Below are 288,358 nucleotides of genomic sequence, written 5' to 3'. Positions count from 1 at the left end.
AGCACCTGGCATTGGTCACTGCAGACAAGATACTGGGCTAGATAGACCATCAGTCTGACCTAGTATGGTTATTCTTGTGTTCTTAAGATCCCTAAAAGGCAGGTAGTATGATAGCACTTGATGAGGAGCTTTAAATATAGCCAACTCCTACATTATTTACAGCATTGCTTCCTAGTGCAGCCTCTCCCCATTCCTCCACTTCCAGTGGGTGACACTCCTATTGTGTGAGTCAATTCAAAGTAGACTTGAAAGTGTACTAGACAATATACAGCTGGGAAGATATACATTTATAACTTCTATGGTTATGCACGTTATAAGCTGCAGAGAGTCTTAGTCACCAGTCTTGGAAGATAAAGAGCTGTATGCAATTTTCCTTCATTCTTTGAGGGCTAGAATATATGCATATATGCTATATGCATGTTTTTACATTATGTGGGTGAATGTACTGTGCATGTTTTCAAGACATGGGGCATGATTCTCCGTATGCAGTCATACGTTTGTACAAAGTGGGTGAACAAAGCCACCAGTCAGAATTCTCTATTTATTTATGCTGGTGAGTGTTTAAAACCCACTTTCTCCTCCCTTTGTACAAATAACTACTCAAGGTGTAAAGTAGGGAAGAATTAGACATGGTGTATCTTTTGCTGTTTCCTCTCTTCTTTTTATGAAAAAATATCACATAATGATATGCTAGAGCTCCATTACTACTCACAAAAGCTGACACTGGTCTCAATTGTTCCATGGTTTCCACAGCATCTGCTGGCAGAAACCTGGGCACTGGAAGGGCATCACAGTGGGAAGATTTCACAGTAGTATGAGGCAATGCAGAATCTGCTTTTCTAAGGATGTTGAAGCTGTCTGGTGCAGCTCAGAAACTGGACAGAGCCAGTCAGATGTGGACCAATTTAATGACCAGGGTATCCAGGTGCTGAGATTACATCACTTTGTGTAACAAATGTAAGAAAGAGGAAGCTGATAGTGATGAATATAAATCAGAAGTTAAGAACTGTAGAAAATTGATAAGGGAAGTCTATGGCCAGAAGAGTTAAGGACAATATGAAGGAATTTTTAAAAAATATATTAGGAACAAAAAGAATCCTGATAGTGGTATAAGTCCATTATTCAGATGGAAATGGCAGAATTATCAATAATAATATAGAAAAGGCAGAGGTGTTCAATAAATATTTCTGTTCTGTATTTGGAGGGGAAAAATGATATAGGCCAATCAGATGGTGATGATAACATGCTTTCCATTCTACCAGTGTTAGTGGAGGCTGTTAAACAGAAGCTGCTATGTTAGATGTTTTTTAAATCAGCAGGTCCAGATAACTTGCATCCAAGAGTTTTAAAAGGGTTGTCTGAGGAGCTGTCTGGACCATTAATGTTTGATTTTCAGTAAGTCTAGGATCACTGGGGAAGTTCAGGAAGTCTGGAAAAAAGCTAATGTGCCAATTTTTGAAAAGAGTAAATGGGATGACCCAGGTAATTATGGGCCTGTCAGCCTGACATTTATCCTTGGCAAAAAAAAAATAATAATAATAAAAAAAATGGAACAGCTGATATGAGACTAGATCAATAAAGAATTAAAGCAAACTCATGTCATTAATACACATAAACATAAATTTATGGAAAATTAAAGTGTCAAATAATTTGATACCTTTTTATTTGATGAGATTATAAGTTTGGTTGATAAAGGTACCGCATGCTTTTTTATTAAAAATACCTAGAACTATAAATTTAACATGGCCCACATTAAATGGATTAAAAACTGGCTGATAGGTCTCAATGTAATTGTAAAGGCAGATTCATCATCCAGCAGGTGTTTCTCATGGATTGGGTCTTGGACCTGTGCTATTTAACATTTTTATCAATGGCCTGAAAGAAAACATAAAATAATCACTGAGAAAGTTTGCAGATGACATTAATTGGTGGAGTGGTAAATAATGAAGAGGTCACTAATTCAGAGCCATCTGGATCACTTGGTAAACTGGGTGAAAGGAACAATATGTATTTAATACAGCTAAATGTAAATGTATACATCTAGGAACAAAAACTGTAGGCCGTGCTTACAGGCTGGATGACTGTATTCTGGGAAGCAGTGACTCTGAAAAAAGATTTGGAGGTCATAGTGGACAATCAGCTGAACATGAGCTCCCACTATGATGTTGTGGCCAAAAGACCTCGTGGGGTTCTGGGATACATAAACAGGGGAATCTTGAGTGGAAGTAGGGAGGCTATTTTACCTCTGTATCTGGCACTGGTGCAACCACTGCCAGATTACTGTGTCCAATACTGGTGCCCACAATTCAAGAAAATTGTTGATAAATTGAAGATGGTTCAGAGAAGAGCCAAGAGAATGATTAAAGAACTGGAAAACATGTCTTATAGTGATAGACTCAAGGAGGACAATCTATTAACTTAACAAAGAAAAGGTTAAGGGATGACTTGATTACAGTCAATAAGTATCTACACTGAGAAACAAATATTTAATAATGGACTCTTCAGTCTTGCAGAGAAAAGTATAACATGATCCACTAGGTGGATGTGGAAGCTAGATACATACAGACTTGAGATAATATATACATTTTTGACAGTGAGAGTAATTAACTATTGGAACAATTTACCAAGTGTCATGATGTATTTTCTATCCCTGCGTATTTTAAAATCAAGATTGGATGTTTTTTTAAAATATACATTGTAGGAATTCGTTTGGGGAGGTTCTATAGCCTGTGTTACAGGTATCAGCCTAGATGATCATAATGGTCCCTTTTGGCCTTGGAAACTATGAAACCTTGGCCTCCTCTTCTGGCAGAGGTCCTATGGTACCTTCCCTAGCACATACCTTGCGACGTCATCATGTCTTACTGGGGTGTTAATCAGTTCTGAAGTGCAGCGCACAAAGAGGTGAAAATGACCAAGTGGTGTGAATCTAGTCCATAGATTGCTTCATTGCATCTGTCTTGACATACCCACAGACGCAGGCATGGTCTGTTATGGGACCACTAGCCAGTGAGAGACAGTTTGGAATGGTAAAATAAAAATTAAATTGGAGGGTTGGCATCCTCTTATTCCAGGATTTTTAAAGGGATTATTTAAATGTCTGCTGGGGAGGATGAAGGATGAGTTCATGAAGCACAGGGAGTAAAATTACTTCCAAGCAAATATATGTCCATGTTTTGATGTATACACAATATAATTTGCTTGAATTCTAATATTTATCTGTAATGTATGTGTACCCAAGAGAAAACCTTCATAAAGACTTACTGCCAGGTCCTCAGCTGGTGTGAATCAGAATAGCTCAATGGAACTATGCTGGTTTACAACATCTAAGGGTCTGGCTCAGAATATATGTATGGAGTCTAGATATGAGCCTGAGTAGAGTCGCTGCACTGGTGTTCCACAACACCGGTGCCTAACCTTTAATATTCGGCTAATTTAAGCTAACTGACAAAAGCCTGCACTACTGATGACCTGGTACACTCAGGACTTAAACACCACAGGAAATAATAATGTAATGACAGAATAAAAGTGATAAAAATTATCTGCATGATGTATTAACACTGCACAGGACAACTGGCTGGTGCCTCCTCATTCGGTGACTGTAGAGGAGAACTCCACAGCAGGATATGGGGGGAACTATTCCTACTCCATCACTCTGGGAAGTAATAGGTTTGAAGCTAGAATCATTGGAAAATTCCATTTTTGGAAACAAGGATGGTACTTCACTACCTGTCACACTCACTTGGGCCATCACTTAAAACCAGACAAAGCAAATATAATCTGCTAAGATTCTGTTTTGGTAGCATTTTGCTCCCTCTTTGCACTCACTGTCTCTGATGCTCAGATCCAGCGTAGTTGCACTCAGCATAGGGATACAAATGGAAGGACAAAGGTGGCTGTGTTTGTACTTCCCTGATTGATCTAGGGCTTCTGAGAGCCAGTAGTCTCAGCACTGTCCTAATTTATGTTGGCTAGGAATAGCCTCTACAGTGACATTATATTGGCAGGGGATCATTAGGATGCAGCAGTACTCTGGCCATGTCCTCCTCCCTGCTTTCCCCCATCACATCCCAGTGCTAGAGGTGAAGGATGGGATGGGGATGGAATTCCCCCACCCCAAAGCTAGGGGAATACCTGGTTAGGGTGACTTTCCATTCCCTTGTGCTGCTACTAATGCAGGTTAAATGAATTATACAGTATGTCCTTTGAGCAGTCCTTGCCACCAGAGATTTGCTTCTTACCACAGTGCAGAAGCCCCTGCTCTATTCTGTTTGGTTTGCATCCAAGCTCCATCACCCAGTGGTGCAAGACTGAGGTTTGGTTAAGTGACTCAGGGCATATCTAGTACTGTTCTGTTGCCATTTTGTCACACAGTAGGAATAACAACACTATCATTATCCCTGGACCTAAAACTTAAACGTTTGATAAAATCACCACAATGTACACACTGGAATGAGTGGTAACAAACCTGCAAATAAGGTCTGTTCCATTCTGTCTCTTCTTCTGGTTCACCAATACGTGACAGCAGCAAATCATAGATTCATAGAAGATTAGGGTTGGAAGAGACCTCTGGAGGTCATCTAGTCCAATCCCCTGCTCAAAGCAGGACCAACACCAACTAAATTATCCCAGCCAGGGTTTTGTCAAGACTGGCCCTAGAAACCTCTAAGGATGGAGATTCCATCACCTCCCAAGGTAATCCATTCCAGTGCTTCACCACCCTCCTAGTGAAATAGTGTTTCCTAATATCCAGTCTAGACTTCCCTCAATGCAACTTGAGACCATTGCTCCTTGTTCTGTCATCTGCCATCACTGAGAACAGCCTAGCTCCATCCTTTTTGGAAGCCCCCTTCAGGTAGTTGAAGGCTGCTATCAAATCCCCCCCTCACTCTTCTCTTCTTCAGACTAAACAAGCCCAGTTCCCTCAGCCTCTCCTCGTAAGTCATGTGCCCCAGCCCCCTCATCATTTTCATTGCTCTCCGCTGGACTCTCTCCAATTTGTCCTCATCCTTTCTGTAGCAGGGGGCCTAAAACTGGACGCAATACTCCAGATGTAGTTTCACCAGTGCCGAACAGAGGGGAATAATCACCTCCCTTGATCTGCTGGCAATGCTCCTACTAATGCAGCCCAATATGCCGTTAGCCTTCTTGGCAACAAGGGCACACTGCTGACTCATGTCCAGCTTCTTGATCTGGCCCGCTTTTCACAGATCTAAATGAGTATGTGTAAGCCTGTGGTCTGTAGTTCTAGAGAGCAGGAGCTTTATTAATATTTATTAATGATCTGGACGATGAGATAGATTGCACACTTAGCAAGTTTGCAGATGACACTAAGCTGGGGGGAGAGATAGATATGCTGGAGGGTAGGGCTAAGGTCCAGAGTGACCTAGACAAATTGGAGGATTGGGCCAAAAGAAATCTCATGAGGTTCAACAAGGACAAGTACAGAGTCCTGCACTTAGGATGGAAGAATCCCATGCACTGCTACAGGCTAGGGACTGACTGGCTAAGCAGCAGTTCTGCAGAAAAGGACCTGGGGATTACAGTGCATTTACCCTTCTCCACAGACGACTCTTTGCTAAAACTGCAAGGAGAATGACAGAGCTCAGTTAACTCTAAAAGAACCCCTCTACCCTCACAATCAGAGCTGTAATTGCTATATCTGGGTTCAGTACTGGAGCCTGAAATCCGGTATGCAGTATTGCGGAGAGACGGGGTGGCAAAGGGGTCTCATCACACAAGTCAGTCAGCATACCACCGCAGCAGCTGGAGATGAACCTGCCCAAATACTCTGCGACTTTGTTAACCACTGACAAATCTCGTGTGGGGGTGCACCAGAGATGAAAGAGGGGGAAGTGCTGTGTTAAAGGGACACTTGTCCATTGGATGTCTACACCAGCAAATGGGGAAACTGAGGTGAAGGGCTGCTGCCAAAGATACTGTGGGGATGGGAGTTTTTACTTATTATTTGTATAAATATATTGTTTATTATTGTTTTTCCCCAAACTAATGATATCTTCCTTAAAGTTTTCCTTGTTCCATACACTGACTCAGTGCTTGGAGGAGGGGAAATATTCCCTGTGAAGATTTCAAGGGAAAGTATTTAGTTTTCCTAGGTTTCTGGGTGGAAGCTGGGTGTTTTATAAATTAGAAGAGGAACCTCAAGATATTGAACCTGGGCCTCTTTGCTGGTCAATAACACCTAGTATGAGTTTTACGAACGTAGGATGCTAGGAAATGGAGAATCAGGTGATGGCTGCATCCCCAGCTAACCTTGACTCTAGTATGATTCATAAAACAGTAAAGCACAAGCTAATGAGGAGCAGGTTCTTGAAGTAATGAGGCATAAAATAAATTCTAACTAAAAACTTCATAGCCGCAGGGGAAAAAAAACAACAGAACTGCTAGAAAATGACATTTGGTCCTCCCATGTTCATGTACTGGAAGCAGGAAAATGAGCTCTGTCCCAAACACCTTTCCCAGGACAAAAATAACCAAATATAGTCAGATGTGTTAGATTGAAATCTCAAAGAGATCCAGTTTATATTGTGAGATATTGTCATATCCCACTGTGCAAGAAACCCAATAATCATAAAGAGAGTTTGCACTGTTTGATATCCATGACAGAGATGGGATTCTACAAGCAGCCAGACAAAATATCATACTAGATGCCTCCTAGATATTCTTCTTCCCTGGTGTTGGTGGGGTTACACAAGGAAAGGAAAAAGAATTATACAGAGTAAAACAATCTTTTCTAGCAGAGACTCTGAAAGTATTAGAGTAGATAGCCCACTGCATTTCAGGGTACCGAAAGGAAGCAGCATTCATTTCCCCCTAGAGACAGGCTCATCTATGAAACTCTTTGGATCAGGGAGAAGAGCCAAGGAGAACAAACATTAAGTTGTGGACAATCTTGAAACAAAGAAGGGCAAAAGGGGTGGTATCTAGAGATATATAGTAATCAATTATGGCTCTGCAGAGGTGAACTGTGGTTGCCTGAGGGAGGTGGAGTGGGATTGGACCCTTAATTTGCTTTGCATTGCATATGGAAGGACCTGATCCAAAGCCCAAGTCAATAAAAAGTCTTCCATTGCCTTCAATGGGCTCTGGATCAGTCCCTAAGAGGGATACAATACATTGTCCCTCTCAACACATTGCTAAAAATCAGGACAAGTTACCTGTGTTTTGTGTGTGCTAAAGTGCCACATACACTTAACAGCAGTCTCTTTTTTTAATGTTGTCATTTTTAACACTCATGAACTGAAAAAATCTTTGAAGTTACAGATATTTTCATATTATCATTAAGCTAATAAATTCACTGTGACATTACACCCCATATTCTTCATAAAACATGGCTATGATATGAATATGGCATAACTAAGATATACTTTATGCAAGATGGCTCATGTAAGATATGATTGTAAAGGTTATGATTTACTGAATGTGATTATCCTATTCGTATGCAGGTATCATTTCTGTATCTAAAGTTAGGAATATTGACTATATAACAATTACAACTGTGTGTGTACTTGGGGGGAACGCCTACCAGACAGTAGGCAGTCATCCTGAATGACCCATTTAAGAAGGACAATAGAACTCTGAAGATTCATAGATTCATAGATTCATAGATACTAAGGTCAGAAGGGACAATTCTGATCATCTTGTCCGACCTCCTGCACAACGCAGGCCACAGAATCTCACCCACCCACTCCTATGAAAAACCTCTCCTATGTCATACTAATCTCCTACTTTCCTGAGGTGCTTCCTAGGATGCTGCATTGACACTAGAAGGTCAGGTGATAATGTCACCTGATGAAAAATACCCCCTTGGACACTGCTGGTACTTTTCCACTGTAGGGAGGTGGAGATCAAACAAAGGATTCCTGTCTTAAGTAAAACCTCTTTAAGGGCTGGGGAGGAGGTTGATCTGGACTCTCTTCCATTGCTTACCCAAGAAGATGGACTGCTGAAAGTACCTGAAGGGACAAAGAAACCAACCTGAAGGGAAAGGCAGTAGTGAGTCCAGACTGAGACAGGAGTCCAGTCTGAAAGAAGAAATAACTGGAACTCTAAGCTACAGAAACTCTGCAATTTGCCTAAAATACCATTTAGGGTGAGAAATTACTTCTTGAAACCAGTCTCTTTCAGATCTTAAGCTTAGTATGCATGTTTTGTTTTATTTGCTTGGTAATCTGCTTTTTTCTGTTTGCTATCCCTTATATTCACTTAAAATCTAGTTAATAAATTTGTTTTGTTTATTATTAAACCCAGTTTGTGCAATTTCTAATGGGGGTGGGGGCAAGAAGTTGTGCATATCTCTCTTCACATTGAGGGAGAGGGCAAATTTTTATGAGCTTGCACTGTGCAGATTATTCTATAGAATGCAAGACAATACACCATTGGGTCTGCACTCCAAGGTGGCCACCTGTGTTCTGAGTCAAGTCCCTTAAACTGAGTTTTCCCAGAGCTGATCTCAGTGTCTGTGTTTCTGCAGCTGGGTGTGGTCCCACTTGTGTGTGTGTTAGAGGAGGCTTAAGAGCCTGGCTCAGACAGAGTAAAGGGTACCCTGGCTGATGGAACAGGCAGGCTCAGTGGCATCCCAGTACATCAGGTGTCACCTTAAAGTGGGGCAACCCCTTCACATTCACATTTCCACCCAAGTATTACAGATCTTATTTATAACCATTTTAATATCTCACCTTCTCATTCAAATTTAGTTTACTTCAGTCCTCTATCCAGCGACAGCACAAATCCCAGTTTATAAGGATTGGCCACAGATTTTCAAATGTATTTAGAGGCCTAAATCTGCAGATGCAGTTTGTCTGTGAGACTGGGTGTCTCACCTGCTTAGACATTTTTGAAAATCCCACTAGGCACTACAGGTGCCTAAATACCTCTGTAAATTTGATCCCAAATCTATAGTCTGCAATACAAAGTGTCCAAATGTAAACAGTTTCACCTAGGAAAATTAAATATGGCTTCCACATATGAGATCTTCCAGAAATTCTTCCCATATTTTATTATTTTCCCTCTGCAAGTAATAACAAGCTGCTGTATACAATAATATTTAACTCTCATATAGCACTGTTCTTCAATATATGTCCCTTTGTATAGGAATAATTTACCAAGCTCCATTTCTTCTTATAATACCAGGCATTGCATCTTCCTATATGTGTCAAATATGTAGGCAAAGAAATAAGTAAAATATCTTCCAAAAAGCCTTTCCCAGAATAAAAAGTCAATGAATCAGAGAGAGATTAGGGTCAGAGAAAACAAAAACCTTTGGGTCATCTAGTCTGACACCTGAATTTTGCAGGATTACTCATACAGCATACTCCCTAACCTCTTAATCTAACTAGCTCTTGACTGTATGCCGTTGTGGGAGTTCTTGGAGCTGTGATAGGAGTAGCTTTCAAATTGAGTTTTAGAGGGAATAAAGTAGACACAATGAAAGTAAACAGAAAAATAATTTCCCAGTTAGGAACAGGTGCCTGTTTTTTTCTTTTGCTGCAGGCTTTAGTGTTTGATAAACACTACAGAAGGTTTAAAGATGTATGATCAGACAAGGCCACTACGTTGAATGCATTATGGCTATTCTACACCACAGCTCAGACAGATTTGCAAGGTACAAGGAGCTATCGGTGCTCTCCATGCTCATCAGTCTTCCAGAACTGTGAGGCTGCATTGGACAGGTACAATGGTAGATATGCTACATAACAGAGCTGTCTCTGGTACAGAACAGTTTAGGGATGCGGTTCTCAAGTTCTTACGAGATCACTGGTTTCCAAGTTACTCACTTATAGAGTAAAAAGAATGAGGAGTACTTGTGGCTCCCTAGAGACTAACAAATTTGAGCATAAGCTTTCATGGGCTAAAACCCACTTCATCAGATGCATGCAGTGGAAAATACAGAAGGAAGATATATATATATATATATATATATATATATATATATATATATAAACATGGAGAACATGAAAAAATGGGTGTGCTGATAAAGACTAACATGGCTACCACTCTGAATCCTGTCACTATATAGAAAAAGAAAAGGAGGACGTGTGGCACCTTAGAGTCTAACAAATTTATTTGAGCATAAGCTTTCGTGAGCTACAGCTCACTTCATCAGATGCATTCAGTGGAAAATACAGTGGGGAGATTTATATACACAGAGAACATGAAACAATAGGTATTACCATACACACTGTAACCAGAGTGATCACTTAAGGTGAACTATTACCAGCAGGAGATCTGGGGGGGGGGGACCTTTTGTAGTGATAATCAAGGTGGGCCATTTCCAGCAGTTGATAAGAACGTCTGAGGAACAGTGTGTGTGTGCGGGGAATAAACATGGGGAAATAGTTTTACTTTGTGTAATGACCCATCCACTCCCAGCCTCTATTCAAACCTAAGTTAATTGTATTCAGTTTGCAAATTAATTCCAATTCAGCAGTCTCTCCTTGGAGTCTGTTTTTGAAGTTTTTTTGTTGAAGAATTGCCACTTTTAGGTCTGTAATCGAGTGACCAGGGAGATTGAAGTGTTCTCCAAACGGTTTTTGAATGTTATAATTCTTGACGTCTGATTTGTGTCCATTTATTCTTTTATGTAGAGACTGTCCAGTTTGACCAATGTACATGGCAGAGGGGCATTGCTGGCCCATGATGGCATATATCACATTGGTAGATGCGCAGGTGAACGAGCCTCTGATGGTGTGTCTGATGTGATTAGACCCTATGATGGTGTCCTCTGAATAGATATGTGGACAGAGTTGGCAATGGGCTTTGTTGCAAGGATAGGTTCCTGGGTTAGTGATTCTGTTGTGTGGTGTGTGGTTGCTGGTGAATATTTGCTTCAGGTTGGAGGGCTGTCTCTAAGCAACTAAGAGACTAAGAGACTGGCCTGTCTCCCAAGATCTGTGAGAGTGATGGGTCGTCATTCAGGATAGGTTGTAGAGCCTTGATGATGTGTTGGAGAGGTTTTAGTTGGGGGCTGAAGGTGATGGCTAGTGGCGTTCTGTTATTTTCTTTATTGGGTCTGTCCTCTAGTAGGTGACTTCTGGGTACTCTTCTGGCTCTGTCAATCTGTTTCTTCACTTCAGCAGGTGGGTATTGTTGTTGTAAGAATGCTTGATAGAGATCTTGTAGGTGTTTGTCTCTGTCTGAGGGGTTGGAGCAAATGCGGTTATATCGTTGAGCTTGGCTGTAGACAATGGATTGTGTGGTGTGATCTGGATGAAAGCTGGAGGCATGTAGGTAGGAATAGCGGTTAGTAGGTTTCCGGTATAGGGTGGTGTTTATGTGACCATCACATATTAGCACCATAGTGTCCAGGAAGTGGATCTGTTGTGTGGACTGGTCTAGGCTGAGGTTGATGGTGGGATGGAAATTGTTGAAACCATGGTGGAATTCCTCAAGGGCTTCTTTTCCATGGGTCCAGATGATGAAGATATCATCAATGTAGCGCAAGTAGAGTCGGGGCATTAGGGGACGAGAGCTGAGGAAGCGTTGTTCTAAGTCAGCTATAAAAATGTTAGCATACTGTGGGGCCATGTGCGTACCCATAGCAGTGCCGCTGATTTGAAGGTATACATTGTCCCGAAATGTGAAATAGTTATGGGTGAGGACAAAGTCACAAAGTTCAGCCACCAGGTTTGCCACTTACTGGACACTACGGTGTCCAGACCTAAATAGACTAACTCTATTACAGACCTAAAAGTGGAAATTCTTCAACAAAAAAACTTCAAAAACAGACTCCAAGGAGAGACTGCTGAATTGGAATTAATTTGCAAACTGAATACAATTAACTTAGGCTTGAATAGAGACTGGGAGTGGATGGGTCATTACACAAAGTAAAACTATTTCCTCATGTTTATCCCCTCCCCCCCACTGTTCCTCAGACGTTCTTGTCAACTGCTGGAAATGGCCCACCTTGATTATCACTACAAAAGGTCCCCCTCCCCCGCTCTCCTGCTGGTAATAGTTCACCTTAAGTGATCACTCTGGTTACAGTGTGTAATACCTATTGTTTCATGTTCTCTGTGTATATAAATCTCCCCACTGTATTTTCCACTGAATGCATCCGATGAAGTGAGCTGTAGCTCACGAAAGCTTATGCTCAAATAAATTTGTTAGTCTCTAAGGTGCCAGAAGTCCTCCTTTTCTTTTCACTATATAGAGTGATCATGGTGCATATTTATAACCATTTCTTGGTTATATCTTGGGACATCAGACAGCGATGATTCCCATATTACTCTTACTATTAGGAACATTGTTCCAATATCTAGGTTAAACTTTTTTCATCTTTAGTCTTTTGTTTGAATTGCCATCCTTGGATACTATGATTCATAGATTTTAAGGTTTGAAGGGACTGTTATGATAATCTCGTCTGACCTCCTGTATAACATAGGCCAGAGAATTTCATCCAGTAATTCCTGCAGTGGAAATTATTCTTCCCTGCTATGTAAGTGAGTTACTCTCCTTCATTCATTTTGTGGCCTTGAAGGTATTTATAGACTGTGATCATGCCCTTCTCTGCTCTAAAGCCTTCGCTTTTCAAGACTATATAAAATTATTGCTATCTCCTTTGGGTCTCTTCATACTGTATTGTCAGTTTCCATCCTCTGTGTTATTTGCAAGAGGTCTGAAAGCAGTGGCCAGATTAATCAAAAAGATGATACAGAGTTTTCAAATGTTACCAAATAAATTGCATTTCTACTGGTTAAAAATTTAAGTAGATAAAAAATTAATTCAGTAATAATTGCTGATTTTTTTAATTTATAGAAAACAGACACATACATAGACAAATGACAATTCAATATTTATGAAGTGCAGATTTTCTCTAACTGCTTTACGTGATTGAAGCATCCTTTCTGAGCAGTGATGTGAAATTTTAAATAATAAGCTATTCATATCTGGCACATCTCATGGGAGCTGTGAAAAGCCATGTACAATAATTATATGTCCTCCTCTTTGGAAACAAAAAGACACAACAACAGGCAAAGAAAATACAGGATTATAATATTAATAAAACTCCAATTTAAACAAGACCTTACATTAGCTTCAATCTGAATTCAACACATAGACTATCAGACTAGGTATTATCTTAATGCTGAGCATCATGGACCTAGATTTTCTCTTTACAAACGTAGGCTAAAGTCTTATGAATTTTAAAAAAATGCTAGCCTTAATGAAACTGAATAACTATATGATCATATTGCTGTAACAGTGCCTCCTCCTTATCCCATGTATGCTATAATATTTTCCACTTACTCATTTTAGTCTAAAATTGAAATTGCAGACTCCCTTGGGCAAGAACAAAGTCTTTCGATGTCTTCTGTGAAGTGCCTAATACACTTTGCATACAGATTTGCATGAATCTGTGTGAATGAAAATGACAAGGTAGGTGAGGTAATATCTTTTATTGAGCCAACTTCTGTTGGTGAAAGAGACAAGTTTTGGAGCACCTCAGAGTTCTATTTAGATCAGGTTAGGAAATGAAAACATTGAGTTTCATACAGTTCTAGCCAAATGCTGCTTATTTTCAGAGACTTAAATTCAATTAACAAAAGTTTGCTCTGGGTCTCACCCAATGAAGAATTCTTTTTTTGAAAGGGAATTTAAAAAAGGATTTGACTATTTTGAATCCAGAGCGAGACAATCAAGCCTTTCTGTGTCTGCTTAAGCATTTGTACTATTGTATTTACAGTGGACTACAACTGATTTGTTTTTAAAAAAATTGGTGTCTTTTCCCAATACAACCATATGTCTAGACTAAGGCTGAGAAAATAACTGAATAGTCCATTTGCATGCAGGTCTGAGGGGAAAAAATTCATTTCTGGTTGACTTGAAATGGAATGGTTTCAAAATTTTCACTTAACTGAAATGGTGAAAAAAAATTGTTTTTGGTCAACTGAAACAAAACCTTTTGTTTCCATTTCAAAGTTTTTTAAAAAAATGTTTGAAAAGTGTTATTTAAAAAAATAAAACTGAGGGAATTGCAAAAATGAAAAGTCAAAATGTTTTGTTTTGGAAATGCCAACACAAACTATTTTGATATTTCCAATATTTTTCCCAATTGAAACTATTTGCCAAAATTGACCCCAATCTTCAGAACCTTTTTTTGTGGAAAAATGTACACAAAAATGTTTGCTCAGCTCAAGTCTAGATTAGTCTATATTTATGCATGTGTCAGTGGTGGCAAGTGACTAATATTGTGACTATCTAAGTAATCCAGCATCTTTCTCTCTGAGTTGAATTCATGATAGTTTCCCCTTTGGAGTCTGAGTGGATAGAATATGGGGTTCAACCTTATTTCTACACAGAAGAATCACTTTAAAAAACCAGCACAGTTATGTTTAATGTCCTTGGATCAGCCAGAAAATGATAAAAATTATGAGGTATGATAAATCACTACCACAAAAGTGAATCTGAATTATCAGCTTCTTTAGAAACCTTGTTCTCCAGATTAGAGACACAACATAAAGTTGAATGAAAGCCATATATTATTAATCCACAAAAATCTTCCATTGTGCAGCAGTTACAGTTACTACAGGCACAACGTGCCTTATACAAACCTACAATAGCAAGGAAATCAAAGGTTAAGCCACCTAGCAGTGCATACTCTCTGCTTCTTCAGCCACAAGCACACACTTCATTATTACCAAAACTAAAGTACACCACAAAACACATACCATAATCTTAATCTGCCCTATTTTTACCCTTCAAAACACACATCCCTTTTCCCAACACTAGGAATTAAACACCTTGTCTGGCCCATGTCAGCTGACTCAAGCTCCTGGTGCTCAGGCTACTGGGCTGTTTAATTGTGGTGTAGTTATTTGGGCTCAGGCTAGACTGCTACACTGCAATTAAACAGTCTCATAACCTGAGCCTCATCAGTCTGAGTCAGCTGACATGGGCCAGCCATGGGGGTTTAGTTGCAAGTTAGACATACCTTAGTAGTTGTGAATGTTTGGTGTAGGAGGTGATTAGATTGGGAGAAGGTAGTATGATAAAAGGTTGTGTTCAGAAGTATAGTTAAAGGTAGGGATATAAGGCTGGCATTTCTAGCAGGGTAGAGTTAAGGTTGTGACGCATGGTCTGTATTTGGTTGTACATAATTCTACTCTGAATTAGAACTGAAAGCATGGGTCCTGGTTGGAATCAGGAATGATAAGGTTTAATTCAGAATTTGATTTTTAGAGCCACCCTCCCAAGGAAAATCTTGTCAGGTGGGGAGACTGCAGGTGTCTCTGCAATAGTTGTAGGCAGCAGAGGTGGACTCACTGGAGTCCAGTGTAAATTGATGTGCTCTGAAATTTCCCTACTAGTTTAGAGTTCAAGGTGTCTTGCAAGATCCAGGGAAAAGCCTAATAGTGAGATGAGATTCTGCCAGAAGATGGTGGAAGAACATGAGGGAGAAGGAGTTAGAAGGTTTTTAACAGCTCTGATAGTCTCTGCTGGACCTAGGTCAGTTATGTTTTTTTCAACTTTTATTTTCTCTAGGGCTTCCATGGGTTCAAATACAGCTAAAGTGCTCTGGGATGGTGATGGCCAAAGGAAACCTCATTGTTGTAGGGAACAACCTTGGTTCGAGCAATCATGAGCTAATTCAGTTAAAACTAAATAGAAGGATAAAAAAATTAGATCTGTGACTAGGGTTTTTGATTTCAAAAGGGCTAACTTAAAAAATTAAGGAAATTAGTTAGGGAAGTGGATTGGACTGAAGAACTTGTGGATCTAAAGGCAGAGGAGGTCTGGAATTACTTCAAGTCAAAGTTGCAGAAACTATCAGAAGCCTGCATCCCCAAAAAAGGGAAAAAATTCATAGGCAGGAGCTGTAGACTAAGCTGGATGAGCAAGCATCTTAGAGAGGTGATTAAGAAAAATCAGAAAGCCCACAAGGAGGATGGGAGGGATCAGCAAGGAAAGCTACCTTATTGAGGTCAGAACATATAGGGATAAAGTGAGAAAGGCCAAAAGCCATGTAGAGTTGGACCTTGCAAAGGGAATTAAAACCAATAGTAAAAGGTTCTATAGCCATATAAATAAGAAGAAAACAAAGAAAGAAGAAGTGGACTTCTGAGGATGAAGTGGAGGTTAAGAATAATGTAGGCCTGGCCCAATATTTAAAAAAATACTTTGCCTCAGTCTTTAATGAGGCTAATGAGGAGTTTAGCGATAATGGCAGGATGACAAATGGGAATGAGGATATGGAGGTAGATATTACCACATCCGAGGTAGAAGCCAAACTCGAACAGCTTAATGGGACTAAATCAGGGGGCCCAGATAATCTTCAACCAAGAATATTAAAGGAACTGGCACATAAAATTGCAAGCCCATTAGCAAGAATTTTTAATGAATCTGTAAACTCAGGAGTTGTATCGTATGACTGGAGAATTGTTAATATAGTTCCTAATTTTAAGAAAGGGGAAAAAAAAGTGATCTGGGTAACTACAGGCCTGTTAGTTTGACATCTGTAGTATGCAAGGTCTTGGAAAAAATTTTCAAGGAGAAAGTAGTTAAGGACATTGAGGTCAGTGGTAATTGGGACAAAATACAGCATGGTTTTACGAAAGGTAGATCATGCCAAACCAACCTGATCTCCTTCTTTGAGAAGGTGACAGATTTTTTAGACAAAGGAAACACAGTGGATCTAATTTACCTTGATTTCAGTAAGGCATCTGATACAGTTTCACATGGGGAATTATTAGTTAAATTGGAGAAGATGGGGATCAATACGAAAATTGAAAGGTGGATAAGGAGCTGGTTAAAGGGGAGACTACAACGGGTCATACTGAAAGGTGATCTGTAAGGCTGGAGGGAGGTTACTAGTGGATTTTGTCAGGGATCGGTTTTGGGACCAGTCTTATTTAATCTTTTTATTACTAACCTTGTCACAAAAAGTGGTAGTGTGCTGATAAAGTCTGCGGATGACACAAAGCTGGGAGATATTGCCAATACAGAGAAAGACCAGGATATCATACAGGAGGATCTGGATGACCTTGTAAACTGGAATAATAGTAATAAGATGAAATTTAATAGTGAAAAGTGCAAGGTCATGCATTTAGGGATTAATAACAAGAATTTGTGTTATAAGATGGGAATTCATCACTTGGAAGTAACAGAGGAGGAGAAGGACCTTGGAGTATTGGTTGATCACAGGATGACTATGAGCCACCAATGTAATATGGCCTTGAAAAAAGCTAATGTGGTCTTGGGATGCATCAGGCAAGGTATTTCCAGTAGAGATAAGAAGGTGTTAGTACTGTTATGCAAGGCACTGGTGAGACCTCATCTGGAATACTGTGTGCAGTTCTGGTATCCCATGTTTAAGAAGGATGAATTCAAACTGGAACATGTACAGAGAAGGGCTACTAGGATGATCCGACGAATGGAAAACCTGTCTTATGAAAGGAGACGCAAAGAGCTTGGCTTGTTTAGCCTATCCAAAAGAAGGCTGAGGGGAGATATGATTGCTTTCTATACATATATCAGAGGGATAAATACCAGGGAGGGAGAGGAATTATTTAAGCTCAGTACCAATGTGGACACAAGAACAAATGGATATAAACTGGCCATCAGGAAGTTTAACTTGATATTAGATGAAGGTTTCTAACCATCAGATGAGTGAAGTTCTGAAAAAGCCTTCCAAAGGGAGCAGTGGGGACAAAAGATATATCTAGCTTCAAGACTAAGCTTGATAAGTTTATGGAGGGGATGGTATGATGGGATAGCCTAATTCTGGCAATTAATTGATCTTTGACTATTAGCGATAAATATTCCCAGGGGCCTGTGATGGGATGTTAGATGGGTGAGATTTGAGTTACTCCAGAGAATTCTTTCCTGGGTGTCTGGCTGGTGAGTCTTGCCCACATGCTCAGGGTTTAGCTGATCACCATATTTGGGGTTGGGAAGGAATTTTCCTCCAGGGCAGATTGGCAGAGGCCCTGGGGATTTTTTTTCACCTTCTTTTGCAGTGTGGGGCATGAGTCACTTGCTGGAGGATTCTCTGCACCTTTAAGTCTTTAAACCATGATTTGAGGACTTCAATAGCTTGGACATAGGTTAGGGGTTTATTATAGGAGTGGGTGGGTGAGATTCTGTGGCCTGCATTGTGGAGGAGGTCAGACTAGACAATCATGATGGTCCCTTCTGACCTTGAAGTCTATGACTCTATAACCTCAAAGAGTGCAATTTTTTAGATCTGGGGTCCCTGCTGAGGATCTTAAGTGGGAATATCAGAGAAGGTGAGAGAGATGCTGGAGTTGTAGGGGGAACAGAGCAAGGGAAGAGAAATTGTGATATACAAAAAAGAAAGGAGGGAGAGTGAACAGCAGCCAGCGAGTCCAGGTTGTGGTGATTAGCCTAGGAAAAAAATGGTTTGAATTCAAGGAAGGGGAGAGGAGGAGGCAGTTGGAGTAAAGAGTTGGTTGGACAACACAGAGAAGACCTGAAAAGGATTAGCTGAGCTTTCAGCAAGCATCTCCGACTTTTCTTTTGGCAGGGATGGCCTCATCCAAGCCAAGGCTTCAAATATTTGAGGCTTGCCTATCACTATTTGCAAAATATGTTACTCATCTGGCAAAGCATTTAGAGTGCTATAAAGTATCTGCAGTGTTCTCAAATTACAAGTGCAAACTGACAGGTTTCAGAGTAGCAGCCGTCTTAGTCTGTATCCACAAAAATAACAGGAGTACTTGTGGCACCTTAGAGACTAACAAATTTATTTGAGCATAAGCTTTCGTGGGCTACCACCCACTTCATCGGATGCATAGAATGCAATATATAGTAAGAAGATATATACATACATACAGAGAACATGAAAAGGTGGAAGTAGCCATACCAACTGTAAGAGGCTAATTAATTAAGATGAGCTAGTATCAGCAGGATGTTCTCTGTATCTATCTATCTATCTTCTTTCTATATGTTCCATTCTATGCATTCGATGAAGTGGACTGTAGCCCATGAAAGCTTATGCTCAAATAAATTTGTTAGTCTCTCAGGTGCCACAAGTACTCCTGTTCTTTCTTCTAACTGCAAACTGCTGTATTTCCTCACTTTTTTGCAGCAGTGTGCATTTCTACTGAAAATTTGTTAGAGAAACAAAAACTTTGTGTCTACCTTCCAGTGTCTGATGAGCGTTTACTATTTCATGTGCTCATTTGGTAAATGTTCTCAGAGTTGCTAACCGGACACTTTTATGCATTCATAAATCACTTTGGAATGTTTGCTTGATAGTAACCAGCTTCTAAAAAACTTAATTTTATTTGGAATACTATTGCCAACTTGCAGGACTAATGCAGTCTGAGTAAGTAAAGAAGACTCTTCTATCAGCTGAGCTAATATAGACTCAGAGCCTCAGCTAACAGTCTTCTGAAAAACCCCAAGATAAAGAAAAAATCATTGTAAATTGCCTTTATGAACTAATTTTACATTTTGGCTGGCACCCAGGCTAGCAGCTTCAAAGAAACAAAAAGAGGTTTAATATCTTTGAGATTTATATTGTGGTACATACAATTGTATAATTCACCAGACATTTCTGCATAATGGTGCTATAATTCCTGTTGTTAAAATTTGCTGTTGAGTTTAGTCATCATTATAACTAAATTCTCCTACAGACTGTAATGGCAGAAACATTGCAATAATATATTAATCACAACAAATTAAATTAGCAAATAGTGTAATAGATTCAGAGAAAGTGGAGATTCAAAAGATATAGCAAACTGATTAAGTCTAGCCTCTAGCCAATTTTCTGCAACATAGGTTCTCAACCCAGGGTGGAGGGCATGAACGGGTATCAAGAAGTCATGATCACCCTGCCCTTCCAATATTGCTAAATTCCTGCTAGATTCAAGAAAGACAGAAAGAGGGACTTGTGAGGATCCTGCCTTGGAAAATGGGGTCCTGATATGGGAAAGGTTGGCAACCACAGTCTTACCAAATATTCTCTCATGATTTTTCCAGATTTTCAGGAGCAACTCTGTTGTAGTCAAGAGAATCAGGCCTTATAAGTCCTATTCAAGTCAATGGGAGCTGTGGGTGCTTGGTATCTGTAAAATCAGACTCTTTGTGTTTCAAGCTGGGCACTCAATATTAATGGCTACTTTTGAAAAAAGTATTGTTGATGTCTCAAGTGCTCAGGCTCCCACCACTTCCCTTGGGAGAATACTCCCAACTCAATTAGACTTCACCATAGGAATGTTTTCCATATACTCAGCCTGAATTATCCTTTGTTCAGATTAATTTCATCACCCCCAGCTCATGCTAACTAATCCTTACCTCTTGTTACACTTTTCAAATATTTGTATACAATCATAATGTGCCTGCTTTAATTCTCACTCAGCCAAGTTTCCCATACTCTTAGACTGATTTCCCACTATCAGTTCAGTTTACAATAGTGTAATTCCACTGAAATCAGTGGAGCTACACAAGGCTAAAACTGGAATAGTAAAGTGGTGAGTCAGGCAACTGACTCTGCTCACAAGTCAAACTCTCCTTAATAATTTTCAGTGCTCTTCTTTGAGCTTTCATCCCACTATCTTCTTTGAAAGTTCTTCACAGAAGCAGGATACCTGCTTATAGTCCCTATTTGTTGGTGCATTCCAGACTGCATCAGGCCCCATAATGAGATCAAATGCTTTAAAGCAGGGGTGGCCAACCTAAGCCTGAGAAGGAGCCAGAATTTACCTACCTTGCCAAAGAGCCACAGTAATACATCAGCAGCCCCTCATCAGCTCCCCCACCCCAGTCCCAGTGCCTCCCACCCACTAGCAGCCACCAATCAGAGCCTACCACTCCCTGCCCGCACGTCCCAATCAGCTGTTTTGTGGCATGCAGGAGGCTCTGGGGAATGGGGGGAGGAGGAGGAGCGAGGGCATGGCAGGCTCAGGGGAGGGGGAGGAAGGGGTGGAGTGGGGACAAGGCCTGTGGCAGAGCCAGGAGTTGAGCAGTGAGCACCCCCTGGCACATTGGAAAGTTGGCACCTGTAGCTCCAGCCCTGGAGTTGGTGCTATACAAGGAACCGCATATTAACTTCTGAAGAGACGCATGTGGCTCCAGAGCCACAGGTTGGCCACCCCTGCTTTAAAGTAGCAGCAGTGGGGTCCCACATCTGTTTGGGGTGCAGGGTTCCCACAACCTGAAGATCTTTCCTGGGAATCTAGGAGTACAGGGGGCCTACTTGTCAACCTTTCTAGAATAACAGATGGGGTGGGGGGAACAATTCAGCTGGATGTTTTCAGTGGACCTTAGGGAATCTAGAGGAGGACCATACAAAGAGTTTTCCCATTCCATTCTGTGACAATGATATGAGATCACCATAGATATGCAGAAAGTGTTTTTTTCGCACTATGAAACTCGAGGGACTCAAAGGAATCCAGTTGGACTGTTATGGGGGCCACACATAATCTGTCACAAGGGGGCATTCTACAGCATGACAGGCCATGTCTGCCTCAGTTTTCCCTATCAGAGTCCCTTCAAATAGTTCAAACAATCTTTCTTAGTGCAAATGGCCCTTGTGGGGTTGATTTGTTACAAAAGTCCCAGGCACATTTATCATAACAAAACTCTCACAGCCAGTCCAGAATTCCCCAGCATAGCTGAAAGAGTACATGCAAGATCCAACCCTGGCATCCCTCACCATGTCCTGCCTCTCCAGTACAGCTCCCCTCCCCCAAACCTTACAGTTGGTGTGCCAGCAGGAACACCCATAGCCTCACTGCCAGGAAGTCTTTACCAGGGGAGCATCCCTCATTCCCTCTGGCCCTCTCACTGCTCCCCTGGATCCATCATAAAGTCATCAGCATGTAAGCCCCTCTTCTTCTACCCTGCCTTCAGCCCTCTCTGGTCCTCGGCTTTGGCTCTCCAACTTAGAGCCAACAGATAACTCCCTCCACTGCTCCTCCTCCTGCTTTCAGCCTGCTGGCCTTGGCTAGGAAAAGTTTGCTAGCAAACCCCTCTTGTTGCTGTCCTGCCTTCAGCCTTCTACCAGGTCCCAAAAATAAAGTCTCCTAGACAATTCATCTCTCTTGCCAGGGAGGACCTGCAGATAGAGCTTACTGTGCTCTACAGCTTCCCCTCCCCCCGACCACTACTTCCTCTTCCTCTTCCTCCTCTCCTGACTGACTCTCACTATGTCTTCTCCAAATCACTCATTCCCCTTGGTCTTTAATACCCACTAGGTGCTGCCCTGCCCTCTTACTTGAGCAAATGGTGACATCTGTCTTGACACAGGGGAGCAAGATCTGCTTCATTTCCAAGGGCCAACCCCACCATGACAAGGAAACTGAAGATAATGCAGCCACACTAATCAATACCAGCAGAAGATCTGCCCTTATAAAACCAGTGATTTTGTTTTTAAACACATCCTTTAATATGCTTGCAATTTTTTAAATATTTAGAGGATGTACTTGAAATGTTCACAAAAATCCAATCAGAACTCTTTCAATGAAGAGGAAATATTTTGCTTTGCTTATAAAGTTAAGGGATTAGGTCCAACTTCAGCAGCATTTTCTGTGCAGCTTTGGCTGTGGAGTCACAACTAGTGCCTCCATCATGCTGAGGCCGATTTCCAAAGAATGAGTGATCCTATATGCTATGCATGCTAACATACCTGAATATGATCAGGGAACAGAGGGATGGACAGCCAGATTGGTTTCTCAACCAATGTTGTTGTGATGGTGGTTTTTGTTGTGATTTGTTTTTTGCAGCTATGCCAAAAATTATGCTATTACTACAATGTTTGAGGGTACAGTTTGAGGTTTATTAAGTTATCGGTGAAATAAAAGGTATGAATCAGATATGAATGGCATAGCTCATTGTCACAGAATGGGTTGTGAAAACACATATATAATGGATTGGCTCTACTCAAATTTTAAGGTAGCTTTAAAAAAGAATTGGGTCAGGAATGCTTTTTATGGCAGATAAAAATGCCAATCTCTGGTCAGCACCTAGTATCTTCAATTGTATCACAAAACAATACAGTGGGATTGAATTTCCTTTTAGAAAAGTTCATTAGAATTTTTTTATATATCTATTCATTCCTAATCAGGTTTTTGTATATTAGTACCAAGATACCAGACTTTCCTTGTTTACATTAAGAAAGAAAAACTAAGCACTTGTTAAATCCTCTTTAAGGTTACTTTCCTCATATGCTTTTTCTCATTTGTTTTTCTTTATAGTGACTCATCCATATCAGTGAACACGATAACAAGTATCTTGGACTAGTTGAGGTCGGCTTGCAGGTACAGGAGAAAGTGAAATAAAATTCTAATCTGGCTCAGATGGCACTGAAGAATGAAAAGATTCCCAATTGATTGAACCTGATTTTTTTATCACTGTTGAAGCCACTGCAAACCCATAGCTAATGTTTGGGTTCATGCCCATTCACAGAGTTTTGCTTGTTCAGAACTGGAAGTGGGACTGGCCCTCTATTGCAACAAAAGAACTCTGATCCGAATGAAATAAATTACTTTTTAAGACTTGGGATTTAATAATGAGATCTTTCCTGGAAACTAGGAAAGTACAGAAGGTAAATGTACAAAGTCAGACAGCTACAAGGGCTAAGATAAAATGTTTAATTACTTAATCAGAGAGCTCTGTCACTGTGAACCTGATTGAAAATGGCTTTTGCTGGGCTGGACTGACCCAGCAATAGGTAAATCAGGGACACATGAGAAATAACCACGGGCCAGATCCAAAACCCACTGAAAGCTACAGGAGGACTCTGATTGGGTTTGACCCATGTGATCTGTTCCAATGAAGCCAATTAAACCTAATAACACACACAAATATGGTGAAAAAGCTACAGTGTACTCTAGTTAAGAATTCAGTACTCATTTTTCCCACCATAGTCTAAAGAAAAAAAACTGATTTTGGTCTCTTAAGGGGTGAAGGGCTGTTGGGGGAGATGGAATTGCCCAACAACTAATGTAATAGAGAAATAGATCAGAGGTTTAAAGAACATACATATCTACCATAATAAAAAGAAAGAAAAGAAGAAAGAATATTTCCCCCCAAATAGTCCTTTAAGAAGAAGAAGAAAAAAAGAAAATAGCAAGTTCTGGCCTGAGTGAAGGAAAACATCCTTCCAAACTACTCTACATACATCTGTCTCCTTTTCTACCTTCAGCTTCTCTATCATTTTTATGTGTTTCTTTCTTTCTTCATACTACTACTTTTATTTAGCCTGCATGTATCTGCTTACACACCAAAGAATGATAAAAAACAGAGTAAGTAGTATGGTACATAACCATTTTGCCTGTTGTATTAATTATAAACTATTAATATTTATCTGAATTATGTATGGCACATACAATGTGCTAAACAATTGTCCAACATATCAGGTATCTGTTGCATATTATTATTATTACATTTTGTTCATTACATTTATCTTCCAGCATGTTAAGTGAATTTGCTTGCAGTTTCTTTTTCAGTTACAGTTGTTAACTGTACTCATCAACTTCTTAAAATATATTTTTAAAATAAACAAAATGACCTCATCTATCCAGTGTCTATTGCATAAATTAAAGGTCAACAAGCTCAAACATTTCTTAAAATAATCTCAGATGTAAAGGTAATTTTAAGCCATAAATACTTAAGTATTTAATGAATAAACAATAACACACAATATGCAAATGTGTATTGAGGTATGCAAAAAATAGTATACAACAAAAAGCAATTTGGTAACCATTTTTAAAGTAATACATTAATCCTGAACAGATTTACACTGTATTTGAAATAAAAGATGTAATTATTTCAGAATTCAATCAGTGTAAGTCAAGTCTGACAGAGTAGAACAGATGTGTCTACCTGTTAAGAGACCAGCCTATCATCACTTGGGATGCAAGATGTGATTGAAGTCTATAATGAGAGCTATTTAGGAATTCATCCAGGTTAGCGGTAGGTAGCAGAGATTCCGATTACTGTATCATTCTGCTTTAGCGATAAATGAGTTGAATTGGGGAAGCTGAATAGTACACTCCGGACTATAGAAGGGGATGAATGCCCTGCAGTAAGTGAAAACAGTGCAGATATCACTCCAGTCCTTCAATAAAGATGAGAGAAGATACAGGAAGTTCCACAGGGGCACCTTCATGAACAGCAGTTTCCAATGTACTCCAACAATTTTCATTTATTCTATATAATGGGACATCCTGAGAAGCAGAAGCACTCAATGGTTCAGCCATCTCAGCGTAGTTAGTGACTGATTATCCTCTCTTTGTGATACTTTAGTAAGCTGATACTATGAAATGTCCAAGACCATGTCCAATATAGAGTACACTGAGTTCATTTTAATGTGGACTTTAACAACCATAGTTGTATTCAACAAGATACCATGGTCTTGACTATTTTTCTATGTGTATGTGTCTATTAATGAAATGGAGAACAGAGTTATGAAAGAGAAGGATGCATCCATAGATTAGATTTTGGAGACTACAACAACTGGAGGAAATGGAACTAAAATTGTCTAAGGGGATGATAATGATTTTTTTTTTCATTAAAGAAAGAAATAGTCTCTCAGGTAGACAGCACATATTTTCTTGGGAAAAAGAAATGTTTAAAGTGTTGTGGTCAAGAAAATGTCTCTGTAAAAAATGGTTCCTGACTGCTCATTTCCATTCCCTCTATATATTTTAACTCTTATCCGCTTAGTTTACTGACTAAATCACATTTTTTTTATTAGTGCCTACACTGCAGAACCAATGTAGCTGAAGGAAGAACAAATTATATTTTATTCTACCACAAAATTATCAAGCTAAATTCTAAATTTTCTTATTGTTGATGATGGTGTATAAAGTAGAAAGATCTTCAAATGCTGGTTTAAGGATGCACTTAAAAATATCTAGTTCAGATTTCCTAAAATGAAATTAAATAGGATATGGAAGCTGATGAGGAAGAATAAATATGCCAAGATGCTTTTTTTGAAGTCTTTTTTTTTTGTTGCCATTACAATGCGAAACTCCAATTGAAGAGAAGGAAGAAAGGGAAGATCCAGATCCACAGCAGTTATTGATAATTTCAATCCCCCATAGATATACCCATTTGCAAAGTTTGGCGTATAGTCAAAAACTGATGTGGGTTCTAGTTCCTTCGCCCCTGCCAAAATTCCAGGGAGGAGAGCTGACAGATACTTCTGATATGCTTTCATGGGAAGGACTTGGCACTGGCCACAGAGGAAATGGTCGAATCTCACTCCTCTCTAGTAGGGCACGGGACTCTTATGGATGAAGGACTGATTGTTTAGGAAGTTACTACAGGGGCCATTTTCACTCAGAACCTTCATGGAATGGCAGGAGTGGTCATGTAAAACCATTTGACAGGGAGAATTCTCGGGAGAATGTAAAATTATTATGATGTGGGGTTTTTTTTGGGGTGGGGGGTTTGTTGTTTTGTCTTCCTTCTCTGAAGCATCAGAGATGGTTACAGCTGGAGAGGGGACACTGGATAGTGTGGGCCAGTGCTCTGACATGGCATCAAGTTCTCTCTGTCTCTCTCTCTCTCTTTTAGATGCTTGGCTGGCTGGTTTTTGTTGACATGCTCAAGGTATAACTAATCACCATATGTGGGTTTGGGAAGATTGGTAGTGACCTTTGGGTTTTTTGCCTTTCTCTGCAGCATGTGGGTGTGGTTCACTTGTCAGAGAACATCTGGGTATATCTCACTTATCACTTCCCTGCCGTTGTGGGGGCCTCGGGCATTGGTGCACCTTGGTCTTTCCCATTCTCTGCCTGTGGCACATAACAGACTCCTGTGTCTATAATACTTTGGTCTCATTTCAGTTGTTGGGGTTAGTGTGCGGTTGCTGGATGGTGTTGGTGGCTTGGGGTAGACGGGAGATCAGGCTAGATGAACTGGTGGTCTCTTCTGGCCTTGAACGCTATGACTGAATTGTGTGATGTACCAGATTTTGACTGATGTGAGATGGAGGGATTATGGGTCTTAAACTAGGTTCATTTAATATCTATTAGCATTCATGGGAGGGCATTACAGTTGAACAAATGTTATATCTCAGTTGATGCAGTTCCTTCATGAAGAAATGGATATCAACATTATTAAAACACAACCTTACTACTCCCAAACTGATGATTTAGTGGCGAACTTTAACCCAATGATAACAAATTTGGAAATTGTGTCAGAAACACAGGATGACTGAGCCAAGTGATTCCCATTTCTGTTATTCACATACTAGGACATTTCCCAGATTCCTGATTTGAGTTTCTATAAGGGCCACGGGGGAGAGGTCCCCTACATATATAGATTCATAGATACTAAGGTCAGAAGGGACCATTCTGATCATCTAGTCTGACCTCCTGCACAATGCACGCCACAGAATCTCACCCACCCACTCCTACAAAAAACCTCACCTATGTCTGAGCTATTGAAGTCCTCAAATCGTGGTTTAAAGACTTCAAGGAGCAGAGAATCCTCCCTCAAGTGACCCGTGCCCCATGCTACAGAGGAAGGCGAAAAACCTCCAGGGCAACTTCCAATCTGCCCTGGAGGAAAATTCCTTCCTGACCCCAAATATGGCGATCAGCTAAACCCTGAGCATATGGGCAAGATTTACCAGCCAGATACTACAGAAAATTCTTTCCTGGGTAACTCAGACCCCACCCATCTAATATCCCATCTCAGGGGACTGGGCCTATTTACCATGAATATTTAAAGATCAATTAATTACCAAAATCACATTATCCCATCATACCATCTCCTCCATAAACTTATCGAGTATAAATCTTAAATCCAGATAGATCTTTTGCCCCCACTGCTTCCCTTGGAAGGCTATTCCAAAACTGCACTGCTCTGATGGTTAGAAACCTTCGTCTAATTTCAAGTCTAAACTTCCTGGTGGCCAGTTTATACCCATTTGTTTTTGTGTCCACATTGGTACTGAGCTTAAATAATTCCTCTGTCTCTCCGGTATTTATTCCTCTGATATATTTATAGAGAGCAATCATATCTCCCCTCAAACTTCTTTTAGTTGGGCTAAACAAGCCAAGCTCCTTGAGTCTCCTTTCATAAGACAAGTTTTCCATTTCTCGGATCATTCTAGTAGCCCTTCTCTGTACCTGCTCCAGTTTGAATTTATCCTTTTTAAACATGGGAGACCAGAACTGCACACAGTATTCCAGGTGAGATCTCACTAGTGTCTTGCATAACGTTACTAAAACCTCCTTATCCCTACTGTATATTAACTAAAATTCTTCTTATTAATCCCTAAATGCATAACCTTACACTTCTCACTATAAAATTTCATCCTATTACTATTACTCCAGCTTACAAGGTCATCCAGATCCTCCTGTACGATATCCCGATCCTTCTCTGAATTGCAATACCTCCCAGCTTTGTATCATCTGCAAACTTTATTAGCACACTCCCACTTTTTGTGCCGAGGTCAGTAATAAAAAGGTTAAATAAGATTGGTCCCAAAACTGATCCCTGAGGAACTCCACTAGTAACTTCCCTCCAGCCTGACAGTTCACCTTTCAGTAGGACCCATTGTAACTTCCCCTTTAACCAATTCCTTATCCACCTTTCGATGTTGATATTGATCCCCATCTTTTCCAATTTAACTAATCGGTATCAAATGCCTTACTGAAATCTAGGTAAATTAGATCCACTGCGTTTCCTTTGTCTAAAAAATCTGTTACTTTCTCAAAAAAGGAGATCAGGTTGGTTTGGCACGATCTACCTTGTGTAAAACCATGTTGCATTTTGTCCCATTTACCATTGACTTTAATGTCCTTAACTATTTTCTCCTTCAAAATTTTTTCCAGGACCTTCCATATTACAGATGTCAAACTAACAGGCCTGTAGTTACCTGGATCACTTTTTTTTCCTTTCTTAAAAATAGGAACTATATTAGCAATTCTCCAATCATTTGGTACAACTCCTGAGTTTACAGATTCATTAAAAATTCTTGCTAATGGGCTTGCAATTTTTTGTGCCAGTTCCTTTAATATTCTTGGATGAAGATTATCTGGGCTCCCTGATTTAGTCCCATTAAGCTGTTTGAGTTTCACTTCTACCTCAGATATGGTAATATCTAGCTCCATATCCTCATTCCCATTTGTCATGCTACCATTATCCCCAAGATCCTCTTTAGCCTTATTAAAGACTGAGGCAAAGTATTTGTTTAAATATTGGGCCATGCCAACATTATCCTTAACCTCCACTCCATCCTCAGTGTTTAGCGGCCCCACTTCTTCTTTCTTAGTTTTCTTCTTATTTATATGGCTATAGAACCTTTTACTATTGGTTTTAATTCTCTTTGCAAGGTCCAACTCTACTTGACTTTTAGCCTGTCTCACTTTATCCCTATATGTTCTGACCTCAATAAGGTAGCTTTCCTTGCTGATCCCTCCCATCTTCCACTCCCTGTATGCTTTCTGCTTCTTCTTAATCACCTCTCTAAGATGCTTGCTCATCCAGCTTAGTCTACAACTCCTGCCTATGGATTTTTCCCCTTTCTTGGGATACAGGCTTCCGATAGCTTATGCAGCTTTGATTTAAAGTAATCCCAGGCCTCCTCTACCTTTAGATCCATAAATTCTTCAGTCCAATCCACTTCCCTAACTAATTTCCTTTATTTTTGAAAGTCAGCCCTTTTGAAATCAAAACCCCAAGTTGAGATTTATTTTTGTTAATCCTTCTATTCAGTTTGAACTGAATTAGCTCATGATCACTTGAACCAAGATTATCCCCTACAACCATTTCTTCTATGAGGTCCTCACTACTCAGCAAAACCAAATCTAAAATGGCATCGCCTCTAGTCGGTTCAGCAACTACTTGATGAAGGAATCCAACAGCTATCGCATCTAGGAAAATCTGAGCCCTATTATTATTACTAGCACTGGTCCTCCAGTCTATCTGGGAAGTTAAAGACTCCCATGATCACGCAGTTTCCATTAGGATCTGGATGACCTTGTAGACTGGAGAAATAGTAATAGGATGAAATTTAATAGTGAGAAGTGTAAGGTTATGCATTTAGGGATTAATAACAAGAATTTTAGTTATAAGCTGGGGACGCATCTATTAGAAGTAACAGTAGAGGAGAAGGACCTTGGAGTATTGGTTGATCATAGGATGACTATGAGTTGCCAATGCGATATGGCTGTGAAAAAAGCTAATGCGGTTTTGGGATGCATCAGGAGAGGTATTTCCAGTAGGAATAAGGAGGTTTTAGTACCATTATACAAGGCACTGGTGAGACCTTACCTGGAATACTGTGTGCAGTTCTGGTCTCCCATGTTTAAAAAGGATAAATTCAAACTGGAGCAGGTTCAGAGAAGGGCTACTAGGATGATCTGAGGAATGGAAAACTTGTCTTATGAAAGGGGATTTAAGGAGCTTGGCTTGTTTAGCCTAACTAAGAGAAGGTTGAGGGGAGATATGATTGCTCTCTATAAATATATCAGAGGGATAAATACAGGAGAGACAGAGGAATTATTTAAGCTCAGTACCAATGTGGACACAAAAACAAATGGGTATAAACTGGCCACCAGGAAGTTTAGACTTGAAATTAGACGAAGGTTTCTAACCATCAGAGGAGTGAAGTTTTGGAATAGCCTTCCAAGGGAAGCAGTGGGGGCAAAAGATCTATCTGCATTTGAGATTCTACTCGATAAGTTTATGGAGGAGATGGTATGATGGGATAATGTGATTTTGGTAATTAATTGAATAATTAAATGTTCAGGGTAAATAGGCCTAATCCCCTGAGATGGGATATTAGATGGATGGGATCTGAGTTACCCAGGAAAGAATTTTCTGTTGTATCTGGCTGGTGAATCTTGCTCATATGCTCAGGTTTTAGCAGATCACCATATTTGGGGTCAGGAAGGAATTTTCCTCCAGGGCAGATTGGAAGAGGCCCTGGAGGTTTTTCGCCTTCCTCTGTAGCATGGGGCACGGGTCACTTGAGGGAGGATTCTCTGCTCCTTGAAGTCTTTAAACCATTATTTGAGGACTTAAATAGCTCAGACATAGGTGAGGTTTTTCGTAGGAGTGGGTGGGTGAGATTCTGTGGCCTGCGTTGTGCAGGAGGTCGGACTAGATGATCAGAATGGTCCCTTCTGACCTTAATATCTATGAATCTATTTACTTTATTAAAAACATTTAAAAGGGTTCTATCCATATCCAAATTAGATTCTGGTGGTCTATAGCACACCCCAAGCACTATCATAGGGGAGGCTCTACCCTAGTTTTCTTCCCCAATGTAATTTTTGCCCAGACGGACTCTGTCTTATCCATTGCATCGCTTCTTGTTTCTTTACATTCTACCTCATCATTGATATACAGTGCTACTCCACCACCTTTATCTTTATTTCCGTCTTTCCTAAACAGCACATACCCTTCAATACCTGTAGTACAGTCATGACTAATATTCCATCATGTTTCTGTTATCCCTATAATATCTGGTTTCACTTCCTGCACCAGTAGCTCTAGTTCCTCCATTTTGTTACCTAGGCTCCTTGCATTGGTGTACAAACATCTTAATTTTTGCTGTTTGGCCTCGCTCACATTTTGTACCCTATTAGGCACAGTCATTCTACAGCCAGTATAACCTATTAGACTGGTATCCACACTGCCCTTCCTCCTTATATACATTCTCCTACCCACGGCTGTATCCTTTCTTACTTCGTCTTCTTCCCACTCAATGTTAAAATCCGGCGTGGAGATGACCTGGATATCTCCCAACCATCTCCCCCAAATTCCTAGTTTAAAGCTCTCTTAATCAGTTGTGCCAGCCTCCATCCTAGAAGTCTATTTCCTTCCCTACTCAGATGAAGTCCATCCCGAGAGAACTGTCCTCTGTCCATGAATGCCTCCCAGTGGCCATACATCCCAAAGCCCTCCTTATAGCACCACTGCCTAAGCCATCTGTTGATAGTCATAATCTTGTCACACCTTTGTTGCCCTTCTCTAGGAACAGGCAGAATCCCACTAAAGATCACCTGAGCCTCAATTTCCTTAAGCGACTTCCCCAGCCTAGCATAGTCTCCCTTAATACTTTCCAGTGAGAATCTAGCCGTATCATTTGTTCCCACATGAAGGATAATTAGAGGATTCTTTCCTGCTCCCTTTAGGATCCTTTTCAACCTCAGGTCTACATCCTGTATCTTAGCATCTGGAAGACAGCACACCCTTCTATTCTCTGGATCAGCTCTGGTTACAGGCCTGTCTATTCTTCTCAATAAAGAGTCCCCGATCACATAGACCTGCCTTTTCCTGGTGATGTTGCTATTCTCCAGTCTCTCCCGTTCCCTCTGGCTGCAAGTTCTTTCCATTCCTATTCTCCCTTATAATTCTCTTCAACCCATCCTGTATCCTCCTGGGGCTCATATTTGGTGTAGTCTCCATTGACTCTTCCCCTTTTCCTATAGGACTAACTGCTCTTCTCTTCTTCCTTCCCCTTCCACCTTCAGCGACTACCTGCTGAGCCCCTTCTTCATTTTCCAACTCTGAAAACCTGTTCCTAAGCTCTGTTTCTCCTTCACTAGCCCATCTTTTCCTCTGCCTGGTTCTTTTAGTCACATGCTTTCCTCACCCAGTCTCCCCATAAAATTCCCCAGCCCTGCTTCCATCTGTAAGTCTGAGCTTTTCCCTTCAGATACCTCATGTCTTTGCTCCATCATCTGCTCAAACCCCTTCCTAAACTTAACCAGACTTTCCACCTGCATCTCCAAACCTCGGATCTTTTCCTCCATCAGCTCTATCAGACGGCATTTCATGCAGAAAAAACTCTTACTAGGTCCTCCCTCCAGGATCATGTACATACCGCAACTTCCACATCCAGTCATCCTCATTGTGTCTTCCACTACATGGGTCACTCCCACAGCTGCCTCCGTATCCGTCATAGCCTTCCCCCCTAAATCCTGTTAATCTGGGGAACACAAACCACACCAAAAGACCACCCCCACAGCAAAAACAAACCTCAAACAAGCACCAAAATACAAACTCCCACTCAAACTCCCCTGTTTACAGCTCTGTTTGCTAGCTCCTGTGCCACTGCAGCTGTCTGAATATTTGAAAGGGAAGCTGAGAAACTGCATTGTTCTGCAAATATAATCTTATACACCTTTGAGATGAGGGAGAGCTAAGAACACCTGAGAGAGAGAGAGAGAGAGAGAGAGAGAGAGTGAGAGTGAGAGTGAGAGTGGGCTGAAGAAAATTCAGAAGCATCCCCAAAAAGCCAGAAAATTTGGTATTTGCTTTGTGCTGGGATATATTAGTTTTTCCAACAACCAGCAGAAGTGCTATTGTTGTCTACAGATACCAGTAAATTTAACAAAATGTTAGGGCCCTTTTGAGGTACTATGGAAAACAGATCCAGACAGAATCAGATCCTGGCAAGTTTCAGAGTAGCAGCCGTGTTAGTCTGTATTCGCAAAAAGAAAAGGAGTACTTGTGGCACCTTAGAGACTAACAAATTTATTAGAGCATAAGCTTTCGTGAGCTACAGCTCACTTCATCGGATGCATCCGATGAAGTGAGCTGTAGCTCACGAAAGCTTATGCTCTAATAAATTTGTTAGTCTCTAAGGTGCCACAAGTACTCCTTTTCTTTTTGAGATCCTGGCAAATATTTCATGTGAGCCTTTTGAAGGAGTGGAAAGAAACAGAATCCTCAGAAGATGCCTTGACAGTGAGACACAAAGCAGAAGAGGAGAATATGATGCCACCTTGGGAAGAAGAAAACTATTATCTTAAAACATTTGAAGGAAGAACAAAAGGAAGAGCAAGTGTGATAAGTAGACAAGCGAGAAATTGACTTTCTGACACAGAGAGTCAAATTTATAATAGTGTTCACCTATAATATTACATGTGCATACAGATTAATGTAGATGTTGTCAGGCACTGCCTCCTGGCAAACAGATCTGATGGTTGGAGCAGAAGTAGAGGCTGGACAAAAGCTTGGAACTGGGATGAGGGTAGCACTGAACCGAGATCTGGGGGACAGGCCAGGGTCAGAACCAAGATCAGAGTCTGTAGACAATCCAAAAACAGGACTGTAGACAAGGTCCAGGTGCAGGGCACAGGTTGAAGACAGGTGGACAGAGTCTGTGAAAAAAACAAATCAATATCATAGCCAGAGTTCAGGAAAAGGCCAGAGGTTGGAGCTGGGTGGTCAGAGTCTGAGAGGTCAGGAGGCAGAGGCAAGACTGGAGTGGGTCAGTAACAGGGCTGGAGCTAGGCCAGAGTAAGGCCAGGACAAAATTGGAACAGGGCTTTGGCAAGGTGGCACAGGTGCTGGAACTACGGGTGCTGCCGCACCCCCTGGCTTGAAGTGGTTTCCATCTGCTATGGGGTTTACAGTTTGTTTCAGTGGCTCTCAGCACCCCCACTATACAAATTGTTCCCACATCCCTGCAAGATGGGGGCAGTAACTGGAACTGGAGCAGGAGCAGGAGCAGGAGCAGTCTGAGTCTGAGTCTGAGTCTGAGTCTGAGTCTGAGTCTGAGTCTGAGTCTGAGTCTGGCTGCATAGTGCTGTTGCACAGATTGATCTGCAGCTTTGGCAGGGTTGGGGAAATACCTGAGCCTGGGGGTCACCTGACCCAGGCTCTTCTCCAAGATAGGCTGCAGCCACATGCCTGGAGGCTAAGTCACTGCAGGCTGTGTAGGAAGAGTAAGTTAGTGCAGCCTTGTTGTTGTTTCATGCCTGAGTGGTGAGTCACCACAGTTCTGTGGGAGATGCACCTATTTTGAAGTGCTGGAGAAGGGCAGGTGTGCTCAAGCCCGCCCACATCTAACGGCCCCTCTCCTCAGCCTAAGGGAAAGAGCTATAAGACCCAGGTCTCAACTGGATGGTAGTGAGGGTCACAGGATCCAAAGAAGGGACTCAGAGGGGAACACCAAACAGAGAACCCCAGACAGCACCCACTGCTCCTCAAAGGTGTCCAGGGAGCCAGTGGATGCAGCCCAGAGGAACTCTGCCTGGAGATGTGATTTCATGGAGGAGTGGAAATAGGCCCCATAGTCACAGAGCACCTCCCCATCAAGCTTCCTCCTCCTGGTATGGTAGATGGCCACCTTGGCCAATGCCAGGAGGAGGTTGGTGAGTAGGTCTCGTGACTTTGTGGGGACATAGATGGAGTGTGCATGGATCAGGAGGTGTGGGGAAAAGTGCAGCCAGAACCAAAGGACAAGGTTCTGGAGGAGACCGAAAAGGGGCCGCAACCTGGTGCACTTGATGTAAATATGCACCAGGGTCTCCCTCTTGCCATAGAAGGGGCATATGTCAGGGAAGATGGTGAACCACACGGCTCCGTGAAGGAGCTACCAACTAATATCCCTGGCAGACTGTGGGACCAGGGTGGAATACAGGCTGGCCCCTGGAGTGCCTCATTCTCCATGGGTGGTAGGAGGCCTGCCATTTGGTGTCAGGATGGGACATGAGGGTGAGCAATTGAAGGGTGTGGAACATGAGCATGTACAACTGTTCCCTAGGTGTGGTTTGTAGGTGGACCAGATGCAAGGTCATAGAGCTGGCTCAGGTGGTGTGGAGGGGGTGGCCGGGGAGACTCATGGAACAGGGGCTCAGTGGTGAGAACCAGAGGGCTAGGGGTGATGGACAGGCAGGGAGCACCCTCCCACAGGACCCTCTAGAGGAAAACACAAGAGGTAGGCAATAACGCTGCCCTCGCCTCCTGAAGCATACACTGGGGGAGGATGTCTGTTGGAGGGGCTGCTGAGTGAACAGCCCTGGTTTGGCTGTGGGTTTGCCTCACAGACATGTACAAGGAACTAGATATGCATAAGTCAGAGATGGATTTACATTAGAGCTCGCTGAAAAATATTTTTCTGTTTCTGTGAAAAATGTTTCTTTTTCACTGAAAATTGTCTTCCAATTGTTTTGATTTTTGTGAACACCCCAAACCAGACAGTTTTTGGCAACACAAAACAGAAAAATTTCAGCTGAAAACAGTACCATTTTTGATTATTTTCAACAAAAACATGAAACTTTTAATTGAAATTGGAAAGTTCCCATAGAAATTTCTGTTTTGACAAAAATCTATTTTGCAATGAAAAGGTTTTCAACTGAAATTTTTCAGTCATCTTCAATATACATATAATTACCTGAGATGTGATTGTAAATACAGGTTTTGTACCTGTAAATGTGTATTTGGAGATGCAAATACAGTTCTGATGATGTGATATCAAAGGCCACTGTTAATTTGGACTTCAATGTCAACCATCAGCTAGCATTAGAAGTGGTGTCTTTTTGTGCCTTCTGGTTCTTGTAGAATTTTCTCATTTTCACCTGATTTCAGATTACTTGAGCAAAATTCTCAGGACAGTCTCTCTCTCTAAAACAGTTTCAGTAGCGTTCAGGTTAAAATTATTGGTTTCAATTCCTCCAGCTCACTAAAAGAAGTTGCACACCTTCTCAGAAGGGATATCCATATATCAGTGATTGTCAACTCATTTTCCTGAAATCTGTCATAGTCAGGAGTGAACTGATAAAGAAAAATTGCTTTTAATGTCATGCTTTTATTTAATTATTGCACCATTTTTGAATCAAGAGAGTCTTATTATAAGGAATAATCTATTTTCTTGGGAAGATAAGATAAGAGAACATGCAACTAATATTGACAGTACTGTTCTCAGCCTTCCTTCCCCCAGTTACATTTAGCTTTACAAAGAATTCTATCATTAATTCTAATGTGATGATTATGTAGCGATAGATTATTACTTTGATTGGCATGACAATATGAAACTATAAAGAAATATATTTTCTAATTAGAAAACATTTGCAAGAGTCAAAGTCTAGTTTCATCTCACAATTAATCTCAGTATTATTAACTAGTAAAACATTCTGTCCACAATAACTTTAGGAATATTATGAGCTAGTATTGTTATTCCAATAATCATTTCAATGTGTAAAAATATTTTTTATTATTCTAATCCTATGTTTCTCCTGGGAAGAAATGTTCATTTGTGAGGAATGGAATCAAATGGTTTTGCTTTTTCAAACAACATTCAGTTGGAAACAGTTTGAGACTCTCAAACTCATTTTAATTTTGGTCTGAAAGAAATGAAAACTAAAATTTTCAGAGTGCCATTGAGTTAGGAGTGATCATTTTTAGCTTCAGAATATTGTGTGAATAAGTGAATAAAAATCTGCCCTCAATCAAATGAATTTGTGAAAAAAATCTCTTTGCTCATTCCTTCCCTTCAAATGGCTCTAGGCTACTCTCAATTGGGCCAGTAACAGTTAAAGCAAAAACAACGAGGATTACTTGGCACTTTAGAGACTAACAAATTTATTTGAGCATAAGCTTTCGTGGGGTAAAACCCACTTCATCAGATGCATGCAGTGGAAAATACAGTAGGAAGAGATATATATACACAGTACATGAAAAATGGGAGTTGCATTACCAAGTGGGGGATCGGTTCTAACGAGACAATTCAACTAAAGTGGGCTATTATCAACAGGAGGAAAAATCACTTTTGTAGTGGTAATCAGAGTGGCCCATTTCAAACAGTTGACAGGAGTAACAGTAGGGGGACTTGTCTGTCTCCCAAGATCTGTGAGAGTGAGGGATTGTCCTTCAGGATAGGTTGTAGATCCTTGATGGTACGTTGGAGAGGTTTTAGTTGGGAGCTGAAGGTGACGGCAAATGCTTTCAGGTCTGAGCTGCAAACCTACTGCAGGTTAAGGACTGTGACCCAAGCATGATGGCACTCTGGTGAGGTTTGTGTTCAAGGCAGCAGATAAGGTGTGAGTAACAGTAGGGGGAAATTAGAATAGGGAAATGAGTTTTTAGTTTTTGTGATGACCCATCCACTCCCAGTCTTTATTCAAGCCTAATTTGATGGTGTCCAGTTGGCAAGTTAATTCCGGTTCTGCAGTTTCTCATTGGAGTCTGTTTTCTAAGTTTTTTTTGTTGAAGAATTGCCACTTTTAAGTCTGTTATTGAGTGTCCAGAGAGGTTGAAGTGTTCTCTGATTGGTTTTTAAATGTTATAATTCTTGATGTCTGATTTGTGTCCATTTATTCTTTTACATAGAGACTGTCTGGTTTGGCCAATGTACATGGCAGGGAGGCATTGCTGGCACATGATGACATATATCACATTGATAGATGTGCAGGTGAACGAGCCCCTGATGGTGTGGCTGATGTGGTTAGGTCCCTTGAAGAGATATGTGGACAGAGTTGGCAATTGGGTTTGTTGCATGGATAGGTTCCAGGGTTAATGTTTTTGTTGTGTGGTGTGTAGTTGCTGGTGAGTATTTGCTTCAGGTTGGGGGGCTGTCTGTAAGCGAGGACTTGTCTGTCTCCCAAGATCTGTGAGAGTGAGGGATTGTCCTTCAGGATAGGTTGTAGATCCTTGATGATACGTTGGAGAGGTTTTATTTGGGGGCTGAAGGTGACGGCAAACGCTTTCAGGTCTGAGCTGCAAACCTACTGCAGGTTAAGGACTGTGCCCAAGCATAAGGGCACTCTGGTGAGGTTTGTGTTCAAGGCAGCAGATAAATAGGCTGGTTTGAAAAATGTTTTATCTATTTGTTAGAATGAATAAAGCTGTTTTTGTAAACGCAAGTGATGGTGACAGAATTGTTTTAAATTATACTTTTGTTCCTGCTGAGCTATTCTCAACACCTGCAGTTAAAATAATTATTGAAAACATTCTCCTCTTGAAAAGAAGAAGCAGTTAGCAATAGACCTGTCTTGTTACGGTAAATTAACATCTGCAGTTAATATGATTCCCCTTTGGTTGTAAACATCCTGAATTAAAGCTTGTTATCTCCTTTAGGAGGTATGTTTTTATGATTTCACCTGTTTGCTAAAAAATAATTAAACATTTCACTAAAGTACAGGTTGGATGGATATGATCATATTTTAGCCACCACAGAAATTATTAAATGGTTTTACAGCAAACATTCTGGGTATTTAATTAGAAACTGTCCTGAAATAGAGCAAGCACAGCCTTTAAGTATGGCCAAAAAAGTGGCAGGGATGCTTCAGAGGCTGAGCTTTTACATATTAGTTTGTTTTACAGTGTCACAAACTCCTCTTCCAGATGTCTTGACACCATGTATGGCTAGTACTTGTCCATGCAATGTAGCCTGAACATTTAAGGAACAATCAAGTTTGCAGTCTCCCCACCCTGGTTTAGAATTAAACAGGACTAAAGGCAAAATCCTCAGACTGTGTAAACTACTGTAAGCTACTTTGACTATAATGCAGCTATGCTAATTTATGCCAGGCTAAAGATCTGGCCTCCCTGGCTGCTCCACTTAGCTTGTAGCCAGATCTCCACTGTTTTTTGCAATATTTGAACATGTAGATTAACCTGTACATCACTGTACTCTGAGATGATGAGCATAATTCTTAGAATAATACCGCCTCCCCCCAACCCCACGTGCATGTTGTAATTCACATTCCACTTCCCAGGCATGTTCTCCACTATTTGATTAAAACTCACTGATTCTGTGAATGTTCTCACCAGTAAACTTATACACCAGAATATCTGCTGAAAGCAAATACAAGAGTCAAGAAAATGGTGGAAAGCAATCCAAGTTACATACTTCAATGAATATTCAGGAGAAATTTTGGGGGGTAGGATTGGCCCAGCTCTTACAGATATTCTAATGAGATGCCAGTACTTTTTGATTTTGTGGAGGACATAGATATGAGAACTGCTTCATATAAACTAATATCTATTTGTGGTTCTCCTCTGTAGAACTCTTTTTACAAGATGTCTCGAGCAGAGCTAAGTTAAATTTTTAAAAGAAATGTATTAGCAAGTATTGCTGTTTCCTAATTCCTTTTGATGATGATGAATATGGATTTTTTGGAAGTGGCATTTCAGTATGGGATTTTCTTCTGCCTCTTTCTGGCCTATGGAGCATTTCCCGTCTCTCAAACACCTACGTCAGGATCAGACTGTTCTGAGCAAGGCCCATTGGGTTTTCAGCACACTGCTGTAGTCTGAGTTGTCATCCTTTCTTATTAAATATTGTCCCTTCTTCCTAAATCCATGTCAGTGGCTGATTGTTCAATCTAGTCTCAGCATTGTGAGAGTTCTCAGAGCCCTTTGAGGCTAGAATAGGACTCTACACTTGTTCCCAGAGGGTGCCTGTGAATGATGTGGCACAAACCCTTTTCCTTGGAGATTGAGGGCATCACCTCTATTATACTCCAAGATACCATCAAAGTCCAGGATTAGCTTCCCTCACCTGTGTCTGGGTCTCCCACACTGCAGTATGATACAGCTTTGCCAAGACACTATGCAGACCTCTGCTTTTCATGTCTAATTTTTCTCTTTCCCCCCTCGTTGAATTCTAACCTACAGTTCTTTGAATGTTAGATGCTGCAGAGCTATCAATAAAAGAAGAGGTCTCTTTCAGTATTTGCCTAAGGAGAGGTCAATATTTCCTTTAAAGAAAAAAATGCTCACTGATGACAATAATTAGGCAAACGGTTTTGTCGGGTGAATGGAAAACAATTCTTAAGCCATGGGTCTAATTTAAGTGCTGAGGTCTGCAGTTTCTTCTCTGCTCATTTAAAACCTGACTTGATAATAGTAAAAGAGCTTGTTAAAGGATGGGTAGTTAAAAGTTCAAGATATTAGGATTTATGTCCCCACCGTTCTTTCTTTCTTTCTGACTCTAAGCACTGTTTCAGGCAGTTGTCAGCTTGAGAATGCACTGATTTTTGAGAGAGATTTCAGATGCATTACATCAAAGGCAAGAGACATTCAATTCTTCCTTCACCCTTTGTAAAGGTGCTATGCTCTCCTTTGCTCACCTATTGTTTGACTGATACATGAAGGCAACACCTTGTTTCCTGACATCATTATTTTCCAACACAAGGCAGAATCCTTAGTTTTTTAAAGCATGTATACTGTGTCATCCATTGAGAACTAATAGTTACTCACAGGAAAAAGTCCTGACTTTTGTGGGAACTTTGGAGTCTTATTGAAAATGAATGTGAAACTTACAGCATCCCACAGAATTTCAAAAATTGCAAAATTTGCCCTGGATACCAACTATTTTTCACCATGGGAGCATTATTTGTAATATACAATCATGCTAATCTTGTGGCCGGATCCTCAGCTGGTGTGAACCATTTTAGTCCCATTGACTTCATTGACTTTTAGGCAATGGAGTTACACTCTAGATTTACACTGACGCAGTTAAGATCAGAATTGGACCCAAAGATTGCCAAGTGAGGACACAAGATGGATACAAACTGAATAGAACAAAGGTTTTGGACTTTTTGTGGGCCTTGCTTCATAGAACTTTTTACAAGTGAAATTCTTGCCTCGGGTCAATTTGTACTTCAGAAATTCCTTGATCATCTTCCAAAAATCGCACTGGTGGAAACTGAGGACTTGAATGCATCTGAGACAGTAGCACAAAAATAAAGCATGACATGAATGAATGGAAAATGTATATTACATGCAGTTACTAATGTTCACTAATGTTGTTTCTTAGTTAGACTATGAGAAGTTCTCTTCAGTGTTATTAAGGAAATGATTAGTGTGAAAAGATTACCTTGAACTTTTTATGTTGTTACACAACAATGACACCTGTGTAATGTAAAATAGGGATATTTATTTCCCTGCTTGGTGAATACTATAAAATCTTTTCCAAAGCCTGTCAAACAGACAGAAAAATGGGATTATACATAATCCAACTATATCCCATTCTCCAACAGATTCATTTTTATAACATCTTTTTAATGAGATATTATTAGCAGCTTCAGAACTATTTAATTAGACTGTTGGCATGATCCTATTAAAAAGAGACTTTTGTTTAGGTCAATCATGTTTATTAAAAAAAAACCCCAACATTTAAATCTTGATTTAAATCTTGAATGACAGTATATACTCTTATATATATATCAGTACACAGATAGGTCTTTACTAATATTACTTCTTCACAAGGGGAAGAAAGAAACTAATACTAGTTATGAGCATGTGTATGTGTGTGTGTGTATGTGTGTGTATATATATATATATATATATATATAATGACCTGACATAATGTCTGGAAAACTCTTAAAAAATGTGATTCAAGATTAAGAATTTATGTGATAAGATGTTAGAGACAAGAGGTAACCTCCAAGTTATAAACAGAGGCTTATACAATCAATGGTATTTTCATGGCCCCCATTAACACAGTAATGGAGTTCCTCACAGTGCACCTCACAGTGTTTAATCCTCACAGCTCTCCAGTGTGGTAGGGAAGTACAATTATCCCCATTGTACAGATGGGGAGCTGAAGCACAGAGAGGCTAAGTGACTTGCCTAAGGTCACACAGGAAATCTGTGGCAGCTCAGGCAATTGATCCCTGATCTCCCAAGTCTTAGTTTAGTGCCCTGAGGTCATTCCTTCCTCTCCATGTTAAAAATGGGGACACACGGTCCTAAAAGCAAAGCAATGTCAGTGTTGCATGCTTCTAATACTGATGACTAAAATTACAGCTGTTTCTTCACTTTTTAGAGTCCAAATTTTAAACAGTTTAAATAGAAGAAGAGACTGTAAAAGCCCCTGTTCTGGCTCACTAAAACTCATTATGTATTTGGCACTGTAATAAAAAGGCTCCAGGTAAGTCATTGTATGCCATCAGGAAATCAATTATTCTTCCATGGTTTAGCACTTTATCTGTCTAATATAATGTATGTCATCCTGGCTGATAGCCCCAGTCTCCATCACTCCCTCTCTCTTACTTTTGTTGTGTAGACTTATAATCATTCCATCATTTGCCCCCAGTGAACCTGCTGTATATATAGATTTCTACTTTAAGGCTTGCTCTAATAATACATGGCTGCCAGACTTAAGTTGCTATCTGCTTTGAACCTATTGATTTAGCACACACTCTCCATTTTTGCATAAACATCATGGATCTTAAAACCAGCCTTGTGGGAAAAGTTTTGTACCTTGTTCTTAAAAACCTCTTCTAACTGTAAATACTGAAGTAGGGCCAGAATTATAGCTTCTTTTTGGTACTGTTGCCCAAAACTATGGAAGAGGTTATTGAATTTCAGGTTATGAACTTTGACTATTCATGGCTAGACAATCCTGCTTGAGATGCAAAGACCTGTTACCATAGGACATTTGGTCCATCTTCCTGCTAAGGCAAGTTTATTCTACTTAGTATATACATTTACCAAAGTTTTCTATAAGCTCGTTTTATAAATATTCTTAGTACTGGGCTTCCACTACTTCCCTAGGAAGATCATTCAAATATACATCACTGACTAGTCTGACCATTCTGAGTATTAGTCAGGCTAGATTAATAGATTCAAAGATTTTAAGGCCAGAAGGAACTATGGGATCACCTAGTCTGACCTCGTATATAACACAGGCCATAGAATTTCATCCAATTACTCCTTCCTCTATTGAGTCCAATAACTTATGATTGGCTAAAACATCCATTCAAGAGATGGAGAATCCATTACTTCCTTTGGTAGTTTATTTCAATGGTTAATCACCCTCACTGCTAACACTGTGTGCCTTATTTCTAATTGGAATTTGTCTAGCTTCAGCTTTCAGCCATTGCTTCATGTTATACATTCTCTGCCAGATTAAAGAGCCTTTTAGTACCCAGTATTTTCTCCCCATAAAGGGCCTTATATACTCTAATCAAATCACTTCTCAGTCTTCTTTTTGATAAGCTAAACAGTTTGAGCTCTGTAATCCTCTCACTGTAAGGAAATTTCTCTAGCCCTTGAATAATTTTTGTGACTTATTTCGTCACCCTCTCCAGTTTTTCAACATCCTTTTTCAAATGTGGACACTAGAAATATATGCAGTATTACAGCATAGGTCTCGCCAAGGCTACCCATCTCCTCCTTACTCCTATGCACTACTTTCCTGTTTATACAACCAAGGGCTCTTTTGGCTCTTTTTGCAACAGCTTCACATTGGGAACTCACTTAGTTTGTCCACTATGACCCCTAAATCCTTTTAGTCACTGTTTTCCAGTCCCCCATTCTGTAGGTATGACCTGTAGCTTTTGTTCCTAATGGTATGGACATGCATTTGGATGGCTAGCTTGGTGCTCTGCTCCATGGGAATATAAATGCTCCATATAGTGGGCCAGCCCTCAGCCCGGGTTTCACAATAATCTCTTGCCTGTGGGTCCATACAGGAGCCCGTGCTCCTAGTCAATCTCTCTGTTCTGGCTGGAGTTCAGCTCACTCCTGAGATCCTTTCTGAATCCAATTATTTCTAGTCCCTGGCAGCAGTCCCCTGGTCCCTCCACAGGTCGCTGTCTGTGGGCAGCTCTCCCAGGCCCCTCACTTGTATTAGGTTTGTAGAATCAATCTCAAACAAGCAGGGCCTGGCAGGGGGAATGAAAGGCTAGACACTGCCTCAGGCTGGGCTCCCCTTGCTTCTGGAGGTCACTAACAGTCCCTAGCAGCCACTTCTCCTAGGCAAACTTCTTTATGGCAAGTTTCACCTTTTTTTAAGCACCCCTTCTCCAAGTGGAGCATGTTTTACAGGTGCACCTAATTGGTGCTGCCGGAGTGCAGGAATGGTTGTTAGCCTTTCTATCAATGGGATGGGGGCATGTCCCATCACACTCCAAATCAATTTGAATTAAGTTTTTGAGTCGGATTTCATGGAATACAGGGCCTGATTGATCACTGCAATACCTCAGTGTTACATGAGTTAATACAGCTTTTAAACTGGACTAATGTGTTAAAACAGCTTTTAAACTGGACTAATGCAGAGAAGAATCAGGTCCACAATGGCAAATATTCCACTATGATCCAAATATATTACAGAGTGTATTTCCTTAGGCCTCTGTTTTTGACATTCTATAATAAAATAGCAGCAATGCTTCTCTGACTTGATATTTTCTTCATAAATCAGTTCTGCTTATTGCTTATGATTTCTTTATCCTTTAGATGTTTTAGTGGCCTACATCAGGACTTCTGCAAAGTCCTGAATTTCATCCTAGTATGCATCTTGCTTAGGCTGGATTATTTTTTGTATGTTCTTATTTTCCAAGCATGCCATTGGCTATTCTTTCTTCCTTCCTTAGAGTCATAGAGTTTAAAGCCAGAAGGGGTCACCAGGTCATTAATTGTGACCTCCTGTATAAACAGGCCACCAACACCACCTAGTACCTGCACACTAAACTCAACAACCAAAATTAGAACAAAGTATTACAACCTCCAGGAGACTAATCAATTATGTGCCACAGGCAAAAAATAGGAGGGACCAATGTATACTGATGGGTCCCTGCAGTGGCAGTGAATTGATTGAGACTTCCTAAACCTTAATCCTACAAAACTTACATGTATATGAAATTTTACATATGTGAATAGTAGCATTAATAAACCAGAGCTATGCTGATTTACATCAGCTGAGATTCTGGCTGATTGAGTCCACTGAGAATACTCATATGCATAAAGGTAAATACACATGTAAGAAATTATATGATCAAGGCCCAAGTATTCTAAAATTTTTAATTTAATTTAATTTAATTTTTTATTGTTTGTTAAAGACAGATTTATAAAAGAAGTTTGGTAGCTCACCCATTTGATAATCATAGTTCATTTTATTTCCCCCCTCACACAGGTGAGCTTGCAAGAGAACCACACCATACCGCTGCATAGCTTAGGGTTTGACACATAGATTATAGTTCTGTACACCTTGCCTTTGCAAGTAAGCTTCTTAAATTAATTAGTTTTCAGGTCTGTTAAAAATGAAAAGATTACGACAAAGTGCCTAATGTATGATGACTAGCCTATCATTGCAATTCACAAACAAACTAACAAAATAACAACCTTAGGTATGGGTTTGGAAGATAAAAATATTTTCTCCGCAGTAAAAAGTTACTGCATCAGTATTTTCAAATGACATTTCAGCTATACACAGTGTCAGGGACAGAAATGGAAAAAAGTGTATAAAAATATTGCTACATAAAAACTTTGGAAGGAGACTAAAAGCCAACATTATAAAGCCAGAGAATAAATAGAATAGTTTAGGTGGCAGAGTTGGTTAGGGCACAAACCTTTAATTTCTAGGGAGATGGGTCTAAATTAGTGATGGAGAGCCTTGTAGGATGTCTTTTTACATAAATAAATTTGTCAATGGTTCCTTTTGGTTTGAAAAGGCCCCCAAAAGTTTGTGTGCTGATTTGTTTAGAAGCTTATCCCAAACATTAATGCCTTGGTGCTACAAGCATTTCTGCATATGAGCAGTTTATGCAAGAGTTGAGGAGTGGCAGGAATATGGCCAACAGGCTCACACACACTACTGATCGACTCACATGGGATCCTGTGTAATAAGGAGCATAACAGTCTTTGGTCACTTCTGCACTCAGGATGCTATGGAAGTTGCCATGAAGCTGTAACATGGCTGCGTTGTGTGCTAGCTTCAGTTTGGAGGGATGATTCCAATCCCCATCCATTGTTCACCTATGACCAATTTAGTCAGTGTCTTGGACAACGTGAATTTCATCCTACATTACTGACTTTAAGACTGGTTCTCTGATTAGAAGCTGGAGGTAGTATCAATGGGGCTAATATATCTTTCATGTTTTGAGACTCAGCTGCTAATCTAATTCACTTCTTGTGTTTATATAGTTTATCAAGGTATTGGTGTTACATTTGTTACCATTTCAATAGTCTGGTCAAAAGAAAATCCTTGGGGGTTTCATTTCCAAATGAATGGAAGCACTCACTCAAATTTTAAATCATCCTAGTACATTTTATTTAGTAAGAGTTGACATAGAAATCTCCTTGGTTGTTGAGAACACATGAAGAGAGATTAGCTGATATGTGAAACATAGACAAAGTGTTTGTGAATGCAAGACCAGGATGAATTAATACCATCAGATCATGGCTGAAATCCATGATGCAATTAGGTGGAATACATGTATCTGTTTTAGTAGGCATTCATTAAGAGGACCTTCAATTTTGAAAGCTGTGAATAAGCGTATAAATTTACCAACAATATTAGCTGTGGCAGAACCGCCAGGATCAAGAACATCAGCCTCCACCATCCATGGGCTGTTCTCATTTGCATAGGCACACCCACCATGCCTAGATGGTCACTTTGGCTGCTGTAGGAGCCCCAGTTTCTCTGTTATTGGGGCAGGAATAAACTGTTATTATCCTGATTATGTGAATCAAGGACAGTGGAACTGTACTTGGCCTTTTGTTATGATGGAGGGACTCACCATCAACTAAGCAGCACTTGCTAGGCAAGGGTCATGGGTTCCAAAACCCAGTGAATGGAGAGAGGTTGGGGACATGTATTAATACCTGGTGGTATGGGCTCCTGAGTGCTAATTGCACTTCCTACTCTTTCCACTGTGGAATATCAGAGGTAATTCTGATTCTATTAGGAGTCTAGTTACGGGCTGCTGAGCTCAATTCACTTTGGGCCAATGTTGCACCAGCACTGAGGCTCCCCTACTACAAGCTGAAATCACTAAAAGCGCTAAACTTACTAAGAGCTGAAATAAGTGAGTGTTGTGTTAAGTACTGGGGGAGCCTGAAGATATAGTGCAGAGCAGTTTGCGGGATGGCTGGCAGAGCAGAGCAGTTCGTGGGATGGCTGGAGTGGCTCATTCGACGGCTGGCAGAGCAGAACAGCTGGTGGAGCAGAGCAGTTTGTGGGATGTCTGGACCAGCTCATGGGGGTGGCTGGCACAGCAGAGCAATTTGTGGCTGGTGGAGCAGAGCCCCATGGAGAGGTGGGGCAATTGGCTTTGGACCATGTAAGGTGCCCCTTAACCCCCCCCACATCTCCACCCAGGTTGGGAGGTAAAACTCTGCAGATAAACTTTCAAACTCTGGGGTGCACTGACCAGGAACAGAAACTTTAGGGTTGTTGGACTTTTGGGACTTTGGGTGATTTTGGGTTGCTGGACTCAAGAACCAAAGGGAAAGGACATGCCCCAATTTGCTTGGGGTGGGTTTTTTGCTCATGGGTTGTGTTATGAATCCTGTTGGTGATGTTTCCCCAACATAATGCCACATTGTTTCTCTCTGTTATTAAAAGGCTTTTGCTACACTCAGACTCTGTGCTTGCGAGAAGGGAAGTATTGCCTCTTGGAGGTGCCCAGCGGGGGTGGCATATATTTGTCCCAGGTCCCTGGGTGGGGGCTCAAGCTGGTGTTACATTGTGTTATTGGAATGGAACCCCTAGATACTGAACCCAGCCCTTGTTGCTGCCAACTCTGATGGGCAGAAGGGTTACATAAATAATGAATGACCACTCTGCCCTGTTACCTTTTGTTCTTTTTTCAGCAGTTAATATTTTTCAATCAAGTGTTTTAATACAAATCAAGTGCTTAAGGCAGTTAACATTCCTCTAGAGGTTATTTTATTTTGCTCCTCAAGGAGAGGTCTTACTTGCTGTGGTCCAAGTCAAAAGCAAAGGATAATAACGTGAGCTCATTTTCAAAAGACTTTTACCGGTTTAAGACAGGATATGAAAAAAATGAGAAAGTTCTCTTGTTTCATTACAGAAACAGGACTGATAGTAGAAGGCACCTTTTAAAAGTAACTGGGTTTTTCCATTTGTCGTAAGGGTTGACCTAACTGCATCCCTGCTGTAATTGCCTCTGTAGGCCATTGCAGGGGTGGCAGAATTGGCAGGGCATAGGTCTACCCTGACCCATATCCTCATGCCCCAATCCATATCCTGCCTCTGCCCTACTCCAGGGGCAGTTCTGCACCAGGTTTAAGGGCTCTCCTGCACTGAAGAATATTCCCCTTGGGGGCTTAAATCTAGATGGCACAAAGGGGCCCTGGCACAATGTTCAACTGGGGCGTCAGGACTTTCATCAAGTCTATGGAAAGTCTCCTATTGATTTCAATAGGCTTCAGCTCATGTCATTGTACTTTGATATAGAATCTTGCTGAATTCAGAATAAAAATTAAGCACACAGTTTAAAAACAGGGGCTTTTAAATATATAAAAAGGGCTCCTAGATGTATGTTCATTTAGAACTACTTTTCCTCGCCTGATTTATTTGATGGATTTGCTAAACATCAGCATTGTTTTTATGTTCTTAAAAATATTGACAGGTTTCAGAGTAGCAGCTGTGTTAGAGGCTTGAATAGAGACTGGGAGTGGATGAGTCATTACACAAAGTAAAACTATTTCCCCATGTTATTTCCCCCCCCCCACCCACTGTTCTTAGACATTCTTGTTAACTGCTGGAAATGGCCCACCTTGCTTGTCACCATGGTTTTCCTCCTCCCCCCCCACTCCTGCTGGTGATGGCTCATCTTAAGTGATCACTCTCCTTACAGTGTGTATGATAAAAGCCATTGTTTCATGTTCTCTGTGTGTGTATATAAATCTCCCCACTGTATTTTCCACCAAATGCATCCGATGAAGTGAGCTGTAGCTCACGAAAGCTTATGCTCAAATACATTTGTTAGTCTCTAAGGTGCCACAAGTACTCCTTTTCTTTTTAATTTATATTGGGCTGCATTGTAGTCCAATTCTGGAGGTGCAGGTGGGGGATAGGGGGAGTGTTGGTTGCGGGGAGCAGGAGACAGAGCTACACTGTACCAGAGTAAGGAAGGAGGGCATCATCTTATGTCAGTTTCCCCATGTATTTTGGAAGCATAGGAATAGCTTTGAGATGAATCTGATGTTGCATGTTTCTAACTGACAGTATGTAACCGATGCAGTATGGGGCACTGAACTTTAGAATTTCCCGATAAGAATTTTCCCATAAGAATTTTCCCATCAGCTAGGATGCACTATGTTTAAATAATCAATGACCAATAGTAAATTTTTCTCCATTGCAGCACTGAGGTTACCACCGGTGGTAAATAAAATAATAATAAATAATAATAATTAATAATAAAGATAATTTTGAGTGACTGAATTTTTAAAAGCATGAAACATTTGTGAAAAGTAAAAAAAACCAAGAAAAAATATAAATTTTTCATGGGAAAAAATGGTTTAAAAAGGGTGGGATTTGTTTGAGGGAAAAATTTAATGTGGAAAATTTGACCAAATTTGCTTAGTAGTTTATGACTACAACAGTAACTACTGAGAAAGTAGATACCAATCCTAGTCACATGACCCCTGTGTCATAAAAACTGAGCCAGGATGTAACTTTTTCTAACAGTCTTCTGTGTGAAATCTTTTTCACAAGGACTAGAGAGACAATGCCCTCCTTCCTTATAAGTAATATTTTCCTTGGTTTAAAGGAAAGATTCTGCCATACAGATTCCTTTAATAATCTGAGTTTTGTGAATCTGATAAAATAACTATTTATATGCTTTGATCTGAAGAACTGTAAACTCTGAAAAACTAAAGAGAGAGAGAGAGTTTCTTTTTGTTTCCATTTACATCTTTAACTGAAGTTTTTAATACTAGTATCTTCAGGTAGTTATGTTTCAGTGTCCAATATATTTTTGAAATGTTATAATTTACAAACCTTTGTTTTGGGTAGCAAATGTTTTGAACTCTTACTCTATAATCTAATTTCACAATCTATTCTAGATTTTCCTCTATATTTTACTATGGATTTGTTCATCTTATTGTTCGTACACTCACTATAATTGATGCAAGAATGGACATTTGCTCATGAAATTTCTTTCAGAGATGCAAAATTATTCTTCTTCATAGAAAGAAAGAAAAAACAATTTCACTAAAAAAATTCTAGGTACTTCTGTCCTTCTCTCCATGCACAGGTACAACTGAGAGTTTATTATACACAGCATCTTCAGTCCTCATAAAGCATACCTACATTCTGCAAATGTGTATGTAAATAATAAATAATTTTAAGGACAAGGTTATATCAGAGAGTTATAATGCAATTTAATTTATGTGATAGAGCACCAAGCTGGCACCACAAATCACATATAATATGATTTATTTCATAATGCATTTTCTTGAATTATGCAGTGGTTTTTTTCTGATTTTGTATGATGCTTATTCAATTAAATATGGAGCATTCACCTAATTTTAATTGGAATAGTTTTAGTTTGATTTTATGGTAGGCTATTGCTAATGTTAAAGAAAATGACTGCAGGCCCCAATTCTTGTGATGAATTGCATATCTTTCTTTAATTTGTGGATTTGTACATTTTCAAGCAGGGGCATAGCTAGAATCCATTTCAAGGTGGCATAAAACTCCAAGCTGGGCTATGTTATTCCTGCTCCTTATTCCAAGAAAATTAACAAAATCCAGTGGAGTCCTTTATCTATCTAGTGCAGACTTCTTTAATTAATCCTTTTTATCTGTGACACTAACAAGTAAATCTAAGACTAGAATTTAGTACCTACTTGAAACGAATTCTGATTATGTCTTAAGCTGCATATTTTTAACATATTATCTTTTGTCACTTACATGCTTATTGAATCAAGGTACATTTGACCATTTCTCTACATTTGTTGCAATGAAATGTACAGAGGTGAACATGTTTGATATCTTTTTTTCCTCTGTTGTACTAGATTAAAGTTTTAGAGAGTGACAGAGGAGAATAGACTGTCTCTCTGTTAAACCTTATTTTCATGGATGGTGGGATGCACATGAGGCCACTAATGGAAATGTCTGCATCATTAACAGCTTCCCCTGTCTCCTAACTGTTAGTGGGAGATTCTTCAAAAAGCACAAATTGGCTTTCAGTTAGTAGGCGTTGGACTTCTAACTCCTATTTGTGCCCTTGAAAATCTCTCCCTAAAGGAGTACTGATGCCATCTAGAAGTCTGACCCTCCCCTGCCCCACTGTGGATTAGATTCACCCCCACTCATGGGAAAGGGCAGAGGGCAGGCAAGCTGCATTATCAATCACCAATGGGGATAGCTATGTTCCAGGCTATGTCTTCATTTCCAAAATGGTGGTGATGGAGGGTTTACGGCAGGATAATTAACATAAAATAGTTATCTTGCTGTAAAATCCTAGAGGAGGCTAGGCAGCTGTAGTTTGTACTGCAAGATAGCAAAGTGAGGTCCACACGATGGCCACCACCTATGGTTGACCTTGCCTAATTTACCTCATGATAAACCTATAGTGTCTTGTCTCCACTAGGATTTTATAGAGGGATAACTAATGAACATTAGTTATCTTGCAGTAAAGACACACCTTTTGGGCAGTGACAATAAAAGCCCAGAGAGATTTTTTTTGGGAGATGTTATTTTATAACCTTTGCCCTCTTTGGGGGTTTCCACCAAGGAAGGGCATCTTTAATTTTACAGCCTGTGCTCCTCAAAAGCCTGTTGATAGAGGCTTCCTGGGAAGATGTTCTTAAACCTTTCTCTCCTGTGGGAACTGGAGGAACCTGGCAGAGAATCAGGCTCTGGAATTAGAAACAATTCGAGTTGTATATCTTGCAGCTTCTGCCTCTAAGATATTTACAGGTAAACAATCTTTTTTCTTAGGTGCTAATCTGCTCATGCTGTTTTATGCTCAGCTGAAATCGTAGGTCACAATCACAGCTGTTTGCTGTGGAAATGGTTATGGTATTCATTCAGAGGCAAGGAGGAGAGAATTCACAGATATATTCTGCTTTATATATTTTGAGCAGAATTGTTTACAAACATACATATTTTTTAAAGTTTCCGATGAACTGTTTAAATCTATCTATCTATCTATCTATCTATCTATCTATCTATCTATCTATCTATCTATCTATCTATCTATCTATCTATCTCCTTAGAATAATAGCACAATTAAAGTGTAGTACATATATATATATATATATATATATATATATGCCAATAGCTTAATACCTGCCAGGCACCATAATGGGAAACATTCAAATCACATGGATATTTGCCAATTTTTATTCACTGTTAACAAAAACTGACAAGCATGTCACATTTCATCAGGGCACATCAGGTTGTATCACTAGGCAAGAAAAAACATCACATAACCTGGTTCAAGCAACATTTTCACATGGAGAAACAAATGTAAGGAGACATTACTTGGCTTTGAATGGAGGAAAAAGTTACCAGTATCTCTCTGAAGGTTTGGCTTTGTAAGTAATACTTCAATCTCAACCTTTCCACTCTGTTTAAAGCAACCTGAGTTTCCACTGAGGGGCTGATTAGAACTTTTGGCTGGTTTTCTATTTCATATGTTAAGTTGTATTCACCTTTTCCTATATTATTGATGGGCCCAACTCTCCAAAACCCTATTCATAGAACATAGTAAGAATATTCACATGAGTATGGCCTGATGTTGCAGAATCTATGTATTCTAGGGAAGAGATTTTGAAAGAGATTTTGAATGAAGTTGTGGGGCTTAATTCACATTGACTTCCACTGTACATTTTGTGTTTGGAAATTTCTACGGTCATAACGAATATGATAAATATTGTTTGCAAAAAAATAATATTGTTTATGGCCCCAATTCAAAAAGCCCTTTAAGCATATGTTTAAATCCATCCCTTTTCAGGAAAGAGCTTAAGCACATAGAATCATATATTCATAGGACTAGAATGGACTTCTAGAGGTCTTCTAGTCCAGTCCTCCACACTAAAGGCAGGACTAAGTATTAGCTAGACCATCCCTGACAGGTGTTTGTCTAACCTGCTCTTTAAAACCCCCAATGACGGAAATTCCACAAACTCCCTAAGCAATTTGTTCCAGTGCTTAACTACTCTGACAGTTAGGAAGTTTTTCCTAATGTCCAAGATAAACCACCCTTGCTGCAATTAAGCCCATTGCTTCTTATTCTATCCTCAAAGTTAATGAGAATTTTTCTCCCTCCTCCTTGTAACAACCTTTATGTACTTGAAAACTGTTATCATGTCCCCTCTCAGTCTTCTCTTCTCTGAACTAAACAAACTCATTTTTAAACTCTTCCCTCATAGGTCATGTTTTTTAGAACTTTAACCATTTTTATTGCTCTCCTCTGGACTTTTTCCAATTTGCCCACATCATTCCTGAAATATGGTGCTCACAATGGGACACAATTCTCTAGCTGAGGCTGTATCAGGGCAGAGTAGAGCAGAAGTATTACTTATTGTGTCTTGCTTGCAATATGCCTGCTATTACATCCCAGAGATATGTCTGTGTTTTTGCAACAGTGTTACTCTGTTGATTCATATTTAGTTTGTGATCCACTATAGCCCCCAGATCCTTTTCTGCAGTACTCCTTCCTTGGCAGTCATTTCCCATTTTGTGTGTGTGCAATTGATTGTTCTTTCCTAAGTGGAGTACTTTGCATTTGTCCTTATTGAATTTTATCCTATTTATTTCAGACCATTTCTCCAGTTTGTCCAGATCATTTTGAATTTTAATCCTGTCCTCCAAAGCACTTGCAGCCCCTCCCAGCTTGGTATCATCCCCAAAATTTATAAGTGTAGTCTCTCTAGGCCATTATCTAAATCATTGATGAAGATATTGAACAGAACAGAACTGGACCCAGGACCTATCTCTGCAGGACCCCGCCTGATATGCCCTTCCAGTTTGACTTTGAACCGCTGGTATCTACACTCTGAGAACAGTTTTCCAACCAGTTATGCACCCACCTTTTAGTAGCTCCATCTAGATTGTATTTTCCTAGTTTTTTTTATGAGGTCATGTGAGACAGTAATGGAAGCCTTACTAAAGTCAAGATATGCCTAACTTTAAGCACATGCTTAAATCCCATTGACTTCACTCAGAGTTAAGCACATGCTTAAGTGTTTTGCTGAACAGGGACCTCAGTCACCACTGCTTATATGACAAATTTTGTACTAAAGGGTAACAGCAGGTAATATATAGGTAGCTATTCTTCAAATGTATAGTAAAGTACTGGTATCTTAACTACTTCTAATATTTCTGGCCAGTCCTGCTTCCAGATCCATGCACTTGATCCCTTGCCTCTGCAGAAGTCTGATTGCAGGATCATGGCCTGAGTTTGTAAGATGTGGTCTCCGGTGAACAAGAGTTTAGCACATTTTTGTCCTCCCCTTGTACAAGCACCCAGAGAAAGTATTATAACAGTGAGTACTTGTTTCAGAGTAGCAGCCGTGTTAGTCTGTATTCGCAAAAAGAAAAGGAGTACTTGTGGCACCTTAGAGACTAACAAATTTATTAGAGCATAAGCTTTCGTGAGCTACAGCTCACTTACTTGGGTAACACTGAGTGACAGATTCCCTCCCCAGCTCTGATGGGACTGAGGTGAACCCCAAACTGGGGCAGGGTGGGAAAGGTTTTCTGTTTACTTTATAACAAATAAAGTAATTGAATATTGTCAGAATAGACACAGACCATTAAGAAAAAGACCTTGCTGCCCAAATTGGTTTTCTTTCTGCCAGGATATTCTACAATCTTGCAATTCTGAATTTTTTGGGTGAAATCCTGGTTCTATGGGAGTCAGTGTGGTCAGGCCATAACAGATACATCTATCTATCAATCTTAGATCCTCAGACAGACCTTTTAATAATGCAATCTTTTTGCAATATGGTGGGTAACATCAAACTTCACATAGGCTACATATCTTTGGAATGCCCACCTACCGATGCACTCTGTGGAATGGAATAATAATCCTCCTTTCTTTTTCAGATAACAGTGAATGTACCAGGTCACTCATGTGGTAGCGAGGCTCTCTCTTCTCCTCATTAGTCATGTTTGACCTGTACCCTATACTGACAGCTGCCAAATTCATTAGTATTGTATTTGAATACATTTTTAGTTGAAGGTTATTTTTAAAAAATATTTCATGGTTAAATTTTCTTATAATGAAATGGGGGTTGGGGAGGGCTTTAGTCTAGTTCCAGAATATTTTTTGCCTTGAAGCAAAATCCACCAAATGTTGAACATTTGTTCTATACATAATTAGTAGAAGAAAAAGAAGAAAAGTAAGTGACATTTTTTCCTTGAGAGTGGATTACTTACAAACATTCTGTTTCCTGATTCCAGGCTCTTGTGGTAGTTCTTTTCTTCATTACCCCACAGCTATTCATTACTTGATGTGCCAATGTCTGTCACAATATCTCCTCTGGGACAACGGTGTCTTAATATTTTAGCAACAGCACAGCGATGTAATTATCTGTAAATAATTTAGCATGTATTTCATCTATGTGGAAGCTTTCCAATCAGTCAAGGGAAAAAAAAACACATTTCCCATCAAACTTTAAGCCTTCTGCAATATGTTTTCGTCATCTTTGGCTCCTCAGGATGGGTTCATTAAAATATTTTCTTTCCAAATCTTTTGTAGGATCCTCAAAAAGCATCTGAGGTTGCTAAGGACAAATGCAGACATGATGTAAGTGGGGGTAATGCCACAGAAGTAACTGAACTTACACCTGCTTACACTGTCTGAATTTGCCTGCTGGCCTTTTAACATTTCCCCCCCATGCTCAGGTTACCTAACATGAAACTACATCATAATAAAAGTATTAGTTAAAAGTTACTGCAGATAAGATTATGCTAGTTGCCTTGGGTTATGTCTTGTCATTTCTTATTCTGATCAGGCTATAGTCTCAGAAGAACAGAATATTTAATTCAAATAAATCTCTTCAAATTCTCACAAGTCCTATTAATTGTTTTCACCTGGTGGAGGGCAGCTGTCAGCCATCTACCCCTTCACAGCTAGTACCCAACCTGTGACCTTGACCCCAATACTCTCCCCTCATATAAAGGTTAAAGAGCTGGGGGGAGGGTGTTGTCTCTTCACTGTGTTAGGAGCCCAATCCCATTCCCCAGCTACTTTAGGGAATGTCTTCCAATTCTGGTTCACCAGGGAACCAGACCCCTTATGTAATGAGCACCTGTACTGGCACCTGCCATTAGGTGGTGCCAGTTCCAGGCATGAGGAAGGCTCAGGCTGGAGAGACCAATAGTTTACCTGAGCCCCAACAGTCAGCTCACCTGCTTAGGTGATGCTTTCTCTCTCCCAGCCACCCTTCTTTCCCAACTTCTGAGGAGAGGTGGACACATCTAAAGAAGCCAGTACCTTTTTCCCTATCAGTCCCAGAAAAAATACTTGAGGTTGTGGGGTTACATTGTATTTGCTGTCCACCAAAATTCATACAAAATACTTGTTTGCATAAATGTTTGTGGAAAGCAAGTATTCACACATATATATGAGAAACCTGGCATATGTAACAATTTACACAGAATCTGCTTCCACAGCCACTTTCATTCTCCTTGTACTTGTGAAGTGTGGATGGCAAAAATAATAGTCACACCAATATTCAGAGGGCAGTGGCATAGCTAGAAGTGTAAATTTGGGTGGGCCCCAACTTATGGTGGACAGGATTTGCCCAAAGTTCTGATGTCACAGCAAATAATACATATAGCATGTTATTATATTATATTGATTATTATTTTTGGCGGCTGGGGAGCAGGATTGTGGCATGGAGGCGTAGCAGGGTGCAGAGAAGCAATATGAGAGCAGGAAGCCTGGGGGCTGGATTGGCTAGTGGAGACAGGCCCCACTGGCTGGCGTGGGTTGAGCCAGGGTGGGAGGGCCAGGAGGCTCCTGTGTGGGGCCTTGATCTTGCTGAAGTTGTCCATGGTCAGGAGATGTTTGCAGTGCTGGATGAAGGCTGTGGTGGGCTGCTCTGCACCACGCCTGGTTGGCAATGGCATTCTGCAAACAGAGCAAATCTACCCACTCCACAGCCAGGAGTTCCTGATCCACAGCCATGCAAACATCAGCTTCTGAATTCATACAGGCTCAGATATGGGTGGGCCTGGGGGCTAACTGGATGTAGCCCAGGTGATGGATTTGGTCACAGAGACCTCCTTGGGACTGTCACCTCATGTGCTGAAATGATATCTGAGCCCACTTTCCCTGCCAGCTTGGAACTCCAGAACCCTGCCTTGTTGAGCCAAACACGCTAGCCTGCTGCAACACAGACCCAGGTCTGGTCCACTCCCCAAAGCTGCAGACTTAACTGAAAACAGCTCAGCAGGTCACCTCTCCAGCACTCAGACACCCAGCTCCCAATGGGATCCAAACCCCAAATAAATCCATTTTACACTGTATAAAGCCTATACAGGGTAAACTCATAAATTATCCTCCCTCTATAACACTGATAGAGAGATATGCACAGCTGTTTGCTCCCCCAGGTATTAATCATTTACTCTGGGTTAATTAATAAACAAAAGTGATTGTATTAAGTATAAAAAGTAGGATTTAAGTGGTTTCAAGTAATAATAGACAGAACAAAGTATGTCACAAAGCAAAATAAAACAAAACACTCAAGTCTAAGCCTAATACATTAAGAAACTGATCACAGGTAATATCTCACCCACAGAGATGTTCCAATAAGCTTCTTTTACAGACTATACTCCTTCCTAGTTTGGGCCCAATCCTTTCCCCGGCACAGTCCTTGTTAGTTCCAGCAGACATCTCAGGTGGTAACTGGGGGTTTGACTGGCAGCCCTTTGTCCTGTTTCACCCCCTTTTATAGCTTTGGCACAAGGTGGGAATCTTTTGTCTCTCTCTGCGTTCCCATCCCTCCTTCTAAATGGAAAAATACCAGATTTAAGATGGATTTCATTATCAAATGACATGGTCAAATGTCACTGTAAGACCTCATTCTTCATTACCCATGGATTGGCCAACACATACACAGGAAGGCTTGCAGTTAAATAAACCATCGATAACCAATTGTCCTAGTCAGTGGGATCCATCAAGATTCTAAACCACCTTTAATGGCCCACACTTTGCATAATTACAACAGGACCTCAGAGTTATACTTTATATTTCTAGCTTCAAATACAAGAATGATACATGCATACACATAGAATAAACACACTCAGTAGATTATAAGCTTTGTAATGATACCTTACAAGAGACCTTTTGCATAAAGCGTATTTCAGTTACATCATATTCTCCTTTATAAGCATATTTGCATAAAGCATATGGAGAGCAACATCACAGCCCACCCATGGCTATACCTTTGTGAGAGGGTGAAATTAATCCCTGTGTAGACAGCTAGGACAAGAAGTATACATTGCCTATTTCCAGGGCTCGTGCAGGAAGTAAGTGGTACACAGGACTTGTGCTGGCCCTCCGCACCTTGAGAAACTGCACTTATGGTCAACAGCTCATGAGAAAGCAACATGATGGAATATATCTCCACAAAATTTTTAAAAAAATTAAAATAGACAAATGTGAAAATATTACAGTCTGCTCATGGATATTCTGTAAAAGTATCAGACTTTTCATTAATATACTATTTGTAATCACTAATTATTACTGGTCTTAATAGTAGTAATAAATAATCATTGTCATTAACTAATAATTTTCTGAAATGTTTTACCTGCTCATGTATTGGTTTTTTCTGTAGGTACAATCTGTTTTCAGCATCCAAATGGGAAGATCTATCAATCTGTCAGATACGTACTCATTGTAACACAGCTAAATAATAAAGAACCAAACCCTGATGTTCTTGGTTAGGGCCTGTTCCTGCAATGAGCACTCACTCAGAGACCTGTTGACTTACTGGTGATCAGCTAAAGAGCTGATTGAAACAGTCATTGAATTGATGTCATAGAGTACCTCATGGCCACAAGGGATTCCTTGGGTAGAACTCACTGGAGAGCTGGGGCCTTAGCTTTTATACTCAGGATTTATAAGAAGTGGTTGAATAATATCTGTGAATAACATATTAGGCCATTTTTCCCTGTGAATCATCAAATATATTATTAATGAACACATTTTATATTATTCAGACAGGTCTTTATAAGGTCAAACAATATTAGGCAAATACATTATTTGTGATTTTTCTCTTGCCAGTCATTGAGTAAATTAGATTCTTGTCCTTATTCAGGCAAATTCACATTAAGTTCAAGCTTACCTGAGTGAAAGACTCAGTTTAACTTTGTCTGAGTAAAAATGGAATAAGTACCTCAGGATTTGGCATGCAGAAATTATAGAAATGAGACATGAATACTCCTTTTGGTTACTTTGACTGCTTATGATGGATACCTTTATTAAACATACAGTTCAGCCTAGCAGTCCTCTATTATGTGATTAACATACAAGGCTGATTAAAGAGCACTGTTGACTGGACTCTTAAGGCTACAATATGCTTTTCTTTCTATTATATTGTGCCAGCACACAATTTGCTGTAACGCATGGTCTTTTAGATTCAGTCTCTCCAGCTGTATTTCTAAAGTTACTAGTGATAAATATATAACTGATGAAAATGTGTACTTTGGGATGAATACATGCTGAATATACAATTATCACATAATGAATGTGTTCTTCTAGGGTACATGTGTGACTTACTACTGATAAACTTGACTTGGTTTCTGTGGGATATTCAGTGTATACTTAGATTGTAAGATGTAAAATCATAGAAGATTAGGGTTGGAAGAGACTTCAGGAGGTCATCTAGTCCACCCCCCTGCTCAAAGTAGGACCAACCCCAATTAAATCATCCTAGCTAAGGCTTTGTCAAGACCTCTAAGGATGGAGATTCCACCATCTCCCTAGGTAACCCATTCCAGTGCTTCACCACCCTCCTAGTGAAATAGTTTTTCCTAATATCCAACCAAGATCTCCCCCACTGCAACTTGAGACCATTGCTTCTTGTTCTGTAATCTGCCACTACTGACAACAGCCTAGCTCCATCCTCTTTGGAACCCCCTTCAGATAGTTGAAGGCTGGTATCAAAACCCCCCTCACTCTTCAATTCTGCAGACTAAATAACCCCAGTTTCCTCAGCCTTTCCTTGTAAGTCATGTGCTCCAGTCCCCTAATCATTTTCATTGTCCCCTGTTGGACTATCTCCAATCTGTCCACATCCTTTCTGTAGTGGGGGGACCAAAACTGGATGCAATACTCCAGATGTAGCCTCACCAGTGCCGCATAAAGGGGAATAATCACTTCCCTTGATCTGCTGACAATGCTCTTACTAATGCAACCCAATATGCCGTTAGCCATCTTGGCAACAAGGGCACACTATTGACTCATATCCAGCTTTTCATCCACTCTAATCCCCAAGTCTTTTTCTGCAGAACTGCTGCTTAGCCAGTTGGTCCCTAGCCTGTAGTGCATGGGATTCTTCTGTCCTAAGTGCAGGACTCTGCACTTGTCCTTGTTGAACCTCATCAGATTTCTTTTGGTCCAATCCTCCAATTTGTCTAGGTCACTCTGGACCCTATCCCTACCCTCCAGCAAATCTACCATTCTCCCCAGCTTAGTGTCATCTGCGAACTTGCTGAGGGTGCAATTCATCCCATCATCCAGATCATTAATAAAGATGTTGAACAAAACCGGCCGAAGCACCGACCCCTTGGGCACACTGCTTGATAGAGGCTGCCAATTAGACATTGAGCCATTGATCACTATTCACTGAGCCCGACGATCTAGCCATCTTTCTATCTATCTTATAGTCCATTCATCCAATCCATGCTTTTTAATTTGCTGGCAAGGAGACCATATAAAAAGCTTTGTTGAAGTCAAGATATATCACGTCCACCGCTTTCTCTATATCCACAGAGCCAGTTATCTCATCGCAGAAGGCAATCAGGTTGGTCAAGTATGACTTGCTCTTGGTGAATCCATGTTGACTATTCCTGATCACCTTCCTCTCCTCCAAGTGCTTCAAAATGGATTCTTTGAGAACCTGCTCCATGATTTTTCCAGGAACTGAGGTGAGGTTGACCGGTCTGTAGTTCCCCAGATTCTCCTTCTTCCCTTTTTTAAAAATGGGCAGTATATTTGCCTTTTTCCAGTCATCCGGGACCTACCCCAATTCCCACAAAAGTTTTCAAAGATAATGGCCAATGGCTCTGCAATCACATCAGCCAACTCCCTCAGCAGCCTTGGGTGCATTAGATCTGGACCCATGGACTTGTGCATGTCTAGCTTTTTTAAATAGTCCTTAACCTGTTCTTTCACCGCTGAGGGCTGCTCATCTCCTCCCCATACTGTACTGCCCAGTGCAGCAGTCTGGGAGCTGACCTTGTCTGTGAAGACTGAGGCAAAAAAAGCATTGAGTAATTCAGCTTTATCCACATTATCTTTCACTAGGTTGCCTCTCCCATTCAGTAAGGGTCCCACACTTTCCCTGACCTTCTTCTTGTTGTTAACATACCTGTAGAAACCCTTCTTGTTACCGTTCACATTCCTTGCTAGCTGCAACTCCAGTTGTGCTTTGGCCTTCCCAGTTATACCCCTGCATGCTCAATCAATATTTTTATATTCCTCCCAACTCATCTGTCCAAGTTTCCACTTCCTGTAACATTGCTTTTTGTGTTTAAGCTCACCAAAAATTTCTCTGTTAAGCCAAGTGGTCCCCTGCCATATGGCTATTCTTTCTGCACATCAGGATGGTTTGTTCCTGTGCCCTAAATAAGGCCCTAAATAAGGCTTCTTTAAAATACAGCCAGCTCTAATAGTTGGACTCCTTTCCCCCACATATTAGCCTCCCAGAGGATCCTGCCCATCAGTTCTCTAAAGGAGTCAAAGTCTGCTTTTCCGAAGTCCAGGATCCATATTCTGCTGCTCTCCTTTCTTCCTTTTGTTAGGATCCTGAACTCGACCATATCCTGGTCACTGCTGCCCACGTTGCCACCTACTTCTACTTTCCCTACCAATTCTTCCCTGTTTGTGAGCAGCAGGTCAAGAGAAGCATGGCCCCTAGTTGGTTCCTCCAGCACTTGCACCAGTAGGTTGTCCTAAAAAACTCTCCAAAAATTTCCTGGATTGTCTATGCACTGCTGTATTGCCCTCCCAGCAGATGTCAGGGTGATTGAAGTCCCCCAGAGAACCAGGGCCTGTGATCTGGAAACTTCTGTTAGTTGTCCGAAGAAAGCCTCATCTACCTCATCCTCCTGGTCTGGAGGTCTATAGCAGATGCCTACCATGATATCACCCTTGTTGCTCTTGCCTCTAAATGTAACCCAAAGACCCAAAGACCCTCAACAGGCTTTTATCCAGTTTCATACTGAAGCTCTGAGCAATCATACCGCTCTCTTACATACAGTGCAACTCCTCCACCTTTTCTCCACCGCCTGTCCTTCCTGAACAGTTTATACCCATCCATGACAGTGCTCCAGTCATGTGAGTTACGCCACCAAGTCTCTGTTATTATAATCACATCATAGTTCTTCCTGCTTGTTTCCCAGGCTTCTTGCGTTTGTGTACATGCACCTAAGATAACTAGACAATTGCCCTACTTTCTCAGTATGAATCAAGAGACTTCCCCTTCCCCTCCTTGTGTGGGGAAAAGCCATATTTTCATTATTCATGCCTACAGCAACTAGCACAATGGAGCCCTAATCCCTGACTGAGGCCTCTAGGTCCTACCAAAGTAATATTCATCATAATCTATCCTCACCCTACATCTTGAGAGATTTTGCATTTCCCTGTTACTTGGTTGAAGTTTAGTAACACATATATAATCCTTTAGATTATAGAAAATAACATCTCTAGCATAATAGATCCCCTAAATATGCAGAGAATGTCTCTCTTACTGTCAGTAGTTTCATTTTAACATAAATAGTGTCATGTTATGTAAAGTCTTTCTTAAATAGAAGCCATTTATTAAAGAAAATAGGTACAGCTACAAACACAAGGAGGCTTTGCTTCCACACAGCTTGCATTCCAACTTTGTTTCTGTATCTCACCCAGGACTTCAGCCTCTCTAGAACTCTAGGCACCACACAGAGACATCTAGTGGCTAAATATTATGATAACAAGTAAATATATTATTACAAACTGAGTCACAAACTGGGTAATAGCTACTCTTTAACATCTTAATTCTACAACAAACAAACAAAAACAAACATAATTATAAGGCTGGGTTGTGATCTAATGCAGGTGCAAAGTGAAGCAAGTATTCACTGACTTTCCCTTCCCATCCAGCTGTATCAGGGTGTGACAGGTTGGACCCCTTGAGATGCCACCTGATGTGCTGAGATACCACTGAGTCTACCTGTTCTGCCAGCATGTCGGCCCCTTTAATGTGTTTTACTGAGCCAGGTTCTTAAAGCCTCCTCTAACACACACACAGGCAGGGCCACACCAAGTTGCAGATCAGCGCTGGGAAGACTTTGCTTCAGCATTCAGGTGTCCACCTCCCTTGGAGTGCAGACCCAAAGGTATATTATGAAATCTGCTTCCTCCCTCAGTGTGGAGGAAGGTATGCACAACTTCTCACCCCCAAGTTTGAAATTAGAGAAACTGGGTTATATTATAAACAAAACAAATTTTATTAACTACAAAAGGCAGATTTTAAGTGGTAAAACAGAACAAGCAGATTACTAAGCAAATGAAACCAAATACGTAAACTAAGTTAGTTTCATTGAAGAAACTGGTTACAAATAGTATTTCTTACCCTAGATATTGTTGCAGGCAGATTACAGAAAGTCTTGAAAGACAGTTGCATTGGTCTCCCTCTTGAGACCTCCCTCTTGATTATTACTCACAAGCTAGACACCCTTCAAGCTTGGGCTCAAACCTTCTCCCCCCTGTTCAGTTCTTCCTTCTAGTGTTTTTCAGTGTCTCTTAGGGTTTGGAACCTCCTTTGTTCTGTTCCACCTCCTTATACAGCTTTGGCACAAGGCAGGAATCTTTTGTCTCTCTGGGTCCCCAACCCTCCTTCTCAATGGAAAAGCACCAGGTTTAAGATGGATTCCAGTACCAAGTGACATGGTCACATGTCCTGTGAGACCCCAAGTCTTCATTCTTTCTGGCCTGACTCACAGGAAGGCTTGCAAGTAAACAGCCATTTACAACCAATTGTCCTAGTTGATGGGAGCCATCAAAATTCCAAGCCACCATTAATGGCCCACACTTTGCATAATTAAAATAGGACCTCAGAGTTATTTCATATTTCTAAAAAAGAAAAGGAGTACTTGTGGCACCTTAGAGACTAACAAATTTATTTGAGCATAAGCTTTCGTGAGCTACAGCTCACTTCATCGGATGTTAGTCTCTAAGGTGCCACAAGTACTCCTTTTCTTTTTGCGAATACAGACTAACACGGCTGCTACTCTGAAACATTTCATATTTCTAGTTTCAGATACAAGATTGATACATTTTTACAAATAGGATGATACCTTACTAGAGACCTTTTGCATTAAGCATATTCCAGTTACATTATATTCACACTCATTAGCATATTTTCATAAAATCATATAGAGTGTAACATCACAGGGAGGCAGAGGAGAACCATGATGATGTCACTCCCCTTCCTCATATAGCTGTTGTGTAAGGCGGGATCTCTTTGTCCTCTAGTGGAAAATCACTGGCGTTCCAAAAGGAGACAAGGTGTATCCAGTATCACGTGACTCAGACCCCTGTCTCTGCATGGCTGTGGCAGAGGCTAGGCTGTCTTCAGCGTCCACAGGAAGCCTATGCTCTTTCACAGTCCATTGTTTCTGCTAATGGCTCATTAGCCCTGTCTGACTTTTCCATTGTTGTACCTGAAGGGCTGGTTGGAGTTGACACCCAAAGTAACACATTTGAAATACAGATACATAGTTAATATTCCTAACTTCAGATACAGAAATGATACAGGCATACAAATTGGATAATCACATTCAGTTGCTCATAACCTTTCCAATGATATCTTACATGAGCCATCTTGCATGAAGTACATCTCAGTTATGTCATATTCCTATGATAAGCATATTTTCATAAGGAATATGGAATGTAATGTCACACAGGGGTAATCTAGGTCAGTGGTTCTCAAAATTATTTGATCACACCTCCCTTCTTTGTGTCTGTAGTAGTTTATTCCCCACCTCCCGCCACACAAGGGCATATACTGATAAAAAATAATCAACATGCAACTTGTACTAAATATTAAAAACAGTTAGGCATTCATTCAAACACAGCTATTGAAATATATAGTATATAGCTCTCTGGTCACCCAGCTCTGAAGACAGCACTGCCACCAGCAGTACCAGAGAAGTAAGGGTGGCAATACCATATCATGCCATCCTTACTTCTGTGCCAATGCTGGCAGTGGTGTTGCCTTCAGAACTAGATCCCTGGCCAGGAGCCACTGCTATCCACTCTGCCTTTTCACCCACCCCCTCAGAATACATTCTGAACCCCACAGGGGAGCATCCCCCTAGGTTAAGAACCTCTGATCTAGATCCAGATGCTGCAGCAGGGAGTAAAGAGTTTTTGTGCCAGACAATCTTCCCGGAGAGAAAGTGGTTGGGATATGGGCAGGGAGTAGGTAGATCCAAACTTTGACATGAAAGAGAAGGAGGGAGCATGTGGCATTCTATTCTATTCTATTCTATTCTATTCAGGTACTCATATTGCTCTCATCACTGTAGTATGTGAGCGCCTTCCTGTAGTGCATTAAGCACAATGACTAACATCTGTTACGTGTTTTTTGTCTCATCCTCTCCCCAGGGGGGAGAAGTCCAATCTTCTATGATTCTAAGTGTTTGCAGTGGAGGGTTTTGTTTTGAAATGTATTTATTTATTTTAATCTATCTGCCAATATACACATACATACACACTATTTGTTAGAGAGGCAAGGTCTAATTTACTATATGGCTGTAGCAAATTAGCACAACAGGAGAAGTCCTGGAAGAATTGTTCTATTGAGGGACATCCCTGAGGCATATTGCCTCCTGCACTCCAACTATGGCATTGTGCCTATGCACCTCCCCTTGCACACAGCTGTCACTAAAGACATAATGTAGCCCATAATTATTAAATATCTTAGTGCTGTTAATACATACTAACCAATCGTCATTTCTAAGGAAGTAATGCCTGCAGATCTGGTGAACAATGGTCAGAAAGAATCATACTTTACTGTAGATATGGAATGTAGATAGCAATGCTTTACATGGTGGTTGCAAGGTATTCTATTGCTGACAGTAATTTTACACAATAGGAATTTCCAGCTATAAGTAATGAAGGATTATGCAACATGTGCTTGCCCTAGATGCAATATTCTCAGGTAAACTCACATTACATTAAAATACATGATAAATAAATAAACATTACTGACAAGTAGAATTGTCTATTTATTTATCAATGTGGTGTCTGATTTGTTTGTGGACTCAATCTCTCTTCTAACAATTTCATTTGGCAGAAGCTGATTCATATTTTATTAAATTTTAATATTTGTGTATGCCAATAGTATATCCACTCCATCTTCATTCCTCTTTTACTATGGTGTGTTCTCATCTTCCCTGTTACAAACTAAATCAGGTTATTATAATTTGTAGTCGTAGCCCTCTGGTCAATACTCTGGCTTTAGGAAAAATAAATTCAAGAAAATCCTTTGGTTTCAACAACAAAACCACCACCACTGCCACTAGTTGAACACAAGGATTGTTCCAGAGTAGCAGCCGTGTTAGTCTGTATTCGCAAAAAGAAAAGGAGTACTTGTGGCACCTTAGAGACTAACAAATTTATTTGAGCATAAGCTCAAATCCGATGAAGTGAGCTGTAGCTCACGAAAGCTTATGCTCAAATAAATTTGTTAGTCTCTAAGGTGCCACAAGTACAAGGATTGTTGTTAGCATGTATTACCCTTTTCATTGTTACACTTCAATTCTTTACTTACACGCACTTCTGATGTATAATTAGAGCAAATCATTCATTATGTACAGCTGTTAATGTAAAGTTAAGACCAATGTGTCATGTTATATATGATGGGTAAGAAGAACCCTCAAACTGCTGCTGCTTGAGGCTAGTGCTCTTTTAAAACCACAAGATGTTCTACTGAACTCAGAATTATTTAGGAAATTCTATTAGGCCATTTAACTGACAAGCAGATGAAGTCTGTCAATGATTATGATGAAACCTGCTGAAAGTCTGTCAAATCAAGGATCCAAGTGCAGAGCTATTTTATCTATATTACCCTACATTGCATTGATTTTTGAAGGTATACATATATTGAAGGGAAAGCTGAAGGTAGTTCAGCCTCTGTGGAAATCATTATTCTGTTCATTACAAAATGCCTCAGTTTAAGTTGATTAGACCTCAAAGACAGAGCAGAGATTTTTATGGTAATTTCTTTCTTGAGGTTATCAAAACTGACCCAGAGCAGTTTACCCACACAATACACAGAGACTGAAAAAGGGTTATTGTGAATTAGATTAAAATGAGGGTATATAAGATTTAATGAATTACGGTGTTAAACTTTGGTGGTTGGGGTTTTTTTTTTGGTTTTTTGTTTTTTTTAAACTCAGCATATTAAATTCTCATGGGGTCACCCTGTCAGCCTCAATACTGTGGCCTGGATTTAGTTGAATCAATCCTAATTGAAATTCTGCACAGGTCTGGTATTCTGTGGAGATTGCAGATGAATGACAGTGCAGTGGCAGGAAAGATAAATATGCTGGCAAATGAGATCCAGGCTCTCCACAGAGGATGGAATAAATTACTTTACCAATAGAGTGGAGGTAATATGTTGGAGAAAGAAAGTGAAATCGAAGCTAGTTTAATGCCAGGTTTGTTAAAAGGGTGCGGGGGAACAGTTAAGATTTAAAATACAGATTGTGGAATGTACTGCATTTAGGCCACTTTTTCATTTCTTTTGTATTGTGAATAATGATTACTGCATACACTTTAATTTCATTTATGCAGACGACAACTTGCACAATTTGAATGCATGTAGCACTTTATGTGTAGCTCAGGTCCCAGTAGTAACTGTGGGATAGCATATTGATTAGTAATTTGATAAATATACAAAATGGCACATCGCGTTTAAGGTGCTTCATGCAAAATGTATTTAAATGACCTTGACTAATTAGTATGAATAGCTGTGAGGCACTCTTATATCAATGAAAGTTACATTTTGTGATGCAAAGATTTAAGAGGTTTCATGACTGGATGAGCAAAATTTAAACCAAAGGAGAGGAGCAAATATTAATTTTAATGGAAATTAAAGTAGATTAGAAGACCTGATAGGGCTTTTTCAGCCTCCATCCCAATGCAGGATTGTTGTTGTCTCAATGCAGAATTGCTTCTTACAGTTTATTTTCTAGTGCTTCATATAGTCTAGTTTTAAATGGACCAAACAATGGGGATTATAACACGTACCTTCAGAGAATGTTTCAATCAAATGAATTAGAGAGTTTTTTCTGATATTCACCCAAAATGATCCTATTCAATTTCATCCTATTACTCCCACAGGTAGTTATTCCCAATCATGCCACCCTAAATAATCAATTTCCCTCCTCTGTCCTTATACTTGGCAAATAGGTGTAGACTCTTACATTCTGTCAAAATAATCAGTTAGCTAAATTATAGAAATGTAACACTTAATTTTCCTCATAAATCAGTCTCTCCAGCCACCTTATACATCTATTTGCTGTTATCTGAACTTCCCTCAGTTTGTCGAGATATATCATTGTGGCAACATGGTGCTCAGAACTGATTGCATTAATCCAGATGCAGTCACACCAGTGTGATATATAGAGAATTTATCTCCCTCATCTGTGACATGATGACTCTGTGGACGCAAACTTTCACTGCCATTTTTGCTTTGATATTGTGTTACAAACTCTTGTCTAATTGGTTGTTCCTGATCATCCTTTAAGCTTCTTTCGGCATTACTATGTTCTCCCTCCCCACGAACATCTATGTTTTAGATTATTTTCCTCCAGATGTATTAGACTGTATTTTTCAAAGATTAATCTAATTTTATTTTCAGCCCATGTTATGAAAAAGGAACAAGTTTCTGAGATAATTCAGTCTGGACAATTGGGCATCATTCCAATGGAATCACTGGACATCCACTTGCTTATGCCATTGGTGTATTTTGCCCAGTACTTGAAGACAGGTGTCTGGGTGGAAATGAAAGTGGCAGCTCTGGCTTGAGCAAAGAGCCTGATCTGAAGGGAATAAAATGTGTCTACTGATTAGCTAGCCAACAAACACATCTGATGTGCCCATGGACTAGATGGCACAACTACGTATTTGCCATATCAGAGTTTCATTAGTTAGAATAGGCTAAAAAGAAGATCTGTAAGAGGGGAAAAAATTCTCACAACAATTAGGTGACATCTTATTATGCTCTTTTACTAACATTGGGCCAGATACTACTACTCTAATTCATATTGAGTAGTAATATACTCTGCTAATTATCTCACTTATGAAACCTTCATTGTCTGAAATATCCTACCAATCCTCTTACTCTTGTGCAATCCTGTTCTAGGCCCAACCTTTTAGAGCTGGTTGAAATTTTTAGCGCAAAAAAGCATTTTAAGAAAAAATGGCCTTTTCTTAAAACTGAAAAACCTTCCTCAAAAAATTGTCCACATTTTGACATTTTCAGTTTTCACAATATTTTATATCGATTTTTTTTGTCAGACTCATATTCCAATTTTTTGGATTACCAAAAACTGCATTTTCCAACTGAAAACCAGGTTTTTGTAAAATGGAAAATGATTGAAAATGATTTCAATACAATTTTCCATTAAGCATACGGCAGACAATTTTGTAAAAAAAATGGAAAATGGGTCCATTTTGAACTCTGCCAAATAGAAACAACTTCAGTCCTGACATTGATAATGAAATCATTTCCCCATTTTTTGACCAGCTCTAATATATATATTAGACGTATATATTAGATGTATATATTAGAGCTGGTTTAAACATTAAGTATTATGAGCAGTGGACATCTTGGTGACAGATGTTTCCCCCAGTTGATCTGCTGCATGTAAAACTATAACCCTTGCCTCTGGCACCACTTTTCAGCATTCATGTGTTCATAGAAACAGATTCATAATTTGTCAGCCTGAATTTATATATCACAAGTTGCTGTACACTCTCTCTCTCTCTCTCTCTTTTTGATTAGCCATCCCCAGCTAAAAAAATATTTTTTTCCTAGCAGCCCAGCAATTATGAAGGCTTTCAATTTCTTGAGGAGATTATTCCTTCACTGGGAAACAAATGAATGGATGCAGTCTCAGAATAGTCATTCTAAGTTTATTTTTATTTACCATGGGGGAGAATCTATCCATCAACCTTGCAATGAGGCTTGGGGTGTGAGGAAAGTGGGAGAAATACTCTCCTCAGACTGAGCAGCCTCTCCAAGAGCTTATTCCAGCCTAATGGCTGAAGCAGACTCTGCAGCACCTTACAGGCCTTCCAGACCCCACAGAGGAGCAAGGGAGGATCCTTGGAGCAAGGAATACTCCAGCCATTCCCAGCCACTCCAGTCATGCACACACTGAGCTTGTGCAGATTAAGGCATTGTACAATGTAGGGAGTGTGTGCTCCTTCAGTATGTTTCACTGTTAAGAGGGCCTCTGTCTGTGCAGAGGGGTAACTGCGTTTGTCCTAGTATGCACCTAGGGTGGGATTTTCAAAAGCATCTAAGGGCTTGTCTAACCCAAAAGTTCTCTGACTTTAACTATAGCAGTTCACTATATACAGTTATTCTACTCTATACAGGCTCTTATATCGTGCTCATCACAGTAATACCAGTGTGCCTACAAAAAGAAAAGGAGTACTTGTGGCACCTTAGAGACTAACAAATTTATTAGAGCATAAGCTTTCGTGAGCTACAGCTCACTTCGTGCCTACAACATCCCTGAACTGGATGCAATTATACTAGTGTAAATGTGTTTCTGTTAATATAGTTTGTTCCCATATGGGAAATAAAATAAACTATACTGGCCTAAGGCTATGTCCACACTAAGGGAAGTACTGTTACAACCATTTCCGTAAAAAATCACCCCCAACCAAAATAGTGATACTACTACAAAAGCTGTGAGTAGACCATACCTAAGTGACATAGAAACACAAGCCACATTACACAGGTTCTTTAAACAATCCCACCCAGAGCTACTTTAGTTTCATTAAAAGAAAAAGAGTACTTGTGGCACCTTAGAGACTAACAAATTTATTTGAGTGTAAGCTTTCGTGAGCTACAGCTCACTTCTTTGGATGCATTCAGTGGAAAATACAGTGAGGAGATTTATATACACACAGAGAGAACATGAAACAATGGGTTTTATCATACACACTGTAAGGAGAGTGATCACTTAAGATGAACTATTACCAGCAGGAAGGGGGGGAAGGAGGAAAACCTTTTGTGGTGATAATCAAGGTGGGCCATTTCCAGCAGTTAACAAGAACATCTGAGGAACAGTGGGAGGTGGGGTGGGGGGGGAGAAATAACATGGGGAAATAGTTTTACTTTGTGTAATGACCACTCCCAGTCTCTATTCAAGCTTAAGGTAATTGTATCCAATTTGCAAATTAATTCCAATTCAGCAGTCTCTCCTTGGAGTCTGTTTTTGAAGTTTTTTTGTTGAAGGATAGCCACCCTCAGGTCTGTAATCGAGTGACGGAGAGATTGAAGTGTTCTCCGACTGGTTTTTGAATCTTATAATTCTTGACGTCTGATTTGTGTCCGTTTATTCTTTTACATAGAGACTGTCCAATTTGACAAGTGTACATGGCAGAGGGGCATTGCTGGCAAATGATGGCATATATCACATTGGTAGATGCGCAGGTGAATGAGCCTCTGATAGTGTGTCTGATGTGATTAGACCCTATGATGGTATCCCCTGAATAGATATGTGGACACATTTGGCAATGGGCTTTGTTGCAAATAAAGGTTCCTGGGTTAGTGGTTCTGTTGTGTGGTGTGTGGTTGCTGGTGAGTATTTGCTTCAGGTTGGGGGGCTGTCTGTAAGCAAGGACTGGCCTGTCTCCCAAGATCTGTGAGAGTGATGGGTCGTCCTTCAGGATAGATTGTAGATCCTTGATGATGCGTTGGAGAGGTTTTAGTTGGGGGCTGAAGGTGATGGCTAGTGGCATTCTGTTATTTTGTTTCTTGGGCCTGTCCTGGAGTAGGTGACTTCTGGGTACTCTTCTGGCTCTGTCAATCTGTTTCTTCACTTCAGCAGGTGGATATTGTAGTTGTAAGAATGCATGATAGAGATCTTGTAGGTGTTTGTCTCTGTCTGAGGGGTTGGAGCAAATGCGGTTATATCGTAGAGCTTGGCTGTAGACAATGGATCATGTGGTATGATCTGGATGAAAGCTAGAGGCATGTATGTAGGAATAGCAGTCAGTAGGTTTCTGATATAGGGTGGTGTTTATATGACCATCGCTTATTAGCACCGTAGTGTCCAGAAAGTGGATCTCTTGTGTGGACTGGTCCAGGCTGAGGTTGATGGTGGGATGGAAATTGTTGAAATCATGGTGGAATTCCTCAAGGGCTTCTTTTCCAGGGGTCCAGATGATGAAGATGTCATCAATGTAGCGCAAGTAGAGTAGGGGCATTAGGGGACGAGAGCTGAGGAAGCGTTGTTCTAAGTCAGCCATAAAAATGTTGGCATACTGTGGGGCCATGCAGGTACCCATCGCAGTGCCGCTGATTTGAAGGTATACATTGTCCCTAAATGTGAAATAGTTATGGGTGAGGACAAAATCACAAAGTTCAGCCACCAGGTTAGCTGTGATGTTATTGGGGATACTGTTCCTGACGGCTTGTAGTCCATCTTTGTGTGGAATGTTGGTGTAGAGGGCTTCTATATCCATAGTGGCTAGGATGGTGTTTTTAGGAAGATCACCGATGGATTGTAGTTTCCTCAGGAAGTCAGTGATGTCTCGAAGATAGCTGGGAGTGCTGGTAGCGTAGGGCCTGAGGAAGGAGTCTACATAGCCAGACAATCCTGCTGTCAGGGTGCCAATGCCTGAGAGGATGGGGCATCCAGGATTTCCAGGTTTATGGATCTTGGGTAGCAGATAGAATACCCCAGGTCAGGGTTCCAGTGGTGTGTCTGTGCGGATTTGTTCTTGTGCTTTTTCAGGGAGTTTCTTCAGCAAATGGTGTAGTTTCTACAAGCCATTACCCTCTGATCCCACTGAGGGTTACCAAAAGAAAGTGGTGTTGGAGAGCTGCCTAGTAGCCTCTTGTTCATACTCTGACCTATTCATGATGACGACAGCACCTCCTTTGTCAGCCTTTTTGATTATGATGTCAGAGTTGTTTCTGAGGCTGTGGATGGCATTGTGTTCTGAATGGCTGAGGTTATGGGGCAAGTGATGCTGCTTTTCCACAATTTCAGCCACTGCACATTGGTGGAAGCACTCTATGTAGATGTCTGGTCTGTTGTTTCGACCTTCAGGAGGAGTCCACCCAGAATCCTTCTTTTTGTAGTGTTGGTAGGAAGGTCTCTGTGGGTTAGTATGTTGTTCAGAGGTGTGTTGGAAATATTCCTTGAGTCGGAGATGTCGAAAATAGGATTCTAGGTCACCACAGAACTGTATCATGTTCATGGGGGTGGAGGGGCAAAAGGAGAGGCCCCGAGATAGGACAGATTCTTCTGCTGAGCTAAGAGTATAGTTGGGTAGATTAACAATATTGCTGAGTGGTTAAGGGAATCACTGTTGTGGCATGTAGTAGTTTAGATAGTTTAGTGTCCTTTTTCTTTTGTAGAGAAGCAAAGTGTGTGTTGTAGATGGCTTGTCTAGTTTTTGTAAAGTCCAGCCATGAGGAGGTTTGTGTGGAAGGTTGGTTCTTTATGAGAGTATCCAGTTTTGAGAGCTCATTCTTAATCTTTCCCTGTTTGCTGTAGAGGATGTTGATCAGGTGGTTCCGCAGTTTCTTTGAGAGTATGTGGCACAAGCTGTCAGCATAGTCTGTGTGGTATGTAGATTGTAATGGATTTTTTATCTTCAGTCCTTTTGGTATGATGTCCATCTATTTGCATTTGGAGAGGAAGATGATGTCTGTCTGTATCTGTATGAGTTTTTTCATGAAGTTGATAGATTTCCACTCCATACGGCTAAATTCAGTGCCTTGCATAATGACAGTTTCATTGTTACTAAGAGTGATTAACAATAAAAACATCCGCGTCCAGAAGGCTTCAATCAGTTTCTTATGATCTTATCTTTGCTTGCAATTAAACTGTTTCCAGCAGCAGGTCAGATGCACCCACTACCAACACCCATTGTCAGTCATGAATATATATCTAAGCCCTGATCCTGCAAACACTTATGCATGTTTTAACTTTAAGCACTTGAGTAATCCCATTGATACCAAACAGATACCAGTTACCTCATGCAAATGTCTAAAGCAAGGAGTCATTCAGCCTGTGGGGAGATGGAGCACCTCATATGTATCAATTTCAATTAATTTATTATTTCCATATTTTTACCACTTTGTTCAAGTATCATGAAAATGTATTTGCTCCCTTTTCATATGTAATACATTAATCAGTTATTTAGTCATCAATAGCATTATGGTTTGTTAAAAACTACAGTAAGATATCATTTTTTTTCACTCAACATTCACTCTGATCACATGTCAAAATCCCTTTATAAAATATCCTATGTCCATATCTTCAATATTAAATGAATTAATAAATGTTATTATTTAAGTTCTAAAAACTTTATATCTATAGTCCATCTCAGAATAAAATATTAAACTTCAGAATCCTCCTAAATAAGGATTCTTTTAAAAAGACATGCTTAACTTAGCATTCTCCACTTAAGAAATTATTTCTTTTGTTACTGCATTAAAATCCACTGATAACTGGAAATAATTCTTTGTTTTATCTAACCTACCTATTAATACAGGTGGGTAAACTATCTGTAATTATTTATTTGATGAAATTACCCATTTTTACTTATTAGCAAATTGTTCATAAACAGTCCATAATCTTTATAAATTTGGTCATTATTTGAAATTAATCAGTGCATTATGTGAATATTAGAGCTGCTCAGAAAATAGGTTTTTTACCCCCTGTGGAAAATTTCAGTAGAAATTATTTTTTCCCCTTGAAAATATAGACCTTTTTGGCAAAATATTTTGGCTGAAAACCAAACTAGTTTGATTCAAAATGGTGTTGTGGTGTCTCATGGGAGTTGTTGTTTGGCTGCCTTATGCTTCCACTTTCCCAGAGGGCCTTGGCACTATGACTGGACTACATTTCCCATGGTGCACCACTAATTCCTTCTGAATAAGGAATGGGGTGCATTAATGAAGTACCTGCTTATGGTGCATCACAGGAGATGTAGTCCCACCAGAGAATGTGATTAAAAGAGAACAGGTGCATGAAGCAACTGAACTACAATTCCTATGAGGCACTGCAGTACCATTTTGACAAAAATATTTTGTTTTTTTCCCCAACAAAATGAAATTTTCCGCAGAAAGCAGACACTTTTGTTAAAAATATTTAGTTCAAAACTCAATTTTCCACTGAAAAACAGTTCTGACAGAAAAATTAACTAGCCATAGTGAAAATACTTCAGCCTATGGCAGGAGTTGGCAATCTTCACTGGCAGGCTGCGAAACATTTTGTTTACATTGACCATCCGCAGGCACGGCTCCCTGCAGCTCCCATAGGCCATGGCTCACCGTTTCTGGCCAATAGGAGCTGTGGGGAGTGGTGGCCAGCACATCCTGTGGCCCGCCATGGCCCACAGCTCCCATTGGCCGGAAACGGCAAACCACGGACACAGGGAGTGATGGGGGGGCATACCCATGGACGGTAAATGTAAACACAATGTCCCGTAGCTTGCCAGTGGAGTACCGTGATGGGCCGCATGCCGAAGGTTGCTGACCCCGGCCTAGTCTGGTAATGAATTGTAAACTGAAACAATTAATTTGCAAATTCACTCTGCTTTCTGCGCTGTATTACTGGTCACATGGCATTGTCTTCCATCTCTGACAGTAGAAGTGAAAATTATATAAATAGAAGGAGGGCTTGAAGAAGTCACTTTTGTTTTGAACACTCACCACAGGATTAATAAGATGCTAACTTTTTACAAATACTTTTGCTAATGATCATTCAGATAAGTGTCTGCAGAAAAGGAATAAAATGAATAAAGAGCATTACAAATGCTGTCAAGGTGAATTTGTGGGTTTATCTAAATACTTTTTTGTAATGTTTGCCCAGCTCTACCTATTGGTTTCACATATTAGTAAGTTTTTCTGGTGCATCAGTTAAGGGACACTGGTCCAAATTTTAAGGTTATGTGTGAGGTTGTGAATTATGCAATGGGAAGGTAAGGCACTGACTCTGTAATTGGCAATGAAGAGGCAAAATGACTCACACCTTTTCCCACTGAACTCAGAAGGAGTTCACTCTGTGGCTCTTTTTGCAGAAGCAGAGTTTAACTGGATGGAGTGGAATTAAAAGAGTCTAAAATGGGGTTATGTGCTGAGAGTACTGATAAAAAGTGGAGGTAAAAACAAATTTATCTTGGACTCACTTTTGAATTTGACCTTTGTTTCAGATGGTTTGGACCTGAACCATTTTTAGGGCCATACAACCACATTCTGGTTCCTGCTTCCCACCATTGGAAAAGTAATCTGTGCCGGCAGTATTCCTGGTACTGATGACCTCCCTCAGCATGCTTAGCTGCACTGTCTCATCCATTAGATGGGGTAGAGTCAAAACTGTACCATTCCTCTCCTCCACCTTTCCATTCTCCATTCACATGTGTGGGAGACAGAGAGTAGCAGCCTGATGTCAGTTGTGCTCCCTCTTTTACCGCTACTTGCAATAGATGTAGCTGGCAAGGGAATAAGGGCACATTAGCCAGTTCACAATCTAGTGGTAGAGAAGGGACTTTTTGTATCCCTGGGGATTCATCCTTTTATTCTGGCCCTCATTTGCTTATCTCTGAGGTCAGAGTACATCTCTCTATGGTAGCTAAAGGTGCTTTAGGAGCTAAGTGAAGGTTTAGAAAGCAGACATTTAAAAAAGAACGGGGTAAATTCATGGAGGTTAAGTCCATTAATGGCTATTAGCCAGGATGGGTAAGGAATGGTGTCCCTAGCCTTTGTTTGTCAGAGTGTGAAGATGGATGGCAGGAGAGAGATCACTTGATCATTATCTGTTAAGTTCACTCCCTCTGGGGCACCTGGCATTGGCCACTGTCAGTAGACAGGATACTGGGCTGGATGGACCTTTGGTCTGACCCAGTATGGCCATTCTTATGTTCTTATGTACATGCTGCACCATAACATAGCCACGGTCACTTTTGCAGGTGAGCTCCAATGTGGAAGTATCCATCTTTAGCCTTAGGGTGGGGATATTGTATTTTATAAATTACATGTGATAAAAACCTGCATAATATGTGTGTTGTCTTTTTAATGTGCCTTTACACTAAAAGGGAAGTCTAAATATTTAGTTACAGAGATCTCCACCAACAGACTGATAACTATGTAAACATAAAAAACCATTGAAAGGACTCATTCCTCGTTGTTAATACATCTAAGTGTATACAGGTGTGATAAAGTTTGAAGAAACATGTGGTATCAGAGAGGTAGTGCTGGCATAAACAGGGTCTTCCTACAGAAGAGATGTTCACTTTCACAAAAATGCAGGCTGGGCAAATAATCCCTCCCTAGTCTGGTATCTCTGCCATATGGCAATGGTCTGACCAACTTGTGAGCAGGCAGCATGCCATCCCAACAGATGGACATGAATATAGCTAACCAAGAATACTTTTATCCTATGTGCAGCAGATGTATGTCCTTATTAAAAGCATCATTCCCAGCTGTGAAAGTTGAAACAGCTGTCTGCCTGGACCCACTGTTCCTAGAGATCAAAGGATATGACAATACTAACCCACCATGGAAACTAATCAACTTTGAATATCATAAAATATTATTTTTTGTCAAGTTAGCCTCCTGAGGCTGCATAGCTAAACTATACCAAGACCTGTAATTCTTCAGGAGATTTTTTTTTTTGGATGGACAATATGTCATGACACTTGACATAGAAACAACAGAGCTCAGAACATGCCTCTGTTCTTTGGTTTTCATTAATTTGCTTGTAGTACCCACAGAGCCTGTAAAAGTGGGATTTGTGGTACAGTGCATGGCAAAGAATTTCCCCTCTTCCTTGATGGAACTGAATTACTGCTGTTTGTCCCACAATCAGAGAGGCCAAAGGAGGAGATGGAGTGAGCACCATCATGGAATATGTAATGCAAAATTTGAATGTTACCATTCAGCATCTTTTATTAACACACATAATAATCTTGTTAATATAAACATCTTTCTTTCTGCTCCAGCTCTAACTCTCTTTAAGGAGGCTGCTTAGGTGATCTCAGTTGCTCTCATGCCTTCAACTATTGTCTTTATGCTGATGACACACAAATCTACCTCCCTTTCTTGACCTATTTCTCTTCGTCCCATCTCCCATCTTGACCCGTTTCTCTGACATCCCCACCTTGATGTCTCACCATCTTAAAATTAATTGGGTCAAAACTGAATTCCTAAGTAGTATTCCTGAATACTAAGTAGATTTACTTTTGTTTCATCTGAGGATAGGCTATAGAAAATCCTTTAATTTGTATATAAGTTCTAAGGCAATAAAACCTATCCACTGGATGCATGCTGCACACATATACACTCATTGCTTAGGATGTGGATTTCTGCGTACAATTAAGTGACTGTATCTGCATGGAAAAGCAGCTTTTTACTTCACTAAATTTATGTCATGCTGGCTTTTATGCTTTCAATACATCCGTTTGTTCAGCTTTCTAGATTTTTCAATTTATTTGTTTTAAATCTTTTTTTCACATGGATGATGAATTTTAGCCTCTGTACCAGGCTCAAGCGTTCTACACTTCTAACCTTTTCACATTTTATCCGAATTCTGAGGGGATGGAGCTATTCACTGGTAAGCTATTATCTGCTTGTTTTCACCTTTTCCTAGTGCTATAGAGGTATATATTCTTTTTTCAGGCCTGGATAATGATAATGAGATTGTTTGGTTTACTGTTTTAGATTCGTATATGAATGCTTGTTACTTTATTAATTTCAGAATTTGTTTTGAAATCACTCTGTGGCTTTATCAATCATTTATTTTAGAGCTAGTTCTGTGCATTTATATTCCTTTCTTTCTACCACTGTATTCTTTTTCTCTTCTTTTACTTGTATGATTGCAGACACCTCTCTTCCCTCCCTCCATACCCACCCAATCAACATGAGTCAACTTAAACTGCTCTACAGCTGGACCATAGTTAGTCTACTTACTTTAGAGGATTGCCTAATGCAAACATTATTATTTGTATTTCAGCTGTGTATAGAGGTCCAAACCAAGATATGGGCCCTACTGTGCTAAGCACTGTACATAGACATAGTAAAAGACAATCCTTGCCTGAAAGAGCTTATGAACTAAAAAGCTGAGACAGACTGAGAATAGAATAAAGGAAATATTTTCTCCATTTTATGATGGGAAACTGAGATACAGATGTTACATGACTTGCTCAAGGTCTCACAAAGTTCATGAGAGAGCCAATAATTGGACCACAAGATCTAGGGTCCTAAGCACAAGATCACTTTCTCTCATTTTTTAGATTTTCTTGTCTTAGTTTACTTGCTGCATGTTTGCAGAATCTGTGATCACGTTTTCACTGAAAGTTTCCTTGAAAATGTGTTGTTTTTTTTGTTGGAAAAATTTTAATTTCTCGGTAGTTTTCAGCTGAAGTTTTCCAGGTTTTGGTTTTCAGTCTTTTGTTTTTGGTTTTTCTGTTTGTTTGTTTTTTTACAAAAAAAAATCAGAATTTTCAAGGTGGGAGGGTGGGGGAAGAAACAAAACAAAACAAAAACATATTTTCCAATCAAACGTAGGTATAATGAAAGGACTCTTTAATGTTGTCTTTTTTCATGTAATTTTGAAAAATATGATGCCCATACATGAAACACCTATACACCTTACAGGAAAAGTTAAAACTATGCTTTTCAATACCTTTTCTTTGAGATTCTTTGAGGTTAGGTCAGTATAACTGCTTTGCTCAGGTGTGTGGATTTTTCATCAGTTATACTGATATCCGCAAAAAGAAAAGGAGTACTTGTGGCACCTTAGAGACTAACAAATTTATTAGAGCATAAGCTTTCATGAGCTACAGCTCACTTCATCGGATGAGCTCACGAAAGCTTATGCTCTAATAAATTTGTTAGTCTCTAAGGTGCCACAAGTACTCCTTTTCTTTTTAGTTATACTGATGTAAGTTTAAAGTGTAAACTTGACCAATGGAAACAAAAGCTGACCCAAGTATTCTGCCAGTCTCTACCATTTAAAGTAACTGCACTTCATCCTTTGTCTTCTGGATGTACCTAGTAGATCTATATTTGCCATGTCATTTATAGGCTTTCTTAGGGAAAAATTACAGTGTGAAGCGCACACAAACGGCCAGTCTTGAACTAGCTTTTTTAACAACAAGCTGAAAGTACAGTTAAACAAGAACTTTCTGAAACTTGCTAAGTACAGAAACACCATTAGGACAAATTCTACTTCTCATAATCACAGGTTTCAGAGTAGCAGCCGTGTTAGTCTGTATTCGCAAAAAGAAAAGGAGTACTTGTGGCACCTTAGAGACTAACAAATTTATTTGAGCATAAGCTTTCGTGAGCTACAGCTCACTTCATCGGATGCATTTGGTGGAAAAAACAGAGGAGAGATTTATATACACACACACAGAGAACATGAAACAATGGGTTTATCATACACACTGTAAGGAGAGTGATCACTTAAGATAAGCCATCACCAACAGCAGGGGGGGGAAGGAGGAAAACCTTTCATGGTGACAAGCAGGTAGGCTAATTCCAGCAGTTAACAAGAATATCAGAGGAACAGTGGGGGGTGGGGTGGGAGGGAGAAATACCATGGGGAAATAGTTTTACTTTGTGTAATGACTCATCCATTCCCAGTCTCTATTCAAGCCTAAGTTAATTGTATCCAGTTTGCAAATTAATTCCAATTCAGCAGTCTCTCGTTGGAGTCTGTTTTTGAAGCTTTTTTGTTGAAGTATAGCCACTCTTAGGTCTGTGATCGAGTGACCAGAGAGATTGAAGTGTTCTCCAACTGGTTTTTGAATGTTATAATTCTTGACGTCTGATTTGTGTCCATTCATTCTTTTACGTAGAGACTGTCCAGTTTGGCCAATGTACATGGCAGAGGGGCATTGCTGGCACATGATGGCATATATCACATTGGTAGATGCGCAGGTGAACGAGCCTCTGATAGTGTGGCTGATGTGATTAGGCCCTATGATGGTATCCCCTGAATAGATATGTGGACAGAGTTGGCAACGGGCTTTGTTGCAAGGATAGGTTCCTGGGTTAGTGGTTCTGTTGTGTGGTGTGTGGTTGCTGGTGAGTATTTGCTTCAGATTGGGGGGCTGTCTGTAAGCAAGGACTGGTCTGTCTCCCAAGATCTGAGAGAGCGATGGCTCGTCCTTCAGGATAGGTTGTAGATCCTTGATGATGCGTTGGAGGGGTTTTAGTTGGGGGCTGAAGGTGATGGCTAGTGGCGTTCTGTTGTTTTCTTTGTTGGGCCTGTCCTGTAGTAGGTGACTTCTGGGTACTCTTCTGGCTCTGTCAATCTGTTTCTTCACTTCAGCAGGTGGGTACTGTAGTTGTAGGAATGCATGATAGAGATCTTGTAGGTGTTTGTCTCTGTCTGAGGGGTTGGAGCAAATGCGGTTATATCGTAGCGCTTGGCTGTAGACAATGGATCGAGTGGTATGATCTGGATGAAAGCTAGAGGCATGTAGGTAGGAATAGCGGTCAGTAGGTTTCCGATATAGGGTGGTGTTTATGTGACCATCGCTTATTAGCACCGTAGTGTCCAGGAAGTGGATCTCTTGTGTGGACTGGTCCAGGCTGAGGTTGATGGTGGGATGGAAATTGTTGAAATCATGGTGGAATTCCTCAAGAGCTTCTTTTCCATGGGTCCAGATGATGAAGATGTCATCAATGTAGCGCAAGTAGAGTAGGGGCATTAGGGAACGAGAGCTGAGGAAGCGTTGTTCTAAGTCAGCCATAAAAATGTTGGCATACTGTGGGGCCATGCGGGTACCCATCGCAGTGCCGCTGATTTGAAGGTATACATTGTCACCAAATGTGAAATAGTTATGGGTCAGGACAAAGTCACAAAGTTCTGCCACCAGGTTAGCCGTGACAGTATCGGGGATACTGTTCCTGACGGCTTGTAGTCCATCTTTGTGTGGAATGTTGGTGTAGAGGGCTTCTACATCCATAGTGGCTAGGATGGTGTTTTTAGGAAGATCACCAATGGACTGTAGTTTCCTCAGGAAATCGGTGGTGTCTCGAAGATAGCTGGGAGTGCTGGTAACGAAGGGCCTGAGGAGGGAGTCTACATAGCCAGACAATCCTGCTGTCAGGGTGCCAATGCCTGAGATGATGGGGCGTCCAGGATTTCCAGGTTTATGGATCTTGGGTAGCAGATAGAATACCCCAGGTCCTGGCTCCAGGGGTGTGTCTGTGCGGATTTGTTCTTGTGCTTTTTCAGGGAGTTTCTTGAGCAAATGCTGTAGTTTCTTTTGGTAACTCTCAGTGGGATCAGAGGGTAATGGCTTGTAGAAAGTGGTGTTGGAGAGCTGCCTAGTAGCCTCTTGTTCATACTCTGACCTATTCATGATGACGACAGCACCTCCTTTGTCAGCCTTTTTGATTATGATGTCAGAGTTGTTTCTGAGGCTGTGGATGGCACTGTGTTCTGCATGGCTGAGGTTATGGGGTAAGCGATGCTGCTTTTCCACAATTTCAGCTCGTGCACGTCGGCGGAAGCAGTCTATGTAGAAATCAAGGCTGCTGTTTCGACCTTCAGGAGGAGTCCACCTAGAATCCTTCTTTTTGTAGTGTTGGCAGGAAGGTCTCTGTGGGTTAATATGTTGGTCAGAGGTGTGTTGGAAATATTCCTTGAGTCTGAGACGTCGAAAATAGGATTCTAGGTCACCACAGAACTGTATCATGTTCGTGGGGGTGGAGGGGCAAAAGGAGAGGCCCCGAGATAGGACAGATTCTTCCGCTGGGCTAAGAGTATAGTTGGATAGATTAACAATATTGCTGGGCGGGTTACGGGAACCATTGTTGTGGCCCCTTGTGGCATATAGTAGTTTAGATAGCTTAGTGTCCTTTTTCTTTTGTAGAGAATCAAAGTGTGTTTTGTAAATGGCTTGTCTAGTTTTTGTAAAGTCCAACCATGAGGAAGTTTGTGTGGAAGGTTGGTTCTTTATGAGAGTATCCAGTTTTGAGAGCTCATTCTTAATCTTTCCCTGTTTGCTGTAGAGGATGTTGATCAGGTGGTTCCGCAGTTTCCTTGAGAGTGTGTGGCACAAGCTGTCAGCATAGTCTGTGTGGTATGTAGATTGTAATGGATTTTTTACCTTCAGTCCTTTCGGTATGATGTCCATCTGTTTGCATTTGGAGAGGAAGATGATGTCTGTCTGTATCTGTGCGAGTTTTTTCATGAAGTTGACAGATTTCCACTCTATACGGCTAAATTCAGTGCCTTGCATAATCACAGGTTTCAGAGTAGCAGCCGTGTTAGTCTGTATTCGCAAAAAGAAAAGGAGTACTTGTGGCACCTAAGAGACTAACAAATTTATTTGAGCATAAGCTTTCGTGAGCTACAGCTCACTTCATCGTATGCATTTGGTGGAAAAAACAGAGGAGAGAATTATATACACACACACAGAGAACATGAAACAATGGGTTTATCATACACACTGTAAGGAGAGTGATCACTTAAGATAAGCCATCACCAACAGCAGGGGGGGGAAGGAGGAAAACCTTTCATGGTGACAAGCAGGTAGGCTAATTCCAGCAGTTAACAAGAATATCAGAGGAACAGTGGGGGGTGGGGTGGGAGGGAGAAATACCATGGGGAAATAGTTTTACTTTGTGTAATGACTCATCCATTCCCAGTCTCTATTCAAGCCTAAGTTAATTGTATCCAGTTTGCAAATTAATTCCAATTCAGCAGTCTCTCGTTGGAGTCTGTTTTTGAAGCTTTTTTGTTGAAGTATAGCCACTCTTAGGTCTGTGATCGAGTGACCAGAGAGATTGAAGTGTTCTCCAACTGGTTTTTGAATGTTATAATTCTTGACGTCTGATTGACGTCAGGTGAACGAGCCTCTGATAGTGTGGCTGATGTGATTAGGCCAGAGACAAACACCTACAAGATCTCTATCATGCATTCCTACAACTACAGTACCCACCTGCTGAAGTGAAGAAACAGATTGACAGAGCCAGAAGAGTACCCAGAAGTCACCTACTACAGGACAGGCCCAACAAAGAAAACAACAGAACGCCACTAGCCATCACCTTCAGCCCCCAACTAAAACCCCTCCAACGCATCATCAAGGATCTACATCCTATCCTGAAGGACGAGCCATCGCTCTCTCAGATCTTGGGAGACAGACCAGTCCTTGCTTACAGACAGCCCCCCAATCTGAAGCAAATACTCACCAGCAACCACACACCACACAACAGAACCACTAACCCAGGAACCTATCCTTGCAACAAAGCCCGTTGCCAACTCTGTCCACATATCTATTCAGGGGATACCATCATAGGGCCTAATCACATCAGCCACACTATCAGAGGCTCGTTCACCTGCGCATCTACCAATGTGATATATGCCATCATGTGCCAGCAATGCCCCTCTGCCATGTACATTGGCCAAACTGGACAGTCTCTACGTAAAAGAATGAATGGACACAAATCAGACGTCAAGAATTATAACATTCAAAAACCAGTTGGAGAACACTTCAATCTCTCTGGTCACTCGATCACAGACCTAAGAGTGGCTATACTTCAACAAAAAAGCTTCAAAAACAGACTCCAACGAGAGACTGCTGAATTGGAATTAATTTGCAAACTGGATACAATTAACTTAGGCTTGAATAGAGACTGGGAATGGATGAGTCATTACACAAAGTAAAACTATTTCCCCATGGTATTTCTCCCTCCCACCCCACCCCCCACTGTTCCTCTGATATTCTTGTTAACTGCTGGAATTAGCCTACCTGCTTGTCACCATGAAAGGTTTTCCTCCTTACCCCCCCTGCTGTTGGTGATGGCTTATCTTAAGTGATCACTCTCCTTACAGTGTGTATGATAAACCCATTGTTTCATGTTCTCTGTGTGTGTGTATATAAATCTCTCCTCTGTTTTTTCCACCAAATGCATCCGATGAAGTGAGCTGTAGCTCACGAAAGCTTATGCTCAAATAAATTTGTTAGTCTCTAAGGTGCCACAAGTACTCCTTTTCATTCTACTTCTCATTAGCCTTTCTCAAATATAAACATTACAACATCATTTACCTGAAACTTCCTGTACTCTGAACCAATTCTGTTCCTTTGGCAGCTCTGCAACAAAATATGCTACGGTATGTCAGTGTCAGTGTTCGCTCCAAAAGGAAAACAAAGGCTGTATTTGCATTTGCCAGCAAACTCATAGGGAATATTTGGTGGGGTTTCAGTGGTAGGCAGCATCTTTTTACAGCTCCGATGATGAATTGTTTAAAAATCAAAGCAGTTATCAAAAATTCTACTCCATCCATTCATGTTCAATCCGCCATATAATCAGTAAGGAAGTGCTAGTCCCTTCTTCCATGTTCTGTGTATTTGTGCTAAAAATGGCTAATATGGCATTCTAAAAACATTTTATGAAACTATAGTGCAACCATTTTGAATCCCAATATTCTTGGTATGATAGTCATATGATGTCAGTGAGAATAAAAATCTATGGCACAGATCATTTGTATGCCAGATATACATGTAATAAGAATTCTTATCCATGCAACTCAACTTCCATTCATTGGAAACATTCCAGATCAGATACAGGTGTGGAAGATAATGTGTTTAAAAGAATTAAACACTTCTAACACAATATATTAAGGGCCCTCCATTATTTTCATTATATTATCAAGACAAAGGATGTGCTGGGTATCAGCGGGTCTGAGTGTGAGCTACATTGTCACAGTAAATGATGAAAATGGCTGTCTGCCATTATATTGTCATTTTGGCCCACTAAGGGGTTATACTATTTTTTGTGTGTATGTGTGTGCGCACGCACACATGCTGCTGTATGAAAGTGATGCAACATGCTTCTTGGGTGGATACTGGAGATGAGGGGGAGAAGAAAGAAGCATTTTTCATTTCACTCAACATTTGTATGTATCACTTTCAGGGAGATTTAAAGGGGGAATCCCAGTGACCAATTCTCACTTTGTTGGATAAGGATAGTTGCTGTTGATTTCAACAGCAGCAGCACATTTATTATAATGGGAGATTCCCGTTTACTATGGGGAGAAAGTCAGACACCTGGAAGAAAGGACTAACTAAACAACACCTTACTGGTTCCTGAAAGTGTGAAGAAATATAAGTCGTGGCCCTGCATAAAACCTGGGGGTGCTGCAGCACCCCCCACATCTCTACTTCCCATGCCTATGTTTACACATGCTGAAGATCTAATCCATGGTGTCCAGGTGGCAGTGCTCTTACTACTGCAGATCTGGTTTCTCTGTATTACCTGTTCTATCCAACTCATCACTTTTTACCTTGTGCTTTATATATATGCTTCACTAGACACCATAGTTTTACTGTCTGGAGCTCTTAATGGGATTAAAGTGCTTACCTAACAAATTATGAGTTAGATAGCTTTTTGCTTGTTCTTGATATCATAGGTTGTTTTATCTTGATGCGTAGTTGTTTATGCACTAAGTGGTTCTTATTACTGAAACTATAATGAAAACAAACACTGTCATTGCAGCTGTAATTTTAATAAGCTCCCAAGGAGTTACCCAGTAATCACAGAGTTACTGTTACAGACCATGTGCCAAATCCTGAAGTCCTTTCTTAGTAAAAATTCCCATTCGATTTAAAAAGAAAAAATTGCCTGTGGTAAACTGTTTCCCAGAGGTGTAAGTACCTTTAGGGGCAGAGGTGAGGGGCTGGTGAATCTAATTTATATTCCCTTTTAATTAAAAGTGTCCCTCAGAACCACCTCTATGGAGTAAAGCAACACTCCTGGGCAAACAAACTTATATACAATGCACCTGCTTGAAAATGTTCATTTTTAATGTTTGAAAAATATGCCACATATGTTAATAGTCTATCACAGAGCTCCGCTTGCAATTTCATAGAATAGAATACCAGGGATCTCAGGAGATCATCTAGTCCAACCCCCTGCTCCAAGCAGGACCAATCCCCAATTTTTGCCCCAGATCCCAAATGGCCCTTTCAAGGATTGAACTCACAATCCTGGGTTTAGCAGGCTAATGCTCAAACCACTGAGCTATCCCTTCTTTTGAAGTGGTGAAGGATGAAGACCTTTGAGGGAAGCATCCACTGGGACATTTTTGTAAAATACCTAATACTTGGTACAACCTGGTGGATCCCAAAGGTAAAAAGATTTGCTGTTCAAAAGTACTTTTATGAGCCTCAGGGATGAATGATCTCTGACTGGGATAATTCAGGGAAGACATGAACTTGAACTAGAAGCAAGAAATTCTTCTCAAATCTCCATTTTATTTGGTGGCAGAGTTTTAACAATAGGCTCCCAATAGCCCTCTCTGGTACATCGCTGCCTCAACTCTTCACCAGAACAGACTGCTTCCATTTTGTGATTCCAACAGAGGAGTGGGCTAGGAGCACAGGAATGAGTTTACCTGAATAACTTTCTGCTATGCATTTTGCACTTTGACATACCTAATGGGCGCCTGCAGTAGTTTGGGGAAGAATGGTTGCTGCTGTGAAAAAATGAGCATTGCATAATGGATGAAGGCAAGTTAATTGTGCCCATTTTCAGAGTCAATTGTCTGCTGGTAGACCACCCTGGCTCATCTAGGACATGCCCCTTCCAACTACTTCTTTTTAATCAATATAGGTCAAGTCGATCAGGCTAGTTCTGAACTACTGGTTTCTGGCAAAAAGATTAAATGGCCAAGGTGTGGGCTACTTGATATAAAATAGACCATAATTACGTTAAATATTCCAAATCTGTGGTTTGGTTTTGAAACTACTTTGCCCTTATTGTCTACTCAGTTTTCTGGTACACTGCACAGATATGTTAATTTAGCACTCATGCTGACTATAAGGTCAGAGTGTCTCGCTTTTGTCTTTTCTTGATTGCTTATCACCTTTTCAGAATGCCATTTCTATTTGTCATATGTATCTGATGACTGGTCTTCAGCAAATCCCTTTGCAAGAACAGTGCACTCCCCCCTGCCTCCCCCAACAGCTGCTCAATAATTTCACATGACATAATGTAAATGTATTCATGAGGTAAAGTGAGTCCCTCTAAGCTAGGGCTGGCTGTGCTCATGGAGATGTTCGCCAGTCTGTTGAACACATTTTGCAATCATTATCTTTTTTAACAGCTAGAATGCAAATGAAAGACCATGCAAAAGACTTAAAGGACACATTTTGTCTATCTCGGTCTCTTTCTTTCTCTCTCACACAAAATGGCCCCATTCATTTTAATGGAAGATATGTGACTAAATCCCCTGCACTGAGTTGAAAATCTCAAGAGATGATTTTGTAAAGAATCCATTTCTATTCCAGCCTGATAGACTGCTCCTCCCTGGTCATTAGCATCAGTAGACAGAGTGTGAGAATAATGAAATAAATGTACAGATAAAGCTTTCAGATTTAATTAAGATGCTCTTTTAAAAAAAATCCTGTAAAATAACCATCTAGTTCTTATCTTCAGATCTTATATGAGAAACAAAGCTGATAATTTAGGATTTTATACTTTTGTTTATATGTTTATAAAAAAGAAAAGAAAGAGGGAATACCAGATGGACTATTTGGCTAGAAATCCTGACAAAAATGGAAACAGAGGATACCAGTAATCAGGGAAATATCATTTCAGCAATGAAATTTTCAACACCAGCATGATTTAAGAATTGAAATAGCTGCATGGCAAGTTCACAAGCATTCAGAATCACCAGGAATTTATTACTTCTTCCTTAAGGCTTTGATCTGCCCATGATACAGCCTCCATCATCCACTTGTTAAATTTTCAAACAAGCACTTTCAGGTTTATTCCCATGCAGACACTCACATTTGGGAGACGCTCCCTATAAACATTGAGAAAACAAAGTCATTTATCCTTCTTCCAAACCCTCCTTGAAACTCTTCTTTGCCATGAGGCCTACAAAAATCTTGACAATGGTTAGGGTGATAGTGTGTTGAGATCACTGTCTACCATTCTGATCAATATTGTCTCACTATTTCCTTTTTCTTCCCCATCTGTCTTTATCCATCTGTTGTCTCTTATCTTACACTTAGATTGTAAGCTCTTTGTGGCAAAAACTGCCTTTTTATTCTGTGTGTGCTAAGCACTGTTCAAAATGAGGTCCTGGTCATGACTAGAGCTTCTAGGTACTATGGTACTACAAATTATAAATTATGTCTGCACTTGGTTCTTGTCTGACTTTGTAAAGTGTTGCCAATAACTATTTAGGAATTAAATGTTACTAGACAAATGAAATATAACTTTTTTGCAGTTACATATGCTAAAACTCTGTTAAAATTGTAATCACTTTAAATTCTCATGTGTTTTCCTGGTCCTACTAGCTCGTAGGGCAATTTGCAGGGAAGCATACGATCTGGGCCTAGCAGCAGCCAGTAGCCAGCAAGCTTAGAGTAAAATGGGGTGAGTTATACCTATCTGTTTCAGGAAGCAGCCTGCTTGGTCTCTCTCTGTTTGGGGTTCTTGTGTGTTGTTCTGAATTCTAAGAAATACAGCAATGTTACTCTGTGACCTTCTAGCAAGAGTATGCATGTTTTTATCTAACTTCTCTGCTTGTGTGCCATGAAACAACACAGCAGAGCAAGAAACTGAACCCCATTGTCTGAAACATAGCTAATGGTGTAACCATTCTCATCCTTCTCATACAATTCCATGCCTCAGAATTTAAGACCGGAATGTTGTATGGCATTGCAATGAGAGTACAATTACATTAATCTTAAATGTATTTATGTAACCCTTACATATAATCACTGCTGCATATAATGAAATGAAAGGGCCCATAGAAATTCTGTGCATTGCAGAGGATAACACCGAATGATTTAATATTATATGTGATATGAGACTTTAGAAAACTCATTGTAAATCTAAGGGCTCCTGGAGTTTTAACAATGAAAACTACTTACTCAACAGAGTAAGTCACAATGGCAAGAAAACATGGAGAAACTTGTACTGCTGATTCTAATATATGGGGAACTATGGACCTATGCATCTAAAAAGAAGTCTTTTGTCACCAGGACTCTGATGCCCTTCATTAGTTCATAAATTCACCAATAAAAATAACAATCTGCAAAATGACCAGGTAGGAAAATGTGAATTCTGTGAAGGTGCTAAAGGAGTTTTTCAGAAAACAATGTATTTAGGTTTCTAATTTAATTCCCCAAATACAATATCTCAAAATGATTCACAGCTGGTACAGAACCATAATTATTATAACCGAACTTATGTTTTATATCCGGCTTTTAATTTATAGACCTCAAGCTCTCACTAGAGAAAGGTAATTATTATTATTTTGAGTTTATAGATTGGGAAACTGAGTCATAGAAAATTGAAGTGGTCACAAAGCAGCTCAGTGTCAGAGTTAGGAACAGAAGTCTGCTCTTCTGATTCAGAATCCAGTGACCTTTATACTGGAGGCCTCCCTACATGACATGGGACAATGAGTATTATTAAAAATCTGATATTCCTATGGCTTACTTGGCAATGTGTTATGCTATCCACTCATATATTGGGCTTCAGACAGTTCTTGGGACTTGCTTTTTGCACTGGTGCAGATTGGTAATACTGAGCTATTGCTTATAGTTTGTCTGGTTGTATAGGGGTGTATGTAGAAAGAGGAAATGAAATAGACAACTCTCTAACCAGCCATAAGGGGGAATGAAATAAAGATCTGTACTGAAATATTTGTAGACTCTTTTGATATTATTAGCTACACTATTCTGTCATAACAAAATTACTGAAAAAGCGAGGCAGGAATTGAAAGGCAGGAAATGCCACCCTAGAATGAAAGGATGTATGAAAACTAAAGATCCTACAAGATCACTTACTACTACTGGGCCCCATGTGTTGCTCTAGCACTAGGGAAACTCATAGGTTCAAAGGGAAGACAGGGATGGTGGGAAAGCAAGCTCCACCCTTGCTTGCAGAAACTCTTCTGTGAGTCTTACACAAGGTTACAGCTCCAAGGATGGGGAGATAGCAAACTGTCCATGTGGTCATGCCACTTCCCTCAAATTCAGGCCAGGTCTACACTAAAAAGTTAGGTCAACTCAACTACGTCATTCAAGGGGGTGAAAAATCCACACCCTTGAGAGAGGTAGTTAAACAGACATAACTGGCTATGTAGACAGAGCGAGGTCAATGGAAAAATTCTTCCATCAACCTAGCTACCTCCTCTCAGGGAACTGGATAACCTACACTGTTGGGAGAACCTCTCCCGTCGCATAGGTAGTGTGTACACTGAAGTGCTACATCTGTGCTGCTGTAGGGTTTGAAGTGTAGACAAGCCTTCAGAGTGCAAACCACCCCAAGTTAATGTTGATTAATTAGCATAACTTTGGACAGTTTCTTCCACCACAGTTGAAACACCCTCTGTCTCCTGTCGCGGGAACTGGAGATGCTAATAAAAGACTGTATGAGAACATGACTTCTGTAGAAACCGTGTTCTTCCAGGAGAGATGAAGGAGCAGAGCTGGAAGGCAGGGCAGAGTCAGAGGATCTCAGTATAGATAGATAGATTCTGCTTGTGGTTTCTCCAGATAGAATCTGATGCTATATATATATAGAGAGAGAGAGAGAATATATACATATACATGAGGAAGGAACTCTACATTACTCCTCACCACTAACAGAAAAATGAAGAAACTCCATGAATGCAAACTCATGGAATTCCCACTTCCTCACATGAGTTATTTTCATTGGGAAACACTGTGATTCCGATTCCCTGACAAGGGAATATCAAACACACTACCAAGATCCAACTATGGGACACAGTGTGTGAAAAAGAACCAAAATGGAGGCTGGGGTATGGGGGAAGGAATGGAGGATCAGGAAACTTAGAACACTGTGGGATTCCTTCCTTTAGTATAAATAATTCTGTAACTTCAATGTAATGATTCTTTATAGCTGATGTCAATAACTGTCAATGATAAAAATAAGTTGGCATCTGTGACTAAAATGAGGGACATTTGAGAAGCAAGTGTGGCAAACGCTGTTTGTGTGTGGCTGGAATGAGTGGAGCACAGAGTTAAATGTCTAGATACTCATACTCTCCCTCTCTCACATAGATAGATAGATAGATTAGATAGGTAATGGAAAGTGTTAGGCAACCTAAATATAATGATCCCAAGCAACACTCCCAATAATTTATCTATATATGCAGTATTGATTTTTATGCATAGCTAGGGCCCTACCAAATTCATAGTCCATTTTCATATCTTTCACGGTCATAGCATTTTAAAAATCTTGAATTTCATGATTTCAGATATTTAAATCTTAAATTTCACAGTGTTGTAACAAAGCATGTATGTTTATTGAAAATGGCAAAACAAAAACATGTAAAGCCCTTAAGTCAGTGTTTCTCAGAGTGGGGGTCCTGACCCAAAGGGGGTTGCAAAGCTATTGTGGGGTGGGTGTCGGGGGGAGGGGATGTCACAGCATTGCCACCCTTACTTCTGCGCTGCCTTCAGAACTGGGTAGCTGGAGCTCAGCAGCTGCTGGACGGGTGGCAAGCTCTGAAAGCAGCACTGCCATCAAGAGCAGCGCAGACTTCAGAGCTAGATTCCCTGCCAGCAGCTGCTGCTCTCTGGCCTCCCAGTTCTGAAGGCAGTGCGGCCAGCATCAGCAGCGCAGAAGTGAGGGTGGCAATACCATACTATACCACCCTTATTTTTGTGCTGCTGCTGGCAGCAGCATTGCATTCAGACCTGGGCTCCTGGCCAGCAGCTACCACTCTCTGGCCACCTAGCTCTGAAGCCAGCACAGAAGTAAAGGCAGCACTACTGCGACCCCTTTACAATAGGCTTGATTACCCACTTTTTGGTCGGGACCCCCAGTTTGAGACACGCTGTGTACTTGTATATACTTTTAGCCTAAATACTTGTATAAACTTGTATATACTTTTAGCCTAGGTAAAAGTACACAAAAGACCAGATTTCACAGGGGAGACCAGATTTCACAGTATGTAATGAATTTTTCATGGCCATGAATTTGGTAGGGCCCTATGCATAACTTGCACATTTTTAGAGTGCATCAAGTAAATACAGTGTAGTTTCTCATTTCTTAATTCTTTTCTTGCATTTTTAATCCTTAGCATGTATTGATCCTTGATATCTATAGTATGACAGTAGATGCTCTCCCCTGCCAAGCCACCAAGACACAAATACATATGAAAATAACCCAGGGATTCATGTTGTTTGCATCATCACTCCAGAGTGCAGACTGGCAGCACCACAAACCAGGTGCACTTATTCTCTAGAGAAGAAAACTACTGTCTAAGTCAGTCTTATATCATACCCCTTCTGGCCAGTGCAGTAACTATCATTAGCATTTTGCTAATGTGGTGACTATTTAACTGATAATATTGGGAAGAGAATGGGATAGTGGTATCTGAATGAGGGAGAGAAGACAGACTTGCATGGACACTTCTGATAGTGAAGTGAAAACCGTTCTGACTGATTTTCAGATGCTTAGATCCTTTTATATCACCACAGACACATTTTCCAGTTATGTCTTTTAAGTAACAACATAACACATGGAAAAACCTGAATGCAATATTTTTTGTACCTAATGGTTGAAAAACAAATGCCACTAGTAGTTCACTAATTAATTACAAAACGTAGAATAAACTTTCTAAATTAGAATTACAGAGCTATAAAACTTCACTAACCTGAACAGTATAGAATGTATTATTTTAAACTAAAATATGCCTCTTTGAGATTGCATAAAATTATGGCCCATTCTTAAACAAATGAAAAATCTGAATTTTGATGTAATAATTATTTTGTCATATTTACTAATTTTTAAGTAGGTAGACATCCTCCCCAAGATTTTTGAAAATCCTTTTGCAGGCTTCTGTGAATGAATCTCTTTTAAAGTGTTCCAACAATTATGTAAACTCTGTCTTTCTGGGTGTGTATATATTAGAATTAATCCATTTTAATTAATAAGGTAAGTAATTTATGAAAAGATTTGATCCCTCAGTCTGTATTATTAAAAACTCCAATAAAATGTTTACTGACATCAATGTTTATTCCATGGTTTTTTAAAAATTATTATTGTTGAACTACCAAAATAGTGGTACTTTCTTTTTTCCTTCATTTAAAACACCTCTCAGTTAACTCACTAGCATATTTAAAAAATTAATTCGCAGTCCTCATCCTTTTCTCTTTATAAACTGTTTTTCCACTGGAAGATCTGTAAAAGGGAGAGAGGGAGCTGCAATTAATAGACTTGTTGCTAGGGAATCCCCAAATGTCCAATCAGAAAATAGTAATCAGCTGACTGGACACAGCAAGATATATAAACCAGAATTACTGAGATTCAGGTCATGTCTACACTTACAGGTAGATCGATACTGCTGCAATCGATGCAGTGAGTGTCGATTTAGAAAGTCTGGTGAAGACATGCTAAATCTTGTGTATTTGTATTTGTGTATTCCACCTACCTGAGAAGTGAAAAGGAAGTCTATGGGAGACGCTCTCCTGTTGACACAGTGCAATTTAGCCACCGCAGTAAGTGTATCTAACTACGCTGACGTCAGGTATGTTATTCACATAACAGAAGTTGTGTAAATTAGACCGATTTACCTTGGTAGTGTAGATCAGCCCTCAGGGAAGTTACCTTTGTTGAGGGCAGGGCAGGAGAGGGCAGGGCAGGCAATATGATGCAATGCAATGGACTGGATTGGATGATAGCCTAAAATATGAACATAGTACTTTACCTATGTCTACACTAGCACTTTTGTTGGTTTTGTTGGTGAAAAAAACATCCCCTTACCAACAAAAGTTTCACTTACAAAAATGCAGGTGTGGACAGCGAGAGATGGCAAGAGATGATGCCACTGCTTGCTGGGGATGGCTTAATTGTGCTGGTGGGAGAGCTTTCTCCTGCTGGCATAGAGCGGCTACAGTGCAGGAGACCTTACAGCAGCAGAGCTGCAGTGGTAGAGTAGTGCCACTGTAAGGTCCGTGCTGTAGACATAACCTTAATTTGGGTACTTAATTAATTGAAAGGCACCCAGTAGAAGCTTGTATTTGTAAATGTTTGGCTATTTAAGCACAGTTCATCAGTACTAATCCAAACAAAATATAATAATGTATATCTGGAAATATGTTACATGGACAGTTTATTTGCCCACAAGCTTGCCTAATGTAGTGTAAGTTGGGAATACTTAGAGAAACAACTCCATAGGCCGCTAGTTAATTAAAGCCTAATTAGGTTCAAAGGGAAGGTTGTGGTTGGCAGGCATAGGAGAGCCAATGCCTACAATAGCAGCTAACTTCATTGCACCTATTTAAAACCCATTCAGATACATCATGAATTGCAGATCTATAGCAGAAATCAGTATCTGAAATTCAAGTGCTGTTTGACTGTGGGAAAATAGCAACTAGGCGGTGTTGCATGTTTTTATTTCATTTCCCTTACAGATCTAATATTCACTAATAGTTTGCAGAGGCTCTCTTTCAGTTTGAAAATGATGACAAAACGGTTGAATAAAAGGAATATAATGTGCAAACCTTAAAGAAAACAAAAGTCCAATTCCCAAATCATTAGACTCTTCCCATTCAGCAGATGTATCTCCTGAACTGGCATTAGGGGGTTCTTTCTACAATAGCTTTCATACAAAAAAGAAAAGGAGTACTTGTGGCACCTTAGAGACTAACAAATTTATTAGAGCATAAGCTTTCGTGAGCTACAGCTCACTTCATCGGATGCATTTGGTGGAAAAAACAGAGGAGAGATTGATATACACACACAGAGAACATGAAAAAATGGGTTTATCATACACACTGTAAGGAGAGTGATCACTTAAGATAAGCCATCACCAGCAGCAGGGGGGGGGAAGGAGGAAAACCTTTCATGGTGACAAGCAAGGTAGGCTAATTCCAGCAGTTAACAAGAATATCAGAGGAACAGTGGGGGGTGGGGTGGGAGGGAGAAATACCATGGGGAAATAGTTTTACTTTGTGTAATGACTCATCCATTCCCAGTCTCTATTCAAACCTAAGTTAATTGTATCCAGTTTGCAAATTAATTCCAATTCAGCAGTCTCTCGTTGGAGTCTGTTTTTGAAGCTTTTTTGTTGAAGTATAGCCACTCTTAGGTCTGTGATCGAGTGACCAGAGAGATTGAAGTGTTCTCCAACTGGTTTTTGAATGTTATAATTCTTGACGTCTGATTTGTGTCCATTCATTCTTTTACGTAGAGACTGTCCAGTTTGGCCAATGTACATGGCAGAGGGGCATTGCTGGCACATGATGGCATATATCACATTGGTAGATGCGCAGGTGAACGAGCCTCTGATAGTGTGGCTGATGTGATTAGGCCCTATGATGGTATCCCCTGAATAGATATGTGGACAGAGTTGGCAACGGGCTTTGTTGCAAGGATAGGTTCCTGGGTTAGTGGTTCTGTTGTGTGGTGTGTGGTTGCTGGTGAGTATTTGCTTCAGATTGGGGGGCTGTCTGTAAGCAAGGACTGGTCTGTCTCCCAAGATCTGAGAGAGCGATGGCTCGTCCTTCAGGATAGGTTGTAGATCCTTGATGATGCGTTGGAGAGGTTTTAGTTGGGGGCTGAAGGTGATGGCTAGTGGCGTTCTGTTGTTTTCTTTGTTGGGCCTGTCCTGTAGTAGGTGACTTCTGGGTACTCTTCTGGCTCTGTCAATCTGTTTCTTCACTTCAGCAGGTGGGTATTGTAGTTGTAGGAATGCATGATAGAGATCTTGTAGGTGTTTGTCTCTGTTTGAGGTGTTGGAGCAAATGCGGTTATATCGTAGCGCTTGGCTGTAGACAATGGATCGAGTGGTATGATCTGGATGAAAGCTAGAGGCATGTAGGTAGGAATAGCGGTCAGTAGGTTTCCGATATAGGGTGGTGTTTATGTGACCATCGCTTATTAGCACCGTAGTGTCCAGGAAGTGGATCTCTTGTGTGGACTGGTCCAGGCTGAGGTTGATGGTGGGATGGAAATTGTTGAAATCATGGTGGAATTCCTCAAGAGCTTCTTTTCCATGGGTCCAGATGATGAAGATGTCATCAATGTAGTGCAAGTAGAGTAGGGGCATTAGGGGACGAGAGCTGAGGAAGCGTTGTTCTAAGTCAGCCATAAAAATGTTGGCATACTGTGGGGCCATGCGGGTACCCATCGCAGTGCCGCTGATTTGAAGGTATACATTGTCACCAAATGTGAAATAGTTATGGGTCAGGACAAAGACACAAAGTTCTGCCACCAGGTTAGCCGTGACAGTATCGGGGATACTGTTCCTGACGGCTTGTAGTCCATCTTTGTGTGGAATGTTGGTGTAGAGGGCTTCTACATCCATAGTGGCTAGGTGGTGTTTTTAGCAAGATCACCAATGGACTGTAGTTTCCTCAGGAAATCGGTGGTGTCTCGAAGATAGCTGGGAGTGCTGGTAACGAAGGGCCTAACGAAGGGTAAGGAGGGAGTCTACATAGCCAGACAATCCTGCTGTCAGGGTGCCAATGCCTGAGATGATGGGGCGTCCAGGATTTCCAGGTTTATGGATCTTGGGTAGCAGATAGAATACCCCAGGTCGGGGCTCCAGGGGTGTGTCTGTGCGGATTTGTTCTTGTGCTTTTTCAGGGAGTTTCTTGAGCAAATGCTGTAGTTTCTTTTGGTAACTCTCAGTGGGATCAGAGGGTAATGGCTTGTAGAAAGTGGTGTTGGAGAGCTGCCTAGTAGCCTCTTGTTCATACTCCGACCTATTCATGATGACGACAGCACCTCCTTTGTCAGCCTTTTTGATTATGATGTCAGATTTGTTTCTGAGGCTGTGGATGGCACTGTGTTCTGCATGGCTGAGGTTATGGGGTAAGCGATGCTGCTTTTCCACAATTTCAGCTCGTGCACGTCGGCGGAAGCAGTCTATGTAGAAATCCAGGCTGCTGTTTCGACCTTCAGGAGGAGTCCACCCAGAATCCTTCTTTTTGTAGTGTTGGCAGGAAGGTCTCTGTGGGTTAATATGTTGGTCAGAGGTGTGTTGGAAATATTCCTTGAGTCTGAGACGTCGAAAATAGGATTCTAGGTCACCACAGAACTGTATCATGTTCGTGGGGGTGGAGGGGCAAAAGGAGAGGCCCCGAGATAGGACAGATTCAACACTCTTCCTTTTACCATTCCACTATTCTCTAAACACTATAGAAATAGCATTATTAGAGAGGATATTGATAACTTTGGGTGTCCTCCAAACCATGTGGTTGTGTTGAGAGGCCTGCTTCAGCTCATCCTTCTAAAGCAGAGAAACTGAATACCATAGAAAGAAAAGGAGTACTTGTGGCACCTTAGAGACTAACAAATTTATTTGAGCATAAGCTTTCATGAGCTACAGCTCACTTCATCGGATGCATTCAGTGGAAAAACTGATCCGATTAAGTCAGCTTTAGCTCACGAAAGCTTATTCTTAAGCTTATGCTCAAATAAATTTGTTAGTCTCTAAGGTGCCACAAGTACTCCTTTTCTTTTTGCGAATACAGACTAACACGGCTGCTACTCTGAAACCTGAATACCATAGAGTTTATTTTATAGGAATTAATCAGATGCCACCTTAAAATAAAGGCCTAACCACTGTATGTAAAGGTTAAGGATCCCATGTCTTAGGTCAAAACTTTGTCTCCTTCACGCTATTGTGTAGTGTTCTGTATCCTGCTGACTGGTTGTTTCCCTCCACCCCAGAGGTGGCTCTATTTCAGTGTTGTAGCATTTCAATGTATAGAGTTTATAAACAACTTTAGAATGAAAAGCCTTACAATTACAGTTGTCCTTCAGGCTGAATTCCTTGTACTATAATATCCAGAGGCTCCAATCAGATTGAAGCCCTGTTAGCGAGGTTCTCTACAAAGAGATGGTAAGGCAGCTCAAGCAGCTTATAATTTAGACCTCTGACCTTGAAAATGTTTATACACATGTTTAATTTTAACCCAACAGTAGCTCTATTGACTTCAATGTACTTAAAGTTAAGCATTATATTTGTATTTGTAAAATCAGGTCCCAGTTAAGACAAGATACAGTAAAAGAATATAACAAACAATATGGGGGAATGGGAGAAGAGAGAATGAGAAAGCAGTCATAAGATTACACAGTTACCTAGGTTAGCTTTTGTATAATTAGATGACTTCAAATCGTTTAAATATTTTAAATTGCAGGGTACAAATAAACAACTCTGTTAGATAATAGAGTTCCTGCAAAGATAAAAAAAATCTATTCAATTTCTGCAGAATAGGTGAATTTCTGAGGATCCAGGGCTGCACATAAATGTAAATTACTGTACAAAGTATAGATGTTTTATTAAGTCAGGGAAATATTTCTGCCTATTTTTGCATTTTAGAGAAAGGGAGGGATAGGAGATTGGTGCGGTGATGGATTCTGGAACTCTTGCTTTTGCATGAGTTTTTTCAGATATCTGACTGCTGTACATGTCCAGCATTACTTGTACTGTCTTAGCAGCATGAAGATGAATAAGTATTTCAGATACTCAGGTGTTGTCTCAGGCCCTGGTTCTGTAATTGTCTCGATTTGGGGTAGATCTCCATTGAAAATATTGGGGCTGCATGTGGGTGCAGAGACCTTGTCGGCATAGAAGGTGCAGAATTGAGGTCTTAGTTTTACTTTACATGCAACACTTCAGTATAGCATTTCTGCAGGATTGTTTAGAGACTTGAAGCAATGTCATCAGTGGGGTGGTGGGCTGTTCAAGTTATGTTCATCTAAGGGGACACTTAGAATATTCACCCTACTTATTGATTGGCACAAAGTACAGTAGTCAGGCAAGAGATTAATATTATATCACGGATTGTTCTGGAGTGACTGCAGTCTATGCTTGAATGTCATAATGTCTGTGTGTGAGGCTGTTTCCTGAAGATTTAATTGGGCTCCTTATGTATGTTTAGTAACATAGAACTATAGGTGGTGCACTGTTTGGACAATTTCATTACATTATATTGCCATTATATCCCCTTCATCCTTAAGGGCAGTTCATCTCTTTGCATATGTATATGCAACATTTTTATGTAAACCAGAGTCATAGGCTATTGGGTTGAGTGGGAAAACATTCCCATTAAACATATGATGAAGACAGTACATCGCAAAAATAAAGTTAATGGCCTTAGCTGTTACTTTGGACCTCCAGGAGGTAATGTGGCATTAACACAGGATGGAATGAGAACATGTATTATTTTCCTACTCTTCTGATGCTTTTGGTGCTCCCTGTGTTACAGGAAGAAAAGGAGTACTTGTTGCACCTTAGAGACTAACAGCTCACTTCATCGGATGCATTCAGTGGAAAATATAGTGGGGAGATTTATATACATAGAGAACATGAAACAATGGGTGTTACCATACACACTGTAAGGAGAGTGATCACTTCAGGTGAGCTATTACCAACAGGAGAGTGGGGGAGAAAAAACCTTTTGTAGTGATAATCAAGGTGGGCTATTTCCAGCAGTTGACAAGAACATCTGAGGAACAGTGGGGAATGCGGGGGGGGGAGGGGGTAATAAACATGGGGAAATAGTTTTACTTTGTGTAATGACCCATCCACTCCCAGTTTCTATTCAAGCCTAAGTTAATTGTATCCAGTTTGCAAATTAATTCTAGTTCAGCAGTCTCTCCTTGAAGTCTGTTTTTGACGTTTTTTTGTTGAAGAATTGCAACTTTTAGGTCTGTAATCGAGTGACCAAAGAGATTGAAGTGTTCTCAAACTGGTTTTTGAATGTTATAATTCTTGACGTCTGATTTGTGTCCATTTATTCTTTTATGTAGAGACTGTCCAGTTTGACCAATGTACATGGCAGAGGGGCATTGCTGGCCCATGATGGCATATATCACATTGGTACATGTGCAGGTGAACGAGCCTCTGATATTGTGGCTGATGTGATTAGGCCCTATGATGGTGTCCTCTGAATAGATATGTGAACACAGTTGGCAACAGGCTTTGTTGGAAGGGTTAGTCTCTAGGAAAAAAACAAACAAACAACAAAATTACACTAGAAACATTGATATGTAAATCCTGACTAGTGAGTGGGGAAAAAAGGTAATCCATTTTGCTGAGCAATACCTGTCCATGTTTCCCCTTTTATTAGCCCACCAGGTAATATGGAATGTTACCAAGACTTCCTAGAATTAAATTCTAAATATATCATACAACCCTCTATTACTTTACAATAAATTGGATAATGATTTATCATACAGTGGGTATTTAAAATTAACTTTGCCCATGGTAATTAAATTAGCATAGTCATATTTTTGTTCATCTTTTTCTTTCCACAAGGCCCCCTATTTATGTGCACATTTGATCAGACTCGGAATGTCTGGCCAACTGAGTGTCTCATTTGTCTAAATATTCATTAATGTTTGCAATTACAATCCATCTTGCCCTGTGGTCGTGTTTCAGTTAAGTGGAAGTGGGAGCAAGGGTTCACCAGTGAGTTTTTGGAAGAAGTTGTCATTCTGTTCAGAAAAATAGAGGGAGAAATTAGGTCATCATGTCTATGTATAGGTATTGTAGTAAAGAACATCATACAAGTTTGCACACTTTCATTTACTATATACCAAAGACAAGCCAAAATTCTTTAAGTCATCTTTCTTTAAAGGCATCTTCCTTTCTCTAAGTAGCAGTTAGTGCCAGGAGGCATTATGAAGAATCAACTTCTCTCAGATGGCTTTCTTTTAACACACTGCACCACAGGTTCACTGTAGATCTGCTGGATTAGTCTGTTGTGGAAATATGAGTCAAAATAGAAGGCAGGACACCTTGGATACATTAATGGTGGGAACAACAGCTCAAGTACCATGAGACTAAACAGCCTGTGTGGCGAAGAGGCAACAGTTAATGTTGAGAAGGATGAAGAGGTGCAATCATAGTCTAATTTCTGACTCCTACCACAGTACAAATGATTTTTCTGTTTTCCATCTTGACATCTAAGATGAGCTGTACTAAGATATGAACTTCAGCCCAAATCAATCAGGATAGGTGGCCTTTGCAGTCTTCTTTATCTTCTATGATGTTAGGGAATCAGGAATGCTGAGATTCATTTTGGTTCTCATTAAAAAGAGTACCAGCCCCTTTCTGCTGCAGAAATCCTTGGATATGTAAATTGTTTAAAACCAATTGCTCAGGCCAAAAAATCATTAGAGTGAATCTTTCTTAGAGATCAGAGGCTACTTATTTCTAGTAGCATTCATTATGTGGTAGGTACTTTCCAAAAAATGAAGACAGCAGATCTGGCATAAATACACTGGAAAGATGATACCATACCTGGAATGTTGCAGCTGTACTTTTCAAGAATTCCAATCTAGAAAGGCTAATTTGAAGCATTAAGAACATAAACAGAACAATTTTATACAGGCTACAGTGTACCATAGTCAGTGCTGTGAAATGGTTGCCATTAAAATGTCACTCTTGCCAACAACATTACTAACTGAAGTAATACTGTATTTCCCCCCAGGTAGGACAGAAGATTACTGTGGGATACTACTAAGCAATAACTGTTAGTAAATGTTGAAGTTTTAGTGGTGACCTTTCTTTTTATAACAAATATTTGACTGACAATATTGGTCTCTTGGATTCATATCCAATGGGATGAGAAAATTGCTGATCTCAATACTGCCTAATGTAATAAGGTTTAAGATTTAGATTGCAATTTTTTTATTTTTATTGGTAATTTTCTCTCATCTTTTATGCCTACAACTTATAAATCACTTAAAATCTATCTTTCTTTAGTTAGTAACTCTGTTTTATATTTTACCTAAAACAGTGTATTTTGCTTTAAGTGCTTCGGAAACCTGAGCTTAGGTACAAAAGCTGGTGCTTGTCCTCTCCATAATGAAGGAGGGGTGGACTGGGTAATAAACTTACATTGGTCAGGCTTCTGACCAGGGCAAAACCGTATAGTCCAGGGTTCAAGGCTGGGGAGCTGGGGGGAATTGGCTGGAGCCTCTCTATTGTTAATTCACGAGTGGCTTGGAGAAGCATTCATGTAACTCAGTTGGGTGTGTCCGTGCCTGTGGATGCCTGTGGAAGTGCAGTACCTGCCAGATGTTTGTAGCTTGTCACAGCACCACAGTGTGAGAGGGAGCCCTGGCTGGTTGTAAAGAAAGCTCTGCGGTCCCAAAGTTCATGTTGCACCCCAGGGTCCCATCACAACCGTAAAGAGACAGTAAGGGAAAACAAATGGGAAAGGTCGATACTTTCACTTTCTTCTTCTCCTTGCATTGAAAATGTATTGCAAAATTGACATGTAACTATTATAATGAATCACAGAAAGTGATTTCTGTTAACTCTTTACAAAGAATCTTTATTAGAATAAGGAAAACAGCATGACCAGAGCCTGAAAACAGCATGAAAACAGTTGAGATCAGAGCCTTATTGTGCTAGGTATTATACAAACACACAGTAAGAGAAAGTATGTGTTCTGAAGAATTTATGTTTTCTAAATAAACAAGGATATGGGAAAGAGGCTATGATCACCATTTTACAGATGGGAAACTGAGGCACAGAGTTATTATTTTTTTAAAGTGACCAATGTGTCACAGAACATCTGTGGGACAGCTGGTAATTGAACCCAGTTTTTCTAAGGCCTAGTGCGTTAGTCACAAGACCAGCCTATTTTTCAAAGATAACTCATACTCAAACAGTATTATCGCTACAGTTAGTCTCTCCCTCTCCTGCCCCTCCCATCATTGAAGAACTTCTGCTTAGAACATTCTTCAAGCCTGACTTCTTGCTACAGGTTTAGAGAAACAGTAGCTATATCCTCACACTATCCTTTTGAACTAGTCAGAGACAATAATGCAAGTTTAAGTGTGGTACAGTCACTACTTAAATATCTATCTACCCTACTTAATATTTCTTCTATTCAGAGTGTCATTTACCCCAGGGTATATGAGACCAGAATTTGGGTCACTATTAATGTATTTTCTATGGTAAATAGAAGGCAGTAAATGCCAAAGTAAACTTTATTAACTTTTGTTAGTAAACATGGCAAGATTTATAAGGTCTATTATTGCACATTTGATAGATTAGATAGTCATTTAACAATGATTCTGAAATCAATCCAAGGGAAGTCAGATGATAGGTATTGCTAATTTTTAGAAACTGAGCTCACGAAAGCTTATGCTCAAATAAATTTGTTAGTCTCTAAGGTGCCACAAGTACTCCTTTTCTTTTTGTGAATATAGACTAACACGGCTGCTACTCTGAAACCTGAATAGATCAGTGTCATTCTGAAAACTACAATAAGGAAAAATAAGGAGCTGGGGGTGGGCCTCCTGGTTCTCACATTAAACCCAGCCTTTTCAATACAGATATATAGGCATAGAGCAAACTGAATAGGCAATGCCAGACACATTGTCTCACTGTATTCTCTGTCCTTCTGTGTAAATCTGTAACCACAGTATTCTCAATCTAATTAGGAGGAAAAACAAAAGAAACTGGTTGAGTTGTGTTAATTTATGCTCCAATAAAAAAGGAAATGCAGTAAATCATATCATAATTGTCTCCTTTTAGCATCTTCCAGTCCACAACAACAACGTTTGAGATAAAATGCTTTGGACTTCAAGAGTACAAAAGTAAGATGTGAAATCCTAGTTATACCACCTTCTGTAGCATTAACCAAATATCTTAGTATGCTGGGCCATTTTCAATTGTGGATGAATATGGTTTAATACTTAGAGTTCACCTGTTTATTATTATTTGTATTATGCTAGCATCTAAAAGCCACAGTCATGGACCAGGACCAACTGTGCTCTGCACTGTACAAACACGGAACAAAAAGACAGTCCCTGCCCCAAAGATCTTATAATCTAAGTACAAGACAAGACATAACAGATGGATACAGAGCGATTGGGGAGTACAAGAAAACATTGGGACAGTAATAGTCAGCATGATCGGCTGTGGTCTCATGTAACTGAACTACATAACCTGTGAAAATGAACTAATTTGTGTATAAATCTGAGTGTCTCAGGAAGATCGGCTTGGAAGGTTTAGTATTGGTAACAGAAATGTCTGTTGTAACAAACTTTGTCACAAATAACTCTCTGTTTTCCTGAGTTTTCTCACCATCCAAAGACTGTGTGGGTGTATCCTTATAGTCCGATGGCACTGAAGAAGAACAAAAAGCACTACTCCAGTCTGCAAGGGTTCAACATGCCCCTAAATGTAAAATTAAAAAAACCCTGAAACTTCCCACAGGAAGGCTTGACTCTTCTAAAATGCAGGTCATTTGGGAACAAATGAATATTTTTAGATTTCTGATCCCTTATTTCACAATCTCTTCTGAAGAGCCATGACACTACCTCTCTCTTGTTAAAAAAGGAGAAACTCTGTCAGTTCTGATTACACACACCAAATCTAGTTCCTCCAAGAAAAGAAATTCTTAAAAATTCTTTAAATGTTTCACAGACCCTGATATTTGGTGGTAATTGAGAAGATTGATCTTAGCAGCAGATATTGGTACACAAATTGTTCAAAGCTCATACTGTATGAACTTACCCACATACACAATTTAAATCTTTTTTCTTTAATAGTAGCTATACTGATGATGGAAGCTAGCAGTTATAGGAGTTCTATTTAGAAACCTGTAACAAAGCTACTTGTGTGGTGTTTCAAATGTACCACTATTATTAAAAGAAATATAAGAGTAGTCTTTTATTCTTCTTTGGCCTGTTAAGTTGAAAAGCAACATTAAAAATCAATGTCCAGGTTTGTCATCCACTCTGTGGCTTTTGGTGTCATGGAACGAATCAAAACTGTCCCTCTGGAGCATGATCTCAGAGGACAGTGGCTCACTAGTAGTTCACAGTGGTTCCACATTCACATATTGAGCTATCCTTCATTTCCCATTTGTGTAGTAGATAACTGGAAAGCCCATGTGAGATTCTGATGCGATTCACTGTGATCTATATCTGATGTGGCAAGGGGAAGCCAAATGGTTAGTCTGTAGGATCCATAATCAGGTCTTGATTCTTGACCTCACTATTTTCCCATAGCCTCCGCCACTTGGTAACAGTTACCACTTATGGTAACAGTCCCATGGTGTTCAGAGCCCTGGCCACTAACCAGAAAGCCTGGCTACACTGCACAGCTAATGAAGCTGATTGGCACCCAGGCTTGAGGACCCTCACCTTCATCCATGTGACTATGTCCTCACTGTTTTCGCACTTACCTGTGTGTGTCTGGGACCATATTCCATGGTTCTTTGTGCTGAGAAACTTTAGGATTCCTTCTCAGTCAATAGCAAGGGAACTTGTCTGTCTTTCAGGGGGAACTGTGGCAAGATCCTTGGAGGACTATTGGCACTTGAATAATTTAGCTTGTGTCCTCACTGCAAAGTGAGCGGGTTCCAGTCTCAGTTGAAGAAGAGCCTGAACTCTAATCCCCCCCATCAACTAGCCTGGATTTAAAGCACTTTCAAACCCAGGACACAATTTTTTCTGTGTAGATGTTGGGGTGCTGGGAGAGTTAAACCCAGGAAAAAGCCCCTGCAGTGTAGACATACCCTTTATGGCCTGTGGCCACCAATAAGCAAAAATGAGGTAATTACATACGTTCTTTTATAAAAAGAAATCTCATCCCATGTGGATAAAATGAAAAAAAAAGTCATTCTTTTAAGGAGACTGTTCTTTATTAACTATGAATAAAGTTTCAGTCTGAGCTGGAATGATGTTTTCCTGTTGTACTGAATGTAACCTGGCAAGGGCTGCATAATTTTGAAAACGTTCTGGACAGATGATATGACAGCTCTTACATTACAAGGTGTGTTTATTATAAATATTTGTCCATGGATGGAATTATAATGGATGCTGTGCACAAATATGGTGTACTGGGGAGATACCTGCGTGCGGCTGCTCACTCAGTTAAATACAGACAAACAGGTGAAGTATGATGTTTAGTGCATCGTGTTCCTTAATAGGATGCTGAAGGCATATTCATCTCTTATACCTATTGAGACTTCCTCTTGCAAATTAGTGCTTGAGAGAATGTTAGCCCTGGTGGAGTTGTAAGCATTTCCCATAGTGGAGGCTGATGGCTTATTTTAATGCACTGATCATTGATTGCCAAGACTGCTGTTTTAGATTAGGAACCAAAAGAGAAGAGAAGGAAAAAAGGTAATTAAATCATGACTGGAGGCATCGTAAAAGTGGGGGAGGAAAGGCAGTCAACTCTCCAACCTGCCTGTCAAAAGTAAAGGAATGCAGATTCCAGCCTAAAGCCAGGAGATTAAGTCACAGTAATTTAAATGACATAGATGATTTTACTTTGTATCAGTCCAGGTTTTAAGAAGTGTTTTTTTTCTATATAATAAATGAATTCATCATAGAGGGAAAGTATTGACCACCGAGAGCTACTCTGGAGATTAGCTGTTTTAAAGTTTTAAAATTTTTGGTTTGTTGGATCCTGGAAAAGTAAGTCTTCGATCTCATAAGAACACATTTTGTTTACATGAACTGCTCTTTATGTGTCATCATAATAATAACCATCTGTACAGTAGGAATTTAACTGAATACCATTAATAAAATTACTGTAGCAAAATGTGTTTAACAATCTAAAATATACAAAAATACACAACTTAATATGCAGGTGATTTAAAGCACTGATATGCTTTAAACTATACCATTGGTATGGTACAGTGTTTGTAACACATAATTGCTCCCAATGGATATGTGTGGCTGCATAAATACAGATAAAACAGCAGGGATCTGAACTGAGACTTACAGCAACAAAAGTACGCAAGTCTTTATCACTTCAGATAAGAGTATCTCTAAAGCAAGTAGGAGGTTGTTATGGTTGCTCAGGTCAGCCATTAGAGGGAGATATCACACATATACCTGGTTTCAGAGTAGCAGCCCTGTTAGTCTGTATTCGCAAAAAGAAAAGGAGTACTTGTGGCACCTTAGAGACTAACAAATTTATTAGAGCATAAGCTTTCGTGTATCCGATGAAGTGAGCTGTAGCTCACGAAAGCTTATGCTCTAATAAATTTGTTAGTCTCTAAGGTGCCACAAGTACTCCTTTTCTTTTTGCGGACACATATACCTATGAATGAAAAGTTTATTACAGAAAAGCATCACTAAATTCTAACCCCCGGAGGATAGAGATCCAGTATCCAGGTCCCTTGTTCACCCAAGTTATGTTTAGTATAGGATATGGGTGGAGGAGATGTAGTGGCTCTAAATCACCTCTCTACTCTCCTGATCCTTGGCATGACTGGAGGCCAATACAACCCATATCTAAGAGTTGCTCTAAGTCAGTGGTTCTCAACCAGGGGTACATGTACCCCTGGGGGTATGCAGAGGTTTTCCAAGGGGTACTTAACTCATCTAGATTAGTGTTTCTCAAGCTGGTATTTGTGACCCCCATGGGGGTCATGGGGCAGTTTTAGGGGGGGGGTCGTAAGTGCAGGGCTGGCCTTAGGTAATGGCAAACAGGGCAATTGCCCAGGGCCCTAAACCGCAGGGGATCCCACAACACTCAGTTACATGCTTCAACCTTGGGCAGTGGGGCTTGGGCTTCAGACAAGATTCACACGTGAAATACTGTCTCAAGTATCACACTGAAATGTAAGGTTTCAGAGTAGCAGCCGTGTTAGTCTGTATTCACAAAAAGAAAAGGAGTACTTGTGGCACCTTAGAGATTAACAAATTTATTTTGAGCATAAAGCTTTCGTGAGCTACAGCTCACTTCATCGGAAGCTGTAGCTCATAAAAGCTTATGCTCAAATAAATTTGTTAGTCTCTAAGGTGCCACAAGTACTCCTTTTCTTTTTACTGAAATGTAAGTACAGTATTTGTATTCCAATTAATTTATTTTATAATGACGATATGATAAAAATAAGAAAGTAAGCAATTTTTCAGTAATACCATGCTGTGACACATTTGTCTTTTTATGTCTGATTTTATATGCAAGTAGTTTTTAAGTGAGGTGAAACTTGGGGTACACAAGACAAATCAGACTCCTGAAATAGGTACAGTAGTCTGGAAAGGTTGAGAACCACTGCTCTAAGTTACTCTGCCTAGAGCAGTCCCCTAGTGACTACTTGGCTGCCTGGGGATGATTTGGATGCCTTATAACTGTGATATGGGTGCTTGCCATCTTGCCCATGCTCACTCTATTCAGATCATGAAGGTTGAGGAGATTGCTGCTAGCAAGTGCCATGGACCTGCAGTCAAGCAATTCCATGATTCGAAAATCAAGTTCCCTCTGCCACACAGAGTTCTGCGTCATCAGCACAAACCACGTTTCACCACCAAGAGACCAAATATATTCTTCTAAATGCAAAAACATTCTGTTTGCTCTGTGTTACAATAAAATTCTTATTGGAAAAAAAAGTCAAAAGAATAAAAACAGGCCTGATCAATTGCTTACAGTTGTGTTGATTAGTTGCTTTAGTGTGTACAGAGAAGACCTGTGGAGTAAGACCATAATTATGATTTAAAAAAAGAGAGAGACAAGATTGAGTTCCAGTATACTGCTCCAGCTTCTACTAGTCTGTTCATTTCAATACCATTAAAAAGAACTAAAAAAGCAACTTCAGTCTCTCATCCCTAAATTCTCAGAGTTGCACCGGGATTTAGCCACACAGTTCCATTAATTGAGAGCAGAGTGGCTAAATCCAGTGCAACTCTGCAAAAAATTAACCCTGCTGCACTGATTTATCATCATTAGTGTCTATTAGTCAACTTTCTAACCCTAGATCTGTGACAAATAAAGTATTCTATGCATCCGATGACATGAGCTGTAGCTCACGAAAGCTTATGCGCTAATAAATTTGTTAGTCTCTAAGGTGCCACAAGTACTCCTTTTCTTTTTGTGAATACAGACTAACACGGCTGCTACTCTGAAACCTATTCTAGTACAGGCAGCTTTTAAAATTTCAGTTAAATTACATTGTTCTTTTTAAACTTAATTATCATGAAACCAATTCTAAGAATTTGTTACTTCTGTGAAGTATGAAGAAATTGTGGTTTATGTGTACTGCGAATGCTGGATTTTTATGCTCTTGTGTGATTTATGGTAGATTTATTGTACTGTACATACAGCAGGGTGAAAGATTCTTAAAGTCAACAAATGTAATCTAAATATAGTCTGGCTCTGAATTGAAATGAGCAAGCTTAGAAATAGCTTTTTAGTGCACAATTAGTCTAATGAAACACATAGAGCTTTTCAAGGTTTAAGAAATGTAAAAGGAAGAGGGAGAAATTAGCCACAAGTAATGGCTTCAAAGACTGTGTCATACCTGCCCCTGTGGTTCTATCAGGCTGAAGAGAAAACTCAAACAGAGATAAGATGTTGAATTCCAAAGAGGAACATTGGAAGCTGAGGATCTGGGAGCCAAATACTAGCTGATGTTGTGGTGCAGTCTTTCATGAAGACTTCTGCAAGGCACACAGTATGAAATTTATTCTTATTGCTTGTTGGAAGTCCTTCACAGAGAAGTCAGATTCCAAATATCTGTAAAACAATACATTCATGATGGAGTGACTAGGCTATGAGTGAGGATCAAAGGAGACCCTTGCAAATTTGTGAACTTCTAGAGTATGTTTGGAGTATAAAATATTGGGATTTTATATCGTAAGTGAAAAGGAAATCCCAGTTGTAGCCATGCAGGAAGTAATGTTTTGAACCATTTTATTAGCTTTGTATTTGCAGAGAAAAAGATGGTTTTGTCTGCTGGAAGATTATACATGCTTGGAGCGGTAGATTGAGCTCAGAGGCTCTGAAGAAGCTACAAGAGAGCAGCAGAGGGAAGGAGAATGTATCCCTTGCATGGGTGGGGAAAACCATGTATTTTGGATATAACAAGATGTAAGGGAAATTTGCTGTTTTTTCATTTATAAATAACTTTGAATGTATTATACCCTTGCAGGTCAAAAAGGGGCAGAGTTATTGTAGGGGTCCCTCAATAATCTGAGAAAAGATAAGAACTCCTAATTACATGTCAAAGGGTTTCCTTGCAGCTGAATAAATGTGTTACTTGTGCCTAGATGACAGGAGATTAGAAAATATTAATTTTAGAATTTTCCATGGCAGATTATGTGATAGGCAAGCTGGTGGCTCTCCCTTCTCAGCTGCTCACCCGTATATTCCTCTGCATCAGAAAAGGATGTATGATTACCCTAATTAGGGCTCAGGCTGGATTCCGAGCTCTGTGACCCTCCATCCTTGCAAGGTCCCAGTGCTCAGGCTGCAGCCTGAGTCCGAACATCTACATAGCAATCTTTTAGCCCCAAAGCCCAAGTCAGCTGACCCAGGCCAGCTGCAGGTTTTTTATCCTTGTGTAGACATAACCTGCATCATCCATAGCAGCTATGCAGCATATCAAGGTTCTTGCCTTGTGCTATTTGGAATATTACACATGGGGCCAGATCCTCAGTTGGTGTAAAATATCATAGCTCAATTGACTTCAATTTAGCTAAGTCAATTACACAAGTTGAGGAACTAGCTGCGGTCCTGGCAACTTCAGCAGTCATAGTCTGGAAGCTGAGGCCACTGTACACAATTTGCCACCCTAGATAAGCATAGAATCATAGGTTTCAGAGTGGTAGCCATGTTAGTCTGTATCAGTAGAAAGAACGAGGAGTACTTGAGGCACGTTAGAGACTAACAAATTTATATAAGCATAAGCTTTTGTGCTGCCCACTGCATCAGATGCATGTAGTGGAAAATAGAATCATAGAAATGTAGGACTGGAAGGGACCTCAATAGGTCATCTAATCCAGTCTCCTGCACTGAGGCAGTACGAGGTATTATCCAGGTCTGAAAAGTGTTTGTCTAACCTGTCCTTAAAAACCTTCAACGATGGAGATTCCATAACTTCCATAGGTAATTTGTTCCAGTGCTTATCTATCTTTACATTTAGGAAGTTTTTCCTAATGTCTCACCTAGATTTCCCTTGCTGCAATTTAAGCCCATTACTTTTGGTCCTGTCCTGAGAGACTAAGGAGAACAATTTATCACCCTCCTCTTTAAAACAACATTTTATGTACTTGAAAACTATGATCATATACCCCTTCAGTCTTTCCTTTTCCAGAAAAAACAGCCAATTTTTTTCAATATTTCCTCATAGGTCATGTTTTCTAAACCTTTAATCATTTTTCTTGATCCAATTTGTCCACATATTTTTGAAAGGGTGACACCCAGAACTGGACACAATACTCCAGTTGAGGCCTTATTAGTGCTGAGTAGAATGGAAGAATTACTTCTTATGTCTTACTTACTTACTTACAAGCCATCACTCTCACAGATCTTGGGAGACAGACCAGTCCTTGCTTACAGACAGCCCCCCAATCTGAAGCAAATACTCACCAGCAACCACACACCACACAACAGAACCACTAACCCAGGAACCTATCCTTGCAACAAAGCCCGTTGCCAACTCTGTCCACATATCTATTCAGGGGATACCATCATAGGGCCTAATCACATCAGCCACACTATCAGAGGCTCGCTCACCTGCGCATCTACCAATGTGATATATGCCATCATGTGCCAGCAATGCCCCTCTGCCATGTACATTGGCCAAACTGGACAGTCTCTACGTAAAAGAATGAATGGACACAAATCAGACGTCAAGAATTATAACATTCAAAAACCAGTTGGAGAACACTTCAATCTCTCTGGTCACTCGATCACAGACCTAAGAGTGGCTATACTTCAACAAAAAAGCTTCAAAAACAGACTCCAACGAGAGACTGCTGAATTGGAATTAATTTGCAAACTGGATACAATTAACTTAGGCTTGAATAGAGACTGGGAATGGATGAGTCATTACACAAAGTAAAACTATTTCCCCATGGTATTTCTCCCTCCCACACCACCCCCCACTGTTCCTCTGATATTCTTGTTAACTGCTGGAATTAGCCTACCTTGCTTGTCACCATGAAAGGTTTTCCTCCTTTCCCCCCCTGCTGCTGGTGATGGCTTATCTTAAGTGATCACTCTCCTTACAGTGTGTATGATAAACCCATTGTTTCATGTTCTCTGTGTGTGTGAATATAAATCTCTCCTCTGTTTTTTCCACCAAATGCATCCGATGAAGTGAGCTGTAGCTCACGAAAGCTTATGCTCTAATAAATTTGTTAGTCTCTAAGGTGCCACAAGTACTCCTTTTCTTTTTGCGAATACAGACTAACACGGCTGCTACTCTGAAACCTATGTCTTACTTATAACACTTCTGCTAATACATCCCAGAATGATGTTCATTTTTTGCAACACTATTACATTGTTGATACATATTTAGTATGTGATCCACTATAACCCCCATATCCTTTTCTGCAGTGCTCCTTCATACCCAGTCATTTCTCATTTTGTATTTGTGCAGTTGATTATTTCTTCCTTAATGGAGTACTTTCAATTTGTCCTTACTGAATTTCACCCTATTGATTTCCTACCATTTCTTCAATTTGTCAAGATCATTTTGAATTTTAAACCTGTCCTCCAAAGAACTTGCAACCCCCTCCCAGGTTAGTATAGTACCAAAAACATTATAAGTGTACTCTCTGTGCTATTATCCAATCATCCAATCATAATCCATCCAATTATGAAGCTATTGAATAGAACCGGACCCAGGACAGATCCCTGTATGACCCTACTCAATATGCCCTTCCAGCTAGATGGTAAGCCATTTATAACTCGCTGGGTACGGTTTTCCAGCCATTTCTGCACCCACCTTATAGTAGGTTGATCTAGGTTATATTTCTGTAGTTTGTTTATGAGACGGTCCTGTGAGAAAGAATCAAAAGCTTTACTAAAGTCAAGATATATCATGTTAGAGGGCTTTCACTCCACCCTCTCACTTCCCTGATTCTTGTCATGCAGACAGCAAGCAGCAAAAGACCAGAAGTCTGAAGTGCAGACAATGCAATGTTTATCAGGATTAATTTCCAGCAAGCATGATTCCAATTTTCCTACCAACTTCCTCTTTGATCCCTTTTTATATAAGTAATATTCTCAGCTATATCTTAACCAATCATTTTATTGAAATCTATCTAACCAATCCTAACATACTGTAACATAATTCTCTAACCAATTATATCCCACTACCCTAATTAACGTTCACCTAGCAAAATTAATTATACAGCAGACAGAAACAATTAGAGAACAAGACTTTCTCTCTGTCAAAGAAATGGTATTAGGTTGGTTTGACTTGATTTGTTCTTGACATATCCAGGTTGACTGCTTTTTTTAACCTTATTTTCTTCCAGGTGCTCACAAAACAATCATTTGATTATTTACTCCAGTATCTTTCAAGGTACCAAAATTAAGCTGATAGGTCTATAATTCCCTGGGTTGTCCTTATTTCCCTTTTTATAGATAGGTACTATATTTGCCCTTTTCCAGTCTTAAGATATCGCTCCCATCCTCCATAAGTTCTCAAAGATAATTGCTAATGGCTCAGAGAGCTCTTCAGCCAATTCCTTAAGTATTTTATGGTGTATTTCATCAGGCCCTGCAACTTGAAGACATCTAACTTGTCCAAGTAATTCTTAACTTGTTCTTTTTCTATTTTAGCCTCAGATCCAACCCCATTTACACTGATGTTCTCTACGTTCGTTGTCCAATATCTGCTAATTTTTTTAGTGAAAACTGAAACAAAAAAGGAATTTAACATTTTGGCCATTGCTGTGTTTTCTGTTATCGCCTTTCCCTTTCTCATTTAGTAAGGGGCCTACCCTGTCCCTGGTCTTCCTGTTACTTCTAATGCATTTGTAAAATGCTGTCTTATTACCCTTTATATCCCTAGCTAGTTTAATCTTGTTTTGTGCCCTTCTAATTTTGTCCCTACATATGTGTAGGTTTTTTAAATACTCATCCTTTGTAATTTGACCTAGTTTCCACTTCTTATGTGACTCTTTTTTGCGTTTCAGGTAATTGAACATCTCCTGGTTAAACCAGGGTGGCCTCTTCCCATCTTCCTGTCTTTCCTATGCATTCCTTTGCTCTTGTGCCCTTAATAATGTCTCTTTAAAAAAACTGCCAACTCTCCTGTACTCCTTTTTTCCTTCAACTTGCTTCCCATGGGATCTTATCTACCAATTCTCTGAGTTTGCTAAAATTTGCCTTCTTGAAGTGCATTGTCTTTATTCTGATGTTTGGCTTCCTACCATTCCTTGGAATCATGGATTCTATAATTTCATGATCACTTTTACCCAAGCTACCTTCTGCCTTCAGATTCTCAACTAGTTCCCCCCATTTGTCAGAATGAAATCCAGAATAACCTCTCCCCTAGTCGCTTTCTCCACCTTCTGTAATAAAAAGTTGTCTCCAATTTATTCCAAGAACTTGTTGGATAAACTGAGCCCTGCTGTATAATTTTCTCAGTGCTGCAATATGCTCCCCTCACCCCACTCCAATTTGACCTGGACATCTCTCCGTCATGTTGGCCACATTCTTGACTATTTTTATGGTGAACGCATAGGAATTTGATACTATGTAATTTAACATGTTATTGAGGTTTTATTTCAGCTTGTTCTCTCATATTTACAAACCTCTATGAGCTATATATTGTAGGACAGCAATTCACTAGTTGAGGATTTACATGCAACTATCATAAATAAAATGTTCTCTAACAATATATTCTGAAGGCAGATAAAGCAGACTGAGTATTTTTCCTTTGAAATAGCTATTTAACAAGTGTTGGATTAACAGAAACAAACCCAGAACCTCTTAAATAATTAAACAATACCTAGGATCAAACAAATAACTGATCACAACATTTCAGTGCTGGATCTTATAATATGGATCTTGAAGTTTGAATATGAACCATTTTACTTAATGAAATAATGTAATTTTAATTGTTTATCAGGTCAATGAACATAGCACCTAGAGATGTTCAAATGAAATATGACTGACTATCCCTGAATAACCTGTGTTTTTATTTATTTATTAAGACCCTCAGATCTTGTCCAGATAGTTAGTAGTATACAGACTTTCTTCATGATGTACAAATGCAGAATAATGTTGGATATTTCTCAGCTAAATGTTTGATCATCATACTGAAAAAAAACCACTTCTATTTAATAGTTATATAGGCAACATATGAAAGGATATAGAAACTTATTTTAAATTCACTGCTGATTTGACACTTCATTTTCTCACAAATGAAGAACACAGATTTAATTCAATATTAAGTTTGATGCTCTGTTACCATAGCCAATACATATGTTTTCTTCAAACCTGCTTCATTTTAAGAATACAGCCAATTTTAAGTTAGAAAATCCTGGGGTTTTCCTTGCTAATGTTTTTACTTAAAGGCTTTTAAAATGTTGTAATCACTGTAATATCTGAGCACCTCACAACATTAATAGATGTGTCCTCACATCACCAGTGAGGAAGAAATGTTATTTATCTCCATTTTACAGACTGAGCGCTGAGGCACATGGAGATTAAAGGCTTGATACAAAGCTTATGGAATTCATTTAGGAGTTTTTTCCATTCACTTCTGTGTTGTTTGGCTCCCTAGTCACACAAGAAGATTATGCCAGAGGTGGGAATGGAATTTTTGGCCCCAGTCCAGTGCCTCAACGGCAAGACTATCCTTCCATCCTTTTCCATCAATATATCAAGTTTCTCATTAAGGTTATGAGTCATTCGCTTTTTGTATTTAATACATTTATGTTCTTCATAGTGATTAATTCAGCTGAACTGTGGTCAATATGACCTCTTAGTACCAAAAAAAGAGACTCACTCTAGAGAATGTACAGCTAATGGACAAAAAAGTATTAAGAGAACACAAATAATTTTCCTGCAAGTTTTTTGTTTATTTGCATACTGGGTTTCTATCATATATAACAACACCTGTTTTAGAGAATGATTGACTGGAATATTGCATTAATGTGTCTAGTGGCAAGTGTTCCAGTTGTTTAGATATTATATTTTTCAGTCAGGTGAACACCTGAAGTTTCTTCTCCTTATCTGATTTCCTTACATTGGTCTAAAGTGGGAAGTAGAAATGAGCCAAACCCGTAGTTTATGGAAATTCTGGCTCTACCTCTAGGTCCATTAGATCAACAAATTTACTGTAGTTAGTATTAAATGTACATTGGGATAATAAACATTTAATATCAAACAGAATACTTAATTAATTAAACCTGTTCCCAAGTTTGTTCAAATGTACCCCTACTCTAACTAAGCATTTTAATTTTGTCACAAGCAGGCTTTAGTCACTCACATTATTTTATTTATTTATTTATATGCAATATTTGTGCAGTTCTACCTTGGAGCATTGGTTTAAAAATCAGATGGTTGATTAAAAAGTAAGATGTGGGTCATTGCTTTTCTAGATTTGGCCACAGAGTTCAGCACCTTTCAGGACCAAGCCCACAGTAAGAGATCTGTGATAATACACAGGAAGAAGACCCCCACAGACCTTCGGCTACATTTGGGGTTTTTTACTGTTTGCATGCTGTCCTGGTAGCAATAGTACTACATTAGTTACAGGGCATTTTCAAAGGAGTATGCTATGCTGAGCTGACCTCCCACATAGAGACCACAAAAAGGCCTATATGATGATGTGGGTAGTAAGGTGGCAAGTCATTGGGACTTGGACTTTTATGTGTCAGTCACTTCTGAAAATGGGATTTAGGATCCTAGGTCACTTAAGCTCTTTTGAAAATTTACCCCTTGTGCCTTCTTCTGGCCCCCATCCATTCATGTTATTCCGGGGCATTAATAAATGATTCCCACACTAAAATGTATTTTGTAATCTTTAAGTGTGGAGAGCATTTTTAAAGAATACACTTCTGGCATATCCATTTCACATGCTTTTTTCTTCCTCAAACTAGCAGCCAGTGTATTGACTGTTTTGCTATTAAATGTTATTTCATTCCTTTCTTTGTAAAAGATATTGGAAAATAAGATTGTAGAAAAGTTTCACTCTCTTGCTCTTTTTTGGGGAGGTGGGGGGAAGAAGGGGTAGTCAAGAGGTAAGGAAAGGAAAATCTTTGTGCCAAAGATGTGAGAGGAGACCAGAATGTAAAAACACCATCTGTGACCTAAACTGTTGGTTGGCCACCAGGAGACGAGAGAGGTTTTGATTTACTAGCCAGACAGCTTTCTCAATTTTCTTCTCAGGAAATGTCTTTAAACTGCAATACAGTTATGACAGCTTGGATAACAGCATTTAGCTATACTCCAGCAGCTTTTAGATTTTACATGCTATATGCCTATGCCTGTCAGGGAGAGCTGTGCCAGACACAACACTTCTGAAAATTTTTTTTCTTATTGTGGTTGCTGGCTGTGATATCATCCAGTCATTGAGGGTCTGGAGCTTGGGGTCCATTCTCCCCACTACTGTGTGCTTAATTCTCATCCGTACTAATAGGAGACTAGATAATATCATGTACAGTTCAGTAATTGTACACTGTCTTTCTTTCCAGAAAAGTTGAACTAGGAATGCTGTCATGCAATATATGCAGCAGCAATACATTATGTAATTCCTGACTTTGAAAGATGGGTAGGCAATCTGCTTTCTGCTTTTTAAAAATAAGGTTAGTATTGCTCTAATAACCGTATCTGTACTGACAGTAGGTGTTAAAATAGTGAGTTAATTAGTAAGTAATAGCCCTTGCCCACCTGGGCAAACGGTGAATCTGCATGTGGTCCTGCTTGCAGCATGTGAACTGCAGATGGTTAGTTACTGGTGGTAGTCCAAAGGGATGCATGTCTGATAGAATAACCTACAACCTTCAAATACCCTGAACTTCTTTATAAATATCTTCTTTATACTCATCTATTGGGTCACATATTGGTATGGAAAATTATAGGATAATATTGCACTTCATAACTTTTGAAAAGTTTATAATTGCTGGTTTTCTGACAGTAAATAAACCACTATGACTAGATATTCTCATATTTTCAACAGAATGTCTTGTATAAAGTTATATATAATGTTTAGTGAAAAGGGATATGGCCTGACATTGTGGCATTGCTACATCTGTTTGGCTCTTGCCACACTAATATACCACCAGATGCTGACCTCTTCCTCTTGGTCTCGAACTAAGATCTCTCCCACAATATGGCCTCCCATTCACAAGAACCAGTTTTTGTTGGTCCAAATATTTGGGGAATGGCAGTATATAAATTCCTAGTACTCATATACTAACAAGGGTGTTGGAGCATGGAAAAGTATTTGCTATGTGCACCTGGACACAGGAACATCACAGAAATAACTTTGTAAGTTATTAAGTAGCTGGCTATTCCTATGCCACCATTCCACTTTATTCATTTTGATCTTCTGACTTACCACTAGACTTGCTTAAATTAAGTTGTCTTTGTTGCAGTACAAGTGCACTGCAGAGAGTAGGGCCAATACATTGTAATGGAAACTGAAGCTCTGTGTGCTACAGAAGCAGTGCTATAGATAGGTTGTTTGAGAAGTACTGAAGTAGATACAAAACTCTGCCTCTGCCATTCCTCCAAAGGCCATAGGAAAGATCTCATCAATGTCTTCTTCGATGGATATTAGCTTGGGTGGCCTTGTATTTCTTAATCTGCAGCTTTATTCTTACTAAGCATAAATGTAAGAGTATTGCATGTGTAGTTTAAAGGTTCATTTACAGGGACTTATGGTTGCACCTGCATCTTACCAATTATTAATTTCAATCCAATTGAAAGCTTGGATCTAAAGATGATCTGTAAATACATTAAAGATATTCAGTGGCACATTTCTTGCATCTTCTCCTAGATGCCCAATTTATTTCTGGAACATAGGAGGTGCTTCATGGACTCCAAAGGGCATCCTTGTGAAATGAAAGATATTAAATGCCATAAACGCATTAGTTCACTATATTATTCATTTCCAGGGCAGCTGCCTATACCGTTTGCTAAAGTTTAAGGTATACTTCTTTACTTGGCTTTCCTAATATAAATTAGTCAGAGTCTTGGGGTATAAATCTTACTGTAAATTCAAATCAGTCTTGTGGACATCTCCACAGCTGCATTTGCTCAGCTTCTGAAGCACAAGACAAACTGGACTTGTTCATTCACATCATGGTAGCTTTATTATCTCCAGCAAGTGTTTAGCTCCTTCCGGTAATGGCATTATACTCTAGAATTCAGCAAGGTTTCTGCTTTATTTGATTCTCTTAGCTCTACCTTAGTCAATCAGTCCAATTTCCCTTTTCTTCCATTCAGCGGGTTACTAGACTGGATTGTTCTTGGGTTCAGATTTTTGAACAAATCCATAACGCTATACTGACTTCCGGTTTTTTGTTCATATATAGTCATTTCATGGTTAGTGGAGCTTTTATCTTATAAGGATCCCCAAAGATATTTAGCAGGCAAAGGAAGCCATACATCTCTCTAAGCTGGAGCTCACATTTTTCATTTTTCTGAGACTACTGCACCCCTACATCTTTTGTTCTTGGACATGTTAAGTGTTCTTGTGCCATATGTTTGGCAAGACTATTTTCTCCTGCCATCTCTTTCAGCTCCATATTAATTAGCCATGTTTAGGTTGCCCATATATATATGATCTCTTAACCACTATTTAGTAACTGGCTTGTAAGAGAAAATCCTTAGTGAATCATTAAACTTTGGTGCATAGCTGTGGCTTATTCATGTATTGAGATAGATTCATGTATCCAGCGCTGCTTCTTCTTCTTGTTAAAGGATTGATCCTCTGGACTGGCCAAGCTCTACTTGGCACATGCTCTGTGGTGGCATGTGGCAAAAGTGACACTAGCTCCTTTCCAATCTGGGGCCAGCAAGTGCTGGCTTGGTCGTTGATAGGAGATCTAAGACAGCATTCATAGTGCTCTGTTAATTGCCAGTGGCCTGATATCATGGCCTATGGGTCTCAGACACAGGTCCTGTGAGGGCATCATGCTCCAGCCGTCCACCAAATGTTTTTTTTAGCATCAGCTGGAACAAAAACTCCTTAAAGCCTAGCTCAAGATGTATGGCTTCACACCTGGGCCCCGACTGGTGGAACACTGGCATTCCTGATTGGCCAGCTCTCTTTCTTTAGCTAAAAGAAGGAACAGGAAGTTAAGAACATAAGAATGGCCATACTGGGTCAGACCAAAGGTCCATCTAGCCTAGTATCCTGTCTTCTGACAGTGGCCAATGCCAGATGGGTGTCCCAGAGGGAATGAATGGAACAGGTAATCACCAAGTGATCCATCCCCTGTCGCTCATTCCCAGCTTCTGGCAAATAGAGGCTAGGGATACCATCCCAACTGTCTGTACAACTGGGTTATACCCTACTTTGGACTGCTCACACAGTGCTACCTGCTTTTGTCTACTGGTCCCGACTTCCTAGTTTCCTGACTTGTGCAGATTCTTTGTATCTGAATTTTGGATCCTGACCTTCTAGTTCTGAACTGCGGCTGGTCTGGGACACCTGCCCAAAGCTAAGCACTAGGCATGGCTGCCTACATCTCAACTCTGACACCCATGGGTTATTTATTATTTGTATGATCATGGTTGGCAAGTTCAACCAACCAACCAACCTTGTAAAATGATTGGATGAAACATCCTCACAATATGGTATGGAAAACAGTGCAGAGAAAACCAAGCTGATAACAAACAAACGTGATGGGATCAGCTCACATAACACAGTCAGTGGACAAGAGACAGTGAAACAGTTCAAGTATTTGGGGGCAATCATCACTGATGAAGGATCCAAGGCAGAAATTTGGACAAGAACTGTGCAAAAAACAGCAGTAGTGGCAAAGCTAAAGCTAAAGCCAATTTGGAGGAATAAGAACATCTCCCTGAAACCCAAACTGAAACTGCTGCACGCATTAGTCATCTCCATTTTTCTGTATGCATGCGAGACATGGACCCTTATGGTGGAACTTGAATGGAAAATACAGGTAGTAGAGATGAGATGCTTTCACAAAATCCTGGGCATCTCCTACTTCGACCATGTCACTAATGAAGAGAAAAGGAGTACTTGTGGCACCTTAGAGACTAACAAATTTATTAGAGCATAAGCTTTCGTGAGCTACAGCTCACTTCATCGGATGCATCGAAATGAGCTGTAGCTCACGAAAGCTTATGCTCTAATAAATTTGTTAGTCTCTAAGGTGCCACAAGTACTCCTTTTCTTTTTGCGAATACAGACTAACACGGCTGCTACTCTGAAACTAATGAAGAGGTTCGCAACATCATCTTCCAATGCGCTAGGACATATGAAGACCTCCTGATGACCGTGAAGAAGTGCAAGCTGAAGTGGTACAACCATGTAACAAGATCATCTGCCCTATCCAAGATCATCCTCAAAGGGACAGTACAGGGGAAGAGAAGAAGAGGTAGACAGAAGAAGAGATGGATTGACAACATAAGAGTGGACAGGAATGGACTTTGTGGAGACTCAAGCACTGACACATAATCATCAGGAGTGGAGACAATTGGTTGATTGCTCATCAATGATGGTGCCCCAATGACCAATGCGGTTATGGGAGTGAGATGATGATGATTATCATGGATCAGGACCTCATTGTGCTATGCACTGTGCAAACATAGAACCAAAAGACAGTCCCTGCCCCAAAGAATTTATAATCTATGTTCTGGTAGCTGGGTATCTATTGGCTAAATTGCACCTTAGCGATCATAACCATGCTGTTTAGTGACTAGTGTGGTAGTTCTATACCAGCAGATGAATCCCTTATACAAGAGAAATCAACTCCTCAGCTACTGAGCCAAGTTCAAGTCTATTTTGTCAAAAAATGGCTTATTCAGTCTTAAATTCTCAGTTCTATGAATGAATAATAAATTCAGCATATTGTACCTAGTGTAGCTGTCAGCTTGTTCCATGTGTCCTCCCGTCCTAGTTCCTTTTAGTTTTCAGACTTTTAATTTATTGTTCCAATTTTTTATCTATTATTTTAGCAATTTTGAGATGATGGAAACCATATAGGTGGCCTCTAATAGCTGTAGAACTTGAACAGTTTTAGAAATATTTATTCATAAAATCTGAATGCCTTTAGTGAAGTGTAAAGAGGATACATTTTTAGAAAAGATGTTATGCTGTATCTCTAGCCACATATTGAGCCCTGCCCTGACATTTACTATCATAGAATAGCTGGCTACACTGGAAGAAAGTGTTATTTTTCCTTTGATCCCCTAAAGAGAAGAACTACTCAAATAGTCAAGTAAAAAAATTTTTGGTGTAGTTTTGGTTTTAGAAAATATTTGTGAATCTATTCAGAGTTTGAAAATATTAGAAGAACATCACAAGCAACCTAGTTGTAGAGGTTTATGGAATATTCCATAAACTATCTGTTGTTTGAGCTTCAAATACATATATTCAGTGTTGAATATGTAGCCCAAGGTCCAGTGTGCTTCGACAGCAGCTGTGGGAACTACAAATTGTGGACGACAAACTGTGGCTTTCCTGCCAGGATGTACCCTCTGCCCCCCAGCAGGAGGTCTCAGCACTGACTGAGCTGGGAGCACATAGCAGGCAAGCAGAGAAGAGGCTGCTGGACTGTAATCCTGTTCTATGTTCTTTACAGGTAGGACCAAAAAGGGCTTAAAGTGCACCCTGAGAGGAGTTTAAATGACACAAAAGGAGAACATGGGCTTGTTTGTTTTGTGGTTATTGTGGGAGCTAGAATATGTTTGTAAGGGGGGTTGTGTTGTACAATGTACCCTCTGCTCTCACAGGAGGAGGGGTCTCAGCACTGACTGAGCTGGAGCACATACCAGGCAAGCAGAGAGGAGACTGCTGTAATTCTGTTCTATAGTCTTTACAGAATAAAGCCTTGTTCCTGCTGGTTTGTCTGAGTGGGTTTGGTCTGAGGTGAACACACACTGGCATACAACACAGAACACACAAAGGAGCCTCCAGCCCAGTTTCCCAAAGTTGTGTAAAAAGTCACAAGGCACGCTTCCCCTATCTTGAACAACCTTATACTGAGCCAGTGAACAGGAGAAAGGGCTACAAATTCATTAATCCACAAGACAGTCATGCAGAGTTTCACAAATTTTCTAATTTGTAAATATTAAGTGACTTGAATATGACCAACTGATACAAAAATCTTAGTATTCACAAATTATTTGCCAACTTCCACATCTGACCAGCTCTAAGAAAAACAACGATGAATTGTGGGGAGAGTGGTACTGCCAATCCCCATTGTTCAAAAATCATGAGACTGGCTTAAAAACCATAATTTTAAATCAACAAAACTTTTTAAAATTTGCCATTTGGTTTTAGAGCCTTTAGGGTGCATTTGGATCACTTTCCAAGTTTTGTTCACAACCATAAAGGTAGAAATTTACTCATTTATTAAAAATGAAAGCCAAGATTCTCATGTGATCACTGGATTCCAGGAGCTAGGACTTTAAGAAAGACATCAAATGCTGCAAGACACCAAAAATTGCAAGATTTGATAACATTAGGTGAATGGCCTTGTCTTTTGGGCACTTAAAGGAAGATAATGGGAGGATTTAGTTGTCTGCATCCCAAAATGACTGTGTACGGGACAATCTGACTCATGGAGGCAGTGAGGCAGGGTAAGATTTGGCCACAACGTCTTCCCACATGGCAATAGCAGCAAGGTGTGGGTGTCTCTGGACCAAAGTATACCCTGGCAAAGGGGCTGGAGGTTCACCGTTTCCAAAAGCAGACCTAACCTCTTTCTGACAGGGTTGCAATAGATCTGATGAAATCTCTTGTACATTTTTTTACACTGCCCTAATCTCTCAAACATGATAAATTATTTTCATTATTGTGAGACCTTGAGCTATATCACTGTTGTGAGCTATACCCAGACCTAGAGCTATATCACTGTTGATGGGTAATACAAGTATCTTGGCTGAATTTCTGAGGTGTAAAATGAAAGACAATGATACATGATATTCTGGTGAAAACTGACCTGAGCTTGTCCAACATTTCCATGTTTATCATCGTCTGTATTCAGAAAATGGGTACAGCTCTCTCAGTGAGTTTCCAGCTTGCTCACAGATGGATGGTGCACTCCTCCTGATATCTGTGTCAATATCAAAAACACTCACAGAATTTAGATGCCAAAGACTGGCTACAGCTTATTCCCATTCGTAATTTATGCTGTTTGCTTTTGGGCAGCCAAGAGCACTGTGTCCCATTTAATGTTTCTCATCCTGATAGGCTTGACTAGATTTGTGAAGGAATCCAGGGTGCACAGTTTTGTCTGCTGTGTGACATTTTTACTTATGCACTGGCCAAGGCTATGACCACTGAGCTGAGACTGAACTGACATTGGGTAAGGATTCAAAATATGAATCACCTTCTTGTGTAGGCTGTTTTTCAATGGCCCAACACAACCTTGTGGCAGTTTCCAAAGATCTGCTAACACAGCCCTGTGGGTAAATCCCACTTGCAGTGTTCACTTTTTAGTTCCCTAGTCTTGAAACAGAATGCTGGCGATAGCCACTCTTTCCTTTTGACTTATGCTCACTAATATTTGCTGATGAATGAAACTTAAATTGTAGCTCCTGAATGCACTCTCATGCTGACATTCTGTTTGTCTGGTTGTCTCTTTGCCACATTGCTGCAGGCCCAACTAGCATAGGTAAGAAGTATTACAGAGTTTCACATTTTTAATGTGTTGGACTAGGAGCACTCCTTGTTTGACCTCATGCTTATCATAGAATCATAGAATCATAGAATATCAGGGTTGGAAGGGACCCCAGAAGGTCATCTAGTCCAACCCCCTGCTCAAAGCAGGACCAAGTCCCAGTTAAATCATCCTAGCCAGGGCTTTGTCAAGCCTGACCTTAAAAACCTCTAAGGAAGGAGATTCTACCACCTCCCTAGGTAACGCATTCCAGTGTTTCACCACCCTCTTAGTGAAAAAGTTTTTCCTAATATCCAATCTAAACCTCCCCCATTGCAACTTGAGACCATTACTCCTCGTTCTGTCATCTGCTACCATTGAGAACAGTCTAGAGCCATCCTCTTTGAAACCCCCTTTCAGGTAGTTGAAAGCAGCTATCAAATCCCCCCTCATTCTTCTCTTCTGCAGACTAAACAATCCCAGCTCCCTCAGCCTCTCCTCATAAGTCATGTGCTCTAGACCCCCAATCATTTTTGTTGCCCTTCGCTGTACTCTTTCCAATTTATCCACATCCTTCTTGTAGTGTGGGGCCCAAAACTGGACACAGTACTCCAGATGAGGCCTCACCAGTGTCGAATAGAGGGGAACGATCACGTCCCTCGATCTGCTCGCTATGCCCCTACTTATACATCCCAAAATGCCATTGGCCTTCTTGGCAACAAGGGCACACTGCTGACTCATATCCAGCTTCTCGTCCACTGTCACCCCTAGGTCCTTTTCCGCAGAACTGCTGCCGAGCCATTCGGTCCCTAGTCTGTAGCGGTGCATTGGATTCTTCCATCCTAAGTGCAGGACCCTGCACTTATCCTTATTGAACCTCATTAGATTTCTTTTGGCCCAATCCTCCAATTTGTCTAGGTCCTTCTGTATCCTATCCCTCCCCTCCAGCGTATCTACCACTCCTCCCAGTTTAGTATCATCCGCAAATTTGCTGAGAGTGCAATCCACACCATCCTCCAGATCATTTATGAATCTTATGTTTTACTTTAATTACTTATGCTTGCTCCCATGCAGATGTACCCTCATGGAAGCTTATAAATCTACTCTACCGTACATATGTCACCATAGTTGATTCAGTAAGGGGAAAAAAACCTAAGATTATTGTAAAATATCCCATAGAATTCCAGACTGGATTGTAACTTAATGCTGTGTGCTAACTGGGGGGGGGGGGGAACAGAAGTGGCATGACAGCCAGTGGGCCTACATCACTTTCTTTTAGACCATTCATGTCATACAGATACTGGTAAGTCAATCAGGAAAGATATGTCTACACTGTAGCAGCAAGCCATCCAGCCTGGGTTGACAGTCTTGCACTAGCACTTTGACTAGAGCTAGCATGCTAAAATAGCTGGAGAGTGACTTGGGGAGTAACAGAAAATAGTAAATGGAGGTACTAAATAGGCACAACGTATTCCACTGCTTCCTAAAAAGGCCTTTTGCATTCAACCTCCGGCCCAGATGCACAAGAATAGAAGATTTCACCAATTGTTGGAGAAAGTTGGGGCAGCTGAGTATAGTTGTGGAGTCTAGGGGGTGCAAACTTGACTGTGGGACTGCTGAGCCCTTCAAAATCCACCAGCCTTGGTATCCCTCATACTGTGATGCTAATGTCAAGCTGCAAACCTCTGATAGGCACTGCACTTACACAGACATCCACAGGCAGGGACATACATGAATGATCTCCCAGCCACTCATGAACCATCAATAGAGAAACTCCAGCAAATTCCTCCCAGTTCCCCAGCCTGACACCCCAGAACAGTACTGTCTTGCACTGGTCAGAAGCCTGGCCAGTGTAAGTTCGTTAAGTAGTTTGCTACTCCCTCAATGTGAAATGGACCACATTAGCCTTCGTAAACTAAACTGAAATTTCCCAATCACTTCAATCAGAACACACTGTTTTACATGAAATATAAAACAGGTTTATTCACTACAGAAAGATAGATTTTAAGTGATCATAAGTAGCATACAGAGATCACAGTTGGTTATTTAAAAAAGAAAAATAAATTCACAGTCTAAATTCTACAGATTAAACAAGATTTGAATCAAACAGTGTTTCACCCTGACAGATGATACAAGCAGGTTACAGATCCTCAATACACAGATTCCATTTCCAGCCTATAACCATCCTTCCCCAGTTCAAAGTCTTTGTACTCCAGACGTTCCTTCTGGTGTTGAATTGCGGGGGTGGGAGGGAGGCCAAGTGATGATGTCACTGTCTCTCTTTTATATTTTCTTCCAGCTTGCTGGAAAGATCTTTGCTGTGACATGGGTTAGTCCACCCCCATGGTGTACATACCTCCTCTGAGAAGTCTCTAGGATAGTGGATTCTTTTCTTGATGCGTGTTGATGAGCCATTAGTGCTGTCTGGCTATTGATGGCTCCTCCTTTGTTATAACTGAAAGGCTGGTTGTGGGTGTTTCCAACCTCATAGCATATATGGCAATATTTTGTAACTTCACATACCATCATAGTACGTACAATCCAACAGGATATTAATGTTCAACATATAAAGACTTTTTAAAATGATATCTCACAAGGTATACTTTGCACAAAACATATCATAGTCAAATCACCATGGTGAATATGGGGGTTCCAAGGTGCTGGGTGGAGGTACAGAGTGTCACAATAGGTGTCTTTTTTTAATTTAATTGCAAAATCTACACTGGTAAAGGTTTGAATTATTCACCTTTTTGTGAAATAGTGAAAACCAATTTCACCAAGGTTTCAAAATGTTTCTATTCATTAATGGTAATGAAGTTCAAATAATGTATGTAAAATTAGTGGTCGGAGAACTTCTTGCAGTTTAAAGTCTTATGAGAAACCCTCAAACTTTTTTGTATCTACAGGATTCACTAAATGAATTGGTTTGCAAACCCATTTTCCCATAAGCTAAACTTATTTATTTGTCCTGAACTCAGACTCAATGAGACACAGGTTAAATGCAGTGGCCACAACTTCATTCATTAACCATTAGCAATTCAACCTGGGGGTGACAGCACAAAAGCCACAACCGGTCGGGGCAGTTCCAATGTGGATTTCAAGTTGGCCATAGATGTAATACAAAATATGGGATGTGGCTCCCTGAACCCAGCAGCCAAGAAAACTTATCTGGATAACAAGAGTATCTGCCTCCTTTTTCAGATGAGGTAAATTTTTAATATGAGGGAGACTCAAACTACATAAGAGACCGATTATGGAACCCCTGCTAATTCAAAACATTTTTCAATGCTTAGTCCATAATTAGTGACCCAGCTAACTGACCTATGTCAACTGCAGTCTTCACTCGAACCCTGCCAGAATTAGTGGTAACTAACAGTACATGTCAAATGCCCTGTGAATGCTAAAAGGAAAGTTCACCACAAGGTTGTCGGTCAGTTCTGCTTTGCGGGGAAAAAAAACATTCCAGGCTTCAAAGGGAGGCAATTGGCCAAGACCCTGGTATTCCAGGAGGTCTGATGCACCTACCTAGAGCCCAGAAGGGCAGGCACCGGAGTGAGTGTTCATCAGGGGTTTCCTATAAGGTTCCCTTAAAAGAAGGTGCCAGTCAAGCTTCCTATGATCCCTGAACTAGTCAATGTGCAGTGTGTGCGTTTCAGGAATGATGAAAAGGTAAGGACCTGAACTGCTGGGTCACAGAGCCAGCATGCTCAACCCCCACTGTTCCTCATCCCCAGAAACAGCAGCCTCACTCACCTTGCCAATTGGGGGAAAAAGGGAAAGGAGGTTAGTGAACATCACTTGAAGGAAAGTTAGTGAATGGGGGAAAGACCCTTATCTTTCACAGCAGTCGCCTCTTATCTGGCCCCATCAACTCCTTACCCTTCCTGGCAAGGGAAGCAGTTATTCAAGCATGATCCAATATTTTACCATTCTGCTTTTCCATTTAAAAAAAAATTAAACTTTTCAGCCATACGGTACTGAATAGCAATGGGATCCCCCTACTCCCTCACTAGCTGGATTGCAGATGGATAGGATTCAAGAGAGATTAGGGGAATTGAATGCAAAAGAAAGTGCTCTTGGGTGTTGCAAACAAAAGTGACTAATTGTAGCAATTTTGTTTGCAACTAAGATCCACCTCTAGTTTTGCTGGTGAAAACATGTCTGGAAAAAACAAACTATTAGGGTAGCAGTTTTGCTAACTCTCGTGATTTTTATCTTTTTTTTTTTTAAGCCTCCAACCCTGGAAAGATGATTACATTAGAATCTCAGCTTTCATTTAAAACAAAAAGTTTCTAGTCTTGAATGGTTGAGAGGCTCTTTAAAATATGAACAATAGAGTCTTAAAAATTAGAAGGCAAATAAAAAATGTATTATTTTTATTATACTCCCAAATGCATTATTTTTCTTAAAAAAATCTTTTTAAAAAAATCGAATCCTAACGTTTGGGGCCTGCCTCAAACTTTAAAAAAAAAAATTCTTGTGCGTGGCAAAACTGAAACTCTGAATTTCATGAGGATTAAAATGTAGCTATTATTTACTGAAGGCTCATAGTCTTACACTGCTGTGTTGCTATATGTCTGCTGCTAATCAGTTGTCTCCACTAGCCATAATCAGATTTTAATTTTTTTGGTCCACAAAGAGATGTGGCTTTTTCAGTTGATGTGAGGATCTTTGGCAGATGCCAGTTGTTATATTTTATACACTTTTCATGAAAAATGAAATTTAGTATTTTCATAAATTTACATAGATGAGGCAGGCAGTCAATTTTGGGGCTTATATTGCTCCTGATTTTCAATGACTAAAGATACAACAAATTAATTTTAAAAAGCTACTGACACTTTTGGTGAACGTAGGACAAAGAAGAGAACCTATTTAAATGTCCACAAATTTAAACTTCCACCTCAGCATGCTAAAATACTGCAGCAGGATTTGAAATCTTCAGGAAATATCCATCAACAATACCCTCTTTCAAATAATCTCAGCAGATTTACTACCCTAAAGTTCTTCATTTAAACTACTGCTTAAAATTTGAACTCCTAATGAAAATATATAATTCAGATATTGTCAGACGTCACCGGCGTGGTGCTCTGCTCTATCCAATGTTGATAACAGTCAGCTGTGTGCGTGTGTTCCCTCTGTGTGCTGCCCCGGCTCTGCGCGGATAGCTGACACAGCAGACCCCAAGAGAACCCCCAATGACCATAGTTTCCGATAAGATACTAAGGCACCTGGCCAGGTTTATTGTCAAACGAAACACAGTCTCTAGTGCCCCGGATCATATGTGTACAGTTCTGCTGGTACACATGTGCTCCCTGACAATGGACACAGCTCAGTCAGTGGTGGGACACTCCACTGCCCCCTAAGCCGGACAAAGAGATTGCCCAGGGATGTATTCTTATACAGGTACAAACAAGTTACACATCACTCCTGACGTATTGAGGTGCAACCCCTCTATGTAGCAAGGTGCCGCCTCTCACCTTGTACATGTTGGTTCAAACAAAACAACTCTATCCATCATATTACCATTTTGCCCCTGTCTTTAGGATGGGTCAGCTTGTTCTTTGTTATGTGTGTGGAATGTGCAAGTATTGGAGTGTTCTGATATCTAGTGTCCAGTACCTTTTAGGTATATATCTTCCTGAAGCATCAGCCCTTTCCTTGCCAGCTTCTGTGAGCAGAGCCTGCCTCTGCCTCACAGCTTAACTTTGCTTTATGTTAGCAAAGTCTTGACCATTACTTTAGCTCAGACTTTAGGCCTCATACTGGGCCTCTGATACAAGAATTTATGTTTCAGGGCCTCATCTTACTACATCTGATATTATAAAACTGTTGCTTTTTATGCTAAAGACTCAAGGTTAAACCTAATCTACAGTACAATGCAAATTCCCCAAAAGTCTTATTCAAAGGATACTGTTGTCTGTACTGTGTTGAACGCAGTAGACCAATAAAAGCAATCTGATTGATCTATCTCATTATGAGTTTGATGGCTTCCAAAGCACTAGCTATAAAATAAGCTAACTGGAAAATCAAAGCTTGGGTGACCTCTGAGGACTCTTCATCAGGTCTTGGTCTAAGTTATGTTATTTTAAATTTAGATATCACATTCACAACACATTTTATGTAACAACATTGACTACTAGTGTATAGTCCATGCTGAACACTTCTATTAGGGAAAAAGACTCCAAGTAGCTGTGAGCAAATCTTTAGTGGTTCAGTTAAGTCATTAGGTATTTAACCAAATTTTGAAGACTAACACCTGCAGCCTTTAGCCTGTCATGCTTCCAATTTTTCCCACATCCACAAGCAAACTTGCCATGTTTTTGGTCATTTCTCTCTTCCTGGGATGTGGTAATGAGAATATGCTTCTGCAGAGTCTAAGAATGTATCTACGCTGAAATAAAAACCCACAGCTGGCCCAGAGTAGTTGACTTGGGCTTGCAGGGCTTAGGCTGCAGGGCTAAAAATTACAGTAGATGTTTTGGCTCTGAGACCCTGCAAGGGAGGTGGAGTCTCAGAGCCCAGGCTCCAGCCTGAGCCCAACCGTCTACACCAGGGTCTCAAACACACGGCCCAAGTTATTTGCTGTAGCCCACCAAGCTCCCCACTCTCCTGGAGTTATTTCCTGTGGCTGCCAAGCTCCCCTCACCCACTGCCCCCCATTCCTCCAGGCATGCCACGTCCCTGCTCCTCTGCCTAGCTCTAGGTGATTCCCGCCACCAAACAGCTGTTTGGTGGCGCTTAGCACTTTTCAGGAGGGAGGGAGAAGGAGCGGGGAGCTGCGTGCTCAGGGGAGGAGGCAGAGAAGAAGTGGGGCAGGGGCGGAGATTTGGGGAAGGGGTTGGAATGGGGATGGGGAAAGAGTGGGAAGAGGCAGGGCAGGGGCGGGGCCTCATGGAAGGAATGGAGTGGGGGCAGGGCCAGGGGTAAGGGGGTGGCTTTTGTATCTTTATATGAAAAGGTGTCAGTGATGCGGCTCTCGGGCCAATGTACTAGTTCTCATGTGGCCCTCGTGGTGATTTGAATTTGAGATTCCGGGTCTACACTGTAATTTTTAGCCCTGCAGCTTGACCCCATAAGCCCAAGTCAATGGTCCCAGACTTTGAGAGTTGGTGGGTTTTTTATTGCAGGGTATGTGTTCGCTAGGAGGCCACCATCTTAAGCCAATCAACAATAAGGATCGTTCTTGGAAGAAGAGCATTTAATTTTCCCTTCTGGTCAAAGAGAAAAGGTCCAGAATTATTTGTCTCTACATTATTTAAAGCATTATCTCTTGCAGATCACAAATAATTGTTCAGGATCAGAGCTGCAGGTTCAAATAAAATTGTTGGTATCAATTTCAGCTATTTAACTTGTGTATTTATTTTCAGAAGTGTTCCAGTAATGTATAACCACCTTTTGGTGAGTTTGGTTATAAGATTTTACTTGAAATCTGTAAAGTGACTTCATTTTAAATTCATGCTTTATGGTCAGATGGCAGCATCATACTGCTTAAGAAAGCTTTATGTTTTTTGTTTATTGCAAAAAGTTTAATCTTGACTACTTAATTTTAAAATGTAATTTAAAATCTTTTGACATAATTATTTGGTGCTCCAAGCAGCCTGAGTAATTGAGATTTTATGTTTTCTGCAAAGTTTCTACTTTTAGAAGTAACAAAGTATTAAGGCTGATTTAGGATGTCTTAAGTGAGATCACATTTTGCTAGTTTTAATTTGAAGAAACAAAGTTAATTGATCTGTTGAAATTCAAGTGTATCTATTGTGACAGGGTCGGGCCAGATGGCTATAGGAGAGTAATAGAAGGCAGATATATTAGCCCCAGGCTAACTAGTTCCCTTTTCCCTGGGTAAGGGAACAGGGAAGGTTCCAGAACAATCAGGAACCTTCTGGAGACAATTAAGACAGGCTGATTAGAACACCTGCAGCCAATCAAGAAGCTGCTAGAATCAATTAAGGCAGGCTAATCAGGGCACCTGGGTTTTAAAAAGGAGCTCACTTCAGTTTGTGGTGTGCGTATGAGGATCTGGGAGCAAGAGGCACTAGGAGCTGAGAGTGAGAACATGGACTGTTGGAGGACTGAGGTGTACAAGCATTATCAGACACCAGAAGGAAGGTCCTATGGTGAGGATAAAGAAGGTGTTGGGAGGAAGTCATGGGGAAGTAGCCCAGGGAGTTGTAACTGTCGCACAGCTGTTCCAGGAGGCACTCTAGATACCTGCATTCCACAGGGCCCTGGGCTGGAACCCAGAGTAGAGGGCGGGCCTGAGTTCCCCCCAAATCCTCCCAATTCCTGGTCAGACACAGGAGTCATCGACCTGGACGGTGAATTCAGAAAAACGGCCAAGCTGAGGGCTGCCGTGAAGCTCCAAGGCAAGCAAATCTGCCAATAAGTGCAAGACCCACCAAGGTAGAGCAGGAACTTTATCACACTATCCATTCATGTTAATGATATGATGTTAGACTTTTACACTGGGAATAACACTTTTCAACCCTCCTAAACTGTAAATGCTTTCTTCTGGGGAAATCAAGTCTACTAAAGAACTAAGGGGGCAACTTCAATTAAACATTATAACTGACTGTGACAGAGTTCTGGGAACCAACAGCTGAGCCATCACTCTGATCATTTATACACCAATTACTTTCCTTGGGTGGCCCTAACTGTGCCTAATTATCAGAATAGAATGGGTACGAGAAGACTAAAGAGATAGTTAGCCCATTAGTGCAGTAGGTGAAAGGTAGCACAGGAACGAAGAACAGGGAAAAGTGGCATGCTAGTGGAGCCAGAACCAAGAAATCTCTGTGTGGAAAGAGCTCTTCCCTCTCAGATAGAGAGTTGAGGAGGAACTGCTGCTGTAAAAGATGTGGTGTAGGGGTCAGTAAAGGTAGTGGGAAGTGTAAATTAAATACATGGTGATGTTTAACAATGGAATGTCTCCAAACAGTCTGTGTAGACAGCAGAACATAGGAGTGGGACCTCACCGTGGCACAGAAAGTAGACAGACTGCCCTCCTCTTTATAGTAGACATTTGGAGTGGAAGCCATTGGTCTGTTGACAGGACCTAGTTACTATTTTTAAAATTTAGTTTCCTTTGAGAACTTTCCTTTCAGCCATCATTCTCATATGTCACTTCAGAGCAGCTGAACAATCACTCTAGGGCACAAGTCTAGGGAAGGCTCCTAGAGCTGCCAAAATTTAAGAACACCATTAGAGCCCAGTAGCCGTTGCTATTTTAGCCAAAGTTCACTAAAAGCTAATGGCAGGGCTAAGAGAAAGGATAGGGAGGGAACTAAGTACATGCTTGTGGTTAGAGCGAGGCAACTCCTGCGAAACTGAAAATAGTGGAGATGAGAGAATTTTACAATCCCCTGAATAAACTGTAGCTCATGAAAGCTTATGCTCAAATAAATTTTAGTCTCTAAGGTGCCACAAGTACTCATTTTCTTTTTGCGGATACAGACTAACACGGCTGCTACTCTGAAACCTGAATAAGATCTGTAGTCTTTGTTAAGGTGCCTTTTGGGGGTTTTTTTTAGTGACATAGGGAACGATGGTTTGATGTTGTATTGTTGAGGATAATAATTAAACCTTTTATTATAAAATCAGATTTTCATATAAAGAGGCTTGATTAGCCTTGAGAAACTATATGCATAATTAAGACTATTTGAAGTATTTTGGATACAGAGCCCAGAATGACAAGAGTAACCTGAGAGGAAGTTTTGTTGCTAAGAGACCATAACTGCAAAGTGTCAGGATAAAATATTCTTTATTTTAAGTGATGATGAATGAATGTACTCAACAGATAATGAAGAAAGGTATTAAGAGGTATCCATTATATCAAAAACTGAGTGAAATATTTTATTGATATATAGAAAAGCCAATGAGATTGGAGTCTTCAAGGTAAACCCAACAAGTATCAAAAAAACTGAATTGCTACAAGGCTCATTACCTGTTTAATCAGAAGGACTTAGAATCACTATTTTGCTGTGTCTAACCTCATAATTGTAGAAAAAACAAACAAGCACAGGGTACAGACATGAAATAAGTTATGCAGCTCCTCAATTCTGCTGATGTTGAAACAAGTTAGGCTGTTAAAGAAAAGGTGGCATCAGTGACTTACTTTATAGTATAATATACAGATTCAGAGATGCATTTAGAAAGCCATTAAAGAATGTATAGAGACTAACATCAGGAAAATTCAAAATGGACTTTTTCCAAGCACTGCAACAAATGCTACAAAATTAGTTGAGGAAATTACACTGTCCTGAACAGAATAGCCCAACCGATGCCCATGCAAATTTCCCCTCTCTCATGCTCTCTGTAGAATAAATCTGGTGCACTGTCTAGTTTTTGAAAAGATATGTACAAGATTGATACTTTTTGCTGTTTTTATTTTAATCTGGAAAGATTTTTCTTCAGCAGAGACTTGCACAATTTTGTTTTTAGTTCAGAGAAACCTGTGAAGAATTACCCTTCTTTTACATTACAATCGGAAATGGTGGAAATCAATGGGACTGAGTTCACAGTCTGCCCTATTAAATTAATTAAATTAAAATGCCCTCTTTGAAAATGCCCACTATTGCCCATTATTTCAAATGGGATGAAAACCAAGCCTACCTTAGAAAAGATAGGGACCCCGCCTGCCCCACCCAGATGCTCTCGGGAGGTGAAGAGGAACATTGAGAGAGGCCAGTGAATGATGGCAATGGCTACCTTGGCAAAGAGTAGCCTGTGGTCTTGGTCCCTGTCAAGGGTTCCCTCCCCACTCTGAACTCTAGGGTACAGATATAGGGACTCGCATGAAAGCCCCCTAAGCTTATTTCTATCAGCTTAGGTTAAAAACTTCCCCAAGGCACAAAACCTTTGTTCTTGAACAGTACGCTGCCACCCCCAAGTGATTTAGACAAAGAATCAGGGAAAGGACCACTTGGAATTCCTATTCCCCCAAAATATCCCTCCAAGCCCTACATCCCCTTCCTGGGAAGGCTTGAGAATAATATACCAACCAAATAGGTAAACCAGATTCTTAAAAAACAGAACTTTATTATAAAGAAATAAAAGAAGCACCTCTGTAAAATCAGGATGGAAGGTAACTTTACAAGGTAATCAGATTCAAAACACAGAGGAATCCTCGCTAGGCAAACCTTTAAAGTTACAAAAAACAGGGATAAACGTCCCTTTTAGCACAGGGAAAATTCACAAGTTGAAAACAAAAGGTAATCTAACGCGCCCTGCCTTATTTACTTACCCTTTTTGCAATATTAAGACTCACTTTAGGATGGTTTATAGGAGAAGGAGTTTTCTGACCTGGTGCTTCTCTGCTTCCCAAGAAAACACACCAACAAAGAGCACAAAACAAATCCTCCCCTCCCCGCCCCCCCCGGATTTGAAAGTATCTTCTTTCGCCATTGGTCCTTTTGGTCAGGTACCAACCAGGTTATTTGAGCTTCTTAACCCCTTACAGGTAAGGAGGAATTCTAGGCTACCCTTAGTTGTATGGTTATGACAGTCCCATTGACAAAAATGGGAGATGACAGCCATTTTTAAGTTATCTGAAACTGAGGACAGCTTGACTGAGAACATCCTCACTGAGAACAATGGTATGTGGCGGCCATTTTTTAGAGGGCTATTCGTTGTGGAATTCTCTGGAGAAAATGTTAGTCTTCAGCCTTTGCTGAAGGAGTAACTTTCAACTATGAAGAATAATGGCAAAAAGCGAGCACTAATCCTAAATATATCTATCTATCTATCATAGATACATAGGACTGGAAGGGACGTTGAGAGGTCTTTTAGTCCGGTCCCCTACACTCAAGGTAGGACTAAATATTATCTAGCCAACCCGACAGGTGTTTATCTAACTTGCTCTTGAAAACCTTCAATGACAGATTCCACAACCTCCCTAGGAATTTATTCCAGTGCTTAACTACCCTAAAAGGAAGTTTTTCCTAATGTCCAATCTAAATCTTCCTTGCTGCAATTCAAGCTCATTGCATTTTGTCCTATCCTTAGAGGTTAACTAGAACAATTTTTCTCCCTCCTCCATATAATTAATTTTATATATATTTGGGACAAAAAGCAAAACACCAACAGCAGCTTAAATAGGGTGCCAAATTTCTTGAACACAATTTATAATTTTTACGTCAACCTAATTGATTTACTTGCAAATTCCCAGAAAATCTATTTAAAAAACAGGTGCTGTAATTTTGGGGAGGATACACTGTAATGTTCAGACAAAGAGATTGAATTTAGCCAGGATGGGTAAGGATTAGCCAGGATGGGTAAGGAATGGTATCCCTAGCCTCTGTTTGTCAGAGGGTGGAGATGGATGGCAGGAGAGAGATCGCTTGATCATTACCCGTTCGGTTCACTCCCTCTGGGGCACCTGGCATTGGCCACTGTCAGTAGACAAGATACTGGGCTGGATGGACCTTTGGTGTGACCCCGTATGGCCATTCTTATGTTCTTATCTGTGCTTTAAGTGCAAAACTCAAACTGTACTGTGACTGGCACCTCCATAATTCTATTTGATTTAATTTATAAAAATCCACATATGCACTTTAGCTAAAAAATCCCAAAGTCAATATATTCAGAACAAACAAACATAAAACACACTAAATTTAATTGCATCTGCCCTAAAGCTATTACCCTGTCTCCACCCCACACAGACCCATAAATAAAGCTGAGCAAACTGCAATGAGCAGGCTACGTCAGTCCTATAGGACTTCAAGGAATCTCCTGTTCTTCTCCACTCCCTGACTAATGGAAATTCTATTTGAGAAAATTTTAAGCCTTATTAGGCTGGTTGTGGTTAGTTTTCATTGGGTGTTGGGCACCTAATAACCCTTGTGTGCCTTTTAAATTCTCTCCAAAAAGGCACAAAGACTTACCATATATTAGGCTAATAGAAGCAGTATATACAGCTGTGGCTAATCAGATTCACTTCTGTATGCAGTGGATGAATATTTACCTGCAAAACACCCATTGAAGACAAATAGTCTTAACAAGTTAAAAAACAAACAAACCCAAAATAGTAAACAATACAACATCAAGAGTAATTACTGTGGTCTTTATGAAAACTACAAATGCAGAATAAGATAGCTTCATCTAAAATAGTGACAACATTTAAATACTTAACCACATGCCTTGTGATTCCTTGTGTTTAATTTCCATATCATTTTAATCAATAGGTGTTTTTCAGACATTAAAAGGTATAAGGTACCATAAACAACTGGGATGAAATATTATGCTGATTTCTAAAAATAATAATTTTGAAAGAAATGGACTCCAAGAGTTTGGTAGCATTCTACAGTTTTTTGGTCTCTGAAGTATTGACTACTTTTCTTGAAAAGCAGTAAAAATAAAATCTAAAACTGATTAAAATATGGAATGTAACATTCTTTTGGTGCTAAAATTCTTCTATAATTCGTTTAGAGTGTTTTTCACAGGCCAGCAGCTAGTATTGAGAGATCAATAAAAAAAAGTCCATTTTAAACCTCATGATAAACCACATGCTATTAGTTAAATATTAAGCACAGAATTTTCTCTAAAAATATCTTTCAGCATTTCTATGAAAGGGGATTTATGCTCCCTTTCTCTTTGAAATAAGCTATTATATAATTAGGGATGGAAGCTGCTCTTAACTTTTACTCCGTTGATTTGTGATTTCTAACCACAAGTATGAACTGAGGCAGTTTTAGTATAGAATTACATCCCTAGGATTTATATTTTACTATTTAAACCCTCAAAGATGTCTTAAAAAAATCCAAATCCCAACAGAGTGTCATATAAAGTCTATAAGAAGTGGAAATGTATTTAGGAGATCTATAACAGCAAAAATTATTGGGGGGGACACACGTTCACAAGTGGAGCATCCTTTTCTTCTGGGGTTTAGCTGTCCAGCTTCATTTTAAGACATCTATTTAAAAATGTTCCTGATAGAAACATATACATTACTGAAACAGTTACATTGCAGAGAATACTGCATGTTGAGATTTATTTTGGAATCTCACTTTTAACAAGTGTTTCACATTTCTTTCAAGTTTCACTTCAGATACATCATGAACTCATATAGGAATGCCAGATGTTTAGAATATTAATATTGCAAAGGCACACAACTCTCCTGTTGTGGCATAAAGACAGACTAAAAAACAAAAACAATGAATAGTTGCTTCTGAAACTCTTAGATTCATTTTAGTTTAATTTGTTCAGAATTTATAGAATTTACAAATAAAACAATGAACCACAGGATTTTGTTGCATTTTGTTAATGCATAAATCTATTTCCAGCTTCATACTGAATTTTTTTGCTCATTAAGTTATACTTACTCACATGAGTAGTCCCAATACATCCAATGGGAATCTTAATGTATACAAGGATTACTCACTTGAATAGGAGTTTACAGGTCTATGTCCTGCCCATATGGATCATAAACTCCAAGTTGTTTTAACCAAAATGCATGTGTATAGTTGCAAATGGATTGCCCCATTGAATGTCCCCCCCCCCCAAAGTTAATTCTTCAGAGCAGTCTTATATACAGGTGCAGTTTCCAGGTTGATCTGAACAGAATATACCCACACTGTCCCTGATTCCTAGTTGTGTTTCTGCCCCTTCATGCTGGGGTGAAGGGAACACATAGCAGCCATATCTCCCCAGCTTGGAATTCCTTTGGTGCCATAGGGTTCCTCTGTTGGTGTAGGGCCAGCATAGTGACCTGTGGTACAACCCCCTCAAAAGCTGCAGCATAGGGGTGAATGAAGGACTGTGGTTAGATATCTTTCTGCTCTAGCCCTTCTGGACTGTGAAGTAGCTCAGAGGGAGTGGTTGGAAGCTGCTGTAATGTAGAACAGTTTAGCACTACATCAGGAACTTCTCTAATCCATTCAAGTAGCTTACAAAGCCCCTAGAGCAGCCCAGAATTTCAGCAACATAAAGGTGATATAAAATTACATGTCCCACTCTAAGTTGTTCCTACTGAGAAATGCAGCTCAGAAACTGGGTCAGAATACTTAGTCTGAGTTTTCCCCTTCGTGGAGTTTGATTTTCCCAGTAACTCAAACAACAAAAACCATCAACCTCAGTCGAAGCTTTCTTTCCAAATTTGGTTATTCTTAGATTTCCCCCTGAGATAGTTCTTTCTCAGGACCTAGTTTCCTGACAAAAGGGCCACTCATACTTCCTTTATAACAATGACAATGACGATTTGAACTTGCCAAAAAGAGTCATCAGAAAACCAGTCATTCTGTTTGTAGGTATTACCAGGTGTCACAGGGTCCACTTGCCAGGCAGTGTCTCTATCTGCAGTCTCTTTCACCCTGTGCCCCCTAGAGCTGCAGCTGCCTATTCATGGCTTGGCCCCCCGGCCAGGTCACTGAGGTCCTCCCCTTCCAGGGAATTCAAAATCCTTCTGAACCAGCTGTCCAGCTGGTGTCTCCAATGCCCTGTGTCATTTCCTAATGGCTAGTAGGTGAAACTGGCCCTATTTTCTACTCTAGGGGCCCTGGACTGGAACTGTGGTCTGCTTTCCCTGAGACCCCTGTCGCTCATTCCTACAGTTTCTGGTCCATCCTAACAGCTCAAACACTGTTCTCCTAGGGAGTAACTGTCAACTACTGAATGCCATAGCCTCAAACACACCTCTCAACTCTCAGGAAATAGCTGCAGACTACTTCCCTGCAGCCCCTTGGGGTTCTCAGCTCCTGAGCTTTATACAGACCCTTCCTGTTCCTGCTCAGCTGATCCCATTTCCAATTAGTGACCAGCTCCCTGTCTCCTACTCCAGGTTCAGCCTGGAAAGTTAATTGGCTTGCCTAGCCACTTTAACCTTTCCAGGCCTTGTGTGGGGTGGGCACCTCATCACAGCTGAGTATGTCAGCTGAAGTGTACAACTATCTACATAATAACATTCCAGAATTGTCTGTGTATATCATTCTTAAGCCTAGGAAAGACAGTGGTTCTTGGCTAGGCTCCTCATCCCCTTGGTACTATTTTCCTTTTTGGGATAAGGCATCGGCTTTCCCATTCCTACTTCCTGGGCAATAGGTGATGAAATCAAAAGCAAGAGAAGAATAATAGCCACCTGAGATGTCTTTAGTTTAAGTCTTGAGCTTCCTGCGGGTACTCAAGGCTCTTATGGTCTGAAAAGACTTGCACAGGGTGTCGAGCATCCTCGAGGTGACGGTGCAACTCTTCAAAGGTTGATTTAATTGCAAATAGTCCTTATCCAATATTTCATAATTCAGTTCAGCTGGGTCTTGCAACAGGTCTTGGAACAGCCTTGCAAGGAGAGCAGTGATAGCAAAAAATGAAACTGGCTTCAAGACTGAGTTTGATAAGTTTATGGAGGGGATGGTATGATAGGACTGCCCACAATTGCATGTGGCCCATTGGCAACTGCCACTATCAAGAATCCCCAATGGCCAGAGATGGGACACTAGAGGGGAGGGCTCTGAGTTACTACAGAGAATCTTTCCCAGCTGTCTGTCTGGCGGGTCTAGCCTACATGCTCAGGGTCTAATAAAGGGGTGGGCAAACTTTTTGGGCCAAGGGCCACATCTGGGTGGGGAAATTGTATGCAGGACCGGTGCAGGGGGTTGGGATGCAAGAGGAAGTGCGGGGTGTGGGGGAGGTACCTCCCCCAAAGCTCCCATTGGCCATGGTTCCCCTTCCCCACCAATGGGAGCTGAAGGGGGCGGTGCCTGGAGGCAAGGGAAATGCACAGAGCCCTCTGCACCCTGCTCCTAGGTGCAGGGTCTGCGGCACCATGGGGGACAATCCTGCAGGCTAGATCCAAAACCCTGATGGGCTGGATCCGGCCCACGGGCCGTAGTTTGCCCACCACTGGTCTAATAGATCACCATATTTGGGGTTGGGAAGGAATTGTTCCATAGGTCAGATTGGCAGAGACCCTGGGGTTTTTGGGTTTTTTTGCCTTCCTCTGCAGCATGGGACATGGATTACTTGCAGGTTTAAACCTGTTTAAATGTAAATTCTTTGTAACTTTAAATCTTTACACCATGATTTAAGAACTTCAGTGACTAAGCCAGATGTTAGGGGTCTATTACAGGAGTGGGTGGGTGAAGTTCTGTGGCCTGTAATGTGCAGGAGGTCAGACAAGGTTATTATAATGCTCCTGTTTGACCTTAAAGTCTATGAGTCTATAACAGGGGTGGCCTGAGGGACGCATCGGGTTTCTGAAATTGTATGGAGGCCGGTTAGGGGAGGCTGTGCCTCCCCAAACAGCCAGGCATGGCCCGACCCCTATCCGACTCACCCTGCTTCTTCCTGTCCCTTGACTGCCCCCAGAACCCCTGTCCCAATTCCCTCCTGCCACCCCATCCAATCCCCCCTTCTTCCTGATTCCCCCCCAGGACCCCTGCCCCCATTCAACCACCCTGTTCCCTGCTCTCTGACTGCCCTGCCCCCTATCCACACCCCTGCCCCCTGACCACCACCCCCAAACTCCCCTGCCCTCTCTCCACTCCCCCTGGCCACTGCCCCCTTACCACGCTGCCTGGAGCACTGGTGGCTGGCAGTGCAGCTGCACTAGGACAGGCAGCCGCGCAGCACTGAGCACCGGGTCAGGCTGGGCTCTGCAGCTGCGCTGCCCCAGGAGCTCACCGCTCCCCCGCCCAGAGCATTGCACCGGCAGAGCAGTGAGCTGAGGCTGCGGGGGAGGGGCGGGGCACTAGCCTCCTGGACCAGGAGCTCAGGGGCTGGGTAGGATGGTCCCATGGGCCACCGTAGTTTGCCCAGCTCTGGTCTATAAGCTGATCTGCAGTAGGGATAGAAAAAGCTTTCTCATGCTAAGGGCAACTGGCAAGATGGCTCACAACCTAGCACCCCTGGGAATCATCAAAGTGGCATAGCTGGCAGGATTTACACCCAGTTTGCTGGTTAGCTAAGGGTCATGCTCCAAGCAGCATTTATAGACTAGATGACCGATACTAAGAGATTTACAAGTGAGAAAGTTGGGAACAGGTTAAGGAAAGGTTAGGATTTTTTGTTTTCTATTTTTTATTTTGAGTGAGGGAATAGATCTGCAGAAAAGACAGGATGAGCAAAGACACATACGCTAGGCACACCAAGAAACAAGTGGAAGAGATATGTGCAGACTGCTGCTTATTTGCTACCAGAAAAAATGGAGGGGTAAAAAGCCTATTTGTGGACTATGTCAAGCAACACAAAGTGCCTAAAGATTTGGAAAACTAGCCTGACAGAACTCTGAGCGATTCATCAGCCGATTCATGAAACTCAGGCAGGCTGAGATGGAGGTCTAGAAGATGGAAAAAGCAGACAGAGAACAGGAGCAGGAGACAGAAGAAACAGCCCTAAAAGCTGCACACTAAAGAGCACTGGCGCTTATACATAAATCCCAAGAAGCAGAAGCCCAAGAGAAAGAGAAGCAGCATGTCCTGAGCATACTGGACTTATAAAAACAGATACCGGAGCCCATGGGTAATCCTCACAAGAGATCACTCAGCTGGAACAAGCTATGCCTGAGTTAAAAGTGACTGATTGCATTGAAGAATTTTTAACCAGCTTTGAAAGAATATGCATGATACATAAAATCCCTGATGAAAAGAGAATGACTGTCCTGCTCCCCAAACTGACTTGTAAAACTTTACAAGTATTAATGATATGGATGTAAGTGAGACTGAAATATGTTCAGTTCAAGGAGTCTGTTAAAAAGGTTTCAAATTATTCCAGAGGCATATTGCCTCAAAGCCAGAAACCTCAAAAAAGTAATACATTAAATCAAGGGGAATATGTGCATAAGATGGTAGATTGTTTGAGAAAATGGATAAAATGCAAAGGGGCAGAAACTCATGACAAGTTGGCAGATCTAATTGTTCAGGAGCAGTTCTCTGAGGTCTTCTCTGAGGAAGCGAGAGGCACTGTGTGTGAGAAATCCCCAAGAACTGTGGAAGCTACTGCAAAAGCAACTGACTTGGACATACAAGTGATACTATTCAGGGTGCAAGTTCCAAACGGAAGGGGAAAAACATGGAGTAAAATAGGGTTCCTGGTTTGCTCCTCAGAAAAAGGAGGGCGGAGAGGGCACTAAATCCATTTCACTCAGTACTGGTCTCCTCCTAGTAACCCTAATTATTAGACAGCAGCCCAAGAGGAAGGCCCAAGAAAGTGCTATTTATGTGGGTCCCTTGATGACATGGAAAGGTAATACCCTAAGTATGGGGGTTCCAAATTCACTTCCCATTCCATCCAGGTTAATGCAGCTACCATTGAGTCAGAGATCTCAGTGGAGGCAGAGGGAGCTCTAGTCAACTTTCAGTCTGACCTCCTGGATGCACACAGTTTATTCAAAAGGCCAACATAAATGTTAAAGTGTGACAAGGTGGAAAGATACAGGTGCTCAGATTTCCCTGATCATGAGAGATGTAATTCAGAGGAGTGATAGGTTCCCAGGGCAGGAGGTAAAACTACTAGCTTTAGTACAGTTTAAACCCATGATGCCTTTGGTCTGCATCAAATTAAAGTGGGAAGGTGTAAGGGATGCTTTGAAACTGGGCTGTTAAGAATATACCAGCTGATGTGTTGGTTAGGAATGCCCTAATGTCACTGCCCAAAGTTGTTAGTCTCTGTTGCTATGGGTAACAATATTATGCCCCTGAGTTCAGAGGTAACCTCTGATGGGGGCAAAGAAAACTTTGCCCTGTTATCACCAGAGAATAGCAGCGTGTCCTAAGAGAAGGGGAGGAGAAATCTCCCCCCCCCCGCCCCCACTACCTGTGATAGCTTTCCAGGCAAGACACACCCAAATGGAGTTTGCTGCAGAGCAAATTGCAGACTCCTCCATAGAAAGTATAAGGGAAGCTGTCCACAGTAAGACCCCAGATAGAGAGAATATGGGGAAGTTATTTACAGAAAAGCGTAGACTGTACAGAGAGGCCATGTTGCAGAAAAATAGAAGTCCTGGAGACCCTACACACCATTGAATGTGCCCTCAAAGCATGGTGTGGAATTAATATTACTAGCCTATGACTGTCCTGTTACTAGCCTATGACTCAAAAAGAAAAGGAGTACTTGTGGCACCTTAGAGACTAACAAATTTATTAGAGCATAAGCTTTCGTGAGCTACAGCTCGCTTATGCTCTAATAAATTTGTTAGTCTCTAAGGTGCCACAAGTACTCCTTTTCTTTTTGCGAATACAGACTAACACGGCTGCTACTCTGTAGCCTATGACTGACCACTTTGGAACAGAAAGGACAACACCACACAACAGAACCACTAACCCAGGAACCTATCCTTGCAACAAAGCCTGTTGCCAACTCTGTCCACATATCTATTCAGGGGACACCATCATAGGGCCTAATCACATCAGCCACACTATCAGAGGCTCGTTCACCTGCGCATCTACCAATGTAATATATGCCATCATGTGCCAGCAATGCCCCTCTGCTATGTACATTGGTCAAACTGGACAGTCTCTATGTAAAAGAATAAATGGACACAAATCAGATGTCAAGAATTATAACATTCAAAAACCAGTTGGAGAACACTTCAATCTCTCTGGTCACTCGATTACAGACCTGAGAGTGGCTATTCTTCAACAAAAAAACTTCAAAAACGAACTCCAACAAGAGACTGCTGAATTGGAATTAATTTGCAAACTGGATACAATTAACTTAGGCTTGAGTAGAAACTGGGAGTGGATGGGTCATTACACAAAGTAAAACTATTTCCCCATGTCATTCCCCCTCCCACCACCATTCCTCAGACGTTCTTGTCAACTGCTTGAAATGGCCCACCTTGATTATCACCACAAAAGGTTTTCTTCCTTCCCCCCACCCTCCCTACCTGCTGGTAATAGCTCATCTTATGTGATCACTCTCCTTACAGTATGTATGGTAATACCCATTGTTTCATGTTCTCTGTGTGCGTATATAAATCTCCCCACTGTATTTTCCACTGAATGCATCCGATGAAGTGAGCTGTAGCTCACGAAAGCTTATGCTCAAATAAATTTGTTAGTCTCTAAGGTGCCACAAGTACTCCTTTTCTTTTTGTGAATACAGACTAACATGGCTGCTACTCTGAAACCAGAGAAACTTCTATTGACCTAATACTGAAAATGAAGTAAAGGATTCCTGCAGGACTTGTGACTTATGTCAGAAACAGAAGAGCCCTATAGGACACCCTTGCACCTACTACTAGTAATCAAAGAAGCCTTTTTTGGGTGACAGTGGATATCATAGGACTGTTATCTCAGCCAACCCAGAGGTCAAGGAACGCATTTAGGCATGGTGGATCTTGCCACTAGCCACCCAAATGCAGTTGCCTTGTCTGATGTAGGGGCTGAAACAATGGACAAGGTATTGTTCTCTATATTTAGCAGAGTGAGTTTCCCAAAGGAGAGCTTGTGAGATTGTGAGTCAAATTTCATGTCTCAGCTCTTCAGTGAGTTATGAAGGATGTGTGGGGTAAACCAATTAAAATCTGCCCTTTATCCTCCAGACACAAACAGTTTAGTTGAGAGGCTCAATGGGACTCTAAAATCTATGTTAAAAATGTATGTAAACAGAAGGCAGAGGCCTGGAATGTAATGTTACCCTATCTGTTATTTGCTTACTGAGAGATGCCCCAAGAGCCCACAGGAGCTGTCCCATTTGACGTGCCTATATAGGAGGAAAGCCAGAGGGGCCCTGGATCTCCTCAGAGACTTCTGGGAGGGTGACAATGAGGCAGAGGGGGCACCCAGTGGCTAAATATGTGAAATTTGGAGAATATTTAAAGACTATGATGGGAACGAGTCAGGAAAACCTTACAAAAAGCCAAGAAGCTCATAAGGAGTGTATGACCCCAGTATCTGTCAGCAATCATTTGACGTGGATGATTTGGTGCCGGTGTTACTCCCTGTAAAAAGGTGCAAAATGCAGAACCTCATGGGAAGGGACTTTGGAGGTTGTGGGGAGGGTTAACAATGTTACCTACAATATACAGAGGCCCTCCAACAAGGTTTATTCCACACTGTGCACGTAAACAGGTTAAAAGTGTAACACAATAGAGAAGCCATTGTAAACATGATATGCAGGGTAGAGGAGGATTCTTTTAGACTGCACCTCTAATTGATTTTAATGACTGAATGCCATTATAAACACCTCACTAGAGATCACTGAGGTATGTGAACAGTTAACCCTAACTGGAAAGACAGAGGTTATGAGTGTGTCCCAGAGGTAGGTATTTTCCAGCAAGGCAGGTCTGATTCACCAAATGGACCATAAGATTAATACTATGGGGCCACAGCCTGCCCCCAGCTGAGCATATCGGACCACTGGAAAAATGCAAGAGCAAATTTGAAGGAAATAAAATATGCTGAAGATAATTAAAGGGTCAAACAGTCCCTGAGCTTGTTACAGTTGTTATAGTTCCCAAAAGATTCCTTATGGGATCCTAAGGTTTTGTGTTGATCACAGAGAGCTTAATGCTGTCGCAGTTCCTGATGTGTACCCTTTGCCCAAAATTGATGACATGTTAGACACTTTATGCAAGGCAAAGTATCTAAGCATCCTAGATTTAAGGAAAGGATATTGGCAAATCCCCCTGAACAGCAAAGCTCAGAAAAAAACCTCTGTTCATTATTGATTTGGGACTTTTTTGAGATTAAAGTGTTACTTTTGGGATTAATTAATGCAGAAATCATATTTCAGATGCTCATTAATCAGGTTTTAACTGTGTTGCAGTACTTTCCATGGGCATACATTGCCAATATTGCAATTTTCAGCAATTCCTGGTCAGATCATAAAACCACTTGGGAATTGCTGAAGAGACTCAAGATGCAGTGTTCAGAGTAAAGTGTCCAAGTGTAAAATAGGGGTGGCTAAAGTCGCTTATTTAGCTCATTGGGTAGGAGGGGGCCAGATTTCCCCAGATCCCTTAAAGATGGAATCCATTGTTAATCAGCCTGTACCCCCAAACCAAAAAATCAGTCCAGTAATAACTATTACCCCAGGGTTATAAATGGTTTCAGCTACATTGTCTGCTATCACAGAGTTGTGCAAAAAGATAAAAGCAAAGAAACAAGTGTGGACGGCAGCTTGTCAGAAGGCTTTGATGAGGTAAAGAAAACTCTGTCAGGAAAGCCTGCTTTGGCCAGTCCAGATTTTAACCGGAGGTTTTAATTGTGCACTGATGCATGAGACTCAGCTCTAGGAGAGGTACTAATGCCAATAAGGGAAGGTAACAAAAAGTATCCCATTGCTCTCTTTTCAGAGTAGCAGCCGTGTTAGTCTGTATTCGCAAAAAGAAAAGGAGTACTTGTGACACCTTAGAGACTAACAAATTTATTAGAGCATAAGCTTTCGTGAGCTACAGCTCACTTCATCGGATGCATTTGGTGGAAAAAACAGAGGAGAGATTTATATACACACACACAGAGAACATGAAACAATGGGTTTATCATACACACTGTAAGGAGAGTGATCACTTAAGATAAGCCATCACCAACAGCAGGGGGGGGAAGGAGGAAAACCTTTCATGGTGACAAGCAGGTAGGCTAATTCCAGCAGTTAACAAGAATATCAGAGGAACAGTGGGGGGTGGGGTGGGAGGGAGAAATACCATGGGGAAATAGTTTTACTTTGTGTAATGACTCATCCATTCCCAGTCTCTATTCAAGCCTAAGTTAATTGTATCCAGTTTGCAAATTAATTCCAATTCAGCAGTCTCTCGTTGGAGTCTGTTTTTGAAGCTTTTTTGTTGAAGTATAGCCACTCTTAGGTCTGTGATCGAGTGACCAGAGAGATTGAAGTGTTCTCCAACTGGTTTTTGAATGTTATAATTCTTGACGTCTGATTTGTGTCCATTCATTCTTTTACGTAGAGACTGTCCAGTTTGGCCAATGTACATGGCAGAGGGGCATTGCTGGCACATGATGGCATATATCACATTGGTAGATGCGCAGGTGAACGAGCCTCTGATAGTGTGGCTGATGTGATTAGGCCCTATGATGGTATCCCCTGAATAGATATGTGGACAGAGTTGGCAACGGGCTTTGTTGCAAGGATAGGTTCCTGGGTTAGTGGTTCTGTTGTGTGGTGTGTGGTTGCTGGTGAGTATTTGCTTCAGATTGGGGGGCTGTCTGTAAGCAAGGACTGGTCTGTCTCCCAAGATCTGAGAGAGCGATGGCTCGTCCTTCAGGATAGGTTGTAGATCCTTGATGATGCGTTGGAGGGGTTTTAGTTGGGGGCTGAAGGTGATGGCTAATGGCGTTCTGTTGTTTTCTTTGTTCGGCCTGTCCTGTAGTAGGTGACTTCTGGGTACTCTTCTGGCTCTGTCAATCTGTTTCTTCACTTCAGCAGGTGGGTACTGTAGTTGTAGGAATGCATGATAGAGATCTTGTAGGTGTTTGTCTCTGTCTGAGGGGTTGGAGCAAATGCAGTTATATCGTAGCGCTTGGCTGTAGACAATGGATCGAGTGGTATGATCTGGATGAAAGCTAGAGGCATGTAGGTAGGAATAGCGGTCAGTAGGTTTCCGATATAGGGTGGTGTTTATGTGACCATGGCTTATTAGCACCGTAGTGTCCAGGAAGTGGATCTCTTGTGTGGACTGGTCCAGGCTGAGGTTGATGGTGGGATGGAAATTGTTGAAATCATGGTGGAATTCCTCAAGAGCTTCTTTTCCATGGGTCCAGATGATGAAGATGTCATCAATGTAGCGCAAGTAGAGTAGGGGCATTAGGGGACGAGAGCTGAGGAAGCGTTGTTCTAAGTCAGCCATAAAAATGTTGGCATACTGTGGGGCCATGCGGGTACCCATCGCAGTGCCGCTGATTTGAAGGTATACATTGTCACCAAATGTGAAATAGTTATGGGTCAGGACAAAGTCACAAAGTTCTGCCACCAGGTTAGCCGTGACAGTATCGGGGATACTGTTCCTGACGGCTTGTAGTCCATCTTTGTGTGGAATGTTGGTGTAGAGGGCTTCTACATCCATAGTGGCTAGGATGGTGTTTTTAGGAAGATCACCAATGGATTGTAGTTTCCTCAGGAAATCGGTGGTGTTTCGAAGATAGCTGGGAGTGCTGGTAACGAAGGGCCTGAGGAGGGAGTCTACATAGCCAGACAATCCTGCAGTCAGGGTGCCAATGCCTGAGATGATGGGGCGTCCAGGATCTCATTGCTCTCTTGTTTTCTTTTTTAAAAAATTGACATTGACTGAACAGAATTACTCTGTCAGAGAAAAAGAATGTTATAAGATTATATGCAAAAAGAAAAGGAGTACTTGTGGCACCTTAGAGACTAACAAATTTATTAGAGCATAAGCTTTCGTGAGCTACAGCTCACTTCATCGGATGCATTTGGTGGAAAAAACAGAGGAGAGATTTATATACACACACACAGAGAACATGAAACAATGGGTTTATCATACACACTGTAAGGAGAGGTTTCAGAGTAGCAGCCGTGTTAGTCTGTATTCGCAAAAAGAAAAGGAGTACTTGTGGCACCGTAGAGACTAACAAATTTATTAGAGCATAAGCTTTCGTGAGCTACAGCTCACTTCATCGGATGCATTCATCGGATGCTGTAGCTCACGAAAGCTTATGCTCTAATAAATTTGTTAGTCTCTAAGGTGCCACAAGTACTCCTTTTCTTTTTACTGTAAGGAGAGTGATCACTTAAGATAAGCCATCACCAACAGCAGGGGGGGGAAAGGAGGAAAACCTTTCATGGTGACAAGCAGGTAGGCTAATTCCAGCAGTTAACAAGAATATCAGAGGAACAGTGGGGGGTGGGGTGGGAGGGAGAAATACCATGGGGAAATAGTTTTACTTTGTGTAATGACTCATCCACTCCCAGTCTCTATTCAAGCCTAAGTTAATTGTATCCAGTTTGCAAATTAATTCCAATTCAGCAGTCTCTCGTTGGAGTCTGTTTTTGAAGCTTTTTTGTTGAAGTATAGCCACTATTAGGTCTGTGATCGAGTGACCAGAGAGATTGAAGTGTTCTCCAACTGGTTTTTGAATGTTATAATTCTTGACAACTGATTTGTGTCCATTTATTCTTTTACGTAGAGACTGTCCAGTTTGGCCAATGTACATGGCAGAGGGGCATTGCTGGCACATGATGGCATATATCACATTGGTAGATGCGCAGGTGAACGAGCCTCTGATAGTGTTCCTCTGATATTCTTGTTAACTGCTGGTATTAGCCTGCCTGCTTGTCACCATGAAAGCTTTTCCTCCTTTCCCCCCCCTGCTGTTGGTGATGGCTTATCTTAAGTGATCACTCTCCTTATAGTGTGTATGATAAACCCATTGTTTCATGTTCTCTGTGTGTGTGTACATAAATCTCTCCTCTGTTTTTTCCACCAAATGCATCCGATGAAGTGAGCTGTAGCTCACGAAAGCTTATGCTCTAATAAATTTGTTAGTCTCTAAGGTGCCACAAATACTCCTTTTCTTTTAGCGAATAGACTAACACGGCTGCTACTCTGAAACATTTGTATAATGACTCATCCATTCCCAGTCTCTATTCAAGCCTAATCTGTCAACTTCATGAAAAAACTCGCACAGATACAGACAGACATCATCTTCCTCTCCAAATACAAACAGATGGACATCATACCGAAAGGACTGAAGGTAAAAAATCCATTACAATCTACATACCACACAGACTATGTTGACAGCTTGTGCCACACACTCTCAAGGAAACTGCGGAACCACCTGATCAACATCCTCTACAGCAAACAGGGAAAGATTAAGAATGAGCTCTCAAAACTGGATACTCTCATAAAGAACCAACCTTCCACACAAACTTCCTCGTGGCTGGACTTTACAAAAACTAGACAAGCCATTTACAAAACACACTTTGCTTCTCTACAAAAGAAAAAGAACACTAAGCTATCTAAACTACTATATGCCACAAGGGGCCACAACAATGGTTCCCGTAACCCACCCAGCAATATTGTTAATCTATCCAACTATACTCTTAGCCCAGCAGAAGAATCTGTCCTATCTCGGGGCCTCTCCTTTTGCCCCTCCACCCCCACGAACATGATACAGTTCTGTGGTGAACTAGAATCCTATTTTCGACGTCTCAGACTCAAGGAATATTTCCAACACACCTCTGACCAACATATTAACCCACAGAGACCTTCCTGCCAACACTACAAAAAGAAGGATTCTGGGTGGACTCCTCCTGAAGGTCGAAACAGTAGCCTGGTTTTCTACATAGAGTACTTCTGCCGACGTGCACGAGCTGAAATTGTGGAAAAGCAGCATCGCTTACCCCATAACCTCAGCCATGCAGAACACAGTGCCATCCACAGCCTCAGAAACAAATCTGACATCATAATCAAAAAGGCTGACAAAGGAGGTGCTGTCGTCATCATGAATAGGTCAGAGTATGAACAAGAGGCTACTAGGCAGCTCTCCAACACCACTTTCTACAAGCCATTACCCTCTGATCCCACTGAGGGTTACCAAAAGAAACTACAGCATTTGCTCAAGAAACTCCCTGAAAAAGCACAAGAACAAATACGCACAGACACACCCCTAGAACCCCGACCTGGGGTATTCTATCTGCTACCCAAGATCCATAAACCTGGAAATCCTGGACGCCCCATCATCTCAGGCATTGGCACCCTGACAGCAGGATTGTCTGGCTATGTAGACTCCCTCCTCAGGCCCTTCGTTACCAGCACTCCCAGCTATCTTCGAGACACCACTGACTTCCTGAGGAAACTACAGTCCATTGGTGATCTTCCTAAAAACACCATCCTAGCCACTATGGATGTAGAAGCCCTCTACACCAACATTCCACACAAAGATGGACTACAAGCCGTCAGGAACAGTATCCCCGATACTGTCACGGCTAACCTGGTGGCTGAACTTTGTGACTTTGTCCTCACCCATAACTATTTCACATTTGGTGACAATGTATACCTTCAAATCAGCGGCACTGCGATGGGTACCCGCATGGCCCCACAGTATGCCAACATTTTTATGGCTGACTTAGAACAACGCTTCCTCAGCTCTCCTCCCCTAATGCCCCTACTCTACTTGCGCTACATTGATGACATCTTCATCATCTGGACCCATGGAAAAGAAGCTCTTGAGGAATTCCACCATGATTTCAACAATTTCCATCCCACCATCAACCTCAGCCTGGACCAGTCCACACAAGAGATCCACTTCCTGGACACTACGGTGTTAATAAGCGATGGTCACATAAACACCACCCTATATCGGAAACCTACTGACCGCTATTCCTACCTACATGCCTCTAGCTTTCATCCAGATCATACCACTCGATCCATTGTCTACAGCCAAGCGCTACGATATAACCGCATTTGCTCCAACCCCTTAGACAGAGACAAACACCTACAAGATCTCTATCATGCATTCCTACAACTACAATACCCACCTGCTGATGTGAAGAAACAGATTGACAGAGCCAGAAGAGTACCCAGAAGTCACCTACTACAGGACAGGCCCAACAAAGAAAACAACAGAACGCCACTAGCCATCACCTTCAGCCCCCAACTAAAACCTCTCCAACGCATCATCAAGGCTCTACAAGCTATCCTGAAGGACGACCCATCACTCTCACAGATCTTGGGAGACAGACCAGTCCTTGCTTACAGACAGCCCCCCAATCTGAAGCAAATACTCACCAGCAACCACACACCACACAACAGAACCACTAACCCAGGAACCTATCCTTGCAACAAAGCCCGTTGCCAACTCTGTCCACATATCTATTCAGGGGATACCATCATAGGGCCTAATCACATCAGCCACACTATCAGAGGCTCCTTCACCTGCGCATCTACCAATGTGATATATGCCATCATGTGCCAGCAATACCCCTCTGCCATGTACATTGGCCAAACTGGACAGTCTCTATGTAAAAGAATAAATGGACACAAATCAGACGTCAAGAATTATAACATTCAAAAACCAGTTGGAGAACACTTCAATCTCTCTGGTCACTCGATCACAGACCTAAGAGTGGCTATACTCCAACAAAAAAGCTTCAAAAACAGACTCCAAGGAGAGACTGGTGAATTGGAATTAATTTGCAAACTGGATACAATTAACTTAGGCTTGAATAGAGACTGGGAATGGATAAGTCATTATACAAAGTAAAACTATTTCCCCATGGTATTTCTCCCTCCCACCCCACCCCCCACTGTTCCTCTGATATTCTTGTTAACTGCTGGAATTAGCCTACCTTGCTTGTCACCATGAAAGGTTTTCCTCCTTTCCCCCCCCTGCTGCTGGTGATCGCTTATCTTAAGTGATCACTCTCCTTACAGTGTGTATGATAAACCCATTGTTTCATGTTCTCTGTGTGTGTGTGTATATCAATCTCTCCTCTGTTTTTTCCACCAAATGCATCCGATGAAGTGAGCTGTAGCTCACGAAAGCTTATGCTCTAATAAATTTGTTAGTCTCTAAGGTGCCACAATACAGACTAAGACAGCTGCTACTCTGAAACATAAGATTATATGGGCAGTCGAGCAGCTAAGGCCTTATTTATTTAACAGGAAATTCAGGGTCCTGACAGACCACTCTCCATAAGTATTGCTGCACAGACCAAAGGTATCAATTCCAAACTGCTACATTTGAGCATCACCCTTCAAGAATGTGTCATGGAAATTGAACATATTAAAGGTAGAAAAAATGTAGCAGCAGATACTCTGTCCAGGCATGAGAATTCCAAACTGATGCCTACAGGTGAGCCAAGGGCTACTGTGTTAATGTAAGAAGGGACGTGTGACCCAAGAACCTCTTGATGCCAACTGCCAGAAGGCTCATAGAGTACAGAGAGTACAGGGATTCCCTGAGTTCACCCCCCGAAAAAACGTCCTGTACAATGAAAGCCTGTGTCAGACTAGTCATCATAATCATTGTGAAATGTATGTACGAAAAATATGGCAGGAGTTATGTATATGTTATGTTCATGTAGCTAAAGGCAAGTTACTCAAAGGTATCGTTTGGGGGACAAACTTCCCCAGGGCGGAGGTGGGACACACTTCTCTCTCTGGAGGACCACTGTGCACTGTGTGTCTTACAAAGGAAATCTATTAGCATACTGAGTCAAATGCTAATGAAGAGCTTGTGAAGACTTCAGAAGGAAATTAACAGGAAGAGATAAAAGCAGGAGGTGGAGGGAAACCCTTTTTTTCAGGTGAAGATCAAAGATCTGGTCTTGTATATCTGGGAGTGCAGGGAGATGCCCTGGAATCTTTCAGTCCATGAAAACAAGAGGACTTGATCTTAGGAAACGGAGAATACCGCCATCCTGACTGGAAATGCTGGGAAAAAGACATGAAGTAAGCTATCCTGAGAGAGACAGTGGGATGTCTTGTGAGTTAAGTTTAGGCTCTAAAAAAAAAAAGTATTATGATTTTGTTTTTGTATGTAACTATTTATTTCCAATATTCTTACTCAATATTATTTGAATCTCTGCTGTTTGATAATAAACTTATTTATGTTTTCACTATAAATATTTCTAAGTGCTGTGTTAAGCAGAGTGGTGATCCTAGGTTAAAACTAGTGGGAGTAGCAAATCCGAGAATTCTGTGAGTGGTCAGTGGAACTGGGGCTGAGCATTCCACAGGGATGCTTAGAGGAGCTGGGGGTTGATGTGTGCCTATTGCTAAGCTGCATAGAGAGTGAGAGGCCTGCACAGGCCTGGGTGGTAGTGCTTGTGTTGCCAAAGGCTGGTGGAGTCAGGGATCTGATCCACAGCAGGCACAGAGAAGGCTTCCTCATGGTAACGGCAGGTGGTATGAGGTGCCTCACAACCCCCAGGAAGTGTCACACAGGACTCTACTGTTTGTTTCAGCCAGCCAGCATTTACAATGCTGCTGCGCTTGTCTCTGGACCAGTCAAACTGGGATCCGATGAAGTGAGCTGTAGCTCACGAAAGCTTATGCTTAAATAAATTTGTTAGTCTCTAAGGTGCCACAAGTACTCCTTTTCTTTTTGCGGATACAGACTCACACGGCTGCTACTCTGCAAAAAGAACTAGATACATTCATGGAATATAGGTTCATCAATAGCTATTAGCCAGGATGGGCAGGGATGGTGTCATTAGCCTTTGTTTGCCAGAAGCTGTGAATGAGTGACAGGGGATGGATCACACAATGATTACCTCTTCTGTTCATTCTCTCTGGGGCACCTGGTATTGGCCTCTGTCGTAAGACAGGATACTGGGCTAGATGGACCTTTGGTCTTGATCCAGCATGGCCATTCTTATCTGAGTGTTGAGAGATGGGAGTTTGTTGAGTTGTTGAAGTTTAGTATTATTACCTAACCCTAACCTTTTCCTTGCTGAGATCCTATTTGCTTGTTCCCAGTAAAGTCCCTCTGTGTTATATTGTTATTTTGCGGTGTGTCATTTCTCTGCTGGGGTTTGCATTGATGTACTTTATTGTTTCTTGTGTATGGGGTTTTATACTCCTTGCCAGAAGTGGTAGTGTTATTCATTTCCCCAAGAGATGGCACCCCTGTATCCTGGGGACAGTGAAGAGTCACCTTGCGTAGAGGCACAAGGCCACTGTCACTGAACAAAACCAATGGAAGTGAGAAGAGGGGAGAAGCCACTCCAAATAGAAAGCAGCAGGGAAGGCATTTGAGCCACATGTCAGGGGTGGGTGTACATCTGGAAACATGTTTTTATGAAACAATAAAATGGAGGAGGGATTGCTTAGTTTTTCTGCTGTACTATTGTAATCCCCCTTTCCTCACTAGGTTACCTGGAAGCTGGGCGTTTGATGTTGACAATAAAGGAGATCCTGAGTACCCCAGTGGTGATGTTGGACAGGTGGTAATCCTCTATTTACCTCTCTGCTGAAGTTCTTTTACTTGTAAAGGATATTAATTTTGGCAGTGCCTCTACCTTTCTAGGCCCTGTACACACTCACTGGCATTCCTTGCGAGCCTCCAGGAATAAACCAGAGCTAATCTATGCAATGGGTCTAACTCAAAAAAGTACCATTTAAAAACCATATACAGGCAATATATACTTAGATTAGAGTTAATACACCTTTACTTAACTAAAAAGCCATGAGATAACAGACTGAGATTAATTAAAATGCCACAATCAATTTAAATCGGCAGGGGGACCTTCAGTGACTCAATTACTAAAAAGAAAAGGAGTACTTGTGGCACCTTAGAGACTAACAAATTTATTAGAGCATAAGCTTTCGTGAGCTACAGCTCACTTCATCGGATGCATTTGGTGGAAAAAACAGAGGAGAGATTTATATACACACACACAGAGAACATGAAACAATGGGTTTATCATACACACTGTAAGGAGAGTGATCACTTAAGATAAGCCATCACCAACAGCAGGGGGGGGAAGGAGGAAAACCTTTCATGGTGACAAGCAGGTAGGCTAATTCCAGCAGTTAACAAGAATATCAGAGGAACAGTGGGGGGTGGGGTGGGAGGGAGAAATACCATGGGGAAATAGTTTTACTTTGTGTAATGACTCATCCATTCCCAGTCTCTATTCAAGCCTAAGTTAATTGTATCCAGTTTGCAAATTAATTCCAATTCAGCAGTCTCTCGTTGGAGTCTGTTTTTGAAGCTTTTTTGTTGAAGTATAGCCACTCTTAGGTCTGTGATCGAGTGACCAGAGAGATTGAAGTGTTCTCCAACTGGTTTTTGAATGTTATAATTCTTGACGTCTGATTTGTGTCCATTCATTCTTTTATGTAGAGACGGTCCAGTTTGGCCAATGTACATGGCAGAGGGACATTGCTGGCACATGATGGCATATATCACATTGGTAGATGCGCAGGTGAACGAGCCTCTGATAGTGTGGCTGATGTGATTAGGCCCTATGATGGTATCCCCTGAATAGATATGTGGACAGAGTTGACAACGGGCTTTGTTGCAAGGATAGGTTCCTGGGTTAGTGGTTCTGTTGTGTGGTGTGTGGTTGCTGGTGAGTATTTGCTTCAGATTGGGGGGCTGTCTGTAAGCAAGGACTGGTCTGTCTCCCAAGATCTGAGAGAGCGATGGCTCGTCCTTCAGGATAGGTTGTAGATCCTTGATGATGCGTTGGAGGGGTTTTAGTTGGGGGCTGAAGGTGATGGCTAATGGCGTTCTGTTGTTTTCTTTGTTGGGCCTGTCCTGTAGTAGGTGACTTCTGGGTACTCTTCTGGCTCTGTCAATCTGTTTCTTCACTTCAGCAGGTGGGTACTGTAGTTGTAGGAATGCATGATAGAGATCTTGTAGGTGTTTGTCTCTGTCTGAGGGGTTGGAGCAAATGCGGTTATATCGTAGCGCTTGGCTGTAGACAATGGATCGAGTGGTATGATCTGGATGAAAGCTAGAGGCATGTAGGTAGGAATAGCGGTCAGTAGGTTTCCGATATAGGGTGGTGTTTATGTGACCATCGCTTATTAGCACCGTAGTGTCCAGGAAGTGGATCTCTTGTGTGGACTGGTCCAGGCTGAGGTTGATGGTGGGATGGAAATTGTTGAAATCATGGTGGAATTCCTCAAGAGCTTCTTTTCCATGGGTCCAGATGATGAAGATGTCATCAATGTAGCGCAAGTAGAGTAGGGGCATTAGGGGACGAGAGCTGAGGAAGCGTTGTTCTAAGTCAGCCATAAAAATGTTGGCATACTGTGGGGCCATGCGGGTACCCATCGCAGTGCCGCTGATTTGAAGGTATACATTGTCACCAAATGTGAAATAGTTATGGGTCAGGACAAAGTCACAAAGTTCTGCCACCAGGTTAGCCGTGACAGTATCGGGGATACTGTTCCTGACGGCTTGTAGTCCATCTTTGTGTGGAATGTTGGTGTAGAGGGCTTCTACATCCATAGTGGCTAGGATGGTGTTTTTAGGAAGATCACCAATGGACTGTAGTTTCCTCAGGAAATCGGTGGTGTCTCGAAGATAGCTGGGAGTGCTGGTAACGAAGGGCCTGAGGAGGGAGTCTACATAGCCTCTGTCCACATATCTATTCAGGGGATACCATCATAGGGCCTAATCACATCAGCCACACTATCAGAGGCTCGTTCACCTGCGCATCTACCAATGTGATATATGCCATCATGTGCCAGCAATGCCCCTCTGCCATGTACATTGGCCAAACTGGACAGTCTCTACGTAAAAGAATGAATGGACACAAATCAGACGTCAAGAATTATAACATTCAAAAACCAGTTGGAGAACACTTCAATCTCTCTGGTCACTCGATCACAGACCTAAGAGTGGCTATACTTCAACAAAAAAGCTTCAAAAACAGACTCCAACGAGAGACTGCTGAATTGGAATTAATTTGCAAACTGGATACAATTAACTTAGGCTTGAATAGAGACTGGGAATGGATGAGTCATTACACAAAGTAAAACTATTTCCCCATGGTATTTCTCCCTCCCACCCCACCCCCCACTGTTCCTCTGATATTCTTGTTAACTGCTGGAATTAGCCTACCTGCTTGTCACCATGAAAGGTTTTCCTCCTTCCCCCCCCGCTGTTGGTGATGGCTTATCTTAAGTGATCACTCTCCTTACAGTGTGTATGATAAACCCATTGTTTCATGTTCTCTGTGTGTGTGTATATAAATCTCTCCTCTGTTTTTTCCACCAAATGCATCCGATGAAGTGAGCTGTAGCTCACGAAAGCTTATGCTCTAATAAATTTGTTAGTCTCTAAGGTGCCACAAGTACTCCTTTTCAATTACTAAATGCAGTTTAAAGTAGTAAATTAAAACTTAACCAATTTAGAATTACACCGCCACCATTTACGCTACCCCTGAATATCAGAGTTCTAAACGCTTACGTAGGTGTGCTTGAAGATCTTGAAGCTGGGGACAGCTCACTCCGTTGGTCCAGTAAAACAGTCCAGCCAGGGCAACAAGGAACAGAGCAATTCTAACAGAGCTGCACAACCCCTCTGAAGATGGGAGTTGTTTTAACCAGAGTCCAGTAACCCTGGATCCTGGTTAGATGATAAAACCAATTCATCTCATCTCAGACTCAGGCAATCCCTTAATCTCTTTTCTATCCTTCTTCCCTTGCAAGCACTTTCCCAAACAACAAAGATGGTGGTTACTCACACTGCCTACACTGCAGGCCAACCTCAGTCATGTCTAGGTACCTCAGCAGTCTCTACCCTAGCTGCAATGAAGCCCACCAATAGCCTCTGAAGTTCCATGCTTGAGCAAAGCAGCAGCAGAGTCTTAGCAGCTGCTTCTGGCTTTCTGGCAGCAACTCCTGACTTGAACAGAGTACCCCCAAAGCAATCTCAGCTCCACTCCAGCATGGAGCTCATAGCATGCTCTCCCAGTAAGCCTTGAAAGTAGAAGTCTTTATTTCCCAAGGCATCATGGGAGTTGTAGTCTCCAAGGCTGGATTGCAGCCTTCAGGATCTCCCCAACTGGATCACTCCCAGTTAAATTCAGAAGCCCCTCTCGTTGAGGGTGCCTACCCTGTGTATGTGGAAAAAAAAGGCGAGAAGCAGTCCCATGTTAATCTCTGGTTAAATAGCCTTTTTAAAGATAAAATTTAAGTCTTATTAATGTGGCCAGTTGGAAATAATCCTCTTCCAAAAGATGACAAATAATGACAGGCTCCATCTCTGGCCGATGGAACTGTTCAGATCATAATAACCCTGTATCACAGGGTGGCTGGCCTTGTAAATGAAGTAGGTCCAGCACCCCTGTGCCAGATGAGGTGCTCCCAGCTTGGCCAAGTAAGAGCATAGGGACAGCACCTGGGGCTATAAAAGATCAGTGAGAGACCCAGTGAGAGGAAGCCTGGATGAATCTGGCCTGAAAGAAGTCAGTAAGGAAAAGGTCAAGTAGCCCAGACAAGGGGTTCTTTCTGTTGGCTCCCTAGGAATATGGAGATAGTCCAGAAGCAGGAAGTTCCTTGTAAGTGACAGCCAGGCTCCCCTAGGAGTGGGACCCTGCTGAGAGAGACCCATGAAAGGAGTCCAGGTGAGTTGGAGTAGACTGGTTCAGTTGGGAAGGGCAGATCCCAGAAGGAAGCAGGTTTTTCTGGAGGAAGGCTGATGGCAGAAGAGCAGCTAGAGGGCTGGGAAATCTGAATGTAGGAAGAATAGCAGCAGAGATAGTTGCCTGCTGGCTTTAAACCAGAGAGCTGGAGCTGAGGGATGAAGGCAAGGGAATAGCAGGAGATTACCTGTTAACATCTCCAGGGCCAGAGAGCTGGACCCAGAGGAACATGAGAGAGTCAGGAAGAATGAGGGATGCTCCCAGCAGAGAGGCTGTGGGATGTTCCCATTGGACAGAGTAGGCTTGCACTCCAGTTGGAAAGGCTAGGATGGTAGTCCTTGTACAAGGACAGGAGAGGACTGTGCTGAAGATCTAGGGCCTGGTGAGGGATTCCAGGAGTGTGCTCGGAATCAGGGGCATGGTTAGGTATTCTAGGAGTGTGCTAGAGATCTGGGGCATGGAGAAGGATTCCAGGAGTGTGCTGTATGTGACATGTACTGTTTGGTGTATGCTGGGGGAATTCTGGAGTATGATTGTGGGACTCCTGTTATGGTTTATGTGTATGAGACTCTTGTAATAAATAGCCACACAAGGGCTATATTTATAGTTGGGAAAAGACTTTGGACTATTTCTGGTGTGTCTGAAAGAGGGAAACAGAGGCAGGCTGGCCTGCCATTCTGCAGCTTACTGAATGGGGCACACTGGGCAGGGCAACACATCTTACACCCTGGTAACCACAAACTCTGTGAGAGCATCAAAACCTATACAAGGAAAGGCCAGTCCTTTTATCCAGGAAACAATTCAACCATTAATCCAATATTTAGCCTATCACTCTTGGCAATTGGTATCAAGGCCTAGGTCATGGAAATGAAAAGAAGTTCAATATTTTTTCTGAAAATCTGTGTCCTTTTCAAGAAAAAGTACAGACCATTCAGCCATACAATCACCTCTTCACTTATATCTACTGATGTGTTGAAAAAGACAACTTTGCAGATGAACATTTGGATTGAAAGAATTAAAGATAGAGTGAGACATGAACATCATTTGAACCTTCAACCTTTAATGCCAATGGCCTCTCTTCAAGAAAGAATTTAAGCACCTACTTAATTTTAACCACATGAGTAATCCCATTGAAGTCACTGGTACAGCTTGAGCATAAGTACCTTATTGAATTGGACCAAAGTCATTTTGGACTCAATTTTCAAAAGTGGCACCTAATTTTGAGTGCCCACTTTTATACACCTTGGTCTTCATTCAGGAAGGCATTAAGTATGTTGCTAAATCCTATGGACTTCCATGGTTGCAGTTAAAAAATATGTTTAGGGCCCAGGGGAGCACTTATGTCTGGTTGTTCAGAGATACTGATCACCCACAAATCCAACTGAAAATAATGGGAGCTCTGAGTGCTCCACACCACAGAAAATCAGGCCCTAGAATGAAGAATTTAAGAACTGCCCCAGTAAGTGTCTATCTCTTGCTAAACACCTAGGTTCCCAGTTTGAATCTCCTGATATATAATACTGATAGTCCATTTTTCCTACCCCGGCTTGAGTAACTGTTTTCAGTACAAAAGAAAAGGAGTACTTGTGGCACCTTAGAGACTAACAAATTTGTTAGTATTCCTTTTCTTTTTTTCGAATACAGACTAACATGGCTGCTACTCTGAAACCTGTTTTCAGTACAGCATTTAACAGATGAAAAAAGAAAATACTGCTGCTGCCGTTCAGCATGGTATCATAATAGAAAAGCTCTATATAATTTTCTGATCGATCTCCTATCTTCTCAGATGAGATGAAGGGGGCCTAAATAAATAAAAAGAAGGAGATTTTAACTGTTATGGAAAAACCTAAAGTAGGCGCTACACATACACACATACTCTCTCTCTCAAGAACCTGGTGCTTATCAAACCAAGTAAAAAAGGGGGATTTTTAAAAGTTTTTATTTCAATATTATTTTTTTCTATGCAATTTAAAAAAATAAAAAAGTAAAGCCAGTAAACATACCTTGACTAGACTGCTTCACAAAATCTACAGTTCAAGTATGGAAGAAAACAGATGGAAAAATAAAACAGAGAAAACAAATCAATTAGCTCAATTGCACTCAGAGAAGCAATTGCATAGTTTATCTAATCAACATTTTTCACAGGTGTTATTAAAACAAAAAAAGCCATTAAAAAAGTCATACTGCTTGGGATAAGCCTCAGGTTATTAAAGTAAGCACTGTGTGTGGAATGACATAAGGAAAAGAAAAAAAATAGCAAAATTATCTTCATTAAATGTACAATTCTGAAAGATATTTTAAGTGGCTCACAAGATCTGGTATTTTTATATAATATTTTTCATCTAGGGTACATAATTTTGAATAGAGAAATACCTTTACATCATAAAAGACATAGTTTAGTTTCTACCTATACTCCAGCAGAATAAAATTCAGATGTTACTATATCAGTATAAGTGAACTCTTCTCTTACAACTCCTCAATTCCATTTATTTAATGCTGGAAATACAGTTAGTTATTCTCTTTCTCATGCATGTAACAAGTTTTTCATCTATTTTTCTAAAATCCTGCCCATTCCAAATATAAAGAAAACTATGATGGCCCTGGTCTTGCAAAGAAAACCATTCACTCATATATTCTGAGACGAGAAGGGACCATTCAATCATTTAGCATGACCTCCTATATAACACAGCTAACAGAAATTCCTTCAAAATAATTCCTAGAGCACATCTTTGAGAAAAATATATCCAATCTTGATTTAAAAATTGTCAGTGTTGTGGAATCCACTATGACCTTTAGAAAATTGTTCCACTGGTTAATTATACCCACTCTTAAAAATTTATAACTGATTTCCAGTCTAAATTTATCTAGCTTCAGCTTCCAGACATTTATGTGAAGTTGCACTCCATAGGTTTTATGGAAATATGCTCATGAGTGTGAGTATAATGTAACTGGAATACATTTTATGGAAAAGGAATATGCTTTATGGAAGAGGTACGATATCATTACAAAGTTTATAATCTACTGAGTGTGTTCATCCTATTAGTATATATGTATCATTCTTGTATCTGATGCTAGAAATATGAAGTATAACTCTGAAGTCCTATTGTAATTATGCAAAGCATGGGCCATTAATGGTGGTTTGGAAGCTTGATGGCTCCCACTGACTAGGACAATTGGCTGTAAATGGCTCTGTTTACTTGCAAACCTCCCTGGGTACATGTGGGCCAGCCCTGGAAAAATGAAGAATGAGGTCTTCCCACAGGGCATGTGACCACGTCACAGGATATCAGAATCCATCTTAAACCTGGTGCTTTTCCATTTAGAAGGAGGGATGGGGATCCAGATAGACAAAGGGTTCCCACCTTGGGCCAAAGCTATAAAAGGGGGTGCAGCAGAACAAGGGGGGCTGCCAAGCATGAGAAAATCCTAGTTATCACCTGAGCTGGAACTAACAAGGACTGTACGAGGGGAAAGGATTGGGACCAGACTAGGAAGGAGTATAGTCTGTGAAAGAAGCTTATTGGAACATCTATGAAGGTGAGATTTTACCTGTAAACAGTTTCTTAATGTATTAGGCTTAGACTTGCGTGTTTTTGCTTTATTTTGCTTGGTGACTTTGTTCGGTCTGTTATTACTTGAAACCACTTAAATCCTACTATTTATACTTAATACAGTCACTTTTGTTTATTATTTTTTTGTTTATTAATTAACCTTTATATAGAGTAAAATGGATTTATTTGGGGTTTGGATCCCATTGGAAACTGGGTGTCTGGGTACTGGAGATAGGTGACCTGCTGAGCAGTTTTTGGTTAAAGTCTGCAGCTTTGGGGGTATGGACCAGACCTGAGTCTGTGTTGCAGCAGGCTAGTGTATCTGGCTCAACACGGTTCTGGAGTCCTAAGCTGGCAGGGAAAATGGGCTCAGAGGTGGTCTCAGCATGTCAGGTGATAGTCCCAAGGGGGTCTCTGTGACCAAACCCATCACAATTGAATCATGTTATATTTTTCTCTGCTATGCTGTAGAGTCCATTATCAAATATTTGTTCCCCATGTAGATATTTATAGACAGCAATCAAGTCACTCCTTAACCTTCTATTTGTTAAGCTAAATAGATTGACTTCCTTGAGTCGATCACCATAATGCACGTTTTCTAATCCTTTAATCATACTTACAGCTCTTTTCTGAACTGTTAGGCTACAGTTTGTAAACATTTCTTCTTTCCACAATTAGATACCTACGAGGAATCTGGCTGGGAATGTGACATAACTTGTTACTTGAAAATGAGATTCAAATTCAGTTTCCTGTCATATTTTCAGAAAATGTTGTATCCCAGTAATAAACTCAGTATCATGAGTTATCTTCTTTCATCCCCATGTGTAAGTTTTTGTCTGTGTACATAACTTCCCATTACATTACCCTTTCTCTATTCTAGGGGACCCACATTCTTCCCCTTTTTTTTAAGATTGGACAAACTTCGGTTAATTCTTAATTTTACCTTAAAAGAAAGTAGGCAGACTTCTGGAAACAGAAGCATCAAAACACCACAAAAAGTCAGTTCTTGTCATTTTTCCATACCTAACCAAGAAACCCGAGGTAATGCAGAATATCTTTCTGGAACCCGATCTCATGAGACTTTCATTGTTAATTGAGACAAGAGTTTAACCAAGGCATTAGTGCAATTTCATTTTAAACCATAGTGTTGGCCTGTTACAGGAGTGTTCTGTATATGTATCAATGTAAACCACAAAGGCTCATAGATGATGCTCAAAAGTAAATAACATAGTTCTTGGGTTTGGAGGACCAATTAAACTTGTCATGTACTGTAAATGGCTTCCTCTAGCAATTTATAAAACCTCTTAACTGATCATCTTTATATGGACTTGTGGATAAATAAGATAAATTCAAAACTCAAAAAAACTTAGAAATAAATGTACCTTTAATTTGGGGTATAAAGAGAGCTCAGTTTCTAGCAGTTCTGCTTTGCAGGCAGCAGATATTGATTACCATTAATTTTGGAGGTAGAATGCAATTACCTTGCAAAGTTTTTCTACGTTATCAACCATATCCATTGGTGGAAGCAAAGGTTATGCCACAGCATGTGACACAAGACAGCATGAGACAGAACTTTGACTTTGTTTCCTCTATCAGAAGATCTCTGGCTTAGAAAAAAAAAGAAAAAAAACTAATTTTTACAATGAATAGAGTCGCACACAAGCATGCTAATTACTGTAAAATAGAGAAGGGAAACTTCATTAGAAGTCAGCCTTGGTATAAATGGGTTCAGCTCCCACTGAAGTTAACAGGAGTTGAGACCTCTGAGCCAGGGCTGAATTTGCCCTTGTGAATCTGCCTTTTGATAAAAGTACTAGCTAGCAAAGCTGAGAACTCCTGAGGCAATGGTTTATAGTAGTCCCTTAGAAATTATACTAAACCCATTGGCTTGTAGTAAGTCCAGAATTCTGTATGTCTATATGGGTGGGAAGATAGACTTGTATATAAGCCAAGTGGACTGGGACTCAGAACACTTAGGTTCAGTTCCTGAGCCAGCAATTTCCTGTAAACCATTGGCTAAGTCACTTAATCTCCTTTGTGCATCAGTTCTTTATCTATAAAAAAATCAGGGTAGTACTTTCCTAACTCAGCAGGGTGTTGTAAGGATTCGTTAATAATTGTGAAGCATTCAGATACTTTGTGATGAGGGCCATATAATTACCTAGAAAGGCATGGCTAAGGTCTGAAATAAACACTGAACAAGTCAGACTTGGTGTAAGTCTTCAGTGCCATATGCCCAAGAACTGAGTAAAGAGAAATCTCTTCCTGTTACCATAAATTCCAAATAAACTGTTCATAGTTGCAGTAGACAAATCAATATTATTGTTCTGTACAATATGCCAAAACGAGTAGTAGTAACACAGGCTTTCCATTGTTTGTGCAGTTTTCTTCAGGCTACTTTCAAGCTCCAGTGGTCTTCAGTATAATAAGGTAAATAAGATGTCAATAGGATAGATTTGGTACATACAGGGGCCACGTCATTTATATTTGCCAATTCTTGATTAAACAGATCAACATGCCTTGGCTCTCAAGGTCAGTTAAATTGGATAAGGATGCAAACAGAGGTGAGGAAGCTGCTCCTGGAGATAATCTATAAGCAATTCAAAGATACTTCATCTGATATTTAAAAGTCCAAACCTTTGAAGTTAGTGAGGAAAAGGACTGGACCCAGCACAGAGCAATTAGAGAATATTATCCAGATTGGACGAGTTTAAATGAAATGAAATCATAAAAAAATGTGACTCAGGGAGTAGAAAAATTGGCAGGCTGCCGCAGCCATAAGTGTGCACTGTGGTCTCATCAACTTTCCCAAGTTAAGCATGATCAGGCTGGGTCAGTACTTTGAAGTGAGAAAGTGAGCCTCGCGAACCAGCTGAGCGGCAGCGAACCAGCGGAGCAGCGGGGACAGCAGAGCAGCTCACAGCAGGAGTTTGCCTGGGACTGGTAAGTATCCGAGTGTGTGTGTTTGCTTGGTGAGGAAGTATCCGAGCGTGTGTTTGCTGGGAGGGCAGGGAGAGAGCCTGAGTGAGTGTCTGATTGGCTGCTAGCCTGCAGGGGGCGGGCATTAGGGTGTCTGTGTGTTTGCGTCAGGGAAGCCTGGCTGTTTAAAATAGCCAGAGCCTCGCGAACCAGCTGAGCAGCGGGGACAGCAGAGCAGCTCACAGCAGGAGTTTGCCTGGGAGTTCGCCTGGAGTGAGCCCAGTGAGGCTTACATCTTGCCAACGTCTCTGAGGAAGCTCATAGTAGGTAGGTGATATGGAAGGGGGGGGTTCAGCTATTGTGACCTGCACTGGATGTGCCATGTTTGTCTTTCTTTCACAGGACAGAAGCGACTTTGTCTGTACAAAGTGCAAGCTGGTCTCCATATTGGAAGAGAAGATTGAAGGTCTGGAGCAACAGGTAACGACCCTGCGTTGTATACGAGAGACTGAGGATTTTCTGGACCAAACTCAGGATAGCCTTCTAGGGGCACAAAGCTCTAAAGATATAGAGCAGGTTGCACAGAGGAGCCAAGAGGCCAGTGAAGAAGCTTGGCAACATGTGACCTCCAGAAGAGGTAAGCGGAATGTCCGGGTTCCAGTAACACAGACACAGGTAACTAACCGCTTTCATGTTCTCTCCACAGGTACCAATGCGGAGAGTGGACCAGATGATATGTCTGGGGGGAGAAAGCAGAAGGAGACCCCGCTGGTTGGGAGGCATGAGATGCGATGTCCTGAGGTTGGGGGTTCCACGACCACCACTCCCAAGAGGAGAAGGCGGGTGGTGGTGGTCGGGGACTCTCTCCTCCGGGGGACTGAGTCATCTATCTGCCGCCCTGACCGTGAAAACCGAGAAGTCTGCTGCTTGCCAGGGGCTAAGATTCGTGATGTGACGGAGAGACTGCTGAGACTCATCAAGCCCTCGGATCACTACCCCTTCCTGCTTCTCCACGTGGGCACCAATGACACTGCCAAGAATGACCTTGAGCGAATCACTGCGGACTACGTGGCTCTGGGAAGAAGGATAAAGGAGTTGGAGGCGCAAGTGGTGTTCTCGTCCATCCTCCCCGTGGAAGGAAAAGGCCTGGGTAGGGACCGTCGAATCGTGGAGGTCAACGAATGGCTACGCAGGTGGTGTCGGAGAGAAGGCTTTGGATTCTTTGACCATGGGATGGTGTTCCATGAAGGAGGAGTGCTGGGCAGAGACGGGCTCCATCTTACGAAGAGAGGGAAGAACATCTTTGCCAGCAGGCTGGCTAACCTAGTGAGGAGGGCTTTAAACTAGGTTCACCGGGGGAAGGAGACCAAAGCCCTGAGGTAAGTGGGAAAGCGGGATACCGGGAGGAAGCACAGGCAGGAATGTCTGAGAGGGGAGGGCTCCTGCCTCATACTGGGAATGAGGGGCGATCAACAGGTTATCTCAAGTGCTTATATACAAATGCACAAAGCCTTGGAAACAAGCAGGGAGAACTGGAGGTCCTGGTGATGTCAAGGAATTATGACGTGATTGGAATAACAGAGACTTGGTGGGATAACTCACATGACTGGAGTACAGTCATGGATGGTTATAAACTGTTCAGGAAGGACAGGCAGGGCAGAAAAGGTGGGGGAGTAGCACTGTATGTAAGGGAGCAGTATGACTGCTCAGAGCTCCGGTATGAAACTGTGGAAAAACCTGAGTGTCTCTGGATTAAGTTTAGAAGTGTGTGCAACAAGAGTGATGTCATGGTGGGAGTCTGCTATAGACCACCGGACCAGGGGGATGAGGTGGATGAGGCTTTCTTCCGGCAACTCACGGAAGCTACTAGATCGCATGCCCTGATTCTCATGGGTGACTTTAATTTTCCTGATATCTGCTGGGAGAGCAATACAGCGGTGCATAGACAATCCAGGAAGTTTTTGGAAAGCGTAGGGGACAATTTCCTGGTGCAAGTGCTAGGGGAGCCAACTAGGGGGAGCGCTTTTCTTGACCTGCTGCTCACAAACCGGGTAGAATTAGTGGGGGAAGCAAAAGTGGATGGGAATCTGGGAGGCAGTGACCATGAGTTGGTTGAGTTCAGGATCCTGACGCAGGGAAGAAAGGTAAGCAGCAGGATACGGACCCTGGACTTCAGGAAAGCAGACTTTGACTCCCTCAGGGAACAGATGGCCAGGATCCCCTGGGGGACTAACATGAAAGGGAAGGGAGTCCAGGAGAGCTGGCTGTATTTCAAGGAATCCCTGTTGAGGTTACAGGGACAAACCATCCCGATGAGTCGAAAGAATAGTAAATATGGCAGGCGACCAGCTTGGCTTAATGGTGAAATCCTAGCGGATCTTAAACATAAAAAAGAAGCTTACAAGAAGTGGAAGCTTGGACATATGACCAGGGAAGAGTATAAAAATATTGCTCGGGCATGTAGGAAAGATATCAGGAGGGCCAAATCGCACCTGGAGCTGCAGCTAGCAAGAGATGTCAAGAGTAACAAGAAGGGTTTCTTCAGGTATGTTGGCAACAAGAAGAAAGCCAAGGAAAGTGTGGGCCCCTTACTGAATGAGGGAGGCAAGCTAGTGACAGAGGATGTGGAAAAAGCTAATGTACTCAATGCTTTTTTTGCCTCTGTTTTCACTAACAAGGTCAGCTCCCAGACTGCTGTGCTGGGCAACACAAAATGGGGAAGAGATGGCCAGCCCTCTGTAGAGATAGAGGTGGTTAGGGACTATTTAGAAAAGCTGGACGTGCACAAGTCCATGGGGCCGGACGAATTGCATCCGAGAGTGCTGAAGGAATTGGCGGCTGTGATTGCAGAGCCCTTGGCCATTATCTTTGAAAACTCGTGGCGAACGGGGGAAGTCCCGGATGACTGGAAAAAGGCTAATGTAGTGCCCATCTTTAAAAAAGGGAAGAAGGAGGATCCTGGGAACTACAGGCCGGTCAGCCTCACCTCAGTCCCTGGAAAAATCATGGAGCAGGTCCTCAAAGAATCAATCCTGAAGCACTTAGAGGAGAGGAAAGTGATCAGGAACAGTCAGCATGGATTCACCAAGGGAAGGTCATGCCTGACTAATCTAATCGCCTTTTATGATGAGATTACTGGTTCTGTGGATGAAGGGAAAGCAGTGGATGTATTGTTTCTTGACTTTAGCAAAGCTTTTGACACGGTCTCCCACAGCATTCTTGTCAGCAAGTTAAGGAAGTATGGGCTGGATGAATGCACTATAAGGTGGGTAGAAAGCTGGCTAGATTGTCGGGCTCAACGGGTAGTGATCAATGGCTCCATGTCTAGTTGGCAGCCGGTGTCAAGTGGAGTGCCCCAGGGGTCGGTCCTGGGGCCCGTTTTGTTCAATATCTTCATAAATGATCTGGAGGATGGTGTGGATTGCACTCTCAGCAAATTTGTGGATGATACTAAACTGGGAGGAGTGGTAGATACGCTGGAGGGGAGGGATAGGATACAGAAGGACCTAGACAAATTGGAGGATTGGGCCAAAAGAAATCTAATGAGGTTCAATAAGGATAAGTGCAGGGTCCTGCACTTAGGATGGAAGAATCCAATGCACCGCTACAGACTAGGGACCGAATGGCTCGGCAGCAGTTCTGCGGAAAAGGACCTAGGGGTGACAGTGGACGAGAAGCTGGATATGAGTCAGCAGTGTGCCCTTGTTGCCAAGAAGGCCAATGGCATTTTGGGATGTATAAGTAGGGGCATAGCGAGCAGATCGAGGGACGTGATCGTTCCCCTCTATTCGACACTGGTGAGGCCTCATCTGGAGTACTGTGTCCAGTTTTGGGCCCCACACTACAGGAAAGATGTGGATAAATTGGAAAGAGTACAACGAAGGGCAACGAAAATGATTAGGGGTCTAGAGCACATGACTTATGAGGAGAGGCTGAGGGAGCTGGGATTGTTTAGTCTGCAGAAGAGAAGAATGAGGGGGGATTTGATAGCTGCTTTCAACTACCTGAAAGGGGGTTTCAAAGAGGATGGCTCTAGACTGTTCTCAATGGTAGCAGATGACAGAACGAGGAGTAATGGTCTCAAGTTGCAATGGGGGAGGTTTAGATTGGATATTAGGAAAAACTTTTTCACTAAGAGGGTGGTGAAACACTGGAATGCGTTACCTAGGGAGGTGGTAGAATCTCCTTCCTTAGAGGTTTTTAAGGTCAGGCTTGACAAAGCCCTGGCTGGGATGATTTAACTGGGACTTGGTCCTGCTTTGAGCAGGGGGTTGGACTAGATGACCTTCTGGGGTCCCTTCCAACCCTGATATTCTATGATTCTATGATTCTAAGCTAAGTAATATCTAACTGCAGCACAAAGTGGAACTTTATAAAAGTAGGGTGTTAGCTCCAGATTCCTGGATAAATTTCAGTTCTTGTTTTATTTCTTTGGATGTATATAAAAGGCTCCATTCTACATCCTGCCTACTGAAATTCCTTGCCTGCACTATAAAACATCTACTGCATTTCACTCCAGAAGTGTGGTAACCGTTTTTTGAAAAGTCAGAGTAAATCTCTTGAGTTTTGACTTGAGAATAATTGATTTTGATACTAATCTGCTTTATCAGGGAGCATTGGAACTTAAATGTTTATTGCTAGACCCCTCCCCCGCCCCATCCGTGTAGTTAAATAACTACAACCAAGAACTATTGTAAGGGCAGTCACGGTAATTGCAAATGTAGTACTGTATGTCGCACATTTTTTCCACGTGGCCGTGTATTTTGTACTAATTATAGACTGCATGTTTCAGCCCATTATGACTGCAATCACTGGAAAATATGTTAACCATATAACACAAAGACAAGTACATTAACTATAAAATACTGTGTTCATTACATGAAAGAGAATGTTAAAACTGACTAAAATGCCTGTGTGTATATATGTGGGAGATCAGTTCATGAATGCCAATGCCTGCGGAGGCAGAAATATAACAAATTGGGAAGTTGAGAGGGAGATGCTGGCATAGTCTGGAATCATATGGGGCCATAGTACGTGCTTTACAATTTTCCAATTAGCGGACTGCTTGAAAACACATTGGTTCAGTGGGTTAGAGGCACAGTTTGCTGCTGCTGCTGCTGGATTTTAGAATGCCAAAACAATCACACCATATTGAAAATGTTATGGGCAAACAGAGCAGAACCACCTATGTAACCTTTAATAATTAATTTTCTGCTTTTCTAAAATTCCTTCCAGCTGGTTCAGCAGGTTCTGAACCTTGTTCGTGTCTTATGTGTTGATATGTATTGGGAGGTTTTTATGCCATTTATAGAAAATCTTAATTAAAAATATTATGAAAATGACTTTGGTATCTATTTTCCCCCTCCTATCTGTGCTCGGTAATGCAACCACATTTGAATGTATTCTGGATAATAACTGTATCATGGAAATTTCAAAACATTGATTTCTTGTTTACTGATCATTCTGCTTTCTGAGTTTCCATAGTCTGAATCAATGCATTGACATAACTTCATAATGAATCTGCCACAGCCATATCCTCCGCTGCACTTTCCCCCCTCCAGCATTATGCTAAGGGTTTCTCTGCTCTGCCAAACCATTATTGCTAACTCAATTCAGAAGAGAGAGACTAGCAAGGGCCCAAAGTGGTGGGTGTAAATCAGCATCGCTCCATTACTGCATAGCCAATACTGATTTACACCAGCTGAGCAACTGGCTTTAGAATTGCTTACAATTTCTGCTATGCCATCAGCATGAACTGAAATGCAGGATAAGGTTTTGTTTACAAAGCAAAATGCCTGAGGAGAGGAAGCAGCAATGAGATCTACCAATTCCTCATCAGTCTGCTGAGAGAGGAGATGAAGGGCAAAAGCAGCTCCAGAAGAGGATCAGTAGCGGCTAGCTTCTATTCTTGCCGAGCTGAGAGAAGAAGACGACAAGCACTCCTGCCTGTGGCTCAATGTTGAGTTTGGAGAAATTGTTAAACACAAAATGAGTTAAAGGCAAAACCAGAAAGCTTCAGAATACCCCTTCATAATGGACAACCTGCAAGCCTATGGCCCTTTCATCTGCAGATCAAGTTAATGCTTCCTTTTCAGCTGCTCTGAGGATGGAGTCTTAGGAAGAAGAAATGTTTCAGACCATGGCATGTTGAGGGAAAAACTTGCACAATGGGACGAAATGTAGGTGATGAGTACACATCTAGGGAGGAAAATTTAAATCAGCATTCTCAAGGATAAATAGGCTTATTATATCTGTTGTTATACAAGAAAATCATAGAAAATATTCAGAAAATTATTATATAAATTAATTAATATTAATTATATAGCCACTGCTATTAAGAGTTACTTTAAAATCATGGACATGAACAAAATCAATCTGGGCAATATAAATTTTAATGAATTAAATTAGCTAATGCCTTATAATTGTAGACTAATTATAACACAGTTTTGAAAAAAATCACCATGGCAAGACCAAATTGAATTTGGACTGAAAGTTTGGAGAACTATCATCCCATAAATCTAACTATTACCACTAGTAAATAAATAATCAATTAATAATAATAAAAAATAATACATAAAAATAATTGAAAAGAGACAATATTCATTAGGACCAAAATACATGTTGAGAAATAAACTACATGGAAGTAGAAGGAATAACCCTTGCAGGAAATAAACCTTGTGCATTGTTATTGTGTCTCATGAAATCTGACTAAAAAATTATTCAAATGTGTTTGAACAGAAACATTGTCATCCGAAATGGAAATTGTGGATAAAAGGCAATAACAAGAGGAGGCTAGGATTAGGTTACAGATGGAATCAAAGTTAGGTCTGTTCCTGTTTAACTTCATTTTGATCTAGAAGACAGAGTGAACAATATGTTAATTAAAGGGACAGCTAATAATAAACTAGGAGGAGTTGTCTAAAATTTATAAAATAATAAAATAAAATTAAAGGCTCACCTATGCCTCCTATATTTCTGATTATTATTATTAGATTTGTCACCTAAAAAGAATGGCTCAGGTTTGGGAATCTCCCTCACAACCTCAACCGTGAAGACCAATGCAAAGAATTCATTTAGTTCTCCACAATGGCCTTATCATCCTTGAGTGTTCCTTTAGCATCTCAATTGTCCAGTGGCCCCACTGGCTGTTTAGCAGGCTTCCTGCTTCAGGTGTACTTAATTTTTTTTTTTGCTATTACTTTTTGAATCTTTGGCTAGCTGTTCTTCAAATTCTTTTTTGGCCTTCCTAATTACATTTTTATACTTCATTTGCCAGAATTTATGCTTCCTTTCTATTTCCCTCATTAGGATTTAACTTCCACTTTTTAAAGGATGCCTTTTTGCCTCTCACTGATTCTTTTACTTTGTTGTTTAGCCATGGTGGCTCTTTTTTGGTTCTCTTACTATTTTTTTTTAATTTGGGGTATACATTTAAGTTGAGACTCTATTATGGTGTCTTTAAAAAGTTTCCATGCGGCTTGCAGGGATTTTACTTTTGGTGCTATACCTTTTATTTTCTGTTTAACAAACCTCCTCATTTTTGTGTAGTTCCCCTTTCAGAAATTAAATGCTACAGTATTGGGCTGCTGTGGTGTTTTCCCTGCCAAGGGATGTTAAATTTAATCATATTATGGTCACTATTACCAAGTGGTCCAACTTTATTCACCTCTTGGACCTGATCCTGTGCTCCACTTAGGACTAAATCAAGAATTGCGTCTCCTCTTGTGGGTTACAGGACTGGCTGCTCCAAGAAGCGGCCATTTAAGGTGTCAAGAAACTTGATCTCGGCATCCCTTCCTGAGGTTATAAGCACCCAGTCAATGTGGGGATAGTTGAAATCCTGAAATCCCCCATTATGATTGAGTTTTTTTTATTTTAAGAGCCTCTCTAATCTCCCTGAGCATTTCATAGTCACTATCACCCTTCTGGTCAGGTAGTCTGTAACATAGCCCTACTGATATACACTTATTATTCAAGTGTGAAATTACTATTCATAGAGATTCTATGGCACAGTTTGGTGAATTTAAGATTTTTATTTCATTTGATTCTATGCTTTCTTTCACATATAGTGTCACTCCCCCACCAGCACAACCTGTTCTGTTCTTCCGTTATATTTTGTACCCTGGTATTACTGTGTCCCATTGATTATCCTCATTCCACCAAATTTCTGTGATGCCTATTATATCCATATCCTCATTTAATGTGAGGCACACTAGTACACCCATCTTATTATTTAGACTTCTAGCATTGGTATATAAGCACTTTACAAACTTGTCACTTTTTAGCTGTCTGCCATTACATGATGTAATTGAATGGGACGTTTTTTCTTTTGACTGTTTCTTATCAGATCCTACCTATATTTTATCATCTTCCATCCTCTCCTCCTTATTAGGACATAGAAATCTCCATTTATAGATCCTCCTCTTAGGGATGTCCAAACCACAAGCTCCTCCACATCTGTTGGCTTTCCCCCAGCCCTTAGTTTAAAAACTGCTCTACAACCTTTTTAATTTTAAGCGCCAGCAATCTGGTTCCATTCTGGTTTAGGTGGAGCTGATCCTTCCTGTATAGGCTCACCTTTCCCAAAAGTTTCCCCAGGCCCTAATAAATCTAAACCCCTCCTCCCTACATCATCGTCTCATCCATGCATTGAGACCACAGTTCTGCCTGTCTAACTGGCCCTGTGTGTGGAATTGGAAGCATTTCAGAGAGGTCCTGGACTTGCTGAACTTTGTGACTTTGTCCTCACCCATAACTATTTCACATTTGGGGACAACGTATACCTTCAAATCAGCAGCACTGCCATAGGTACCCGCATGGCCCCACAGTATGCCAACATTTTTATGCCTGACTTAGAACAACGCTTCCTCAGCTCTCGTCTCCTAATGCCCCTACTCTACTTGCACTACATTGATGACATCTTCATCATCTGAACCCATGGAAAAGAAGCCCTTGAGGAATTCCACCATGATTTCAACAATTTCCATCCCACCATCAACCTCAGCCTGGACCAGTCCACACAAGAGATCCACTTCCTGGACACTACGGTGCTAATAAGCGATGGTCACATAAACACCAGCCTATATCGGAAACCTACTGACCGCTATTCCTACCTCCATGCCTCTAGCTTTCATCCAGATCATACCACAAGATCCATTGTCTACAGCCAAGCGCTACGATATAACCGCATTTGCTCCAACCCCACAGACAGAGACAAACACCTACAAGATCTCTATCATGCATTCCTACAACTACAATACCCACCTGCTGAAGTGAAGAAACAGATTGACAGAGCCAGAAGAGTACCCAGAAGTCACCTACTCCAGGACAGGCCCAATAAAGAAAATAACAGAACACCACTAGCCATCACCTTCAGCCCCCAACTAAAACCTCTCCAATGCATCATCAAGGATCTACAACCTATCCTGAAGGACGACCCATCACTCTCACAGATCTTGGGAGACAGGCCAGTCCTTGCTTACAGACAGCCCCCCAATCTGAAGCAAATACTCACCAGCAACCACACACCACACAACAGAACCACTAACCCAGGAACCTATCCTTGCAACAAAGCCTGTTGCCAACTCTGTGCACATATCTATTCAGGGGACACCATCATAGGGCCTAATCACATCAGCCACATATCAGAAGCTCGTTCACCTGTGCATCTACCAATGTGATATGTGCCAGCAATGCCCCTCTGCCATGTACATTGGTCAAACTGGACAGTCTCTACGTAAAAGAATAAATGGACACAAATCAGACGTCAAGAATTATAACATTCAAAAACCAGTTGGAGAACACTCCAGTCTCTCTGGTCACTCGATTACAGACCTGAGGGTGGCTATCCTTCAACAAAAAAACTTCAAAAACAGACTCCAACGAGAGACTGCTGAATTGGAATTAATATGCAAACTGGATACAATTAACTTAGGCTTGAATAGAGACTGGGAATGGATGAGTCATTACACAAAGTAAAACTATTTTCCCATGTTATTTCTCCCCTCCACCCCACCCCCCACTGTTCCTCAGATGTTCTTGTTAACTGCTGGAAATCTCCTACCTTGCTTGTCACCATGAAAGGTTTTCCTCCTTCACTCCCCCCCCCCCCCCGCTGCTGGTGATGGCTTATCTTATGTGATCACTCTCCTTACAGTGTGTATGATAAAACACATTGTTTCATGTTCTCTGTGTGCGTATATAAATCTCCCCTCTGTATTTTTCACCAAATGCATCCGATGAAGTGAGCTGTAGCTCACGAAAGCTTATGCTCAAATAAATTTATTAGTCTCTAAGGTGCCCCAAGTATTCCTTTTCTTTTTACCTAGCAGCCTAAATTTGGACTCCAGGACCTCTCTCCTATCTTATCCTATGTCATTGGTACCACAACCACCTGCTTCTCCCCAGCACTACACATAAGCCTATCTATCGAGAGATCTGCAACCTTCCCACTAGGCAGGCAAGTCACCATGCAATTCTCCTGATCACCACATACCCAACTATCTGTTTCTAATGATCAAATCATCCATTACTAATACATGTCTCTTCCTAATAACTGGAGTTCCCTCCCCTGGAAAGATATCCTCAGTGCAAGAGGATACCACATCATCATCTGGAAGGAGGTTCCCAACTATCGAATCATTTCCCTCTGCTCCAGTTGGATGTTTTCCTTTCCTGAGACTTTCATCCTCCTCAACAGCACAGAGGCTGTCAAACTGTGAGTGGGACCGTTTTACTGTGTCCCGGAAAGTCTCATCTATGTACCTCTCTGTGTCCCTTAGCTCCTCCAGCTCAGCCACCCTGGTCTCAAAAGCCTGTACATGAAGGACAGGAGCTCCTTGTACCGAATGCACACATACGCCACCTGCCCATAGGACAGGTAATCATACATGCTGCGTTGGGAGCAATAAACTGGGTAGCCCTCATTCTGTTGCTGGACTTCTGCCTGCATTCTCTTTTTAAACCTGAAGCTCGTTCCTTTGTTGTTGTTTTGTTTTTATCAGGGGGTGGGGAAGGCATCATTGATTTCTGTAAATCCAGACACAATTTACAATGGGGAAGGTGTCATTGATTTCTCTCTTTCCTCTAGAACACTTGTGGAGGGAGAGGCATAATTTGGCAGTAATCATATATAATTGAAAAACAAAGTCCCTTTCCGCCTTACTCAAAATGATTACTGCATTTGGTGCAACAGGACTCTGATTCCATGACTAGGCCATAAATATTGTAGTGCTACATTCATAAGATTGATACACAAGGATTTTTAATAAGTCTTGTTTAATTTTTATTTTTGGCTTTTGGGGGGTATTTTTAATTGTTTTCTCTTAATGCAATTTTCTGGAATGAGGGGAGGGATTTTAAAATGCTTTCCTAATGCAAAACAAAAGTAGATTGACTATGCAGTTGCATATTACAAACCTTAGCATCAGGAAGAGATGGGAAAGAATGAAGCCAGTTACAATACTACAATATGCTTAATTTATGTACCAATGTTGCCCTCTGAGTCATATTCTCTGCTGGTGTAAATGGACAGCACTCTATCAAAGTCAGAGGACATGTACCCACTTACATCAGCAGAGAATTAGAAGGTACCCATATGCCTAACTTTAAGCAAGTAAGTAGATCTGGTGAAGTCAATGAGACTACTCATATGATTAAATACTTTGTAAAAGTATCTGTAGCCTGCGTTATTCTTCATATCTGGTATATACTTGCCTGGCATGTATACTTAGATAACGAGTTCTTTAGGGAAGATACCCATGTGTCTTCTATGATACTACAAAATAAAAATGAATAATGTATAAGAATTTCAATTTTTACATGCAATATAAATTTATACTTCAGTTTTGCTACATGTAAGATACTGAGTTTTATAATACATCTTTTTGCCTTTTATTAATTTTGAATTTTAAAAATGTAAAAATAATAGTGAACATATCATGGAAAAGACAAAAATGCACTACACAAATTCACTTTAAGGTGCTAGGAAAGTTGAAAATACTCTATATACTGTGATAGGCAGAATGTATCCAATAGTAGCTATAGTATTTATTTATGGCTTTAAAAATTAATGTATCTCGTGGATACTAGTTTCCTCTATTATTGTAGAATATGTACACTATAGCTATTAGCTAAAGCGATAACATACTACATTTCTAGCATTTAATGGGCTGATGTCTTTCCTACAATAGTATAACTATAATCGGTGATGAGCTGCCAAAATCTTAACAACCAGTTCCCTATAAAAAGTTCTGATTTAAGGGATGTGCCCCAGTATGTATTTTTTGTACCAACAGGGTTACCATACGTCTGTATTTTCCCGGACGGCGATTTAAGAACCAAAAAGCATGACCTGTCCGGGAAAATACGGATGTATGTTAATCCTGCCTAAAGTTCTTTCCTGCCTAAAATTCTAAAAAGATGGGCCTGAACTAGAAATGAGCTCCGTTTCACATGTGTGGGTCCCCACCACTCCCTGGGGGTGTGCTAGGGTGACCAGATGTCCCGATTTTATAGGGGAAGTCCCGATTTTGGGGTCTTTTTCTTATATAGGCTCCTATTACTCCCCCACCCCTGTCCTGATTTTTCACACTTGTTGGTCACCCTAGGGTGTGCACATATGTGGGTCCCAGCTGCTCCCTGCCTCCCTCATTCAAGCAGGTATGTAGGGTTACTGCCCTGGGAACTGTAGGGCACCAGTAGATGTGGGGCCAGCTGCAAACAGGGGCGTGGGGTAAGGCTAGCTGGAGGCAGGGGGTGCAGGGCTAGCTGCGGAGCTGGCTGGATACAGGAGGGTGCAGGGTTGACTGGAGACAGGGCAGGGGGTGCAGGGCTAGCTGGAGACAGGGGCTGGCTGCGGGCAGGACAGGGGGTGGCTGGAGACGGGCTGGCTGTGGGAAGGGCAGGGGGTGCGGGGGTGCGTGTGGCAGGGGCTGGCTGCAGGCAGGGGGTGCGTGTGGCAGGGGGTGGTGTGGGGCTGGCTGCAGGCAGGGGGTGTGGCAGAGGCTGGCTGCAGGCAGGGCAGGGGGTGCGGGGGTGGCTGGAGGCACGGTGGTAGGTACTCATGGGGAGAGCAGCAAGACACAGCCCAGGCCAAGTAGAGCAGCCGGGGACCCACCAGGCAGCATCGGGAGCCCCAGGGCCAGGGGAACAGCAGCAGCCCAGGGCCAGGCAGCAGCCCACATGGCTCCCGCAGCGCAGCACCCCCGACGGCCGGGGAAGGCCTTACATCACTTCCCGGCTGGAACCCATCAAAGCCTCAGCGGCCCCTGCAGGGAAGTGGGTTAACAACCGGTTCTAAAACTGCTTCAAAATTTAACAACCGGTTCATGCAAACCAGCTCCAGCTCACCACTGGCTATAATGCTAATAGTGCAAAGCAAATATTCTAATAGAGTTAAAATGTTTGACATTTGATTTCACTATGATTTTGAATATTGACATTCCAGAATAAAAAAGTTTCATTTTGGTTTTTTGACCTGAAACAAAAACATTGCCTTTTGAGTTTCCAGGTGAAATTTCATTTTTGAAGCATTCAAATTTTCCATCAAATACTTTATGGCAAATTCCTGACCAGTTCTAGTTGCCATTCAGCACTGACCATCCCCAGAGAATGAAGATATTTGGATTTTCAAATGCTTTTCTTGGAATCCAAGGGTAAGTTTTCATCTTTGCATATTTACTAGTATCATCAGCTAGCTTGATTAGAGTGGTGCTATGTGGAGTTGCTGTTCATCTGGAGTAAGGATGGCAGAATCTGGCCCTTTTTAAATATGTCACTTTCTCCTCCTCTCTTTTTCTATTTCCCGTTCATCACGGAGATGAAGTGGAAGAGGACTCAAACTTGTGAAGGAATGCTGGGCAGAAGAAGAAAATGTGGATTCCCTGCAAAAGGGAGCCTAAGTGGCTGATCTAGCCAAATTTCTACAAGAGCAGCATAAAGAAGTCCCAGTACCTCCAAATCTAATGGAAAAGGAAGGAAAGATGCATCGTTATCTTAGAAAGACCAAAAAGACCCTTTTCAAATGATCCCACAGTGAAGAGGAGGAAAGCTACCAGCCACACCTGCAGCTCTATTACTCTTTGGAGTCTGCACAGCCTACATAAAGGGTCTGAACTCAATGGAAGTTTGAGGTGCCCATTTTGTCTTGGGATGAAGCGAAAATACAGGGTCATCTTTATCGGTAGTGCTTCATACCACTCTTCACTGGAGTCAATGCGTGTTTCTCACACCCCAAATAAGTGAAGGGTTGGGCAAGAGAAGCAAATTGCTTACACCATCTCTCCAGCTCATTATATTCCCCCATTACAGGTGGATGTACATATAAACATGATTTCATATTTTCTAAATTTGATCATTCAGAATCCAAAGTCACTTCTCTTCTGTGGGATCTTCGTTACTATCTCCTGGACTCCTTAAATCATTTTGGTTTTCCATACCCTTTATCCATTTAGACTCCTGCTTCTTCTGTCCGCTCTTTACTGCTGGAACTGACATTCCAAGGAATCACCAGCCCCTTCTCTTGATTCTGTCCAGGGTGAAGCTCATTGGCCTGGAATTGGAGATGTCAAACCAGTTCTTTCCTGCACTGACTGTTATACTGGCCATCCTTCTCACATTCTTTCACATACTTGTTGGTTTCTTCCATAAAGAAGGAGGAAACTGTATAGGTTGAAGTTCTGCAATAATTACAACAGTTCTTCTCCCAAGACACTCAGGTCAATGAACACCTTTCTAATTTCCTATGACTAAGACCAGAATAGCTATTTCTGATGGCTTTTGACTCAGAGCTTTTGAATAAAACATAAATGCAACAAAAAATGTTTACCCATCTTAGTTCTGTAAATAATAAAGTATCTTAGCTATGAGAAATATGGTAGACTTTGTTAAAAGTTTTCACACTCCGTGTATAACTCCACAAATCCAATAATTTATTCATGTAAATTGTATGCATGAATATGTGGATGTGAATATGTATGGGGACATGCATACAAATGCAAATAAAAAAAATCCAGATGCTCTGAGTTACAAATAGATTAAAAATATAGCTCTTCTGCAGCAATACAAAATTGTCTTTATCTGCGCAATCTTTGTAGTCCAACTGCATTAAGGAACAACAGGTCATCCTCCATAATGGAGTTCATGAGGAGAAAACCCTGAGGAAGTTTCTCATATTGCAAATATTTTAAGATATGTAAGAATGAACCTATTTTCAAGGATCCTCACAGATGAAGTTTACAGCATACAGTTGAAAGTGTCAACCACACCATCTACTGGAAGATGGGTAAGATGAGGTTTTCAAAGCATTAGTTACTACAAAGTAATGAAATGATTGAATTCATAGGCATGGACAGTTTCCCTCCCAATCTATTTAAATAAATTGGTCATGTGCAAGAGATAGGGACATCCACTATTAAATAACAAGTTTCCATCCTGACAAGTACTGAGACAACCTCTTTAAAATAGCAGAGCTCAGTCCTGGTAAAATTTCAAAACTGATTTCCACCCAATTGAATATCGGTACCAGCTCTTTTGGCTTCTCAGGGCTATTCACCTCAGTGTATTTACTGATTGGCAGCAGTGCTTGTCTTTCTACAGTAATTTATTATGCACCCATTATGATAACCTCTAGGTGCATTTGTGGAACAAAACTATACATAATTCCATGCTGCTATTGGACCATATAGGTCTATGGGCTGCTATAGGACATATAGCCAGCCAGCCTGTTGTCTAGCACTCCCCACTTTTTAATCTAAAGTCAAAAAAGTACTTGGGCAAATAGTGATTACTGATTATTGTTCATTTGGATTTAAGGAGCACCTTTCCAAGATTCTACGTGTCCCTGACCCAGGCTATAAGAACAAAAATAAATTAAACAATAACTTATGCCTGACAGCCATCAGACCTCAACCCCCCATAAAAATACAAAACTACTCCCACCGCCTCTACCTACACAGTTCCAACTCCTGTCAAATCAAACTCTTCACAGAAGCCCACACAAGCAGATGCATCTTGCAGTGTGTTCTGAAGGTCAGTAGCCCCAGGCTACTTGAACTGGGGAGTGACATATTACATACCTGAAGGACTTTCTCTGAGAATGCTTTACCCACAGCTACCTCTCTGTTAAACTGGGGGAGGTGAAGTATTTCCATTGATCACAACTGTGATAGCATGCCATGAGAAGAGAAGTGATCTCTCAAAATAGTTGAGTCCTCTTTAGTGTTCAAATCTAACAACTTTCAACCAGAGGTCTTCAACTGACTTAATGTGTCAGGTTAATGCTGTAGGAAAATGGCAGTATGCTATGTAGCCAGATCTTTATATATCAAAATCAAATACTTGCATTGCATTTGGAAAACAGATGGGAAGTCAAGGACAGAAACTGAATACAGGTGCAATGTGATTTGCAGAGGGCTTGTGCATTTTCAGTGGCTGAAGTGTGTGCCAGTTTGAAGGGAAGACTCAATTAGAGTGCCTTGCAGTAATGAAACTGGGAGGAGATGAATAACTGTGGTCAGGTCTGCATAAAAAGACAAAGCAAAACTACCTAGTTAATCACTAAAGGAAAAAAAGATCTTCTGGCCATTGCTGATAAATGATGATGCAAAATGAGAGCGATTAAATCTATTAAAAACTAGGTTGGTGCTGGTATTATTTACTTACACACAGGGGATGACAAATGATAAAAAAAATCACACAGAAATATACATTTAATTTATACAGTGTGTGCATATATATTTAACTAACCAGACAACTCTCTGGTGGTGGTAATTTCTCATGGCTTCCTAGTTGACTTCATACCTTGTAATTCCTGATCTCCACTAAAAGAGGAAGGAAAGACCTGTATTCTACAGGACTCCAGGTTACTCCTTATTCTACTGTTATATTCCATGCACAACCAAGTTGCTCACCAAACATTTTATGGATAGGTTATAGAAGAGTGATGGGAAAAAGGTTGATGCCTCATAACAAGGCAAATTAAAACACAATGTGCAATAGCTAAATGTATAATATCTCTTGGCTACACCAGAATTACTAGCAGATTCTGTCTACCTCCATCAATATAGGACTCTGGTAGTTGTTTGAAAAAGTAGTTAGCATATTTTTTATTGTAGCTATCATTAAAATGGTGTTTAAAAATTTAACATGCATAAATATTTTATCAGAGCTCGCAAGGTCTCTGTATCTTGGTCTTGAAGAAATATTAGTTATTAAATTGATGAAAAATTCCATAAATGACTTATTAAACAATTCCAAAAGTACATATTGTTTCAGGGAAGGCTAACTCTCATGGTAATTGTTCTTTATAATACTTCGCAAACATGTATCTAACACAAATAAGTTACGGATTTATTGCTGATAAAGTTGCTGAGAAGTTTGCTGTTCATCTGAAAATAGGAAATGCAGAAAGAGTGTTTTGTTTTTGTTCCTCTTTCTTGTTGTATCTTATTCTTTTTGAGACTATTTACTGCCTTATCGACATATTATTAGTTTGTTTAAGGTCAAACTAGAGAAGGAGTTTTACTCTTTTTTTTCTTTTTATGAAACAAACGAGATAAATGTAAGTGATACATGGAGAATGTTTTGAGAAATCTTTTCTGTTTCAGTTTCAATTCTTGCATCTTTTAACTAATGTGGGAAGATAGGTAGACTTGATTCCAGAAGTTCTCAGCTATTATAGTTCTGAAATGAAGACATAATGAAGGTGCAAATACCTGATGAAGGTATAGATCTTAAATGTAAGCCTGGTATGAAAAAGATTATTTTGCTGAATGCTGCATTTTAGAAATCCATATTACAATAGGAGTTTTGTACCAAACTTATGACTTCTATCCAGAGATTCCCCATATATTCCATTTTTGTTCAGCAAAGTACACAGAAGTATCAGTAGGATTTAGTTTGAGAAGTAATAAGTGTTAGTTGGAGGATACATTTAAAATCCATTTAAGAACTTTGTGCTTCAACCTAAAATTTCTAATGAAGTTTCTCTGTAACGATTCACAAAAAAACCCCCTGAATTTTGTATGAAAAACCCATGTTTATAAAAAGATAAGAAATGTTGACACTGAAGAATCATCATGTTTTCCAAAATCCCTTCTCCCCTTTCTAATAGATTAAGGATAGCACAGAATAACATACTGATTTATAACATTGAAATATAAAATGAAGAATTGTTAATGGTAAAATTAAGAGCTTTGATAGCTATATTTTTAATGATTTGTAATTATGTATAGTGAATGAATACAGATGAGGTAACACTTTATGCCAGCAAGGACTTGGCCTAATGTGGTTTTGTCAGTTCTTCTTTTACAAAAAATTACTAATCTGCTTAAAACGTTTTTGCTGACAGAACAAAGGTAACGTGTTGGAAGATGAAAGTAAGAGATACACAAATATGAAGTGATAAGTAAAAAACCCATCTGTAAGGGAACTCAGCTGGGGCTCATCCCTCGGCGGGGTGGTGGGGCACCACACCGCCTCACTACACTCTCAGCTGGGTTGGGGAATTCCCAGTCTATTGCCCAGACCCTCAGGCTGGGTCCCACAAGCAGTTCAGTATAAGCCCAGGCCCTGGGTCAGGGCGGGGCAGCAAAGAAACAGTCAGGTGCTCAGGCCCTTAGGCAGGGGCTGAGCAAATAGTTCAACATAAGCCCAGGCTCTGGCTTTAGCAACCAGGGGGAGGGGGAGACTGCCACCCACCTTGTGGGTGGCAGCAGGAGGAAGGCCCACCCACTCCACTGCATCCCAGCCCGGGGCCCTAGCAGCGGTCGAAGACCTGCTGCCTTGTCAGTGGGGATCCTGGCCGCAACACATGTACATTGGCTCTGGCAGTGCTGCAGCCAGACTGGGGTCGGCTGCCCCCGGGCTACTTCTGGACTCCCCCTCGTAGGGTACCTGGGTCAGGGTGGTGTCCTCGGAGGGTTTCAGGTCTATGGGCTCCTCTGGGTAGCTGGCAAGTGGTAGGCTTGGCTGCTCCTCTGTTTAGCTGGCGAGGGGTAGCTCGGCCACTCCTCGGGGCATCGATCAGCATCAGGCCTCGGCTGGTCTGGCCAGTCCTCAGGTCGGCCGCAGCTTGCCGGGTCTCCCAAGTCAGAGCCAGGCCACGGGCGTCTGGCCTCTCCGGCTGTTGTTGCCCAACTAAGCTCGAGAGTTGGGCTTTTCTACTTCCTGTCCTGCGCCTTGACATCTGGGGAGCGGGCGCAGGATCCATTGGCCCCGCCCACTTGGTGTCTGGGGGGGTTTGTCCCTCAGCCAGGTGATGGGGCACCATCCCGCCTCACTACACCATCCTTTTTTGGGAAAACCCTTGGCAGGGTGATACAAAACAACATGATCCAGCAACTGCAAAACCAGCAGAAAAAATACAGAAGTTGGGTAATTGAAGCTCATGAAAGTGTAATGAACAGGTTACCTAAAATCCGAAGGGCTGATGTGCTAAAAACCAATTGGATAAAGATTAAGTAATCTGTGATATAGAAATATATAAAAGACCTTAGTGAACATGGGCCCAAATTTGAGAAACACTGGATCAGAAACTAAAGAACAGGACTGAAGAAACAGACCAAGGGATCAGAGAAGGTGATGACTTCTTGAAAGTGGAAGAGCATCCCAGTGTCCCAAATATGGTAACTTAAGCACATGTACCAGTTCTGTCTTGTCTGTTATTATTTGTCTGGCATAAATGTATGTCCAGATGCTATGGTGAGAATAAGTCTGTCTGAACTTGTATAAAAAGGTGAAAGCCTAAATTGGGTGGACTTGTGACTTGGTTTCCCAACTCTTATCACCAACCATAATATATCCTTAGCTGAACCTTTGTGTTTTTTGGAGGGCAACCAATTTAACATGAGAGTAAAAAAAATGTTTCATAATCTACATGGTAAACAATAGAATTTTCAAATATATTGAGGGATAGTCAAAGTCATGTGTGTGTTTGCACTGACATTGGTCTCATTAATGGACATATTTGCTGACACCAGTCACACACGGAACATATACATTTTGGTTGTCCTTAATGATCCTTATAACATAGAACTATCCTGCATAATTATTGCTTATGTGAAAATGTGGTGATCTTTAGTCCAGTTGTACCACTGATGCCCAAAGGGAGACTATTATCTTGTAGTAGTGGCCTAACCGAAGCCAGTCTCCTTGGTCACTAACCCATTTCTTGTAATTTAAAATAGCTCCAGATTCTTACTTCAGTCATTCAGAAGATGAATTTTGGGCTGTTTCTCTCCTAGAAGTCACTTTGTCTCCTTATGATTTATAAGGTATGATAGTGCCTGTATCCCATGAGGAAAAGCTCCTTTGTGGCCTCTACATAGAAAAGGGAAACAAACTCCTTAAATATAAAGGGGAAAAATGATAATTTTATTTCCCATTCAGACTTGTCTGTGATAATGAAGGAACCACAACAAACTCTCTCCTCAGTAAGGGGAAGGGCAAAAAGAAATTCATTAGCAACTGAAAAAAGAAAAGGAGAACGGATACAGACTAACACGGCTGCTACTCTGAAACCTGTCATTAGCAACTGAGTTCGCTGAAGATAACTGTTTTGTTCCTGGGCTGAGAGATCCCTCTTGTGCAGTGAATGAAATCCAGGGGTGTGGTGCAGACTGCCTTGTATTGGAAAATGTGTCAACAGCAAGATATGATCCTGAGAGGAAAAAGTAAAGCAGTAGTAATAGATGCTGTGCTCCTCCTATCCAAGAATGACTTTAGGAGGTATAGTTAGAAAAATAAAGGGTTGTCTGAAGTGTAGGTATGTGATTATGTTTAGGGTGTAGTTGTATCCTATAATAGCAAAGGTCTACTTGACAGGAATTACCAAAGAAAAACCTATTCCAAGTTTGACATCGAATAAATCATATACTGTCTCCACTTTCCCCAAGAGTAATGATCCCCATACCCTGTAATTGGTGTGATGAGGACAGAGGAAATGACAGTTAGCACTCCGAACATCTGTTACTTCTGAATGAGAGTACAGCAAATATGGTCCACTCTCTTTTCCCCTTGTATATCTGGTAAAGGACCAGGCCAGCTTACACAACCAGCTTCTTCATTCGTATATTTGTGTAGAGTTGAGCTCAGGACTCAGTGCAACACATGACCACAGTTTGTTTGCACTCATTCATCACTTTTCTTATATTTATGCTAATGTCTCCCCCTGATTAACTCATGATTAACCCTAAGGGTTAATTTAAACTGAGAAACGTAAGCATGTGTTGTCGGAAGACAGCAAGCAGATACCTTCATTTATTGCCCACTTTTCTATGAAAAAACAAGGAGCCAGTGAACAACACCAGGTGGAAAGCTACTTGGTTAAGGGATTTTAGCCATATTTGAAACTGTTACCAGTTCTTGATTCCTGTAACTTTTAATAATGACAGGTTTCAGAGTAGCAGCCGTGTAGCTACGGCTGTAGCTCACAAAAGCTTATGCAAAAATAAATTTGTTAGTCTCTAAGGTGCCACAAGTACTCCTTTTCTTTTTGTAACTTTTAAATGGCCAGCACCAGTAGGAAGTCCAGAAGGAGTTCCCAGATTTTGTAAGGCAATTGAGATGGGACCTGGAAACAAAACTGTGAGGAAGAAATAAAGAGAGAACTGCAGGAGACTAGATTCCACAGCCAGAATGGTATGGAACTCCTGCAGGAAATGTATCTTTTCTATTTCCCCACTTGCTACCTAGAACTTGTGGAAACCTTTCATTTATACTAGGTGTGCCAATGTGTCCAGAGTTACACAGTTTTTCAAAGACAATTCATATCTGGAACATTTACAGAATACAAGCAGGGATGAACTTCCAATCTTGAAAAAAAGTTAAATTCAACCCAAATTCCTGACTGACTGATTAGCCCTTCCTATATATGAATGCAAGGGTATGAAGAAGTCTCTGTCAAGGGGCAACCCCAGCTTCTAGCAGGAGGGAAGCATACCCTCCAGAAACTGGAGCAGCTCCCCTTTGGAAAATTTGGGGTCAGAACCATTTATGGGGGCCAACTGCCCACAAATAATCTCTTTATACCAGTTCTATTTTCCCTCTGCCTTCGGATATTAATCCCTTATTCTTCACTTTAAGGGCTGGATCCAATGTCACTGAAGACAATGGGATTCTTTCCCTTGATGTCAACAAGCGATTAGAGACAGTGGGCTCCAATTCACCTCTCTCTTCCCCATCTCTGCAGTCAATGCTGGGACTAGCATTAGCCTTCAAAGAGGAGAAACTTCCCCATTTGATAGTGCAAGAAAGTCCTTTTGTTTATTTTGCTTGAGTTTACAACAGATGACCATCTGACTAACTGCTGTTCATGGGGCCAAAAGAAAAAAAAAGAAAAAAGAAGAAGAAGCAGTTAACCACTAAATTAAATAAATACGCGTAATTATCTCCCCACTGTATTTTCCACTGAATGCATCCAATGAAGTGAGCTATAGCTCATGAAAGCTGATGCTCAAATAAATTTGTTAGTCTCTAAGGTACCACAAGTCCTCCTTTTCTTTTTGCAGATACAGACTATCACGGCTGCTACTCTGAAACCAGTCAAGGAAGTGTTCTCTCTATCAAATCTAAACAATTACAGGTCAAATATTGATTGCATAGGAGCACAGCTCCTGCAAATGACATACACTGTTAGGAATGTTTCCCCCACATTTAACACGTAAATGCACCCCTGTCCGACACAAGTTTAGGGATTTCACTTTTCTTGCATACTCCATGGGAATAGATGGATGGTTTGGACAATGAGATTTGCCATGTTACTAAGGATCTGATTTTTCAGAGGTGCTGACCAATTTGAAGGTCCCATGATTTCAGCTGGAATTGTGGGTGCCCAGAATCTTTGAACAATCAGGCTCTTAACCTCTATGAGCCCCAGTTTCCCAGTTTCTACAATGGTAATCGTACCTATCTGACAGGAGTGTTTTAAGCCAAAACTAAATGGGCCAGGTCCCACTACACCAACACAGGGCTCCCTGATTACCTTGAGGAGATTGCAACAATTAAAAGCACATAGAATGCACTTTGCTGGCTGGCTTGCAGCTGGGGAACACAGACTCAGAATTTGGCAGTGAAGGCTGTGGGGGGGACCCAGCTGCCCATCCTGTCTGAAAACCCCCATCTCCTCGGGAAAGGAGGAGAGAGTGGGTTTTCAGACAAGATGGGCAGGAGGAGGCCCAACCAGAGGAAGGTAAGAATATCAGGATTGTCCCTATAACTTCAGGATATCTGGTCAGCCTACTGCTATTTGCACCCCTCGTGCCAATGGTTTGTAAAGTGCAGTGCATCTGAAAATGCATCTTGTAATTTTTAATAGTGTGATTTTAACGGCAGAGTCCTGCATATAGTATTGAGTGATCTCTCATTTCATAAAAATAGGGAATATACAAGACTTAAAGATTTCTAATTTACTTTCATTTTCTAATAAAGAATCATTTTTTTCCCCCAAATCTAAGCTAATAGGAAGGATTCAGATATTTAAACCTGGTAATTATTCATTATATTTCTGAACATAGAACAAAGTTGTTTAAGGAGTGATCTATACTAATGCTGTAAGTCCATCTAAGTTATGCTAGCCCAGTTACGTAAGGTACATAACTGAAGTTGATGTAACTTAGGTCTACTTACACTGCTCTATGTCAACAGGAGATGCCCCTCGGAGAGATGGAGTACAGAAGTCAATGAGAGAGCACTGTCCCATTGACTTAGTGTCTTCACCAGACCTGCTGAATTGATACTGCTGCATTGATCACAGTGGTGCTGATTAACCAGTAGTGTAGACATGGCTTAAGAGTGTATAATACGGGAGAAACCTGGAAATTCTGGATGCCCCATCATCTCAGGCATTGGCACCCTGACAGCAGAATTGTCTGGCTATGTAAACTCCCTCCTCAGGCCCTATGCTACAAGCATTCCCAGCTACCTTCGAGACACCACTGACTTCCTGAGGAAACTACAATCCATCGGTGATCTTCCTAAAAACACCATCCTGGCCACTATGGACGTAGAAGCCCTCTACAAAAACATTCCACACAAAGATGGACTACAAGCCATCAGGAACAGTATTCCCAATAATGTCATGGCTAACCTGGTGGCTGAACTTTGTGACTTTGTCCTCATCCATAACTATTTCATATTTGGGGACAATGTATACCTTCAAATCAGCGGCACTGCGATGGGTACCCGCATGGCCCCACAGTATGCCAACATTTTTATGGCTGACTTAGAACAACGCTTCCTCAGCTCTTGTCCCCTAATGCCCCTACTCTACTTGTGCTACATTGATGACATCTTCATCATCTGGACCCATGGAAAAGAAGCCCTTGAGGAATTCCACCATGATTTCAACAATTTCCATCCCACCATCAACCTCAGCCTGGACCAGTCTACACAAGAGATCCACTTTCTGGACACTACGGTGCTAATAAGCGATGGTCACATAAACACCACCCTATACCTGAAACCTACTGACAGCTGGAGGCATATAGGTAGGAATAGCGTTCATCCAGACCACACCACACAATCCATTGTCTACAGCCAAGCTCTACAATACAACCGCATTTGCTCCAACTCCTCAGACAGAGACAAACACCTACAAGATCTCTATCAAGCATTCTTACAACTACAATACCCACCTGCTGAAGTGAAGAAACAGATTGGCAGAGCCAGAAGAGTACCCAGAAGTCATCTACTACAGGACAGGCCCAACAAGGAAAGTAACAGACCGCCACTAGCCATCACCTTCAGCCCCCAACTAAAACCTCTCCAATGTATCATCAAGGATCTACAATCTATTCTTAAGGATGACCCATCACTCTCACAGATCTTGGGAGACAGGCCAGTACTTGCTTACAGACAGCCCCCCAACCTGAAGCAAATACTCACCACCAACCACACACCACACAACAGAACCACTAACCGAGGAACCTATCCTTGCAACAAAGCCCGTTGCCAACTCTGTCCACATATCTATTCAGGGGACACCATCACAGGGCCTAATCACATCAGCCACACTATCAGAGGCTCGTTCACCTGCGCATCTACCAATGTGATATATGCCAGCAATGCCCCTCTGTCATGTACATTGGTCAAACTGGACAGTCTCTACGTAAAAGAATAAATGGACACAAATCAGATGTCAAGAATTATAACATTCAAAAACCAGTCGGAGAAAACTTCAATCTCTCTGGTCACTTGATTACAGACCTAATAGTGGCTATTCTTCAACAAAAAAAACTTTAAAACAGACTCCAAGGAGAGACTGCTGAATTGGAATTAATATGCAAACTGGATACAATTAAGTTAGGCTTGAATAGAGACTGGGAGTGGATGGGTGATTACACAAAGTAACGTTCTTGTCAACTGCTGGAAATGGCCCACCTTGATTATCACCACAAAAGATTTTCTTCCTTCCCGCTGGTAGTAGCTCATCTTAAGTGATCACTCTCCTTACACTGCGTATGATAAAACCCATTGTTTCATGTTCTCTCTGTGTATATATAAATCTCCCCACTGTATTTTCCACTGAATGCATCCGATGAAGTGAGCTGTAGCTCACAAAAGCTTATGCTCAAATAAATTTGTTAGTCTCTAAGGTGCCACAAGTACTCCATTTCTTTTTGCGAATACAGACTAACATGGCTGCTACTCTGAAACCTGTAGAAGGTGAATAATCACAAACGGTGCTACCCTGTTGTCAGGTGGGGAGATGGCAGGTCATCTCCATACTGAATACCCAGTCCTATCCTTTAGGGCCCCCACCAAGTGTTTCCAGTCCTTCCCTTTAGTATGGGGGCTTGAGGGGTCTGGACCATTGAATAGTCAAGGTTTGTCCTTCTGGTGCAGGCTTCTGTTGTTGTAACATCTCTTGGAGTGGGTAGGGTGGCCTCGGCCCACACTCTTCACCAGGCTCCAGTCCAGGGTCCAAAGGTGGTCAGTTACACTCTGTATCTTAGGATGCTAAGCAGCTGCTCTCTCCCCCAGTCCACTTCCTACTTTAGTCTCCTTTAGGTTCACTGAGTAAATCACAGAATATTCAACCAAGTCTCTGACCTGCATACTCAGTCACCTGCCTCTCTTTTGTAGGTTTGTGCAGGTCTGTGTTGTCAGCTCTCAAGCAATGAGAACCTGGGCATCACATCCAGCTCAGAGCAGCTGTCTGCTCCTTTCTATTGCCTGCCTCTGAGCTGCTCTGCTTCCCTTTTCAAGCCCTACTTCCAGCTTCTGTAGGCTTCACAAGTGTGACTGGGTAGGGCCCTCTGGCCCAGAGCTGTTCCTTAACTCCTTGCTCTCTGGTGTGGGGTTTGTATACCCCCATCATACCCAAGTACTGAGAAAAAGAGCTGAGTAAACACAAAGGGACAAAACTGCCCCTCACTCATGCAACAGAAGGAAGGTCCTCACAAATTGAGACAGGATTGTGTTATATTTACGGTATGTGTACTTGAAAAGAGTCTGATTTTTTTCCAGGGAGGTAACTTAACACTTTCTGAAAACCAGGCCTTCAATGATTAAGGTGTCTCAGGTTGGACACATACCTTTAGAGGCCCACCAAATCACTAGTCACTTTTGAAAATCTTGGCGTAGATGAATAAATTTAGCATACTTTCATATTTGAGACATTCAGGGGTCACCTTTAAATAGCTTTCCACATCTGACAGCAATGGTATCACTGATCAAACCAAGAAATGAAACAGCCTTATTTGGACTGATTTAAATTACTTTTTAATCTCCTGTTTACCTGTTTCAACATGTTCACAATTGATTAAGGTAATCTTTACTTTGTTTTCCATTTTTAATTTGTCTGAAAGCTGCTTTGAGAACTTGCAGCATAACATGAGGTATCTGGGAAGTAACATAATAAAAATATATGCAATATACTTAGAGACAAATCTATATTTTCCAGCAAATACATGAATTGAGGAGGACATTATGAAAGTCTATCTTCATGAAAAGCGAATTATTTTGGCTTGCATGCTTCAATTGTTCCTGATGTTTCTCTTGACAATAGCTCAGATTGTTACTACCGAGTCTATACATTTGATTATTTGGATACCTGTCATGCATAACTGGAGGGTGGTTGTAAAAAAAAAACAAAACAGCCAAAATAACACAGGATTAATCAAAGTAGGATTATAATTTTCCACAACACCTGTTTCTACCAGCTGCCTCTCATTGTCGAGACTATTTCTCAGAGTCCTCTCAAATTACACAATAAAGTAATTTGGAAACCAGTGGAGAGTCCAGTGTCCTTTTGCCATTATGGAGGCTGAGGGATAGATCTGTGAAACTTTGAAATATCTACTTTGATTTGTTCAGATCGCTGCAGAAACAGAAAAAAAATTCCTACAAACGTAAAATAAAGTACTGAAATAAGAAGTTTGTTAGAAGAATATTTTTTTGTTGATGTTCCAAGATACTATGGGTAGAATCCTGTAGTCAAAGGCAAAACTCGCATTGACTTCAGTGGGACCAGGATTTCACCCTATCTCTATACTCCATCACCATCACTTTCCTTCTTTGTTAAATTCCCCCTTGCTGAATTAACATATTTTTCATCTGCCAAAGATCATGCTTCACCATGCAATGAGTTTTTAAAGTGTTTTCTCCCTATATGGAGAATTGCTTCTCCAAGACCCATGGAGAGTTCTCTACAAGATGATATCCTCTTTCCCATATGGATGGGCTGCATAGTGCAGAGTGTCCTTTCTGCATTGCAGACCCCTCCCCCCCCATTAAGAATAGCTCTAGGTGTACCCAGTGGCAGGAGAATCACTGAGCAGAGTGAGACAGGGGCACCTGGCCACAATGGGTATCACAGGACATTTGGTGGATCCTCAAATTCTGTGGGTTATGGGGGAAGAACCCCCTACTCTTTCTGTGTGTTTGTGTGTGTGGGAAGGGCAGGGGGTGGAAGACTAACCCCTAACTGCAATGATTTGGGGTAACTTTTTCCCATCTCAAATCCACTTTCCCCAGTTTTCCTCTGGGAAGGGGTGACTCCACAGCAGCCTAAAATATCATAATACACATGTATAGCTGTTATATCATAGTAAAGAAATGGTGACTCATGTAAAATAGCTAGACATCATTTTTGTTTGATTGGTTTTGGAAGATTTGGGATCTGTAATCCAGTGGTTTTGAACAAAGATTGCAAAGTGAATATGCACTAAGAAAGGCTTCTCTACCAACAGTTTTTTTGGGTGTTGGTTTGGGAAGTGAGTAAGCCACCTCTGTCAATGACTAAAATCAACCTCAGGAAATCTAAACTGCACAGTGTGATCATTTTGTGAATGTTATAACATGCTTTTTTATTAGGGATGTTTTGAACTGCATCCCAGAGAATAATCACAGGTTTCAGAGTAGCAGCTGTGTTAGTCTGTATTCGCAAAAAGAAAAGGAGTACTTGTGGCACCTTAGAGACTAACAAATTTATTAGAGCATAAGCTTTCGTGAGCTACAGCTCACTTCATCGGATGCATTTGGTGGAAAAAACAGAGGAGAGATTTATATACACACACACAGAGAACATGAAACAATGGGTTTATCATACACACTGTAAGGAGAGTGATCACTTAAGATAAGCCATCACCAACAGCAGGGGGGGGAAAGGAGGAAAACCTTCCATGGTGACAAGCAGGTAGGCTAATTCCAGCAGTTAACAAGAATATCAGAGGAACAGTGGGGGGTGGGGTGGGGGGGAGAAATACCATGGGGAAATAGTTTTACTTTGTGTAATGACTCATCCATTCCCAGTCTCTATTCAAGTCTAAGTTAATTGTATCCAGTTTGCAAATTAATTCCAATTCAGCAGTCTCTCATTGGAGTCTGTTTTTGAAGCTTTTTTGTTGAAGTATAGCCACTCTTAGGTCTGTGATCGAGTGACCAGAGAGATTGAAGTGTTCTCCAACTGGTTTTTGAATGTTATAATTCTTGACGTCTGATTTGTGTCCATTCATTCTTTTACGTAGAGACTGTCCAGTTTGGCCAATGTACATGGCAGAGGGGCATTGCTGGCACATGATGGCATATATCACATTGGTAGATGCGCAGGTGAACGAGCCTCTGATAGTGTTCCTCTGATATTCTTGTTAACTGCTGGAATTAGCCTACCTGCTTGTCACCATGAAAGGTTTTCCTCCTTTCCCCCCCCCTGCTGTTGGTGATGGCTTATCTTAAGTGATCACTCTCCTTACAGTGTGTATGATAAACCCATTGTTTCATGTTCTCTGTGTGTGTGTATATAAATCTCTCCTCTGTTTTTTCCACCAAATGCATCCGATGAAGTGAGCTGTAGCTCACGAAAGCCTATGCTCTAATAAATTTGTTAGTCTCTAAGGTGCCACAAGTACTCCTTTTCTTTTTCCAGAGAATAATATGTCTTTAGCAAATTGTGACTCTGTTAAATGTGAGTCTTCGTATAAGATCCAAAGCTCTGCTGTCTGAATACATATCTGCAAGACTGTTCTCTGGTACACTCAGCATATTTCCAAACAAGTTATATGAGCTCAATGATACAAGTACCACGTGCATTTTACAATCAGTCGAACTTTACTGCTTCAGCTTTCGTTATAGTGAGTTTATTCAAAACATAGCAAAATTAACAATTAACAAGCCTAATAAATAATACATAAAACAACATAAATCCCTGTAAAATATTGTTAGCATAGCTGATCCTATGAAAATGCACATTAGAGTGTTCAGTATTTAAACATGTTGCTGCAGTTCTGCAAAATACATCGTATTTCCAATTAAAAGTGCCTATTTAACTTTTCAGCTTTTAGCATTACCACAAATGTGCGGACTCCAGCTAGAAGTCATTCTTTATTTTCAGCGTATGCACTCATTCTATCCTAACAGTTCAAGATGCACTAAAAGTACAATTAAAAAAAGTAACCAAGGATACTCTACCATTCATGTGGATATAAGCCCTCTGTCCTGAAGCCTTAAAGAGTAGAGTGCTCACAATTGACAACTGTTTGGGAGATAGGGAATAGGGAGAAGAGTGGCCCAGAGCTGCTTGAGAACTGCAGATGGACAGAATCATCACAAATGAGGAAACATTCTATTTGCATTTGTAAATGACTGAATGGGCTAGGCTTTATTTGCCTTTCAGTTATGTGGCAGTTTGGGGCTATTTGGTTAAAATACAATGAAATTTAGGGTTTTGGGGGGAATAAAATGCTATTATTCCTGTTTGGAAATGAAAGGAAAGGAGAATTGCACTAAATGTACCTGGGGTGAGAGATTGAGCTCACAATCAGGCACAGTTTGGTAAGGGATCCTGGAGTGTGCTGAATGAGAGATAAGTGTTGTTATCTCTACTGGGTGTGTCCTTCTGGTGATAAGCATCTGATCTATATATTACTGATTTCTCTCCTGAGGCAGCATCAAGGTGATGAATGCAGCAAAGGATGCTTCAAGATAGTAGGAAAAGCTAAGGTGAGGCAGCGCTGTGGTAGCTTGGGCTGAAGCTCCAAAGTGCTGTTGCCTACCTGAGGGACTCTGGTGGGGTCTCCCTACCCTGAAATCAAAGCTGAAATCAGTTCAGATGGCAGAGCCCCTGAAACAACTGAGGCAGAATTCGCTCAGGGGCTGGAGATCTGCCGGAATTCTTGGACTTCTACAACCCTAGACAACAAAATATGAGAAAGGAAGAGGGAAGTGGCTAGAATGCATTAGCCACTCACAACTGCAAAAGGAGATCTGAGGTTGGGAGTATTGTTAGGGCACCATGGGGGTGAGGTAGAAGTTTTTCCTCATAGATATTAATTGCTGACTTTTCTGAATATATTTTGTTGTCCCTCTTTTTTTTCTCTCCCCCAGTAAAGGTCCATTTCTTTTAAACTCAGAATGGTGTGTGTGTGCCTGTATATGAATCTGTGAAAAATGTAGGAATATATAGAAAATATATTCCTACATTTTTCACACTCATAAGTTCCAAAGCCAGAAGAGCACATTGTGATCTAACCTCTTGTATCATACACGCCATAGAACTTTCCCCAAATAATTCCTACAGCAGATCTCTTAGAAAAAAAATCCAATCTTGATTTAAAAATTAAAAGTGATGGAGAATGCACCATGATACTTGATAAATGGTTCTAATGATTGGTTAATTACTCACATTGTCAAAAATGTATGCCTTATTTCCAGTCTGAATTTGTCTAGCTTTTACATCCAGACATGGAATCAAGTTATACCTTTCTCTGCTAGACTGGAGAGCCCATTATTAAATATTTGTTCCCCATGTAGATACTTACAGACTGTGATCAGCTCATGCCTTAACCTTCTCTGTATTAAGCTAAATAGATGGAGTTCTTTGAGTCTATCACTATAAGGCATGTTTTCTAATCATTCTTGTAGCTCCTGTTTGAACCCGCTCCAACTTATCCACATCCTTCTTGAATTGTGGACACCAGAACTGGACACAGTATTCCAGCAGTGGTTGTACCATTGCCAAATACAGAAGTAAAATAATCTCTCTACCCCAACTAGAGATTCCCCCATTTATTCATTCCAGGATTGTATTCGCTCTTTTGGCCACAGAGTCACATTAGGAGCTCCATGCTCAGCTATTTATCCACAATGATCCCCACAGAATGGGAGCTCAAGCCTATGTCTAAGGAATCCTTGGAAAACTGAACCTGGCCCTTTCTGCTGCTATGAAAACCTTGTAGGAACAGTTATATAACACTCCTCCCCATAAAAAACAAACCCAAACAGACACAAAAATCCTCATCCTGACAACATTTACCTCCCTAACAAAAATCAAAGCCTCCCCAAATCATCCTGAGGAAACAGGCTTTGCAGAATGCCTTGAAGGTCAACTAACTTACATACCACATTGTTAGGTGACTTAGCATGCCTACACTTAAAATGCTACAGCAACACGGCTGTAGCACTGCAGCTGCACTACTGTAGTACTTCAGTTTAGACACTCACTACACTGTCAGGAGGGGTTCTACCATCACTATAGGTAATCCACCTCCCTGAGAGACGGCAGCTAGGTCAACTGAAGAATTCTTCCATTGACCTAGCGCTGTCTACACCGGGGGGGGGGAGGTTTGGCTTAACTGTGTCAATCAAGGGTGTCGATTTTTCATGCCCCTGAATGATGTAATTGGGTCAACTTAACTTCTCAGCGTAGATCAGCCCTTTGAATAAACTTAGGCTCAGTTAGACAAGGAATGGGGGAAAGATTCTGTAATAAAGGGCTTAATGAGAAGGTTTTATTGCCAGTTAATTTTAAAAATATACCTTCAAAAATATATATAACAAAAGCAACAGAATTGTTGCACTATAATTAAATATAGTTTGAAATGTGTTTTTTAAATTTAAGTTGATTCTCATTTCTAATTTTACATATTAAGAATCAATTTATTTTAAAAATATCTTTTTTATTACAAATAGATTTTCTGGAACAAATAAAAAACAAAAAGCAGATGTCAGTGTTATATAGTGATGCTTTTGACCCTTTGGAGATATGGGACCAGATCCTCCAGTTTGTGGCAGCCTGTACCCAAGCTAGGGCATTCTCCAGTTTATGCCCAGGCACCCAAAAGGTTGTTCTGGTTCCCTGGGATCACTGGGATGCCCAGCCCTGGCCATGTTCCCTGTGCTGGCATCTGAGAAAGAAAGTGAAATAGGAGTCACTATGAGGCGTTGGACTACCTGAGGATTCCACAATACAGAGGGAATCCTCAAGTGACAATTAAACTGGCTCTAGGCTGCTTCGTGCCATCAGAGTGTCACAAAGCATCCAGAACATGGCTAAGGATCTTGCTCAGCATTAAAATCTAGTCCACTTAAGAAAAATATGTGGCATGACTGGGGGTTACAGCTAAAGCTGTAAGCCCTTTGATTGAAATAGCAAGGGATTGAGAGAGAGCTGGATGGATGGATTGATGGTGGTTGTTGATGTTGTGGTGCAAAACTATAGGGAGTTTAGGTCATCTGTCCAGAGGATGAAAATATCATCCATATTTCTCAGGTATGTCACTGATTTTGTGATGCATTTTTCTAGAAATTCTTCCTCAAGGTGGTGCAGGAAGACACTAGCTTATTGGGGAGCCATCCTAGTACCCATGGCTGGTACTATGGTTTGGACAAAGTGTTTATTGTTGAATGTAAAGTTGTAATTAGTGAAGATGAAATAGATAAGTCTGGCAAAGCCTGAGAGCTTATATTCATAACTTTTCTAGCTAGACACAAAGGCTATGTCTATGCTAGAGACCTTATAGTAGCACAGCTCTACTGATGCAGCTGCACTGCAGTAAGATCTCCTGTGTAGCCACTCTGTGCTGATGGGAGAGAGCTTTCCTGTAGACTTCATTAAACCACCTGCAATGAGCAGCGGTAGCTATGTCAGAGGGAGAAGCTCTCTTACCAACATAGCACTGTGCACACTACTTCTTATGCTGGCAAAACTATTGTCCTTCATGGGATTGGGGCGGGGGGGAGGGGGAAGTGGTTTCACACTCCTGAGTGACATAAATGGTCATGTAGATATGGCTTAAAAATCATGGACTCAGTCGGGACTCTGGTTTTATGTCTCTTTATAACAATCTAAAATCCACTTTGTCCTATCACTGCAGAAATGTTAATGGCTCACTTCATTTTGAATGGTCCCTTGCAACATGGTGTTAACTCCTATGCTTAACAATCTGTTCCACCCTTTATTTAGTTGTGATACTCTGATTACCTTTCCCTGAAGAAGAGCTCTGTGTAGCTCGAAAGCTTGTCTCTTTCTCTTCTACCAAGATAAGTTGGTCCAATAAATGATATCTCACCTTCCTTGTCTGTCTCATATCCTGGGCCCAGCATGGCTGCAACAACACTGCAAACAGCAAAAGGTTATTGCATAGGTAAATTATAACTTTACTCAACAACGTGAGCGACTTAACGGAACGCATATTGAAGGAAGTACTATCCAAGCTTATCCGACCCTCCTTGCCTCTCTTATACATTTACCTGGTAGTCTGTGCCATATCCAAAGAAATCTGAAATTAATGAGATATTAGTCTTCTATACAATAAAGAGCTGTAATGGAAACAATATCCTCTGCAGCATTTTTAATTGTGAATAAAACTATATACCAAAAGGAATCACTTCACTTACCAGTGACAGGTAGCCAAGTAAAGGATGGACAAAAGGGAGGCAGGCAGCAGATGCACAGTACTCTGCCCAAATACGGCTTCGAACAAGGGTGCATATGCATAGAATTGTTACGGCTAGTGCTGTCATTTTAATACACGTTGGTATGGTTGTTGGGGGAGTTTTTAGTGGTTTGCTGTTAATTGAAATAAGCAATCCGGCAATAATGCTTCCTATGGCAAGGCAAGTGATGGGATTAGTAATTGTTGGGTTGTTTTTGTTTAGTAGCAGTGTGGAGGGATATCGTGGGTGTCCTGTTTGTATGAAGATTAGGATGCGAAGACTGTAGATTGCAGTGAATGAGGTTGTGACTAGTGTTAAGAATAAGGCTCAGGCATTTAGGTATGATGTGTTTATGGTTTTGATGATGATGTCTTTTGAGTAGAATCCGGTTATGAATGGTATGCCTGTGAGTGCTATGCTTACAATAGTTAGGCATGAGGAGGTGATTGGTAGGGGTTTGTGTAGTCCTCCTATTTTTCGGATGTCTTGTTCTTTGTTGAGGTTATGGATGATGGAGCCGGACCATAGGAATAGTATGGCTTTAAAGAATGCGCGTATGGAAATATGTAAGAAGCCTAGTTGTGGTTGATCTAGGCCGATAGTTACTATTATGAGGCCGAGTTGGCTTGATGTGGAAAGCCAATAATTTTTTGGTGGAGGGCGCAGAAGACTGTGAATAGTGTGGTGGTAGCTCCTAAGCAGAGGCAGATTGAAAGGGCTGTGTTGTTGGTAGATAGAATTGGGTGTACACAATTAGTAGGAAGATGCCAGCGACTACTATAGTGCTTGAATGTAGTAATCCTGAGACTGGAGTTGGACCTTCTATGGCTGCTGGTAATCATGGGTGGATTTGGGCGGATTTTCCTGTTGCAGCTAGGATTAGTCCTAGGAGTGGAAGTAGTGGGGTGGGGTTGGTGTGAGTGAAGATTTGTTGAAGTTCTCATGTGTTTAGGTTTATTGATAATCAGGATATACTGAGAATTAGTCCAATATCTCCTATACGGTTGTAGATAATAGCTTGTGGAGCTGATGAATTTGCTTCTGCTCGGCCATGTCATCATCCGATTAGGAGAAAGGATATGATTCCCACTCCTTCTCAGCCGATTAAAAATTGAAATATGTTATTAGCTGTTACTAGGATTATTATGGCCACTACAAAAATTAGTAGGTACTTAAAGAATTTTATGATGTGTGGGTCTGTGGCTATATATCAGTGTGTAAATTCTAAGATGGATCATGTGACATATAAGGCGATTGGGACGAATGTAATGGAGTATTGGTCAAATTTAAAGCTTATATTTATGGTGAATGTAGATGTGGTTGATCAATGTAGGTTAGTAATGATAGGTTCAGTGTTTGTGTAAATAAAGGAGATTAGTAGAATTAGGGTAGTGAAGAATGCTATTTTTATGGCTGTTTTTGTTTTCATGGTTGTTCATGTTTTGTTGGGGTATGCTGATATTGCTAATGGGAGTGTTAGTGTGAATAGGGCTAAGAGGAAAGTTGAGTTTATTAATAGAGTCATTACTTTTACTTGGAATTGCACCAAGGATTAATGGTTCCTAAAACCAGTGGATAACTTCTATCCTTTAAAAGTGAGGGAGTTGAGGGATTAATCTCAGATGTAGGAGTTAGCAGTTCTTATTGTATTATACATCTTTCAGTTCATAAGGAGACTTTAACTTCTATTTTTAGAGCCACAGTCTAATGTTTGTTTTGAAACTATATTAACAGTGGAAGGTACCTCAGATTAGTTCTGGTTTTATTATTAGTAGTAGTATTGATAAGATATGTAATGATATGAGAAGATGTTCTCGCGTGTGGGTTGATTGGATGGTTTTAATGTATGAGGGTGTTTCTCCTCATTGCTGAGCTGTCTGTAGGGCTCCTGAGCATAGTGCTTTGCTACTCATGTCACAGTCGACTTGGGTGAAGTAAACTGAAGGGGACAGGTGCAGAAGCTTGATAGGCCAAGCAGGAACTCTGTGTCTGGAATAGATCATGTGGCACTGAGCTGCTACCTTAAATAAACAGAGAGTTTTAAATGGAAACTTATAAAAGCATTTCTTTTAATGGCTGCTCTTCATTTTCTTAAGCACGATAAAAGAAAGCCTCTGTTCCTGCCTGGCTATAGGAGTAATTGAAAATCCTAAAAGTGGTCACTGGGCTGCATTTAAGCACCTATGCCTTAGCCTGTGTCCCTCTGTTATACCCATTTTTCTTCCTCATTTCAGTGCTGGCATGTAGAGGTTTGTTTTCACTGCGGAGTACTGTGCACATCTCTTTATAGTGCATGGAAGCTTCTTTACACACATGCTCAACAAATGGTGAAGACCAGATTATGAACCACTTGCTCACACTGGTGAGCAGTTAATCACATAGTCCTTGATTTAGGAAAGTCCCATTGACATCAAATTAAGCATGTGCTGAAGTGCTTTCCTAAATTGTAACCACGATTAGTTGTATTGGTTTCAATAAAGCTACATGTGTGAGTAACTGTTCATTGTGGTGTATTGAAAAGTGTATTGAAATTGTAAGTTGCCACTTGAAATGTTCAGGGGGTTTTCTTGGCCCTGCTTGCAAACTAGGGGCCTCTGTAGGGATGTATGTCACTTGGATGTAGTAACAGTCAAGTCAGCAGACAGTCTAGAGTAAAGTGAGGTGAGTTGTGCCTCTGTGTTTCAGAGAGCAGCCTGCTTTGTGTCTCTCTCTGTTTGGGGTTCTTGTATGTTATTCTGAAATCTAAGCAATAAAGTAGTCTTACATCACAACATTCCAGCTAGAGTATGCATGTTTTTATCTAACTTCTTTGGGTATATGCTGTGAAATATAACATTAACTAGTGTGAATAAAGAGTTCTCAGTCTCTTCCTAAGTATTCAGTGCTGGTTATCTGGCTCTCTGCATTTCTTTTGCAAATGCTTGGCACCATGCAGGATTAAGTCCCGATAGTTATAACATGCTCATCATGTGTCTCTCCCCACAAAGATCAAGGAAGTTTATGTAAAACAGACTCTAAAAGGTGAAGTAACAATGACATATCAAACAAATTTCTGATATGTAGGTATATTTTCCTGACTTACCTATTATTATTTGTATAAATTGAAAATAATACAATTTTATCATTTTACAAAAGTATAATTTTACTGGATTAACTACTCATTACTAAAATGTTTCATGTGGATGTGTATTACTGCTGATTTAATTGATTGATTTAATGGAACTATAACTGTCTCTTTCATAAAGAGGAAAAGCATTTTCTTTTTTTTATTACAAATGCAATTTATTCTGTATATGGTAAATAGTAACTTCTGGGAACAAGATTTTCTTATTTTTCTTTTCCCATTTTGCAAATTAATATAAGATTAATAAAAATGTTCACAAATTCCCATTTCCAATTATTTAGTTCCAATACCATTAATTTCCTATGAGACTAGCACACTAACAATATTCCCCCCCACCCTATTAAATATTTGTTTGTGTTTCTGTATTCTAGATAAGTTCTATTTGTTAACTAAATACAGTAAAGTGCATTATTTCAATGTTTAAATTTTATATATATATTATATATATATATATTAGGGCTGTCAATTAATCACACTTAACTTATGCGATTACCTCAAAACATTACTTTCAATTACAAAAATTAATCATTATTAATCACAGTTTTAATTGCTCTGTTAAACAATAGAATGCCAATAGAAATTTATTAAATATGTTTGGATATTTTTCTACATTTTCAAAAATATTGATTTCAATTACAACACCGAATACAAAGTGTACACTGTTCACTTTATATTATTATTTTTATTACTAATATTTGCACCGTACAAACAATAAACAAAAGAAGCAGTATTTTTCAATTCACCTCATACAAGTATAATAATGCAACCTATTTATTGTGAAAGTGCAATTTACAAATGTAGATTTTTTTTATTACACAACTGCACTCAAAAACAAAACAATGCAAAACTTTAGAGCCTACAAGTCCACTCAGCCTTACTTTTTGTTCAGCCATTTGCTAAGACAAACAAGTTTGTTTACATTTACAGGAGATAATGCTGCCCACTCCTTATTTACAATGTCACTAGAAAGTAAGAAAAAGCATTGCAAGATATTTACTTGCCAGATATGCTAAACATTCTTATACCCCTTCATGCTTCAGCCACCATTCCAGAGGACATGCTTCCATGCTGATGATGCTCATTAATAAAATCATATGTTATTTAAATTTGTGACAGAACTCCTTGGGGGAGAATTGTATGTCTCCGGCTCTATTTTACCCACATTCTGCCATATATTTCATGTTATAGCAGTCTTAGATGATGACTCAGCACATGTTCATTTTAAGAACAGGTTTCAGAGTAGCAGCCGTGTTAGTCTGTATTCGCAAAAAGAAAAGGAGTACCCGTGGCACCTTAGAGACTAACACATTTATTAGAGCATAAGCTTTCGTGAGCTACATCACTTCATCGATGAAGTGAGCTGTAGCTCACGAAAGCTTATGCTCTAATAAATTTGTTAGTCTCTAAGGTGCCACGGGTACTCCTTTTCTTTTTGCGAATACAGACTAACACGGCTGCTACTCTGAAACCTGTCATTATGCAAGGCACTGAATTTAGCCGTATAGAGTGGACGATGAAGTGAGCTGTAGCTCACGAAAGCTTATGCTCTAATAAATTTGTTAGTCTCTAAGGTGCCACGGGTACTCATTTTAAGAACACTTTCACTGCAGATTTGACAAAATGCAAAGAAGGTACCAATGTGAGCTTTCTAAAGATATCTACAGCACGAGACTCAAGGTTTAAGAATCTGAAGTGCCTTCCGAAATCTGAGAGGGATGAGGGATGGAGCATGGAACATGCTTTCAGAAGTCTTAAAAGAGCAACACTCTGATGCGGAAACTACAGAACCCGAACCACCAAAACAGAAAATCAACCTTCTGCTGGTGGCATCTGACTCAGATGATGAAAATGAAAATGCGACGGTCTGCACTGCTTTGGTTTGTTATCAAGCAGAACCCATCATCAACATGGAAGCATGTCCTCTGGAATGGTGGTTGAAGCATGAAGGAACATATGAATCTTTAGTGCATCAGGAATGTAAATATCTTGTGATGCTGGCTACAACAGTGCCATGAGAACACCAGTTCTCACTTCCAAGTGACACTGTGAACAGGAAACAGGCAGCACTATCTCCTGAAAATGTAAACAAACTTGTCTGTCTGAGCGATTGGCTGAACAAGAAATAGGAGTAAATGGACTTGTAGGTGCTAAAGATTTACATTTGTTTTATTTTTGAATGCAGTTATTTTTTGTACATAATTCTACATTTGTAAGTTGCACTTTCACAACAAAGAGATTGCAGTGCAGTATTTGTATTAGATTAATTGAAAAATACTATTTCTTTGGGGGTTTTTTACAGTGCAAATACTTGTAATCAAAAATAAAGTGTGCACTGAGTGCTTTGTATTCTGTTATAATTGAAATCAGTATATTTGAAAATACAGAAAAAATATTTAAATAAATTGTATTCTATTACTGTTTAGGAGTGCAATTAATCACAATTATTTTTTTAATTGCATGATTAATCGTGATTGTTTGAATTGGAGAGAGAGAGGGAGGGAGAGGGAGATAGATATTTTCAGCTTTTTCTTATTGTCAGTGTCCTAGTCTGATCCCACATGAATAATTAATGAAATTTAACAGTATGGTTTTAATAAAAATCTTGCAATTTTTTAACTTAAACCTGTGATGACTTATACATTTAAAGTAAGATTTTAGAGTCTTCAGTATTATCATGAATGCACGTGGACTGAAGAAGGTTTTTATCAAGTCCTCCTTCCACTCCCGATCTTCTCTTCTCCAGATTAAACATGCCCAGGTTTTTTAACCTTTCCTCACAGGTCAAGGTATCTAAACCTTTTATCATTTTTGTTGCTCTCCTTTAGACTATCTCCGGTTTGTCTATGTCTTTCTTAAAATGTGGCACCCAGAATTGGACACAGTACTCGGACTCACGAGTGCTGAGTAGTGGGACAATTACCTTCCATGTCTTACATGCAACACTCCTGTTAATATACACAGAATGATATTAGTCATTTTTTTACAACTTTGTCACATTATTGACTCATATTCAATTTGTGATCCACTATAATCCCTGAATCCTTTTTTTGCAGTATTCTTACCTAGCCACTTATTCCCCATTTTGTAGTTGTGCATTTGATTTTCCTTCCTAAGTGTAATATTTTGCACGTTTCTTTATTGAACTTCATCTTGTTAATTTCAGACCAATTCTCAAATTTATCAAGATCATTTTGAATTCTAATCCTATACTTCAAAGTGCTTTCAACCCCCCCTACCTTGGAGTCATCCACAAATTATATAAGCGTACTGTTCTCTCCATTATCAAAGTTATTAATAAAATATTGACTGGAATCAGATCCAGAACAGACCTCTATGGGATCCCCCTCCTAAATATATTCTCCCAGTTGGACAGTAAACCATTGATAACCACTCTTTGAGTACGGTCTTTCAATCAATGGTGAACCCACCTTATAGTAATTTCATTCACAAGGATGTCATGTGGGCAGCATCAAAAGCCATACTTATATCATGTCTACTGCTTCCCACATCCACTATGCCAGTCACCCTGTCCAAGAAGGAAATTATCTTTCCTTTTGCAGACAACCATCTGTCCCTCTTCTTACTCAAAGTTTATCATATGCGAGGTTGCAAAAAATTTAATGTTATGGTGACATAATAAAAGGAGAGATTTGAACAATATGGGTGGGATTTTCAAAAGCACTCCACGTAGGCCCAATTCTGGTTCCACTGATGTCTAGAGTTAAACTCCCCTTGATTTCAATGGGAGCAGAATTAGAGTAAAACACCTAGGCCCAGATCCTCAAAGCTATTATAAGTGCCCAGCTCTCATTGATTTCAATGGGAGTTAGGCACCTAAATATCTTTGTGAATTTGGGCATAAGTGCTTTTGAATATCCAATCTATTTTTTTTTAAACAGGGTAAACCATATGGGGCTTATTATCAGAAATTCTGAGTCCCCACAACTAAAACTGAAGTCATTGTGGGTGCTATGGAAAGAACAGAACCTGGTATTCAGAAGTAAAAATAAACATTAAGATCAACCAAACATATTAAAAAGGATGAAAGCTTTTCAAACAAATTCCCACTATTTATAAATTCAAAACATAACCAGATCCTAATACTCTTAATTTTATAAAATTTTACATAGATTTTAAATGGCAGTACACTCACTAATTATCCTCAATCAGTGCTCCAGCTAAGGCTTTAGTTCTGTGAGTCTGCATGTAAATGTCATTAACTTTGTCACCTACTTCACACTTTTTTCCCCTACAGCTCTCGTAAGTTCACAGTTTTGTTTGAAACAGAATCTAAGGCCCTGTCTACACTGGCAAGTTTCTGCACAGTAAAGCAACTTTCTGCACTTTAGCTCCCAAGGTGAACACACTGCCAAGCCACTTAGTGCGCAGAAACTGCGCAGTTGCAGCGCTGTAAAAAAACCCACCACGACAAGACGCGTACAGCTTTCTGCACTGGGGGTACAGTGCTGTGGTGCCAGTGTAGACACCCTGGTCAATTACAGCGATGACCTTGGGAGCCCAGTCTCCCTTTTTGTTATTGCTGGATGAACGGCTGTGCAGAATTAGAAAGCTGCCACAAAGAACTAAGGAGGACTTTCTGCCTGATGTTATGATGCACTCCGCGGCCAAAAAACAGGAATTGAAGGAGTGGCAGGAAAGTGAGAAGAGAATGCAGGAATGAAAGGTGAATGCAGCATGCCAGAATGAAGCCATGGAATAGCTCTTATACACTATAGATTCATAGATTCCCAATGGCCTGTGATGGGATGTTAGATGGGGTGGGATCTGAGTTACTACAGAGAATTCTTTCCTGGGTATCTGGCTGGTGAATCTTGCCCATATGCTCAGGGTTCAGCTGATCGCCATATTTGGGGTCGGGAAGGAATTTTCCTCCAGAGCAGACTGGAAGAGGCCCTGAGGTTTTTTTCTCCTTCCTCTGTAGCATGGGGCATGGGTCACTTGCTGGAGGATTCTCTGCTCCTTGAAGTCTTTAAACCCTGATTTGAGGACTTCAATAGCTCAGACATAGGTGAGAGGTTTATTGCAGGAGTGGGTGGGTGAGATTCTGTGGCCTGCCTTGTGCAGGAGGTCAGATTAGATGACCATAATGGTCCCTTCTGACCCTAATATCTATGAATCTATGAGAATGCAGCATGCCAGAATGAAGCCATGAAGTGGCTCTTAAACATTATGGAGCACCAGGCGGACATGCACCAGGTGATACTAGCACTGCAAACCAAGAAGCTCCATGCCTGCCCTCCCCTGCAGCCATTGTCACAAAACTCTTTCCCATGCACCCCCACAGACACCACCAACACACTCTTATTGACCTCCTGGCTCCTGTCTGTACCCACGGCATTCCACTCCTCCCCCGTCACAGTCCAGCACTGCAGACTTCCAGTACCCATTGCACTTAACACCCATCCCTCTGCAGTTTGGCCTGCTGCACTGTACTCCAAAGAAGAGGGTTGAATATGATCCCTGGACATACACAAATCTTTAGCCATCCTGGGACTCTACCTCCCCCTGGGACCTTCCCTTCCCCCATCCTCCTCAGTGCTGATGTGTTTTTTTGTTTGACTGTCTCCTCTAGTTGTTGTTTTTTAATAAAAGAGTTGTTGGTTTAGGTTTGAAAGCAATCTTTATTGTATTAATTGAAAGCAAACAGAGCCCTGCAAAGCAACAGACAATTATCTTAAACCTTCATATTGCATCATCTACACCAATCACAATCACCTCCTAGCATTATAAGCACTGCACTCCCAAGCATAGCAACAAATATTAGTGGCTTTCAGCTTCAGATTGCTGCCTCAAGGCATCCTTTATCCTTATGGCCCCACACTGTGCCCCTCTAATAGCCCTTGTCTCTAGCTGTTCAAATTCAGCCTCCAGGCGCTGAGCCTCTGTGGTCCAGCCCTGAGTGAAGTTTCACCTTTCCCTTCACAAATATTGTGGAGTGTACAGCACGCAGCTATAAGCATGGGAATATTGTCATTGGCCAGGTCCAGCTTCCCCTAGAGACAGCACCAGCGGGCTTCTAAATGGCCAAACGCACACTCAACAGTCATTCTGCACTTGCTTAGCCTGTTGTTGAACCGCTCCTTGCTGCTGTCAAGTTGCCCCATATATGGCTTCATAAACCACAGCATTAAGGGGTAGGAGGGGTCTCCCAGGATCACAATGGGCATTTTGACTTCCCCTATGGTGATCTTCTGGTCCAGGAACAGGCCAGTATTCCGAAAGATGCGTGTGTCATTCACCTTTTCAGACCAGCCTGCGCTAATGTCTGTGAAACACCCACGGTGATCTACAAGTGCCTGGAGAACCATTGAGAAATACCCCTTGTGATTAATGTACTCAGTGGCTAGGTGGTCTGGCGCCAGAATTGGAATATGCGTGCCATCTATTGCCCCTCTACAGTTAGGGAAGCCAATTTGTGCAAAACCATTCACAATGTCATGCACATTGCCCAGAGTCACTGTCTTTTGGAGCAGGATGTGATTAATGGCATCCAATGGTTAGCAGTCTGGAGTAGCAGTCTGCAGTACCCAGCTTCCACAGTGCAAATGTCACATGCTTCTCCAACAGTAGGGCAGCTCTCATTCTCATGTCCTTGCACCGCAGGGCTGGGGGGAACTCAGCACACAGTCCCATGAAGGTGGCTTTCCTCATCCAAAAGTTCTGCAGCCACTGCTCATCATCCCAGACGTGCATGATAATGTGATCCCACCACTCAGTGCTTGTTTCCCAAGCCCAAAAGTGGTGTTCCACTGTGGTCAGCACCTCCATGAATGCCACAAGCAGTCTTGTGTCATAGCTAGTATGCATGGCAAGATCAATGTTGCACTCCTCTTGCCTTTGTAGTTAAGGAATAGCTCCACTGCCACTTGTGACATGTTAGTCAGAGCAAGAAGCATACTGGTCAACAGTTCGGGATCCATTCTTGCAGACTGAAGAGGCAGAGTGCGTAGTACACAAACCATTGAAAGATGGCACCAAATGCAGATGGAAGCACAGGGATTGTTGGGATGCAAAGCAATGCATCACGGCACATTGGGACAGGACCCAGGATGCCCCACGACCCCCTCCGCCTTCCCACAACTCTTAGCGGCAGAAGAGAAAGAGATGTTCTGTGGGATAGCTGCCCAGAGTGCACTGCTCTGAATACCGCCTCAAGTGTGAACATGCTATTGTGCAGGCAGCTGACAGTGTGAACACACAACAGTGGATCCTCTTCAGCACTCTCTGAGTGGCACTGTAGCTGCCGGCACTGTAACTCTGCCCGTGTAGACATACACTAATTTTGAATGAAAAGACTAGGATTTAGCATGTAGGGTTTGGATATCAGAGAAAATCATCTCTAGTGAAACACTGAGAGTTAGCTGTAGTGAAGGTTCAGAAGCAGAAGGGAAGAAAGAGGATCCTGGAAACTACAGGCCAGTCAGCCTCACCTCAGTTCCTGGAAAAATCATGGAGCAGGTCCTCAAGGAATCCATTTTGAAGCACATAGAGGAGTGGAGAGTGATCAGGAAGAGTCAGCATGGATTCACCAAGGGCAAGTCATGCCTGACTAATCTAATTGTCTTCTATGATGAGATAACTGGCTCTGTGGATAAGGGGAAAGCAGTGAACATATTGTTCCTTGACTTTAACAAAGCTTTTGACACGGTCTCCCACAGTATTCTTGCCAGCGAGTTAAAAAAAGTATGGATTGGATGAATGGACTATAAGATGGATAGAAAGCTGGCTAGATTGTCAGGCTCAACAGGTAGTGATCAATGGCTCCATGTCTAGTTAGCAGCCAGTATCAAGTGGAGTGCCCCAAGGGTCGGTCGTCAGGATGATTTTGTTCAATATCTTCATTAATGATCTGGAGGAAGGTGTGGATTGCACCCTCAGCAAGTTTGCAGATGACACTAAACTGGGAGAAAAGGTAGATACGCTGGAGGGTAGGGATAGGATACAGAGGGCCCTAGACAAATTAGAGGATTGGGCCAAAAGAAATCTGATGAGGTTCAACAAGGACAAGTGCAGAGTCCTGCACTTAGGATGGAAGAATCCCATGCACCGCTACACACTAGGGACCGAATGGCTGGGCAGCAGTTCTGCAGAAAAGGACCTAAGGGTTACAGTGGACGAGAAGCTGGATATGAGTCAACAGTGTGCCATTGTTCCCAAGAAGGCCAATGGCATTTTGGGATGTATAAGTAGGGGCATTGCCAGCAGATCGAGGGACGTGATCGTTCCCTTCTATTCAACATTGGTGAGGCCTCATCTGGAGTACTGTGTCCAGTTTTGGGCCCCACACTACAAGAAGGATGTGTAAAAACTGGAAAACGTCTAGCAGAGGGCAACAAAAATGATTAGGGAACTGGAACACATGATTTATGGGGAGAGGCTGAGGGAAATGGGATTGTTTAGTCTGTGGAAGAGAAGAATGAGGGGGGATTAGATAGCTGCTTTCAACTACCTGAAAAGGGGTTCCAAAGAGGATGGATCTAGACTGTTCTCAGTGGTAGCAGATGACAGAACAAGGAGTAATGGTCTCAAGTTGCAGTGGGGGATGTTTAGGTTGGATATTAGGAAAAACTTTTTCACTAGGAGAGTGGTGAAATACTGGAATGCATTACCTAGGGAGGTGGTGGAATCTCCTTCCTTAGAAGTTTTTAAGATCAGGCTTGACAATGCATGACAGGCTGGGATGATTTAGTTGGGGATTGGTCCTGCTTTGAGCAAGGGGTTGAACTCAATGACCTCCTGAGGTCCCTTCCAACCTTGATATTCTATGATTCTATGATTTTATATTGGACTCCTACTAATTGCTTTAAAAACACATACTGATAAGATTTGTGAAAGAGATTTAAAGCGGTGCCATAACATGGGGAATTTGTCTTTGTCTACACTGCACTTTTGTTTGTTTTTTGAAAAAAAACATCCCCATGAACAACAAAAGTTTTAATGATGAAAAGCACCAGTGTGGACAGCGCTTTGTCGGCGGGAGCCACTCTCCCATCAATGAAGCTATCACCCCTCATTCAGGATGTTTTTATTTTATTGCCGGGAGAACCATTGTAAGGTGTGCAGTGTAGAGAGAACCTTAGAGACAGTAAAAAGAGGCATATTGAGGTCTGTGGGGAGATACGGGTGAGACACAGATAAAACATGTATCACACTGATAAATCATATGGGGAGACATGGTACGATCTGCTCCAAAAACATGTCTATAACTCCTGCCCCCTCCTCTTGCAATTGTAACTCATATGCCAGGCAGATTCAGCAGCAACAAGGGCCAGATTAAATATCTAGGGGTTGCTCTTAACAGTACAAAATAGAACTGGCTGAAGATCCGACCCAGTAATCTTGGAAAATTAAACACCATCACTGGGTGCCATAACCATGATTTGAGAGCATATGACCATGAGCAGACACCTGCCCCAGACTATATTGGGCAGTGAGTGCCCTTTGCCTCAGGTTCTCAACTTGCAGTGTGAAAGTCCAACAACCAACCTTTAACTCACCACTCCCCTCCACTGCATCCCACTCACAGTTGCCGTCCTTGGTCAGTGAAGACCCAGAGTTCAGAGGTGCATTCATGTGAGTTTACCTCCCTCCACTGCTGCAGCTGGCTCTGTTGTTGCTGTTCACTCTGCCATTGATCGCTCTGCTGCTGTTGACCACTGTACTGCCATCTGCCCTTCCACCAGTAGCTGGTGCTGCTGCCGTCTTGCAGCCTCTCTGCTGTGACATTACATTCTGCGACATTACACCACTTAACCCAGCTCTCAGTAGTGATTTAACCATATAGTGGGGAATCTCACTACTAGTGCAGGCTGTGTAGTCTGTTTTACCACAAGACTACATCTAAGCCTTAGCACCTGGTTATTAGTGATCACCAAACAGAACAAGTTTCAGAGTAGCAGCCGTGTTAGTCTGTATTCACAAAAAGAAAAGGAGTACTTGTGGCACCTTAGGGACTAACAAATTTATTAGAGCATAAGCTTTCGTGAGCTACAGCTCACTTCATGAAGTGAGCTGTAGCTCACGAAAGCTTATGCTCTAATAAATTTGTTAGTCTCTAAGGTGCCACAAGTACTCCTTTTCTTTTTGCAAACAGAACAAGTGAGACAAATGGTATTGTGGACTCCTTAGGCATCATCACTAGGTAGGTAGGTAGGTAGGAATGAATGAATGAATGCCTGCCTTTGCCTGCCTGCCTGCCTCTCACATACACACTCAAATTTAACATCCCTACTTCCCTGTTTAGCACACAAGGTTCAGTTTTGGGTGACCAGCTCAATCAGGGCAGTCTAAGTACAGTTATGATGCCATTTCCTCATACAATAGGGAAAACAACATTTCATTATTCTGGCACTCAATATGTAAGTGATTTGTAACCCAACACCAGCCAAATTGATCTCTTAGGCAAAGCAGTTCCAGCATGTTGTGCACCTAGGCAGACTAGATGTGTTTATGCAAATATGGTCGGGTCCTGAAACCTTTTGCCCGCAGTCCATCACTAGATGTTAGGAGAGAGCTCATTCAGACCTTGCTTGCATCACAATGAAGAGAGGGGTATAAAAAAGACCCTTTTAAAGAACAGAAAATCCCAACATTACATCTCCCTTAAGCAAAAATAACCCTCTGATGAGACACAGTGTAGGAGAATCCTAATGGAAGATGAGGGGAAAAAATCTGTACAGAGATGTCAACAATGAGGATGGTAGTCATCCATCTTTGGGCAGATGTGGACTGTGGGCAGCAGCTCTCAGATGGAGGCTGTTAGTGTATAGCAGGCAAGCAGGGCTTTTAACTCCTCCTCACAGTGGCCTTCAGTATTGGGGCGGCAGAACAATTGGCAGTAGACTGTAGCTGGCAGCTGACATCAATGGGATCCTCACATATATACTGAAGGGCATTATTTAAGGAAGAGGCAAAGTTTCTGCTCGTTTAAATGGGCTTATGACAAGTTCCATTATCTTCAATGGAGTTCTAGCCATTAATGACAAGAGGAAATTTGGCCCTAGATGTTCATGTCTAGTTTTTTTCTAATAGTCGTTTTCCACCTGAAGATCTTCTAAGCTATTTCAGTATTCCACATCAAGATCTTTAACACAGTTTGTAGGACTTCAGTCTCTGCTGTGGGACAACTAAATAACAAGAGTATTGAGATGGAATTATGATGACAGAGTTTTTTGAGGAAACTGGGACAGTATTATTTTGCTAGTTAGCTGGTGGAATATAACAAGATAGTCCCTTCCCATGAGCACTCACCAGATACTGTGGACCTTCAAACACACCTTTGTTTTCAAAAGTCTACATCTTTCAAAAAGTTCAGCCTGTGTCTAGCACAAGGCTTCCCTATCATGGCTGTTTGTTGGGTTTTTTCCTCAACAAAATCAAAGTATTTTGAGGTGGAAAGTACTAGATCAGAGTCTACACTCTCTGCCACTGAAGAATATCTCAATCTTCTGATATGGGACACATCTAATATTAAACTAATACAACAATTGATTTTAGCCAAAAGGATAGGAAGTATAGGATTCTTGAAGTTACAACTCAGATATATTTCAGAGTAGCAGCCGTGTTAGTCTGTATTCGCAAAAAGAAAAGGAGTACTTGTGGCACCTTAGAGATTAACAAATTTATTTGAGCATAAGCTTTCGTGAGCTACAGCTCACTTCATCGGATGCATTTGAAGTGAGCTGTAGCTCACGAAAGCTTATGCTCAAATAAATTTGTTAGTCTCTAAGGTGCCACAAGTAACTCAGATATAGAAACTCATGTTTTTTTAATTTTAGTGAAATACCATTTCTTTCATTCCAAAGAGTGAGTCTTATTCACCTGCTGTCTCTGGATAGAAATAAGTATCTATGCAACAGTGAGCATAACTGTAGGTAATATTTGTGTGACCTTCAGTATTATGGTAATTTATTTAAATGTTCTTTGTTAATTAAGAGTATTTCACATAAAAGAGCAACGAAATTACTTTTACCAATTAACTGTATCATAGAAATTATTGAAATGATCAATTATCATAATCAACAATCATTATGGAAATAAAATAACAAATGCCTCTAAAATGACAGCTGGCCTGTTTTTTAGGCATGCTTTTGATTTCTCATTGAGCAGAATATCTGTTTCCTGTCTTAAAACAACCTGAATTATATGCCCTATAATTGCTACATAAAGGAAACGTTAAATGTGAGGTAATAAGAGAAAACTTTTCTTACAGTTTGTTCCCTCAAATATCTTAAAGTATATCAGACACCTGTTTTGGATCTTGGCATAGATCTATCTGAACTGTTCTGAAAGAAGGCCTTTATCAGGTGGCTAAAATACGACTCTTGTTTGATGAGGGGCCAGAATGTCAACAGCAAGCAAGAGGGAATCTTTCACTAGATCTGAAAAAAAAGATTAGACCAGGGGTTCTGAAACTTCATTGCACTGTGACCCCCTTCTGACAACAAAAATTACTACATGACCGCAGGAGGGGGGATCGAGCTCGATTGAACCCACCCAAGCCCCACCATCCCAGGTTGGTGGCCAAAGCTGAAGCCCCAGCCTCACTGCCCCAGGGCCAAAGCCGAAGCCCGAAGGCTTCAGCCTCAGGAAGGGAGCCTGTAACCTGAGCCCTGCCACCCAGGGCTGATGCCCTTGGGCTTGGGCTTTGGCCGTGGGCTGTGGGGCTTGGGCTGCAGTTGATGGGGCTTGGGTTTTTGTCCCGGGCCCCAGCAATTCTAAGCCAGCCTGAGCGACCCCGTTAAAATGGGCACGCAACCCACTTTGGGGTCCTGACCCACAGTTTGAGAACTGCTGGATTAGACTATTCAATCTATTATTAAAATGTGGCTAACTGCTGCAAATAAAAGGGAAATAAATACATTTCATCAAAGGAAATATAAAACTGCAAATAGAGATTATTTAAAGACTTTACTGCTTGACTTTACTTTTGATGGCTGATCAAAATGAGTAATATGTAGCAAGATTTGGTAAGGTACAAATCTACCTCCGATCACACAAGTAGTTCTGCTCTGTACTTGGGAGTTCTACAAGGCCTGGTGAGAACAGAACACTGCCCCTTCCACCAGGGAGTGAAGTATAGCCACTCTGTGGATTTTACTGTAGCTTCAGGGCTTGGTAGCCACTGGTTTTGCTACATTCTCCCCTTTCAAACACCATTAGAGGAGTTCAGTAAGTGAATCAGTTTAAAGGGGGTCCTGCAGCCTCCTTTCTCCTGCTCCACCCCCAAGTTATAGAACTTACTATCATGAAAGAGATCAGGAAAACTTGACACATAAAGCATTCTCCTCCAACAAAAAGAATTGTATTGTCTTATCTTTATTTAACAGTTTTATAATGCCACCCATCACTTTCATATCTGAGCAACGTCCATGTAAAATCAATAGCAAAGTCGTTAGTGAACTATATGGGAAATATATGGTAGGTCTCTCTGTGTTTGGGCCTGGAAGGTGTTTTGGTGCAACAAATATAAAATTTAATGTACAGTGAATTTATATGGTGTTGTGTGTTTCTCAGATATAAAGGGAATAACATATTTAATGTAGAAATATATGAAAGTTCATCTCCTCATCCTGTGTGTTTTTTCTAGGTAACTTTAATTTTTTTTGACAAGCTATAATGTACAATGTAAACTGCAAAATAGAAAACAAACAAACATATAAACAAAAACAGCAACTCAGGCATTATTTTGTAGGGGGAAGATAAATTTCCTTGATTACGCGCAATGATAAAAAGGCAATAAAAGCATTTCCAAGGCTGGCACAGTTTAATGAACTTTGAAGATATTTCTCAAATTTTAGTAGAGGCATGAATCCTTTAAAATCCCTTTCAGGGCTGTGTATATAGGAAGAGTAATAGCATCCTAAAGACTGCTGAATTATAGGAGACAAATGGACCAAAAGACCATAGCTATCTTACAGCCTAGCTGATACAATTAGGATTCGAGATGGTCCCAAGCTGCACAGTTTGGATCTGAATGCTGACTCTCTCTCCACAAAAAAGTTTGGGGTGTTCAGAACGGGAAGGCTGGGGAGGGAGTGTGTGTGTGTGTTACTTTAGATCCAGTTCTAGTTAACGTAAGAGATTAGGAAACCCATTTGGCAAATAAGCAGAACCAGAGGTGGGGGAGAGAGAGAAGGTGGTGCTGTGGCCCCCAATTCTGGGTCTGTTCACTCACCAGACTGTTCCTCAAAGTAATGAAAAGCAACGGTCCCGCAGTGTGGCCCCAGGCAGCAATCCCCATGTGGCCAGCCGGAGCAGCTGCGGTCCCTGGATGGCTGGCCAGAGCAGCTGCAGTCCATGGCCCCAAACAGCGGTCCCCAGGCAACTGGCCAGAGCAGCCATGGTCCACTGGCCCCAGCAGTGATCCCGGGGTAGCTGGCCAGAACAGCTACAGTCCATGGCCCCTGGCAGCTGGTGCCACTGGCCCTCCAGCAGCGGCCCCTCAGACTCTCCCGCCAATATTTAGTCACAAGAGTTTTTAGTATACAGGTCATGGACTGTGAATTTTTGTTTATTGCCCGTGACCTATCCATGACTTTTACTAAAAATACCCATGACTAAATCGTAGTCTTACTTATCAGCTTACCTATCCTCTTTATCTTAATGTCCCAATCATGCATCTTTTTTTTTAAAGGATGACCAACATATTAATTTTCCTTCCTAGCACCTGATTACTCAATCTCTCATTCAATGTCCAATGTATATTTGGAGGAGTCAAAGTTTGGACAGTTACTAGGACTGCTGTTGCAATCATGCACAACACATCTGCTAGTTCTTTAGCTCTAGTTATATCTACAACTGCTCGTCTTGTTCTTTTGATAGTTTGGTCAGTGCAGGAGGGGGGAAGACTGGCTGCCCTTGGCGCTGTACAAAAGCATTTCTTGCTTCCTTGCTGGCTTTGTCAGGCTGGCAAGCCTGTAGTGCAATGATGCATCTTAGGGGTTGCCTATTGTTACGATGAGGATGTCCCAATAAGGTATCCAGGATCGCTATGGTTCAACTTTGTTTCAAATACTGGGAATAGCCTTGGAAACAAATAATGTAGCTAGTAAAGGTTTTAGAAGTTCCGTATAGCACTAAAGGCAAATGATCTTGTAGTAGAAAAGGGAAGAACAATGGTCACTTAGTGAAGTTTTATCGCTATTGTTCTGCCTACTTTTGCAGACCCAAGAAACATGTATAGAGGGGTAAGTTTTGTATCAGAACTTTTGTGTGCTTATACACAATGAACCTCTAAATCTTGTGAGGTTTATTCATTTATGGACTATAGTATTTCCATTGCTACAGTTCAAACTGCACCCACCTACTTTTGCATCAGACATCATCTGATGCTGCCACCTCTCTTACCTTCCTTATTCTAAGGTATTTTCTCAACATCAATCTCTGTACATCTAGGCTCTATATTGAACAATAGCATCTGTGTTTTACTTTGATTTTAGAATCTAATCCAAATCCCATTGAAATCAATGACAAAGTTCTCACTGACTTCAATGTGCTTGTGATCATGATACACAGCCTCTTGTCTGGCTCTCCCATTCCACCTTATCTCTGTCTTAGCTGATTTTTGGTTAACCACCCCATGTCCCCACTCCCAAATCCCTACACACAAAAAACATAAAAAGACACTTGGAACACTATATCTTCCACTCTTTCAATTACTTTTTTTTGAAAATAACAATGAAAATCACGTACACTGATACCAATATTCTGAAGCCCCTCACTATTTTGTGCCTTGAGTGAAATTTGAACCCAAGAGACCCTACACTACAGTACCCCTGCTCCTTGGATGTGTCAGAGAAGAAGGGGGAGGAAACCTTTAAATGGTCAATCTATGAGTCTCTCTCTTTCTCTCTTATCCTGATGGCTTTTTTTAAGTCTTAGAACTGGGTTCATGCTTTTCTCTCAGATTTACTTTCTCAGGCACTTCGGGCTTGGTTCTGAGTTCACTTTCACGGATGTAAATCAGGAGTAACTTTACTGAAGTCATTAAATCTTCAGCAGTATAAATTCAGTCTGAGTGAGAATAGAATCTTGCACTTTGACATAGCCATAGATTTGGCTCCTTGCTTATTTTACCCTTTGTACCAATCCCAACTCCCCATACTTCAAAAATTTAGACATATGATGCAATAATCTTATCAGCCATCATTTTAAATCCTTTTATTTTCTGTTAAAAATATAAGTGAAATCTAACTCTAATGTCCTTGCAATCATAACATTCATATAGATCAGTGGTTCCCAAACTGGGGTTCATGAACCCCAGGGGTTCGCAAAATGTTACAGGGGGTTCTCAGGAAAAAATTCCCTAATGGCGGAAAGAGCTGTTCCTAGGAACCCCGGGCAGCATGGGCCCAGCAGCCCAGAGCCCCTGGCTTCCAAGGACTAAGCAGATAAAAGCAAACATATCTATCACACTGAGGAGATTTAAACTTCAAGACTCCTTATAAGAAATGGAAAGGGAGGTGAATATTTTTTGCTGTTCTTAAAATTAAATAGGCAGCTAGTATTGTTTTTTAAATTATTATGAAGAACAGATTTAAGCTTTGTTGCAACGTGCGTTGTTTGCCTGGACTGTTCAAGACCTGAATGCTTATGTAGGAGGAACTCTGTGTTGGCTTCTTAAATATCTTCATGCTGTTTCATATCTGATACGCCTTGATGAAATATAGCAGCCTTGTCTTATCACAGGCTTATTCAAAGTGATACAAGCTAGGAAAGTGAGATCTTGGAAGAGTGTTGCCGTTTTCATAATGTAATAAAAAATACTGTAATGATAAATAATAATTAATAATAAATAGTTTGTAATACTCAGGTTGGCAACCTATGGCACGTGTGCCAAAGACGGGACACGAGCCGATTTTTAATGGCACGCTGCTGCCTGCCGGGTCCCAGGCGCCGGCCCCGCTCAGCCCGCTGCCGAACCCAGGCTGGCAGCAGGCTGAGCGGGGCCGGGACCCCAGCAGGCAGTAAAGTGCCATTAAAAATCTTCTCTGCTGCCCCCCATCCCGCGGGGGCAGGGTGAAGAAGCTTGGTCCTGCCGGCTACTGCTGCAGGGCAGGCAAGCTCCCTTCTCCCCCGCCATGCTGGGTTCCTGCCCCTCCTCCTCTCCCTTTCTGCCGCCAATCAGCTGATGGCCCTTGTGAGGGGGGGGGGGGGAGAAGCGGAGCCGCAGCGCGCTCGCTGCTCCGGGAAGGAGGCGGAGAAGAGGTGGAGAAGAGGTGGGGACAGGGTCTTGGGGAAGGGAGGTGGAATCAGGGCATATCCCCTCCAGCTCCCTGCCATGAGCCACTCTGGGCAGGGGGCTGGGAGCACCCCTACGACCCTAGCCCACACCCTCAACCCTCTGCCTTGACCCTTAAACCCCCCCCCACACCCCGGCCCTGTCCCCTGCACCCCCCACACACTCCCAGCCCTCTGCCCTGAACCCTGCACCCCCCCACACACACTCCCAGCCCTCTGCCCTGACCCCTGCACCCCCTCACACACAGCCATCCTCCTGCCCTGACCCCTGCACCCCCTCACACACACCACAGCCTCCTGCACTGACTCCTGCTCCCCCATGACCCCAGTCCTGACTCCAGCACCCCCCACATATACCCAGCCCCCCATACCCCATGCCCTGACTCCTGTACCCCATCACATGCCCCCAGCCCACTGCCCTGACCTGCACCCCCCACATATCCAGCCCCCCCGACCCCATGATCTGACTCTTGCACCCCCCACATTCCCATCCCCACCCTGAGCACCAAATGGGAGCTCCTGACCCACCCTCCACATTCCCACCTGCACCCCTCGCACCAAATGGGAGCTGCCCAGGTAAACACTCCACACCAAACCTCCTGCCCCAACCCTGAGCACCCTCCCTCATTCTAGCTCCTGGCCAGACCCTGCACCCCAATCCCCAGCCTGCTCCTTCACCCCCAGCCCTGTGCTCAGCACACTCCCACCCTCAGCTCAGTGCAGAGAGAGAGGAAGAGAATGGGCTAGAACCAGGGAGAAGGTAGGTAACCACTCTATGTGGACAGGGCCAGGATCCCAGAACAGCAGCAGGCTGAGTGGCTGCGGGCTGAGCCACTCAGCCCACTGATGGTCTGGGGTCCCAGATGCCAGCCCTGCTCAGCCCGCTGCGGCCTAAGTGAATGGAACCCCAGGCTGGCAACAAGCTGAGCGGGCTGGTGGCATAAGATCAGCATTTTAATTTAATTTTAAATGAAGCTTCTTAAACATTTTGAAAACTTTGTTTACTTTACATACAACAATAGTTTAGTTATATAATACATAGACTTATAGAGAAAGACCTTCTAAAAATGTTAAAATGTATTACTGGCATGTGAAACCTTAAATTAAAGTGAATAAATGAAGACTCGGCACACCACTTCTGAAACTTGCTGAGGTTGCAGTCCATGCCATCCTCCAGATCATTAATGAAGATATTGAACAAAACCGGCCTGAGGGCCGACCCTTGGGGCACTCTGCTTGATACCATCTGCCAACTAGACCTGGAGCCATTGATCACTTTACCTGAGTATAAATTATAAAAGCAGTGTTCTTGGAAATATAAAAAAAAATTATGACATACTTATTACACCAGGGGTTGGCAACCTTTCAGAAGTGGTGTGCCGAGTCTTCATTTATTCACTTTAATTTAAGGGGTTACAGTGGACAAGAAGCTAGATATGAGTTAACAGTGTGCCGTTGTTCCCAAGAAGGCCAATGGCATTTTGGGATGTATAAGTAGGGGCATTGCCAGCAGATCGAGGGCCATGATCATTCCCCTCTATTCGGCATTGGTGAGGCCTTATTTGGAGTACTGTGTCCAGTTTTGGGCCCCACACTACAAGAAGGATGTGTAAAAACTGGAAAACGTCCAGCAGAGGGCAACAAAAATGATTAGGGGACTGGAGCACATGACTTATGAGGAGAGGCTGAGGGACCTGGGATTGTTTAGTCTGCGGAAGAGAAGAATGAGGGGGAATTAGATAACTGTTTTCAACTATCTGAAAGGGGGTTCCAAGGAGGATGGATCTAGACTGTTCTCAGTAGGAGCAGATGACAGAACTAGGAATAATGGTCTCAAGTTGCAGTGGGGGAGGGTTAGGTTGTATATTAGGAAAAACTTTTTCACTAGGAGGGTGGTAAAGCACTGAAATGGGTTAGCTAGGAAGCTGGTGGAATGTTCTTCCTCAGAGATTTTTAAGGTCAGGCTTGACAAAGCTCTGGCTGAGATGATTTATTTGGGGATTGGTCTTGCTGTGAGCAGGGGGTTGGACTAGATGGCCTCCTGAGGTCCTGTCTAACCCTGATATTCTATTGTTCTGTGACGAAAGGAGAAAATCCCTGGAAATATTCATTTTTTAGGAGGGGGTTCATGAGACTTGACATTTTAGTGAAAGGGGTTCATAGGTTGTTAAATTTTGGGAACCACTGATATAGATACATACAAAAACACCTTTACAAGAGATATCTTTTCTCTCTGTTAGTATAAAATGTTAAGGAGAAAGGAGTGAAAAAAAAGGACAAACTCCTCTAGTTATGAACAGCCACTATATTTATATCAATGAAATGTAACAACGTTTTTCAGGTATGGGGTAAAGAAAATCACAGATCTTCTTTATAGATAAAGATAGTTCTTTCTTGGGGCCCAATTCTACTTCTATTGAAATCTTTCCATTGATTTAACGGGAGTTGGATTGACTTTTACTTCAATACCAGGCAGATTTTACTGACTAAATAATTGAAAGTAATTTTAAACGTTATTCCAGGATGATTTAATACTGTCTTTGACAACCATTTTAAGGTATCCACTAGTTTCTCCACAGATGAAACTATTCTTTAGAGTAGGTCACTGGATTTTAGTGTCACCAGAACAGGTGTTCAAGAGATATCTAGCACTCTGTGATCACTAATGTTATCTGCCATATGGGTGCAGAAGTATTGCACCATTTTACATTCATAAAACATGTATTTAATTTTACCTACAATCTTTTTGGATAGGCCTGACATCTACTACATGAGAAGAGACCTGTATGCCTGAGTCACATTGGAGTCCATGTTGGCTGGTACATAATGAAGAATGACATAAGGGCTAGAGAATATGAACCATGTGATTCAATTCTGTAGATTATACATCTATATGATTTGCCATTGAGTAGGTCCCATTTTCAGTTTCTACATCAGTTTCCCACATTCTGTCAGTGTCATATAATACGATACACTCTGGAGGCTTTTTACATATTTCTAGCCGCAACATGTTCATTTTTGTTTATTTCCTGACCAGCAGTCATAAAGTTAGCTAACTTGTTAGCATGCTAAATTGATGTTCTTTTAGATATCTTTAACATAGTTAATACATATTTTTTCTTAAGTAAACCCACAATGTATATGAATAATATATAATTGCCTCAGTTAAGGAAAACTGAACCTTGAAACCGATGACACAATATACACTATTCTTTATGTTGGTATAGCACCCAATACATTGTAACAATGCCTCTACTAGAAACAAATAGCTAATAATAATAACATTCAATATTGACTGTATTATGTGTTCTGACCTTCCTCACACAATAGTAGAGAGGAAGGTCTTGATTCATTCTTTTCATTGGCCTATTTTCTCTTTAAATGGGAGATTATAAATGGAATTATGAAAATAAGATATATATATCTCTTGGGTAGAAGCCATTTAATATTACATCTTATTAAGGAATGCAATATAAAAACTATTGTCTGTGCTCTGCGGGTTAAATCATAGCTGTATCAGATGTAATGAGATGGGGGCGGGGGAGTACCAGAGAAGTGCAATAGGTTCATTTTAACCATAGAAGTCATAAAGCAATTAAGTGCCCAACGTTTGAATGGCATCACAGTGCCCCTTGCTACAACTGTTGAAAAGATGTAGTCTACTCTCACACTGGTGATTCCTTGTAGGCACTTGATGGTATGTTAGAGGGGGAAGGGCTATGGTCATGCCTAAATTCAGAAGTTCACCCAAGGTTGCTTTTGGCACTGCAGGCAAAGATAGCAAACCTGCACGTGGGATTGTCTAATGGCTAATTCAGTCAGGACTGTCCATGAATGGGTGTGCTGGGGGTAGGTGGGCAAAAGGCTCCCTGTGTCTCTGGCTCCACTTAGGACAATTATGTAGGCATAATTAGGTCCTTCGAATATTTTTGTTTTCCTGAGTCAACCAATGACATTGATTCTGCCTTAAATTGCCCTCCATTCCAAATCACAGCATTTTAGTTTCAAATCTGATAGTTTCCATAACTATGCCTTTTGCCCTTTGCATCTAGGCTTTTTAAAACTACAATGCACTTAAAAGAATGTGGAGCTTAGACTCCCGAGAACCTGTTGTCTCTGTTTGAGCACTATGGTAGTTGTGATGCTAGTAAACTACGTGCCAGCTCTTGCCAAGGCTGTAGGCATCAGCTAAGCACTGACAAATTCATAGCTGGAGACCAGACCAGCTTGCCTATATGTTAATATTGTTCAAGATGGGTGTTGAACTTGTAAGAATGTGATTAGCATTTAGACTCTATAAAATGCTTGTAAATTGCTGCATGCATTAATCTTACTTGTAATGTCTGTATTCCATGCTATAAGGTAATATGCAAGTTTTGCTTTATAATATTAAAAATGCCTGCTTTGAACTTGTGAACTTAGGCAGGGAAAAGTGGATCCCTCACCCACCCAGAAATACTGTCAAGGCTAAATGGGCCATTATGGAACATCACAACACAAAACCTGGTTTAATGGCCCTTTTACACTCATGAAGGTGCTGTGTACAAGAAAGCACATCCCATCAGCTTGAATTCTGGAAAGAGGGGAATAAAGATAGCTGACATGAAGATTTTTCATCTCTTGGCTGTTTGGACTCTTACAAAGGCTTGAGCCAAGAAACAAAAAGCAGAGATCCCCAGAGTCAATCTGGGTTACCCTAAAAAGACATTCAGTGCTGACAGATTGCTACATCTCTGTCACCTTTTGGAACCACAGACTTAACTTATTACTTTAACCTGTAAATAACTCTCTCATTTCTTTTTCCTAGTTAATAAATCCTTCATTAGTTTATGATAGGATTGGCTACCAGCGTTGTCTTTGGTGTGAGATCTAAGACACAAACTGATCTGGGGTAAGTGACTGGTCTCTCGGGACTGGGAGCAACCTGAATATTTTGTGATTTTTGGTGTAAATTACTATTTATCACTATGTTTAGTTTGCCTGGGTGGCAAGATAGACTGGATCACCCAAGGGGACTGTCTATGACTCCATGGTTAGACTGTTACAGTGATCCAGGAGTTCACATTTGTTTCTGGGTTGGTGAAATCTAATTATAGAACATACCACCAGTTTGAGGCATCTGTTCTGCTTTTGACAGTCTGCCCTGAGACAGTAAGGGTCGGTTGCACAGTTGCCAACTTTCATGTGGTAAATAAGCACCCCAAATTTCACAATAAGCCAAAAATCAAGCTAATCCCATTTCAAACAAGGCCAAAACAAGCCAATCCCTAAGAACCCCAATGCTCTATGTGACTAGATCCTCCCAGCATGCAGTCTGGGACTGTGGTGGGCCTGCTGTGCACCCTGACTCTCTCCCACAATTGTTCCTGCTTGCCCTTTGCCCCTGCTTGTCCCCCCTTGCCCCTGCTTGCCAGGAGCCGATCAAAAAAAAAAGAAGCAACAAGCTACAAGCCAAAAACTAGCCTACAAGCAACTCACAAGCCAATTAAGCCAAAAACAAGCCCAATTTCTACATTTTTTTTGTGGGTTTGGCATGTCTGTTTGTGAGCCATTCCAGTAGTATTCCTTGTATTTGCTTTCACGGTGTTTCTAAGACAGACTATATAATAAACCATCTCAACAGAGAATCACAATGATGCATCCAAATTTTCACTTTGTAATTCCTAACTGCAATTCTGAACATTATTAAGAATCACATAGTAGTAAAATAAATATTCCATAGGTACATTTTAAAGATGATTTTATAGTAATTTTCAAGTTTCGTCATTAACATTCCTGACTCTAGAAGATTATAGATTATAGACCAGGGCAGTAGAATGTGAAGTAGTAAATTTATAAAGTATGGTAAGTACATATTGTACAGTTGTGATTTGCAGATGTTCCTGCAAGATCACTGCCTGTCTTTTGGCTCAATTTGCTTTGTTATATAGCTTCATTTTGATTTTAGCTTTTTCTTTCTTTTCCAATTTCATTAAATAAGATACAAAACAACTCTCATAAAATGTTTAGCATTGCTTTCATTACCATAAACTGTTTAAGGGACCGTTGGAGAGATCCTGAAATCACCTTAGCATGTAAGCACTTGACTCATGTGAGCCATCTCACTGACTTCTGGGAGACTCCTCACACATGTAAAGTTACTCTCATACTCAGAGGCTTGCAGAAACAATTCCCAATAGCCTGTCATAATGTGCAATGTAGAATACATAGGAAACACTGAGGTTAATTATTATTTCCTCTGAAACAGTGTCTTCCAAGGTCATGTTTCTGGTGACTAAGTGTATGATTTTCATGGACAAGAGAAAGGTTTCCTGTTGTGTAGTCATAATGTTTCAACTGAATATTGACTGGCAACTGTATAGATTTGATGGATTAAAAGGTCATCAGCAAAATTATAAAAGAAAATGGTTTGTTTGTTTGTTTTATTTGTAGAGAACTGTTTATTTATTTACCCCTTGCTTATGAATAAAGATTTAGAATAATTGTGAACACACACATTGTTAACCTTCAAGCCAGGCAGGATGGCAATGAATATAGAGAGGATGTTAGAGAAATAGTATGCTACTTAATAATAGTTTTTATAAGGATGGCCAGATGTGATGGACAGATGGGTGGACTAACAGAACTAAGTGCATTATTAGCTGCTCAGACATTTGTTGAATGTCAGCCAAAACTACTGAAACATGGCAATCGAACATTGTAAAACATATCCCACAGGGATAAAACTGCTACACTCATAGTATAAAATTGTGGTATTTTTTTAAAAAATCCAGAGACAGACAAATAATTGTACAAATTCATATAATCTAGAGTAGTATTTTGTAAACATCCAAATAGTCTAGTTGATTTTAGAGTGTCTAGATAAGCTTAAATCAGCAGCAGAGTAGCTACTAAGTTGACATAATATTGTTTTAAAATAAAATCATATTGTGATTCTGGCCACCCCACTATATCTACCTGAGGCAAATAATATTTTTTTTAATTTTAGTGTGCCTCTCATCTGAGTATCTCAAAATTGTTTATAAACATGTTAGTTAAGTCTCAGACTATCCTGGAGAGGTAACAATTTCAGGTTCTCTGGAATGGAATGCAACAACTGCCTAAAAGCACGCAATTTAGGATTAGAAATTGTGAGGTATTGAAGCAACCTCATACTTACGCTTTTTGTTTGTTCTAGGATTTCTGTGATCATGGATGGTGTATGAATTAAGCAGGCAACTACACTTGCTGCAGAGTAATAGAAAATATAATTTCTATATTGAATGAAGAAAAAATAATTTAATACTTAGAAACTACATCTTAGTAATAAGCAGAGGCTAATTGGAAATGGCCTTTAGCACCTCAGAAGGAGGTCAAATTGTGAGTCACAGCATAATAGTGAATAACACTTGAAAAAAAAATCTGCTTTCTAACATGACAAGAATGATTTGCAGTTAATAATAGACGGGGGAAAGGCCAGTCTTTTCAGTTACCCTTGGCTTCACCTAGGACAAAATAAAAAATCACTTCTGTTGCTGCAAGCTACTTACTTTCTTCCTGGTCATTATTGCTTAGCTATATCTTAGTGATAAAATCTGTCATTACTGACTTTATTGACATTAAAGTTGATTTATTTGCATGCTTGGTGAATAAGAACTGCATTACGCTGGCATTCACATTGCTTGAGTACTTTAGATAGCAAGTGCATCACTGACTTAATTGTCTTTTGCTGGTTCACTTGCTCTCTAATCTCAATTAGAAAATAATATTGGGCTAAATTTATCCCTTGCAAAACTCTACTGACTTTAGTGGTGATACACCAGGGATGGATTTGGTCCATTACTGCTAAGCAGAGGCAAATGATAATAGAGAGCTGTCTGTATGATAAAGTGTTTGTTTGTTTCTGCTATTTTATGTTGTCTAGGTCAGAGAGTCCAACAAGATAGACTGAAGGGGCCAAATTCTGGTATAGGATTGCACACATGTAACTGAAAAAGGGCCAGATTTTGATCTTCCTCTTTCTCGTGTTGAATAGCATCTTACTCCATGAATAGTCACAACATACTATTCTTTATCAGTAAAGGGTATCAGAGTATGCCCCTAAATATTTTATCATATACACCAAGGTCTGATTACTCATTAAGGTAAAACCCAGGGTTGTGAGTTCAATCCTTGAGGGGGCCATTTAGGAATCTGGAGCAAAAATTGGGGATTGGTCCTGCTTTGAGCAAGGGATTGGACTAGATGATCTCCTGAGGTCACTTCCAACCCTGATATTCTATGATTCTGTGATTCTATGATCCAGCAAGACACTAAGCTCCTCTAAATTGGCACTGAGTGCCTTCCACTCCACTGTCTTCAATGGAAATTAAAAGCTGCTAAGTGCCCCAATGGATATGCTGCAATGTGTAGGCCTCGAACCTGAAAGTGAATCCATGTGAGTGTGCACCTTTATACTCACACAGAGGCCCAGTCACTTCAGGGGGGCTGCACAGGAGGGTGAATAAGGTGCTGGCTGAATAGTTTCACTTGAAGATCGGGGGCCTCAGTTGCAAACACTGAAGGAGAATATTTAAATACAAACTAAGATTATCCAGAAAAAACTCTCAAATCATGGAAAATTTTGTATATATCTTGAACTAAACCTTTTTACCAACCTAAATTTTGGGCCTACATTGGCCTACAATATCTCTTTACGTTGTTTACAGTGTGATGGGAACAATTTCAATTCACCTACACGTTATCCCTCCAGAAATGTAGTATTGAGTGATAAAGCAAAGAAAGTATGGATTTGGAAAAGATTTGGACTATAGTTGGGTGAAAGCTAATACTGTGATGGAAAGGAGTTGTGATGCTGGCAGGCCAGATGCCAGCTCTTGTCCAGGCTGCAGGCATTAGTTAAGAACGGACAAACTCAGAGCTGAAGACCAGACCAGTTCACCTGTATGTTAGTTTTGCTCAAAATAGATAAGTCTTTTAAGAATGTATTTAGTGTTTAGACTCTATAAAATGCTCATAAATTGCTGAATTCATTAATCTCTCTTGTTATGTCTCTATTCCATACTAGCAGAAAATAGGTACATTTTGCTTTATAACATTGAAAATGTTTGCTCTTAACTTGTGAACTTAGGCACGGGAATCATCCTCCATGCCTCTCCAGACGGTCTGCCAAAATCAGATGGGCCATCAAGGAACACCACAACACAAAGGATTGGTTAATGGCCCTATTGCACCTGGGAAATGCTATGTGCACAGAAGTTCATCCTTTGGACTTGGAAGCTGAATGAAGGACATAAAACAAGGTCACAGGAAAATTTTCCATCTTTTTGGCTTTTTGACTTCTGGCAGGGCCAGACTGTAAACCAGTGACTCTCAAACAATGGGGCATGCCTCCCAAGGGAGGAGCAGGAATGTGTCATGGGAGGCATGAGCTGTGTGCTTTTTTTTTTTTTTTAAGAGAGCTCTGGCAGTCAGTCCCAAGTGGCTGGGGCTTGTGCAGAAGGGCCGTGCACACCTGGGAGGTGGGGATAAAGGGACAATTGGAGTCCTGCTACTCCAGGGCTAACAGCCAGATCCCCGCCACCCCAGGGCTTACAACCAGAGCCCCACAACCCCAGGGCTGAGCACCGTCCTGGGCTCAGGGTCTCCTTCCTCCTACCCATTCCATCACCAGGAGGTAGCCCAGGCTCAGGCTCTCCTTTCCACTCCCCAAATTTCTCATCTGGAGGCAGCAGGTGTCCAGCTGTCAGCCAAAGTTGCAGGGCCCTGCCTGTCAGCTCCAGGGTGGCAGCAGCAGTGCAGAAGGATGGCAATCGGGCACTAATTCTGCTGTGAAAAGTGATATTAACAAATATTACTTTTCACGTTGCCACCCTTATTTCTGTGTTGCTGCTGGCATAGCGTTGCCTTCAGAGCTGGGTGACTGGCCAGCAGCTGCTGCTCTCTGCTCTGCCTTCAGAGCTGGGTGGTGGTATATGTACTTTGGGGGAGGGGGTAAACTACTAAAGACACAAAGAAGGGGCACCCAACCAAATAAGTTTGAGAACCACTGCTCTAAACGAAAGCCAGAAATCCCCGGGGTCCTCCCTGAAAGACACTTTGAATTGAGAGATCACTATAACTCTGTCACTCTTAGGAGCTAGATGGTAACTCATCTGTGTGTTTATGTTGCTTGCTTTAACTTGTAAATAACTCTCTTATTCCTTTTTCCTAGTTAATAAACCTTTAATAAAGCCTGTGGATTTGTCTTTGGTATAAGATCTAGGATACCAATTGATCTGAGGTAAGTGACTGGTCTCTTGGGACTGGAAGCAACCTGAATGTCATGTGATTTTTGGTATAAGTGACCATTTATCATTTATCATGACCATTTATCCGATGAAGTGAGCTGTAGCTCACGAAAGCTTATGCTCAAATAAATTTGTTAGTCTCTAAGGTGCCACAAGTACTCCTTTTCTTTTTGCATTTATCACTAAGCCCATTTTGTCTGTGTGGCAAGATAGACTGGAGAACCCAAGGGGACTGTTTGTGACTCCAGGGTAAGACTAAAAGAAAAGGAGTACTTGTGGCACCTTAGAGACTAACAAATTTATTAGAGCATAAGCTTTCGTGAGCTACAGCTCACTTCATCGGATGCATTTGGTGGAAAAAACAGAGGGGAGATTGATATACACACACAGAGAACATGAAACAATGGGTTTATCATACACACTGTAAGGAGAGTGATCACTTAAGATAAGCCATCACCAGCAGCGGGGGGGGGGGGGAGGAAGGAGGAAAACCTTTCATGGTGACAAGCAAGGTAGGCTATTTCCAGCAGTTAACAAGAATATCTAAGGAACAGTGGGGGGTGGGGTGGCGGTGAGAAATAACATGGGGAAATAGTTTTACTTTGTGTAATGACTCATCCATTCCCAGTCTCTATTCAAGCCTAAGTTAATTGTATCCAGTTTGCAAATTAATTCCAATTCAGCAGTCTCTCGTTGGAGTCTGTTTTTGAAGCTTTTTTGTTGAAGGATAGCCACTCTTAGGTCTGTAATCGAGTGACCAGAGAGATTGAAGTGTTCTCCAACTGGTTTTTGAATGTTATAATTCTTGATGTCTGATTTGTGTCCATTCATTTTTTTAGGTAGAGACTGTCCAGTTTGGCCAATGTACATGGCAGAGGGGCATTGCTGGCACATGATGGCATATATCACATTGGTAGATGCACAGGTGAACGAGCTTCTGATAGTGTGGCTGATGTGATTAGGCCCTATGATGGTATCTCCTGAATAGATATGTGGACAGAGTTGGCAACGGGCTTTGTTGCAAGGATAGGTTCCTGGGTTAGTGGTTCTGTTGTGTGGTGTGTGGTTGCTGGTGAGTATTTGCTTCAGATTGGGGGGCTGTCTGTAAGCAAGGACTGGCCTGTCTCCCAAGATCTGTGAAAGTGATGGGTCATCCTTCAGGATAGGTTGTAGATCCTGGATGATGCGTTGGAGAGGTTTTAGTTGGGGGCTGAAGGTGATGGCTAGTGGCGTTCTGTTATTTTCTTTGTTGGGCCTGTTCTGTAGTAGGTGACTTCTGGGTACTCTTCTGGCTCTGTCAATCTGTTCACTTCAGCAGGTGGGTATTGTAGTTGTAGGAATTCATGATAGAGATCTTGTAGGTGTTTGTCTCTGTCTGAGGGGTTGGAGCAAATGCGGTTATATCGTAAAGCTTGGCTGTAGACAATGGATCGTGTGGTATGATCTGGATGAAAGCTAGAGGCATGTAGGTAGGAATAGCGGTCAGTAGGTTTCCGATATAGGGTGGTGTTTATCTGACCATCGCTTATTAGCACCGTAGTGTCCAGGAAGTGGATCTCTTGTGTGGACTGGTCCAGGCTGAGGTTGATGGTGGGATGGAAATTGTTGAAATCATGGTGGAATTCCTCAAGGGCTTCTTTTCCATGGGTCCAGATGATGAAGATGTCATCAGTGTAGCGCAAGTAGAGTAGGGGCATTAGGGGACGAGAGCTGAGGAAGCGTTGTTCTAAGTCAGCCATAAACATTCAGGGGATATCATCATAGGGCCTAATCACATCAGCCACACTATCAGAGGCTCGTTCACCTGCGCATCTACCAATGTGATATATGCCACCATGTGCCAGCAATACCCCTCTGCCATGTACATTGGCCAAACTGGACAGTCTCTACGTAAAAGAATGAATGGACACAAATCAGACGTCAAGAATTATAACATTCAAAAACCAGTTGGAGAACACTTCAATCTCTCTGGTCACTCGATTACAGACCTAAGAGTGGCTATCCTTCAACAAAAAAGCTTCAAAAACAGACTCCAACGAGAGACTGCTGAATTGGAATTAATTTGCAAACTGGATACAATTAACTTAGGCTTGAATAGAGACTGGGAATGGATGAGTCATTACACAAAGTAAAACTATTTCCCCATGGTATTTCTCCCTCCCACCCCACCCCCCACTGTTCCTCAGATATTCTTGTTAACTGCTGGAAATAGCCTACCTTGCTTGTCACCATGAAAGGTTTTCCTCCTCCCCCCCCCCCGCTGCTGGTGATGGCTTATCTTAAGTGATCACTCTCCTTACAGTGTGTATGATAAACCCATTGTTTCATGTTCTCTGTGTGTGTATATCAATCTCCCCTCTGTTTTTTCCACCAAATGCATCCGATAAAGTGAGATGTAGCTCACGAAAGCTTATGCTCTAATAAATTTGTTAGTCTCTAAGGTGCCACAAGTACTGCTTTTCTTTTTGCAAATACAGACTAACACGGCTGCTACTCTGAAACATGGTAAGACTGTTACATTGATCGAGGAGTTCACATTTATTACTAAGTTGGGGAAATCTAATAATAGAACATACCACTGGTTTGGGATGCCTGTCCTGCTTTGACAGTCTACTCTGAGGTTGACAGCTTAGGTCGTGAGCCACTCTAGACAATGTGAGAGGTCCTACCATCTGAAAATCAAACCACTTATTCAAGCAGTTAAATATGGGTCAAGGTACCTTACTTAGGCACCTGAGATTGAAAATTTTGGCATTTTCCCCTTTCCTGTGAAAAATATAAACGTAAAAATCTTTTTTAAAATCAAGGATTTTGCTGAGGGAGAAATAGTTTTGCTGCAAAAATGACTAATTTTTAACAAAATCAGGTTTTCACAACAAAAAGCTGCTGTAATAAGCTTTATCAGGATGACCCACAGGAAAATTATTTTTTTCCAACAGAGTTACTTCAAATTGCTCTGTGTTACAATTTACAGCATTCTTAATTTGAGCATATGATAATTTCATTCATATCCATCTGTTTCAACTATCTAATGCTGCCACATACAACATTTCTGGCCAAAACAGAAGCCACAGAAAAATTTATGTCAGAGAGAAATTTCTTGATTAAGTTCTCTGCCACAGTCTTACACTTTCAGCAAGCCCTTCTGAGATACCAATATTTACACTACTTACCAGTAACCTTGAGTTGGATCTTTATTTCTAATACATGTAACATTCCACATCAACAATTCAAATAACTAAACCCCCCAGAGTAGCTGAAAAACAATCCAAATAAATACTATTAATCATCTGAACCAACAGTACCCATAAGGCCACAGGGTAAACATGCAAATATAGAGGCAGGCTGATTATCTGCAGCTTTTTGAAATTTACTTGAAATTCTGGATCAAAAAATATCTACTACATTGAGTTCAGGGCTTGAAATGCTAACATTTTTCCCTGAATTAATATATGAATTTTCCTGGGTACTTGAAAGAGAAAATGTGAAGTTTCACATGGAAATTTATTTTCAGCAGAGCTGCATGATTATGGCTGGAGGAATTTTCAGTTTCAGTAGCACAGGGGAACGTTGGCATTTTAAAAACAATAACCTCTCAGCAGAAGAATAGAATTAAAATACGCTACTACTGCATTGCAGGGGCTGATCCTGCAGTTCTATGCAGAAAGACTTCTTATTGAGTTTCATAGGAGTTTGCCTGCATAAAAGCAGCATTAGGCTTTTAGTGGGCACAATAATAAGAAGCAGGCTGAAATGCTTAAAAATTCTCATTATATTCCTGTATAATAATTCATGAATAAACATATTAAGTTACTCTGTTCTAGTGCATGTTATTTATCTGTGAGTTATTTTAAAGGAACATTTTAATTCTATTCCCCAACTCCTAATAAAAGTTTCTATTATGGTTTCCTGAGTGTTACCTGTGCTCAGCACTCTGCTATACAAAGGAAGCCATTGTCTCTGCTCTCAGGAACTTTAAAGGCTTTATTTGGGTCTTTCTTTAGGGACACGAGAATTTCAGACCAAATTCTCTGGACCCTACATGAGAAAAACTCCCATTGAATCAATGGCAGCCTTGCTTGAGTAAAGACTGCAGAATCTGGTCTTTTAGAATTGTCATACCAGATCAGACCAATGGTCCATTTAGTCCAGTATCCAATCCAGACAATAGCTAATCAGATGCCCTGCGAACATGAATAGAGAACCAGCATAATGAACAGGTATATACTAATATATGAGCCCATCGAAGAAGTTTCTTTCTGAACCAGATTCTATGTGCTTGGCCTATGTCCTGAAACCTGAGAGTTTATATGCCTTCTACATTTTTATCTGATCTAAAGTTCCTGCATATGTTCTTATCGTGAATATAATAAATGTCTAATCCTGCTAAGCTCTACATTGTGGCAATGAGTGCCATTGGTTAACTAGGTGTTGGTAAAAAAGTATGTCCTCTTTTAACTTTTAAATGAGTTGCCTTTTGAGTTCATTGGGTGACCTCTTGTTCTAAAATGATCAGAAAAGATAAATGGCAACACTTGATTGACCTCCTCTTTCTCCTTCATTAGTTTATATAATTTTAACGTCACCTCTTATACACATACTTTAAACTAACTAGCCTTATTCTTTCAAATGTCTTATGACTTTCCAGAATTCTAATCCTTTTTTGCCCTCTTTGAGGGCATACTAAGGCTTTACATAATGACATATTTTCAATATTTTTCTCTTTACTACAATTTAATATTGTGTTTGCTTTTTTTGACCAGCCACGTTCACTGAAGAGATACTTTCATTGAGCTGTCCGCAGTGATGCCTATTTTTTTCCTGAGTGGTTGCAGTTAATTTAGAATCCATCAATGTGCATGAGTTAGTACAAATTGCTCCTTCCAATATTCATAACCTTGCTTTTGTCTATATTGAATTTCATTTGCCATTATGCTGTCCAGTAGCCGAGCGTTTTTTAAGTCCCTCTGATGTTCTTTTCTCTCTTTTCTACAATTGACCAAATCCATAATTTTCTGTCTTTGGCAACTCTGTTCACCCTCTTTTTCAGATATTAATAAGTATGTCAAACAGCACGAGTGTTAACAGAGATATGTAGGGCATCCCATTATTAACTTCCAGGTTGAAACTGAAAATTTATTTCTACCCTTTGTTTCCTATCTCACAGCCAGTTTCTAATCCATGACATGACTTTATCTCTCAACCCATAGAAACTTAGTTTCCTTAAAAACCTCCTCTGAGGGATTTAAAAGACTTTTGAAAGTCCAAATAAGTTATATCTCTGTAATGACTGCTCCCCCCGCCCCCATACCACTTCTTACTACCAGTTCTTACACATTAATATACAGCAATTTTGGACTGAGTGTAGAGGTAATAAAACAGGAGTCTATACTCAGTTGTCTTCTTTTTCTATCATGGCACATAAAGGCTTGAAGACCTATTTAAAATAAATATCTTTAGGTTTAAATAGTGACACTTTAATCAAATGAAACATTTTGTTAAATTATTGATACTTTACTTCACCATTTTGAGAAGAATCATTGTTATCTTTGTACACTATCGAGTACACCTACACCAGTGGATGTGTTCTCCAAACTGGCAGATCAGTGATATTGATTAGTTCATTTCCTTAACAGATGTGGAATGGGGAAGAAGGCTTATTGTACAATTCCGTATCAGTCTGAGGTCATAACTGAAGGCATAGAGGGCAAGTGATGACGTACTGATGCAGAAGAAGCATTCATGATCCCTAGATAACTTTGCTCATGTCACTGTTTCCTTTACACTTGGATTTAGTTTCTGAAAACTAACATTGACAACAGCAGTAGATGTTTAGTTCAAAGAACTGTTATTGCATTATTAACACAACTTCTGATTTTGCAAATTCAAATTTTTTTCTGATTTGTTTCTAAAGAGTAATGGATTGAAACTGTAGAGAGAAGTATCCACACTTGCAGGAATATTATAGTAGTATTTAAAGTCAAACTGACTGGTTCAACTTGTGTGCAACCCTGCATCTAAGTTAAACTTGGAAAAGAGACTTAAAAGAAACAATAAAGGGGATTTACAAATATCAGAAAAATTTATCAATTCAATATATTGTTTGCTATGTCTCATCCACAGTGAATTTGCTTGATTTTAAATCAGAAACCATGCACTGTTGTGTATTGAATTACCAGGCATCCACTTGGAGTTTTTTAAGTGAATACTTAAGGATCTGATTTTTCAGAGGTACTGAGCACTAGCAGCTTTCATTGACTTCAGCTGGAGCTGTGGGTTCTCAGCTGAAATTCACGTCCTCAACCTTTATTAAACAGAGAATAAGATTTCTGAAGACAGCAGTCTACCCAGCTGCCAGAGAGCTCCCTCTAAGCGCTCTCTTCTCAATATACAAAGCAGTTATCCTCAAAGCATTAACTCCAAATTCATTCATGCTGCTGCAAGATTTATGTTGTAACAATACATCACCTTTTTACTGTTTTCCAGACACTACTATTGAACAGGAAAACAGAAATACATATGAACTTTGAGGTAAGCTCATACACAGAGATAATGAGCACATTAGTCATTGAACCAGTATATAACTGGACAAAGCACATAACAATACCTAACAAAAGCCATTAAAATGTTGCCAGGCTCAATGCTTACTTTTAGGGGACAAAGAATGTCACATAAATCTAACATAACAAGATTAGCACACATTTTGGGGAAAATCCCTGTTTATCTGTAGGTAAAAGCATTTAAAGCATATTTGCATAGAGTGTTTGCAATTACTTGTATGGGTCTCCATTTGCTGTACAGTAGTGGATGCATAAATTTGCAAAAAAGTTTTTTTTTAAATATAGTATGCTCACCAATAATAATACTTAGCTTCTATACTGTGCTCTTCATCACAAAGCACTTTACCAATATACCTTGCCAAATATCATGGGCTGACTGACCCATTTCTGTGGTAAAACCTTTGGGAATAAATCAGGGAGAAGAAAACAAACAAGGACCATCTTGTGGAGTTCCCCTTAAATTGTCCTATTGTGTGAGCTGGGGAATCCTTGCATTATAAGTCATGGTTTCAGCCCCAAACAAAAAAGAATTTCAGGGAGAGGTGGGAACCCAGGGTATCTTCAGCAACTCTGGCCTCTAATACCTCTCCACATCAGTTCCTAGTAGTGTGTTTCCACTAGATCTACATTACCAGTGAGGGAGTAGGTCACAGCTGCCCAAGGGCTCCCCTTCCAAGGAATAGTCCCATCATGAAAGGGCTCAATAGGATAGATAATGCAGTTCAAGGCTATGTTTTTTTCTTTTTGGTAATTATTACAAGGCTGCTGGGGAGATGATGCACTTCCCTTCCTGACCTTGGCTCTTCTTCTGCCCATTGTAGATCCCTGGACCTGCAAAGAGAGTCCTCTAGTGTTCTGAGGAATATGAGCAATGGTTCTGTAAAGGAAGCTGCCTCTCCTTCTATACTGGGGAGTTCCATACACAGAAGTATGGTAAATGTACCCTGGTAAATGTACCGACGAGTATAGAGATTTCACCATCTAGCTTTAGATTAATCCTAACCAGTTATGGTCAATAACATGTGATGACACTTCTGGGGAGTGTTAAGGCTGTTAACCCATGTTATTTTACTAGATCTATACTGGGAGAGTTAGGTTCTACCCACCTAAATTCTTCCTCTGGTTCCAACTGGATTTGATAGTGTTTTTTGTGCAGGATGGACTGCTCATCAATAAAATCTTTTTGTTTGCCAGTTTCCATTGTCATTCCACAAAACATTGGACATCAATAATGGGAGTTGACAGGGGATGCCAGTGTGTCCCTCTGCTGACATTGTAGGAGTCTCAAAAAAGATTTGTACAATCTGTTCTTTTAATCCCATTCAGTCCTAAAACAACAGACACAAAGCCACATCATTTAAATTAGTTTCATGTTTTGCAAGATGCAGCAGCAAAGATATCCAAAAAGAAAAGGAGTACTTGTGGCACCTTAGAGACTAACAAATTTATTTGAGCTTAAGCTTTCATGAGCCACAGCTCACTTCATCGGATGCATTCAGTGGAAAAGATACACAGTGTATCTTTAAGCCATCAGATGGATGCTTAACTGAACCAGAGTGCTGTATGTTTTCAGTACATTAAAAACCATGGAGAGGTTGTAAACATGAGATTGTCCAGCTAAGAACAAAACTGTAAACTTTGTTTGAAAAAAGGTTTAAATCAGTAAAGCTGAAGTTTCAAGTATTGTGGAAGTGCTAGATGTGATTCCATAATTGAGGTTGCCTTTTGGGGCATACATTTCTGTTTTTCATGTAAGTGGCTTTTAGTGTGAGAATTTTCACATAATGATCATTTTTATGCCCTTTGAATTTTCTATGTAATTTATTTCAATATTTTATAATACACTTTTCATAAGATGTGTTTACAATGGGTTTATGATTGAAATTCATTAAGCTCTCTCCCATTTTATTGTCTATGTATCTTTAACACAACTGTATATGTACACCAAAACTGGCAGTGATCTGAATCTTGAATAGATCTGGTACAATTGATAGGTTTTGAAAAGAAATATTCAAAACTGCCCCAACTAATAGTGTTGTGAGGGGAGTGTGCAAAATGGAAAGTTGAAAAGTAGTCTGGTTTGTCAGGAGTGTATAGTTTGGTACAGGAAGCACTGGGAAAACTAGCATCCCGAGTGTAAAACAGTTAGGTAGAGCTAGTCAGGAGTTTTCTGTCAGAAATTTCCAACTGTGGGAAAACTTGGATTTTGAAAAAAAAATAAAATAAAATAAATTCCATGGGGGGGAGGGAACATATTTCATTTTGGATCAGTTCAACATTAAACTGTGTTGACTTATTGTGGCACATTGACTCATGGGAGTTGTAGTTCGGGCCCTCATTCCTTTCTATAGGCTAGGCTCCTTGGCTGGACTACATCGCCTCCTGATTGCAAAGCAGTCTTCAATCTGACTGAATGGCATGGATTTTCATGGGAATGACAGGGCTGGGAGATGTAGTCTGACCATTTAGTGTGGTCCATAGAGGAGAATGGGGCCATCATGCAATATGAACTACAAGTCCCTTGAGGTCCATAGGAAAATTCTATTTAATGTTTTCATGGGTCCATAGATTCTAAGACCAGAAGGGGCTATTTTCATCCTCTAGTCTGACCTCCTGTATACCACAGGCCATAGAACTTCCCTAAAATAATTCCTAGCGCACATCTTTTAGAAAAACTTCCAGTCTTGATTTTAAAATTGTTAGGGTTGGAAAATCCTCCATGATCCTAAGTAAATTGTAACAGTGGTTCAGTACTCTCACTGTTAAAAAATGTATTCCTTCTTTCTCATCTGAATTTGTGTAGCTTCAGCTTCCAGTCATTGGATCATGTTTTGTCTTTTTCTGCTAGATTAAAGAATCCATTAAAAATGTGTTCTCCATATAGTACTTATAAACTGTAATCAAGTCACCCTTTAGCCTTCTCTTTGTTAAGCTAAATAGATTAAGCTCCTTGAGTCTATCACTAAAAGGCAGGTTTACTAATCCTTAAATCATTCTTATGGTTCTTCTCTGAACCCTTTCCAATTTATCAATATTCTTCTTGAATGGTGGACATCAGAACTGGAAACAGTGTTCCAGCAGCAGTCACACTAGTGCCAAATACAGAGGTAAAAATCTCTTTATTCCTACCTGAGAGTCCCCTGTTTATGCATCTAAGGAGCTTGTTAGCCCTTTTGGCTACAGAGTCATTCCCAGGGGCCCCCATCCTGTAAGTATGGCCTGTATCCTTTGTTCCTAGATATATACATTTACATTTAGCCATATTAAAATACATATTGTTTGCTTGCACCCAGTTTACCAAGCAATCCAGAAGGCTCTATAAAAGTATTAATTATTGAGCTGATATACTTGAAGCACTTTAGAAAATTAAGCATTTTGGATCAGTTCAACAAACCAAAAGAATATATGTCAATTTGGAAATAACAAAGTATTTTTCTGTTAAACACCAAAATTAAATGGTTTGTAATTTTCCAAACACTTTTTTTGTGGGGGGAGAAATGTTTTGTTCCATGAAAAATTTAGATATTTCAACTTTTCATTCTGATTTGAGAAGGAAACTATGTTGAAATATCAGAATGTCCTATGGGACATAAATACCAATTTTCTTTCGGATGTAGAGTTAACATTGGGGTGTATGGTCTGTACAGAATTTTTGACAATAGTAAGGTGTTTGCCTGTGGGTAGAGAAGTAGAAAGGATATACTGCTAGGTGGCTTAATTTCTCATTTCCTTTTGTGGGCATGTCAGACAAGTTGCATATGTCACAAACAATTGTTTCACAGTTAAGCCCTCTGTGTATTAATGTATGTAAAAAGAGATTTTTAGTATTATCACTTCCATACATGTGATTAAAGAGATTCTGCAGTATTTATAAGAATCTACACTTTTATTTTTTAGAGTGAGTGTGTAGCATGATTCCCAGGAATGAAAGAGAATGGCTTAACTCAAAAGGCTGCATTAGAAACGTAGCTGCATCTCAGCCTAGAAATAGCCAAAAACTCCTGAAAGAATATCTTACTGAGAGACTAGTTGGTAGAGCACAACTGCTTAATCCTTCAGGCTTTTGTGGGATTTCTCCTATGCAACATACAACCATTTGCTCTAAGTCAGAATGAAATAAAAAATAAACACTCCATGAGGAGCACAGTATATGTAGGTCTCGCATGACAATTTGCATTGAGCTTTCTGCACCAGAACTTGGGAGACAAAATAGCTGCTGAACTCTGCTCATAGGGTGAATGCTTAGAAATATAAAGATGCAGTGTGCGGACAACAAAAAGGCATCATATAGTCATATCTATAATAGATACACTTTTTTTAGGCGTGCAAGAATGAACCCCAAATCCCAAGTCATCAGCATTACTGTTAAAACTCAGCTGTATGCACTCCAACTATACAAGCAACTGAATATTACAGTTCAGTCCTATATAGGCAAGCTACAGAGAAGACAGCTTTTGAACTTCAGTGTTGTTCTGATTTACTCAAAGTCCTCTGATTCATAAAGTTATATTCATTTGGTGTCAGCTTTGTATCCAAATCGCAGAAAGAAATCTTGGAAAAGAAGCATTAACAGAGAAGAATGTCTCAGGTTTTCAGTTGTCTCCTGTAGGGAACTGTCTTAGAATGAGACAAAAAGAAAAGGAGTACTTGTGGCACCTTAGAGACTAACAAATTTATTTGAGCATAAGCTTTCGTGAGCTACAGCTCACTTCATCGGATGCATTTGATGGAAAATACAGAGGGGAGATTGATATACACACACAGAGAACATGAAACAATGGGTTTTATCATACACACTGTAAGGAGAGTGATCACTTAAGATGAGCCATCACCAGCAGCGGGGGGGGGGGGAAGGAGGAAAACCTTTCATGGTGACAAGCAAGGTAGGCTATTTCCAGCACTTAACAAGAACATCTGAGGAACAGTTGGGGGTGGGGGGGGGGGGGAGAAATACCATGGGGAAATAGTTTTACTTTGTGTAATGACTCATCCATTCCCAGTCTCTATTCAAGCCTAAGTTAATTGTAACCAGTTTGCAAATTAATTCTGACATCAACTCTGACATCATAATCAAAAAGGCTGACAAAGGAGGTGCTGTCGTCATCATGAATAGGTCGGAGTATGAACAAGAGGCTACTAGGCAGCTCTCCAACACCACTTTCTACAAGCCATTATCCTCTGATCCCACTGAGAGTTACCGAAAGAAACTACAGCATTTGCTCAAGAAACTCCCTGAAAAAGTACAAGAACAAATCCGCACAGACACACCCCTAGAACCCCGACTTGGGGTATTCTATCTGCTACCCAAGATCCATAAACCTGGAAATCCTGGACGCCCCATCCTCTCAGGCATTGGCACCCTGACAGCAGGATTGTCTGGCTATGTAGACTCCCTCCTCAGGCCCTTCGTTACCAGCACTCCCAGCTATCTTCGAGACACCACTGACTTCCTGAGAAACTACAATCCATTGGTGATCTTCCTAAAAACACCATCCTAGCCACTATGGGTGTAGAAGCCCTCTACACCAACATTCCACACAAAGATGGACTACAAGCCGTCAGGAACAGTATCCCCAATAACATCACAGCTAACCTGGTGGCTGAACTTTGTGATTTTGTACTCACCCATAACTATTTCACATTTAGGGACAATGTATACCTTCAAATCAGCGGCACTGCGATGGGTACCCGCATGGCCCCACAGTATGCCAACATTTTTATGCCTGACTTAGAACAACAGTTCCTCAGCTCTTGTCTCCTAATGCCCCTACTCTACTTGCACTACATTGATGACATCTTCATCATCTGGACCCATGGAAAAGAAGCCCTTGAGGAATTCCACCATGATTTCAACAATTTCCATCCCACCATCAACCTCAGCCTGGACCAGTCCACACAAGAGATCTACTTTCTGGACACTACGGTGCTAATAAGCGATGGTCACATAAACACCACCCTATATCGGAAGCCTACTGACCGCTATTCCTACCTACATGCCTCTAGCTTTCATCCAGATCATACCACACGATCCATTGTCTACAGCCAAGTGCTACGATATAACCGCATTTGCTCCAACCCCTTAGACAGAGACAAACACCTACAAGATCTCTATCATGCATTCCTACAACTACAATATCCACCTGCTGAAGTGAAGAAACAGATTGACAGAGCCAGAAGAGTACCCAGAAGTCACCTACTACAGGACAGGCCCAACAAAGAAAATAACAGAACGCCACTAGCCATCACCTTCAGCCCCCAACTAAAACCTCTCCAACGCATCATCAAGGATCTACAACCTATCCTGAAGGATGACCCATCACTCTCACAGATCTTGGGAGACAGGCCAGTCCTTGCTTACAGACAGCCCCCTAATCTGAAGCAAATACTCACCAGCAACCACACACCACACAACAGAACCACTAACCCAGGAACCTATCCTTGCAACAAAGCCCATTGCCAACTCTGTGCACATATCTATTCAGGGGACACCATCATAGGGCCTAATCACATCAGCCACACTATCAGAGGCTCCTTCACCTGCGCATCTACCAATGTGATATATGCCATCATGTGCCAGCAATGCCCCTCTGCCATGTACATTGGCCAAACTGGACAGTCTCTACCTAAAAGAATGAATGGACACAAATCAGATGTCAAGAATTATAACATTCAAAAACCAGTCGGAGAACACTTCAATCTCTCCGGTCACTCGATTACAGACCTGAGGGTGGCTATCCTTCAAGAAAAAAACTTCAAAAACAGACTCCAACGAGAGACTGCTGAATTGGAATTAATTTGCAAACTGGATACAATTAACTTAGGCTTGAATAGAAACTGGGAATGGATGAGTCATTACACAAATTAAAACTATTTCCCCATGTTATTTCTCCCCCCCACCCCACCCCCACTGTTCCTCAAATGTTCTTGTTAACTGCTGGAAATAGCCTACCTTGCTTGTCACCATGAAAGGTTTTCCTCCTTCACCCCCCCCACCCCCGCTGCTGGTGATGGCTTATCTTAAGTGATCACTCTCCTTACAGTGTGTATGATAAAACCCATTGTTTCATGTTCTCTGTGTGTGTATATCAATCTCCCCTCTGTATTTTCCACCAAATGCATCCGATGAAGTGAGCTGTAGCTCACGAAAGCTTATGCTCAAATAAATTTGTTAGTCTCTAAGGTGCCACAAGTACTCCTTTTCTTTTTGCGAATACAGACTAACACGGCTGCTACTCTGAAACCTTAGAATGAGACAGGAAGTGAGTTCTAAGATCCTTTTTTAGAACTATAACACACACTTTTTGGACTGCATGCCCCTTGTGGGAGGGGGCAAGGACTATCTTTATTTATGCCTTGTACAGCATTCAGCACATCACTGGACATATTGGTATCTAAATTTTTTTCTGAAATTATTATTTCACTGTTATGCATACAATGGTTTCAATCAGTATCGGGGCCCCATTGTTCTACGTGATGCAGAAACAAAGGCAGAAATATTCCCTGCCCTAAATAGCTTAAATTAATAATAGCTCACAGTTTGACTGTCTCTGTGAGACTCTGTTAACTGAATTTGGTATTAAAAACACACATATTTCTTTGTTATTATGTTAATAAAACATTTCAACTACTTAAACTAAAATATTTCTGAAAATCCAATTTTCTTGTCGCTGTTCATGCTATTTATTTACTTTGATCTTTCTCTCATTGTGGGCAATGAAAATAAAAAGTCAGTTTCATTTTGGTTTAGAGTCAGTTTCACTTTCAAGTTCTCAGTGCAATGTTTTGATTGCAAATACTGCAGGACAATTAAAAAATCCCACAACTTTCCTTTCAAATAATAAAATAAAAATCATGGATCCATTGCATTAGTTTTAATTATCAAATAAAAAAAAAATTTTTGGCCAAAATCTAAATTTGGACCAAATTTGAGTAAACAGTGTCTGTTTGACTGAACAATCACTGCTCATGAAAGTAAGAAAAATAGACCTCTTGATATATAGGATAATGACAATGCAAAACTGTAATGGAGCAAAGAGATAATTTTTTAGTATTTGGAGACGTATACTATAGAAAAATATCAACTGAAATATATTCTTTTATTTTAAAATATAGTCAATTCACCTAAGAATATTTGTATTAAATCAGAAAAAAAATCAGTGTTTATATTTGAACACTCTAATGTTTTTAATTTATCCCATTCAGCATCTGTCCATTCTCTGTACTTATGTTCCTGTGACTTCCCTGTTAATCCAATAGTGCACTATTGCTTTTATTGAACTCGTTGGGAGGAAGAAAAACATTTAGTTCTTAAACTTCATACCAAGTCATATAATTACATTACACACAACAGAAAAAGCCAGTAACTGGATTAGTTGTCGTTTGATTTCATTAACAAACTACAGATGAGATGCTTAGACACTTTTTCTATGACTAAATTAATCAGCATCTATAGTGGACCTTGTATAATAGAAATGTGGCTGCCTCTCTATGAAAATGTCAGCCAGTATTGTTAAATAACTGATCAAGTGACTGTGTCTTCAGTGCCTCTCCTCCCCCCTTCCCAAAGTGGTGTGACATTACAATTTAAGGCATTCCCTTGTATATTTTTGTTGGTTTGTTTTTAAAACATAATCCATGCATTGACTCCTAACTCTGATGAAACAGATTGCTAGGCTCTGAACTGATTCATCCACCAAAGATTGCAATGCTGCTATCCTGGATAAAAGGTATTGTGTAAATGTTAAGTTATTTATATGAATATAACTGACTTAAGATATATTTATTTCTGGCTCACATATGCACATGGAAAAAACTAAGAGAGACAAAGAGAGAATCAAAGTGAAAGATACTTCAGACTGACCAGGCTTACTCCAAAATTCTGTAGGGAATACACTGGCCAATGTAATCAAATTTCTTTTCTCTTCCTTTCCTTGTAGACATCATCCTGTAGTCAAGCAGGATTACGTAAAATTTCTTTTGGATCCCATCAACACAGCTTTTTATTTGGCTGGTGTGGTTGCTATTAAACATAAACTGCAAGGATTTTGTTAAAAAAACATGCTGGTAAGAGTCCAACAGGTGAACAAAATACATAGCAGCTGTTAAAAATAATAAGAAAAATATTTCTGTATTTTGTAACACATGAGAGAATCACCACCTCCAAATCCTGGATAGCATGCGCTTCATATTTCTTAGTTGCTTTGCCAGAATGGCTAACATCACAAGTTCCGTAAGCTAAGGGAGTTAAAATACAGGTTTGGAATGGGAGGGTTTTTTTCAAGTCTTTGCATGTGGTAGCTTTATTGTTCAATGAACTAGTGGAAAAAATGGGATTTCTTGGCATTCTTTTGTCTCATGTTATGCTGAAATTCCCGGACAAAAACATTACAGTCTAAACTACTGCTCAGTAATTGCATATCAATTTAAGAGAAATAATTCATTAAAAGAACTTTTAAAATGTCAATAAGGGAGGAAATTCATAGTTAAAAATTACACTTAACCTCTCTTCCCCCAAATATTTGAAAATATAGGAATGAAGTGGTGGAGTAGCCCAGCTACACTTAATTCACCCCGTGTTCCTACCCACCATTACAAGTCATATGATAATTTTAATGGCAATGTAACTTGCAATTTCATCACTGACTATAAACTAGCTTCATTTCCCATACATTCTCTCTTTTACATACATACATATATCTACTACAGTTATGCCACTTACATAAAGTGGAAGCTCTACCACTGGGATACCTGTGGCTCTGCCTCATTTTCAAAAGCAAGGAAAATATAGTCACAGTAAAACAAATTTACTTTAATCCCAAATTTACAAACTGCCATTCACAGCTGTTGATTGAATAGGTCTCCAAGGTGAAGAGTATTCCACCTTGAGTAGATACATTCCTCCAAGGGATTCCAAGCAATAGCAGTGCTTTGTGGAACACCCTGACAGTCACAGTAGACTACTGAGGAGGGGACTTTAAAAAATGCTCTTAAATAAAGGGCATTTGTAAAATTAAGCCTGTTACGATAGCCTGCCTGAAATTTGGCCCTAGAGCAGGGTGGGCAACCTGCGGCCCATCAGGGTAATCCTCTGGTGGGCCGCCAGACAGTTTTTTTACATTTGCATGGCCGCCCACAACTCCCAGTGGCCGCAGTTCGCTGTTCCTGGCCAATGGGAGCTGCGGGAATCAACAAAGGCCACAGGGACATGCTTTCCACTGCTTCCCATAGCTCCCATTGGCCAGGAACGGCAAACTGCAGCCACTGGGAGCTGCGGGTGGACGTGTAAATGTAAACAAACTGTCTGGCGGCCTACCAGCGGATTACCCTGGTGGGCCATGTGCAGCCTGTGGGCTGCAGGTTGCCCACCACTGCCCTAGAGTTACCACTTTTGCCCTGACCAGGCTTTTCTCCTATTCACACTCCCATGACAAAATAGCAATATCAGTATCTCACTTGTACACAAACTAAAGACAAGTCTAACACCCACTCAGGCTTTCCAATGCAGGGGATCCAGATGTAGAATATAACAAAACAACTGGAATTCTTTATTATTGATAGAAAGATGTCTCCTTGCATGAAGTGGAAATTCATTATTACATGATGCTTCTTGATAGCTGGTACTTAAACCATTGCAGACTTGGTTTAAAAAGATGCCAACAGCCACAAACTGTGGTTTTCTCAAAGTACATGGCTGAGTGGTGAAGTCCCGGACCTTAACGTTGAAACTATATAGAGTTAAAAAAACCTTAGCTAGATGTGATATGTATGGACTAACATTTACATTACATGGAAGGTGGACAGGATGCTGAGGGAAGAATTAAGGGACTGCATTATTATTAATTTAGTAGAGGTTTCTTGAATTTAGCAGACAGGCATCAGATCCAATCTAGGAAGATCGAGGAAGCTAAAGCTAGATAAAGTCAAATTTACACCTTATTTATAATCTTTGAGGTTAATTAACCTCTAGAAACACTTAGGTATGTGGTAGATTCTCCATTACTCAAACTCTTTAATATGAATATATTTCTAAAAAAATGTAAGCTAGCTGAACCACAAATGATGGGCTTGATGCAGGAGATATTGGGTAAAATTCTATGGCCTGAGTTATGCCAGAGGTCAGACTAGATAATCATAATGGTCTCTCCTGGCCTTGAAATCTATGAAAATATGGATTTCCATTCTTTCAAATGTCTATATTTTGAAGTATAACCTTAACTCAGATTTTCTATGCTTTCTGGCTTTTTTTATTCAACAAAAATTTGAAAAGAAAGAAAGAAAGAAAGAAAGACCCACAGTCATTTAGGCTGGGATTTTCAAAGAGGCAAAAGTAGTTAGGATACCAAATTCCACTGAATTTCAGATAGATGTGGTTCCTAATGCCCTTAGGCTTCTCTAAAAATCTACTTGTAAGGCTTTTGTTCCTTAAGTTAACTGAACAGTATTTAAAGGTTTAACTCCTGTTTAACAAATCTTTACTTTCCTAGGACTTTTATTTTTATCATGTTAAAATGTTTAATTAATTGTTCTATAACACTTCAATGCACGTTATTGGTTTTGAAAGATGGAATGTCTTGATCTCTTCATATGTGAAGTATTAATATCGTATAAGCTTGTAGGAGTCCCTGAGTAGTTATAGTCCCAGTGAGACCATGGAATGATAATTGTTGAAGCTTCTTGGAATCTTCAGCTGTAGACATTTTGAACCCTTCTGGCTATGTAGTTTTTACAAACATTGAAGACTTCTGACAGGCACAAATCAAACAAATAACTCCACAATTTACCCAAACTAAGCAAAAGAGTTAAACACATAACTCGTATGGAATACAATAAATTGACTCTGAAATTTCTAGGCTAAGATGCTTTCAAATTATAAGCGGGCAAAAAAGATAGGAAATTTTTCCAAAGAGAAAATCTGATTCTTTTCAAACTGTCTTACTATATTATATTAAAACCTTCCCCAGTAACTTTAATACATTAAAAATCTCCCTGAGGCTCTGACATTGGACATTACATGTGAAAATTCAGGAAAAATCAGAAAAGATTGGTAAGTCAAATTAAGATTTATAATGGAAAGTTAGTTGCAACTTTAGGGTCCAATCCAGTGTCTGTTCAAATCAACAGAAAGCATTCTGTTAACTTCCATAGGTATTGGCAAGCCCTTAGCTAGAGAAAGGCGACTGTAGCTCTATAATTAATTAACTTTTTAAGCCTTAGGTGGGGCAAATGATGATCTGCTACAATTTATTTCCTTTTTCACCAACCAGTCAGAAATGATGCTATAGTATGACTCTTCTATATAGGTTCTTGTACCATCCTAATCCCTGTAGTATCTGTACACTTTCTAATAATACATTAAGTTATGTGACTACTATTTGTCACATGTGCTTCATTTCTTCTCTCATTCTTTCCTGGGATGGGGGCAGAATTGTATGCAATGTAGTGTTTTGATAGGTTTGGGTTTTTTAAAAATAAATATTGCTCTTTGTTAGAGAAGGCAAGGCCATAGAATTAGCCTTGCACTTGTATTCTTGTAGGACTTTGTTCCACAGTCTGGGGCCAGCCTCAGGAGGGAGAATATTCTGTCTCCTACACAGATGAGCTTTTTATACTATGATAGAAAATTCAGTTGTTCCTGAGGAGAAGAGTTGTCATCTATGGTCCTCATTCTGGAGCTTTAGTTGTTATATGATATATTCTGGGCCCAGACCACTGAAAGTCTTGAATATAAGATTTGATGCAATATTCTAAGGAAAAATAGAGTGGTGAGCAAAGAACAACTCTGGTGTGCTCAGAGAAGTCTATAATGCTGAGGAGACATCCAGATACATTCTGAATTTGTTTACTAAGGGCTAATGGTTTCTTGCCCAGGTATATTTCATTGCTATTGTCCAGATAGGGTGTGATGAAGGCTTTGTAGAACTGACAACTCCATGAGATGGAGTTTCCTGGCTAAACAAAATAATGGTAAAAAGGATTAGTTGTGGATTTTTCTATGTGGGACCTTAGCGTTGAAGATGAATCCAAGAGCATTCCTAAACTACTGAGAGAATTGACCAATTTGGGGTGTGTACTATTAACCACAGAAGAATGCACTGTGGCTGCAAACTCCTCAAAAGATTTTCATTTCCCTATCATCACCACCTCTGTCTTGCTTGGATTCAGCTTCAGTCATGAGCTCATCTCGTTCAAACACTGGACCATCATTGTGGTAGCAACTGGGTCATATGTGGTGAAGGATAAGTACAGCTGTGTCATCTGCATGTTTCTGGCACTTGAACCAAGTCATTTTGCCAACTCACCTAGTGGCATCATGTAGATGTTGGACTGGTGAGAGAATGGATTCACTTGTGGAACTCCACAAGTGAGAGTTAATGGTGGAGGTATAGTTTCCCATCACTGCTCTTGGACTGAATCTCTACAGGAAGGAATTACTTGATCACATTCCCCTGGATCTCTGCTACCTGGTGTAGGTGGGAAAGAAGTATGCTATGGTCAACTCTGTTGAATGCTGAAGAGAGGTCCAAGAGGATGAAAATTGATGCCGTTCTTTCATTGATAGCAAGACAGTTTGGTGCAGTTTTTTTATTTCCAACTCTTGAAATGATGATTGGGGATTAAGAAAAAAATATCTTTGCAGTTTACGTTTAAGGAACCCAAGAGGCAGTCTCTTCCTTCAAGAGCAGTGTATTGCCTCAGCAGAACTCTTACCAGCCTGGGGCAGGAAATCACAGATCTCTTGCAATGCAGTATCTTTAGGCCACCTGACAGGCTCCATAATTTACTCTCTAGTTTTAAGGATGTTTCAACAACACATTTGCCTACATATATGCATGGGCTGGCTCTTTTTCTCCTCCATGCTTGGTCAATTTTTTGCTGCTATTTGTATATTATTTAACAAATTGCTATAAATGCATCTCACAGCCCATTTGATTTTTTTCAACTCCTTTTTTTCAGTCTCCTTTTTAACTAAAGGGCTTCATATCACTGGTGTCTATATTCAGCACAACTGAGTGGTAAGCAATGAAATGAAGATGTAAACTAGTAAACGCTACAGTAATGAGAAACAGCACAGACTGATCAATACCATAGTGGTTAAAGAAGTGATGAAACAGTGAGCCATAAGTTTTAATCTGTACAGCACAGAATATATATATATGACTCCCAATGGTGTGTTTCTTACTATTTCTAAAAAGTACCCAAGATTGAGGTGGCACAGGTCCAGTCCCTTGGGCCTCCTTAAAGAAACCACAAATGTTCAGTAGCAGTATAACAGATGTTCCAAAGAATCATTAGCAATCTAAATGTTTGTGTGAGCAGATGTACCACTTCTACTACAGCTAACTTTGGGGGAGAGGGAAGTTTGAAGAAAATCAATAATGAGCAGATCTGTATAAAATTACTCATCTAATTATATTGAAAAGGGGGATTAAGATTCTTTGCTTGTGGCTGATCCATAAAATAGGAGGACAATTGATAAGGAGAGAAATTAAAGTAACCTTGCACCGTTGACTTGGCATCTATCACTAGATCAACAAAAAGCAAAATAATAGCCAGTAGAAGAGAGAAACTAATGCCAAAAAACTGCAGTCTTGTTTTGAATGCATACCATGAGAGGCACATGCTCTGGAGGAGACATTAAGAAAAAAAATGAGTAAAGTGTATAGAGGAGCCTAAAAGATTGAAAAAAGTGAGTTTACCCATCAGTAAATATATTTAATGTGTGGCAAGACCACTTAAACCTGTGGCCTTTGCAAACATTACACGGAACACCAGGCTTCTGGGAATAGTGCATTCCAGGAGCTAGAGAATTCTTCCGGTCCTGAGGTCATAGTTAGACCCTACCCATGCATACACATATAGTTGTTGTTGGCAGAGAGTATTTTGATTCAGGGCAGTCTCAGGAATGGGTGAGTGTATGAAAGAGAAACAATTGCAATTTTATGTGTCGCAAGGGCACAAACATCTTGTATGTAGCCCTGCTTATCCCCACCCCACCAGCTTTGATGGTAGAGAATTATGTCTAGTACTGGAATAATGTTAATTCTTTAAACAATTATTAAAAAAATGAGTAGGAGATTATTGGAAATAGATACCATGGCAGGGAAGGCAAATTCTGATACTCATGTAATTGTTATTTTGACTTTGCATATATTTTTGCAAAATGTAGGGGGCAGTGGGTAGAGAGATAATGAGTGAAAGAGAATTAAATGGCAGAGGGCCCTTGTACCTACCCTGGTCTTGATCACACTCTGTGCCAGTCTGTGCTACACTGATGGCAAATACAATAGCTCGGGATCACTGTGGGGCATGTGGATGTCCTGGCCATACCCCCTCTTCCATCCATGTGCCCTATACTGGCAATAAACAAGGGAGTTGTTACAGAGCCACCATTCCAGCTCTACAACACAAGAGCATCCAGCCTGAGATGATCTTCTCATGATAGATTACATTGGCTTTAGGGCTATGCTCTGGCAGCCCTGGAGGAATTGGTCAAAAATCTATGTATGTTTACTTAGGCTGTGCATGAACACTATAAACAATAGCCTTTTGCTGTTTCAATATTTGTCTCCTTTCTGCATAGGAAACTTTATGTAGATATAGGCTGAGGCTTTGTTTTCCAACAGCCATTATTATTTGCCATTTAGACAAAGAAGATGGAATGTTCACTAATATTTGTTCAGAGCTGGCCATTGTATTCATTCTGTTTGAAAAACTGATCTGTCCTCCTGTGAACATCATTGCCACTAAACAATGTAGTCCTGCATCTGATATGTTGTAAAACAAAAAAGCATCTCTGTGAGGTGAAAAGGACAATCAATTAGATTCATTATCTATTCTACATTCTAGTCACTGCTTTTAAAGAAAAGGGAGTACATAATACCATGGCAACAGTTGGAACTGCAGTTCTTTATGGTATATAATCATTAAGGGTTCTTCAGCATTCCCTGAAAACTGATATAAAAAACCCCACAGTAGTTGTACTACCTACATTTATGCTGATTAAATGACAAGTTTATAATTTACAGGTGCCTTATTGCCATGGGAATGCAATCATATAATTCCATTTTAGAATTCAAGGGTTTTTTGAAACATGCTGTATGATCACTAGCTGGGCTGCAAGCTAAGATTAAATTGAAAGGCTAGAATGTAGATTTTAGAACATGGTATTTACATTTACTGGCCAATCAAATTTTGCAACTCTCCTGCATGACAGCAGATGTTGACCTTTCAAGCTTTCCCTGTCTGCTTTCATGCATTACCTGCAGAAATTAACATTAACTCGCTTCTTGTGCCTTGCTGCTATTACTGTCATCTGGGAATTGAGAATCATGAATTCATTTATTACACAGACTTGAGACCCATTTTAAACTCTAAGCACAGAAGGGTTGCTCCTGGGAGCTGGTATTTTTGGAATCTGCTTCAACTACCTTTGTGGTTAAGGGATAGCTGGGAGCTATAGAGTAGGAAATGTCACCAGGAACAAAAGGAGAAAAAAAAGACGGAGGACATATTCAAGGAGAAACCTCGGGGCCAAATAGTTGCAAATGGAACTTGATGAATGTTTGAAGTCTAAAAGTCAAACATTTTAAACAGTTCTAATGGAGTTCAGAACTAGTTGCAAAGTAGTGGTGTCTGCTGCTTTTGTTATCTGAAAACTGAGAATGTGAGTCTGCAAAATACATAATCTTATAACAAGATGCTTTAGGGGTTGCACAGTATTGCCTGGGGCCCTCTGATATTATATGATATTATACTCAGAGGGAAATAATAACTTGGGTAGAGATGTCATAGGCAATCCAGCTAAGATTTTTGCTATAGTATGAGTAAATGATGGCGTATTGTACCTAGAAAGAAACTAGAAGGGAGGATATTTTCATACTCATACCTTCATCTACCTACAGAGTCAAGGCTTTGTGTGCAAATCATTCTTAAGAGTTGTGCTTCGTGAAGGTGGTACCTATAAGAATGCTGCTGTAGCACAGAAAAAGCTTACTTCTGTTAATATAATATCCTTCCTGCAAGCATCACCAAGCTGACAAATTATTTCAGGGAACAATGTCCCCATGCAATATTTCAGTATATTTGTGGGTAGTTGTAGCTTTAATAAATACACATTGCTAATCTTGTGGTTAAATACAGTTAAGCAATATGCCTCATTAAATGACATATTTGTATAAGTTTACATAGACCACCATACAATATGCCTCTCCAAATAAACAAAGAAAATCAGTAATAATTAAAAATCATTGTATAATGGGACACATTTCAGATATTACTATGGAGAAAAGATATGTTACATTTGCCAGGAAAAGGGACACTTTTCTTATGACTGTCTGATCCCAGATGACCAGAAACAACAAACAGAATAGTCTTGTAATCTGGCCAGGGGAAGAAATTCCACTATGATTATCTTTGAAGGCACCTAGACTCATGCAACAATTGGTGCTGCACTTTACAAATGCTGTCACAATGCTGAGAGCAGATCTGCAAAGCCCTCACCTAAAGCTGAACAACACAAATGAATGGGAAGATTTTTAAGGGTTGACAAGAATTGCTTATTACATGAACATTGCCAGTCACGTGGCTTTAGCAATCAAAATATCTGCTGAAAGACTCTGGGGTTAATATTACTAGACATTACGGTAGTGTGAATCTTTAAAAATGCTGAAAGTTTCCAGAGTTTTTAATACAGGGATTTTTTAACTGCCCCAGGTGCCAAAAGCTTCCCCTGATATTTCCCATCCAGTTACACAGTTACTTCCCCTTAAAATATAGGAGAGAACTGCAGTCACTTTTAGCAAATGTTGACTAATGGTGAACATGGTACTTATCTTCAGATGTTTCAGTGGAGGTCGGCACCTCTTCCCTGATCTTAGCAATGCCTTCCTCCTCCCTTGGTTTCAGAGGGGCACTGGATAACTTTTCCCCAGGGTCTTTGTGATGCTGCCTGGCAGGACTCTTGGTTAACCCAACCTTACAAAGAGGAATAGAGTCTTCTTGGGGGTTATCAGATGACGTCCTCTCTTTGCTCATCATTCCTTCTCACAATGACAAACAGCAGTCAAACAGACAGACACAGCCCTATTTTCACTGCAATAACTGAAGAACTGACTAGAAACAGGTAGCAGCACCTGATAATCCTTAATATTTAGATTAGCTGCTGAAGACCTCAAAAAGGTGATTCATTAAGTGTCAAACCCTAACATCAGACAACTATGAGGTTCATATGGTCCTATCATTTAGTTAGAAGTGGACTATTTCAGAACTACCTATAACTGATTTGTTATAAAACCATCATGCTCTAATGTGATTATTCAGCCTCAAAATAATTGATAATAATGGTATTGATAACTGAGTTTCTATTTGTATTGGAAGTATCATTGAGTCTTTAGTAAGACACAGAAAAGGACTAGATGTGTGTGATTAATGAGAATATCTACATTTAAATCAGAGCAGATATAATAGGTTTCAAAGTATGTAAACCCTCATGCTTCGGGCCATAAGCCAAGCCGTGACTGCAGGGGTTGGGAACAAATTTCCCCTGCATTGCAGGTTATTGCATAGTTCTTGCCTAAGAGGTTTGCCACACTTTTTTATGAAACAGCTGGTAAAGCCATTGTCAGAGACAGGATACTGGAATAAATGGACAAGTGGTCAGATCTGGTATGGCATTTCCTATGTTCCTACAGCCTTATATGGCTGCATTCTAATTAAAAATCCCTGTTAAATTCTACCTTGTTTCATTTTTACTGTTCCATTTTCTAAGATGGAGGGGGTGCATTGTCCCCAAAGAAAGGAAGAAATTGCAGAGTGCTAGTAACTGGCACTGATCTGTTTCTGATGTATTAAAACATTGTAATACAAACCATGATAATAGCCCATTTCTAAAAATGACACCCTTCTATAACTGTTATTTCTATTAACAAAAATATGAACATATCTAATGCAGGAGAGCTATACCCAAGTAGTCATCTTTGCTTTTCAGTAGCCTCCAATTATGTGTTTCCAGTACTGATATATTTCACATCACAATGGAATTTAAAATTAGGTGTTTAAAGGCAGAGTGCATGCAGATGACTTTTGACCTGAAGAACAAATTTATAACTAGAAATCAACACAGACAATCAAAGTCCAGTTGATTAGGGAGGCTAATATGAGGGCGAAAGGAGTCCAGGAGAGCTGGCTATATTTTAAAGAAGCCTTATTGAGGGTGCAGGAACAAACCATCCCAAGGTGCAGAAAGAATAGTAAATATGGTAGGCAACTAGTTTGGCTTAATAGAGAAATCTTTGGTGAGCTTAAACACAAAAAGGAAGCTTACAAGAAGTGGAAACTTGGACAGATGACTAGGGAGGAGTATAAAAATATTGCTCAAGCATGCAGGGGTGTAATCAGGAAGGCCAAAGCACAATCTGAGTTTCAGCTAGCAAGGGATGTGAAGGGTAACAAGAAGAGTTTCTACACGTATGTTAGCAACAAGAAGAAGGTCAGGGAAAGTGTGGAACCCTTACTGAATGGGGTCAGCAACCCAGTGACAGATGATGTGGAAAAAGCTGAAGTTCTCAATGCTTTTTGCGCCTCGGTCTTCACAGACAAGGTCAGCTCCCAGATTGCATTGGGTAGCACAGTATAGGGAGAAGGTGAGCAACCCTCAGTGGTGAAAGAACAGGTTAAGGACTATTTAGAAAAGCTGTACATGCAAAAGTCCATGGGTCTGGATCTAATGCATCTGAGGGTGCTGAGGGAATAGGCTGATGTGATTGCAGAGTCATTGGCCATTATTTTTGAAAACTTGTGGGAATTGGGCGTGGACCCAGATGATTGGAAAAAGGCAAATATAGTACCCATCTTTAAAAAAGGGAAGAAGGAGAATCCAGGGAACTACAGGTAGTTGAAGCAATTCAGTCCCTGCAAAAATCATGGAGCAGGTCCCCAAGGAATCCATTTTGAAGCACTCGGAGGAAAGAAAGGTGATCGGGAACAGTCAACATGGATTCACCAAGTGCAAGTCATGCCTGACCAACCTGATTGCCTTCCATGATGAGATAACTGGCTCTGTGTATATGGGGAAGCTGTGGATGTGATGTACCTTGACTTTAACAAAGCTTTAGATACGGTCTCCCACAGTATTCTTGCCAGCAAGTTAAAAAAGTATGGATTGGATGAATGGACTATAAGGTGGATAGAAAGCTGGCTGTATCGTTGGGCTCAATGGGTAGTGATCAACGGCTCAACGTCTAGTTGGCAGCCAGTATCAAGCGGAGTGCCCCAGGGGTTGGTCCTGGGGCCAGTTTTGTTCAACATCTTCATTAATTATCTGGATGATGAGATGGATTGCACCCTCAGCAAGTTTGCAGATGACGCTAAGCTGGGGAGAATGGTAGATATGCTGGAGGGTAGGGGTAGGGTCCAGAGTGACCTAGACAAATTGGAGGATTGGGCCAAAAGAAAGCTGATGAGGTTCAACAAGGACAAAGTGCAGAGTCCTGCACTTAGGAAGGAAGAATCCCATGCAATGCTACAGGCTGGGGACCAACTGGCTAAGCAGAAGTTCTGTAGAAAAGAACCTGGAGATTACAGTAGACAAGAAGCTGCATATGAGTCAATAGTGTGTCCTTGTTGCCAAGAAGGCTAACGGCATATTAGGATGCATTAGTAGGAGCACTGCCTGCAGATCGAGGGAAGTGGTTATTCCCCTCTATTTGGCACTGGTGAGGCCACATTTAGAGTATTACATCCAGTTTTGGTCCCCCCCACTACAGAAAGGATGTGGACAAATTGGAGAAAGTCCAGTGGAGAGCAACAGAAGTTATTAGGGGGCTGGGACACATGACTTACGAGAAGAGGCTGAGGGAACTGGGCTTCTTTAGTCTGCAGAAGAGAAGAGTGAGGGTGGATTTGATAGCAGCGTTCAATTACCTGAAGGGATGTTCCAAAGAGAATGGAACTAGGCTGATATCAGTGGTGGTAGACGACAGAACAAGGAGCAATGGTCTCAAGTTGCAGTGTGGGAGGTATAGGTTGGATATTTGGAAAAAACGATTTCACTAGAAGGGTGGTGAAGCACTAGAAAGGGTTACCTATGGAGGTGGTGAAATCTCCATCCATAGAGGCTTTTAAGGCCTGGCTTCACAAAGCCCTGGCTGGGATGATTTAGTTGGAATTGATCCTGCTTTGGGCAGGGGGTTGGGCTAGATGACCCGCTAAGGTCTCTTCCAACCCTAATCTTCTATGATTCAGGGGTTTGTTAGTTGCAGGGGGAAGTAATTTTTACTAACACATTTTGTCTTTTCTGTGAAAATCCCCCAATGTGTTAAATCACAAACTCCTGCTATGTTTTACTGGGAAAAAAAGGTTAAGGCAAATTACTAATTCATGACTTAATGTAACAGTGCTTCTGCACCTTTCTTTGACCTCACTATTCATGGGGAGCTGGTAAAAACCCTTGTTCTACTGTCCATGTACTTTTAAGGTTTCTGCTAATAATACACGACTAAAAACCCATAATACTGTGTTTTTCCTAGGACAATGCTAAAGATGAAAGTCATAGGAATACCTCCAAACTTGTGGTTAAGGACATTTTAATATGATGCTGCAAATACCCAAGAATTTTCCAATAATATTTGGTAAGCTCTAGAATTGAAATGCTAACAATCCTCTGTGACATAATATTTTTTATGCTTGATCAACCTTATGAGCACTTATTTACACTGTTTCTCCATAAATTACATCTAACCCATTCTAGAGGTAACAACGTGCTTCAGTTTTTGGGCCTAATAGGGCATAGACTCTCAGCATTAATGTCACTTTCTGGGTTATCTAGAATAATTTACAGATATTCATATAATTTTCCAGGAACCAGTTCAGATCCTGTCACTGCTTCTCTAACAAATCTTGACTTTATGGAATTTCATGACTCCTCTAAGTGTTCTCTGAACTTGATACTAGGTATTATAGCTCTTGTGACAGGGTGGGACTCACCACCATGGCATCTCCTGCTGGTTGCCCTGGGAATTAGCTCTCGTTTTGCCAGAGCGTCCTCGTCTAGCGGTGTCACTCTTGCCTCCACCTCTAGGACCCATGTTGCTCCCTGGATCATGGCATCCTCTTCTGGACACAACTCTCTGGCTGTGCCCAACTCAGTTCTCTCCCTGCTTCTGGAGGACCCGACAGTCCTCAGTCCAGCCACTTGCCTCAGTGGCAGACTGCAGTCTCTGGTCAAGCCACTCACCTCAGTGTGTCCCCTGAAAAGATCCTGTGCAGTTTTAGACAAGATGTCATGTTTATTATAATAACAAGTGGCAAACTGCAGTCCGGCCCAGGGACCTTATAGCAGGCAGCCATGTACTGTCCCTCCTCCTACTTCGCCATTTGTTTCCCTGGGTCACTTCCCCACAGCCCTAGCACCTTCTCCACCCAGGTATCAATCTGGCAGCAGTCAGGCTGCAGCTCCCTTTTTCTTCCTTGACCCTTCCCAGCACTGCTCTGTCGGTGGTGCTGTTTTTCCTCAACTTTCCTACTGGGAAGCCGGTCCTCCTCCTTGGCCTCTAGGGAGAAACTCCCCCTGTTCTTCTCAGCAGCCCTTCTTATATGGGCCAGCCTGGCCCTAATTCGCTACTCCACTAAGCCTTCTCCCTATTGGCTGGCTCAATAAGTGCCCTTCTAATTGGATGGATTCTGTGCAGCCTCCCCAAGGCTGCTTTAATCCTTCTTCTGCCTGTGTGGGCAGCCACTCCAGCACACCACCCTCCCCCTTAAGACCACATACCCACAGGTCTGTCTCTATCTTCCCAGCTTCCCTTGCAGCTAGGCCCACAGGGTGTCTCTCTCCTGCCACAGGCTCTCCACTAAGAGGAGCAATCTGCTTCCCTCCTCTAAGGTCTGGGTTCCCACCGTAGCCTGTCCTGCTCCCGAGTGGGTTCCCCTTTCTCTCTGGGTCCTCTCTGCCCCACTCAATTGCTGTACCACTTCCCTACCTTCCTCTACTGGGTGTGGGAGATGGCTTTCCGCCCGGACCTTGGTCATCACTGCTCCTTCACTCTGGTTAGTCTCTGACTGAGCCTGGTTCTCAGACATCCCCTCCTTTCTCTTCTGGGAGCAATGAATCTTTACATGACCCTTTTTACAGCAATGGAAGCACATTCTGTGTCCTCTCTTGGTCATGGTTCTCCCCTGGTCCTTTTCTGGCTCAGCCCTGCTCTTTGGGCTAGCCTGGGCCCTGCAAGTCCCATTTAGGCACTCCCTCTTCAGGTGTCTTGTTTGCCCACAGGCCCAACATGCCCATTGCCTCCCTATTTGCTTCACAGGGGGGACTCATGGGCTCTCTTCTTCCCATTTTCTGGGTGGGGTCTCTGTTCCCCATCCCAGTAGGGGTAGTCTCTCTTCCACTGTCCCTCTTTCCAGTAAGAGCACTCCCTCTTAAAGTGGCCTTTCCACCCACAGGCATAACATTACCCTATGTGGATTTCTGGCCTCCCGCACTTGGGGCCTTGCTTCTCTACTCACTCTCTGTAGCATCAATGGACCCTCTCTCACAGCAGCTTAAGCATATACATCTGCTGCTCAGCTAGCTAGGCCACACAGTCTCTCAAGTAGTCCAACTCCATATCTCCACCTTCACTGTCCATCAGTCTCTCAAGCAGGAAATAGTCACCACAGTCTTCTACTTTCCCCTTGTATCAGGGCGACCGCATGCCTGCATTCTCTACAATATGTGACTGGGTGGGACTCACCACCATGACACCTCCTTTTGGCCATCCTGGGAATTAGCTCTTGTTTCTCTGGAACACCCTTGTCTAGTCATCACTCTTGCCTCTACCTCTAGGACCCACATCACTCCCCGAACCACAGTATCTTCTTCTGGACACAGCCCGCTCACTCTGCCCCACTCAGTTCTCTTCTCCCTTCCGGGGGACTCGCACTCCTCAGTCCTACCACTTGCCTCAGAGGTAAACTGTAGTCCATCCACTGGCCACTCCCTTTGGTGCAAGTGGAGGGGATAAAGGGGTGCGGAGGGACCCGGGCCTGCCAGCTACTCTGGGTCCCTGCCCAGGGACCCTATAGCTAGCAGCCATGTAGTGCCCCTCCTCCTACTCCACCATCTGTTTCCCTGGGCATCTCTAGCACCGTCTCCACCCTTGTATCAGGGCCTCAGTATGGCAGCAGTCAGGCTGGAGCGCTCTCTTTCTTCCCTGACCCTGCCCAGCACTGCTCTGTCCATGGTGCTCTCTCTCTCTCTCTCTCTCTCTCTCTCTCTCTCTCTCTCTCTCTCTCTCTCTCAACCCTCCTACAGAGCAACCAATCCTCCTCCTTGGCCTCTAGGGAGACATTCCCCCTGTTCTGCTCATCAGTCCTTCATATATAGGCCAGCCTGGCCCTGATTTGCTGCTCCACTAAGCCTTCTCCCTATTGGCTGGCTCAATAAGCTCTCTTCTAATTGGATGGGTTCTGCACAGCCTCCCCAAGGCAGCTTTAACCCTTCGTCTGCCTGTGTGCCAGCAGAACTCTCATTTCCAGGCTTTCACTTTTGGGGCAGGGTGCCAAGGGCATGGTGCCACATCGTGTAATGAATTAATAGATCCTTACTTCCCATCATGGCTGTTTGGGGCAGGAGTATAAAAGAAAGGGAAGGTAGGTCAAAGGTGAACTAGGTGAAAAATACATCTTTTTCCCTTCTGGCTGGTTAAAGCAGGAAAAAAGCCATCAGGGGATTATTTTCCAGTGATTTTTCAGTTCAGATTTGTCATTATTTTGTGGGAAATGAGAGGCACACTGAGGAGAGGGTCTTGAAAGATGAATGTTTGAAGCTTTATTTCCTTCCCTGTAAGCTGGTGAAATTGCCCACTAGCTTACAGACAACTGCAATCGAACCTCAGTATTATGAACTTCCAGTTCCAAATGAGGTGTGAGGTTGACTGGTCAATTCATATCTCTGGTGTTCATAACTCTGAGGTTTTACAGTATAGGGTTTAACTCTAATTTGTGTTCCTGTTTGCTTGTAGAAAATTTGAGACCACAAGTAAAGCCACTGGTTGCAATAAGGTCATAAAGATAGCATAAGACATCACACTAGCACATCAGGGAGAGAGAGACTCCAAGGAGTTTGATAGTTTCCTATGATCTTTTTCTTTGTATTTTTTGTGCATTTGGACTTTGTGGATTCAATCTTATCAGGTGTTAAGTGGCTTCAATTCCCATTGACTTCTGTGGGATTTTGATTATGTTCCATACCAGCATCTGTCCTTATTAATGTTTCTGTATTAACCTGAAATTGGAGACATCAATACAACTTATAGTACAGCAAAATTGCAAGGTTATGGGGTTTTCTTTTTTCACAAATGAGTTGAAAACATAAATATTTTCTATTGTTTCTTTCCTTGTAGAGTCCTACCTAACCACTACCCTTTATTCATTTGCTTCCCAACATAGGAAATTTTCAGTCTGTCAGGTGTATCCTCCCAAATGAGCTATATTGTTGCACCAAAAAATTAATTTCTGAATGTCTTCAGGGCTATCTTGGGTTTCTTGAATTACATGATCCAGCTTTTTACCGATATCAGATATACTGTACTGTGTTCTGGGATTTCTGTTCTTTATTTTCCCAACTTCCTTATAGAAATATCCATATTTAAACTACTATAGCCTTGCTAGTGGCTATAGGATATAGCACCACAAAGGGTGAAAACTCACTGGATTTGGAGCACTTCTCAATGAACAAGCAGAAGAAACAATTGCATTTTAATGACTATTTAGAACCTTAGTGCAGATACTTCAGGTATTTCAACAGTTATATTATAAACAATACATTTGACTAGCATAGCCTGTCTCTCTATATAGAATTTATCTCAAGGTTCTGTGGCTTGTCATAGGAGTCATGATCCGAACTATTTGACTTACTATATTTACTGGTTCCAGCCTTTTTTTGTTGGTCTTCAATGTTATAAACAGTAATTTCATTTATTCTTCTTGAGATCCAGGTTATAGCTCACTGAATATATTTATTGTACATCAAATTCAGTAACTGGGTCCAGTTCTGTTCAATATCTTTATCAGTAATTTAGATAATGGCATACAGAGTACACTTATAAAGGTTGTGGATGATACCAAGCTAGGAGGGGTTGCAAGTACTTTGGAGGATAGGATTAAAATTCAAAATGATCTGGACAAACTGGATAAAGGGTCGAAAGTAAATAGGAGGAACAGTGAAGTCAGTGGGAAAAATCCTTTCCCCCCCAGGAGTTAGCCCTTCCATTTATAAAGTTTCTATCTGAGAAAATCCCCGTGATTTGAATATGATTTGTAAATGTGAAATAGCTGTGTATTTCCTCTGAGTCATTATGCCTTGTGGAATTCACTGTGCTTCCATTTTATTACCTTTGTGCTTGATCAGCCCCATAAATAATATTTTAGACGTTTGTATTTGTACACACTTTGGATTCAGTCCTCACCCAAGGAAAACTCCTGTTAAAAAGATATGACATTCTTGAAAATCCACTCTCCTGGAGACGGTGGAAAAGAAAAATTCAGGTCTGCGGGTAAATCTCTCCTAGAGGTACAGAATGCTATACAACATTTGGATACCACAGAGATGGATATGTAAAGGAAAACAGTTATTCAAGTCTTTCTTGGATCTTTAGCATTACCTGAATATAACTTTTCACCACTACATTGAGAGATAATGTGACCTAATGTATAACTCACTGGAGCAAATCTCAGGAAAGCTGGCCTGTCTAGCATTGTCACTGGCCTGTAGGGCGTCCTTGGGAAGTCACTTCATTTCTGTGTGCATCAGTTTCCCTGTCTGTAAAATGGGGATAATGATACTTAACTTTGTAAAGTGCTTTTAAGATCTAAGGATGAAAAGCTCTATACAAGCTAGATATAATTAATAAATATCCGTCATTTATTAAGTTACTCTCATATTTGGAACTATTAAAATCTCTTAAATAGTCCATAAGTTAATGTAAGGGCTCCCATGGACATCGGGGGGCACTGGAATCAGGCTTATTGTTACTTCTGTATATGATTTGAAAATAAGAATATACCTATGGCTTCCAGAATAGACCTTTAAAATCACAGCACGTGAATCTTTTTTTTTTACTGTGTTCTTTTATAATCAAGTTACTGATGCTTTTATCTCAGAAAATCATTTTCTATGTTACTGAAGTTTTTACCCTAATTTAAAAAACAACATTTCTTATAACTTTGGACATTAGAGATTTCTCTTTTCTCACAAGTTTATATGCCAGCCTATGGGGCAGTCCCTTGTCTTAATGCAACAGATGTATTTCCTAGTATATTGCTGTTAACAAAGGACATAGCTCTTGAAAATGCCTGAAACTGTTGTGATTTGAATATTAAGGCGCTTTTCCCTACTGTTGCCAACACTCCTTTGCATGTTTATTTCCTAATTTTATAGTGCATCTGTAATTTATAATCTGAAGTAATATAGCATTCTTGACTTAATATACATATGTAGAGATGTAATATTCTTCAAACTTGTGATTTTTTTTAAATATACACTTTTATGCTCCTTGAAAAACTAATAGCACTGGCAAGAGCCAGACACATTGTGCAAATGCATATCCCATTATCCTGACCAGCAACACATCAAGTATTCCAGTCATGAGCTTTTCCTAAGAATAGATTGCTACCCACCCATTACTAACTGAGATTGTAGGAGTGGTTGGGTGGGTACCATAAGGTAAGAACAATTATATCACTAGGTGAAAGTTGAATATAGATAGTTAGGAACTGAGTCAGAACACCTGGGTTCTATTTCCAGTTTTGTTATTCACTTTGTAGCAACCTTGACCAAGACATTTTAATACCTCCCAGCTTACCCATCTGGAAACTATTCCTCATAACACCTACATCCCATGGGTGTTGAGAGTTTCAGAATTACTTGAAATATTTGGATGAAAATAATATTTAGGGATGAAGAGGGAGAGAGTAAAGTGAACATGTTTTCCTATCTTTGCATTTGTGCATTATTTCTTGTTATTTTTCCTTTCTCCTTTCCATTACTTTATTTAACCTTCCCACACTTGTTTTCATATCACTCCCCCCTCTTACTTTCTGACTCTTCTCTACTATCCCCCCACCCTTGCCATTTCTTCACCAGTTATTTTACACAGACACACACAGAGAATTTCCAAGCCCTCAGCACCATTCTGCAAAGAGAGCTGGATCTTCCAGACTTACTCCCATCCCCTCCTGGGTCTCAGAACCTCCTTCTTCCTGATAACTGATGGTTGGAAGTGAGGCAGGAAGCAGAGGAGAGGCAAGGATTGAGAACAGGAGCAAAGGGAGGGGTGAATCAGGAAGAGTGTTGGGAAGCAGCGTCCAACACAGCCATACCAGGAAACCACCTAGTTTCAGAGATAAGTGCCTCCGTCTCCTTCTGGCTTAAATAGTATGGTTAGACCAATGGGTGGAGCTGGGCAATCCTCCAATCAGGTCTCCTGGGGCAGGGAGGATGCCTTGATTGGGACTATAGTCCCACTAGCTTCTCAGCTGACAAGTTTTCTACAGGTGTTGGGTGGAGGTCAGTATGTGATAACTATCTGGGAATTCCTAGACCTGGGTTCAATACCGAGGCCATCATATGCCCACCAGTGGGTGAAATGGGATAGGAGGTGTTGATAGAGTGGGGGTCTGTGTTTGTCCTCAGTACCCCTTTAGGAGGAAGCTTTATTGAATCAACTCCCTTCTCACCACAGACAGTGTTAACTTCTTAGTTTTATCACCAGAGCCAGGAAAATGTTGGGAGGCAAAGCAAAGACTGAGGAGATGAGGGTTGCAGGAAGGGCTGAAGAGCCTATCAGGAGGAGTACTCCAGCCAGACAATTCCCTGGTTTGAAGGAGTTACTGGTGGGAGTCTGCAGTGAGAACCATCACCTTATTGGCTGAGAGCTGGTGTGCGGCAGATTCTCAACAAAAAGGAAACATCTAATTGGCTACGGGTGTTGCCTTCCTGCTGAGAATGTGCCCTTGACATAGTCACTATGCTGAGGGTGGGAGGATGTACAACCCCCTACACAGAGAGGAATATGTAGGGTTGTTTCCAGTCCTTTCTGTCATCTTTATGCCATTAGAAAGGGGCCACCTCTAACGGCAAAGTCCTTGTTCTTCCAGATTTAGGAAACTGAATTAGGGGAAGATTTTCAAAAGTACTTAAGGGACTTATGGGACACAAGTCCTATTGGTTTTCTCTCTCTAACACCCCTATTCCATTTTCTCATGTGTAGAGGTCATAGTGACAGGTATTTCATCAATTATGAGATTTAGATTTCACTTTTTAAAGTCTTTGCTTTCTGGTAATTTACAAAACACACCACTTTATGTGAATCCACTAGTTTTATGAAAATTATACTTAAAGAAAGCCATCTTTATCTTATGGACTTGTTCCTTGGAAGTGAAAGAGAGCACCCCAGTGAGAGAGCTTCATTCAGGACACTGGCAGCAGAGCTGAGCCAGATCAGGTCTTTGAAATCCGGCAGGCTTGTTGACAACAAGGCAGCAAATCTCTTTGAAACTGAAGGATCATGCAGTGCTACCATGACCAGCAGCACCATCACTGCCATTCACCTTTTGACTTTTATGACAACTGACAATGCCCAATATTAAAGGACAACAGAGCAGTAACTATTTGCATTACTGCCTCCATTTCTTTGCTCTTTAGAGAAAATGGAAAATACATTTTCCACACTGTAAAAGTAGGAAATCAGCAAAAAGTTGATAAACTAGTGTGTTTTTTGGCTTTATTACTAGCAAAAGTAAAATAATCTCTTGCCTCTCTCATCAGTACTGTTACCCTGGAATAAACAAAATCAAATCCAGATCCTCCTAGTTAACATTAAACAGTGAGATGCCATTATTATATAACTTGTTTAACTATTGAATTACTGTAAAAGCTGTGTTTTCTGGCACTTTGCCAATCAGAAAGCTCTAGAAACTGGTATTTCTGATATTTCCCAATAGGATTGCCAGGTGACCAGTTTTCGACAGGAACACCAGTCAAAAAGGGGTCCTGGCGACTCATGTCAGCACTGTTGACCAGGCCATTAAAAATCTGGTTGGCACGAGGCCAGCAGGCTCTCTACCTGGCTCTGTATGGCTCCCCAGAAGCAGCGACCTGTCCCTGCTACTCTTAGGTGGAGGAACTGTCATGGGGGCTCTGTATGCTGCTCCCACCCTGCCCCAAGTGCTGGCTCCATAACTCCCATTAGCTGGGAACCGTGGCCAATGGGAGCTGTGGGGCAGCGCCTGCGGGCAGAGGCAGCGCACAGAGCCGCCTGGCCGCACCTCTGCCTAGGAACATCAGGGACATGTCGTCACTTCCGGGGAGCTGCCTGAGGTGAGTGCTGCTCAGATATGGCACCCTGAAAACCCTCCCATGCCCCAACCCTGTGCCCGAGCCCCCTCATGCACCCAAACTCCCTCCCTCCATTGGTAAGTATAGCTCTTAGTTAATGGGAATTTTTGACTCACTGGCACCTCCCATTCCTCCAACATGTCAGATAACAAAGCTTTTAGTATAGTTACATATATAGGGCCAAACATGTACATGTACACGAGGGAAGAATTTGATCCATTGTGTATATTTTCCACTACTTCCTAATGGCATACATTCAGCTAGATTTAGCTAAACTTGTTATAGCCTAGAGAACAAAGTGTAGCTCTTAAGGAACCCTATTTGGCTCAGATACAATACACCTCTGCTAGAGAAATGTGCCCTTTCCCATATGAGTTATGCTAATTCACTACTTGTCATCCTAGGCTGCTATGTGCCTTGCAGTTGCTTAACCCATTGGATCTGCAAACCTTGTCTAGACCTATCAAATGATCAGACTGTGTCATTTTATTTTGCATACTCCCGTCATCCAATCAGTCCAGAAATACCAAGAGAGCAGCATTTTTTTGAAGCATTACAGCACCTTTGCTTCTGGCCCCAGAGGGAGACGAGACTAAAATGTGATTTCAAAAATGGCAAAGAAAATGTGTGACAGATTGAAATGACAAGGCTTTGTTGATAGTTGGTGATACAGTAAAGTGAAATACATTCCCTTGGTCCCTAAACAATATGTGTAGTGCTAGAATATAGTATTACTTGAGCATATTCACTGAGTTCAATTACAGCCCAAGTCAGAAAAGACTAACATCATCTGTACATCTGCTGTAGTCCCCCAAGTTCTGAGACAACCACACACATGCTGCTTATTTTATATGGTATGACTTTGGCATCGATGAATTTCAGAGGCCTAAAGGCAGCAATATAAAATGTTGTGATTAATGCCTTTCTTGCTCAGGAGTGTTGTAATGCTACATTAGGCAATCCTTGATCAATTCACTTTGTTTCTCTCAAAGAGAGACCCAGCACCTGTACTCAACAAGGTGGATTAAATCAGCTCTTCCCAAAAGTTAGAATGTATGGGATCTCTTTGTAAAATCTAGTGCAATATTTTGAAAATGCAGTGGATTATGTCTTCTGGTAGTAACATTTTCAAACGCTGCCCTTTGCTATATAATTTACTAACATTTAAAAGAAACTTTTTGGTGACTTGTCAGACATTTCTGACATTGCCATCCTATTTCTATGAAGTGAAAAGTGCTGTCTTTATACAAAGGTGTTATGAAGGGCATCGGACTGATGCACAAACAAGCAAAGGAATAAACTTGTTTTTGGAACAGATTATTTTACATTTTTACATGTGTGAAATATACAGTGGCCCTCTTGCCCATTTTGAATATGGGAAGCCTGTGTACATACAAATTTTCACACACAACGATCATGATTACATGTACACATGTCTAAGCATTTTCAGATGGTTTGTACATGCGGTGGTGGTAACTGTGTATGTAAATGTGGTAGCAGAGATCTTTACTAACTGAAATGTTGGCTTGTATCAGAAAGGAAAAAAAGAAAGATCAGCTAATGCTTCTTCTATTGTTGTCTCTGCTTAAATAACCATCACTCCTCCTTCCTTATGGAACTTGTAACATTTGAGTCATATTAAAATTCAGATATCATACCCAGATGCATGCCTGCTCATGTGTAGGGAAATCAGTAGTTTCAACCATCTAGACTGAAAACATAGATGGTTATTTGCTCTTACTGGTATCCTGGCCCAGGCATAGGCCAGTATAGACCAGGAGTAACTCCAACAAAGTAAATAAAGTTATCCTCTTATAAAATGGGTATGTGAGTATAATCAGGCCCATAATATTAACCTGATGTTGTCCATTTGTTCTACATATTTGAAGCCAGGTAGTTTCACATGATTGGGCAATACTATACTTGCCAGGAGGTGGCCAGCTACTAGAGTAGATTTAACTGGTGTTCAGAGTTGCGCATCTGATGACTGAACTCAAGCTTTGAACCTTCCAGATGTAGCAGATGAGGCAGAAAGGATCCTTTCTCTAATAAAAGCAGGCAGAGCAGAGCAACGTTTTCTTTAGTTCAGTGTCCCTGTTTACAAGCCACTTGGGAAATCTATGTACAACTTATATGTTCTGTTTGATACTGGGGAGTCTCTACATATATTGTGTCAGACTGCTGAAGAGGTGAACTGTAAACCCCGAGCGTCCACTAGGCTGAAGCTCCGGGAAAGGGTGTGATTAAGCTACTGAGGAGCCTGGGAGGTCTGCAGTGGTCCTGGGGCTCACAAGTTCCCATTTTTATGAAGGGGTAACAAAAAGAGTCTGTGCCCAGAAAGTGTGCCTGAAAGATCAAGGAAAGAGATAGTGCTGCAGCCTACTCAGACCAAAGAATGCTTAAGAGCACATAGGGCTAGTGTGTGAGGCCCAAATACAACTGCCTGGTGAGTGTTCAGCAGAGTGGCTCTACCACCTAGGTGTGTGACACAAGCATATTAAAGGATGCACATTGTCATTGCTTTCTGCCCAAAAAAGACTATCAATGGCAAGACAACACATCTGTAAGTAAGTATGCACCATTAGTCCCTTGTATGGATATGTAAGGCAGTTTACAACTAAGCCCACAGTGAATAGCAAAATATTTAAACAAACAGTTGTATAATGTTAAACTAGCTAGTAATTACATGATAACAATATCAACCTACAGATCTGTGCTGCTGTAACAAAAGATCATGGGTTGTACTTGAGAGCTCTTCCTTGGTAACACTAGCTGGATCACCCAGCTAGTCACCTTCTGATGCAGGGACCCCTTGATTGCCTCATTTCTTAAAGAGTCATGATGCTTTTACAAGAATAAAGGAAAACCCAACCCTTTACAAATGCAAGTAGGACCTAGCAGTGATATGGTGAAGTGAAAAAGATAGGAATAAAGGTACACCCATTCTTGCCACCTCAATGTGGAAGTTAGTTCATAAAGTCATAGATACCAAACCAGAAGAAGGGACCATTCTGATTAACTAATCTGATATCCTGTACAACACAGGCATAGAACTCCCCCAAAATAATTCCTAAAGCAAATGTTTGAGAAAAAAAAATCCAATTCTGATTTTAAAATTGCAGTGATGGAGAATACACCGTGGCACTTGATAAAATTTTTCTATTGGTTAATTACCCTCATTGTTAGCTTCAACTTCCAGTGACTGGATAGTGTTATACCTTACTTTGCTAGATAGAAGAGCCTATTATCAAATATTTGTTCCCCACATAGGTACTTATAGACTGTGATCAAGTCACCCCTTAACCTTCTCTTTGTTAAGCTAAGTAGATTGAGCTCCTGGAGTTTATCACTATAAGGCATGTCTTCTAATCCTTCAATCTTTCTTGTGGCTCTTCGCTCCAATTTATCAACTTCCTTCTTGAATTGTAGACACAATAACTTGTCACAATATTCCACCAGTGCCAAACACAGAAGTAAAATAACCTCTCTACTCCTCCTATTTACTAGCTATAAGTTCCATTAAATCCTACAATGAGCCAATGATCTTCTTTTCACCCTCAGTGGAAAAATCTGGTATTCCTATCAGGACTAGTTCAAATTTACATTAGTTCTCTGGCAAAAGGGTCAATATCCCCTCCCCAAGCCATTCCTATCCTGAAGTGTCCCATTCTCCACTTGTTCAGTCCTCCCAATGGCCACCTGGCAGAATTAAAAAGAGGTGGTAAACTAATCTTTGCCATCTAATATATTAGGAATTTATATATTATGTACCTACATATATTTAAAATTTCAAACAGAAACCTTGTCCCCCCCCACAAAAAAACTCTGAGGTCACACCAGACTTCAATGGCCCAATCAATAATGTTGTTTCCTCCTGCTTTTCTGACTAAATGACTTTGCACCTCACTGTGTCTGTGCAATAAGTACAAGCAACGTGGAAACCTTTTTTATATATATACTTAATTTCACTGGAGGCTGAAACAAAGAAGCTTCAAGAATTAGGCTCTCACCATCTAAGTATCTCTTCCCAAATCACTTTTCTCTTCAAAATGAACACCTGTGGATATTGCTGCTGTTGATGATTCTCACACATGCACATTCTGATTACCTACTATTGACTTGCAGTGATATTGGATTGTAATTTTAACCCTGTGTGCTCCTTTTTTAAATGTCTGTAAAAAGGAAAGCCTGATAACATCTGCTTGGTTTTGCTTCTTCACGTCTTATGCCACAAAGCCATGAAGACCTCTCAGTAAAGCTCTTTAAAAAAATCTGAATATCAGTTTTTCAATTAAAATTGGTCCTAATTTTAAGTCCAGTGAAAATGTTTTCAGTTAAATTGTCATGATTTTCCCCCTCATTTTCCCACCAGTTATAGAACTGGTTGAATTTTTTTCAAATTTTAATTTCTTGATGAAAAAAAGAGGGAAAAATGATGATAAAATGTTGAAAAATATTTTTCATCATTATTTTTGTCTTTACCAAGAGTTTATCTGAATTGCATCAATAGAAACAGAAAGATAATCAAATTCTTAGAATCATGTAGAAATATATGGACACGTTTTCCTTTATTATTTAAGAAATCCAATTAACAAAATGCTACACTACAATACACTCTGAAGTTGGAATATTGTTACAGTATACAATGGCTCCTTTGTAAGCTTTGATTGATCATTTTTATAAATGTCTAAATCTTGTCTATAGTTTCAAAAAAATATAACTCAGGAAGCCTAAACAGATTGCTTAACACCTTGAAACCTCAATTCAAATTAAAATAATTACCAGCAATGTTTGGAGAAAAAGGAGTTGAAGCTATTTCATCCTTTCTTTTTGCTTTTAGACCAAAGACATTTTTTTTTCAACATTTGATGTCCAAGGATAATCCAGCCTTTTGAAAAAGATAACATTAACCATGAAAGATGACTTTATCTGAGTTGAGGACCTAGTACATTCAACGCAGAAATATTGTGTGATACGGTATTCATTTAGCTACATAAATTGTCTGAATATGGATAATTTATCCTCTTTCACTATGTTCACAACATATCCAGTATTTCACTTATAATCTCAACATGAATAATCCTATTCTTCTCCCATAGAAATAACTGGGTATTTTGTTACTGACTACAATGAAAGAAGGATCAAATTCATCATAGCAGTATGTGCAGGGAGCAGAAATTTGTATGCCAGATATCAAAGTGCTTTTATGTTAATTAATATTCTTTTATTTATATTGATACATTTTGTACATTATCTTGGTGGATAAGAGGCAAGAGAAACTACTTCCAGATAATACATAACTCAGAAATTATGAAAAATGCATCATTCAACATGTAAATCAAATTTTCAGATACTGGTTTCTGTTTTTGCAGATACAATTTAATTTAGATGCCCTTATCACTGCTTGGCATTTAGTTGATCTAATTACAGTTGCAAATAATTCTGGGCTTACAATTGTACCAGTAAAAACAGAGACCAATTAATAACAAACAGATGAAAATTTGACTCATTATTAACTTCATTGACTATACACGATAGTGTAGTGGGATAATATCCTACTAGTCCCAGCCCCACTCAGATTGTGAATCTGGCTATGGGGAATGGTCCCGGACTAGACACCCATTACATCTCACTGAGAACAAGTGCTCAGGAGGGGAGTAAGGTACACCATGGCAAATAGTAAAGTAATTTACTCTCTCCACAAAGCAAAGAGGCGGAATGGCTGGAATTGTGACTAAGTCACAAATCACAATTTGGTTTATTCCTTGGGCAGTGCAGCTGTTGTCAGTGTGTGTGCTCCCATAGGTTCTGATGAGCATTTCGAGCTGCCCAAATTGCATGACAGGATTTAGTCCTTATTAATGCTCTTTGGGAGACCCATGTCTGGCTGGGAAAATCTATTGTACCCTCCGGATTGGAAGACCATGAAAACACTGGCCACAACAACATGGATAACAGTCTCAAAAACTGCTTGGATACAGTCCAAGGAGCAGCTGCAGTACAACAAGCTGCAGAACAGCAAAAGATGTCCAGCAAAAGATGTTAGCTTCTAATTTGATACCCAAGGGAACACAGTATGCAAACTGGCGCCTACATTTGAACCCTCAACTGGCGATCATTTTATTTGCTTATGTTAATTTATGTGAACAAGCAAAAGCAATAGTTTCAGTGACAAACACGGCCTGTGTAACAATATGTCCAAAGTTTTGAACTAAGTAGACTGAATATACTGTAACTTTGCTCAGCTTTCCTCAGGGACATCATACAATTTCTAGGGCGATCACAGAAACTTTGTAACACCCACATTTACACCAGTAGAAACAGAAATCCTCCTTCAAATGAGGTTTGAAACCGCAAAATAACTTTTTGGAATGGTCATAGCTAAAATTAATGCTTAATCAACAAAGAAATCGAATGATTTTACAAAATATTACTCATCAAGAAAATTCAAGAGAACCAGAAAAATAGCGTTGTGGGGGAGTTAGAGGAAAAGTCAAGGTTCCTCAAAGAAAGAACTAGGGACAAAATTGTACTAGGGACAGCCGGGTGACAAGTGGTGCAGTAACAATGGGTCAAATTAATCCCTTCTGGTAAGCAAATGTTACTCCTGTTGACTTTATCAGAGCCTCACACTGCTAAGATGAAAGTTGAATTTGGTCTAGCAAGTCCTGCAGGTGAGGGAAGATACAAGCCAGTAGTTAATAGAGATTGTCTGTCCTCATTCACATGTATCTATAAACTGCTTACAAATTAAATTGACAAATTAACACATTGATGAACAATGCATTTTAACTGATGCTTCTTAGGAGATAACAATTTAGAGACACCTTTTTATTACCTTAGCAGCTATAATTGGCAGGCATGAGCACACAACCATCCTTTTAGGAGGTAGCAAACCAAGTGAATAATTACAAAATCCTTCAAACACCACGTCTGGGTTATTTTGAGTATGTTTTCTTTTTTTTAAAAAAGGCATCCTAATGATCTCTTTCCTGGTGAAAAAAAATTTTCATGCCAAGATATTTCTCCACATTATCAGACTTATTAAAATACTTCCCTCTAAAGACTGATAAAAGAACAACAAATTTCAACCATATTTTATAGTGCTGAGCCAATTTTCCCTCTTCACAGAAGCTTGGAGCTCCCTGGATGGAGCAGAACTAGAGTAGCTCTACTTCATGGGAAAGAGGTGGGCTTTGTGGAACCTCCATGAAGCAAACCTCAGCTCATTCAGGGCCCCATGCTCAAATGCACTGAGGAGGAATAAGGATAAAACTGATGGTTCTGCAGCCATTTGCAGAAAGGGTGTGCAGTGGCCATGGGTGCGAACTTCAACCATAAAGTTTCAATAATAGCCACATCAGGGCTCTGCAGCTCCTCTAAGACCTCAGAGGAGAATTTCTTTCCTCTAGATCTTAAGAGATGCACATAGCTGAGGTATTCAGACTATTCACTGCTTATTGGATTTGGTGCTATGCATTTTATCTACTGTATGTAGTCCTCAAAACTGACAGGCAAGAAAGTAGCAGTTTTATAGATATAGAAATGGAACTACAGAATACATAAGTGACTTGCTCAAGGCTACACGAGTCCTTGGAAGAGCTGGGATTTAAACACTTGAAAACAGAGAATTGTAATGGAAGTGCCTCCTCAAACATAAGCAGATAGCATAACTAATGTTACACCATTCTAATAAGCTTTATATTGGAACCTGTTTGTGGCCCTTACTATGGAGCCATGATCAGCATTTCCATTGTGTTACAGAAGTAAAATACAACTATTTTGTATCTTTGTTTGTTTCAGTGATAGGTGTCTTTTTAAAAGGAGGGGCTTGGGGCCTGAATGCTGCTATGCATCCTTGTCTTCAAGCTTTTAATGAAATGAAAAGGTTTTAATTAAACTATGCTCTGTTTGAGACCAAACGTGACTCTTACACACATGCTGAGAAAGCATCACACGAAACATGGGATGCTATGGCCCATTGGCATATATGGTTGATTTACTAGTCTGTGCAGTTCTCAAAAATCTCTCATTTACTGGAGATACAGAGTTGTGTATTTTATTAAGGAGGTGGAAGCAAGGTGAAATGCTACCCAATGCTGCATGGGGTGAAGGTCATAGATACTAAGGTCAGAAGGGACCATTATGCTCATCACGTCTGACCTCCTGCATAATGCAGGCCACAGAATCTCACCAACCCACTCCTGCAAAAAACCTCTCACCTATGTCTGAGCTATTGAAGTCCTCAAATCGTGGTTTTCCTCCCTCATGATCTCAGCCAATGTAGTTCCACTGGACATGGTTTAGGGAGCTTTGCAGAAGTGCCACCTTTTTTGAAGCTCAGAGCACAACTCTGGGGACTCGTACCACAGCAATTCCCAGAGGGAATATGAAGGGGGGTGGGAAAGGTCATAGGATTCTCCACTCTGAGTATTCCATGGTCTAAATGTAGAGGATTTCTCCTCCTTCCCCAGGGGATCTCTCCTCATTGCCTAATTGAAATAATCCTGGAAATCTAACAACACACACACAATGAGTTCAATGGAAAACCCAGTGCCTAAAGATAAGCATGTACATAAGTGCTTTGCTGGATCATGATTTGAATGTGTCCACTCAGTTTCATATTTCCCTTTCTTGTGCACCCAAAACTCCCATTGACTTCAATGAAATTTTTGGGTGTTGTGATGGGGTATACCAGACCCTCTGAGGCCTACTGGAAATCTCGTGGCCCTGCCATGTGCCACCCCAAAAAAAGGTCAATGGAGAGGGTCCTCAAAGATGCCTAGAGTAGCTGTGTGGGACACATCCAATAAGGGCCTAGTAGCCTAGTATAAGAAGAGCTGCAGGGCCAGAGGGTGTTCAGTTCCCTGCTGGAGCTGTAGGAGTGTGGATGGTTTGTGACTGGCTGATGGATCTACAGAATCCTGGACAAGGCAGCTCTGCCAGAAGCTGGGAAGAGCGAGAATGAGCCCTGAGAGGGTTGCTGGGACTCCATTAGGACAAGGCCCTGAGCTAAGAGTGAAGATGGCATGGGGCCATGGGGAAGTGGTCCAGAGAATTAGAGAAGCTGTATGACATAGTTAAAGGGACACAGTAGATGTCTGCGATCTACAGGATCCCTGGTCTGGGACCTGGAGTAGTGGGCAGGCCCAGGTCCTGCCTCCACACCCCATTAGCCACTGGGGGAAAGTGGCCTGGACATTGAGGCACCACTGAACTATAGTGGCCCAGCTGGAGAGCTGTAGCCAGGAAGCCCCAAGAGGGCAAAGACATTGTCTCCAGGGAGGAAGCCTTGGGGCACTGCTCTATCCCAGAGCAGAGACAATCTGAGAGCGTGTGTGTGCGGGCATGTGCACTCAGCTAAGGTGGTGCTCACAAGAGGTGAGTGCACCCTGTTACAGGTGTGCAGAGGATGCAGATTGGGCCATGACCCCTAACTCAGTGAGCAACTTAATTCTGTGACAACCCACAGAAAGACTCTGGTGAGAACTGTGCTTCTGGAAAAAGTCAGTAAACAGTGCTAAGTATTTTGCTAACTCACCAGCGAATTAAAATATTGCCATTATTCCTTAAAACAAGCAAGCAAACATAAACACAAGGAAAAACCCCCAGACACTTAGCTGAGTGAGTTCCCTTCTAGAGAAATTGTGCTTGGCAACTCTTTCTACACAACACAACACCACGAGTTCAAGATTAGAAATATTTAAATGGCTAAATCTTAATTTAAATGAAAGTTTTAAGCAAACATTTAAGTGACATCTTTTTGCAGCAAGTCTGACTCATGTTCTGGCATTTTATTTTAATTCACAATGTGACAAAGTTTGTACTGTCAAATTAATATTTCTACTTTGCCTATAAACATTCCCAGAGATATTTGTTCTCAAATTCATCAAGGCAAGCCTATTTCATACAAGTTAGCCTTGAATTATAATTGAAATATTCAAGTGAATGGTTCAAACTTAAAATATCACTTAGTATAGTAGAAAAAAAGAATAAATAGATCAGGATATTAAAAATTAATTTACATCAGAATTATGAACATTGGATTATAAAGAGAAGAGTATTTACTTCTTAGTGTTCTATGTAGAAAAGACCACTGAAAACTGGATACAGCCAAGAACATTAAATATATATTTCTTGTGGGAGTGATTTACGGAGGATATATTGTAATTCGACTCTTAGCTGGTATAGTGACTATTAACCACAGCTCCCTGAATGCATGATGGTAGACTCCCCTGATCTTCCCATTAACAGTAGATACATACGGCATATGTGCACATTAAGGGTACTCCTTTTCTTTTTGCGAATACAGACTAACACGGCTGCTACTCTGAAACCTGTTAAGGACCTAGGGTTCTGTCACTCTTATTTGTGCTGAGCAGTCACAATGGACTAGATTTTAGCCCACCCTATGTGGCCACACAATGGCACAAGGTGTAACACACACGCACACACAACTCCTGCATTTGGATATTAGGAAAAACTTTTTCACTAAGAGGGTGGTGAAACACTGGAATGCGTTACCTAGGGAGGTGGTAGAATCTCCTTCCTTAGAGGTTTTTAAGGTCAGGCTTGACAAAGCCCTGGCTAGGATGATTTAACTGGGACTTGGTCCTGCTTTGAGCAGGGGGTTGGACTAGATGACCTTCTGGGGTCCCTTCCAACCCTGATATTCTATGATTCTATGATTCTATGTCCTCTTTGCATTTCTCTTGCAGATACAGGATGGAAAAAGTAAGATAATCATGAGCTATGCCCCTGTACACAGGTGGCAGGAAGTGAATAGAAGGGACAGGGACTAGATGGAGACTTGGCTCTGATTCCTCCCTAAAAAGACATCCACCAGAAATGAACTGGCATGGACAGGTCAATAATCTGAAAGTCATATGGGTCAGAAGTATTCTCTGGGAGCTTTCAGTCTGGCACTTCCTTAAAATGAGCAGGTTTTAAAAGCATGATCCAGCCCTTAATTAATACTCTTAATGCTCTAATAAATTTGTTAGTCTCTAAGGTGCCACAAGTACTCCTTTTCTCAAAGCAATAATGTTTCTATTAGGAATTACCCATGCAACAGTTAGAGTTAGCAAACAAATTTCTAACCATTCAAATAAATGTACTATGCATGAGATTATAAAAAAGCATGTAATCTACAAATGATGAGACCACTTCCAAGCATTCAGAGGTTAGGTTCAGTTACTATAAAAATCCAAAGGTCTGGATGCGTATCCGAACTTACATAAGCTTCTTTGGTCTTGATGTCAGACTGGAAATCTCACTTCCGAGATTTCCAAAACATCCTGGTTTTGGCCAGATCAGAAACACCAGGAGAAGAAATGCAATAGCAGCTGTAGAAACAGATAATGCTCACGACTGAGATACATACAGCACATTCACTTTCTAAGAAACTTTCTAAGAACCCCATGCTGCAAAAGAAAGTTAAAGTCTGATCTGGGAGAAAGATTATTCCTATCTCATATCTGGCAATCGGTATGACTCAGCATGTGAGGAAGACTGACCAGCCAGGCATCTAGAAAAACGCTTCTCTGTAACATCTCAGTGCACTGGTCTACCCCTCTCATTGTGAACTCGTAGGATTATACTTTTTATGTAAACAGAAACAAATAAGAAATTGTTTCCATTCCTGGATTCACTGCCCCCTTATTATATTTACATTCTGTGGTTGTGTTTTACATATTCATCTCCAAAAAGCAGCATCAGAAAAAGTCATCCTCATAAACTGAGTACATGTGGGTGCTTATATTTGCTTTTATAATGATGTCCTCCAAAGGTCATATGAGTTAAAACACATTTTTCTAAAATAATTCCATGTGCAGAAAAACAATCATTCCTAGATTTATGAAAATTATATCCCTAATCCTTGCTAAAATCTATTTCTCTCTTTCTATACTAGGGATTTCTAAGGTCCCTATCACGGGAATGTGTATATGCTACATTTCTGATATCCACTTAACTTTATTTCATGCATATCATGAAAAGAGTGAGAAGTTAGTGCACATAAAGTAGATCTCTTTTAAAAGTGATCTTATTAAGTATCTTTGAAGGCCATGAAGTGCTGGAGGGGGTTCTCCAGGACTCCTGGGAGTACTTGTTAAAATTCTATCAAACTGAAGGGAAGGTTTGGATGATTTCCTTGCCTCTGATGGAGTTTGCCCCCACTTTCCTCCCCTCTGGGTACTGATAAATCATCCTGCATAGGCAACTTCATTAAAATACATCCAAAGAGCACTTCCTTTTTGCCTTTGGAAGGAATCAGATCTCACCAAATGGCAGGTGTTTAAAAATAATATTCCCCATGTGGAGGAGATCCCAAGATCTTTCCTACAAGAAGTTCATCTCCACTGCATGGCAAATTATTCAAGTTGAACACTTTGCTATACCTTAGATCTACCCAGTGTAATTTTCAAGAACAACATTAAATGTACTTAGATACATTCATTTGCCGAGTGATTGTTGTATCAACCAGGCAAGGTAACAAGCTTTAAAAGGACTTTATTTTCAAAGTGGAAACCTCTTTACCAAGCTGCTGCTGCACCCTCTGTAGCTTTCTCTTAGCCTCTCAACTCCTCCACCCTCCTTCCTGTTTCCTGTCCTTTCAGACTCCCAACAGCCAGTGCTCCCTGTTCTAATAATTACAAGCAACATCTATACAGTGATGTTGCTTCCTTCTTGGTTATAGTCATGACAGAGAGCTTTGTCGTTGTGGTTTGATTATGGAAATGAATGCATAGTCTTGTGTCTTTTGCAATCTTAACACAAGACATTTATATGCCAAATACCTTGTTTACAAACTATATACAACATTGCATGGCCTAGTTTTATTTTTACATATAAATTAAATTAAATTGAGGGCCACTAGAGGGCTCACCAATACTTATAGGAATGCTGCTTAGTTCCTATATACAAATAGATTGACTAGTGTTTTGCCCGTTCTCTCTGTGGATGCATTCTACACAGCAACCGGGAGGTGTAATTCCCAGCTCAGGTAGATATACACTTGCTAGCTCTGGCATGCTAAAAATAGCAGCATGGCTGGAGTGGCATGGGTGGTGGCTCAGGCGAGCCACTTGAGTACATACCCAGGTCATTAGGTAGGCTTTTACACACTTCTAATTTTAGTATGCTACCCAAGCTCAGAATAACACTTCACAGACCTACCCCTGAGCAAAATTAATTCCTGTGCAGCTCACGCAAGGGTTATGTGTGACATAATTTTTACTTATGAAAGCCTGGCTCAATTTAAATGAATAGCAAAACTCACTGACTGACCTAGGTGGGGCCTGGATATCACCCTCTGGGCTTAAGTCAGATTTAGATGGTGCCTGGCCCTTGTGAAGGTTCTCTGCACATGTGAATGGCTCTTACGAATGTAAGGGGTTGGAATGGGGGCAGGGAAGGGGTGGGAAGAGACAGCGCAGGGGCGGGTCCCCAAGGAAGGGGTGGAGTGGGGGCGGGGTCAGGGCAGAGATGGGGGTGGTCAGTGGTGTGGCCTTTGGGCCAATGTACTAGTCGTCATTTGGCCCTCATGGTCATTTGAGTTGGAGACCCCTGCCCTAGATGCATGTTCCTTGTGAGCTAACAGTGGAGCATACTCATTCCTGGTTTATAACAAAAAAGGGGAAAAAAATACGGAGGCCCTTGTCAAAATATTGGCAACCTCTGAATCTCTGTAGGATAGTTTCTTCCACATTTGTATATTGTTCCTTTTTATTCTTCTATTCATAATGTTTGATCATAGCCAAATATTTTTTTCTCTCTCTCTCTGATATTTCATGCTTTGCGAATATTGTTGTTTTCCATTGTGTTTATTGATTTAAAATCCAAAAGAACAGTTTGAGCATAAAAGTGAGTCATTCATCTTTCTCTGTGACAAACAGTTATTATGAATATTTACCTTTTTGTTTTCTTCTAAGACAAATCTTGCCTTCAGTTTTGCTTCCCTATTTTCTGTTTCAAACATGTGTTATTTTAAATTGAAAACAGTTGTATCTCACAATAGTGGCAGACGTCTTGAGTTAGGTCATATGACCCCTGGGTACAAGCAATCTGTACATGCAGTACTTTGACTGAAGACTCTCTTTATATTATTACCCCTTCATTGCTGCTAGAACTGCATGTGCCCTGGCAGCAGGTTTCTATAGAATGTCCATTCAAATGAAACATCAGGACATTCAGACTCTGGCAGCCAGGTTTATACTGGAGGAACACATTTCACAGATGTACAGTATCTTGTTCCATATTCGGCAGACAAAGTCTTCAGTTAAACCATTTAGCTGCTACAAATCTTTTCTTTGAATGAGCTTATAATATAGTAAAATAAAGGGCCAGATTCTGTGTTATGCTCTGGCACCTTTGTGCCTCCTAGCAATGCAAAGGGGCTGGATTCTGGCTGTAACTCACCAAAGCCAGCTCCTGCACCATCTATCCCCACACTCTACACCCCAATGTATGGGACAGATGAAGGGTAGGGGCATAGTGGAGCTTCACTCTGCTATATCAACCCATCACTGCCCTAATGTCTTCTAGAAACCCTATACCAGAGGGATAGGATAAAGATAAAGATACGTGGCCCTAGCTTATGTCAAAGTTGGGTCAGGGTGTTGTAACTGGCTCTTTGATGGCCCTTTCTGCTTCCTGTACTAAGTGGAACTTAGACCTAGGAGACTATTGAGCCCATAAACTTCAATGTCACAACTACTCTTAGTTAAAAAGAACACTTTTGCAAACATTGAACTCTTGTCCTGATAATGAGATGGACCAAATATCTGATTTGTTTACATTTCTTTGGGCTAGACTTTTCATTTACTTTGAGTTCAGTGTAGATGGTGGTGGACAGGTGTGCCACCCCAAGAGCAGAGCAGGGAAGGATCTGGAGAGACACTGCTCCCTTCCTGCTCCCTACTTGTTCCAGGAAGGTAGTACTACCTGCTTCCTCCTCAGATGTTCCTGAATGGAAGAGCAAGTAGCACAGCACTCACCCATGCCTGTGCACTTAGGCTAGGGGGGAGACTGGGAAGAGGCAAAAGTAGGGGAAAGCAGAGTGTGCCTTACTGCCCCTCATATCCCTGCATAGTCTCACACTCTGAGCCAATTAAGCCCTTTATGACCAATTAAAGAAAAAAATAGAGATTTGGAACAATACTGACAAAAGATTCTTCTACATCTATCTCCTCCAGTCAGTAATGAGCAGTCCCTTTCCCCACATTGCCACTGTCTCCCCCTTCCCTCCGCTCCCCTCCCCAAGGATAAATCTGAAGAGGGAGAGATCTTTATTCATATTCTGATGAGTGCCCGTGGACCCTGGGGGAAATGAGTTCTGCAGTGAAGGAACCTTCAGCCAGAATGCCCTTTCAGCAGCCTCTCTGTAACACAGGGGGAGATAAGGATTCTGTAAGCAAAGCAATGTCCCAACGGTCTTTATAGGTACCAGCCAACATAATAAACTTCTCCCAGAAATCCACTGAGATGCCATTGCAGATCATGGAAAACAGTGCACTACCTGTGGACAATCCTGCATAACAAGCTTCACTTTCCTGCAAGTCTTAAAATCTGTATTATTATGTCTTATAATAAATCTTAAAGTCTGTACGGTTAATCTGTCTCCAGGTGACAAAGGCATGGATGACAGTTGCCACGTCAACATCTGAAAGACAAATCTGAAACTTTATTGTTAAGCACAATTAGAGAAAAACATTTTTAACTACCATTACTCCATGGACATCCAATAAAAGACTCCCTAGGTATGAATCAGGATATCAAAGAGCTGCCCTTGGAGGCACTGATATAATCTCATTCATTTCTCTGGTACTACATTTGCTTTCAAGAGAAAGTGTCTGAAGACTGTTAATTCCTTTCATACCCCATATTGTAATGAACTTCCTGGGATATTTCTATGTATCTTCCCTTGACCTCATATGAGCTTGAGGGAAAGGATGTAGCCAGCAGAGGACATTGAATTACTCACTGTAACATCCTGCCAATAGTTTTTCTCTAGATAATTTGTTTAATAGAGAATAAGGAAAGGATAGACCACTTTCAATTTGTACAGTAGTCAGACTGGCTTTGTCACTTTAGTTGCCATGCTCAGCTCAGGAATTGGTGATGTCATTTGGCTGGACATTTTCTTAGTGTCATTCAATATAACAGCAGCAGACATACTGAGCAATATTCAAATTCATCCTTGGGTTGATGTTCCTGAACTTGGAGGAAATTCATGGGTGATTGTGACTGTGACTTACTCACATGTATTTTTCTTTCTTTTGCAATCTTTGAGTCTTATTTCAGCTTCCTTCTTGACATGCAGCCTATGGCAGTGTTCTAGGAAGGCAAAATCTCATTGACACTTAACAGAAAGATGTGTGAAAAATGGCAATGACAATGATGGGTTGGTAACTTGTGAAATAGTAAAAAGAAATCTGTGCCCAATGTGTTCAGATAATAACAGTTATGTAAGGGTGCTATATTGAGCAGTACCCCTTGCTGAAATCAGTCTGAGAAATTATTATCGTTATAATCACAGTCACATGGACTTTGTTTCACCCATTTTCCCCAAGCAAATTTAAAGAAACAAATGCAAAAATAAATTGTGCTAATGTCTGTGTAACAGAGGGTTAGACTGTGTGATTTTTTAAGAATCACTGCAGCATGTTACAAGTCATGTATGAAATATAAATGCCAAAAGTAATGTGTCACCATTTTGGGGTGACAAAACAACATATAGATCTGCATATTTGAAAATGTTTTAAGTAAAAAAATCCAAACCCCACTTCTCACAGCCAACTGACTATTTTTTTTTGCCAAATATAAGGAAAAACATATCTATTTTCTATGCATTTTCTCTACAACCTGGAAAAAAACATATGCATTTACTATGAGTAACACACATTTCTCTACCTACAGCATTTAATCCATAGACAACCATATGAGATATTAATATTTTTACTTCAGGAGGCACTGAGATAAAGCACTCCCAGGACTACTGGAGGAAGAGAGAGAGAGAGAGAGAGAGAGATTTCCATGCTGAATCAAGAAGTAGGCACTTTTGTATTGAACTGCAAACTAATAATAAACAAACAAAAATAAATAATAAAACGTTAATTCCCAATGTGATATTACTAGCTGCCATATGTGTAACTTCTACATATGGGGTTTTGCTCACTTGTTTGAATCCCTTCTTTTGCAAAAATGTTGTAAAATGAAAATGAAAAATAAAATTTGCTCTCTCCTTTTGAAGATCAAAATGAAAGTCGCTGACTTAGTTACAACTTTAATAATTGTCTTTATTCCAGCTGTAAGAGGGTGATTTGCCTCTGGGCTGCCCTGACTACAGGATGAACCACACCTGTTGGTCCCAGGGTGATCCCAGGGTCAAAGGCGTCAGAAAGCTGCAGGGAGAGAAGTGTTCCTACATCGTTCCTTGAGGAAGGTATAGTTCCTTGTGGAGGAGGAATACTGCACAACGGAATGCAATGCAATGCAGCTTAACCCTTGGGAGGTTGTGTTCATTTTGAGAATGTTGGTAATTTAATGATAATCACACACACACACACACACACACCAGACCTAAGGTAGGGCTGTGATTGAAAAAGACTGTGTAGATTTTGTTGAAGGAGATCTAAAGAAGGGGAAAACAGGGACTGAGACACCGCTTGGCTATGAGAGAGGGCTCAAGTCGTGGCTGACCCCACCATGCAAACGTAATGAGCATTACATTGCTGCACAGGGGAAATTCCACCACCTGTGTTAATATCCTTTCTGGCCTTCCAAATCTATGAATTTATACTTGTCTATATATTTCCAGGTAAAACAAAAGCTGGGCAAATATACAAAACTTCCAATATTACTGCACAATTGACATACAGACGAGG

At 40.8% G+C, this 288,358-nt stretch overlaps 1 pseudogene; it reads right to left on the bottom strand.

Moving 5' to 3' along the window:
• Nucleotides 1-202,814: 202,814 nt before the first annotated feature.
• Nucleotides 202,815-204,500, bottom strand: LOC119857326 (annotated as a pseudogene).
• Nucleotides 204,501-288,358: the final 83,858 nt, after the last annotated feature.

This window comes from Dermochelys coriacea, chromosome 6 (assembly GCF_009764565.3).
Source record: "Dermochelys coriacea isolate rDerCor1 chromosome 6, rDerCor1.pri.v4, whole genome shotgun sequence".
NCBI lineage: Eukaryota > Metazoa > Chordata > Testudines > Dermochelyidae > Dermochelys > Dermochelys coriacea.
This window is presented reverse-complemented; position numbering and strand designations above follow the sequence as displayed.